Source organism: Leiobunum rupestre, chromosome 5 (assembly GCF_980474605.1).
Source record: "Leiobunum rupestre chromosome 5, qqLeiRupe1.1.hap1, whole genome shotgun sequence".
Lineage (NCBI taxonomy): Eukaryota > Metazoa > Arthropoda > Arachnida > Opiliones > Sclerosomatidae > Leiobunum > Leiobunum rupestre.
This window is the reverse complement of record NC_143388.1, coordinates 25,238,259-25,526,616: the sequence shown is the minus strand read 5'-3', so window position 1 is coordinate 25,526,616 and position 288,358 is coordinate 25,238,259. Positions and strand designations below refer to the sequence as shown.

Here is a 288,358-nt window from a genome sequence, read left to right as displayed (position 1 = left end):
GGATACATTTTAGTAATTTCAAATCCCTCGTATTTTCAAAAATAATAAGAAGAAAATTCTAAATAATGTCCAATAATATTACTGTATGCATAGTAAACCTGATTAACTAATTGTTTTGGGATACATTTTAGTAATTTCAAATCGCTCGTATTTTCCAAAATAATGGGAATAAAATTGTAAATAATGTCAAATAATGTTACTGTAATTTTAAAATTCTGGTCATAATTTGAAATCACGTTAAACCTTGGCTACAAGCGAACCGGGGTGAAGCGATTTCGCACGTGTGGACCAAGAATTATCGGCGACGGTCAAAACTGGCATTCAAACCGACCTAAACTGGGTTTTAAGCACGGGCCTGGCTTCGTCCAATAAAGCCGCGACTGCTAAACGTGGGAGTTACCCGCCCTCCAACGCGCTTCGAGCCTAACCGAGAAAGGGTAGCGCCGTACGCCGGTTGATAGGCCATTCCATCTGGGCTTTTTCGACTTGTACGACACCCTTAGCGTAGACTCTCGCTTATCAGCAGTCGAGATACATTTACCCGGGAGGAAACGGGAGAGGGGGGGGGGGGTGACATTTCCAATCTAATCTCTGGTCGGATTAGCCTCTGTAAAATGAAGTGTTTTTTTTTTGTTACTGAGAGGAGCTTTTGCAGTTATGTATTTTTAAACTAGGCCTTCTCGATTTCGTAGGCGTAATATACGTATTTTCTGTCTCTTTGTATAAATACTACGCTGATGATAATGAGGGTGTTACGTAACGACGGTTTTTATTTTCTAAGCCGGATTTTGTAGTACCTGATATCGACGCTCATTGTCCCGAGCGTCTTGCTCTCAAATCTTACATCATCGCGAAACAAAATGGCGAATACGCAGAAAGATATTTTTGATTTCTCTATCAAATAGAAACCACTGTCTTGACGAGTTTGAAATGTCTGAAACCAGATCTGAACAGACCTTGCGTTTTTTGTTAAATAAAAAACAAAATGTTTGACCCCCTCGATTGACTTACAAATATTGATTGTGGAGAAATAAATGGTTGATTAAAACGTTACATTTTATTTAGGCAATTTTACACTTGATTTTGTAAAAATCGTACCGTTAAAATGATGAAACTGGATTCCATCGAAACGTTTTAATCATGTAAATATCAAAGTTGTTCAAGTCAAAATCAAATTGTAATTTTTATTGAGTAAATATTGATTTAAAATTTATATTGATTTAATATTAATTTAAAATTTATATTGATTTAATATTAATTTAAAATTTATATTGAGTAAATATTAATTTAAAATTTATATTGAGTAAATATTAATTGATGTTTTTTATGGATTTAATATTAATTTAAAATTTATATTGAGTAAATATTAATTGATGTTTTTTATGGATTTAATATTAATTTAAAATTTATGTTGAGTAAATATTAATTTAAAATTATATTGAGTAAATATTAATTTAAATTTATATTGAGTAAATATTAATTTAAAATTTATGTTGAGTAACTATTAATTTAAATTTTTTATTGATTTAATATTAATTTAAAATTTATATTGAGTAAATATTAATTTAAAATTTATATTGAGTAAATATTATTTTAAAATTTATATTGAGTAAATATTAATTTAAAATTTATATTGAGTAAATATTAATTTAAAATTTTTATTGATTTAATATTAATTTAAAATTTATATTGAGTAAGTATTAATTTAAATTTATATTGAATAAACATTAATTTAAATTTATATTGAGTGAATATTAATTTAAAATTTATATTGAGTAAATATTAATTTAAAATTTATATTGAGTAAATATTAATTTAAAATTTATATTGAGTAAATATTAATTTAAAATTTATATTGAGTAAATATTAATTTAAAATTTTTATTGATTTAATATTAATTTAAAATTTATATTGAGTAAATATTATTTTAAAATTTATATTGAGTAAATATTAATTTAAAATTTATATTGAGTAAATATTAATTTAAAATTCTATTGAGTAAATATTAATTTAAAATTTATATTGAGTAAATATTAATTTAAAATTTATATTGAGTAAATATTAATTTAAAATTTATATTGAGTAAATATTAATTTAAAATTTATATTGAGTAAATATTAATTTAAAATTAATTTTAATATTTTATCGAGTAAATATAATTTTAATATTTTATAGAGTAAATATCAATTTAAAATTTTTATTGATAATCTACAATTTCAAATTTTATCGAGTAAATATCAATTTCAAATTTTATCGAGTAAATATCAATTCAAACTTTTTATTGAATAAAATTCAAATCACAATTATCAAATTTTAAATTAAAAATACAGAATTATTGTCAAAATGTACGTATGACTGATTACGTCATATTATGTTAAATTCCAACGCTTGGGCGGTATGGCCTTAGAAATCGAATAGACTTTAAATCTTTAATTAATTTAATTACCCCGACGCGCAAATCATGTTTCCGAGCTACTGTAAAGAAAATAATTAACGAAACTAATCGAAATTTCAATGATTAGTAAATGCGCGTTACAAATTTCGCGAAGCCAAAGGTTCATTTTTTACCGATTTTTTAACGTTTTCAAGCGCAGGCAATGATGGCGACGTCAGTACGTAATTCAAAATTAATTCGGAGTTAATTAAAGTCGAAACTCATTGAGACTTACGCCGTATCCGCTTCTGACACCCCCCTTTCGCGGCCCCTTCCCCTTTTTTGTTCATTCATTAGTTTTTTGGGAAACATCTTTTGTTAGATTGTGTCACTCATTAAGAATTTGAATGAACGTGGTTATAGCTAATAATTGTCAACTCACTTTTAAAAGAATGCGCTTGCAAATTAGAGCCTGGAATTAAAGGTAGATTAGTAATTGCTCGGGGTAAAACATTACTTCAGTTGTCTGTCGGTATTTTTATTACCTTTAATTGCTAAATAGGAGTTTCAGGGAGTTAGTTGCTATAATTTGTTTACCTTTTTATGACCTCGATGATGATATAATTTATTTCTTCATCTCGTTTTTGAAGTAGGTATATGGTACGGAAAATTTCACAATGGTATTTTAAAGAATCCTAATTTATTAATGGTATTTTAAAAATGTTTATAGGTATTTTTAAAAATCCTAATTTCACACTAACATTTAAAAAAACCTAATTTCACAATAATATTTTAAAAAAACCTAATTTCACAATAATATTATAAAAAATCTTAATAGTTCTTTTTATAAAATAACCTTGGCCATCTTGTTGAAATGTTGCCTCCCCGCTTCAGCTGTGGATCCGTTTTCTCTCCCACTAAAGAGTTTATGAACTCATTCTTAGGCATTGGCTGAACTATTCCAGGGAAACATTTCAACAAGTTGGGCAAGCGTAAAGACATTTTATAAAATCAACTATTTATCATTGGTGTTTTAAAAAATACTAATTTCACAATAGTATTTGAAAATCTTAATATCTCAATGTTTTTTTTTAAATCTTAATTTCACAATGGTATTTAAAAAAACTTAATTTCACAATGGTATTTAAAAAATCTTAATTTCACAATGGTATTTTAAAAATCTTAATTTCACAATGGTATTTTAAAAATCTTAATTTCACATAAGTATGTTAAAAAATCTTAATTTCACAAAAGTATGTTAAAAAATCTTAATAACTCAATGGTTTTTAAAATGCTAATTTCACAATGGTATTTAAAATACTAATTTCACAATAGTATTTAAAATACTAATTTCACAATGCTATTTCAAATACTAATATCACAATGATTATTTCAAATATTAATTTCACAATGCTGTTTTAAATAGCCCTACTTTCACAGTGATACTTTAAATAGTTTTACTTTCACAGTGATACTTTAAATAGTTTTACTTTCACAATGCTATTGGAAATAACCTTAATTTGACAATGCTATTGGAAATAGCCTTAATTTGACGATGCTATTTCAAATACTAATATCACAATGAATATTTTAAATAGCCTTAATTTCACAATGCTAAGTGTTTTATTAAGCACGTAATCATGTATTTATAAAATCTAACAGATGGTCTACTCTTCTAACTGTTGCACTTACAATTAGCTAAGATATATTAATGTTTGATGTATATACAGAATACATAAATGGGTGTATATGTGTATATGTATGATATACACGCTTCGTATACAATCGTCAGTTCATTATCGCAAATGTTTAAAATTCAAATTTATTCTGAGTAGGATGTTTATTGTACTTTCCAAGGTCTAACGTCCCCGCTATGAGAGATATTCAATTTTTTTGGGTTAAATTACTAATTCCATTCCAATTAAATGTTGAGTATAATTAATAGTAATTTATCATTTCTAAAAACTATTATTTAATTTCGAAAAGCAGATAATGAGATTCCGTTAATATGTAATAATACATTTAATTTTTAATGAAATTAATAATTTTAGTTTGTTTTAATTATTAATTTAAATACTCCCAAGTGTTTTAATAATTTAATTTTTTAGTGATAAGATTATTGAAGATTATCGAAATTTTTAGGATTACAATTTATGAAGTGATAAGATTATGGAAAATAGAACAAAATTATAATATATTTCAATAAGATATAATTTTATTACAACATTTTGGTTTTATTAATTTATTCAACAGTAGTAAAAATAATAATCAGCTAGGTACCACGTTAGGCCCAAGTCAGTTAGCGACTTTTAAGCTTTTAATCAGGTGTCCGGGTTGCGTTGGAGAGTGGTTATTCTAATTTATCGTTTCGGAAATAAGAAATTTTTGGTAACTATTCGTCTGTAAAAGTCAAGCCTGAAATCTCAATTTATCAAAAAGCTTCTTTTTGATCACTGAGTTAATAAATTTAAATTAGTTTTTGAATAAATTAACTGGTCAAAGAAATATAAAACTGGTCTTGTATCAACAGACCACTACGCGAATATTTTTACTAAATCTCCGCGAATAGTTTTCACTAAATCTCCGCGAATAATTTTTACTAAATCTACGCGAATATTTTTACTAAATCTTCGCGAATATTTTTACTAAGTCTCCGAAAATATTTTTACCAAATCTACGCCAATATTTTTACTAAATCTACGAGAATATTTTTACTAAGTTCTCCGCGAATATTTTTACTAAATCTACGCGAATATTTTTACTAAATCTACGCGAATATTTTTACTAAATCTACGCCAATATTTTTACCAAATCTACGCCAATATTTTTACTAAATCTCCACCAATATTTTTACTAAATCTACGCGAATATTTTTACTAAATCTTCGCCAATATTTTTACTAAAACTCCGCGAATATTTTTACTAAATCTTCGCCAATATTTTAAAGAAATCTACGCTAGTATTTTAATCAAATCTACGCGAATATTTTTTACTAAATTTTCGCAAATATTTATACAAATTATATTATCACGCTGAATATTGTTCTAAGACGACAATCCATCCGCGAATAAAAATACCTGACGGAATTGGCGTTTCCCGCGTTGACTTAATGGTTTTTGCGGCAATCCGGAAATCATATTGAAAATTATTTAAATGGCGCGCTGATATTGTCTATCGCCTAGCAGTACATCCGTCCAAACCGGGAGGGGGGGAGCAACAGCAATTGGCGCTATCCCCCCACCCCTCCGGTCCACGGTGGCAAATTCTGTAAATGGGCAAAGAAGAGCAATCGGCGACACTCTGGTAATTAGCGTACGACTCGAGTTCATTTAAATTGTTGATGTCCTCCGCGCCGAATCAATTTGATTCTTCCAGGCCGGAGATTATGGCGCTTCCTTCCCCCCTCCGTTTCCGGTGTTGAAACAGGAAGTTGGCCTTTCCACCCCCTCTAATTGCCCGTCCCCCCGATCTGTTCGCGTTTGGACTTCCGGTATTCGGGCGATGTTGTTTTAGACCCCCCCTGGCGCTCTCGACATCGCCCCCCCCCCTCCCGACATTCGTTGTCTTAATAAATATTAACTGACTGAGCTGAGCTTGTATATTTATAGCGTCCTGGCTCCCTTGTTTGAGACGCGTTTGGAAAGAGGAGACGAATGTGGTGCGCTATTTTCCGAATGATCGATGGATAACACTCCCTGGATACGCTATGAACCCCGTGCGCTTTCATTTTGATAAGCCCCGCTAGGGTTTTCGTCTAGTTTCATTTTCAAGATTTATACACGGAATTTCCTGTTTCTTCTTTAAGGAATTTATTTAATTGTCACTTATTTCGTTATTTCATTTCATATTATGTAATTTCATTAAAAAATAAAGTAATAAATTAAAATAAAATAAAGTAGTTATTAATTGAGATAAGTAAAAAATAACTATAAATAAATAAATTATTAATTGAGATAAGTTAAAAATAACTATAAATAAATAAATTATTAATTGAGATAAGTTAAAAATAACGATAAATAAATAAATTATTAATTGAGATAAGTAAAAAAATTAAAAATAAATAAATTATTAATTAGGACAAGTAAAATGTAAATAAATTATTTATTAGGACAAGTAAAATATATATAAATTATTAATTAGGATAAGTAAAATATAAATAAATTATTAAATATGATAAGTAAAATATAAATAAATTATTAATTAGGATAAGTAAAATATATATAAATTATTAATTAGGATAAGTAAAATATAAATAAATTATTTATTAGGACAAGTAAAATATATATAAATTATTAATTAGGATAAGTAAAATATAAATAAATTATTAAATTGGGATAAATAAAATATAAATAAATTATTAATTATTATAAATAAATTATTAATTAGGATAAGTAAAATATAAATAAATTATTAAATATGATAAGTAAAATATAAATAAATTATTAATTCGGATAAGTAAAATATAAATACATTATTAATTAGGATAAGTAAAATATAAATAAATTATTAAATTAGGATAAGTAAAATATAAATAAATTATTAATTAGGATAAGTAAAATATAAATTAATTATTAAATATGATAAGTAAAATATAAATAAATTATTAAATATGATAAGTAAAATATAAATAAATTATTAATTCGGATAAGTAAAATATAAATACATTATTAATTAGGATAAGTAAAATATAAATAAATTATTAATTAGGATAAGTAAAATATAAATAAATTATTAAATTAGGATAAGTAAAATATAAATAAATTATTAATTAGGATAAGTAAAATATAAATAAATTATTAAATTAGGATAAGTAAAATATAAATAAATTATTAATTATTATAAATAAATTATTAATTAGGATAAGTAAAATATAAATAAATTATTAAATATGATAAGTAAAATATAAATAAATTATTAATTCGGATAAGTAAAATATAAATACATTATTAATTAGGATAAGTAAAGTATAAATAAATTATTAATTAGGATAAGTAAAATATAAATAAATTATTAATTAGGATAAGTAAAATATAAATAAATTATTAATTAGGATAAGTAAAATATAAATAAATTATTAATTAGGATAAGTAAAATATAAATAAAATTAATTGAGGTAAGTATAAATAAATTACTAATTCAAATAAGTAAAAAATAATAAATAAATGACTAATGGAAATAAGTAAAAAATAATAAATAAATTACTAATGGAAATAAGTAAAAAATAATAAATAAATTACTAAGGGAAATAAGTAAAAAATAATAAATAAATTACTAATGGAAATAAGTAAAAATAATAAATAAATTACTAATGGAAATAAGTAAAAAATGATAAATAAATTACAATGGAAATAAGTAAAAAATAAGAAATAAATTACTAATGGAAATAAATAAAAATAATAAATAAATTACTAATGGAAATATGTAAAAAATAAAGAAACATAAATCAATTACTAATTAAAATTAATTGATAAAATATTTATTTCACCAAAACATAGTAGATTAACACTATTGGGGTCTCTGTGCAAAGTAGAATTTGGGGTCCCTAAAAAAATTGGAACCTTACTCTTTAACTCTATTGACGACAATGTGGTTATAATCATAAAATACCAATAGAAACATGTCTTTCGAATCCACGGAGGGCCCCTAACCTCGGGGGCCCCAATGCCATGGCACACTTGGCACATACCTTACTACGGCCCTGATGACTTTAAAAGTCGCTCGATGATTTAGGCCTAAGGTGGTGCCTTGGGTATTAGCCTAGCTGATTATTATTATTATTATATGGATCTGCAATTATGAAACGAACCCGGCTCCTCTGAACCTCATTTGCTAAATATTTCTATAACTACTTTATCAGAAAATTAAGAAACACCAAATTTCTGACTATTCTATATATATAATTAAATCCAGTTAATCGAAGTTAATACTAAAAAAAACCAGATAGAAATCTAATTCTATAAATGCTTTTTTTGTGTTCGTAGAATCCTTAAATGATAAAAAAAGGGGGCAGCTAAATCAAATACCTCCCCTGGTTTTAATCTAACCAATAACACTGTCCCTTTTAATTAACTTCCAACCGCGCGTAACCTTGAACTACAGCCAAAGTATATAATATTCGAGAGAATCAAAATAAATAAAAAGGGTTGAAATCCAAACGGAGCCGTTGAATCAATTAAAGTTCAGCCGAATGGGATTATAACTAGCTAAATGAAATAAACGTTAACGACGGTGGGATGGGCTTTCGGTCTGCCCATGCGTTGAACTAAAACAAACAAAGTATAAGGTTAATCGGAATGACACCGGCCAATTATCCTAAATACACGAGAGATTTCCAAGAATATAAGCCGAGACTCTCTATCTGGTTTTAAGAATAATTAATAACGATAAAAAATATTTCGGAACCCTGGTCGCCGTATTAATTAATCAGCGTTAATCACTGTTATGAAGAACCGGGCGAAGACAATAAACCTTGAAGAAATAAAAACTTTCAACCGCGCCAGAAGAAATTAACTTGAAATTTTCGAGAATCGGTTCTCAGTTATATCCTGGAGATTTATGGTTATGATCCTAATTAAATATTTGCCGTTAGAATTTTCCTTTTCAGGTGCCACTGTATGGATTATGGCGTAAAGGTACCCCGAAAATCTGGGGGGAATAATTTATTTTAAAAACCCCGTTTTAGACAGAGGAAAATCTGTAGTATGGTACCGTAGAAGATTTCCCCCCAGTATGGTACCGTAGTAGGTTTCCCCCAGTATAGGACCGGTGTAGGTTTTCCCCCCAGTATGGTACCGTAGTAGGTTTTCCCCCAGTATGGTACCGTAGTAGGTTTAACCCCAATATGGTACCGTAGTAGGTTTTCCCCCAATATGGTACCGTAGTAGGTTTAACCCCAGTATGGTACCGTAGTAGTTTTTCCCCCAGTATGGTACTGTAGTAGGTTTTCCCCCAGTATGGTACCGTAGTATATTTTCCCCCAGTTTGTATGCCATAGGAGGGTTTTCCTAGTCCGGTATTATAGGAAGTTTCGCCCCCAGTATGCTTTTATAGTATTTTCCCCCAAATATGGTACCGTAATAGCTTCCCCCAGTAGGAGGAATTCCCCAGGGTAAGACGCACTTGCATTAAGCAGAAGAAACGGCGGAACCTGCAGACTTTGCACCCTAAAATGTCAACCAACAACGCTCTTAGTGGCAAAAACACGAATTTAGAACGTGGAGGTCACTCGAAATTATTCTCCTGTACACTTTGCATTTTTCAGTGTTTACATTTTACTGATCTAGCTATTTTAAGTATTTAAAAGTTCTGCCAGCTGTTAATATTTTTGGTTTTGGAAGTTTGCTCCATGTAAAATACTAAATACATTGATAATTTACCCTAATTGGATTAAAAATATACAAAAATTGAGCTAAGAATAGCAGAAACATTATTACTGCTACAAGCTGGTTGAAGCAGAGAACAAATAATGAATTAATTTAAGTTTATCTGTTAAATTATTTGACATAAGCAAAATACGGGTGAAATTAAACAATCGGACCTAACTGTAAATATATATATATATCGGTATAGAAGCATTCTGGCAATTCGAAATCTTTTCTAAAATTGAAGACATTCTTAATATACAGCTCGCTCCTAATATAAGTAATTTTCGCCTTTATCCGCGGGCAGCCTTAAGCCCAGGTAATGGTTGCTCTTATGGCCCAATTTTGATTAGGATAATAAATATTGTACTTGATGACGAATCTGACCTTGGGCTTTCCCTCGGCGCACTCTGGTGGCGGCGGCTGCAGCGGGGTTTTAATTACAATGTGGTTTTTGCTGGCGACACTACCGTTCAAATAGGAACCCCAATTTATATTTCATCTTACCTTTAAATCTTTCTTTTCGAGATATTTTTTTTACTACCGTCATTGCCTTTGGCGCCTCGAAGCCCACTTCGATTCTTGGAAATCCCTAATTCTCTATTTGACAAGCAGACCAATCTTTTTTTATTTCGTAGTTTCGTACCGTTCTTTACTTAATAGCATTAGTGGCTTAAATGTATAATTTATAAACTTTTATATATATACTGGTTTGAATTATTACACAGCCGAGTTGGGTGGGGTGTTGGTTTAATTGTTTTGTTTAAATTGATTATTTGTTTATGTTGCGCTATTGGGAGATCCGAGATAGTTTAAAGGCGCTATGTGAAATCCCAAAATCAGTTTCTGATTACTGAAAACGCTTAAAGGGAATATAACCTCAGGTATTTGGTGTGGAACACCAACGTTTGCAGCTCTGGCCGATCTTGCCTTTGGCTTTAGAAATGTTTGGCGCCACTATACACCGAAGTTTGTAAAATTGAAGGGGTCTTCGATAAAGGTTGCTTTGCAGGTTATATTCCCTTTAAAGGTAGTAGAACCCTCCTTGTTTGGTAGGGTGCGCCAGAGCTTCTCTCTTTTCCCGCTCATGGCGCTAGTCTAGAACGATAGTAGAAACCCCCAATTCTTCTATTAGAGGAAGCTTGCCCGCCCTGAAGAGGTTTTCTCACTTGAAACTTTTATTGGTTTATATTTAGCGTTTAGTTTTTAAATGCACCCTTAATTAACATGTAAACCACAATATCCGAGCTATAAAATAATTATTTTCATTATAGTTTGGATATTTATTCAAATATAATTTCTTAATAATGAGGTGCGTGGTTTTAGATTCACGAAAGGCGTTATATTGGTGATTTTATTTTAACATAATTTATAGATTTGTTAATGGTGAAAATTGTCTAGGTGCATTTTAAAAAAACTAGTTTGTTTTCCTCAAATTAGTCCGGATTTGAATGTTGTTCGATTTTAAGGAAACATTATTTTACGGTCTATTCAAATGCGATTAAAGAACTTTAGTTTTGATGGGCGATCGACTATTTGCTGGTGTAATAATTCGCGCGATTAATTCCGAGGCAGGAAAGTGAAAATATTCATCGGTGCGTGACTGGAAAATTAGCGAGCCCGCCCAAATCGACAAAATTCTAATTGGGAGAGTACGTTTGATGCGCAATAATAATTGGTCTTGGCGCTTTCATCGGGTACTTGTAATTGGACCCCTCTCACTCTTAAGGATGTCCTCTTGGTGACCATTTTCTTCAAGAAGAGTGCTATGACCATTGCGTTGGGTAGTTTAGAGTTCACTCTATGCCTTCAGTTAATTAGTTATAACGTGGTTATTAAAGAGGGTTACCTAGCGGAACAAACACTTCGATCTAATCCAGAATTAGTTGATTGAAGCGCATAAATAAATACATTTTTCATTACAGTTTTTTGTTATAAATATTAAATCAATGGTTTTGGTGGAAAGTCTATAATACTTTTACATAAGTTTGTCTTATTGCTAAATATTTTACGTCGTCATAAGAAGAAATATACCCTCTAGAATCTAGATATGCATGCGAGTGAATATTTATCAGAAGCTATTTGCATTCGAAATGTCATACTTATGGAAGAATATTATACACTTATGGTGAAAAATATTCCGTTATCAAATTGCGAGTAGTGCAAAAGGTGTAACAGATTCTTCTTATATGACTTCATGAAATTCTCTGACGAATAATTCGCTAAACAATGTTTCAAATATAGAATGATCCAACAACCCAATTTGATTCAGCAAACGCTTTATATAGTAATTAGAATTCCAAGTTATCAAACGTTTTCATCCAACTGGTATCTGCGTCGAGTTTGCAAGTTCACTCTCCACAGGGTAAAAGGGGTTTCCCCCGAGTTCTTCGGTTTCTCCTTTCCATAAAAACTTGTCGAAGTTAACGATAATAGTTCTCGTAGGTAGCTGTTGGCTCGCGTGGCACGAAGGACTTTCCACCACCCTCCTACGCATTGTAACCCGGCCACCTGTTTAAAAGTCGCTTGATGACTTGGGCCTAAGTTGGTATTAGCCTAGCTGGTTATTATTATTTGTCTAATTATTTGAAAAGTTTAAAAATGTGTTCCCCGTATCGTAAATATAGCGTACGAAAGAATTCGGACACAGCCTTAAAGACTCCGAAATATTTTTCAAAAAATTCCCACGTTTAAAAAAAATGCCATTCTATTTATTGGCTTAATTTTTCTTTAAAAAAATCAAGAATTTGACATAAAAACGATATCGATCCATTATATCGGGGAATCGGGCTTCTCTTAATTCCTCCCCCAACCACCAGAGGGATCGGCCATAATCGACTGGAACGCCAGGTCGCGGGACGAGACGTCTGGAAAGGCGTAGTGACATGGCCTACGCAACATCGCGTACTGTCTCCGGAATAAAAACTTCTCTTTTCCACCCATTTCTCGAGCGAGCGACTGGATGGGGCCCGGGGCCATACAGACAGCGCTACGCTACGCCCCCCTCCCCCTCCGGGAAAACACTCCCCCCCCCCTCTTCATTAGCGTAACTCGTTGGATGCGCCTGGCCTATGTCATTGTTGGCGACTGGATGACGGCTGCGCGCGCTCCCTCGTGGCGGAGAGGGGGATGCGAGGGCGCCATCTATGGACGAGAAGGGGGCAATTTCAACCGTCTACCCCCCCCCCTGCGGCGGCGCAGTGGGTAAGGCTGTGGCCATCGGGGGATTTGTTTGTAAACATCAGCGTTTATAGCTCGAAATTCAATGTCACCAGGGGCTAGGTGTTTCTAGTGGGGTTTCTAATGGTATTTCTGGTGCGTTTTCGGTGGCGGTTCCAGGCGAACCGTATTGAGGTGTTTTGATGAACTCGTGAAATGCATTATTATGGATTTTTACTAGGCTACTGGGCTGTCTGTGTCTAAGTTTATGTTTTATTTATAATCTTATACAATTGACGTATTTTTGTTTTTCAATTATTCTTATTATTTTATATATTACTTCGAATCTTAAAGGGACACAAAAGCATTTGAATTTCAGCTTACCCCTCTTTTAACGTACCTCGTAATAACGGATACATCAAAAACATTTTTTAAAAGTCCTATTTTCCAAAATTCAAACTATTTTAACAAATCCAATATTAAAATTAAAAAATAATTCAATTCAATTTAATTTTTTTATTTAGGAAAACTATTTTCGCAAATGCAAATCAAATAATAGAGAGATTAAACCACCCCTTTAAAACGTGTAGGGGTGTAAACGTAGCTTCATTCTGTACTGTAATCTCCTACAAGTTTCCCGTACACGTTTTAAAGAAGGCGTCTTAACCGCGTTAGCTTTTGAATGAAAATTTACGCGTAACGCAAGTGTTTTATTATTCGAATCTCATTTCGATTTATACTCGATACGCTCCTATTGTATAGCGTATAAAATTAGACTCGTACATGATATGACCCGTATAGGATAGTTCCGCTATCGCGTTATTAGGTGGAACAATACGTTCATTCGAAAATCATTAAGGTCATTATATTTCTTACGACGTATTTGCGATATTGTCGAACATATTGCGAGAAATATGGAGGCAGACAGATGGTTTCTCTTAAGCCTTATTAAGAATCTCGGGATTGTGTGGGTGACTACGTTCTATTAGCGCTCAGCGGCCTACGTAATTCATTCATTCATTCTACAATTTTAAAGAAACGCCCATTACTTTTTGGACTTGACCGAAAATGGGATCACTATTTATCGACGATAGGTTTTTATCCTGTTTCTCCCCTTTTCGAGCGGACGACCTCGACGGAGGTTATGAAATGGTTCTTGTTGTTGTGGCTGTACGATGTTGTTTGCGGGAGTTGTATTTTGAATATTATGAGTGAAATTTAATGTATATTTAACAGCCGAAAAGGTTTGTGGTTTTTCCCCTCTTAAATATGGTATTTAAAACGCTGCTACCTACAACCATACGTCTATAATATTGGTCCCTAAATATTGAGTGTTCATCCGGATGCGAGGCTCGAGCAATATTGAGTGTTCATCCGGATGCGAGGCTCGAGCGATATTGAGTGTTCATCCGGATGCGAGGCTCGAGCAATATTGATTGTTCATCCGGATGCGAGGTTCGAGCAATATTGAGTGTTCATCCGGATGCGATGCTGGAGCGATATTGAGTGTTCATCCGGATGCGAGGCTCGAGCAATATTGAGTGTTCATCCGGATGCGAGGCTTGAGCAATATTGAGTGTTCATCCGGATGCGAGGCTCGAGCGATATTGAGTGTTCATCCGGATGCGAGGCTCGAGCAATATTGAGTGTTCATCCGGATGCGAGGCTCGAGCAATATTGAGTGTTCATCCGGATGCGAGGCTCGAGCGATATTGAGTGTTCATCCGGATGCGAGGCTCGAGCAATATTGAGTGTTCATCCGGATGCGAGGCTCGAGCGATATTGAGTGTTCATCCGGATGCGAGGCTCGAGCAATATTGAGTGTTCATCCGGATGCAAGGCTCGAGCAATATTGAGTGTTCATCCGGATGCGAGGCTCGAGCGATATTGAGTGTTCATCCGGATGCGAGGCTCGAGCAATATTGAGTGTTCATCCGGATGCGAGGTTCGAGCAATATTGAGTGTTCATCCGGATGCGATGCTGGAGCGATATTGAGTGTTCATCCAGATGCGAGGCTCGAGCAATATTGAGTGTTCATCCGGATGCGAGGTTCGAGCAATATTGAGTGTTCATCCGGATGCGATGCTGGAGCGATATTGAGTGTTCATCCGGATGCGAGGCTCGAGCAATATTGAGTGTTCATCCGGATGCGAGGTTCGAGCAATATTGAGTGTTCATCCGGATGCGAGGCTCGAGCGATATTGAGTGTTCATCCGGATGCGATGCTGGAGCGATATTGAGTGTTCATCCGGATGCGAGGCTCGAGCAATATTGAGTGTTCATCCGGATGCGAGGTTCGAGCAATATTGAGTGTTCATCCAGATGCGAGGTTCGAGCAATATTGAGTGTTCATCCGGATGCGAGGCTCGAGCAATATTGAGTGTTCATCCGGATGCGAGGTTCGAGCAATATTGAGTGTTCATCCGGATGCGATGCTGGAGCGATATTGAGTGTTCATCCGGATGCGAGGCTCGAGCAATATTGAGTGTTCATCCGGATGCGAGGTTCGAGCAATATTGAGTGTTCATCCGGATGCGATGCTGGAGGGGTATTGAGTGTTCATCCGGATGCGAGGCTCGAGCAATATTGAGTGTTCATCCGGATGCGAGGTTCGAGCAATATTGAGTGTTCATCCGGATGCGAGGCTCGAGCGATATTGAGTGTTCATCCGGATGCGATGCTGGAGCGATATTGAGTGTTCATCCGGATGCGAGGCTCGAGCAATATTGAGTGTTCATCCGGATGCGAGGCTCGAGCAATATTGAGTGTTCATCCGGATGCGAGGTTCGAGCAATATTGAGTGTTCATCCGGATGCGATGCTGGAGCGATATTGAGTGTTCATCCGGATGCGAGGCTCGAGCAATATTGAGTGTTCATCCGGATGCGAGGTTCGAGCAATATTGAGTGTTCATCCGGATGCGATGCTGGAGCGATATTGAGTGTTCATCCGGATGCGAGGCTCGAGCAATATTGAGTGTTCATCCGGATGCGAGGTTCGAGCAATATTGAGTGTTCATCCGGATGCGAGGCTCGAGCGATATTGAGTGTTCATCCGGATGCGAGGCTCGAGCAATATTGAGTGTTCATCCGGATGCGAGGTTCGAGCAATATTGAGTGTTCATCCGGATGCGAGGTTCGAGCAATATTGAGTGTTCATCCGGATGCGAGGCTCGAGCAATATTGAGTGTTCATCCGGATGCGAGGTTCGAGCAATATTGAGTGTTCATCCGGATGCGAGGCTCGAGCGATATTGAGTGTTCATCCGGATGCGATGCTGGAGCGATATTGAGTGTTCATCCGGATGCGAGGCTCGAGCAATATTGAGTGTTCATCCGGATGCGAGGCTCGAGCAATATTGAGTGTTCATCCGGATGCGAGGTTCGAGCAATATTGAGTGTTCATCCGGATGCGAGGCTCGAGCAATATTGAGTGTTCATCCGGATGCGAGGTTCGAGCAATATTGAGTGTTCATCCGGATGCGATGCTGGAGCGATATTGAGTGTTCATCCGGATGCGAGGCTCGAGCAATATTGAGTGTTCATCCGGATGCGAGGTTCGAGCAATATTGAGTGTTCATCCGGATGCGATGCTGGAGCGATATTGAGTGTTCATCCGGATGCGAGGCTCGAGCAATATTGAGTGTTCATCCGGATGCGATGCTGGAGCGATATTGAGTGTTCATCCGGATGCGAGGTTCGAGCAATATTGAGTGTTCATCCGGATGCGAGGTTCGAGCAATATTGAGTGTTCATCCGGATGCGAGGCTTGAGCAATATTGAGTGTTCATCCGGATGCGAGGTTCGAGCAATATTGAGTGTTCATCCGGATGCGAGGCTCGAGCGATATTGAGTGTTCATCCGGATGCGATGCTGGAGCGATATTGAGTGTTCATCCGGATGCGAGGCTCGAGCAATATTGAGTGTTCATCCGGATGCGAGGCTCGAGCAATATTGAGTGTTCATCCGGATGCGAGGTTCGAGCAATATTGAGTGTTCATCCGGATGCGATGCTGGAGCGATATTGAGTGTTCATCCGGATGCGAGGCTCGAGCAATATTGAGTGTTCATCCGGATGCGAGGTTCGAGCAATATTGAGTGTTCATCCGGATGCGATGCTGGAGCGATATTGAGTGTTCATCCGGATGCGAGGTTCGAGCAATATTGAGTGTTCATCCGGATGCGATGCTGGAGCGATATTGAGTGTTCATCCGGATGCGAGGCTCGAGCAATATTGAGTGTTCATCCGGATGCGAGGTTCGAGCAATATTGAGTGTTCATCCGGATGCGAGGCTCGAGCGATATTGAGTGTTCATCCGGATGCGATGCTGGAGCGATATTGAGTGTTCATCCGGATGCGAGGCTCGAGCAATATTGAGTGTTCATCCGGATGCGAGGCTCGAGCAATATTGAGTGTTCATCCGGATGCGAGGTTCGAGCAATATTGAGTGTTCATCCGGATGCGATGCTGGAGCGATATTGAGTGTTCATCCGGATGCGAGGCTCGAGCAATATTGAGTGTTCATCCGGATGCGAGGTTCGAGCAATATTGAGTGTTCATCCGGATGCGATGCTGGAGCGATATTGAGTGTTCATCCGGATGCGAGGCTCGAGCAATATTGAGTGTTCATCCGGATGCGAGGTTCGAGCAATATTGAGTGTTCATCCGGATGCGAGGCTCGAGCGATATTGAGTGTTCATCCGGATGCGAGGCTCGAGCAATATTGAGTGTTCATCCGGATGCGAGGTTCGAGCAATATTGAGTGTTCATCCGGATGCGATGCTGGAGCGATATTGAGTGTTCATCCGGATGCGAGGCTCGAGCAATATTGAGTGTTCATCCGGATGCGAGGTTCGAGCAATATTGAGTGTTCATCCGGATGCGATGCTGGAGCGATATTGAGTGTTCATCCGGATGCGAGGCTCGAGCAATATTGAGTGTTCATCCGGATGCGAGGTTCGAGCAATATTGAGTGTTCATCCGGATGCGAGGCTCGAGCGATATTGAGTGTTCATCCGGATGCGATGCTGGAGCGATATTGAGTGTTCATCCGGATGCGAGGCTCGAGCAATATTGAGTGTTCATCCGGATGCGAGGTTCGAGCAATATTGAGTGTTCATCCGGATGCGATGCTGGAGCGATATTGAGTGTTCATCCGGATGCGAGCATAGATTAGGGGCCCATCGCGATACGAGCATAGCACCGGAGCAATAAGCCACATCATTCCGTTATCATCAAGAACTGAGGTGTAGACTGTTCAAAATAAAGATGGAGTGATACATTAATCCTCAAAAACGCGTTTTGGAAAACCAAATGCGGTGTAGTAGGTACAATGACGCCGGTAAACGTGGTTTACATTAATTGTCGCCCGAGTATAATGGTGGCTGTAGAAGTATATATAAATATGGTTTGGATTAAACGGTGTAGATGTGTAGTACGTGTAGGTGTATTTTCAAAGGGTGCCCTCGCCTTGTGTCCTACTACTGATGTAGTTTTATAAAAATGATTTTGGCTTCATCCTGCTACGACGAAATTGTAACAATCTTTTCAAAAATCAAACTCCTTCACTGTCATTGGTCCATTGACACGATTCGAGCACACCCCGGTGTAGTTTTTCCTTCCCCCCTTTTCGTGCCACCGTATAATGCCCCCGTATTAGAAATATACACATTCTTGTTAAAACGTAATCTGAAAAGTTACCTTTATACTAAAATATACGCCGAATTTATTTTAGTAATATCTGATAAAATATAAAGTGAAAAATTGTGAAATTTTGTGGCTAAAAAGGTCATGCTAAGAAGAACTTACAAGAACTTTATAGCACAATAATTTTGATTGAGACTTTTCCAATATTAAATTTAACTTAAATGAGATTTTTCCAATATTAAATTTAACTTTAGTGAGATTTTTCCAACATTAAATTTAACTTTAGTGAGATTTTAACAATATTAAATTTAACTTTAGTGAGATTTTTCCAATATTAAATATAACTTAAGCGTGTTTAGCTTTTTAGACATTTTTCCAAAAATAATTTCAACCTTAATTTTTATAAAAAATATTTCAACTACTGATAATATAGTTTCAAAAATGCCCAAGTCATCCTGCGACTTTTGAAGCCAGGTGGCCGGGTTGCAACGCGTAGGAGGGTGGTGGCAAGCCCTTCACGCCACGCGAGCCGACATCTCCCTACACTAACTATTACCGTTAACCCCAACAAGATTTTACGGAAAGGGGAAACCGAAGAACTCGGGAGAATACCCCTTTAAACCAGAGAACTTGCAAACTCAACGCGGAAGGAGTGGTTCCGAGTTTTTCACCCAGTGCCAAAAGTTGGGGTCAAACCCGGCTCCTCTTGCTGCGAGGCAAAAGTGCTAACCCCGTTCTTATAGCGAGGGGGGATTTAATGTTTTGCAGCCCCCCCAGTGAAAATTTAAGATGTAAACCGCAAAAAATGAACCACAATTTTTATATAAATAAATATTATCGACAAACAGTTTTTACAAATATCAGCGCAATTTCGTTGTTGACTATAGAATCGTTATAAGGAATTTCATTAAAATATTCCATTACGAGCCCTACCAAGAAAACTTGAATGAAATATTCGATTTTTAGGGGGCAGAAAAGGTCAGAGAGAGAGAGAGTGTGTGTGGGATGCATTGCGCATGCGCGTCTCTCCGTCGACCATGAGTTCATTACGCAGAGGTGCCATAACGCGGAGACTCTCACCGCGTAGTTCTGATTATGGACGCCATTTTGTTTGGTTTTTTTCTCAATGGGAAAAAAGGGTTTACATCAATTTGATTAAAACATTATTTACGTCAATTTATTTAAAATAATTTCGTTAAAGCCATGATTTACGTCAGTTGATTTAATAAAAATTATAATTTCGTTAAAGCCATGATTTACGTCAGTTGATTTAATAAAAATTATAATTTCGTTAAAGCCATGATTTACGTCAGTTGATTTAATAAAAATTATAATTTCGTTTAAACCATGATTTATGCCAAGTGATTTAGAATTTTTTTTATTTAAACCATGATTTACGCTTCCGAATGATTTAGAAAAAATTGATTTTAAACCATGATTTACGTCAATTTATTTAAAAAATGATTTAAACCATGATTTACGCCAAGTGATTAGAAAAAATAATTTAAACCATGATTTACGCCAAGTGATTAGAAAAAAATAATTTAAACTATGAATTTTCGCAAATTGATTTAAAAAAATCGATTAAAACATTTTTACGCCAAGTGATTTCCTAAAAAAAAGTTTTAAATAATGATTTTTGTCAAATTATTTATAAAAAATAATTTAATAAATAAGTTTTGACTTTCTTCTATGATATTTTTATACATTTTTTATTTAATTAACGCCGTGTATTTCAATAGAAGATTTAAAATTTTACCAAAACTTTGGTTCTAAACAAATTCAATACAAAACCATTAAAACCAATCTAAGCAAGCTAAAATATTAAATATAAATTTAATTCAATTTTAGATGATATAAGTTAAATAAGTAACCATTAATTAGAAATTGAATTTCATTAATTATTTTATTTTTTTTTAAATCAATAAATTCAATAAAAAAATCAGATTTAAATAAAAAAGAATCGATTGGTTTGATTTAAAAAAAGAAAAGTGGGAACCCTGTACTCTATACTAGGTACGCTGAGAAGAGTAACGGGCCTCCAATTCCTTTTTTCGAAAGAACAATAACTGATCGATTGGTTCGCGCATTGTTCTCCTGGCCGAGTGCCACCGCGCAGTGAGACCCGCTTGAGTGACGAGCGAACGGGCGACGTAAGGCACGTCATCTGGACACCTAATTGGATATTTCCCGTTTAGGCCCTAATCGGTGCGTGCAATTTTCAATAACCAAGGCCTAAGAGGAAACGTTCTTGCCGTTAACCTTTTTTTTATTTTTAGATACGAGCTGACTTTTATACAAAGGTAAATTTGAAGTCGCGATGTTGACGGTTTTTTTAGAACTAATTATATTTGATTAATTTTTATATTACGTTTATCATTTTGTTATTATATTATGTTTATTATTTTTTATTATATTAAGTTTATTATTTTGTTATTATATTAAGTTGATCATTTTGTTTATTATTATGTTTATTATTTTGTTATTATATTATTTTGATCATTTTGTTAATATATTATGTTTATTATTTTGTTATTATATTATTTTGATCATTTTGTTAATATATTATGTTTATTATTTTGTTATTATATTATTTTGATCATTTTGTTATAATATTATAATATTTATTATATTATATTTACTATTATTTTTCATATTTTGATATTATTATAATATTTACTATCATTTTTCATATTTTGATATTATTATAATATTTACTATAATTTTTCATATTTTGATATTATTATAATATTTACTATAATTTTTCATATTTTGATATTATTATAATATTTACTATAATTTTTCATATTTTGATATTATTTTAATATTTACTATAAATTTTCATATTTTGATATTACAATTAAATTGATATATTATCACATTTAATTAAATATTTCCTTCTTCACCCTATTTTGGTTGCTTCATTTATTCAAAAAAAAAATATTTAAGTAATTATTAATCCCAAATAGCCGTATTAAACCAAGAGGTAACTGTTTAATATTCAGCTCAGCTTGGAATTCTGGAATTCTAAAAACAAAAAACAAAAAAATAGAAATACGGTTTTAAAATCTAAAGTTACACTCATCGAAATCTATTTCCAAATAATTGAAAGCAATCAGATTTCCAAAATAGAAAAATCAAAAATATTAAAAATATTTATATTGTACTTCGGTCGACCATCAGTAGTGGGGTTCTGCTACATATGCTGGATTTGTCACCTGTCCGGGCTAGGTGGACGCTGGCATAGGGCACTATGATGATAGGCCTCCGGTGGTATGGTCTCTGTTACTAGGTACACCGGGCTATAAATTCTGACACACTGTACTTCGGTCGCTAATGGTTAACAAAAAACAAATATTCGTTAGAGAATATTGGAACGATAATTTAATTATTTAAATATATTTACGAATATTGGAACGATAAATTAATTATTTAAATATATTTACGAATATTGGAACGATAAATTAATTATTTAAATATATTAACGAATATTGGAACGATAAATTAATTATTTAAATACATTGACGAATATTGGAACGATAAATTAATTATTTAAATATATTAACGAATATTGGAACGATAATTTAATTATTTAAATATATTAACGAATATTGGAACGATCATTTAATTATTTAAATATATTTACGAATATTGGAACGATCATTTAATTATTTAAATATATTAACGAATATTGGAACGATCATTTAATTATTTAAATATATTTACGAATATTGGAACGATCATTTAATTATTTAAATATATTAACGAATATTGGAACGATCATTTAATTATTTAAATATATTAACGAATATTGGAACGATCATTTAATTATTTAAATATATTTACGAATATTGGAACGATCATTTAATTATTTAAATATATTAACGAATATTGGAACGATCATTTAATTATTTAAATATATTTACGAATATTGGAACGATCATTTAATTATTTAAATATATTTACGAATATTGGAACGATCATTTAATTATTTAAATATATTAACGAATATTGGAACGATCATTTAATTATTTAAATATATTAACGAATATTGGAACGATCATTTAATTTCGTTAACTCTTAACGATCAGACTAGAAGAACAAACTATGAGATATTAGCGCGTAAAATATTTCCCTAATCGAATAGTAATCGAAAAATTACGACTTGTTTATTAACGTAACTAGCGCCAATAACCACTAACTTATGTTTATCCGTCACAATTAAAATATAGAAGTTATTACTCCCTTTAAGGAAAAAAAAACAAAAAAAACGAACAAATCTGGCAGCATTGACGTCTGAATTAATAAAAATATCCACTAGGAACCATCGAGGAAACGGCGTTATCGCCTCGAAAGAATTCGACCAAATATTTCTCGGCCGCGCCTAAAATATTATCCGTCTTTTCACCCCTCTCCCCCCCCCCCGGGTAACCCCTGGTGGCTAAACGCGGCAAATTCTGTGGCCGAATCGAATGTCAGTGAACTCCGGCTGGATATGTACAGGTAGCCCCGAAATAAGGCAGCGCGTACGCTCCGAGAGAATTTTCTCCATTTTAGCTCTCTCCATTCATAAAGACTCGCAGCGAGAGAAATGAGATGACCTCTTTATGCAGCGCCCCGCAGCGGTTGTGGTGGGAAACGACAATTAAAAAAAAGAGCTTACTCGGACTTCTGCGTGTGTGTTTTTATTACCCCGAAAGCGCGTAGCTACCTCATTCAAAAGAAAGCTGCAAATGGATGTGGATATTTTACGCTCTCGTAAATTTTAAGACCAAATTCTTATCTTCATTTTTATTTAGCCAAATTGGTTTTTCTTCGTGATTTGTGGGTTTTATTTTATTATTTAAATTTTTGTTGATTAAACCATGGATAGTAGATTTAGAGGATCGGTAAAAAGCCTGGTTTTTAGCCCCCGTAAAGCAATCACACTAAGGGAGTCGGCCAAGGTTATTTGAAAAAAAAAAACAAGTATCGCTAAGAGTGGACGATACGGTTCGAAAAAAGAAAAAAGATAAACACGAAGTACATTTTTACTCCAAAAGGTATTTTTTCCCGTTTTTATAGATTAAATATGATATACTAAATATCAGTTGATAGTTTTTATGGAATTAAAAAACCAAAATTAAAAATTACTAAAATATGAAGCGCAAAAAATACGTAACAATATCAACCGCGTTAGATTGCCATTTCGAAATTTTAAGATCACGTGGTACAAACGACCTTGCAAGACTCCCTCGGAGTCTCTCGAGCTGATTGATACGCGGGGAGAAATAAAATGCTCTGTGGAAGGCTATCGAAAACCGGTCCTCTTAATTTACTGTCCATGACTAAACCTGTGATTTCGAAATAACTTTAAAGTTCGTCGATATTTTTTTCATACTTATTGTTATTAACGTTACTTATGGTAAAAGGGGAATAGCTTGAAAAATTGCATCTGATACGGGAAATTTACTTTAACGTTGGTAGCATGTGTTTACTTTTGCAACTATGCCAGGAGAGGGGAGACGATTTTACCAAATTTCTATTGACTTTATTTCCCAACTTCCCAATCGTTAGGCGTGTTGATATTTAAGGGGTCATTCATTTCAGGTTATACAACCACCCTCGGAAACCCTAAATTTTGCTTCCTATTAAAATGTTTTGGGTTTTTATTTTGCCACTATAAATATAACCCATTTAATATTTTAATTTTTGAAAGTTGTAGGTGTGAACTAATAAATGTTTTTAAAAATACAATTTAGGTCACGAATTACTCACTTTAATTAATTATTTAATTAACGATATTAATTAAAATTAAAATAAATTCATGGCATTTTCGCATTTATTTAAAAACATTTAAAATACGAATTTAAAATTTTTTATTTTAAATAAATGCAGAAATACCATACCGTCGTGTTAATTTTTTTTTAAATTTTAGTTAAAGTTTTAACCAGGCGGAAAAAATGAGATTAATAAGATTATCGAAACATTTAATTAAATATGATTTTGTGGATATTTTCCCTAATTAAATACGTATTTTTAATTCATTTTTTTATTAATTCTAAACTTTAATAATTACGTATAAATATATTTTTATTTGACTTTAGTGAGGACAATTTCGACGATAAGTTGATCCCACGAAATGTGGCAGTTTCATTGACCTAGAAAACGGCAGCACTGATACGCGAGCATTATTATTATATCTCCATAGAAACCGGTACGTTGCGTTTGGATATCCATTATCAATGTCGACGTTATACCAGCTTGACCCTGAACGCCGTCATTTTACGAAAATGCTTCACTCTTAGCAAATTGGGATTTGAGGCTAATTCTAACGTACCAACTAATCCCGGATTATAACGATAGGATTTTTACGTTTTTTAAAATCGAAATTGGTATATATTATCTTAAAGATTTTTATCTCGAAATTTCTATAGGCTATACATGAGATTTTTATCGAAATTGCTATATATTATATTTGGGATTTTTATCTCAAAATTGCTATATATTATATTTGGGATTTTTATCTCAAAATTGCTATATATTATATTTAAGAATTTTAATCTCGAAATTGCTATATATTATATTATTTAAGATTTTTAATCTCGAAATTGCTATATATTATATTATTTAAGATTTTTATCTCGAAATTTCTATATATTATATTATTAAAGATTTTGATCTCGAAATTGCTATATATTTCAGATTTTGATCTCGAAATTGCTATATATTATATTATTAAAGATTTTTTCTTGAAATTTCTATTTATTATATTATTAAAGATTTTGATCTCGAAATTGCTATATATTAAAGAGTTTTATCTCGAAATTGCTATATATTAAAGATTTTGATCTCGAAATTGCTATATATTAAAGATTTTGATCTCGAAATTGCCATATATTTAATATTTTGATCTCGAAATTGCTATATATTAAAGATTTTGATCTCGAAATTGCTATATATATTAAAGTTTTATTTCGAAATTGATATATATTTTAAAGAGTTTTATCTCGAAATTGCTATATATTGAAGATTTTGATCTCGAAATTGCCATATATTTAATATTTTGATCTCGAAATTGCTATATATATTAAAGAGTTTTATCTCGAAATTGATATATATTTTAAAGAGTTTTATCTCGAAATTGCTATATATTGAAGATTTTGATCTCGAAATTGCCATATATTTAATATTTTAATCTCGAAATTGCCATATATTTAATATTTTGATCTCGAAATTGCTATATATATTAAAGAGTTTTATCTCGAAATTGATATATATTTTAAAGAGTTTTATCTCGAAATTGCTATATATTGAAGATTTTGATCTCGAAATTGCCATATATTTAATATTTTAATCTCGAAATTGCCATATATTTAATATTTTGATCTCGAAATTGCTATATATATTAAAAAGTTTTATTTCGAAATTGATATATATTTTAAAGAGTTTTATCTCGAAATTGCTATATATTGAAGATTTTGATCTCGAAATTGCCATATATTTAATATTTTAATCTCGAAATTGCCATATATTTAATATTTTTATCTCGAAATTGCTATATATATTAAAGAGTTTTATCTCGAAATTGATATATATTTTAAAGAGTTTTATCTCGAAATTGCTATATATTGAAGATTTTGATCTCGAAATTGCCATATATTTAATATTTTGTTCTCGAAATTGCTATATATTAAAAAATTTTATCTCGAAATTGATATATATTAAAGATTTTTATCTCGAAATTGATATATATTAAAGATTTTGATCTGGAAATTGCTATATAGTTTCTGAAATTCCGCTTTACTGAAATATGATTTCATAACGGCTAATCCCAAAAGCGATTTATATCCGAAATTTAATATTGAGGCTCTTCTCGCGTAGAGGTAGGATGCTGTAAATCAATTATTGTTCGTCGTAAGTCCGGCTTTACCCCGCGAAAGATGATTTCCGTCAACGTGCCTTCTGCCAATACCTTTTCCTTAAGTAGGATAAACCGCTATTTATGGCTGCGAGAAAAAAGTGACAGTCGAAATTGCTTCTTTGGTCAAGGCCGGATTTTAACAGCAAAATAAAAGCTGAAAGGACGGCCCCGCGAATCAGTTCCATTTTGAAAAGCAGAGAGTCGCTTCTGCCCTCCCCGATGCTCCCCCTGGCGGTGGCGGCTCTCGCCGTTGTACCCCCGCTGCGGGTAATATTTTGCGTAAAATACCAACCAACTTACTTACAATTTAGCCCCTGATTCGGCACCCCCCTCCCCCCCCCCCCCCCCCCCCGATTATTAGAAACTTTTCTTGGCTGGAGATAGGCAATTTTTAGGCGTCAGACTAAACGGACAACGTAGCCCACGCGCTCTCAAACAGGTTGATAGGCGGGGTCTGAAGCCCCCTTTGGCTAGCCCCCCCCTCCCCCTCCCGGCAACCGTTCGTTCGTGTTTTGCGCCTCGGGATAAGAGCAATTGATTCGGTGGGCCCCGGCCTTGAAAGGTCATGACCTCGTTAGGGCTGTCTTGGCCGCAAAAAAATCACGCGTGTGTTTGTAGTAAAAAATATGAAACACGTGATGCGAATGCCCCGGGGCATATCTCTCTCTCTCTCTCTCTCTCTCTCTCTCTCTTATCTGGAATATAAGAAAAGATCGTCTGACAAAGGAACCATGGTTCTCTATTCTTACACTTTTTTGTTCTAAGAGTGCTGTTTGTATTTGGCTGGTTCTTTCTTAGGGCACGTTCGACGCTTACACCTTGGATAAATAATAGTAGTTCCTACCGGGATATATCATAGTTCCGCGTGCATTTGCTAAGTGTTTGTTACGGGTTCTGCCTTGTAGAAGGCTACGTGTTACAGGAGTTTCGGAAATTCTCCGCTAACTCTGCCAAAGCGGCGCCGCTGTCGCAAAAGCCATTTGCTGGTTAAGTTTTTTTTTCAGTGATATATCCAGGTAGGAACTACTATTATTAATCCAAACTTACACCGTTGCCTACGTTATTATAAGGACTCGTGCATGCCCCCTGGACGACTTGTTTTTGTTGCTTCGGAGTCACGAAAGATGGCGCTCTACTCTGGAGCCAAAAAGCGTTTTTTTTTATTATAAATTTTAGGCTTAACGTTTTTTGCATTGAGATAAAACAACAATTTTTATTAAAATCATTTAAAATTTGTTTTAACGAGTATAAGTTGCAAGATATACTGGGTAAAATTTCATTCGGGGAAACATTTGAGCGCCATCAAACGGCAGAAACCTTTAAAATTATTCACAAGGTTATAAAATTGCTTTCAAGTTTACCGTTGAACAGCGATTTCCTATTTCTTTAAATAAATCTTGAAAAGTTTAACTTTTGAAGAAAGTCATACTTAAAATTTTGTGGTAAGTTATGTTTTTAAATATTTTTACTTTTTTGATAGAAAACAAGAGAATAATTTGTTAAACTTAATTTAACGTCCAAATCAATTTATCGCCTATTTTCCGTATTTATTTTTCGGGTCTTGGACGCTTGAAAGTTGAAATATTTCCGTTGCCTAGGCAACGAGATCCCGATACGAGAGAACCTAGTGGCCGGAATTTTCGAATTAAAATGCCATAAATTAATAGGCGATACTATAAAGTAAATTTGGTCTTAGCCAACTTGTTAAAATGGGAAAACAAAATCACGTGACAACCTTTTCACAGCCAACTTCGATTCGGTAACTCGTGAAATAGTTGGCCGTGCGACATTAAAGAAAATAAATTATTCCATCCAGATACTGCAGACTTACACTTTTCTATTAAAAATTCTTTTAAATAGTAATAATAATAATTAGATAATTTAGATGAATCGATCAAAATTTAAACCGCCATTAGCAAAATAAAATGAATAATAATTCGTATTTCTTAGGATAGATGGCGCTGCAGTTCTCCACAAAGTCACGTGACTACCATATTTTCAGCCCCCCTGGACTTTATAGTTTCGCCTATTGAAGAAATTTCCAGTGCACGAGCCTTGATAATAACGTAGGCAACGGTTTCACGTGTTCGTAGTCAGGTATCTCAATAACACGTTGGAATTTTTGGGTGCGCATCTTTGTAGTGATCGTACGGGGTGACATTTGAGTCGGGGTCGGGGAGAGAAAAAACTCCGAAAACCTGAGACCAGTCGGGGTTTTTTGGAATTTTAATTTTTAAGCGTTTTCTAATTACAAAAGTGACGAGAGTAGTCGCTACAACGGCCGACTATGTAAAAGTAAAAGTAAAACCATAATTGTATAATATTGTTTCATAAGTGTGCTGGGGCTAGGATTTTCGGGCCCCAGGTAATTTTTACTCCAAAATTGGGTTTTTTGGAAATAGTCAGATAATTTTAGTTAGGCACCCGGGGTGGCGAGCTGGGCGGTCGCCCAGGGTCGCTAAAATTTTCCCATAGGGATGTATATACCGGAGGGCCGCTACACTCAGTTTCGCCCATGCATTTCGCCCAGGGGCGTATTAATCATTAGGCACAGTAGGCACGTGCCTAGGGCGCCACTTTTCTAGGGGCGCCAATATTCTGATATCGTTTTTCCATTTTCTCAAACGTTTTGTTCAAAATTAGACAGACTAATGTAGTAAAACGAAGAAACTGTAAAACAGGTCACATTTAATCATTCTTCGGCGAATTTATTAGAAATATCGCTGAAATATCGTCACATTGGACGGACAGTAATCTTGTTGCACAATTATCCAAACGCTAAAAAATACGATAATGGTCCGATCCAAGGTTAAGGTTCTCCGTTGAAGGGAAATCGAACTAGTAGATACTTACAAGTTAGTAAATTATATTTTTTTAAATGGTTTTTAATTTTCAAAACAAAACCTGAAATCAACAGCTAGTTTGGATTTGGGGCGATAAAATATTATGTGCCTAGGGGCGCCGATAGTGTTAATCCGCCCCTGATTTCGCCCTGGGCAGCGAGACCTCTAAGCACGACCCTGGAGCTACTCACAAGACAGACTGCATCACGGGCTTCGTCGCCGTTTTGCGTCCGCTTGATAAAGCGTCACAAGTAACCTTTGACACCGCCTCGCTAGGGGTAGTTTTTCTTCTTGTGATGACGTCACTTCGTTACTAGCTCTCAGAACAATATTTCCCAAAGTGACAAACTTATTGAACAATATTATAGACTTATGCTAAAACCAAAAACGAAATCAAAACCATGGCGAACGAGAGGCGAGGCATGGACTAATCAATTGATTATCCATGGGCGAGGCAAGCGAGTGTGACGCGACCTTTGTACCTTCGAACGACAGAAGTCGCTGAGAGAAGTTTTGGGAGTGAACCGACTAAAAAAACCCCGACCAAAAACTTTAACAACCCGACCCGATTGGTTATTTTAAATCGAAAAATCGGTAACATTCGCTGAAATTTGTTTCGACAACGTAGCTAGCGCCAGTTACCCCTAGCTCACGTTATACTTGTTGGAAAGATACGAAATTAGGAAGCTGAAGGTCCCATGAAAGCGAGAAAGACGGGGACCACCGCTGCTCTGAAATATGAGAACATTGAACTGCCCGAAAACTAAAAATAATACCAACAACTGTTGAGGGGGACCCTAAAGTTTATTTTATTAGTCACGTGTTTTGGGAAGCGGAAAGGTATGCCTATGTAACTTGGCGGAAAAGGAGGAGCTTACTAATATTCGGCTCGAATTTTTCAAACGATTTCGTGCGTCTTTATTGACACCGCCAGTGCCGTATTTCTTAAGGGCCCATCCTTGGAAGGGGCCCTCCAGTGGCCGTAACTACTGTATTCGAAGTCATAAATCTATGTAACTACTGTATTCGAAGTCATAAATCTATGTAACTACTGTATTCGAAGTCATAAATCTATGTAACTACTGTATTCGAAGTCATAAATCTATATATCAATCGTAATTTATATTGGAGAATTTCCTAGGTAGAAGATTTTGTTTTAAAATTACCAAACTTTCTGCCTGGCAGTTTACGGACGCAGCCTTAAATCGCAATGTTGCATAATTATCGCGTATTTAGTCGACGCGTGTTAAGAGCTTTTACTTATTAATATAATCGTAGAGCTCAGACTTCTACGCTGAATCAGGGAAATTCAGGCACAGCCTAGTTCCAGGAATAAGAGTAAATGCAGCGCGTGAGAAGGGGGCCCAGACTCCTTATCTGCCTATGGGCCCAGGATCTCTAAGTCCGGCCCTGGACACTGCTTGGAGCCCCACAATTAACTTCAAATCAATTTGTGAAACCCCATGAAGTAACTTTAAAAAAAGGCTTTAGCCTACCACTGGTGGCGCCACCAGTACCCCTAAGCTCCTCAACCCCCTTGTGAGGCACAGGGCCACCGTGAGCGGGCCCGGGCCCCGGACTTATCTAAGTTTCGGGCCCCAATAGAGCCGTAACTATACATTTTAGGCCAGAAGTATACATCATTTGTTCCAAATCGGTCCCCCTAGGCGGAACGGGCCCCGGAAATTTGTATTGGCTTCCCCACTCTCTGGTCGGGCCGGGTGATACGCAGTGGCGTAGCGAGGATATTTGGCGCCCGGGGCAAAACACCCAAATCCCCCCTGCCCGTTGCCTCAAGGGGACGGAGTGTGCAATAACTGGTGGCTTTACCGGGGAGTCGGGGTCCGGCTCTTGTAACCCATAAGGGCGGTGGCGCACTGGGAGATGTTAGCTCTGATCATATGGTCCTATCTCCACCTCCGACTTCGGTCAGGTGTGGGCTGGATACTGGGCTTCGGCCCATGCTAATGGAGAGGGGCCGGGCAAACTGGCCGCCTCGGCGGATTGAGTAGCCTGCTGTGGGGCTGCGGGCCTCCATATGAGGGCACGGCGGACCCATCTCCCGGCCTTTTGGGCTCCCACCGGGATCTCCGGTGCCAGCTGTGCCGGGTTACTTGGGCTGCTGTGTGCCCGCCGTTCCCCTTTAGGAGCTCTCTCCAATGGGCTTGGCTCCCTGCCTTTGTAGGTGGGGTGTCGGCCGGAGTTGCTAGAGCATCCGTTCTCTATCCCACTGCTGTGTGCGAAGTGGCGGACTGGTCGTTCCATTGTTGCACCTTCTGCTGGGTTGGGCGGCTTGCGTCGAGGGTGCGACCATCAGTAGTGGGGTTCTGCTACCCATGCTGGTTTTGTCACCTGTCCGGGCTTGTGGACGCTGGCGTAGGGCATTCTGATGATAGGCCTCCGCGGGTGTGGTTTCTTGATTTTACCGGTACAGCGGGCTATAAATTCTGACAACATGCCCGTTGCCTCAACGAGAAGTTTTATACCTGGTTCCCTAACGATAACTAATCGTTATCATTCATAATAGAAATATTAAAATATTAGAAATTAATTGCTATAATAAAAAGTATAGCCTAGGCTATAGTGTAGTATCACCTCGTAGCTTTGGCCATGGCCGCCATTTTAGGCGCGTTTTTTATCTATAGGGAAAAGCATGGGTGACGTTGCGTGATGTAGCACCGACACTACTCTATAGTACCTAAAAAACATTTTTATTTAGAAAAATGCCCCCCTGGCCCAACGTGGGCCCCTGCTCTTGGTGGGCCCCTAGGTCGTTATCATTCATAATATGATTATTAAAATATTACAATTTAATTGCTTTAATTAAAAGTATAGCCTAGGCTATATTACCTAAAAAACATTTTTATTTAGAAAAATGCCCCCTTGGCTCCACGTGGGCCCCTAGGTTTCAGCTTAGTCAGCCTTATGGATAATGCGACACGGAACGATTACAATTAGCGATTAGATCACGTGATTATTTAGAGGCGTGGCCCCACCCCGCGGAAATGTTTATAAAAATTTAAAAGCCGCCAAAAGTGCGTCGGATCAAAGACGCATTATATTTCCGATAGATGTTGTTCCTCCGCGCTGAAAAAAATCCGCGGAAAGTGCGAAGCTTGCAGAGCCCCTTTCATCATCGCCGAAACACTGATAGTTCGTAGCCGCAATCTTTTTCATGAAGCCGACACCCCCCGGCTGAGGGGGGAGGCGTACGAATGAAATTGAGACCGGTACGGTACGAGGGTCAACTTGCGCCGTCTCCTGCACGCGTATCAAGGACGAAATATTTCATTACGGAGACACTTTTCGCACTGTTCTGATGACAAAATTTGCGGTTTTCTCGTGTATCGCCTCATCTTCCCCAACGCGGTTTGTTTTCATAGTTTTCACCCGCAACGCGTTACGCCAATTACGTCAGAACTATTCCAAATTCATTGGTTTCTTAAAGGGAATAGAATCGCGCAGTGGCACACCCTGGATTTGGGGGGGGGGGGGGGGGAACTAAAGTTAAATATTGAAATTGAAGTAATTTTTAAAATCTAACTTTAAATTCGGAGAGTGACGTCTTAAATATAATAAATAACTGTATTAAAAATGTTAAATAATGATCTATGTAAATTACCCCCTAAACACAAGCACTTCTTGACTAGGGGGAAATTTTGTCCCTAAGAAAAACCCAATTGAGGTTTAAGTTAAAAAACTTATGTTAATTTATTTTTCGACAAATAAAGAAATAATAATAACAATAATAAAAATAATTAAAAAATAGTAGATTTGAAAGAGATGGTGGACCATTTTTTTTTCCATTTAATAAGTTCAGTTACGCAGTGGCGTAGCCAGAAATTCGTCAAGGGGGGGGGGATATTGGAACCGCGGTATTTGGTGTGGAACACCAACACTTCTTATATTGTATTTTAAACACTTTATTTCCTTAAAGGCCTAGGTTTTCTTCTGCCTCTCACCCTTTAAATTTACTTTTCTGCCAAACAAATATCCTGGTGGTAGGCCAACAGCAGAACACGTTGGCCTACCACCAAGGTATTTGTTTGGAAGGAAAGTAAATTTAAAGGGTGACTGGCAGAAGAAAACCTAGGCCTTTAAGGACACTCTTTTATCCTGATTTTACAAATAATGATGGTCCCTTTAGGCCCCTTTGTGGGCCTCTGTTTGCGACCTGCTCCTTTTTTATTTTACCATTATAATAAATACTTTAAATAACAGTATTAATCCGTAAAAGAAGTAGGCATAAAACCGTGTATATTATCAAGGTTGAAATAATAAGCAAACGCCATCCAACCGACAATAAAGTATCAAAACGTTACTTTTAGATTCGGACTCAAAAGTAAGAAAAATAAAATAGCTTCGAAGCGTTATTCATTTTTTAATTTTTCTTATAGAAATTTGGATATTATGAATTAATAACTGTGGTTCACCTTATTCATTAGGGAAAAGTTCGCTCTAATTAACAAAGTCAGGCTAGACAAACTTTTTCGTTTCGGAGATAAACGGAATCAGAAGTGAATGAGGAGACCAACATTTAGAGGAAACTAAACTTTATCAGGGAAACCAGCTCGGTTCCTCAGCATATGGCCTTCTGGGCGAATACAAAACTTAAGTTCAACGGTGGTTTAATAATAATAATAACAATAATCAGCTTAGGTCTAACTCATCGAGCAATTTTTAAAGCCATTAATTCAGGTGGCCGGGTTACAATGCGTAGGAGGGTGGTGACAAGCCCTTCATGCCACGCGAGCCAAGAGCTCCCTATAGAGTAGTATCGGCTCCCCGCCTTCGACTGTATTAGGGTCTACGGGATAATAACGTAGCCGATACTACTCTATACTAACTATTAACGTTAACCTAAACAAGTTTTTATGAAAGGAGATGCCCCTTTAACCAGCGGGGAGAGAAACTCAACGCAGCTACTATGAGATCAGAAGACACTTATAGTTCTAGCGAATAACATGGATCCTTCTTTCGTTATAGTTATATTATAAACTTCTGGTATCGTGTAAAATGCAACGAGCTAAGCTCCGCCTCCCTCATTATCCTATTACAAAATCCAGTATGGAAATTGACGAATACAAAATTAGGAGCCCATATAAATTAATCATTTTTAATTTAAAAGGCATTTAAATAAAACCAAGGTAATTATGCCACCAGTACTCGGCGCTATTTAGAAAAGACAGTCGTGTCGTGGTTTGCAAATTCAAACAATTTAAAACCGCGTATAATTCCTGGTATCTCTTTTCATTGTTTTTCTCCTTTTGCCCTTATTTGTCTCTTTAATGGCGAAGGTTACGCAGTTACGAAGCTACGTTGTCGTAGTTGTAGAATATTTATCGATTTTCAAATTAACGAGGTTAAGACTTTTTCAAGGTCTTTACTAAGATTCAGGACTTACTAGACGTAAGGAATCGTTGGATTGAAAATTTCATGACTGCATTATAGCTACGTCACCGATTTCATCATCTTAGGCAGGAATCCATACATCTACTTGGAATGCTCAATTGCTCAGCCTGCCGTATCGCGTATGGTAAGATCACGCTGACGGCTTTGGCCCCGCCTACGAGATGAAAAATCTCCCCTCTCACGTTGTTGTTTGTTAATTTAACATAGTGACGTCAAAAAAACCGTCAGCCAAATGGAGACGAAAATCTGCCGCGATAAGCATTCCAAGTAGAGGTATGGATTCCTGTTATAGGCTAACTCTTCAACGATCAAAATAACATGGCCAATCTCGTGATTAATTACAATTTGTTTATTTTTGAATCAGCTATAGGTGGTGGTACGAATATTGAAAAACTTAAAAAAGCGCTCCAATATGTACCCAGGTGCAGTGACGGATACTAGAGCATAGCGCCGATTTGATTTGGGTCGGCGGCGGCGTAAAGGGACAAAGGTTTATCTCCCCATTTGAAAAGTTTGAAAAAAAATTCCAAAATGTTTTTAAACAAAAAAAAATAAAGTTACTTAGAAAATCTCAAAAATAATTCGGCGACGGGATCAAATTTTATCGGCGGCGCGCTGAAAATGAAATAACTCGGCGGAGGCATTTGGGCGCCAGAGAAAATATCGGCGACGGCGGAGTTGGATCGGAGGCGCTAGGCTCTAGCTGATACTGCCATCTGGTATCAAAAAAGATAAAGAATTAGGATATAATTTCCTATTACACCTTTTCTAGCAAACCTAAATAGTAGTTTCATTCGATGAAGTACCTTCATGAATATATCTAGCTATGAATATACAATAGCAATAGCCTCTCTAACCTCCCGCTAAAATTTGGGTTGGGCTTATCTAGTCACGTGATCAATCACATCTGCTCCGACCGAGTGAGGAGCATGCCGTCATTTCCTTCAGTCTCCTGATTGGCTGGAAACGTTTCACTGGTCTCGAAAGTTGCCACCCAATCAAATCGACATGATAGAAGGGCTATATCGTAAAGTTGGATATTCATAGCTAGATATATTCATGGTACCGTAGATGGCACCACTACGAATATCGAACGGCGTATTTATCATTTTCACGCGTTTTAATAAGCCATATTGCCGCCCACGACGCGCTTGTTCGTTTCCTAAAACTTCCAAGTTATATCTTCGGTTATTTAGCGGAATTTGGAACGGGGGAAACCTGATTACTTATTCCCAAAGCAATTAAGAGTTAGATTTCTCTTTTTTTCCGTAATTTTTCAATATTTATGTATATCGCTTAGGCCTTGGTCAGCGGGTAGTTAAAAAAGCGCCCAATTACCAGCTGGTTAAATTTTGGCGTCGTTCGCCGCGGGGCTCGCGGGAATTGAGACATCATAATGTGGCCTGTATTATTAGGCTCCTTTTTTGTCGCAGCGAGCTTTTTGTGTCGCGGAATTTGCGTCGGGGCTGCTCGCTCTTATCGCTCACAGATTTGCTAATTTGTGTAAATCTCTCGTCTTACGCAATCGCGTCACTGTACACCTCATTTCCATCGTGAAACTCGAATTATATGTCGCTAATACAACATTACAATTATCGCCACGCTGTTTGACGCTTTATGCATATTCAAACTATACAGGGTGTTTCAAAAGGTTATGCAAAAATTTGAAGGAGTTGTAGGGGGTGAGTTGAGAAGTATGCCTGTTTTTTCCCCCATTTTCCTACGATGAGTTAAACGAGCGCGAGAGAGCTTCAAATGGTGGCCTACTAGCCCCTGGAAGTAGGCTGCAACAAGCGCAAAACCAAGTTGCGGGGAAATGCGAACATTAAGGTATGGGTTCGTGTGATAGGTAAAAAAGGAATTTGTAAACAAAACGAGGTAACCAGCGTAAAAAAGTAAACTTAAACAGTATTTAAAGTCCCTGCTTCTTGGTTTTGCGCGCGTTGCAGCCTACTTCAAGGGGCTAGTAGGCCACACTTTGAAGCTCTCTGGCGCTCGTTTAACTCATCGTAGGAAAATGGGAAAAAAACAGGCATACTTCTCAACTCACCCACTACAGATCCTTAAAATTTTGCATAACCTTTTGAACGTAATTGTAAGGCGCTTATTCCAGCTTCTGTTGAACCTGGTGGCGAGGAATGTGAAAATCGTTGAACCACCCTTAATATGGCGCTACTACCTTTAAAGTAATTAAGTGTGCATTTGATACGCGTGTCTGCAATGTTCTAACGCGTTTTCTCTTGTCTAAGTAAGCGCTCTAGAGGTTTCCCTAGGAGTAAGCCAGACGTTGTAAGTTCTAGCTAATTTATTATGTCTATAAGTAAGCGCTCTAGAGGTTTTCCTTTGGCAAAGCGTGATTAGAGAATTAATCTCGTCTATTAAGAGGCCGAGGGGCTAACCACTCTTAGAAAGTCTGTACACCGGACTACGCTTAGATTAGCACTGCCAAAGGCAGCGACTTCAAAGATTACGCGTAATCCCATTAGTACAGTCAAAGGTACGGCTCTGTACACCGATTACGCGGAGTGATCAGCCCCTCGTAAGAGGCTTTCTTGTGGTGAAAGACCGATTGCTATATCTTTTAGATCATTTTCCCCGTCTAAGTAAGCGCTCTAGAGCTTTTCCTAGGGGTAACCAAGATTGCTAACTTCTGTAGAATTTTAATATGGTTAAGGGCTATTGCTAACTATTAGAGAATTTATCCCGTCTTAGTAAGCGCTCTATAGGTTTTCCTATGGTTAAGTGCTATTGCTAACTATTAGGGGATTTACCCCGTCTTAGTAAGCGCTCTAGAGGTTTTCCTATGATTAAGTGCTATTGCTAACTATTAGAGAATTAATCCCGTCTAAGTAAGCGCTCTAGTGGTTTTTCTTTGGCTAAGTACGATTGTTAACCTTTATAGAATTTATCCCGTCTAAGTAGGCGCTCTAAAGGTTTTGCTTCGATTAGGCGCGATTGCTAACATTTAGAGAATTTATCCCGTCTAAGTAGGCGCTCTAAAGGTTTTGCTTCGATTAGGCGCGATTGCTAACATTTAGAGAATTTATCCCGTCTAAGTAGGCGCTCTAAAGGTTTTGCTTCGATTAGGCGCGATTGCTAACATTTAGAGAATTTATCCCGTCTAAGTAAGCTGTCTAGATTGTCCCTTTTGTAGGTCTAAATTGGAAAGAGGTCCCGAACTAAGTACGTGGTCTAGATGTTAGAAAGTCAACTCAGCTCGAGTGGTCTCAAATCTAGAGTTTCAACCTTCGATATAAAGACTGATTTTTCTCAGCCATACCTCTAATCCCGAGACCGTTAGAAGTCAACACGTCGTTAATTTGCTAGAGTAGTAAAAAGATAAGTTTATCTTTTAAATCTGTAAATTTCCATTAAGAAGACTTCTCGGCTGGCTAGTAGTCGCGATCGGAACGGGGACCACCGGCGTAATGATCCGTGTACGCGGAGTGACATTTTCATTTTCTGCCAATTCATCAACCGCGCAAATTAAGCAGGTTGCGGTTAATCTAAATCAAATTGACTTTCCCGCATTAATTAACGTCATTTAACTATTATATAGTTAAATTTTAAGGGTGTGCTAATTTTTATTTTATATTATAACCGCGTATCTCTCGAACTTTTACCACAAATGAGTTTTAAATGGTTTGCGTCTAGGTTAGCGGTTTCGCACTCGCGATGCTAGCAAATATCCATTAGTGAAATTTTATATTTCAATCGTTAAAAACAGTCATCGAAACTGTGTAATAGTTTTATTATCTCATGGGTGGTATTCGTCTGTTTGCCAAAGATTTTAATTATTGGTTATAATATTTTAATTAATGTTTGTTCCCTTAATTTGGCCTTCGGGGGTTTTTTCGAGCGCTGGATCCCTTCCGTTGAGAATGACCTAGCTCTAGATACTTCCAATGGGGAAATGTTGCTATCAAGATGGAATGCTGTCAGTTATATTTTTGTACCATATATCATATTTTATGACGGTAGGATTAACCTTGAATTTATTTCAGTTTGGAATTTTGCACAGAAGACCTAATATTTTATAATTAAATATTACACGCTGTTATTGGAATTTATGGGTAGCATGGGGGGTAAATGTTACACGCTGTTATTAGAATCTATGGGTAGCATGGGGGGTAAATGTTACACGCTGTTATTAGAATCTATGGGTTGCATGGGGGGTAAATGTTACACGCTGTTATTAGAATCTATGGGTAGCATGGGGTAAATATTACACGCTATAGTACGGGGTTCGTAGGGAAAAGGGGGATGATTAAGGGGATTTACCGAGGGGGTAGCCATTAAAGAAATCTGGTGAACAAACCGTGAGAAATCGAAATAACTATTTCCGGAAATCTAAAAATCCACAACAAATATTGGAAATATTGGAAATTCAGGAGAAATATTGGAAATCCAGGATAAATAATCAGAAATCCAGGATAAATATTGGAAATCTAGATAAATAAATGGAAATCCAGGATAAATATTGGAAATCTAGATAAATAAACGGAAATCTAGATAAATAAACGGAAATCCAGGATAAATATTGGAAATCTAGATAAATAAACGGAAATCCAGGATAAATATTGGAAATCTAGATAAATAAACGGAAATCTAGGATAAATATTGGAAATCTAGATAAATAAACGGAAATCCAGGATAAATATTGGAAATCTAGATAAATAAACGGAAATCCAGGATAAATATTGGAAATCTAGATAAATAAACGGAAATCCAGGATAAATATTGGAAATCCAGGATAAATATTGGAAATCTAGATAAATAAACGGAAATCCAGGATAAATATTGGAAATCCAGGATAAATATTGGAAATCTAGATAAATAAACGGAAATCCAGGATAAATATTGGAAATCTAGATAAATAAACGGAAATACAGGATAACTATTGAAAATCTAGATAAATAAACGGAAATCTAGGATAAATATTTGAAATATAGAGAAATAAACCGAAACATTTTCGAAATATCGGAAATATTTGTAAATCAGAAATGTGGTATACAATTATTTTCGAAGTGACTACCCTAGAATAGTTCTTTTTATAAAATAACCTTGGCCATCTTGTTGAAATGTTGCCTCCCCGCTTCAGCTGTGAATCCGTTTTCTCTCCCACTAAAGAGCTTATGAGCTCATTCTTAGGCATTGGCTGAACTATCCCGGGCAACATTTCAACAAGTTGGTCAAGCATAAAGACAATTTATAAAATCAACTATTCCAGCATAGAGGTTACGACGTCACACGAATATAAGAAATATTTTATCCAATAATAATTCAAAGCTGTTTTTAAATTCTTTTCATTCATAGCTTGCGTTATAGCGGAAGATTTTCAATGCAGTTTATACTCTAATTTCTTAGAGCTAAATCGAAAAGAATTTAGCAAAATTTCGATTTTCCAAACGTTCGAATGAACTACAAAATCAGTTAATTATTATTATCAGTGTAGTATTTGATATAGCGCGGGTCAATCGAGGGTGCGCATTTTGCGTAACAGACAATGAAAGATAATACACACCCCAGAAGTAGTTGATTAAATAGTTCACCTATTAAAAACGCTGGAGGTTGTTGTCGTTATCAGCAAGGTGAAAAATATGGCAGGATGCGCGGGTTTCAATTCGAACAGATAGTGAGTAGATGATGCTGCCGACATTTATAAGAGGGACAATATTTGCATTTCAGTCTCGAGATAAATATCACCCAACTCGAACTTTTTTAATTTGGAGTGCCTGTCGCTTCAAAAACCGTTTTTCGAGGCAGTCAAGTCTTCAGCCACCCTCGACAGATTCTTATTAAACACTTGGCGGGTTTAACGGAAGTAATAACTAAAAGGATGTTATTTCTTCGCGTCGGCCCAGTGCCGGAAATAATGACCTCGTAGACCCCGGCTTCAAAGTGCCCCATAACGGAGGGGGTATCCACTCGGATTATGGAACAGAATCCCCCCGGACAAAATCCCCCCGCTGTGGGACAAAATCACCCCGATTTTTCAGTTCGATATATAAAAATTATCGATTAAGCGATATTTCAAAACTGACCTAACCCAACCTACCTAACCTAACCTAACCTAACCTAACCTAACCCAACCCAACCTAACCTAACCTAACCTAACCTAACCTAACCTTACCCAACCGAGAGCGGGGGTATTTTGTCCAGGGGGATTTTGTCTCATTACCATCCACTCGTCCCTTATTAACGCCACTGATTATAGGGGGCGTCCCAAAAGGGTTTCTTGGGGGGGGGGGTGGCTACCTTAGCTACGCCACTGCACGGTCGGCCAAGCCGGATCGATTAAGCTAAAAAATGACCTGATGATGCGACACTAGTCGCTTTATAAACATTTTTACATGTTTTTAAATAAAATTTTATTACGTTATTAAAGTTGTTCCTCCTAATTTTATCCTATTGATTCTATCGATATTTTGCGTTTAATTAAACAGATTTCATTGTCAAATGTTCTCGACGCATTTTCGATTCGTGCGAATCCGGAATGTGTTCTTCAGAATCCCGGATATTACTTCTGCGATGGCAATATTTTCATATCCCGAAATAAATAAATTTTTGGTTAATAGGAGTTATTCTAAATCGATAAGTAGTTCGCTGACCATGATAGGACAATCACAGCGGCCGGTGGAGGTTGATTTTTCTTCGTTACAAAACCGTCAATCATAGAAAGCTCTCAGAAATCAAATCTAAGTTTGCAAGTTCTCTCCCTACTGGATAAAGTTGTTTTCCGCCGAGTTCTTCGGTTTCCCCTTCCCATAAGAACGTTTTTAGGTTAACGGTAATAGTTAGTGTAACCCGATCACCTGTTTAATGACATTAAAAGTCGCTCGACAACTTCGGCCTAAGTAGGTGCATTAGGTATTAGCCCAGCCGCATTTTTGCGAATATAAAGTTCAATTTTTCTTTATTTTATTACATTTAATCAATTTACAATCAATGTTGAATTTTGGGAAAAAAAATTTGAGCTTTATTTTAGATGATATCGTAGATAATGAAATTTTCGGGGTAGGTACATTTGTTCGAATTTCAATCGTCCGAACTGTGGAACAAATGTTAGAATTTCATTCGTCCGAACCGCCGAAATAACAAATGTTTCAATTGTTCGAATTGGACCACTTGTTTGTTTCATTCGTCCGAATCGGTAGCCTCACTTGTCCGAATTCTGTCGCTAAATTAGTATTTCTTATTGCTGTTTTTTTTTGTCCGAATTTTTTTTGGCCGATATAGTAAGTGGGAATTGCGTTGAATGTTGTGTATATTTTAGGTTACGTTAGGTTAGGTTAGGTTCACGTTAATGTTACTATTTTCTTATATTCACAATATTTAAAAAAAAACCAACCAATTCCTAATGTTCGAAAAAACGGACAAACGATTATTCGAACAAATGAAATTCGCCAGTAAAGTTAACATAAATTGAACGACTAAATCACCAACAAAATTTGTGATAAATTTTTCGGGCAAATTAAATACGTTTTCGGAAATACGATCATGTTTTCCGGCATTCGGACAAATGATCATTCGGACATTTGTACCACCGTTCGGACGAATGAAATTCGAACAAATGTACCCAAATCAAATTTGCAAATGGCTCGCTAGAGTAAAAATAAATATTATCATTTGGAATCTAACTGAATTCAGTTTTGCACAATGTTTTTTTAACCCTGAATGCATCGTGAGAAATCTTCCCCATACGTGACAGCCACGAACAGTAAAAACATTTCCTCTGATTATTTCTACGAAGCCCTTTTTTAGATCACCGTTTCACTCGTCGCTTCAAATATTTCGAGTCCTAGTTTATTTATATTGTTAATTGCAAAAACGTCCAATGGAGAACTAAATATATATTTTTTAAGTTTAAAATAGCTCCCCTACGTTTTGGGAATGCGTTTAATGAATGTATATACTTCTTCGTCGGGCTGAGGTTATTAGAGAAAGATTTAGATAAACAAAGATTCTTTTCACCATTTTTTTTTCTCTTTAACTTTTTTTTTCTTCATTCAACTAGCCAAGTTAAAAAAAAATTTCCTGCTTTTTTCCCCTCGACTGGAGCAAAGTGTCGTGGCGCCACTTTTCTGGCATTTTCTCGAACGCAAAGATTGTATTCCTTCGGCGGATCTGTGTGTAGTCTGGATATGTTTTAAAGAGTCATTTGCTATAGTTTCACGGCGTTCGATTAATTTGATGGCCTTAATTTCATTTGCTTTTTTTAAATTATAATTTAAAAGTTCGATTTCGTCTATATGAAATTAATTAATTAAAAGCTAGAATAAAATTATTACGTAAGTATAAACATAAGTAGTAAGTAAAAATATAAGTAACGTAATACAAATAAGTATGACACTTCTTATTGTTTTAATACTAATTTCCTGACCAAACCTTTTTTCGACATTGAAATTCTCTGAGTTGCGTGTTATCATCTTTGGCAGGAATCAATACCTCTACTTGGAATGCTTTTATGGCATATCGCGTATGGTAAGATCACTCTGACGGCTTTGGCCCCGCCTACGAGAGAAAAAATCCCCTCTGCGCGTGCTCCCCTCTCACGTGGTTGTTTGTTAAGTTAACATTGTGACGTCAAAAAAACCGTCAGCCACATCGAGACGAAAATCTGCTACGATAAGCATTCCAAGTAGAGGTATGGATTCCTGTCCTTGGTAATAGTTTATTTGGCCTTAGGCATATTTGGTTACTAGGGGCTCTGTGCTGAGAATTAAACCTGGATTGCGCAATAGCTGTGAAAATCAGTTCAATGATAAATTTTTCCTGATTGACATACTTATTTTTATTATGTTGCTTATGGTAAAAGTAAAATTTTCGACTCTTTTATTCTAACTCTTAATCCATGTGCGTAAAGCGTTTTAACCTTTTGTAAATTTATTAATACCAGAAGTTTATTTATGAATGATAAAATTAAAATTTATTTATTTTAAATCGGGAAGGAATTCCCTACTATAGTTACTAATCATTAACAAGGGAGTAATAACTATACGTTGTCCTAGTAACATCCTTATGATGGGATAAAACTGGCGGACGTGCACAACGACAAGACCGAAAATAGGCCAAAAAATAGCGCGATCATTAATGGGCATTTTACAATTGAACGAAAATAGTTATAGAAAAAACTGGAATTTAGATAATACAACAGACTCTCACACGACAGAAGGGTTTTACATTTTCAAGGTCAACATCGAATAGTACCTCCGCATTGATCAGTCCGTTGTCGTTAAGTTAATTATTTAGTCATTGTTTTTAAAGGGACGTTTTTTAAAACTTCTGTTGATATTAGTAGGATAACTATAATCAATAATAAATAAAAATATAACTGTTTGTCGATAAGCAAATACGAAAAAATGTCTTTGTTAAGCATCTTTTTCAAGCGAAAGGTGGCGCAAGGGTGTGAAATATCAGCGAAGTTACCTTTAATGACACCAGAGCCATCCTTTGACCAAAATTGTAAGCTCTATTCATTGTTGTTTTCCGTTTTTTTAACCCCTCGATTTAACTTTGCAGACATAAATATACGACACATAAAGTTAACCCAATATTGCTACGAAAAAATAGATTACAATTTTCACAAACAGATGGCGCTGAGGTCAATTGATCGCTAGGAATCTAGTTCCATAAATTCGCTACGACTGCCCAACTTGTTCTTGAGGTAGTGTAAAGTCTGTAGACAAATTCATTAGCTCTCTTAAGTAGGAGAGCTGGGGAAGCACTGTAGAAGTGGGGGAAATCTGTAAACAAGAAAGCCAAGTTATTTTAAGGAAATGCCAATATTAGAGTTCTTGAAAATTGACGAGTTTTTCAGAATGGACTGAAAGTAGGAATTATGTTTGCTTTTTAAAAGCCCTTCAGCCGCTTGTCCCGCGCGGACGGATAATAATTTAGATTATTGGCGTTATATCTAGAACGAGCTATACGCATTGGGGAGAGCCGTGCTTGCGTGAAGGAAGCAGACTGGTGGCGCCATCTATGGCGTGTACGGCGCTTCTCGGTAATTAAGGACGCGAACCACTTTGGAGAATGTCCGTTCTACTTTTCAAATTCAATGTTCCCCTCATTTTTTCGCGTCTTGCTAACTCGTCTATCAATATTACGCAGCATTGTTTCAGTGGCATTTTGTTCAAAATAATGCGCGTTTTGTTGGGAAAGAATGTACAGGGTTAATCGTACCGTTAATTAGGGGCAGCGAGAGCGGGCCGGGCCCTGGTAAAATATAAATTCCGGGCCCCAAAAGAGCCGTTATTACCGGAGATAGCTATGCTTTCGAGGAGAGAAACACGGGAAAAGAAAGCCCCGTTTGTTCAACCTAGGTCCCCAGGCTGCACGGGCCCCGGTAAAATATAAATTCCGGGCCCCAAAAGAGCCGTTATTACCGGAGATAGCTATGCTTTCGAGGAGAGAAACACGGGAAAAGAAAGCCCCGTTTGTTCAACCTAGGTCCCCAGGCTGCACGGGCCCCGGTAAAATATAAATTCCGGGCCCCAAAAGAGCCGTTATTACCGGAGATAGCTATGCTTTCGAGGAGAGAAACACGGGAAAAGAAAGCCCCGTTTGTTCAACCTAGGTCCCCAGGCTGCACGGGCCCCGGTAAAATATAAATTCCGGGCCCCAAAAGAGCCGTTATTACCGGAGATAGCTATGCTTTCGAGGAGAGAAACACGGGAAAAGAAAGCCCCGTTTGTTCAACCTAGGTCCCCAGGCTGCACGGGCCCCGGTAAAATATAAATTCCGGGCCCCAAAAGAGCCGTTATTACCGGAGATAGCTATGCTTTCGAGGAGAGAAACACGGGAAAAGAAAGCCCCGTTTGTTCAACCTAGGTCCCCAGGCTGCACGGGCCCCGGTAAAATATAAATTCCGGGCCCCAAAAGAGCCGTTATTACCGGAGATAGCTATGCTTTCGAGGAGAGAAACACGGGAAAAGAAAGCCCCGTTTGTTCAACCTAGGTCCCCAGGCTGCACGGGCCCCGGTAAAATATAAATTCCGGGCCCCAAAAGAGCCGTTATTACCGGAGATAGCTATGCTTTCGAGGAGAGAAACACGGGAAAAGAAAGCCCCGTTTGTTCAACCTAGGTCCCCAGGCTGCACGGGCCCCGGTAAAATATAAATTCCGGGCCCCAAAAGAGCCGTTATTACCGGAGATAGCTATGCTTTCGAGGAGAGAAACACGGGAAAAGAAAGCCCCGTTTGTTCAACCTAGGTCCCCAGGCTGCACGGGCCCCGGTAAAATATAAATTCCGGGCCCCAAAAGAGCCGTTATTACCGGAGATAGCTATGCTTTCGAGGAGAGAAACACGGGAAAAGAAAGCCCCGTTTGTTCAACCTAGGTCCCCAGGCTGCACGGGCCCCGGTAAAATATAAATTCCGGGCCCCAAAAGAGCCGTTATTACCGGAGATAGCTATGCTTTCGAGGAGAGAAACACGGGAAAAGAAAGCCCCGTTTGTTCAACCTATGTCCCCAGGCTGCACGGGCCCCGGTAAAATATAAATTCCGGGCCCCAAAAGAGCCGTTATTACCGGAGATAGCTATGCTTTCGAGGAGAGAAACACGGGAAAAGAAAGCCCCGTTTGTTCAACCTAGGTCCCCAGGCTGCACGGGCCCCGGTAAAATATAAATTCCGGGCCCCAAAAGAGCCGTTATTACCGGAGATAGCTATGCTTTCGAGGAGAGAAACACGGGAAAAGAAAGCCCCGTTTGTTCAACCTAGGTCCCCAGGCTGCACGGGCCCCGGTAAAATATAAATTCCGGGCCCCAAAAGAGCCGTTATTACCGGAGATAGCTATGCTTTCGAGGAGAGAAACACGGGAAAAGAAAGCCCCGTTTGTTCAACCTAGGTCCCCAGGCTGCACGGGCCCCGGTAAAATATAAATTCCGGGCCCCAAAAGAGCCGTTATTACCGGAGATAGCTATGCTTTCGAGGAGAGAAACACGGGAAAAGAAAGCCCCGTTTGTTCAACCTAGGTCCCCAGGCTGCACGGGCCCCGGTAAAATATAAATTCCGGGCCCCAAAAGAGCCGTTATTACCGGAGATAGCTATGCTTTCGAGGAGAGAAACACGGGAAAAGAAAGCCCCGTTTGTTCAACCTAGGTCCCCAGGCTGCACGGGCCCCGGTAAAATATAAATTCCGGGCCCCAAAAGAGCCGTTATTACCGGAGATAGCTATGCTTTCGAGGAGAGAAACACGGGAAAAGAAAGCCCCGTTTGTTCAACCTAGGTCCCCAGGCTGCACGGGCCCCGGTAAAATATAAATTCCGGGCCCCAAAAGAGCCGTTATTACCGGAGATAGCTATGCTTTCGAGGAGAGAAACACGGGAAAAGAAAGCCCCGTTTGTTCAACCTAGGTCCCCAGGCTGCACGGGCCCCGGTAAAATATAAATTCCGGGCCCCAAAAGAGCCGTTATTACCGGAGATAGCTATGCTTTCGAGGAGAGAAACACGGGAAAAGAAAGCCCCGTTTGTTCAACCTAGGTCCCCAGGCTGCACGGGCCCCGGTAAAATATAAATTCCGGGCCCCAAAAGAGCCGTTATTACCGGAGATAGCTATGCTTTCGAGGAGAGAAACACGGGAAAAGAAAGCCCCGTTTGTTCAACCTAGGTCCCCAGGCTGCACGGGCCCCGGTAAAATATAAATTCCGGGCCCCAAAAGAGCCGTTATTACCGGAGATAGCTATGCTTTCGAGGAGAGAAACACGGGAAAAGAAAGCCCCGTTTGTTCAACCTAGGTCCCCAGGCTGCACGGGCCCCGGTAAAATATAAATTCCGGGCCCCAAAAGAGCCGTTATTACCGGAGATAGCTATGCTTTCGAGGAGAGAAACACGGGAAAAGAAAGCCCCGTTTGTTCAACCTAGGTCCCCAGGCTGCACGGGCCCCGGTAAAATATAAATTCCGGGCCCCAAAAGAGCCGTTATTACCGGAGATAGCTATGCTTTCGAGGAGAGAAACACGGGAAAAGAAAGCCCCGTTTGTTCAACCTAGGTCCCCAGGCTGCACGGGCCCCGGTAAAATATAAATTCCGGGCCCCAAAAGAGCCGTTATTACCGGAGATAGCTATGCTTTCGAGGAGAGAAACACGGGAAAAGAAAGCCCCGTTTGTTCAACCTAGGTCCCCAGGCTGCACGGGCCCCGGTAAAATATAAATTCCGGGCCCCAAAAGAGCCGTTATTACCGGAGATAGCTATGCTTTCGAGGAGAGAAACACGGGAAAAGAAAGCCCCGTTTGTTCAACCTAGGTCCCCAGGCTGCACGGGCCCCGGTAAAATATAAATTCCGGGCCCCAAAAGAGCCGTTATTACCGGAGATAGCTATGCTTTCGAGGAGAGAAACACGGGAAAAGAAAGCCCCGTTTGTTCAACCTAGGTCCCCAGGCTGCACGGGCCCCGGTAAAATATAAATTCCGGGCCCCAAAAGAGCCGTTATTACCGGAGATAGCTATGCTTTCGAGGAGAGAAACACGGGAAAAGAAAGCCCCGTTTGTTCAACCTATGTCCCCAGGCTGCACGGGCCCCGGTAAAATATAAATTCCGGGCCCCAAAAGAGCCGTTATTACCGGAGATAGCTATGCTTTCGAGGAGAGAAACACGGGAAAAGAAAGCCCCGTTTGTTCAACCTAGGTCCCCAGGCTGCACGGGCCCCGGTAAAATATAAATTCCGGGCCCCAAAAGAGCCGTTATTACCGGAGATAGCTATGCTTTCGAGGAGAGAAACACGGGAAAAGAAAGCCCCGTTTGTTCAACCTAGGTCCCCAGGCTGCACGGGCCCCGGTAAAATATAAATTCCGGGCCCCAAAAGAGCCGTTATTACCGGAGATAGCTATGCTTTCGAGGAGAGAAACACGGGAAAAGAAAGCCCCGTTTGTTCAACCTATGTCCCCAGGCTGCACGGGCCCCGGTAAAATATAAATTCCGGGCCCCAAAAGAGCCGTTATTACCGGAGATAGCTATGCTTTCGAGGAGAGAAACACGGGAAAAGAAAGCCCCGTTTGTTCAACCTAGGTCCCCAGGCTGCACGGGCCCCGGTAAAATATAAATTCCGGGCCCCAAAAGAGCCGTTATTACCGGAGATAGCTATGCTTTCGAGGAGAGAAACACGGGAAAAGAAAGCCCCGTTTGTTCAACCTAGGTCCCCAGGCTGCACGGGCCCCGGTAAAATATAAATTCCGGGCCCCAAAAGAGCCGTTATTACCGGAGATAGCTATGCTTTCGAGGAGAGAAACACGGGAAAAGAAAGCCCCGTTTGTTCAACCTAGGTCCCCAGGCTGCACGGGCCCCGGTAAAATATAAATTCCGGGCCCCAAAAGAGCCGTTATTACCGGAGATAGCTATGCTTTCGAGGAGAGAAACACGGGAAAAGAAAGCCCCGTTTGTTCAACCTAGGTCCCCAGGCTGCACGGGCCCCGGTAAAATATAAATTCCGGGCCCCAAAAGAGCCGTTATTACCGGAGATAGCTATGCTTTCGAGGAGAGAAACACGGGAAAAGAAAGCCCCGTTTGTTCAACCTATGTCCCCAGGCTGCACGGGCCCCGGTAAAATATAAATTCCGGGCCCCAAAAGAGCCGTTATTACCGGAGATAGCTATGCTTTCGAGGAGAGAAACACGGGAAAAGAAAGCCCCGTTTGTTCAACCTATGTCCCCAGGCTGCACGGGCCCCGGTAAAATATAAATTCCGGGCCCCAAAAGAGCCGTTATTACCGGAGATAGCTATGCTTTCGAGGAGAGAAACACGGGAAAAGAAAGCCCCGTTTGTTCAACCTATGTCCCCAGGCTGCACGGGCCCCGGTAAAATATAAATTCCGGGCCCCAAAAGAGCCGTTATTACCGGAGATAGCTATGCTTTCGAGGAGAGAAACACGGGAAAAGAAAGCCCCGTTTGTTCAACCTAGGTCCCCAGGCTGCACGGGCCCCGGTAAAATATAAATTCCGGGCCCCAAAAGAGCCGTTATTACCGGAGATAGCTATGCTTTCGAGGAGAGAAACACGGGAAAAGAAAGCCCCGTTTGTTCAACCTATGTCCCCAGGCTGCACGGGCCCCGGTAAAATATAAATTCCGGGCCCCAAAAGAGCCGTTATTACCGGAGATAGCTATGCTTTCGAGGAGAGAAACACGGGAAAAGAAAGCCCCGTTTGTTCAACCTATGTCCCCAGGCTGCACGGGCCCCGGTAAAATATAAATTCCGGGCCCCAAAAGAGCCGTTATTACCGGAGATAGCTATGCTTTCGAGGAGAGAAACACGGGAAAAGAAAGCCCCGTTTGTTCAACCTAGGTCCCCAGGCTGCACGGGCCCCGGTAAAATATAAATTCCGGGCCCCAAAAGAGCCGTTATTACCGGAGATAGCTATGCTTTCGAGGAGAGAAACACGGGAAAAGAAAGCCCCGTTTGTTCAACCTAGGTCCCCAGGCTGCACGGGCCCCGGTAAAATATAAATTCCGGGCCCCAAAAGAGCCGTTATTACCGGAGATAGCTATGCTTTCGAGGAGAGAAACACGGGAAAAGAAAGCCCCGTTTGTTCAACCTAGGTCCCCAGGCTGCACGGGCCCCGGTAAAATATAAATTCCGGGCCCCAAAAGAGCCGTTATTACCGGAGATAGCTATGCTTTCGAGGAGAGAAACACGGGAAAAGAAAGCCCCGTTTGTTCAACCTATGTCCCCAGGCTGCACGGGCCCCGGTAAAATATAAATTCCGGGCCCCAAAAGAGCCGTTATTACCGGAGATAGCTATGCTTTCGAGGAGAGAAACACGGGAAAAGAAAGCCCCGTTTGTTCAACCTATGTCCCCAGGCTGCACGGGCCCCGGTAAAATATAAATTCCGGGCCCCAAAAGAGCCGTTATTACCGGAGATAGCTATGCTTTCGAGGAGAGAAACACGGGAAAAGAAAGCCCCGTTTGTTCAACCTATGTCCCCAGGCTGCACGGGCCCCGGTAAAATATAAATTCCGGGCCCCAAAAGAGCCGTTATTACCGGAGATAGCTATGCTTTCGAGGAGAGAAACACGGGAAAAGAAAGCCCCGTTTGTTCAACCTATGTCCCCAGGCTGCACGGGCCCCGGTAAAATATAAATTCCGGGCCCCAAAAGAGCCGTTATTACCGGAGATAGCTATGCTTTCGAGGAGAGAAACACGGGAAAAGAAAGCCCCGTTTGTTCAACCTAGGTCCCCAGGCTGCACGGGCCCCGGTAAAATATAAATTCCGGGCCCCAAAAGAGCCGTTATTACCGGAGATAGCTATGCTTTCGAGGAGAGAAACACGGGAAAAGAAAGCCCCGTTTGTTCAACCTATGTCCCCAGGCTGCACGGGCCCCGGTAAAATATAAATTCCGGGCCCCAAAAGAGCCGTTATTACCGGAGATAGCTATGCTTTCGAGGAGAGAAACACGGGAAAAGAAAGCCCCGTTTGTTCAACCTAGGTCCCCAGGCTGCACGGGCCCCGGTAAAATATAAATTCCGGGCCCCAAAAGAGCCGTTATTACCGGAGATAGCTATGCTTTCGAGGAGAGAAACACGGGAAAAGAAAGCCCCGTTTGTTCAACCTATGTCCCCAGGCTGCACGGGCCCCGGTAAAATATAAATTCCGGGCCCCAAAAGAGCCGTTATTACCGGAGATAGCTATGCTTTCGAGGAGAGAAACACGGGAAAAGAAAGCCCCGTTTGTTCAACCTATGTCCCCAGGCTGCACGGGCCCCGGTAAAATATAAATTCCGGGCCCCAAAAGAGCCGTTATTACCGGAGATAGCTATGCTTTCGAGGAGAGAAACACGGGAAAAGAAAGCCCCGTTTGTTCAACCTATGTCCCCAGGCTGCACGGGCCCCGGTAAAATATAAATTCCGGGCCCCAAAAGAGCCGTTATTACCGGAGATAGCTATGCTTTCGAGGAGAGAAACACGGGAAAAGAAAGCCCCGTTTGTTCAACCTAGGTCCCCAGGCTGCACGGGCCCCGGTAAAATATAAATTCCGGGCCCCAAAAGAGCCGTTATTACCGGAGATAGCTATGCTTTCGAGGAGAGAAACACGGGAAAAGAAAGCCCCGTTTGTTCAACCTATGTCCCCAGGCTGCACGGGCCCCGGTAAAATATAAATTCCGGGCCCCAAAAGAGCCGTTATTACCGGAGATAGCTATGCTTTCGAGGAGAGAAACACGGGAAAAGAAAGCCCCGTTTGTTCAACCTATGTCCCCAGGCTGCACGGGCCCCGGTAAAATATAAATTCCGGGCCCCAAAAGAGCCGTTATTACCGGAGATAGCTATGCTTTCGAGGAGAGAAACACGGGAAAAGAAAGCCCCGTTTGTTCAACCTAGGTCCCCAGGCTGCACGGGCCCCGGTAAAATATAAATTCCGGGCCCCAAAAGAGCCGTTATTACCGGAGATAGCTATGCTTTCGAGGAGAGAAACACGGGAAAAGAAAGCCCCGTTTGTTCAACCTAGGTCCCCAGGCTGCACGGGCCCCGGTAAAATATAAATTCCGGGCCCCAAAAGAGCCGTTATTACCGGAGATAGCTATGCTTTCGAGGAGAGAAACACGGGAAAAGAAAGCCCCGTTTGTTCAACCTATGTCCCCAGGCTGCACGGGCCCCGGTAAAATATAAATTCCGGGCCCCAAAAGAGCCGTTATTACCGGAGATAGCTATGCTTTCGAGGAGAGAAACACGGGAAAAGAAAGCCCCGTTTGTTCAACCTATGTCCCCAGGCTGCACGGGCCCCGGTAAAATATAAATTCCGGGCCCCAAAAGAGCCGTTATTACCGGAGATAGCTATGCTTTCGAGGAGAGAAACACGGGAAAAGAAAGCCCCGTTTGTTCAACCTATGTCCCCAGGCTGCACGGGCCCCGGTAAAATATAAATTCCGGGCCCCAAAAGAGCCGTTATTACCGGAGATAGCTATGCTTTCGAGGAGAGAAACACGGGAAAAGAAAGCCCCGTTTGTTCAACCTATGTCCCCAGGCTGCACGGGCCCCGGTAAAATATAAATTCCGGGCCCCAAAAGAGCCGTTATTACCGGAGATAGCTATGCTTTCGAGGAGAGAAACACGGGAAAAGAAAGCCCCGTTTGTTCAACCTAGGTCCCCAGGCTGCACGGGCCCCGGTAAAATATAAATTCCGGGCCCCAAAAGAGCCGTTATTACCGGAGATAGCTATGCTTTCGAGGAGAGAAACACGGGAAAAGAAAGCCCCGTTTGTTCAACCTATGTCCCCAGGCTGCACGGGCCCCGGTAAAATATAAATTCCGGGCCCCAAAAGAGCCGTTATTACCGGAGATAGCTATGCTTTCGAGGAGAGAAACACGGGAAAAGAAAGCCCCGTTTGTTCAACCTAGGTCCCCAGGCTTCACGGGCCCCGGTAAAATATAAATTCCGGGCCCCAAAAGAGCCGTTATTACCGGAGATAGCTATGCTTTCGAGGAGAGAAACACGGGAAAAGAAAGCCCCGTTTGTTCAACCTATGTCCCCAGGCTGCACGGGCCCCGGTAAAATATAAATTCCGGGCCCCAAAAGAGCCGTTATTACCGGAGATAGCTATGCTTTCGAGGAGAGAAACACGGGAAAAGAAAGCCCCGTTTGTTCAACCTATGTCCCCAGGCTGCACGGGCCCCGGTAAAATATAAATTCCGGGCCCCAAAAGAGCCGTTATTACCGGAGATAGCTATGCTTTCGAGGAGAGAAACACGGGAAAAGAAAGCCCCGTTTGTTCAACCTATGTCCCCAGGCTGCACGGGCCCCGGTAAAATATAAATTCCGGGCCCCAAAAGAGCCGTTATTACCGGAGATAGCTATGCTTTCGAGGAGAGAAACACGGGAAAAGAAAGCCCCGTTTGTTCAACCTAGGTCCCCAGGCTGCACGGGCCCCGGTAAAATATAAATTCCGGGCCCCAAAAGAGCCGTTATTACCGGAGATAGCTATGCTTTCGAGGAGAGAAACACGGGAAAAGAAAGCCCCGTTTGTTCAACCTATGTCCCCAGGCTGCACGGGCCCCGGTAAAATATAAATTCCGGGCCCCAAAAGAGCCGTTATTACCGGAGATAGCTATGCTTTCGAGGAGAGAAACACGGGAAAAGAAAGCCCCGTTTGTTCAACCTATGTCCCCAGGCTGCACGGGCCCCGGTAAAATATAAATTCCGGGCCCCAAAAGAGCCGTTATTACCGGAGATAGCTATGCTTTCGAGGAGAGAAACACGGGAAAAGAAAGCCCCGTTTGTTCAACCTAGGTCCCCAGGCTGCACGGGCCCCGGTAAAATATAAATTCCGGGCCCCAAAAGAGCCGTTATTACCGGAGATAGCTATGCTTTCGAGGAGAGAAACACGGGAAAAGAAAGCCCCGTTTGTTCAACCTAGGTCCCCAGGCTGCACGGGCCCCGGTAAAATATAAATTCCGGGCCCCAAAAGAGCCGTTATTACCGGAGATAGCTATGCTTTCGAGGATAGAAACACGGGAAAAGAAAGCCCCGTTTGTTCAACCTAGGTCCCCAGGCTGCACGGGCCCCGGTAAAATATAAATTCCGGGCCCCAAAAGAGCCGTTATTACCGGAGATAGCTATGCTTTCGAGGATAGAAACACGGGAAAAGAAAGCCCCGTTTGTTCAACCTAGGTCCCCAGGCTGCACGGGCCCCGGTAAAATATAAATTCCGGGCCCCAAAAGAGCCGTTATTACCGGAGATAGCTATGCTTTCGAGGAGAGAAACACGGGAAAAGAAAGCCCCGTTTGTTCAACCTAGGTCCCCAGGCTGCACGGGCCCCGGTAAAATATAAATTCCGGGCCCCAAAAGAGCCGTTATTATCGGAGATAGCTATGCTTTCGAGGAGAGAAACACGGGAAAAGAAAGCCCCGTTTGTTCAACCTAGGTCCCCAGGCTGCACGGGCCCCGGTAAAATATAAATTCCGGGCCCCAAAAGAGCCGTTATTACCGGAGATAGCTATGCTTTCGAGGAGAGAAACACGGGAAAAGAAAGCCCCGTTTGTTCAACCTAGGTCCCCAGGCTGCACGGGCCCCGGTAAAATATAAATTCCGGGCCCCAAAAGAGCCGTTATTACCGGAGATAGCTATGCTTTCGAGGAGAGAAACACGGGAAAAGAAAGCCCCGTTTGTTCAACCTAGGTCCCCAGGCTGCACGGGCCCCGGTAAAATATAAATTCCGGGCCCCAAAAGAGCCGTTATTACCGGAGATAGCTATGCTTTCGAGGATAGAAACACGGGAAAAGAAAGCCCCGTTTGTTCAACCTAGGTCCCCAGGCTGCACGGGCCCCGGTAAAATATAAATTCCGGGCCCCAAAAGAGCCGTTATTACCGGAGATAGCTATGCTTTTGAGGATAGAAACACGGGAAAAGTAAGCCCCGTTTGTTCAAACCAGGGCTCCACGCTGCACGGGCCCATGTTAATTGTACCGCGCCCCCTCTCTTACCGGGCCTGACGTTAATGGGTAATTTGGATTTTCTTAGTTTTGTTTAAGAATTTTTTTATATTTAAATAATGAAATAAGTGGCAATAAATACGTTTTTATTATTGTAACTAAACTAGAAATCAATGCTTTGGGCCTTATGCAAAATATTTTAAATAATTTAGGTTATTGAGGTTTAATAATTTATGAATTACCCCTAATATTTAATTTCAAAAGGAAAATTCAGAGTGCCACCTGTAGGGAATAATACGTAACAAACCAGTCCGTGGGATCTCGCACAAACCGAAAAGTGATTTACTAAAGCTCTTCATCGGGAAAATACGCTTTATAAATAACTAAATATCCCTACGCGTTGTAGATTTTTACATTGTATTTCATCAGGCGGAGTGATACACGTGGTAAATTTTCAGTCGTGATTCGGTGTATTCTTCCGCGCTTTTGCTGAAAATGAACGTTCATTGATACAATTCCCGGTAATCAAAATGCAGACACAACGTACAAAATCCCCTTACTCACGTGTATCGGTAAAACTATAAACTAACGGTGGTTACAATTTTGGTCACCAGGGTGCGATGGGAACCAACATTTACCATCCCTGTTTCATTTTTGGGAACCAGATTCCGTGTTAACTAATTTCACTTTTGGCCACCAAGTTTAAAATAAACTATAGAAATGTTTGGCGCTAGCTACGTTAAAAATACGTCGTTAGCAGTCGATTTTATATTTAGTTCATATTCCCTTCGATAAAATATATTTTCCTAAACACTTGAAAACTTTGAATTTCTTAAAACTTGATATTTGACGCTACATAAACGTGTGTGGAGAAGGTACACTATGTGTAGACATGATCAGAAGTATATAAGAGAAGTAACCACCTTGGTCATTGAAATTAAACATGTCGAACGCCTGCGTAGGCACATTATACGCGAATAATATTAGCAGGATGTGTATTATCTCTAACACGTGTTTGCCTCAAACTGGAAATTATATTTACTTAAAAATTTCCCATTAGTAAAAAAAATATAGTGAATACAAATAAGGTATTATCGGCGAAAAAACCTTGTATTTTTAATTCAATAACACTCGGGAAAAGACACTAAACGTCCCTGAATTGAAATTGAACCAGTCACTTTCACTTTATAGCGGATAGCGCGCAAAAAGGCCTTTCAAGGTATCTCCGGTATTGACGATTTCAAAAAAAAATCTTTTTTAGTTATGTCTGAAAAAATAGCTCTCATCTCTTCGAGATAAGGAATACGCAACCTTATTTCATTATTCCCGCGATATCCGAATCATATCCAGAATTTCGTCACATCTTCGATAACGCGAACAGCCTAGACCTTGATCGCTCTCGTTTTAAACGTTTCCAAACTAGGGTCAGAAAATGGGCTAGAAATTTCAATAGTCCCGAGCTACCCGAAAAATTCTCTTTCATGTTATTTCTTGAAAAGTTCTCTTTCGTGTTATTTTTTTGGAAAAGTTATCTTTCGTGTTATTTCTTGAAAAGTTCTCTTTCGTGTTATTTCTTGAAAAGTTCTCTTTCGTGTTATTTTTTGGAAAATTTATATTTTGTGTTATTTTATTGAAAAGATCTCTTTCGTGTTATTTTTTGAAAAGTTCTCTTTCGTATTATTTTTTGAAAAGTTATCTTTCATGTTATTTTTTGAAAAGTTCTCTTTCGTATTATTTTTTGAAAAGTTATCTTTCATGTTATTTTTTGAAAAGTTATCTTTCATGTTATTTTTTGAAAAGTTCTCTTTCGTATTATTTTTTGAAAAGTTCTCTTTCGTATTATTTTTTGAAAAGTTATCTTTCATGTTATTTTTTGAAAAGTTATCTTTCATGTTATTTTTTGAAAAGTTCTCTTTCGTATTATTTTTTGAAAAGTTATCTTTCATGTTATTTTTTGAAAAGTTATCTTTCATGTTATTTTTTGAAAAGTTCTCTTTCGTATTATTTTTTGAAAAGTTCTCTTTCGTATTATTTTTTGAAAAGTTATCTTTCATGTTATTTTTTGAAAAGTTATCTTTCATGTTATTTTTTGAAAAGTTCTCTTTCGTATTATTTTTTGAAAAGTTATCTTTCATGTTATTTTTTGAAAAGTTATCTTTCATGTTATTTTTTGAAAAGTTTTCTTTCGTATTATTTTTTGAAAAGTTCTCTTCGTATTATTTTTTGAAAAGTTATCTTTCATGTTATTTTTTGAAAAGTTATCTTTCATGTTATTTTTTGAAAAGTTATCTTTCATGTTATTTTTTGAAAAGTTCTCTTTCGTATTATTTTTCAAAAATTTCACTTTCGTGTTATTTTATTGAAAAGATCTCTTTCGTGTTATTTTTTGAAAAGTTCCCTTTCGTGTTATTTTTTGAAAAGTTCTCTTTCATGTTATTTTTTGAAAAGTTCCCTTTCGTGTTATTTAAAAAAAATTCCGTAGCCACAATCTCATTATCCGCTGCACCCTGTTAAAAATAAAGTCTTGTGATGTCAAATTCCTCCGCTTTCCAATTCTGTAAAATGATCTTGGAATTTGTCCAAAACGACGACGCGCGCCTGAACTACAATGAAAAGTGCCGCTTTCATTCATGTTGCTCGAAGTCGTTGTCACTAGCGACATCTGGGAATTTGTTTCATTGTTTGAAGAAAAATATCTTGATATTCTTATAATTATTTTAGCGTGTTGCGAAGAATTTTGTATAATCTAGAAAGAACATTAGTCTAAAATGAAATTTAGAATAATCTAAAAATAAATTTAGTATAATCTAGAAAGAACATTAGTATAGTATGGAAATAAATTTCGTATATTTTAGAAAAAATAATAATATAATATAATTTGAAAAAATTAAGTATAAGTTAGAAAGAGATTTAGTATAGTCTAAAAAGAAATTTAGTATATTCTAAAAGGCAAATTAGTATTATCTAGAAAGACATTTAGAATTTTCTAAAAGGAAAATTAGTATAGTCTAAAAAGAAATTTAGTATAGTCTAAAAATAAATTTAGTGTAACCTAAAAAGAAAAATTAGTGTAATCTAAAAATAAAATTAATTTAGTCTAGAAATAAATTTAGTATAGTTTAGATAGAAAATTAGTATAGTCTAAGGAAAATTAGTATAGTCTAAGGAAAATTAGTATAGTCTAAGGAAAATTAGTATAGTCTAAGGAAAATTAGTATAGTCTAAGGAAAATTAGTATAGTCTAAGGAAAATTAGTATAGTCTAAGGAAAATTAGTATAGTCTAAGGAAAATTAGTATAGTCTAAGGAAAATTAGTATAGTGTAAGGAAAATTAATAACTTCTAAATAAAAATAAAAATAATCTAAAAAGAAAATCAATACGTAAATTAAAGTTAGTAAAATGTTTAAGTATGTGATAATTTCTTATTTCATATGTTTTTCTACACTCAAAACTATTGTGACGAAGACCTCATTGTACGCTCCGAAGAATAAGAATTTAGCCAAAATATTGATCTAGCGCTTTCATAACACTCAACAATTTTATCTCGGGGGAGGCAAGGATCCCCTCCCCCCGCCCAATATCTCAATCTCTTGAATGGAAAATTTCACCCACTTTCGGGCCTATCGCTTTTGTATCTCGAAATCGTACGGGGTCTGCTTTATTCATCAAATACAAGCGAGTGAATTACAATTTCTACTCCCTCTTTCCTCCATTCTGCAAAGATGCCTAATTATCATTCATAAGAAGAAGTAAAAAAAACACGTCGAGGAAAATAATTTCTTTATACCTCGATGTTTTCATTGATTGGTCGTAGAGATAAGTTATTCCACGCGTAGTATTAAAAAACCAGTACTCCAAATTTCATTCAAAGTTTTTTTTTTATAATAGGCCTATCATTTAAATTATTTTACCAAAAACACCACACAAATGAACTGGAAAAAAATACGCAAAACCAAGTTATCAATGTTATCATAAGTTATCATAACTTATGATGTTATCAATTTAATTAGATGGTTTCGGATTTTCCTTTCAAATATTTATGAATTTACTACGAAATTTTAAATATGAAAATATACTTGGTTTTGTGATGCGATGATTTTAAACGTTTAAATTTCGAAATTCCTTAGTTAAAAATAAAAAATAATTAAAAAACTAATTATTTTATATTTTAATTAAAACGATCATTTTAATAAGTGATTAAAATTTTCAAGCTATTTAATCGATTAAAATGTTCTCTGTAATCAACTATTCGATTTACAAAGTAGATTTAATTTAAAAAGTGATTAGAATAACTATTTAATCGATTAAAATGTTATCTGTAATCGACTATTAGATTTACAAAGTAGATATAATTTAAAAAAGTGATTAGAATAACTATTTAATCGATTAAAATGTTCTCTGTAATCTACTGTTCGATTTACAAAGTAGATTTAATTTTTGATTTCATTAATTTAAACTACGTCAGTAATTTTGAAAAGTTAAATTAATAAATGAAATAAATAATTTCAAAACACGTCATGAATGGATCACAAAACTGGTACGTATGCTTCGAGCGAAGGTAAGTATTTTTGAACTACCATCGTAACATATTTAATGTATTTTTCATGACGTATTTCGGTTACTAAGCAACGTATACCGGTAACATACCTGATAGCAAAAACCAAGCCAGTAGACATCGTACGAGACTAATACTTTAAATCTTTTTTAGTGTTTTTCCATTATTAAATTATGATTGCTATTATTCTAAATTTAAACCAAAATTCAGTTTTCTGAAATAGCGGTTTTTTAGACTTACTTGGCATTTGCGTTTAAAGGGAGTAAAAAGTAAATAAAAAAACTATCTGCTTAATAGTGACAGAAATTTTAACGTAACTGGCTCCAATTCTTTCATATTCCCTTTAAGAAAACCCCACATTTAAACACTTTTATTTTATACAAAATTATACCATTATTTTTGTTGTATAATATATATTTCATACAGTAACGTTTAAATTTTGTTTACAAAATCTGTTTAAACTAAATTTCTTATTTAATAGGCATTTTGCAGATCAACTAGACAGTGAAATGGAAACTTTCCCAGTAGCGCCACCAAGATGTTAGCGGCTAAAGACGGCATCACTAGTATTTCAGAAGCAATTTCGCGTTAGAGAGAAATGAATTTGCCTTGAAAACAACTAGAAAATGTGTTAAATGCAAAATATTTTTTTGAAACGCGGGAACCCGTATTACGGGATGAAATACTTTATTACTTCGTTATTGACCTAGAAAGGGCTTTTTCCCCCCGCGCGCGCTCGTGATATCGTTTTTCTTTTTTTGGAAGCGACAGCGCGTGCGCACCGCTCAAAAATTCATTCATGCAATCCTTCACGACGGCGTAGGAAGAACGAAGGCTAAGGTAAATTATCCTTCGGGTATCAATATGGACAGAAGTTATATCTACATAGTGTTGTAAGTCGGAAAATTTTCCGAGGCCTTTTTCCCGAAAACTTTCCGTATTTTTCGAAAAAAAACCAAAACGGTGCATGACTAGCCTAATATTGTTTGCAATTTTAAATAAAGCGGCATTTTCGCCTAATTTTTTTGAATCTAAATGTAAAACTAAACCTCTAGACTAGTTTAAAATGATTAACAATGTAACACTATTAATGTTTTGTATGTTTACTGATATTACACATTTTATATCAGTAAACATACTAGAAAACATTAATAGCCCTTATAAAGTAATTTATGTTTCAATTTTTTATTTTGCCGATTTGCTGAAAATTTTCAGGAAATTTTTCCGCATTTTAGTTTTCCGGAAAATTAACAACACTATATCTATACTGCACTTTCGCCTCGCAGCAAGAGGAGCCCGGGTTGGACATAAGGATATTTTTTTTGGTCAGCCTGACTAGTGAGCCTCGTACCTTAATTTATTTTAGTAGTCCCTTAACTAGTGGGGGTAAAAATGGTGGTATAAATACAAGAAGGGCATCCAACATTTCGCTTTACCCTTCAGAATTAAAATAGGAATTTATTAGCACTCGAATTACATGACTTTGGCCGATCACAAATTTTTTTTCGCCATTATTTAAGCGAATTATATGAGTTTGACGTAGGTCTATATATGTTTGTAAATAAATAAATAAATAAATAACAAAATACATATTTTATTTGCCAAAATGAGAGACTGCTGAAACTGTCTAAACAAAAGTTTAAGTTTAGTATTAAATACAGGCTTAGCTACGTTAGTTCAATCTACAAAGTCTGTATTAACTGCAAGTCAGCGGTTCTACTACACTGTTCAAAAGTCGATTGTCATACGTGGCTTGTATGACACGAGCAATTGTTATCATTAATATTGTTATAATTATCAACAATTAACGATATATATTTATAGTAAGGAATTGTAATTTGTTCGTAATAAAATTTATTTTTAGATTTAAAATAATTTTGACATTAATGACATCTGTTTTTCGAAATTTAAAATAATTTTGTATTTATTTAGGCAGCACTACCTTGGTGGCATCATAAGTAACATCGTAACAATAAGTTTGTTAATTAAAAACCATTATCACCGAACTGATATTAAGAGTTAGGTTGCAGGAGTGTAGAAAGAAGTTGCAGGAGTGTAGAGAAAAGTTGCAGGAGTATAGAGAGAAGTTGCAGGAGTATAAAGAGAAGTTGGAGGAGTGTAGAGAGAAGTTGCAGGAGTATAAAGAGAAGTTTCAGGAGTATAGAGAGAAGTTGCAGGAGTATAAAGAGAAGTTGCAGGAGTGTAGATAGATGTTGCAGGAGTGTAGAGATAAGTTGCATGAGTGTAGATAGAAATTGCAGGAGTATATAGAAGTTGCAGGAGTGTAGAAAGAAGTTGCAGGAGTGTAGAAAGAAGTTGCAGGAGTGTAGAAAGAAGTTGCCGGAGTGTAGAGAGAAGTTGCAGGAGTGTAGAAAGAAGTTGCAGGAGTGTAGAAAAAGGTTGCAGGAGTGTAGAGAGAAGTTGCAGGAGTGTAGAGATAAGTTGCAGGAGTGTAGATAGAAGTTGCAGGAGTGTAGAAAGAAGTTGCAGGAGTGTAGAGAGAAGTTGCAGGAGTGTAGATAGAAGCTGCAGGAGTGTAGAGAGAAGTTGCAGGAATATAGAGAGAACTTGTAAGTGTGTAGATTGTATTTCCCCTACAAGTTTCCAAGCGATGACTTAATGACATTTCTTGTCAGTTTCGATCCGAAAATTATTTATTGAAAAGGAATTTTCACACTTATTATTATTACGTTACTTATGGTAAAACAAAGAGGCGTAGTCTATGTAGTTCGTAGCCTACGAGGTGTACAATCTGCCGAATATCAAACAGTAGAGGCACTTCCATGAATGACTCGAAGACAAACATGAATGAACAGACTATCATTTGATTGCCTGTCGCTCTGAGCAGCTGTTTCGACGGCGACGCAGCCAGCTACCAAAATACATCGATCGATAGCGCAAGCCCCGCCCACTCGTTCAGGTACGTCGGCTGCAAATTCTCTATTCGTTGCTCTCGTTTTTCCTCGTGTACGCGCCGAATTGTAATAAACGGAATACCTCTACTAAGCCTTGGCTCTACGAATGCTATGCTAATGATATTTGGTCATACAAGTCGCGAGGGGAAACGGAGTAGGCGCTGACACCCGTCGTGTTAGTTTCTCTCGACGTAGCGTACGATTCTACCTTTTCACCCTGAATGTATTTATGAATGTAAATACTGATTAAAACTACGAGTTCGTCGCGAAAATAGTCCCTTTTCGGGTGACGTAGACGAGGTGCTATTTTCGCGAGTAATTTAGTTTTTAAAGGGAGTATAAACGAAGAATTTAGATTTTAAGGGGAGTATAAACGAAGAATTTAGAGTTTAAAGGGAATATAAACGCAGAATTTTGAGTTTAAAGGGAATATAAACGAAGAATTTAGATTTTAAAGGGAGTATAAACGAATAATTTATATTTTAATGAGAGTATAAACGAAGAATATAGATTTTAATGAGAGTATAAACGAAGAATTTAGATTTTAAAGGGAGTATACACGATGAATTTAGATTTTAAAGGGAGTATAAACGAAGAATTTAGATTTTAAAGGGAGTATAAACGATGAATTTAGATTTTAAAGGGAGTATAAACTAAGAATTTAGATTTTAATGAGACTATAAATGAAGAATTTAGATTTTAATGGGAGTATAAACGAAGAATTTAGATTTTAATGGGAGTATAAACGATGAATTTAGATTTTAAAGGGAGTATAAACGAAGAATTTAGATTTTAAGGGGAGTATAAACGAAGAATTTAGAGTTTAAAGGGAATATAAACGCAGAATTTTGAGTTTAAAGGGAATATAAACGAAGAATTTAGATTTTAAAGGGAGTATAAACGAATAATTTATATTTTAATGAGAGTATAAACGAAGAATATAGATTTTAATGAGAGTATAAACGAAGAATTTAGATTTTAAAGGGAGTATACACGATGAATTTAGATTTTAAAGGGAGTATAAACGAAGAATTTAGATTTTAAAGGGAGTATAAACGATGAATTTAGATTTTAAAGGGAGTATAAACTAAGAATTTAGATTTTAATGAGACTATAAATGAAGAATTTAGATTTTAATGGGAGTATAAACGAAGAATTTAGATTTTAATGGGAGTATAAACGATGAATTTAGATTTTAAAGGGAGTATAAACGAAGAATTTAGATTTTAAAGGGAGTATAAACTTACAGCGACGTGCATAGTAATATTGTTGGTAGATGTACGTTTTAGACAGTCGCGCCACTAGTGAGTAGTAACGGAACTTTGAGCTTCCCTTTTAAGGTTACACTCTCTATAAAACAATCTGACGGTGATTGGTGCTAGTTACGTTAAAACATGTCGTAGCGCGTGTTAACGGACTGTTATTATATTAAGTCCATACTCCCTTTAAGCTCATAAATTCGTTAAGGGTATTATCATATGTAACATAATCATTCATAAGTGTGCCATAAATGTATTTTCTTTACTGAACCCTTGCTTACGGGATATGACGTACATTAGGTCCCTTCCAACACCGTGACGAAATACAGGTCATCTACTTATAAAAACGGAAATCAAAGTCACGTTCCGATGGACGATGGTCACGTGCCGGTAGTGGGTAAACGCATCGTCACAAAACCGTCAATCAAAAAGATCTCAGAATTAGAATCTAGGGTACGTAGTTCTATATTATCGTTGGTAAAATGGATTTTGAAAACGCGCTGAATTCCATGCGCGTTTCTAACTTTAAAAATCTATAATTAAACTCTTGCGTCGCGTTCACGAGATTTCGTTGCCATGGTAACCTTTTCAAAAGCGCAAAGATTATAAGAATTATCTATTTTTAGGTCCATTTATTGTATATGTTTCATGTGAAACAAGGCCTCATTGAAATGTTTTCTATGGAAATGTAATACATAGGCACACTCATGAGTAATTATGTTACATACGCAATTATTTAAAGGGCCATGAAATCGTTTGAATTTCGGAAATAGGTCTGAAAAATGACATGATTTTATTCGTCGTATCTGCTATCAAGAAGTAAAATAATCTGATGATAAAACAAAAAATATCAGACGAAAATTCTGCAGTTTATGAGCTTCTCGTGTTGTCCTCTACGTGGCTAAATGTAAACTGAAAAATCCATTCTTAAAGACGATAGATGTCGTTGTGATTATTGAAACTCGCTTATTTCTAGGAAATGAAAATCGAAGTTGACCACGATCTTAATTACAAAATAAAATAATTGTGTTGCCATGATTCGTCACGTTAATTAATTAAATTCTTAATTAAATTTTTAATCTGAATTAGGACAGTGAGTTTTCAGCAGGCTTAGGACGAGTACATGACAGGCGTCTTGAACGAGTTCACTATGTCGACAAATATGTACTATAGTGAGTTGCAGGCTAAGAAAGGCAAAATATATAGTAGAGTCGGCGCAAGGATACCTCAGACCATTTCCGGCCAGTCGACCGCGCGAAATTTGAATTTGACCACTTTACGGTCAATTTCAAATTTCGTGATTGTCATCGTATTTCCGCGCCATCTAGGAACCGAAATTGGAATCTATTTTTTAATTTCATGTTGTCATTAATTACTGAATACAGCGGAATTATTTTGCTAAAGAAGGTTCGATAATGACAGCTCCAAATATTTTAAATAGTAGCCCAAGAGGTCCCTATAAAAAGCATGATAAAGGTTCATTTTTAACAAAGAGAGAAAAATAATTTAAACGTCTATAGCTCATTAAGACAACGTTACCCCCAAGAAAGCGTGGTAACTATTTTAAAATGAAACTGCCGATTTAACTGGTAAGACGTAGAAATAAATTTACAAAATTAAATAATTATACATACTATTTTAAATTTAAGGATGATAAGAATGCCTTATCTTTTAAATTTGCTCACCACCACAATTATGAAATTAAAAATAAAGATTCCAATTTTGGTCTCTATATGGCGCTAAAAGCCGATGAAAAGAGCAAAATTCGAATTTGACTGTAAAATGGCCAAATTCTAAAAGCTAGGAATGATTGGCGCTAGTTAAGTTAATAACAATTCTTAAAGGCCGACTACATAAATCTTCGGTTTACTCTGTCTTTCACTGGAAGTAGGCTTACTGCAATAAACGTGTGCCATTCAGTCAGCCTACTTCCAGTGAAAGACAGAGTAAACCGAAGATTTATGTAGTCGGCCTTTAAAGCGTGTTTTCCAATGTAAAATGTACTCTTTTTTAAAGAGCCACACTTAAGCCGTGCACGTTCAAACTTATCCCTCAAATCGGTTCGTTTAGATAACTTGTTTTCAAAACCAGCTTGAGAAATCGATTGGTGTTGGTTCGGGAAGCTGTTTGCTTGTACTTTCCAAAATAACTCGACGTCAAATAATATTATTGTATGTATAGTAAACGTGATTAACTATTTGTTTTCGGATAAATTTTCGTAATTTTACAATTGTGGTCATAATTTGAATGACGTTTAGCCTTGGCTATTAATCTCAAGTGTGACCTGGGCCGAGGGGGTAGACACATCGGAAATAATTGTACACTAGATTTCTGATTTCCAAATATTTCCGATATTTCTAGATTTCCCTAATTTCCAAATATTTCCAATATTTATCTAGATTTCCAATATTTATCTAGATTTCCAATATTTATCTAGATTTCCAATATTTATCTAGATTTCCAATATTTATCTAGATTTCCAATATTTATCTAGATTTCCAATATTTATCTAGATTTCCAATATTTATCTAGATTTCCAATATTTATCTAGATTTCCAATATTTATCTAGATTTCCAATATTTATCTAGATTTCCAATATTTATCTAGATTTCCAATATTTATCTAGATTTCCAATATTTATCTAGATTTCCAATATTTATCTAGATTTCCAATATTTATCTAGATTTCCAATATTTATCTAGATTTCCAATATTTATCTAGATTTCCAATATTTATCTAGATTTCCAATATTTATCTAGATTTCCAATATTTATCTAGATTTCCAATATTTATCTAGATTTCCAATATTTATCTAGATTTCCAATATTTATCTAGATTTCCAATATTTATCTAGATTTCCAATATTTATCTAGATTTCCAATATTTATCTAGATTTCCAATATTTATCTAGATTTCCAATATTTATCTAGATTTCCAATATTTATCTAGATTTCCAATATTTATCTAGATTTCCAATATTTATCTAGATTTCCAATATTTATCTAGATTTCCAATATTTATCTAGATTTCCAATATTTATCTAGATTTCCAATATTTATCTAGATTTCCAATATTTATCTAGATTTCCAATATTTATCTAGATTTCCAATATTTATCTAGATTTCCAATATTTATCTAGATTTCCAATATTTATCTAGATTTCCAATATTTATCTAGATTTCCAATATTTATCTAGATTTCCAATATTTATCTAGATTTCCAATATTTATCTAGATTTCCAATATTTATCTAGTTTCCAATATTTATCTAGATTTCCAATATTTATCTAGATTTCCAATATTTATCTAGATTTCCAATATTTATCTAGATTTCCAATATTTATCTAGATTTCCAATATTTATCTAGATTTCCAATATTTATCTAGATTTCCAATATTTATCTAGATTTCCAATATTTATCTAGATTTCCAATATTTATCTAGATTTCCAATATTTATCTAGATTTCCAATATTTATCTAGATTTCCAATATTTATCTAGATTTCCAATATTTATCTAGATTTCCAATATTTATCTAGATTTCCAATATTTATCTAGATTTCCAATATTTATCTAGATTTCCAATATTTATCTAGATTTCCAATATTTATCTAGATTTCCAATATTTATCTAGATTTCCAATATTTATCTAGATTTCCAATATTTATCTAGATTTCCAAAATTTATCTAGATTTCCAATATTTATCTAGATTTCCAATATTTATCTAGATTTCCAATATTTATCTAGATTTCCAATATTTATCTAGATTTCCAATATTTATCTAGATTTCCAATATTTATCTAGATTTCCAATATTTATCTAGATTTCCAATATTTATCTAGATTTCCAATATTTATCTAGATTTCCAATATTTATCTAGATTTCCAATATTTATCTAGATTTCCAATATTTATCTAGATTTCCAATATTTATCTAGATTTCCAATATTTATCTAGATTTCCAATATTTATCTAGATTTCCAATATTTATCTAGATTTCCAATATTTATCTAGATTTCCAATATTTATCTAGATTTCCAATATTTATCTAGATTTCCAATATTTATCTAGATTTCCAATATTTATCTAGATTTCCAATATTTATCTAGATTTCCAATATTTATCTAGATTTCCAATATTTATCTAGATTTCCAATATTTATCTAGATTTCCAATATTTATCTAGATTTCCAATATTTATCTAGATTTCCAATATTTATCTAGATTTCCAATATTTATCTAGATTTCCAATATTTATCTAGATTTCCAATATTTATCTAGATTTCCAATATTTATCTAGATTTCCAATATTTATCTAGATTTCCAATATTTATCTAGATTTCCAATATTTATCTAGATTTCCAATATTTATCTAGATTTCCAATATTTATCTAGATTTCCAATATTTATCTAGATTTCCAATATTTATCTAGATTTCCAATATTTATCTAGATTTCCAATATTTATCTAGATTTCCAATATTTATCTAGATTTCCAATATTTATCTAGATTTCCAATATTTATCTAGATTTCCAATATTTATCTAGATTTCCAATATTTATCTAGATTTCCAATATTTATCTAGATTTCCAATATTTATCTAGATTTCCAATATTTATCTAGATTTCCAATATTTATCCAGATTTCCAATATTTATCTAGATTTCCAATATTTATCTAGATTTCCAATATTTATCTAGATTTCCAATATTTATCTAGATTTCCAATATTTATCTAGATTTCCAAAATTTATCTAGATTTCCAATATTTATCTAGATTTCCAATATTTATCTAGATTTCCAATATTTATCTAGATTTCCAATATTTATCTAGATTTCCAATATTTATCTAGATTTCCAATATTTATCTAGATTTCCAATATTTATCTAGATTTCCAATATTTATCTAGATTTCCAATATTTATCTAGATTTCCAATATTTATCTAGATTTCCAATATTTATCTAGATTTCCAATATTTATCTAGATTTCCAATATTTATCTAGATTTCCAATATTTATCTAGATTTCCAATATTTATCTAGATTTCCAATATTTATCTAGATTTCCAATATTTATCTAGATTTCCAATATTTATCTAGATTTCCAAAATTTATCTAGATTTCCAATATTTATCTAGATTTCCAATATTTATCTAGATTTCCAATATTTATCTAGATTTCCAATATTTATCTAGATTTCCAATATTTATCTAGATTTCCAATATTTATCTAGATTTCCAATATTTATCTAGATTTCCAATATTTATCTAGATTTCCAATATTTATCTAGATTTCCAATATTTATCTAGATTTCCAATATTTATCTAGATTTCCAATATTTATCTAGATTTCCAATATTTATCTAGATTTCCAATATTTATCTAGATTTCCAATATTTATCTAGATTTCCAAAATTTATCTAGATTTCCAATATTTATCTAGATTTCCAATATTTATCTAGATTTCCAATATTTATCTAGATTTCCAATATTTATCTAGATTTCCAATATTTATCTAGATTTCCAATATTTATCTAGATTTCCAATATTTATCTAGATTTCCAATATTTATCTAGATTTCCAATATTTATCTAGATTTCCAATATTTATCTAGATTTCCAATATTTATCTAGATTTCCAATATTTATCTAGATTTCTAATATTTATCTAGATTTTCAATATTTATCCTGGATTTCCAATATTTATCTCAGATTTCTAATATTTATCTAGATTTCCAATATTTATCTAGATTTCCAATATTTATCTAGATTTCCAATATTTATCTAGATTTCCAATATTTATCTAGATTTTCAATATTTATCCTGGATTTATAATATTTCCATTTATTTATCTAGATTTTAAATATTTCCATTTATTTATCTAGATTTTCAATATTTATCCTGGATTTATAATATTTCCATTTATTTATCTAGATTTTCAATATTTATCCTGGATTTCCAATATTTATCCTAGATTTCTAATGTTTCCATTTATTTATCTAGATTTTCAATATTTATCTAGATTTTCAATATTTATCCTGGATTTCCAATATTTATCCTAGATTTCTAATGTTTCCATTTATTTATCTAGATTTTCAATATTTATCTAAATTTTCAATATTTATCCTGGATTTCCAATATTTATCCTGGATTTCCAATATTTATCCTAGATTTCTAATATTTCCATTTATTTATCTAGATTTTCAATATTTATCCCGGATTTCCAATATTTATCCTGGATTTCCAATATTTATCCTAGATTTCCAATATTTATCCTAGATTTCTAATATTTCCATTTTTATTTATCTAGATTTTCAATATTTATCCTAGATTTCTAATATTTATTATATTTCTTATGGATTTCTAGATTTCCGAATATAACTATTTCAATTTATCACTGTTTGTATACCAAATTTTTGAAGTGGCTACCCATTCGAGCTGGCCTTTACGAAACATAACAGACTTGAGATTTTCGTGTGGAAATCGCTTCGAAATGATATTCTCCCATTTAACTATATTCCAGTAGCGGTACATTAAGGGGGAAGACTACAGCGGCCATTGTCTACTTTCGCGCTATTTCAAGCTGAACTCTTTTAATTTTGAATTTTAACTTATAAAATTAATATTTAAGTGTAGAACAGCCTCTTGTTTAGTGACTAAAATAATTTTGACAATTTTAAATTTAAAAGTAATTAAGTTATTACTTTTTAATTCGGACCCCCGGAGCGAAACATGTTGGTCAAGCGCCCAAACTACCCATTAGTTAGGACCTTATATCTCGTTAACTATTAATATTAGAATTATCAAAATTATTTTAAGCACTAGAGGAAGGTTCAGTTTAATAATAAAAATATAATTCAATTGTGTAATTGTTAAAACAGAAACGTTCAGCTTGAACGAAAAAGAGGTTTTTACTGTATTCTTCCCCCTTAAATTCGCAAAGAGCGCTCTAGCTTCCAAATCAAACAAATGAATAACAGTGTCCCATTTTTCAAGTTTGAAACCGTTATTTGATCAACTAAGTACATTGTCTTCGTCTCGTTCGTTTCGGGGGCTCTACCGCTACTCGATAATTGCGGAGCCCTGAACCCGCTCGTAATGACGAACGGAAACGCTCCGAATTATCCCGCATTAGAGACACGTCTTTGCGCCGTATGTATTGCCTGGACGAGTTTATTTTTCTTAGCAACGATTTATTTTCCGACAGTTCAGACTCGCTTTCTTAGCTCCCTCTATCGGATTCAATTTGAAACGAAGACACGCATTCGGGGTGTCGCCTTCTGTTCTACCAGGGGGAGCCACTTGTACACTAGATTTTTCTCAAATGTTTCCGCTATTTCTCAAATGTTTCCGATATTTCTCAAATAGTTCCGATATTTTTCAAATGATTCCGATAGGTATATTCCCGTTGGATAAAATCCTATTCGGTCGAATTCCCAATGGATCGAATCAAAAAATATACTTTCCCAATTGATCGAATTCTAATTTTGCAATCTCATTAGGTTGAATCCCATTTATTCAAAATTTGAAATCTGTTTATTTCGTTAGGTTAGGTTAGGTTAGGTAAGGTTAGGTTAGGTTAGGTAAGGTAAGGTTAGGTAAGGTTAGGTAAGGTTAGGTAAGGTAAGGTTAGGCTAGGTAAGGTAAGGTTAGGTTAGGTTAGGTTAGGTTAGGTTAGGTTAGGTTAAGTTAGGTAAGGTAAGGTTAGGTAAGGTTAGGTAAGGTTAGGTTAGGTAAGGTTAGGTTAGGTTAGGTAAGGTAAGGTAAGGTAAGGTTAGGTTAGGTTAGGTAAGGTTAGGTTAGGTAAGGTTAGGTTAGGTTAGGTAAGATTAGGTTAGGTTAGGTAAGATTAGTTTAAGTTAGGTTAGGTTAGGTTAGGTAAGGTTAGGTAAGGTTAGGTTAGGTAAGGTTAGGTTAGGTTAGGTAAGATTAGGTTAGGTTAGGTAAGATTAGTTTAAGTTAGGTTAGGTTAGGTTAGGTAAGGTTAGGTAAGGTTAGGTTAGGTAAGGTTAGGTTAGGTTAGGTAAGATTAGGTTAGGTTAGGTAAGATTAGTTTAAGTTAGGTTAGGTTAGGTTAGGTTAGGTTAGGTAAGGTTAGGTTAGGTAAGGTTAGGTTAGGTTAGGTAAGATTAGGTTAGGTTAGGTAAGATTAGTTTAAGTTAGGTTAGGTTAGGTTAGGTTAGGTTAGGCTTCATGCTTTCACTTGTGAGCAAACAAAATGTCGGTCGAATGGGATTCGGTTGAATGAAAATCGACCCAATGGGACAAAAGCTTCCGATATTTCTCAAATGTTTCCGATATTTCTCAAACGTTTCCGATATTTCTCAAATGATTCCGATATTTCTCAAACGTTTCCGATATTTCTCAAACGTTTCCGATATTTCTCAAATGATTCCGATATTTCTCAAATGATTCCGATATTTCTCAAACGTTTCCGATATTTCTCAAACGTTTCCAATATTTCTCAAATGATTCCGATATTTTTCAAACGTTTCCGATATTTCTCAAATGATTCCGATATTTCTCAAATATTTCCGATAGTTCTCAAACGTTTCCGATATTTCTCAAACGTTTCCGATATTTCTCAAAAATTTCCGATATTTCTCAAACGTTTCCGATAGTTCTCAAACGCTTCCGATATTTCTCAAATATTTCTGATTTTTCTCAATTATTTCCGATATTTCTCAAATATTTCCGATATTTCTCAAATGATTCCGATATTTCTCAAATGATTCCGATATTTCTCAAATGTTTCCGATATTTACAAATGTTTCCGATTTTTTCAAATGTGTCCGATATTTCTCAAATGTTTCCGATATTTCTCAAATGTTTCCGATATTTTTCAAATATTTCTGATATTTCTTTACATTTCGCTAGATCTAGATTTCCTTTGGATTTCTAATTGTTTTCTAATGTTTCTCATGAATTTCTCATGTTCCCTATATTTCTTGTGAATTTCTAGATTTCCAGAAATATCCATATGATTTCTGTTTATTTTTGTAGATTTAAAATATTTACCCTCGATTTCTAATATTTCTACTGAATTTCTCATATTCCCGATATTTCTTGTGAATTTCTAGATTTCCGGAAATATCCATATGATTTCTGTTTATTTTTGTAGATTTAAAATATTTACCCTCGATTTCTAATATTTCTACTGAATTTCTCATATTCCCGATATTTCTTGTGAATTTCTAGATTTCCGGAAATATCCATATGATTTCTGTTTATTTTTGTAGATTTAAAATATTTACCCTCGATTTCTAATATTTCTACTGAATTTCTCATATTCCCGATATTTCTTGTGAATTTCTAGATTTCCGGAAATATCCATATGATTTCTGTTTATTTTTGTAGATTTAAAATATTTACCCTCGATTTCTAATATTTCTACTGAATTTCTCATATTCCCGATATTTCTTGTGAATTTCTAGATTTCCCGAAATATCCATATGATTTCTGTTTATTTTTGTAGATTTAAAATATTTACCCTCGATTTCTAATATTTCTACTGACTTTCTCATATTCCCGATATTTCTTGTGAATTTCTAGATTTCCAGAAATATCCATATGATTTCTGTTTATTTTTGTAGATTTAAAATATTTACCCTCGATTTCTAATATTTCTACTGACTTTCTCATATTCCCGATATTTCTTGTGAATTTCTAGATTTCCAGAAATATCCATTTCTATATTTTGAGACCTTTTTTAGCATCGCTTCCAGCCCCCCTCACGTTTCAATCTTCATTTCAATAAAATAAAATATTTAAAATAATGCCAAAATAGACTGTTTGGTATACCACTGCTACTACGAATTAGAATAGGTCAAATTGTTTACTTTTGTTACTTTTGGTTTGTTTTTTTACTAATTTAAAATTGAAAAATATTCTAAGCTATGTTTCTTTTAATTAGCCTTTTCAGATAAGATAGAGCCACGTAACGGCCAACGTGGGAAGTAAACCTTTATAGATACATGGTTTTGGGAGACCACCTCGTTATAGATCGATTGACAATTTTTGACGGAATTTCTAGACTGAAAAACTTGAATTGGTTTTCACATAAATACGGGAAATTGGACAGAATCGACCGAATCTGCACAAACTGCATCGTGACACTGGTAACAAGCTGGCTCAGCCGTAATATTAGTTCCATATCAGCAAAATGTATGGGCCCCGAGGCCCCCATAAAATGGGCATCGATATCGAGAGAAAATTTAATACCTCTTGAATCGACTTATCGTTTACATATGTGGTTTCAGCGGTTTCCAAAAAATTCATTTCCCAAATTTAAGGCCCTCGAGGGCCAAAATGGGTATCACGATCGAGATAAAATTTAATCACCCATTAATGGACGTATCGTTTAAGTGGTCGCTGAGAAGTCAAGGTCCCAAATGTAAGGGCCCCAATGGGTATCCTGATAGAATCATTTTTAAATTTAAATGATCCTTACCAAATTGAATTGTATTACAAACCTGGTTTTAGAAGTAAGGTAGCGAAACGGCGAATGCGTTAATTGACATTATATTTTACTTCAACCGAATTATTTGAGATACCTGGTTTAGTGACGAAACCCTCTACCACTGCATTTATTTATGACAATGGCCCTGTTTAGTGTATATGTTCGCCGGGTTCAATACGTACCCAAAACCATCATTGAAAAATTAATTTAAATTAATTATTTTTCTGGTCAGTTTCGCTAATTCACTTACGCAGAGTGCGTTATTAGAGTAAGTAACGGGACTCGAGCAGTCTGCGTACATTGAGTTGACGGAATTTTTTTAGCAGAGATGAGTTAGGCGAGTGCATAAATTTTCGCCGAAATTTTGAAAAAGGGGTGCAAAATCCCCCTAATTCGTTTAAAGTAACTGGACTGCGTTTCTACGGTAGAGGCAATCCAGGTTAATGGCACTAAAAAAGAACGTCATTGATTAGTAGTTCTGGGAAATATTTATTAGAGTGCGTAAAAAATCACCGAAACTTCAGGAGAGGTAAAATTAAACACTCTGCAAAATTGTAATTAAATAGTTTAAGCTGATGAATCTAAACTCTGCGGGTAGCGAGTAGCCTTATATGCATTTTGAAAAAAGAAAGATGTTGATATGAAGCCGTGATAAAAAGTTATTAAAGGTGTTGCAAAGTAAAACTACTACTACTACTACTACTACAACTACAACGACTACTACACTTCAAACAAAACCATTAGTTCCACTTCTATCGAAATATAAAATTTTGATATATTATGTCTAACTAAAAAGGGGAAAATGTGGCATGATCTAGTTCGAAGACAGTCCACCCGTGGCGCTGCCGTACCACGCCAAACGTACCAGTTTATAGTCACTGTGCAGCTTAAGCAGGTTCTGACACCTATGAGCAACAAACACAAGGAGAACGCAGCTAGCCTTTAAACACGCTAACGCAGTGTTTTGTACAAATTTCATTGGACGAACCATTACGCTGAACATTTTACGGGCGGGGGGAAGACAGTTTCCGAATTTTCCCCTTCCGACGGCAGCAGGTGCTAAAGCATCTGACCAATGAAAAATGTACGCGAGAAAATACACGACTTTTGGAGGGTTGCGTTCTCCTTGTGTGGGGTGATATGTTTGTTGCTCGTAGCTGACACGTAGTTTTCCCCACTTCCGTTGCAATTTCAAATTCATATCTTTAGGTACAAAATTGTTATTTTAGCATTTGGAAAAATAGAAGATGAACAAATTGAGGAGTTTATCTCCGATTTCGTTCAAACTCGGGTGGTAAGTAGACCTTCGTGTAACTTGCAAATCCCTAAACCGAAAATGTTTTTGACAACTTCAAACCTGATTTTATCTACGGAAATTTACCCATTTTTAAACAAATTTACCCAAACTTATCCAATTTACGTATATTTATCCAAATTTACCCAAACTTATACAATTTACGTATATTTATCCAAATTTAGCCAAACTTACCCAATTTACGTATATTTTTCAAAATTTACCCAAACTTACCCAATTTACGAATATTTTTCAAAATTTCCCCAAACTTACCCAATTTACGTATATTTATCCAAATTTACCCAAACTTACCCAATTTACGTATATTTATCCAAATTTACGAAAAAACTTACCCAATTTACGTATATTTATCCAAATTTACCCAAACTTATCCAATTTACGTATATTTATCCAAATTTACCCAATTTACGTATATGTATCCAAATCTACCCAAACTTACCCAATTTACGTATATTTATCCAAATTTACTCAAACTTACCCAATTTACGTATATTTATCCAAATTTACCAATTTAATGTGAATTTACCCCAATTTACCCAAATTAAATATATTTACCCAAATTGACATGTATTTATCACAAATACCCAATTTACACATGTTCAGAATTATGTTTCTAATTAATGAAACTTTCAAATTTTGGAGAAATATTCAAAGGGAAAATCCATAAAATCTTCGATTTAACCATGTTAATTTCCCTATAGAAAATTAAATTTTAAGTTGTCAAAAACATTTTCGGTTGCCATGGCAAAAAGAAAGCCAATCTTGTCCGCCATTTAAGGGATTTTCAAGTTATACGAAGTTCTACCTACCACCCGAGTTGGAACAAAATCGGAGATAAACCGAGGGACAGTTCACTTTGTTACAGTGTGTCTTGATAATAATGATTAAAAATGTTATCACGATCTAATCATTTTTAATCTTTGTACAGCCAAAGCTACAGATTAATTTTTAAACTAATATAATCATGATTTCATCATACAAGGGTGTTCTAAAATCATAGGAGTGAGCTGCCCCTCGAGATAAACAAATGTATTTATTTATTTATCAGAAAATGATGCGATCATTGTCTCTAATGATATTAGTCGTAAAGAGTATTAGAAAGGCATGGTGGGTTTACTTCGTCGCGATTTTCGGGGTGGCAAACGCAGAAGCGGAAATGGCCGGGATTAGTTTTACTTTTATAGGCTGGTGGCGTTTAACTTTTCTCGCTGGAAAGGAACTCTTTAAAAGCGTTCCTTCGTCGCCCACCGGAAGTACTCCCTGCTACTTCCTGCCTCCTGTTTGCATTTCTTATTACACATTTATTCTCTCTATGATGCATTTTTTTTGATTCGCGGTTCCCGTCTCAAGTTAAAGGCCTCTTATGGCTTGGCGGTGCTATACCGCCTTTCGCCCCCCTCGCTTCGGCCCCCTTTCTCTCTTTTCCAACAAGATGTCGCCTTTTACGTACTTGAAGTTAATATTACCTCTCTTAAAAAAGTCAAATTGTAGAAAATGTAAGTTTAATTTGCACTTACTTGAGACTCAAATTCGTGAAACAACTAGCCTTTACATTGTGCCATGCAAATTCCACTTTCTATCGATGGCCGTTCGTGCCACGCAAATGCCACTTTCTATCGATGGCCGTTCGTGCCACGCAAATGCCACTTTCTATCAATGGCAATTCGTGCCACGCAAATGCCACTTTCTATCGATGGCCCTTCGTGCCACGCAAATTCCACTCTCTATCGATGGTCGTTCGTGCAACGCAAATTCCACTTTCTATCGATGGCCCTTCGTGCCACGCAAATTCCACTCTCTATCGATGGTCGTTCGTGCCACGCAAATTCCACTTTCTATCGATGGCCCTTCGTGCCACGCAAATTCCACTCTCTATCGATGGTCGTTCGTGCCACGCAAATTCCACTTTCTATCGATGGCCCTTCGTGCCACGCAAATTCCACTCTCTATCGATGGTCGTTCGTGCAACGCAAATTCCACTTTCTATCGATGGTCGTTCGTGCCACGCAAATGCCACTCTCTATCGATGGTCGTTCGTGCCACGCAAATTCCACTTTCTATCGTTGGCCCTTCGTGCCACGCAAATTCCACTTTCTATCGATGGCCCTTCGTGCCACGCAAATGCCACTTTCTATCGATGGCCCTTCGTGCCACGCAAATTCCACTTTCTATCGATGGTCGTTCGTGCCACGCAAATGCCACTCTCTATCGATGGTCGTTCGTGCCACGCAAATTCCACTTTCTATCGTTGGCCCTTCGTGCCACGCAAATTCCACTTTCTATCGATGGCCCTTCGTGCCACGCAAATGCCACTTTCTATCGATGGCCCTTCGTGCCACGCAAATTCCACTTTCTATCGATGGTCGTTCGTGCCACGCAAATGCCACTCTCTATCGATGGTCGTTCGTGCCACGCAAATTCCACTTTCTATCGTTGGCCCTTCGTGCCACGCAAATTCCACTTTCTATCGATGGCCCTTCGTGCCACGCAAATGCCACTTTCTATCGATGGCCCTTCGTGCCACGCAAATTCCACTTTCTATCGATGGCCCTTCATGCCACGCAAATTCCACTCTCTATCGATGGTCGTTCGTGCCACGCAAATTCCACTTTCTATCGTTGGCCCTTCGTGCCACGCAAATTCCACTTTCTATCGATGGCCCTTCGTGCCACGCAAATGCCACTTTCTAACGACGGTCCTTCGTGCCACGCAAATGCCACTTTCTAACGATGGCCCTTCGTGCCAAGGAAATTCCTCTTTTTATCGATGACCCTTCATGCCACGAAAATTCCTCTTTTTATCGATGAACCTTCATGCCACACAAATTCTTATTTCAATCGATTACCCTTCGTGACACGCAAATTCTTAATTCTATCAATGAAACTTCGTACCACGAAATTTTCTCTTTTTATCGATGACCATAATTCATTCCACGTAAATTCCTCTTTCTATCGATGACTCTTCGTGCCACAGCAAATGACCCTTCGTGCCACTCAAATTTCACTTTCTATCGATGGCCCTTAACATTGTGCCACACAGATCACTTATGAAATGTAAAATACGAAAATCGTTCCCTCGATGAAACCAATAGGACATCGACAGACATAGTTGGGCTCCGTATCAACCCGTCTTTGAGATCACTCCTACCCCGATAACTGCGATAGGAGTGTCATCGGCCCTGTCTTCTCCATCCATACTCCATAGACGTACTATATAACATCGTGTCTAATCCGTTACACTCTATCTTGTCCCCTACTTACCCCGGTTTAATTAGATATAAGTGGATTTCATATTCTCTATTTACTATTAACATACGTTACATAACCATTGGTAAGTATGCCATAAATATTTTTCTTCGAAGAATATGACGTAAATTACGTCTCTTCCAATTCCGTGACGTATAACGCGTCATTAATCGGTGGATATCAAAATTAATTTTACGTGTGAAATTACACGCCATGTGGGTTATCAAATCGGGTAGAGGTAGAGTCGACATAAATAGACTTTGAATGCCTTTAAACAGGTGGCCGGGTTAGATTGTGTAGGAGGGCGGTGGCAAACCCTTCATGCCCGTAGCGATGACGAGATTTGGTAAACTTTCAAATAGATGGGTGAAACCACACCTCGGAATCTTGTAGGGGTACCCAATAAGGCAGGTGGCAGTCACTCCTAATTACTGAGTTTCGCTAATAATTCGGTGATTACCACTATTTGCTCGTTGACTTCTACTGATTTCTTACAATTTCACGGCAATGTTCTGTGATTTCCATTGATTTATCAGTGATTTTCACTATTTTCTCAGTTACTTCCACTATTTTATCAGTGGATTCCACTATTTATATAGGGGTTTCCACTATTTCCTAGTGATTTCCACTTACTTCCTCGATTGGTGGCTTAACCCTTCTATTATCACGGGGAACAGATCAGAATTTTCCATTTTTGGGTCCACTTATTGTCACGCCCAACAACCGAGGCGGGAAACCGGTACAAATTTCCGTGTAAAGTCTCGGGGGCACCTGTATAGTCTCATGGGGCCCGTTTATAGTCTCACGGGGCCCGTGTATAGTCTCAGGGGGCGCGTGTATAGTAACAGGGGCACCTGTATAGTATCGAGGGCCCGTTTATATTCTCGGTGGCCCATGTATAGTTTCGGGAGCCCGTGTATAGTTTCGGGAGCCCGTGTATAGTTTCGGGAGCCCGTGTATAGTCGCGGGGGCTAATTGGCCTGATTTTGAACCAATGAGTTATATTACTACCATAAAATGTATAATTATCTCCGATAGTTACGGCTCTATTGGGGCCCAAAATTAATATTTTCCCGGGACCCGCTCTCGACCGCCCTGCTTATTGCATGTTCCGTGTGAAACAAGGTTGAAATTACTGAATTGAGTCTATTTGATCGATTCCCAAATGATCGAACGGGTCCCATTTGATCGAATTTCCATTTGATTGAATTGCATTTGATCGAATGGCATTTGATCGAATGGCATTTGATCGAACGAAATTTGATCGAAAGCTACTGTAGGGTAAAACTACTAGTTTTTGGGAGTAAATCGAACGTGGTCAGACCCCTCGTATACAACGGTGCATACGCGCTTACGGCGCGCGTACATAAACCTAACCTAACCTTACCTAACCTAACCTAACCTGACCCTATTTATATATATCAAAAACAACGGGCCGTTATCGTCGATGTCATAAAAAATTCCATCATATAGTGTAACAAGTAAAAATCTCTTCATCTTTGTGGCTTAATACAGTTAAAGCAATTAATTATTCCATCATTATTCCTTCTGCACTTAAGCAATGAATTATTCCATCATTATTCCTTCTGCACTTCATATTGACATTCGGTAAAATAAAAACATACCAACTGGTACTATAAATACTTTTGAATTCGATCAAATAGTATTCGATCATTTGAAGGTTCGATCTTATGAAACAAATGACAAATGGGATTCGATCAAATGGAATTTAATTGCAACGTATAATGATCGACTGTCGATCACATATTTTTCGATCAAATGGACCAACACCAAATTACTTCGAGGCATACTTATGAGTGATTATGTTAAACCTTTTTCCCCGGATTCAGGTTCAAACATCGCGAAAATTTGCTGGGCTCCAGACGCCGATAATAAATGGTTACAATTATCTGGGCAGTCTCCGCTACGACTATCTACCCGCGTGGCTTGTTTTGAAAACAACTGAGAAACTGGATTTGTTGGAAGTTCGAATTATGTGACAGATTAGTGCGTTTCCTGACTGCATCTTGATAAAGTTTCAAGTGTTTACCGTCCCCTTACCCTTATCACGCCGATATTTCATAATTTTATTCATTCGAGATTCCGTTATTACAATACACTGGAATTTCGGCGTGGTCTAGCGTATTTTGTCATCGGATATAGCGATTTTTGACATTTATATATTAATTCTATTATGGTGTTTTAAATTGTAAATTTAAATATTACGTATTTTACACTCCTACAGTAGCGTAGCTAAATATTTGTTTTGGGGGCACAAAATAAAAAATAAAAAAATTAATTGTACGTACAAACATATGTTTCCGGGAGGCATATGCGCACTGTGTCCTCCCCCTGGCTGCACCACTGCACTTCTACACCTTTTCTAACTTTGCCTTAGCCTGTCTTTAATCCCTTATAGTTTTGAAATGGTGCTGTTAAATACCACGACTCTATTTTCTATCCAATATTTCGTATTTTGTGGTATCAAAAGTTAATTACTTCGCGTGACACTCAGCTTTCCACTATAGTTATGATGACGTCACAAGAGTACCCGCTTCCAAACATGGTTTACAATAATATACAAACTAACCTCAAGAGAGAGTTGTAATCTCGGTTGCAATCCTAGTGAATTTTCCTCTCATCGACATTGCGCTACCTAGCGGCGTCAAAATAAGTTAAAACCAGGGGGGGGGGGGCGTGATTTCAGAACGCAATGTCTCTCCCATTATAAATACTTTGAATAGCACCAGACGGCGATGGTATAAGATAGGCATCGTCTACTTGAAGTACTCCTCGGGGTATACATTTTAGATCTATAAATTTTGTAATTTTAAATCTATAAGTTTTGTAATTTTAAATCTATAAATTTTTAATTTTAAATCTATAAGTTTTGTAATTTTAAATCTATAAATTTTTAATTTTAGACCTTTAAAATCGCCAATTTTAGACCTATAAATTTTATATTTTAGACCTATACATTTTATATTTTAGACCTATAAATTCTTAATTTTAGACCTATAAATTCCTAATTTTAGACCTATAAATTCTTAATTTTAGACCAATAAATTGTTAATTTTAGACCAATAAATTGTTAATTTTAAACCCCCTTTTATATAAAACATTTCATGAACCTTATTCTTGTCTCCATTTATCAAAAAGTAATTTTCCGAAATAATATTCAATGACTATGATAATTTCACTTTCATTGCCTAACAATGGAAATATTTCCTATATAAAACTATTCATAAAACAAATCACCTAAGCATTTTTTTGTATAATAGGAAAAAAGGTAATGTCTGTGTTGGAATGACCCCACCCACTACGTATAATTGACGGATGATTTTCGCGAAATACACGTGAAACGTTTCTTTCGTATTTAATGTCAGCCGCAGTGTGTATTGGAAATTTTCGAAGGTCTGAAAAATGCGGGTGTGTTTCGTAGCATTAAAAGATTGAAATTCCGCAAACAGTCATTTATATTCTGGCACGTTTTGGATTCTTTTTTTTTCGAATGAAAAAATTACCCTTTAAAACTATACCGAAACGATAAACGGTGAAGTACCTCACGCCATGGAGACTTTCCAATTAAGAACCAATGGGGTTTTTTTCGTGAATTCCAACACGAAGAAGTTTGCGGGTGATTTCAAAGTGCTGATTCACACTAAATCTCGAGAGTAAACTACCTTATTATTTAGCTTTCTTTGGAATTTTACCTTGACTTTAAAGGGGAATGGTCAAGCTTTAACCAGTTAGATAGCCCTATAGCCCGTTAAAAACAAAAATTTATGGCGAAAACCGCGTCAAAAAATATTGAGTGGTTGATTTTTAATAAAATAAAGAAATTTCGGGAAATCGAAAAGCGCGCGTCCGCCGCGACACCTGGTGAGAAGTCGGTGAGACAGAAAAACCACGTAAAAGCGCGCGCTGATGAAGACGCGAAAAATTTGGCGCGTTCCAGTTATAAGAGACCTAAGCCTAAATTGCGCGATTTTAAAAGTTAAGATAGTTCGCAAATCGCTCATACGGGGTTATGGGCGCTGGCGGCAGCCCCTAAGATGGCGTCGAAAATTCAAACCCAAATACCTGGCGTTATTTTTCGTTTCAACCTTTTGGGTCGAAAACTATTTTTTCAAGACAAAAAAAGGTACGTGTTATTATGTTGAACGTCTTGTTAATCTTTTGATACGGAAATAAGGCCATATTTGGAAAAGCTTGGCCGTTCCCCTTTAAATGCCGTAATATTTATTACATTTTACAGTAATTTTGTTTGTTATTTTTCAAAAAAATTGTATTTGAGTGGAAATCAAATTTCAGATAATTTGGGTTTTTTTGTTTTTCAGAGCCAGTAAATAAGCTGTATTGTTTTTTTTTGTGGAAATTCGACACCATTTTGAAAAATGGCGAATATCTATACATCTCTGAAGATATAATTAAGGTAATATTTATCAGATTTAATAGAAATTTTTTGTTGTTTTTTTCAGATCCAGTAAATAAGGTCTATTTTTATGATTAAATCCGACGCCATCTTCTAAAATGGCAAATACGTCTATATCCCTGAAGATATAATTGCCGCGTCTGCAATACAAACCTGATTTGTATAACATATTGCTCTTATTTCTCACACCCAGTTTACCATGTTTCGTAAGGCCCAATTTATCGTGTTTCGGAACGCCCAGTTTACCATGTTTCGGAACACCCAGTTTACCGTGTTTCGGAACACCCAGTTTACCGTGTTTCGGAACACCCAGTTTACCATGTTTCGGAACGCCCAATTTACCGTGTTTCGGAACACCCAGTTTACCATGTTTCGTAACGCCCAGTTTACCATGTTTCGTAACGCTCAGTTTACCATGTTTCGGAACGCTCAGTCTACCATGTTTCGGAACGCTCAGTTTACCATGTTTCGGAACACCCAGTTTACCATGTTTCGTAACGCCCAGTTTACCATGTTTCCTAACGCCAGTTTACCATGTTTCGGAACGCTCAGTTTACCATGTTTCGGAACGCTCAGTTTACCATGTTTCGGAACACCCAGTTTACCATGTTCCGTAAAGTCCAGTTTACCATGTTTCGTAACGCCAGTTTACCATGTTTCGGAACGCTCAGTTTACCATGTTTCGGAACGCTCAGTTTACCATGTTTCGGAACACCCAGTTTACCATGTTCCGTAAAGTCCAGTTTACCATGTTTCGTAACGCCAGTTTACCATGTTTCGGAACGCTCAGTTTACCATGTTTCGGAACGCTCAGTCTACCATGTTTCGGACACGCAGACAACGCGAGAAACTGACACAAACTATATATTTTCGTTTGCTAAGCAGGCGACAAAACAATATAATTTCTCACGTTAGTCACTACGTGGCTTTATGTAAACTATAAAGACTAATTAAGTTCAGAATTGAAGAAAACATTTGGCCCTGATTACATTAAACAAAACCTTTAATTTGTATTCCCATAGGTGTATAACATTGTAACATAAGTGTGACACTTCCTATGCTTCACATGCAAAATTTTTACTAAGAGTTATTCACAAAAACAGACTGCATTACGGGCTTCGTCGCCGTTTTGAGTCCGCTTGCTAACGCGTCACACGTAGCCATTGACAGCGCCTCGCTAGGGGGAGATTTTTCTCTTGTGATGACGTCACTCCGTTACTAGCTCTCAATAAAAGATTCCCCAAAGTGACAAACTTATGGAACAACAAATTACAAAATTTACACGCACGCTCGGTGTCACGTGTTAATTGGAACGTGCCACCGAGCGTGCGTCGCGCGCCGTTGTTAAATAGAAGCGGGTAAGCCCCCGTCAAAAGTCGTGCATTTTCTTGCGTACATTTTTCATTGGTTAGACGCTTACATGTTATTGGAGTCATCTTCTGACAGCTCTGATGAAGAATTGGAAGTTATAGCATTATAATTTTATGCATCGAACATAACTAGACCCAAAATTATTATAGCGTTTTCGATTTGACTGCTCTCGAGCACTCTAGATCGCTCTGATCAACACTTTATGTTCCATTAGCGGGCTCAGATCTGTTCCGATCAAGTTTCGCGTGTTCCATTTCCCGCTCTCGGGTGCTCCGAGATGGCCCAAAACCGATCTGCCGATTTCGACAGATCAACGGATCGAGATCGAGATCGGAGCAAATTTTTGCGTGTTCCTTTTAGATTTTTTGGCAAAATGGTAGACCAAGACACAAAAATTCAAATTACAAGCAGACGAAAAACAACAAATCGCGGGAATATCTGTGACGTCAGAGACAGATTCAGAGCGAATCTTGAGCAATCAAATGGAAAACGCTATTAATTATAGAAATGATGTGGTTTTGAATTATGATGATAACCCGGTAAGTAGTTATGCCTTGTCTTTGTACTTCCGCCTTTTTAACTTCGCAGGAAGGTTGATTAAAATTTCCACGCGTGTTCCACTGGAAACTTTATCAGTGGCGCTCCAACAAAATCGTAGGCAGATCTACGACGTCAGATACCAATTTAGAGCGCTCGGAGGTCTTACCAGTGGAACGCGCTATAAGCTAATACCTAAGGAACCACACAGGCCAAATCAACTAGTGACTTGTGAGGCCAGGTTACAATGCGTAGGAGAGTGGTGGCGAGGGGCTAACCACTCTTAGAAAGTCTGTACGCCGGATTACGCTTAGATTAGCACTGCCAAAGGCAGGGACTTCAAAGATTACAGTCAAAGGTACGGCTCTGTACACCAATTACGCGGGGTGGTGGAAAGACCTTCATTTCACGCGAGCCAACAGCTCCCTACACTCACTATTACCGTTAACCAAAGTAGTAGCGTATATGATAAAATCATTGTACTGTCGTACCATTTTATTCTAATTTTTCATTAAAAAAAGTTTTACTTGGTACATATTTCCTATCTCAAATCGAAAATCGTTTTTTTTTATTGGTTTACACTCGTAACCCCCTGTCTAAAAAGGTATAATCTAGCTTCTGAAGTCTGGCGTCCGTGGCGCGGCCAACCAAATCGTTTATTCCCATTCGACCGAAATCCCATTCGACCGAAAGAATTTTAAAATGTAGCCCAATTGGCGGGGTGATTTGGTATTTTATTTATAAGGTATGTACTATCGAAGATCCATGTTTAGGTTAGGTTAGGTTAGGTTAGGTTAGGTTAGGTTAGGTTAGGTTAGAGTTGGTTAAGTTTACTATTTCAGTTTTGGTTCAGTTACTTTTCTTGACTAGGTGAAGATAAAAATATAATTCATGCTTATTCCATTTTATTTTCAAATAAATGCATAGTACACATAAAAGCGACTTCAGTAAGTAAATTGAAAACATAGCAAAAGCCAATTTATATAGCAGCGTTCGGTCGAATGGGACACATAAAAGCGTTCGGTCGAATGGGACACATAAAAACCGCACGTTTCGGCGGAATTCGGTCGAATGGGACACCTCAAAAACCGCCTTTGGTCGAATGGGATTTCGGTCGAATGAGACTAAAGCAACCAAATATTATCATTAGTTAGTTAATCGAGAATTTTCTTATTTTTAATTGTTTTCCTGAAAATATTTTTCTAATACCGATATTGGCCAATATCGGCTTCGTTTAAGCCTATATTGGCCGATACTGGTATTAGAAAAATACGCCGATATATAAAATGTAAAAATGACACCACGTTTACATATTTACCTATTAATAAAGTATATTTCACCGATAAAATAGTATTAGCACTATTTTTTATCGCCAATCATTTTTCGAAAAAGCATCTTAAGCTCAAGAGTAATTACATTTTCGCGTGAATGAATGAATACTTCTCTCGTGAGATATATTTTATGTACTTCTGATAAGTGTCAATTTATTTCATCGAAGTAAGCGTCAATTTTAATTTCCAATAAGCCTTGGTCTCAAGAGAAAAAACAATCACCGCCAAGTTATCTCGTGACGAATAAGGGAACTTCGTAATCAATAATTAAAAGGCGCATTTTGTTTTAACGTTTCTACTGCCCCCTGGCGTCGGTTCGGTTTAAATTGGAGAGTAAAATCCCTTATGTTAGTTTTAACGTCTGTGGGCCTAACCCTAAAACCCGGTCTCGCCTTTTCAAAAGAATTTTTTACCTCCTCCCCTTCGATAGAAGGCTCGTAGGCTTTGAAAAGTCACATAGATCACATAGATACAAAAGATTTTTCTCGTGGTCACACTACAGTATATAGTAGGTGGATACTTTTGGCTTGCTCTGGAACAAATGGTGTACACATTTTACTATAAATTAAACTATTCGCTTGTTCTGGAACAAATGGTGTAAACATTTTACTATAAATTAAACTATTCGCTTGTTCTGGAACAAATGGTGTAAACATTTTACTATAAATTAAACTATTCGCTTGTTCTGGAACAAATGGTGTAAACATTTTACTATAAATTAAACTATTCGCTTGTTCTGGAACACAAGGTGTACACCTTTTAGCTTAAATTAAACTATTCGCTTCTTCTGGAACAAAAGGTGTACACATTTTACTATAAATTAAACTATTCGCTTGTTCTGGAACAAAAGGTGTACACATTTTAGTTTAAATTAAACTATTCGCTTCTTCTGGAACAAATGGTGTACACATTTTACTGTAAATTAAACTATTCGCTTGTTCTGGAACAAAAGGTGTACACATTTTAGTTTAAATTAAACTATTCGCTTCTTCTGGAACAAATGGTGTACACATTTTACTGTAAATTAAACTATTCGCTTGTTCTGGAACAAATGGTGTACACATTTTACTCTAAATTAAACTATTCGCTTGTTCTGAAACAAAAGTGTACACCTTTAACGCTAAAGTACACTATTCACTTGTTCTGGAAGAAACGTGTACACCTTTACTTTAAATTAAACCATTTGCTTGTTCTGGAACCAATTGTGTATATCATTAAAACTAAATTAATCTACTTACTTGTTCTGGAACCAATTGTGTATATCATTAAAACTAAATTAATCTACTTACTTGTTCTGGAACTAAAGGTGTACACCTTTCAATCCAAATTAAACTATTCGTTTGTTTTGGTGGAGATAATTACTCTACTATTTGTTAAGGAGTAAAGATAGTACAATTATCAAATCCTCCGCTTATCCAGTTCTTTATTTGGTAAAATGGCCACAGATAGCCGTTTTGAGAAACCTTGTAAACCTCACTCTCGGATACCTGAGAAAATATAAAAGAGGAATAGCAACTCGACCAATTGTTGAGTCAGAGTTGCTATTCCTCAGTCTAGGTTTATTAGTCACTCATGCCAGTGAACTAATCACAAACGTTTTGTAATATTAAATATTACCGTTTATCAATTCAAACATTTCGAATCTTATTAAAACCAATTTCTTGAGTTTCTTTTACATGACGACTCAAAGCAAATTTAGCAAAAAATACAGGAAATTCGGGATTAAAATCTCAAAACAAGTTATAAACTCAAATTAATTTATTATCTAAAATAACCAATTTGTAATATCGAATTTTTTATAGGATATATTTGTGAAACCAAAAATTAAATGTTTAATTAATATTTTTCATAATCAATAAAATATTTTTATCGATATTTATTATATTTATTCAAATATTTTTGATAGTGAAACATCTTTGATACTTGATAGTCAAATATTTTTTATAGTTAGTCTTATATTTGATAGTTACTAAAATGTTTTTGGTAGTTTGTCTTATATTTGATAGTTACTAAAATGTTTTTGGTAGTTAGTCTTATATTTGATAGTTACTAAAATGTTTTTGGTAGTTAGTCTTATATTTGATAGTTACTAAAATGTTTTTGGTAGTTAGTCTTATATTTGATAGTTACTAAAATGTTTTTGGTAGTTAGTCTTATATTTGATAGTTACTAAAATGTTTTGGTAGTTAGTCTTATATTTGATAGTTAGTCTTATATTTGATAGTTACTAAAAGGTTTTTGGGAGTTAGTCTTATATTTGATAGTTAGTCTTATATTTGATAGTTAGTCTTATATTTGATAGTTAGTCTTATATTTGATAGTTAGTCTTATATTTGATAGTTAGTCTTATATTTGATAGTTAGTCTTATATTTGATAGTTAGTCTTATATTTGATAGTTAGTCTTATATTTGATAGTTAGTCTTATATTTGATAGTTAGTCTTATATTTGATAGTTAGTCTTATATTTGATAGTTAGTCTTATATTTGATAGTTAGTCTTATATTTGATAGTTACTAAAAGGTTTTTGGGAGTTAGTCTTATATTTGATAGTTACTAAAATGTTTTTGGTAGTTAGTTTGATATTTGATAGTTAATAAATTTTTTTTCGTAATTTTCACACGTTAGTTAAAATATACCAAATAAAATTATGTTTTACTGTTGACGTTCTCATTCGGAATTTTAGCAATATAAAAAAAATAGGAAATACGGGCTATCATTCATAGGATTTTCTAGGACAATGCCAGATAGGACTCCTGGTGGCCCTGTAATCCTTAATTAGTCTTACTTTCCCGCCAAAACGTTATTTATTCATTACTTGACATTCTAAGCAATCGCGTGTACAGAAGTTCAAAACATTTTTCGTTGATGGGCAAAAATCAGTTTTTAAGTTTCTCAACAACGACGAGGGGTTGGGGGGGAGTCGGTGCACGCGCCGGGTCCACTTTTTTTCGCGCCTAAACCTTTGATGTCACGTGACATTTAGAAGTCGTGTAGCGGAAGAAGAAGAAATAGCTAGGCCCACCTCTGGCTCGGTGAAGAATGGGACGCTCCGGAAATTCCCACGCTAGGAAGTCGAGTGTCGTTGATGGCGAGTGGTAACACTGAGAGGGCCACCGCCATCTGGCCTCCGCCGGGGTGCGCCGCCGCTGCGTAGCGTAATTGGTCGTACTGCCAGCCCTCGTTCGACCCCCCCCCCCTTCGACAGGCGCGGGAATGATTATATTACAGTTTTTGACGCCGTTGCGTTGGACCCGCGCGACGTAAGCAAATATTTGTAGCGTCTCTCTCTGCACTTGCGCGTCATGCCGGTTGAAAGTTTACAAACATTGACTGCTACGACGAAAGGTCGAATTTCAATTGCTTTATCGTGAAAAGGAGTCATGTTTGGTTTACTATTTGTCAAGTTGTAAATATCGTTTCGTAAAACACTGGCAATATAAATATTAAACTATCCAATATTTTCCTATCATCATGGTCGCAAGTGTACACCCTGAGTTTATAATTTCTATTTGCGTAAGTGTTCCAGCTAGGAGCAACAAACACAAGGAGAACGCAGCTAGCCTTTAAAAACGCTAAACCAGTGTTGTGTACAAATTTCATTGGACGGGCCTTTAAGCTGAATGTTTTACGGAAAGGGGGAAGACAATTTTCCCCTTCCGACGGCAGCAGGCGCTGAAGCGTCTAACCATAAGTCTATAATATAGTTAAATAAGTTTGTCACTTTGAGGAGAGTTAGTAACGGAGTGACGTCATCACAAGAAGAAAATCTTCCACTAGCGAGGCGCTGTCAAAATATTTTAGCCGTTTTTGCATTATTAGTGAGAATAATGGCTGATTTTCAACAGCGCAGAATCGCCACGACGCGACGCCCAAATATTGTATTAGATCTAACGGGAAATTTTGGCGTCAACAATCAACATCGTAACATTTTTTCCCTAGTGAAAAGCAGACTTTAGGGTAAAAAGTGTACAACCGAACAGTATCTATCGTTATTCAAACACAAATGTTATCTGGTGAATTTACGTAAACGTGAACTCGTGTGAAAAGGAGTTTGTCGGGAAAGACATTTTATTAATTACAAGGGCGACGTTGGAAGGGTGGTTAGAAGAATGATAACGGTCCCGTGTGTTTCCGGCTCTGCGGAGTTGAACTTCCTGTATTATTTTTCGCGCCATTTCTTTGACTTTGTTACAGGCTCTCTCTCTGGGTCGGGTGGGGTGCCAATAATTGCGACTTATTAGAGGGAGAGAGGCCTACGGTACTTACAATTCAAATCATTCGCGTGGGGTGGGTAAAATGTCCTTGTGTCAAGCCTCGTTACGCGGGCTCCAAGGTCGCTTTTGTGTGTATGTGTCTCTCTCTCTTTCCCGTTGGCATTTTTCGTACTGATGGGCCACTGATATGAATTTATCCGCCGGCCGAAACGAGGACAGATTTAAAGAATTGACGCCTAATTTCCATTATTTCCATTGTTCTTCATTTTCTTTTCACGTTCTCGGTAGTTTTAGTTCATTACTTTTCATTTCATTCTTCCGCTAACGGAAATTTTTTTTGTTTTAATCACCCAGTTTGAGCGTTTAGCTTTCGAAGTTTATTGCAATTATAACGCTAGTTTTAAGCCTGGTTTACACTTGGACAAAAACGCCACGACGGCGAATGTCGACGCAAAAATATTGAATTAGGCCTAAGGGATGCTTTTCACTATGGTTAAAACCCCACGACGGCGAATGTCAACGCAAAAATGTTGTATTAGGCCTAAAGGCTGCTTTTCACTATGGTTAACACGCCACGAGGGTGAATGTCGCACAATAATATTGAGTTAGGCCTAAAGGCTTCTTTTCACTATGGTTAACACGCCACGACGGTGAATGTCGACACAAAAATATTGTATTAAACCTAAAGGCTGCTTTTCACTATGGTTAACACGCCACGAGGGTGAATGTCGACGCAAAAATATTGAATTAGGCCTAAAGGCTTCTTTTCACTATGGTTAAGACGCCACGACGGTGAATGTCGACACAAAAATATTGTATTAGGCCTAAAGGCTGCTTTTCACTATGGTTAACACGCCACGAGGGTGAATGTCGACGCAATAATATTGAGTTAGGCCTAAAGGCTTCTTTTCACTATGGTTAACACGCCACGACGGTGAATGTCGACACAATAATATTGAGTTAGGCCTAAAGGCTTCTTTTACTATGGTTAAGACGCCACGACGGTGAATGTCGACACAAAAATATTGTATTAGGCCTAAAGGCTGCTTTTCACTATGGTTAACACGCCACGAGGGTGAATGTCGACGCAATAATATTGAGTTAGGCCTAAAGGCTTCTTTTCACTATGGTTAACACGCCACGACGGTGAATGTCGACACAAAAATATTGTATTAGGCCTAAAGGCTGCTTTTCACTATGGTTAACACGCCACGAGGGTGAATGTCGACGCAAAAATATTGAATTAGGCCTAAAGGCTTCTTTTCACTATGGTTAAGACGCCACGACGGTGAATGTCGACACAAAAATATTGTATTAGGCCTAAAGGCTGCTTTTCACTATGGTTAACACGCCACGAGGGTGAATGTCGACGCAATAATATTGAGTTAGGCCTAAAGGCTTCTTTTCACTATGGTTAACACGCCACGACGGTGAATGTCGACACAATAATATTGAGTTAGGCCTAAAGGCTTCTTTTACTATGGTTAAGACGCCACGACAGTGAATGTCGACACAAAAATATTGTATTAGGCCTAAAGGCTGCTTTTCACTATGGTTAACACGCCACGAGGGTGAATGTCGACGCAATAATATTGAGTTAGGCCTAAAGGCTTCTTTTCACTATGGTTAACACGCCACGACGGTGAATGTCGACACAAAAATATTGTATTAGGCCTAAAGGCTGCTTTTCACTATGGTTAACACGCCACGAGGGTGAATGTCGACGCAAAAATATTGAATTAGGCCTAAAGGCTTCTTTTCACTATGGTTAAGACGCCACGACGGTGAATGTCGACACAAAAATATTGTATTAGGCCTAAAGGCTGCTTTTCACTATGGTTAACACGCCACGAGGGTGAATGTCGACGCAATAATATTGAGTTAGGCCTAAAGGCTTCTTTTCACTATGGTTAACACGCCACGACGGTGAATGTCGACACAATAATATTGAGTTAGGCCTAAAGGCTTCTTTTACTATGGTTAAGACGCCACGACGGTGAATGTCGACACAAAAATATTGTATTAGGCCTAAAGGCTGCTTTTCACTATGGTTAACACGCCACGAGGGTGAATGTCGACGCAATAATATTGAGTTAGGCCTAAAGGCTTCTTTTCACTATGGTTAACACGCCACGACGGTGAATGTCGACACAAAAATATTGTATTAGGCCTAAAGGCTGCTTTTCACTATGGTTAACACGCCACGAGGGTGAATGTCGACACAATAATATTGAGTTAGGCCTAAAGGCTTCTTTTCACTATGGTTAAGCTGCAACGACGGTGAATGTCGACACAAAAATATTGTATTAGGCCTAAAGGCTTCTTTTCACTATGGTTAAGACGCCACGACGGTGAATGTCGACGCAATATTATTGAGTTAGGCCTAAAGGCTGATTTTCACTATGGTTAACACGCCACGAGGGTGAATGTCGACGCAATAATATTGAGTTAGGCCTAAAGGCTTCTTTTCACTATGGTTAACACGCCACGACGGTGATTGTCGACACAAAAATATTGTATTAGGCCTAAAGGCTGCTTTTCACTATGGTTAAAACCCCACGAGTGTGAATGTCGACGCAATAATATTGAGTTAGGCCTAAAGGCTGCTTTTCACTATGGTTAACACGCCACGAGGGTGAATGTCGACGCAATAATATTGAGTTAGGCCTAAAGGCTTCTTTTCACTATGGTTAACACGCCACGACGGTGAATGTCGACACAAAAATATTGTATTAGGCCTAAAGGCTGCTTTTCACTATGGTAAAAACCCCACGAGGGTGAATGTCGACGCAATAATATTGAGTTAGGCCTACAGGCTTCTTTTCACTATGGTTAAGACGCCACGATGGTGAATGTGGACGCAAAAATATTGAATTAGTCCTAAAGGCTTCTTTTCACTATGGTTAAGACGCCACGACGGTGAATGTCGACACAAAAATATTGTATTAGGCCTAAAGGCTGCTTTTCACTATGGTTAACACGCCACGAGGGTGAATGTCGACACAATAATATTGAGTTAGGCCTAAAGGCTTCTTTTCACTATGGTTAAGACGCCACGAGGGTGAATGTCGACTCAATATTTTCGAGTTAGGCCTAAAGGCTTCTTTTCACTATGGTTAAGACGCCATGAGGGTGAATGTCGACGCAATATTATTGAGTTAGGCCTAAAGGCTTCTTTTCACTATGGTTAAGACGCCACGACGGTGAATGTCGACACAAAAATATTGTATTAGGCCTAAAGGCTGCTTTTCACTATGGTAAAAACCCCACGAGGGTGAATGTCGACGCAATAATATTGAGTTAGGCCTACAGGCTTCTTTTCACTATGGTTAAGACGCCACGATGGTGAATGTGGACGCAAAAATATTGAATTAGTCCTAAAGGCTTCTTTTCACTATGGTTAAGACGCCACGACGGTGAATGTCGACACAAAAATATTGTATTAGGCCTAAAGGCTGCTTTTCACTATGGTTAACACGCCACGAGGGTGAATGTCGACGCAATAATATTGAGTTAGGCCTAAAGGCTTCTTTTCACTATGGTTAAGACGCCACGATGGTGAATGTCGACGCAATAATATTGAGTTAGGCCTAAAGGCTTCTTTTCACTATGGTTAAGACGCCACGATGGTGAATGTCGACGCAAAAATATTGAATTAGGCCTAAAGGCTTCTTTTCACTATGGTTAACACGCCACGAGGGTGAATGTCGACATAATAATATTGAGTTAGGCCTAAAGGCTTCTTTTCACTATGGTTAAAACGCCACGAGGGTGAATGTCGACGAAATAATATTGAGTTAGGCCTAAAGGCTTCTTTTCACTATGGTTAACACGCCACGAGGGTGAATGTCGACGCAATAATATTGAGTTAGGCCTAAAGGCTTCTTTTCATTATGGTTAAGACGCCACGACGGTGAATGTCGACGCAAATATATTGTATTAGGCCTAAAGGCCGCTTTTCACTATGGTTAAAATGGGACGACGGCGAATGTCGACGCACAAAATATGGAATAGTTAATTTAAAAATAAAAAGTGGTCTTGTCCAAATTGTTTAAACGTTAATTATCAGCTAGGCTAATACCCAATGGTTGTATACCATTGAACCGAATCCCGTTCGACCGAATCCCATTGAACCGAAAAGTATTTTCGTTTATAGCCCAACATGGCGGGATTCAGTTGAGTGGGAAATTTAAATCTGGTTCGTTTTTACTTCGGGTAGGTTAGTTCAGGTTGGGTTAGGTGTGGTTAGGTTAGTTCAGGTTGGGTTAGGTTAGGTTAGGTTGGGTTGGGTTAGGTTAGTTTAGGTTAGTTCAGGTTGGGTTGGGTTGGGTTAGGTTAGGTTAGGTTAGGTTGGGTTAGGTTAGATATGGTAGGCAACTATTTCACGTCGGGTCTTATCAAGGTTATTTTCCAAAATTAAACCCGGAAAATATCAAATTTCAAGGGAAAATTATTTAAGACATAGTTTAGTCCAAATTAGATATACTATCGTCACGTAACCTACGATATATAAATATGTGTCACTAACGGTATATTGAATGAAAACCGCGCAAAACGCGGTTTTCGGTCGATTGGAATTCGGTTGAATGGTACATTCGGACGAATGGGATTTCGGTCCAATGGTCTACAATCATACCCAAGGCACCACCTTAGGTCTAATTCATCAAGCGACTTTTATTGCCTTTAATTCAGGTGGCCGGGTTAAGATGCGTAGGAGGGTGGTGGCAAGCCCTACCTACCAATAGCTCCGCTAACAACAACAAGTTTTATGAAATGGGAAACCGAAGAGCTCGGTGGAAAACCCCTTTAACCAGTTAGGAAATAACTTACAAACTCAACGCAGCAGGAGTTGTTTCGAGTTTTCATCAAGTGCCACAAGCTGGGATCGAACCCTGCTCCTCTTTCTGCGAGGCGAAAGTGCAAACCACTCCGCCACCCGACTATTACTCTTTCGTCACTAGACACATCGGTATATTCTTCGCACGAGCGATAACCACGAGTGCTAGAAAAAGATATATTACTCTGGCGAGTGACTGTGACGCAAGAGCCACATTAAAACAAAAAGGCCACGTTATATTATAAAAAGAAGACTAAGGCGCAAAGGCTGGTTTCACTAAGGAAAAAACGCCACGACGACAAGCGTCGACGCAAAAAAACCAACTACCTTATGATTTAGCGTCTGCTTTTATCAAATGAGATTAATAAATCAGGGGGTTGTAATTTCTCCGTGTTAGTATGGAGGACACCCAAAATAGTGTCAAATTAAATAATACAATTTTAATGAAATGTACAAAAGGCTTATTACGTAGTGTCATAAGTAAAGTAAGAAAAAGTGTGACACTTCCTATTGTCTAATGCAAATTTTCTGACTGAACTGTTTTTTTCGACCAAACTAAGTATTAACGCCCTTGGTTGCAGTGCATTTAACCTTTTAAACACCAGAGGGCTCATTGCTGAGCCAAACCATGATTCCGCAATAAATAAATCAGTTCAGCGATAATTTTTGGTAATTGTCATACTTTTAATCATAAGTCTATTATACTGTTCCATAAGTTTGTCACTTTGAGCTAGGAGAAACAAACACAAGGAGAACGCAGCTAGCCTTTAAACACGCTAACGAAGGGTTGTGTACGAATTTCATTGGACGAGCGTCTAGAAGCCTTTACGCTGAACGTTTTACGGGCGGGGGGGAAGACAATTTCCGATTTTTCCCCTTCCGACGGCAGCAGGCGCTAAAGTGTCTAACCAATGAAAAACGTACGCAAGAAAATCCACGACTTTTGACGGGTTGCGTTCTCCTTGTGTGGGGTGTTGTGTTTGTTGCTCCTAGCTTTGAGGAATATTTTACTGAGAGCTAGTAACAGAGTGACGTCATCACAAGAAGAAAATCTCCCCCTAGCGAGGCGCTGTCAAAGGCTACTTGTGACGCGTTAGCAAGTGGACGCAAAACAGCAGTCTGTTTTGTGAATAGCTCTCAGTAAAATTTTTGCATGTGAAGAATAGGAAATGTCACACTTATGTAACAATATTATACACTTACGCTATTATGTTTAGAAACACTCTATCTCAAGGATTTTCTTTAGAAATATGTTGCTTGATTTGTATATAAAGTTACGTGGGTTTTGCTTTCTAAGCGGCGAAGATCTAATTAAATAATATATTAATCTAATTAAATCGGCGCTATGTTCCTTATAGTGCCTGTTAAATTCTCTTATGTGACCGAAACGAGTCTAGATGACGTAACGGCGCTAGCTTCTCCGAGGTAATGCCTAAGATCTAGCGTCTGCTACGGACAAATTAGTGTTGTAAGTCGGGAAATTTTCCGCGGAAAATTTCCCGCTCTGAAAATTTTCCGGAAAATTACCGAGGGCTTTTTTCCGGAAAATTTTTATATTAAAAACGTTTTCATTCCATGATTTGTCTAATATATTGTTTGCTAATTTAAATAAAGCGGCATTTTCACCTCATTTTTTCTAATCTAAAAGTAAAACTAAACCTATAGACTAGTTTAAACTGGTTGAAATGTAACACTATTAATGTTTTGTAGTATGTTTACTGATATTAGTCATTTTAAATCGATAAAAAGTTTAAAACATTAAAAACCCTTGAAAAGTAATTTATGTTTAAATTTTTTATTTTTCCGATTTGCGGAAAATTTTCCGCAATTCGGAAAATGTTCCGGAAATTTTTCTGGAAATTTTTCCGCATAAGTACGTTTTTTCTTAAATAAACTTATCAAAATATAACCAAACGATGCAGAAATTAAATTAATATTAAAGTATCACTATTTTTAAGGTCAAATTTACGAATAGAGTGTTGTCGTCTGATACGATATTGAAAACTTGTAACGTCACAGCTGTAGTGTTAATAGTGGCTGCCATGACCGTTACCGTTTTTTATCAATAGGCAAATTACAATGGTGACGAATCCAAATGTAAAACTAAACCTCTATACTAATCTAGAACAATAACCCTTAAAAAGTAATATATGTTTAAATTTTTTATTTTTCCGATTTGCGGAAAATTTTCCGCATTTTAATATTTCCGGAAAATTAACAACTCTACTTTTAAACTGTCAATCAAAAATTAAAAACGTCAACTTGTCACATTTTCACTTAATTTAAACCAAGTCAAGGTTACGGATACCTGATGGAAATGAATGAATAGCATTATTAAGGAATTCAACAATTGCGCGATATCGTCCAAGATAACTCGGCGCCTCCAGAAAACACTTCTTTTTTTAGTACAACTTTTCAAACTATCAATCGAAATTTCGACTAATTACAATATTAATGAAGCATTCGCTATCGGCAACGCTGATCTAGATTAACGAAGCAACTTCAACCAGAAGTTCTTAATGAACATCGTGACCAGTATCGGGAAGCCGAGTGTTTCCCTCTGCAAACATAATCGTCTCTGGAGTGTGAATTACACCTTACAGCTGTGGGCTACAAATACTTCTAGGATCATTTTGATGTCGTTTTGATAATCTGCCATTCATTCGATGTTTCCGGTCTTAGCATGACTGACGGGACACCATTAGCACACAATTTGTTATTTCTTAATCTCGTATCTCTCTTTGGCAATTAAAATACTTTCGTGCGATTTCCAATTATTACATTTTTATTATTCTTTTTTTTTTGGCGACTTTATGGTTTAAATTGGTTTCACGCGTTTTAGTTGCGGTTGCTATGGCCGACTACTGGATTTGAAAAGTCGTTAAGTTCTCAATGCCTCTTGTCTAATGCAAATCACATACGCGTACAGGGTGTTATAACGATATGTTACTTTTCCTAGTAATAACATTGTAACATTATCTAATATAAGCTACTCGGAGCTAGGCTGGGTGGGGTGACTAAGTGGTCAGCACTTTCACCTCTCAGCAAGAGAAGCCGGGTTCGATCCCAACTTGTGGCACTGGGTGAAAACTCGGAACTACTCCTTCCGCGTTGAGTTTGCAAGTTCTCTCCCCATTGGTTTAAGGGCTTTTCCCCCGGGCTCTTCGGTTTCCCCTTCCATAAAAAAACTTGTGAGTGTAGGGAGCTGTTGGCTCGCGTGGCATGTAGGGCTTTCCACCACCCTCCTACGCATTGTGACCCGGCCACCTGAATTAAAGGCAATAAAAGTCGCTCGATGACTTAGGCCTATGGTGGTGCCTCACTGCCTTGGGTATTAGCCTAGCTGATTATTATTATTTATTATTACCATTAAACATGTACAAATCGCGGATGTGTACACGGCTCGCAATTTACCAAAGTCTATTACTCTGTGTAAAATGTAAAAATTGCTTCGCGTAGGGATATTTACCTATCTATAAACAATATTTTTCCATATCACAATACGTAGCAATCAGATAATAGACATTGTCATACTTATTGTTATTAAGTTACTTGTGTGAAAACATATCGGAAATAAAGGGAAACGCTATAATATTATTGCAATTTTGGCGTTTATGGCTCTAGACTGACACCTTAAGCTTATTTCTTTTAATTTTTTTTTATTCTTGGCGTTTAAGGCTCTAGACGGACACCATAAGCTTATTTCTTTTAAAAAAACGTTTTTCCGATTTTGGTGTTTATGGCTCTAGACTGACACCATAAGCTTATTTCTTTAAAAAAAATTATTTAAATCTTGGCGTTTAAGGCTCTAGACGGACATTTAAAAAAAAATTCCAATTGCTCTAGATTGACACCATAAGCGTTTATCTTAAAATAAAATGGTATTCCAATTTTGGTGTTTATGGCTCTAGACTGACACCATAAGCTTATTTCTTTAAAAAAATTATTTAAATCTTGGCGTTTAAGGCTCTAGACGGACATTTAAAAAAAATCCAATTGCTCTAGATTGACACCATAAGCGTTTATCTTAAAATAAAATGGTATTCCAATTTTGGTGTCTAAGGCTCTAAACTGACACCATAAACTTATTTATTTAAAAAAAATATCCAAATTTTGATGTCTAACTTACAAATAAGCTTATTTCTTTTAAAAAATGATATTCCAATTTTGATGTCCAAGGCTTCAAACTGGCACCATAAGCTTATTTCTTTAAAAAAAAATTATGTTCCCTTTTTGGTGTCAAAGACTTTAGACTGACACCGTAAGCTTATTTCTTTAAAAAAAAACGTTATCGAAATAAATTTGAATCAATTTTTTAGGAGAGAGCGAGAAAGTTGGGAATTCGGCAGTCGGTGACATGTAAACAGGCGACCGCGACATAACTCTTTTCATTTCTCCACCCGTTTCGCAGGTGTTCGTCGGCAGGGGGCACGCTCGCCGCAAACGGGGTGTTGCAGCTACAAAACCGCGAAGGCTACGCCACTCTCCGAGCGTTCTCCCTATTTCTCTAATCACTTTTCCTTCCACTTGAGATATATAAATTAAGATTTTATCACCAATCGCGCCCTAATTTTTCGCCGTCGCTAATTATCGATTGGGATATATTAGTATTGACAAATGATTTGCGGCCTTACCCCCACCCCCCCCCCCCTCCCATTCTCGAGTGACCCCTAAATTTTATTTTATTTTGTAGACTTCTTAATGAACGCCATTATATTCTCATTACTGCTACTCCGATATTGCGCGAATAACCAAGTATATATTATGCCGGGGTTGTTAGGTACATTTACGAGCTACCGTGGTTTTATATCATAATAATTGACACGAATTTATGGCTGGCTTATGTGCCTCGATATGTTGGACGTCGGATCGACAGTGTAATAGAATTCTATTGCTTGAATCTCGAGAGTTTTAATTTTGACGTCGTTTGAATCTCGAGATATTAAATTTTGACGTCGTTTGAATCTCGAGAGTTTTAATGCTAACCACTCTTAGAAAATCTGTACACCGGATTACGCTTAGATTTGCACTGCCAAAGGCAGGGACTTCAAAGATTACGCGTAATCCCATTAGTACAGTCAAAGGTACGGCTCTGTACACCGATTACGCGGAGTGATCAGCCCCTCGTTTTAATGTTGACGTCGTTCGAATCTCGAGATTTTAAATTTTGACATAATATTCCTGCATTTTTATTTAATTATATTTGTTGATTAGACTGATTTTAAATCGGTTTTCCCGTTCAAACCACGTTAAAATAATTTAATACACTAACAATTTAATATTTTATAGACTCAGATTTTAAAAATTTTATAGACTCATAATTTTAAGAATTTTTTAATCTAATACAATTTTTAGAATTTTAGAGTCTGATATAATTAAAAAAATTAGTCTCATAATTTTACAAAATTTAGTCTCATTTTTTTACGAAATTTAGTCTCATAATTTTACGAAATTTAGTCTCATAGTTTTACGAAATTTAGTCACATAATTACAAAATTTTGTCTCATACTTTTACAAAATTTAGTCTAAACATTTTACAAATTTATTCTCATAATTTTACGAAATTTAGTCTCATAGTTTTACAAAATTTTGTCTCATACTTTTACAGGTTTCCCGAGCCTCATACTTTTACAAGTTTTAGAATCTGATAAAAGTTAAAAAAAAATAATGAATTATAAAATTCGAGTCTGATATAATGAAACTAAAAAAAATGATTCTGAAATAATTAATTTAAAAATGTTCGAGTCTTTTCATTTTCAATACAAACACGTACCACACAGACCCGTTATTGGATGTATATTTTTAAATAAATGTATATATTTTCCGCATGATTTAACTAACTTAGAACGTGACCTCTTGTTTCATCTAATTACGTGAGTCGACGAATCAAAGGTGATTTTTCCCCTTCTTTGGTTTGACTTTGATCGCTTTGGCGGCGACGGGTTGTCGGCCAGCCTGCTTGCGGAATTAAACGCTATTTTCACCATTTTTCGTTTTATCAATTCCCAACAATCTTCGTCCTAGCTAAGCAAATTATTTCATTTTCCCTCGTTTTTGACGAGGTGTAAAGCACCCTTTATCCTTAAAAATGCAGATTTAATCAACAACTTCCACCGCAACATTTTAATGTTAAGTTTAAATTTAGAGTAATAAATTATCGTATTGAAATCGTATTTACATTCCTCTTTAATTTCAAAATTTGAAATCCAAAATAATTTCAAAACAATTTTATTTCAGTTGTCGTGGAACTCGATTTCTTCTTTGTTATAAAATATATTTTTTGCTTGTAATATTTTCAAATGAGCATTTTTTAGTTTGCATAGAGCCACATGCAGGTAGGGCTAAGCCCTAGGGCGCAGCGCTATGGAGTGGCACCCTCTGGCCCTTTTAATATTGATTTATAATTTAATTGTAAAGTTTTCAATAAAGACCCGGCCATATTAAAAAGGGCTTTATTTAAAACTGAAAAGGGCTTTTTGTGGGCCCCTCACATACCTTTACCTGGAATACATTCGGGTAACTAAGAAGGTAGGAGCATAGCCTTAGCCTCCTTCGAAGGACCAGGTTTCTAAAGCCACGTTCACACTAGAGCCTAAAACCAAGTTTAGGTCAGTTTTTATGCCAGTTTTGACCACCGACGATAATTCTTGGTCCACAAGTGCGAAATCACTTCACCCCGGTTCGCTTATAGCCAAGGCTTAACATACTTTCAAATTATGACCAGAATTTTGAAAATACTAAAAGTTATCCCAAAACAATTAGTTAATCATGTTTAATATACATATAGTAATATTATTTTACATTGTTTAGAATTTTATCCCCATTATTTTTGAAAATACGAGCAATTTTACTTCTCCGCCTTGTTGTTTTGAAAGCGATTCTAAGCGAACCGACTTGGACGAGTTGCTTCCCGAACCAACACGAAGCGATTTCTCACGTTGGTTTTAAAAACCAGTTATCTAAACGAAGCGAATTTAGGGGTAAGTGTGAACGTAGCTTAAATGAAGTCTTCCTATAATCCTATTACAGTATTGTCAATCAAATCAGCCCGGTTTTTCATTGTTTCCCTAAAAGTGACGTCTTCCGACGTGAGACGTGATTCCAATACATGCTGGTGACATATTTGCTCGAACAGTAAGTATGATAATAGACGCTTCAATAAAACATTTTCGAGGAAATTGCCAAGAAGTAATATTTCCGAGAGCCAGGACCTGCAAGTTACTATTTACATATTGCTTGTGGAAATAATGGAAACTTTGCACATGTACGGTATGCAACAAGTGTTTCCTTTTAACCAGGTAGGTTTTTTTGACATAATAATGCTTAACAAAAACACGTTCCATTATTTCAACAAGTACTATACAGGGTGTTTAAAAAGGTTATGCAAAAATTTTAAGGAGTTGTAGGGGGTGAGTTGAGAAGTATGCCTGTTTATTTCCCATTTTCCTACGATGAGTTAAAAGAGCGCCAGAGAGCTTCAAAGAGTGGATTACTAGCCCCCGGAAGTAGGCTGCTATAAGAACAAAAACCAAGCAGCAGGGAAACGCGAACATTCAAGTTTGGGTTCGTGTGATAGGTGAAAAAGGACTTTGTAAACAAATCGAGGTAACCAGCGTAAAAAAGTAAACTTAAACAGTATTTAAAGTCCCTACCTCTTGGTTTTGCGCAGTAGCCTACTCCCAGGGGCTAGTAGGCCACCTCTTGAAGCTCTCTGGCGCTCTTTTCACTCATCGTAGGAAAATGGGGGAAAAACAAGCATACTTCTCAACTCAGCCCTACAACTCCTTAAACGTTTTGATACCACCTGTGTAAACAGAGACTTGCAGATCCTGGCTCTCGGAAATATTACTTCTAGGCGATTTCCTTGAAGATGTTTTATTGAAGCACCCAGTGGATAAACGCTTCGTTACAAAAACTACAATCAGAACTAAGATACAATCTAAGATACAGGAATAAAGGCTTAACTAAATTCACTATACACGCCAATTATTATTATAATGAATCGTATCGACCTGGAAAACGGCACCTATTATCTCCGTGACTATTGAAGCCGCCAAGCGCTGAGTCTGGCAACCATGCTGGCACCTAGGAGCAACAAACACAAGGAGAAGCTGGAGAACGCAGCTAGCCTTTAAACACGCTAACGCAGTGTTGTGTACAAATCTCATTGGACGAGCCTTTACGCTGAACGTTTTACGGAAAGGAGGGAAGACAGATTCCGAATTTCCCCCTTCCGACGGCAGCAGGTACTAAAGCGTTTAACCTATGAAAAATGTACACAAGGAAATGCATGACTTTTGACGGGTTGCGTTCTCCTTGTGTGGGCAGTGCTGTGTTTGTTGCTCCTAGTTTCCACGAAATGAACCTAATTTTTCCCTACAACCAAATTAAAGAGCCGTTGGAATTTATTTTACCGTCTATAGGTGCTACCATAAAATCCCCATCAAAGTCCAACATAGAGTTTGTGCTACCACGACTGGACTTTTACAACATGTTTTTCGTTATACTGCCTAAGCGGTCATCAAAGTCTGGCAGCAATGTTCGGCGGAGGGCAAGGCAGTTGAATATGATTTTATATAAAGATCTATTGCCCCATATTCTCGGGTAGCTTTATCGGGATTATATTGCACCTATTTCCAGTTTACACAGACGAAATACGAAACTTCAGCTACTGAATGCAAGCTACTGTTTGTATCTCTTGGTTTGGCAGAATGACTATACTGGGTTACGTTGATAGAGATGTCACCGATGAATTCCACTGGAAAGGCGTTTTAGACTTCAAATTAAAAAAAAACCTTTATAAACGAAACAAATGTTTATAATAGTTAATTTTACATTCCTATTCAATTCGCGACCGAAAACTACCGCAACGGCCCCTTTGGTTCCAAATTGAAACCTAGATAGGTCGCGGCTAAAGCAGACGCTATTAGTTTTTCCTCATCGTTATTTGTAAATTTGACTTTATAAATAATGATACTGGCATTTCAATATTAATATTGCATCGTTTGCTTATAATTTGATAATTTCATTTAAGAAAAAACGTTCTTATGACTTTTGAATTTGTCTGTAGCAGACGCTAGATCATAGGCGCAACCTCGGAGAAGCTAGCGCCGTTACGCCACCTAGACTCGTTTCGGACGCGAACAATTTTACATTATTTTTCCGAAGTAAGTGTTAGTCTTCATTATGAAATATTTTTCATTTTCAATAGGCTTTGGCCACGAGCAAAAATTAGCTTTCGAAGGAGATTTCTTCCTTGGGCATTTTCGTCAAAGAGCCGCTCACGCTCACGTCTTTTTGAGCGGTAAAATTATCGCTCCTCTCTTTCCGCTCTTTTTTGAGCTGTAAAATTGGCGCTCCTCTCATTTTTGTTTTGCGCTACTTTAAAAAGATATTTTATCGCTCATTTTCGCTCATAATAACAAATCCGCTCACAATGAGATGAGCGGTGCCCAAAACTGTTCTCGATATCGTTACTTGGAAGTTACATACAGCGCCAAGTTCGTCTGTGGCGTGTGTCTGAACTACGTATTCAAGTCGTTAAGGTATTCAATAGGTTTATAGCCTTTCTAAGAATGAATATTCTTGATGAGTAGTTTAGGTAGAGTGTGGTCTGGTCGTAGTCGACCATATAAACACCGTGTGTTATATTCTAATACGCAAGCTTTGAAAATCGTTCAAGTACATTTGTATATTTTTATGTTTCTCCAAGCCCAACCCATTTTTTGTAAAATTTTGTAAACACGCATCGATAAATTTGCGCGAAAAAGAACCTCAATAAGTTTTCTCCCATATATACAGGGTGTCCACTAAAAAACTATCCAGACTTAATAATTGAAGAGGTACTTTTCCTAGGAATTTGATATTTTCAGATCGCATAGCACGGGCATAGAGGAACTATAGCTTCCTATTGACCAATTTACATCGATTCAGAGCCACTTGGGCATAAAATGCGATGGCGCACACCTTTCTAATTGGAACCGAGTCTCTAAGCCCAACGGTTCTCGAAATAGATTTTGAATGACCTTGAGGACATAGTTCAAGGTCATTGAGTTTCGTATCGTTTATTGACCCCAGCGTGTGCTACGCGATCTGAAGATATCAAATTCCTAGGTAAAATAGCTTTTCAATTATTAGCTCTGGATCGTTTTTTAGTGGACACCCTGTATGTATCGTGACGTGTTACACGGTCTAATTAATATTAATGAGATTGAGTCTGCAATTCGTAAAATGTATTCGTGGCCCGTGTAATGAGAATTTGTAATTCCAGTAAAGAGCCGTTCGCCGAGGGGGTTCCCATCCTATCCGCTGCCAAATCACTCACTCCCAGAAAGACGCAAAACCAGCGTGCGTGTGACAGTCGCTGTTTGCGAGTGAGAGATAAATATATTTGAATATATTTATTCCCCTTTTTTCGAGTGGCGCGATCTAGCGGACGAGCCACGAACTACAAATGGGAAAACAAGCTTTTTGGTCCTCTCTTCAATCCCGTCCCTATAGTCTAGGTGGCGCTGCGGTGCCCAACACTCTTCCGAAGTAGCGCCAATAAGTGGATACTTCGCTTTTTCTGGAATAAATGGTGTACACCTAGCTTTTACTTTAAATTAAACTACTCGCTTCTTCTGGAACAAACGGCGTACACCTTGTATTATAAATTAAACTACTCGCTTCTTTTGGAAAAAATGGTGTATAACTTTTACTTCAAATTAAACTACTCGCTTCTTCTGGAACAAACGGCGTACCCTTTTATTCTAAATTAAACTACTCGCTTCTTTTGGAACAAATGGTGTACATCTTTTACTTTAAATTAAACTACTCACTTCTTTTGGAACAAATGGTGTACCCATTTTACTTTAAATTAAACTACTCGCTTCTTCTGGAACAAATGGTGTACACCTTTTACTTTAAATTAAACTACTCGCTTCTTCTGGAACAAATGGTGTACACCTTTTACTTTAAATTAAACTACTCGCTTCTTCTGGAACAAATGGTGTACACCTTTTACTTTAAATTAAACTACTCGCTTCTTTTGGAACAAATGGTGTACCCATTTTACTTTAAATTAAACTACTCGCTTCTTCTGGAACAAATGGTGTACACCTTTTACTTTAAATAAAACTACTCGCTTCTTCTGGAACAAATGGTGTACACCTTTTACTTTAAATTAAACTACTCGCTTCTTCTGGAACAAATGGTGTACACCTTTTACTATAAATTAAACTACTCGCTTCTTCTGGAACAAATGGTGTACACCTTTTACTTTAAATTAAACTACTCGCTTCTTCTGGAACAAAAGGCGTACACCTTTTACTTTAAATTAAACTACTCGCTTCTTTGGAACAAATGGTGTACCCATTTTACTTTAAATTAAACTACTCGCTTCTTCTGGAACAAATGGTGTACACCTTTTACTTTAAATAAAACTACTCGCTTCTTCTGGAACAAATGGTGTACACCTTTTACTTTAAATTAAACTACTCGCTTCTTCTGGAACAAATGGTGTACACCTTTTACTTTAAATTAAACTACTCGCTTCTTCTGGAACAAATGGTGTACACCTTTTACTTTAAATTAAACTACTCGCTTCTTTTGGAACAAATGGTGTACCCATTTTACTTTAAATTAAACTACTCGCTTCTTCTGGAACAAATGGTGTACACCTTTTACTTTAAATTAAACTACTCGCTTCTTCTGGAACAAATGGTGTACACCTTTTACTTTAAATTAAACTACTCGCTTCTTCTGGAACAAATGGTGTACACCTTTTACTTTAAATTAAACTACTCGCTTCTTCTGGAACAAATGGTGTACACCTTTTACTTTAAATAAAACTACTCGCTTCTTCTGGAACAAATGGTGTACACCTTTTACTTTAAATAAAACTACTCGCTTCTTCTGGAACAAATGGTGTACACCTTTTACTTTAAATTAAACTACTCGCTTCTTCTGGAACAAATGGTGTACACCTTTTACTTTAAATTAAACTACTCGCTTCTTTTGGAACAAATGGTGTACCCATTTTACTTTAAATTAAACTACTCGCTTCTTCTGGAACAAATGGTGTACACCTTTTACTTTAAATTAAACTACTCGCTTCTTCTGGAACAAATGGTGTACACCTTTTACTTTAAATTAAACTACTCGCTTCTTTTGGAACAAATGGTGTACCCATTTTACTTTAAATTAAACTACTCGCTTCTTCTGGAACAAATGGTGTACACCTTTTACTTTAAATTAAACTACTCGCTTCTTTTGGAACAAATGGTGTACCCATTTTACTTTAAATTAAACTACTCGCTTCTTCTGGAACAAATGGTGTACACCTTTTACTTTAAATTAAACTACTCGCTTCTTCTGGAACAAATGGTGTACACCTTTTACTTTAAATAAAACTACTCGCTTCTTCTGGAACAAATGGTGTACACCTTTTACTTTAAATTAAACTACTCGCTTCTTCTGGAACAAATGGTGTACACCTTTTACTTTAAATTAAACTACTCGCTTCTTCTGGAACAAATGGTGTACACCTTTTACTTTAAATTAAACTACTCGCTTCTTTTGGAACAAATGGTGTACCCATTTTACTTTAAATTAAACTACTCGCTTCTTCTGGAACAAATGGTGTACACCTTTTACTTTAAATTAAACTACTCGCTTCTTCTGGAACAAATGGTGTACACCTTTTACTTTAAATTAAACTACTCGCTTCTTTTGGAACAAATGGTGTACCCATTTTACTTTAAATTAAACTACTCGCTTCTTCTGGAACAAATGGTGTACACCTTTTACTTTAAATTAAACTACTCGCTTCTTTTGGAACAAATGGTGTACCCATTTTACTTTAAATTAAACTACTCGCTTCTTCTGGAACAAATGGTGTACACCTTTTACTTTAAATTAAACAATTCGATTCTTCTGGAACAAAAGGCGTAACCTTTTTTACTAAATTAGACTATTCACCCTCTGACCTTGAACTTTACGTCAAGGTCAGAGTATTGGAGCTACACTTTCTACTCATTCTCAAAAGCGGTATAGTAAAGAGAGTAAACTGATAAAATCTTCTGCTTATCCAGAATGTAAATACTAAAATGGCCAGGGAACCATTTTGATAAAGCATTTTTAACCCGACTACAGAATCGGAGTAAAATGACGTCAAAGTTCGCTCTTTTGACCCTACTCTGAAATCCCAGAACAAGTGAAACAAGTTGGCAAGCCAAAATATACCTCTCCTCGGAAGAATTGTCCCTAGTGGTATTAATTTCTCGAGATAACCCTTAAAGATATATCTCCGCAATTTAGAGTTATTTGTTAAAAATATTAACCCATTTCTATCCCGCCCGGTATAAAATTTTAATTATAATTAAAATAATTGAGACGAAACGACCAATTTTAATTTATTCAGAATATCATAAGTTAAGTAGTTACAACAGTAAGTTAGACGTACTATAACAATGCACAATTGAATTAAACAATTTTACAGAACAAGTTTATCAGTTAAATATAATACGAAGCAAATTTTAATGAAATATCTACAGAGGCTTTTTGGAATTACTCGCTTACGAAATACTTGCCGCATCTTTAACGCTCATTTTATTTCAACACTCGCCCTTGATGAAGATACCGTAGATATCTGGTAGTGGACGACTCGTTCACTTCCTGTTGACGTTGTGACGCATACCACATGAAAAAGACCAATGCCGTCCAATTTCCAATATCATATAATGACTCGCACACCCAAGAAATCATTGACTGCGTTAGAAATCGTAGATATCCAAATATCCACACCAAATGTATTTACAAGAAGCAAAAACCTTACCATCAACAAAGCACAGAGAGCCACTTGACTAACCGCCAGCTTTTAAAGCAATTAACGTTAAATTATCTCCTTTGAATTAACAGAACTATATATAGGTCGTTAAGAAAGTGGACCACCCACAGGGTCTACCCTTTAACCCTCTAATCTCGGCTGACTGCGCTAAAACAAGATTTAACCTTTAAAAAATACCAGATTAGGCCTTCATAAATTCATTAATAATAAAAGACTTTATTACCTATTATGCTTACGATGCCTGTCTTAATTTCAGTGAATCTAAGCAGCTATCGGTGGTTCTGTGGTAGAGCGCTCGACTGCCAAGCCGAATGGTCTGGGTTCGAAACCTGGGTGGCGCATTTGTTTTTAATCAATAGAGAAACGCTAAATTAGAATTTCTTCGATGCAATAATTTCAATTTCAATTCTATTTCAATTAAACCAAAATTTCGTACTCTATTAAATACGCTTCCGATAAAGCTGAAGGTCTAATTTTCAATAAGGCGTAACAAGTGTCGGTGGTTCTGTGGTAGAACGTCCGCCTGTCAATCAGGAGGTCTCGGGTTCAAATCCCGCCCGATGCGATCGCAAACTGATACTAAGACGAATACCGTGTACAACTGGTGGAAACCCTGCCATTGGACGTTGAGAGGTAGCATTACACTCAGCACTCGGTCCGTCCCAAAGTCATTAAGAAGAAGTTGGAGAGAAAACGCCCATATAAACACAACCGACTCAACATGCACAACCATCTGAACACAAACACAACAAATTCAACACTCACAACCTACGCATAAACATTACAAAAACGTAAAACACCAAACCGTCACGACGGTGAGCGAATTAACACCATCCAAACCAAACCGCAAATGCATCCGTTAACGCTCACCGTCGCACGGTGGTTTTGCCAACCCTTTGAGAAACTGCGTACGCAGTGATTACACTTTGCACCGAAAATGCGAACGCGTTCGCAGTCCTGACAGACAGACACACCCACAGACCCACACACAGACCCACACACAGACCCACCCACAGACAGACACGGTCGTTGTATAACCCCTCCTAGGGGACTTTGTCCCCTCGGAGAGGTAAAAATACCTTATGATTTAGCGACTGCTATTATCAAATGAGATTAATAAATTGCTCCGTGTTAGTATGGGGGACACCCAAAACAGTGTAAAATTAAATAATAATATGAAGTGTAAAAAAGGCTAATTACGTACTGTCATAAGTAAAGACCTCCAAAAGTATGACACTTCCATTTGTTTTGTGCTAATTTTCTGACTGAATCTTTTTTTTTCGACGAAACTAAGTATTCTATTATCGTCATTTATTAGTAGTGCATTTCACCTTTGAAACACCAGAGGGCTCATTGCTGAGCCAAACCATGATTCCGCAATAAATAAATCAGTTCAGCGATAATTTTTGGTAATTGTCATACTTATTATCATAAGTCTATAATATTGTTCCATAAGTTTGTCACTTTGGGGAATATTTTACTGAGAGCTAGTAACGGAGTGACGTCATCACAAGAAGGAAATCTCCCTATAGCGAGGCGCTGTCAAAGGTTACGTGTGACGCGTTAGCAAGCGGACGCAAAACAACGACGAAGCCCGTAAAACAGTCTGTTTTGTGAATAGCTCTCAGTAAAACCTTTGCATTGGAAGAATAGGAAGTGTCACACTTATGGAAAAATATTATACACTTATGGTAATAAAAATTAAAAGGTTTTGTTTAATGTAATCAGGGCCAAATTGTTCTTCAATTCTGAACTTAATTAGCCTTTTCAGTTTACCTAGAGCCACGTAGCGGCTAACGTGAGAAACTATTTGGTTATAGTTATTAAGTGACTTATGGTACTGTCTTTATCGAGGGCTTTTGACCTTCAATCATTATCCCAAACTAGCGCTCGGAATTGTTTATTCATTACCCACAAATTTTCCGATTTATTTAAAAAACGTTGGTAAAAAGAATATCATTTTAACTTATTTAATTATGTTTTTTTTACGCAACCAAGCATTTATTTGAATAAAAGTGGTATTTATTTAAATAATTGTTTGTTTTATTTAAATAGTAGGCTTATTCACTTTCGATTATTTAAACATTTTACAATTTGTATTCAACTATTGGTTATTTAAATAAATATTATTTAAATATAGCCGAGCTTATTTTATTCATGGATAAAAATTAATCGACTGCCGAGCACTATTCCAAACTCGTCCAGCGCAGGCAACGAAGCATTGGACAAATAAGGCTAAACACCAAAAATGGGTAAAATAAAAAAATGTACGTTTAAAAATAAGTGCAGTTTCGTTATCTCGAAAACTTTCGGCTGACTCTGAGACAAGAGGATTCCCTGTTAGATTTCGCTTCGATTTTGGGCTTGAGGGAAAACATTTCTACGTTCTCTCCATTCTGAGGAGTCTGCCCCACTTCCGGTCGAGAGTCGACGCACGCTCGAGCGCCTTCGTTTTGAGTTCCTTCAATCACCTCTTTACCGAATTTTTGCTCTCCTCTAGCGATTTCCGGCCAGGGGGACAATTTGTTCAAAATCGAGAACCATAATAAGCTGGATACTTTTCGCTTGTTATGAAATTTCGGAGCAGGGTCAAAAGACTGACCTATGACGTCAATTTACACCGATTCTGTGGTAACGAATAGTCGGGGTAAGAACGTCTTCCCAAAATGGCTGCCTGTGACTATTTTACCATATAAATGCTGGATAAGCAGGCGATATAGACCCATAACAAAAGAGGGGCCGCAGACGAGGCTTAAGTGAGACCTTTGGACGGAACATCCGGTTTGTGACGTTTTGAACCACGTGACCGCCATTGAAATATTCAGGCGGAAGTAAGGAAACGGATGTTCCGTCCAAATGCTGAGTTGCCAGCTAAAAATGTTAATTTTCGGCCCCCCAACTTTCATCATGGGTCTATTATCAGTTTACTCTCTTTACACCGCATTTTCAGTAGGATTAAAAAGTATAACCTCAGCTGTTAGACGCTTCAATAAATCATCCTACCATGAAATCTCCAAGAAGTAATATTTCCTAGAGCCAGGACCTGCAAGTCACTATTTATATAGTGCTTGTTAAAATAATGGAAATTTTTCACTTTTACGGCAGCAACAAGCGTTCCCTTTTAACCAGGTAGTTTTTTGACATATTAAGGCTTGGCAAAAACACGACGTTCTGTTCACAGGGAAAAGTGACATAATTACTAAAAGTGTGATAATTCCTGTACTTTCGTATGCTAAAGGTTTAATGAATGCTCGACGCGAGACCGACCACATAAAAGGCTATTTATTGTCGTCTTTCTGGATCTTTTTTTAGTCTATGGTATTATATCGTAGGTAGATGGCGATAGCATCTCCACATAACGACGAAAAATCAAAAAATACACTAACTTTGACCAGTGCTACTTAGTTCCTCCGTTCCTCACTACGAGGCGTTATTTGTTGGTTTTAACTTCCTTCTCTCCCTAAGGCATACTTTCCCTTCTCCCCTCCCAACTTGTATTTCGCTCGTAACATTCATTCAGAAAAAGGTCCGATTTAATTGTAGGTTTTAAAATGAAAACTTCGTTATATTTGCATATATTTAAAACTTTTAAAACAATTTAACAACAAATATAGCACTGCTAACTTAACTATTAATTAATGTTAGGTTCGATTGCCACACTTTCGGTAATTATGTCACTTTTGCTACAGGTTAAAAAATTTCATTATTTCAACAACACTATATAAATAATACCTTGCGTGTCCTGGCTCTCAGAAATATTACTTCTTGGCGATTGAAGGATGATTTATTAAAGCGTCTATTGATGAATAGTTCACGGTGTAGATTAATTATCTCCACCAGAACTAGCGAACAGATTAATTTAGCGTAAAAGGTGTTTACCTTTTGTACCAGAACAAGCGTAAAGTATCTGGGGGTCACGTGATTTCGCTATTTTCCGTCGTACTGTTAAAGCTTGGACGAATAAATACTGGACACGATACCAAATGGTGCGCTTGGTGCTTTTACGGCAGCACCGCATGTAGCGCCGTACTGTCAAGTTTTGGAAACATTGCTATCCAAATACTTAACACGTGCCCAATATTAGCGGACGATGTTAGGCCTAGCGTTCCTCGTCACTGTCGTCAAAGCTTACAAATTTTTCCATTTTGACAAGGCATTTTTAAATTTTATTATATTTAAACCTTCACACAAACCAAGAATGTATTTATTTATACTCAGGGAGAATGAATATGTCGAGATTATATTTAGCGTTTCTGAAAAATTCCAGCCGTTGGGGCCCCCGGTATGCTCCTCCGCTTTAATAAAATCAAATAATACTGCAATCTCATTGGTTCTTTAAAATTACGTTTTTCGACGAGATTAACGCGCTGCGAGGACGCAAAAAATAAGACCGCCTCCTTTTTCCCTCCCCCCCCCCCTTAGCGTGACTGGGTTAGGGCCTCAACGTGTAAGTCGATAGCCTCGACATATTAATTATCCCTGAGTATAAATAAATACATTCTTGCACAAACTATATATGCAAAAACATTAAAGCGAACTTCCTATTTAAATTAATTAAATCATTAAACTTTCATTTTTATTCCAATATAATTATTACTGAATAATCTAAAGCCAATAAAATTAACAAAAGCCTCCCTTCTATTAAAAACAGCGGAGCAGACGACGGAATGCGGGTTATCTGACATTTTTACTCACGTGTTTCATATTTGGATAGAAATATTTAGCGATTCTCTCGGTAGGAGCGCTGACGGCCGATGCAAATTGTGGAACCGGGGATTTGCTTAGGTTGCGAATCCAGTAATTATTCGTCCAAGGTTAAATAAAGTACCAAAAGAATGAGCGATTTTAACTACAATGGCTACAATGGCACGTACTAAAAGTAACATAATAACAATAAGTATGACACTTCTTATTACCTTTATGCTAATTTTCTTACAGGACCTTTTTTCGACACTGAAATTCTAGCCCAGCTCTGACTTGCACCTGCAAACGAACTGAGTAGTTTATTATCGTCCTTGGGCATATTCAGACACTAGGGGGCTCTGTGCTGACCTAGACCTTGAAGGAAGGAGCTTACTGTTCGAGCGTGAAGAGTTTTCATCAAAGAACTGCCTATGAGGTGGTATACTCTAGGAAGGGACATGTAGTTTTTGGTTTTTATTGATTTTTCGGGAAACATGTTTGCCAGCTCGTGGACGTATATTCAAGCGAGTCGCGTCGACAGTTTTAGAACTGAAAAGTGCTAAACTGAGCAATTTTTGGTGGAGGGGGGGGGGGACAACATGGCCGGATTTTATGAAAACACCTATTTTGAGAAAGTCTAAAAATAAATAAGCATAAATACATTATTGACCAGGCTCTGTGCTAAACTAAACCTTAATTTCCCCAATAACTTTGCAAATAAGTTCTTCGATAATATTTGCTAATTGTCATACTTATGGTTAGGATGTTACTTACGTACATACTTATATCTTTTTATCAAAAATAACATAAGTTACTATTGTGATACATGTCAATTGTTAATTTTTCTTCTACGCTATTAGCTCAACCATCTTTTTATTATGAAATGATTGTTGAGTATAACCATAAGTGTATAATATTTTAAATAACTGTGACACTTCCTATTCTTCACATGCAAAAGTTTTACTAATAGCTATTCACAAGCTTTACCGGCTTCGTCGCCATTTTGCGTCCGCTTGCGAACGCGTCACACGTAGCCTTTGACAGCGCCTCGCTAGGGGGAGATTTTCTTCTTGTGAAGACGTCACTCCGTTACTAGCTCTCAGTAAAATATTCCTCAAAGTGACAAACTTATGGAATAGTATAATTGACTTATGGTGTAACCAATCCCTGGAAGCCTGAATTGACACCTATAGTCTCTACGCGGTCGACTGGCCAATCTTCTTCCTTAAAGGAAGTATGAACTAATTGAAAAATACGTCTGCTAATACTCCTTACGACTTGTTTTCATCTCATCGTAATCATTATCCCTAAATATAAATGAATATATTCTTGATTCACTAATCTAAATAAGTCAAATTTTAGGTAGATTAATATACTCTTATAGGCGCTTAAATAAAACATCTTCCCAGAAATTGCCAAGAAGTAATATTTCCGACAGCCAGGACTCATAAGTTATTATTTATATAGTGCTTGGTGAAGTATTAGAAAGCTGGAAACTTTCTCGAACGTAACATCGGTTTTTTGCTAAGCCTTAACATGCCAAAAAAGTTACCGGGTTAAAAGGAAACACTTGTTGCATACCGTACTGCAAACGATATATGTTTAGTTCTAAAGGAATGAGTTTTCATCTTTTTCCAAAAGATAATTTTATACGAAATGAATAATAATAATCAGCTAGGCTAATACCCAAGGCACCACCTTAGGCCTAAGTCATCAAGCGACTTTTGAAGCCATTAATTCAGGGGGCCGGGTTACAATGCGTAGGAGGGTGGTGGCAAGCCCTGCATGCCACGAGATCGAGCCAACAGCTCCCTACACTAACTATTACCGTTAACCTCGACAAGTTTTTATGGAAGGGGAAACCGAAGAACTCGGGGGAAAACCCCTTAAACCAGTGGGGAGAAAACTTGCAAACTCTACGCAGAAGGAGTTGTTCCGAGTTTTTCACCCAGTGCCACAAGCTGGGGTCGAACCCGGCTCCTCTTGCTGCGAGGCGAAAGTGCTAACCACTCCGCCACCCCACCTAATTAACTCTGCCTCCATGAGAAGCTTTAAAATTGCCTGGTATTATAAAAATATTACATATAATTTTAATTATTTATACCATAAGAGGATGATAATAATAATAATATTATCTTCTTATACTTAGTTTAAAAAACATTATATATGTTACCTTAAAATATATTATCGAAAATTAACATTAGTATGTTCCTTATACACGTGAGCCGACGCGTTTTTTATCTGACGCAAAATTGTCATGAGGGCAAAAAGCGTCTCCATATGGCTTAAATATGACATTGTGGTTAGCCATTCTAACCGTTTAACCGACCGACCGGAAATAGCTTCTTCCCAGAAGAATTTGGAGAGGGGAGTAGAAACCGAGTATCTTTTATTGAAGCGTCCATTGTTTGTAGGTAATGATTATATTGATTAATTTAGCGCTAGGGGTTGCAGTGCCCCCCCCCCCCCGACAGTGATCTATAATCTAGCAACAAATTTGATGGAGTTTAGTTATTGAAAAACTACTTGATTTGATTGCCTGAAAAAGAAGTGGGTGCATGATGCCATGGGCGCCCAAAGAGGGGGCAAATGCCCCCCTTTCATGGGCTATGAATACACTAATAAAGTTTGAAAATTTCCCTCTCAGAAAATGGCTCCGGGAGCCCACGCATGAAGCCACAATAATTAATTGAGCCAGACGTTTTTGCGACCAATAATTGCAAAGGTGGCGCTGCGGCGCCTACGCGTTCTTATATATTGCGGTTTATATGTGACCCGAGGTCCTGAGAAAGTCGACAAATTGATCGCGACGCCCTCCTTCGTCGGACCGTCGAAAGCTTGAGAGGTGTCGTGTAAGCATTAAGTAGATTTTATAAGTTTGGCAAAGTGTTACTGAACAGACGGTAAAGAAAAATAGAATAGATTTTACTTAACTCAAGCGCTTATTGAGCCAGTATATTTTACAATAAATGTATAAGGTAATGGCAAGAATGAGTTCATCGGTATAAAAATATGAGACCTGATTAATTAATTCTTGGTAGAACACAATCAGATACAGAAACGTATAAACAAACAAAACATAATAAGTTATTTTTAATGGTATTTTCAATCCATCTAAGGTGATTTACAATGACATAAGCAGACCACTTGCTGAAACTTAGTTCCATCTCGTTGTTGATACAACAAATAGAAGAGCGAGTTTTGACTTAATTATGGAGGAAGTTCCAATAATTTACGTTCCGCTTGGATATTGTCGTACATTGGTTTTTAAATTTTTTGGGGAATATCTTCCGCTCCATACTACATGAATTTTTTAATTGATGTCATAGATGCCATGCACTTTACCAGAAGTAAAAATTTTACGGTAAAAATTTAAAATTGTATTGGTTTTTATTTTGTATTAAACCTCATTAACATTTTAAGAGAGTGGCTCCCAATCTTTTTCCTCGCAGAACCCTTTTTATCTGAACAAAAAACCGCGGAACCCCAACGGTCAGGGAGTCGGGGAGCGACCGATTTTTAAAAACGTATACATGTTTTTTTTCAAAATAATCCCGCTGAACACATGAAATAACTTTGCGGAACGCCAGTGCTTCGGGGTACACTCTTTGAGAACCAATATTTTAACCTTAAGTTATATATCGGGCTATATCAATCGACACATAAAACCCACACTAGAAAACTTGTAGGAGTAAGTATACTCGTAGCTATATTATTTACACTACATGATCTAACTCCGCGCTCTTAACCCGTCTAATATTTAAGTCGAAACTGCTCTCGGCTCCTATTCGAATTAAACCAATGTTATGGGTGACGTTGTCATTAACGTGAGAGCAAGGGCTAGTTTTGGTAACTTAATTGCTAACGAACATCGTGATGTCACTGAGATGAGATCCTATTGAAAATCAATGGGATCTCATCTGGGTGACGTCAGCAACAGACGAATTTTGGAGGCAATCTAAAAACTCTTTCCAACCGTTGCTCGATCGAGACCCCGTTGAACTAAACATACTTTCATAACAATTGTTTGGTCTGTTCTAACAGACCAGAGAACACCATAAATCTTCAATCCGAAATTTTGTTTACAATCATGGTGCTCTTATCCACATCTTTATTTGCACCATAGTTGCGTATCCAAAATCAAAATATCAAAAAGTAAAAGTAAAATGGCCGCTTCAATAGTCGCGACGTTGTAGGCCAAATGTAATGAAAGGAACTACTCGTTTCGGGGCTTCATAATGGTAACTTTATTTATTATAAATAATATTCAACGTGTTTTGATTATACTGCTGAATATTACCCATTCTTGCTTATGGATAATCAATATAAACAATATAGTAGACATCGGACCCTAAGCCTATCCCAAAACGCAAAGACCGGGGCCCGGGCTCATCTTAAGCCTTAGTCAAATTTATTGCGTTGCGTTGCATGATTCTAATGATTAATATTAACCACTCTTTATCCTATCCCATTGAGCATTTAATTTCTTTATGTGTTTACTGATTCCGTTCATATGACATGGTATGCATGTCATAATAGTATAGAGATTTTATATAGCTGTTTCTACAACTGATTGGTTGGTCGAATCTTATGTCAGCTAGCATGGCTTCAGTTCAAAATTAGACAGTCAGTCTAACTACATGTAGTTTAAAACTTTCCGTTTTTTTAGGGAGCCAACGCCTCTCAGTTGGAGAAAGAAATTGGCCAGGATCAATTCCCCTCCAATGAGCATTATTTTGGACTTGTTAATGTATGATATTTTCAGAATATAAACTATAAATTAGTATGTCAAAACTAATGAAAATGTTTTCCGCAGTTTGGAAATACATGTTATTGTAATTCTGTTCTTCAAGCTCTATACTTCTGTAAACCTTTCCGCGATAAAGTTTTAGATTACAAAGCCAAAAATAAACGAACGAAAGAAACATTGCTTACTTGTCTCGCAGATCTTTTCTATAATATTGCCACCCAGAAAAAGAAAACGGGCACCCTTGCCCCCAAAAAATTCATTGCTAGGTTACGGAAAGAAAATGGTAAATCTATTTTAAACCTTTGTGAATAATGGAAAAAGTTTGAAACCAATTTCCAAACAAATTTCAGATCTTTTTGACAACTATATGCAGCAAGATGCTCATGAATTTTTAAATTATTTGCTGAACACGATAGCTGATATTTTGCAAGGTAAAGAATTTGCATTTGTTTAGCATAAGTTTTGTAAGTTTACAAATATGTTTTAAATAATAGCTGAAAAACAGCACCAAACTAATGCCAAAGGCAAAATGAGCGTTCAAAATGGAGAACCACCTCACCAACCTCACATTCAATCACAAAATCAACAGCAGTCAAATACCAAACCTGATCCTACGTGGGTTCATGATATCTTCCAAGGAACGCTCACGAATGAAACTAGGTGCTTAAATTGTGAAACGGTAAATAATTTTGATTTAGCTTATGAATACGCAATACTGTATGACTGGAAATTAAGATCTTATTTTTTTAATAGGTTAGTAGTAAAGATGAAGATTTTCTGGATCTATCCGTAGATGTAGACCAGAATACGTCAATTAGCCACTGTTTACGGGGGTTTAGCAATACTGAAACATTGTGCTCTGAGCATAAATACTATTGTGAAAATTGTTGTAGTAAGCAGGAGGCTCAGAAAAGGTAACGCATTCTTTATTTTATTTTACTTCATTTCGTTTGATTAAAAAACGTTTTTATTATTTTCATATTTGATGCACTATTAGAATGAGGGTGAAGAAATTACCAATGATTCTTGCCTTACACCTGAAACGTTTCAAGTATATGGAACAACAAAACCGACACACCAAGTTGTCTTATAGGGTCGTCTTCCCACTTGAACTTCGTCTATTTAATACGGTAACTATACCTTACTCACTTTTGGTTTCCGTGCTGGGCCTAATAATAGCTTTCCTAATATGTAACATAAAATTTATAAGAAATTAGGGCTGTGTGAGTACTCGGTCTTGAGTCCGAGTCGGGACTTGAGTTTATAAATAAAATTAAAAATACCTAGCGAGTCCCATTATATTCCGGCGACTCTGTTTTGGCTTTGCTTTTAAATATTCCGCAAATAATTTTTATTTAGTAGTTTAATTATTTATCACAAAAGCAGTAAATCCCTGATAAAAGTGATAATACCATTTAGTTTTCGATAATTTTTGTAATATATTGATACTAATTGGAAATTTCAAATTAGTCGAATAAATTTAATAATTAGTTAAGTACAGAATGAATAATTAGTTAAAATATTTTTTACTGATTTTAAATGGTTAGGATAAATTTTAGGGCTTGATTAGGACTCGATTAGAAAATTAGCACTCGAATTGGCCTTGAAAGAGTTAAAATCCATTTCTTATGGAATCGAAGACTTGAATGAGTATTGAAAAATTGGACTCGAAGACTCGCAAGTCCAATATTCCAAGACTCGGGACTCGGCTCATGCCACAAAAATAGGACTCTCACACCCCTAATAAAAATATTAGTTTAATTATAGTGATGCGCAATTAAAAAAATTATTTGACTAATTTACAAATTAAACATGGTTATTTTTAAGCTCTTAATTTTTATGTTTTTCCAAATAGTCCATTTTATCATCAGTTAATTTTAAAAACCAATTCAAATCTCATGAATCTGAATTTGATTTTCTTGAAAGTAAAGTGTACTTAATTCAAATTTGTTTGGGACTATTTAGGAACAATTTTGAGGCATGTTCAACGATAATTTTGGAGTAACACATTAAATTGGCAATGCCAAGATGATGCTATTTTATAATTCTTAAATTATTTACTGTGATGATGATGCATATATTGACGTATCAAATTTGGAAATAATTGATATTAATATGATATTAACTAACGTTGTAAGTTATCTATCATAACATTAGTCTATATGATAAAATTGTAGTAAAAGATGGTTCCGTACATGGTCATACCATTCTATTCTAATTTTTCATGAAAAAAAGTTTGCAAGAGCATTTCCGAATGTTTCTTTTCAATTTACGTGATACATATTTTCGATCACAAATGGAATATTGTTTTTTTTATTTGTTTAAACTCGTAACCCCCTGTTTAAAAATAGGTATGATTTAGCTTCTGAAGTCTGGTGTACGTTTCGCGGCTAATCAAATCAAATATTATCATTAGTTAATCGCAAATTTTCCTAATTTTAAATGTTTATCTTAAAGTATCGGATTTGCTTAAGCCGATATTGGCTGATACCAATATTAGAAAAATAGGCAGATATATCTGTGCATCCCTAGCTACAATTATATTGCTTTTAATATTCATATTATACAAAAATAATTGTTCGTCATATATGACAGTCCAAAATATTATCAATTTTAGAAAAACGTTATCGCACTTTTAAAAATTGGCAGCTTATTGATACAGAATGTTGGTGTTTAACATCGTTTAAATTACTTTTACGAGTAACTTAAATTGTTAATAACACTTACATAAAGTTGGACCTATTGACAAAAATCTTAAACCCAATCCATATTGCCAAATATCGAAAATAATGTATGCATTTGAAATTATTGTTGCACAGATATTGGTAACCAAATATATCAGCCTATTTTTCTAATATTGGTATTGGCCAATATCAGCTTAAGCGAATCAGATATTAGAAAAATATTGTCAGAAAAACTTTAAAAAATAAGACAATTCTCTATTAACTAACTAATGATAATATTTGATTTGATTGGCCACGCCACGTGCACCAGACTTCAGAAGCTAGATCATACCTTTTTTAGATAGGGGGGGCTAAGAGTGTAAACAAATAAAAAAAACATTATTCAATTTGTGCTAGAATATATGTGTCACGTAAAATAGAAAGAAACATTCGGATATGCTCTTGCAAACTTTTTTCATGAAAAATAGAATAAAATGGTATGACAGGGCACTGAACAGTCTTTTACAATGATTTTATCATATACACTACTGTTATGATAGATAACTTTGTTAATATCGGCCAATATACCATCCGATATTACCGCTGATATATCGGCTGTACCCATATCGGTTCATCCCTAAATTATTACTAGTCCAATAATTTGCTCTAAATCATATGTATTATAATTATAATACATTTGGCAACGCTATGTCTTACTTTTCAAATTCTAATTTAAATGAAATATTTTTAGGATATGAAATGTTTAAAAATTTAATTTTCTTCAGTTTTTGCCTAGTAAAATTTCATTGTCTGCCTCGCACTCTTTGTCTCTTGGGTATTCATATTAGCAGGCCATTTTACATGTAAGGTATTTTTTTCTCTAGTCGGATGATGCATATAATCCGGATCGTCTGTATGACCTTGTAGCTGTGGTGATCCATTGCGGTAGTGGACCAAACAGAGGCCACTATATCTGTATAGTCAAGAGCCATGGTCTATGGCTGCTCTTTGATGACGATATTGTAGAGGTAAGATTGGTAAGCTACACCACTTTGACCATAATCATAGATGCTCAGAATTATATCGTAGTAGTGTTTTTTTAATTTCTGGGGTTTTTATTTTTATGGTACCCTAAAATAGGTTGCCACACTTTTAAGTCTTTAAAATGAAAGTATTGGTATGGTCAAGAACATATTTGGGCTAACGGAGAATCTTTTTACTACAACTATAGAGTAATTTCACTTCTTTGCTTTGGCTATGGCCGCCATTTTGTGCAATTTTTCTCTATGCGAAAAAGCATGGATGACATTGTGTCATGTGAGACTGAAATCACTGAATAGTCTGTGATTTCATGATTTTTAGAAGATATTCTGCTTCCTTGAGTACAGAATATTGAAGTGGTTTCCCTCTTTACTGGGGAACAACACTGTGTTTCTTCTAAGGGACAGGGGAAAAATCTTGGGTGAAGTGCATTACAGCCCCGCGTAACTTATTATTCTTACATTATTTTTTTTTAATCACTGATTGCCAAGGAACTCATTAGTGGCAAAATTCTCATTTGGGGGAAATGAGAAATTGTTGACTTATATTGTGCAAAAAACATTCCACGTTTTCCGCTGATAAAGCATACTCTGTGGGTTAGGTTTAGCGATGGCGGGTAGGTTAGGTTTGTTGACAAAATTGCCTGTTTTCATTTTAAATTATTAACGCCATGAATATTAATTTCCACCAAGAACGTTTTGCACCACTGGGTTCCTTACCAGGGATTAAACAAAAGGACATGTGGGGCTAAAATACAATTTTGCCGAAATCATAAGACAAAATACGTTCTTGGTATGGTAATTTCGTAAAAAAATACAGAGGACGTTGTTATCTGTCTGTATACTTGGGACCATAAATTACAAACTTTTTCCGTCTAGTAGCAATAACTTCTTTATTTTACTGACAAAATTTCCTTAATTAAAAAAAACCATGAAGTTATTTAAAGCAAGTTAAAAGGTTTAAAAAATTACAAAACATCTTCCAGAAACTCCTAAGTGGCAGTGCATATTAAAATACGTAATATTCTAAATAACGACTGCCGTAGTCACTGTAGCTTGAGAAACATTTCTAAAACTAATAAGAACAAATTCTAAGCTAAATGCATTGTTAGAACTAAACCATAATTTCTACGACTAGACAACCCTTTTCATATAGCTTTTAGTTTTGTTTGTTTTCGAACCAAGCATATCGGTTAGAGATGTGCAAACATTTTGAGGATGTGGTAAGTCATCAAATACCAAATAGTATATCAAACATCAAATAATTAACCAAATGGTTTTCATATCAAATAATTAATAAAATGGTTTTCATATCAAATAATTAACCAAACAGTTTTTATATATAATATTTATTTCTATACTAAAAAATTAAAAACCAACAAAGTTCTCTTGTAATATAATTACATAATTTAATTATAATAATTATAATATGAATCACTAATATTTATTTAATATGAATACTTATCACTTGGTATATTTTTAGGATAATAGTTCGCAGCCAGTTAACTAATAAAATACCAAATAGTATAGCGAAGAGAAATACATTAACTTTTTATTCCAAGTCTTGTCTCAACTGAAGAGATCATATACATAGTTTTTTTAATGATTAACTAGATAAATTTGGTCCAATAACTAGAGTTCGTAATTTTAAATTGTCCAATAACTACAGTTCGTAATTTTAAATTGTCCAATAATTACATTTAGCAATTTTAAATTGTCCAATAATTACAGTTTGTAATTTTAAATTGTCCAATAATTACAGTTCGCAATTTTAAATTGTCCAATAATTACAGTTTGTAATTTTAAATTGTCCAATAATTACAGTTCGCAATTTTAAATTGTTCAATAATTACAGTTTGTAATTTTAAATTGTCCAATAATTACAGTTCGCAATTTTAAATTGTCCAATAATTACAGTTCGCAATTTTAAATTGTCCAATAATTAGTTTGTAATTTTAAATTGTCCAATAATTACAGTTTGCAATTTTAAATTGTCCAATAATTACAGTTTGTAATTTTAAATTGTCCAATAATTACATTTCGCAATTTTAAATTGTCCAATAATTACATTTCGCAATTTTAAATTGTCCAATAATTACAGTTCGCAATTTTAAATTGTCCAATAATTACAGTTCGCAATGTTAAATTGTCCAATAATTACAGTTCGCAATTTTAAATTGTCCAATAATTACAGTTCGCAATTTTAAATTGTCCAATAATTACAGTTCGCAATTTTAAATTGTCCAATAATTACAGTTCGCAATTTTAAATTGTCCAATAATTACAGTTCACAATTTTAAATTGTCCAATAATTACAGTTCGCAATTTAAATTTTCCAATAATTACAGTTTGCAATTTTAAATTGTCCAATAATTACAGTTCACAATTTTAAATTGTTCAATAACTATTAGACAGATTAAGTTAGACATATAAACTTGTAGAAGTGTAAAAGTAGCTTTATTCCCTACAATCTACACTTCTACAAGCTGAATCTGTCAAGCAATAGGATACCTGATGTTGAATATTCATTGTGATAAATTCATTTAAGTTTCCTCCTATTCTCACCCTGTGAACAGTGTGAACACGTTTTATGGCCTTGAGCATATTGACACGCATGGAGATGGTCGGAAATCGATTACAGCGACACCGAGTTAGTAGAAATGAAACTAATAGGCGCTTAAATAAAACATCTTCCCAGAAATTGCCAAGAAGTAATATTTCCGACAGCCAGGATTCATAAGTTATTATTTATATAGTGCTTGTTGAAATATTAGAAAGCTGGAAACTTTCTCCTCTTATGGTATAAATAATTAAAATTATATGTAATATTTTTATAATACCGGGCAATTTTAAAGCTTCTCATGGAGGCAGAGTTAATTCATTTCGTATAAAATTATCTTTTGGAAAAAGATGAAACTCATTCCTTTAGAACTGAACATATTACTTTTGCAGTACGGTATGCAACAAGTGTTTCCTTTTAACCAGGTTACTTTTTTGGCATGTTAAGGCTTAGCAAAAAACTGATGTTACGTTCGAGAAAGCACGGCCAACTTTGATCAAAGTTGGACTTTGATCAAAGTTGGCCAAAAGATAATTTTATACGAAATGAATTAACTCTGCCTCCATGAGAAGCTTTAAAATTGCCCGGTATTATAAAAATATTACATATAATTTTAATTATTTATACCATAAGAGGATGATAATAATAACAATATTATCTTCTTATACTTAGTTTTAGTAACATTATATATTTTACCTTAAAATATATTATCGAAAATTAACATTAGTATGTTCCTTATTCACGTGAGCCGACGCGTTTCTTATCTGACGCAAAATTCTCATGAGGGCAAAAACGCGGCCCCAGTTGGCTTAAATATGACTTTTTGGCTAGCCATTCTAACCGTTTAACCGACCGACCGGAAATAGCTCCTTCCCAGATAAATTTGGAGAGGGGAGTAGAAACCGAGTATCTTTTATTGAAGCGTCCATTGGAATAAGGTTTACTAATCGGTTTTGAAATTTTAAGCTAGAGCTAGTAGTAGCAGTTACCGGTGATTTTCGTTTCATTAGGAAAGTTAAGCCAGCTCTCGAAAACCTGTTTGGAGAAACTTGTAGGAGTGTAGACGTAGCTTTATTCTTTACTATCTACACTTCTACGAGCTCTCCCGTTCACGTTCTCAAGATGGTCAAATTAAAACTACTTCGGGGTTCAAATGAAAACTACTGCGGCGTTAAAATTAAAACTACTTCGGGGTCTAAATTAAAACTACTTCGGGGTCTAAATTAAAACTACTTCGGGGTTCAAATAAAAACTACTTCGGGGTTTAAATTTAAACTACTTCGGGGTTTAAATTTAAACTACTTCGGGGTTTAAATTTAAACTACTTCGGGGTTTAAATTTAAACTACTTCGGGGTTTAAATTAAAACTACTTCGGGGTTTAAATTAAAACTACTTCGGAGTTCAAATTAAAACTACTTCGGGGTTCAAATTAAAACTACTTCGGGGTTCAAATTTAAACTACTTCGGGGTTTAAATTTAAACTACTTCGGGGTTAAAATTAAACTACTGCGGCGTTAAAATTAAAACTACTTCGGAGTCCAAATTAAAACTACTTCGGAGTCCAAATTAAAACTACTTCGGAGTCCAAATTAAAACTACTTCGGAGTCCAAATTAAAACTACTTCGGAGTCCAAATTAAAACTACTTCGGAGTCCAAATTAAAACTACTTCGGAGTCCAAATTAAAACTACTTCGGAGTCCAAATTAAAACTACTTCGGAGTCCAAATTAAAACTACTTCGGAGTCCAAATTAAAACTACTTCGGAGTCCAAATTAAAACTACTTCGGAGTCCAAATTAAAACTACTTCGGAGTCCAAATTAAAACTACTTCGGAGTCCAAATTAAAACTACTTCGGAGTCCAAATTAAAACTACTTCGGAGTCCAAATTAAAACTACTTCGGAGTCCAAATTAAAACTACTTCGGAGTCCAAATTAAAACTACTTCGGAGTCCAAATTAAAACTACTTCGGAGTCCAAATTAAAACTACTTCGGAGTCCAAATTAAAACTACTTCGGAGTCCAAATTAAAACTACTTCGGAGTCCAAATTAAAACTACTTCGGGGTCTAAATTAAAACTACTTCGGGGTCTAAATTAAAACTACTTCGGGGTCTAAATTAAAACTACTTCGGGGTCTAAATTAAAACTACTTCGGGGTCTAAATTAAAACTACTTCGGGGTTTAAATTAAAACTACTTCGGAGTTCAAATTAAAACTACTTCGGGGTTCAAATTAAAACTACTTCGGGGTTCAAATTAAAACTACTTCGGGGTTCAAATTTAAACTACTTCGGGGTTTAAATTTAAACTACTTCGGGGTTAAAATTAAACTACTGCGGCGTTAAAATTAAAACTACTTCGGAGTCCAAATTAAAACTACTTCGGAGTCCAAATTAAAACTACTTCGGAGTCCAAATTAAAACTACTTCGGAGTCCAAATTAAAACTACTTCGGAGTCCAAATTAAAACTACTTCGGAGTCCAAATTAAAACTACTTCGGAGTCCAAATTAAAACTACTTCGGAGTCCAAATTAAAACTACTTCGGAGTCCAAATTAAAACTACTTCGGAGTCCAAATTAAAACTACTTCGGAGTCCAAATTAAAACTACTTCGGAGTCCAAATTAAAACTACTTCGGAGTCCAAATTAAAACTACTTCGGAGTCCAAATTAAAACTACTTCGGAGTCCAAATTAAAACTACTTCGGAGTCCAAATTAAAACTACTTCGGAGTCCAAATTAAAACTACTTCGGAGTCCAAATTAAAACTACTTCGGAGTCCAAATTAAAACTACTTCGGAGTCCAAATTAAAACTACTTCGGAGTCCAAATTAAAACTACTTCGGGGTCTAAATTAAAACTACTTCGGGGTCTAAATTAAAACTACTTCGGGGTCTAAATTAAAACTACTTCGGGGTCTAAATTAAAACTACTTCGGGGTCTAAATTAAAACTACTTCGGGGTCTAAATTAAAACTACTTCGGGGTTCAAATTAAAACTACTTCGGGGTTCAAATTAAAACTACTTCGGGGTTCAAATTAAAACTACTTCGGGGTTTAAATTTAAACTACTTCGGAGTTCAAATTAAAACTACTTCGGAGTTCAAATTAAAACTACTTCGGAGTTCAAATTAAAACTACTTCGGAGTTCAAATTAAAACTACTTCGGAGTTCAAATTAAAACTACTTCGGAGTTCAAATTAAAACTACTTCGGAGTTCAAATTAAAACTACTTCGGAGTTCAAATTAAAACTACTTCGGAGTTCAAATTAAAACTACTTCGGAGTTCAAATTAAAACTACTTCGGAGTTCAAATTAAAACTACTTCGGAGTTCAAATTAAAACTACTTCGGAGTTCAAATTAAAACTACTTCGGAGTTCAAATTAAAACTACTTCGGAGTTCAAATTAAAACTACTTCGGAGTTCAAATTAAAACTACTTCGGAGTTCAAATTAAAACTACTTCGGAGTTCAAATTAAAACTACTTCGGAGTTCAAATTAAAACTACTTCGGAGTTCAAATTAAAACTACTTCGGAGTTCAAATTAAAACTACTTCGGAGTTCAAATTAAAACTACTTCGGAGTTCAAATTAAAACTACTTCGGAGTTCAAATTAAAACTACTTCGGAGTTCAAATTAAAACTACTTCGGAGTTCAAATTAAAACTACTTCGGAGTTCAAATTAAAACTACTTCGGAGTTCAAATTAAAACTACTTCGGAGTTCAAATTAAAACTACTTCGGAGTTCAAATTAAAACTACTTTGGAGTTCAAATTAAAACTACTTTGGAGTTCAAATTAAAACTACTTCGGAGTTCAAATTAAAACTACTTCGGAGTTCAAATTAAAACTACTTCGGAGTTCAAATTAAAACTACTTCGGAGTTCAAATTAAAACTACTTCGGAGTTCAAATTAAAACTACTTCGGAGTTCAAATTAAAACTACTTCGGAGTTCAAATTAAAACTACTTCGGAGTTCAAATTAAAACTACTTCGGAGTTCAAATTAAAACTACTTCGGAGTTCAAATTAAAACTACTTCGGAGTTCAAATTAAAACTACTTCGGAGTTCAAATTAAAACTACTTCGGAGTTCAAATTAAAACTACTTCGGAGTTCAAATTAAAACTACTTCGGAGTTCAAATTAAAACTACTTCGGGGTTCAAATTAAAACTACTTCGGGGTTCAAATTAAAACTAAGTCGGGGTTCAAATTAAAACTACTTCGAGGTATAAATGAAAACTAATTCGGGGTATAAATATAAAAATACTTCGGGGTTCAAATTAAAAATACTTCGGGGTTCAAATTAAAAATACTTCAGGGTTAAAACCATATTCAAATCAAAATTTAAAGATAACGTAGAAAATAAAACCAAATAAACAATAAAATAGGCGAAAATTTTATTTAAAAAATATATGAAAATAAATAACTGGTACAACTTGAATGTTTAAAAGCACTCGTGCGTCGTTAATTTAATACTGAAATTTCCCGGAATGAGCTCGACTATAACCGAGTTTGCACCGCCTGTAAATGCGTCAGTTTTTGAACGATTTTCTCCATAAGTAGCTTCTGTTTCAAGGATTCGTCGGACCATTGCAAATAGACTTGCGTCACGACCGCGTTTTTAACACTTTTGCTCATGGCGTTTTCGGAAGTCCCGTCTAAATTGATCACGATAATGTTGGGCGTGTATTCTTTCACGGCGCGACAAACCGCCAACTTCAACTCCCACATCCGCCAGCAACTTTTCACGTAATTCTCGCTAACTACCGCCACGAAATAACGACTGCGTTCCATGGCGTCCAGAATGTTGTCAATGACGTGTCTGCCCGGTTCCGAATCGCGTTCTCGCACGTAGAATTTCAAATTAACGCTGCCGCTCTCTAGTTTCTTCAACAACACTCTATTCAACCAATCGAAATCCTTCTTAGAGTAGGAAAGGTACGCGTCATAGGCGTACCCGCCGTTGATTGGTTGCTGTTTGTGACGTAAGCCCGATCGCGCGCACCAAATGTAATAGTAGTAACGCGTGTACCATCGTAATCGGTAAGCCGCGTACGTTAAGGTTAACGTTATCAAGACGAACGCCACGGCGCTTAGGCTTAACGGTAACACTAGGGATTGTTTATTAGCGGTACGGTGGCATTGGTACGGTAACGTAGCGTTGTATACGTATCTAACGCCCACTCGGTTTTGGTCCAAACACTTGAATCGGTCGAGTTGGTCCCATACGGTGCGGTTGACGATCCAGTTTTGGGTTTGGATCAAGTCGCAATCGCTGCAGTTGAACGGGTTGTCCGATATGTCGACGTGACTCACGTTCGCCAAGTCCATCAACATGGGTTGGCTCACTTTGCTTATTTCGTTAGTTTGGAACAAAATGGTTTTAATGTTGGGCGTGTTGACGAAGGCTCGTTTCTTCCACGATTCGAGTTTGTTATCGCGACCGTCCAGGTATTCCAAACTTACCTGGTCCAGGAGTAAATACCACCAAATTTCGCACAGCGAATTGTACCTGAAACTCAGTCGTTTCAGTTTGGTCAAGTTCTTGAAAGGGTCGTTGTGAGGGTACACTTTCAAGTTGTTGCGATCCAAAATCAGCGTTTCGATCTCGACGAGATTGTTGAAGGTGTCGTTGACGATTTCGTCCATTTTGTTGCTCGTCAGGTCCAACGTTTTCAGTTTGTCCAACCCGGCGAACGCTCTGGGTATTATCTTAAGGATACGATTGTTGCTGAGGTTCAGACTAATCAGATTGGGTAAACCTTGGAAAGTGGCGTTTTGCAAACGACTTATTTGATTTTCCGACAAATCCAAACGCGAAAGTTGGTTCATTTCGTAATCCACTCGCTCCAATTCGAACTCCGTGTCGCGAACGTTTTTGGACATGTCCAGCTGGGTCAATCTCGTCCCTCGTAACTCCTGCGGAATTTTTCCCAATTTGTTGTCTTTCAAAATCAACGTTTTTAAATTGTCTAATTTCGTTCGAAAAGTTCCCGGTTCGATGGATGCGACGTCGCTGGATGTCAAATCCAAATAGACCAAATTGGGTAAAACGGGGAAGCTCTGGTCCAATTTCCGGTAGACGTTCCTGTAGTTAATATCACCGGGGAGGGCGTTCCCTACTCTCAGAACCCGCAAATTGGAATCGTTTAAACTGACCAACGCCCGTTTCAAATCGGCGGACTTTTGGAAATTGTTACCAGACAGATCCAACTCGCACAATTCCTTCAACTCTACGAAAGAAGTGTCGTTCACCCAATCGATCCAATTTCGCGATAGATCCAGAACTCGTAGACGCGATCCTTTGAGACGGGTCAGAAAAGACAATTGTCCGTGAATTTGATTCGAATGTAGAATCAAACGTTGTAAACCGCGGCTCTCCAGTAAAGGCGCTATTTTATATAATTGTCTAAAGCGATTACCATCCAATTTCAACGTCTTTAAATTAACTTGGTTTCGTAACAAACCCGGCTCCAAATGGTCCAATTCGTTGCGACTCAAGTCCAAATGGTCCAGACGGATTAAATTAACGAACGCGTTCTTTTGTATCGTTGTCACCGAACTATTGGTCAAAATGAGACGCGATAAATTGGTAAAGTTGGCGAAATGCGACGTCACGTTGACGAAAGTTGAGTCCGTCACGCTGAGACTTTCGACGCTAACGTTGACTAGTCGTAAAGCGTTTTCGTTGACATTTCGTAACTCGACTTGGTTGTCGTACAGTCGGGTCTCTTCTGGCCAACATATTTGATAACTGAAATCCAACGTGTTTACCACCGCGAAGTGTACCAAGTAAAAGCCGTAAACAAGTAAAACGTGTAAGGCCATTCTAGCATCGGTCTCGCAGACCGACTAGATGGTACGAGCATCCTTGGACGAATGAGCGAACGATAAACGGAAATTTTTCAGACTCCCTTCACGCTCGTCGCTTCAATGAGTACAGAGGCGAGAATTGCGTCACAGAACGTCAAGTTAGAAATACTCTTTTCCGATAATTTTGTTTATCGAGAATACTTTTGCCTTCGTAAAATTTAGATTTCGTCGGAGCTATGATTTATGACTATTGCAGCCAAGATAACTTTAATTATTTTTTTAAATTGATTTATTTGATTTAAATTATTTTCATTATTTTGATTAAACGTCTTATGCTGTTTTCTCTTATCTTTAATTTAAACTAGAATTAAAACTATTTGTAATTAAATTTAACTACTATTTAAAAACAAATTTAATTTAGTTGCTTCTGAATTAACAAGGCTAGACAACCTACTTTTGTTCATTTTCATAAATACATTAACGTTTAATCTAAATTAATGATTTTTAAGAAAAAACTTGATTTAAATCAGGTCCTATATTACCCTGTAAAGCCTTATAAAGTCCTATACTATATAAATTTGAAAATATAATCCTATAAATTTACAAATATAATCCTATAAATTGGAAAATATTATCCTATAAATTGGAAAATATCCTATAAATGAAAATATAATCCTATAAATTGGAAAATATTATCCTATAAATTGAAAAATATTATCCTGTAAATTGAAAAATATTATCCTGTAAATTGAAAAATATTATCCTATAAATTGAAAAATATTATCCTATAAATTGAAAAATATTATCCTATAAATTGAAAAATATTATCCTATAAATTGAAAAATATTATCCTATAAATTGAAAAATATCCTATAAATTGAAAAATATCCTATAAATTGAAAAATATCCTATAAATTGAAAAATATCCTATAAATTGAAAAATATCCTATAAATTGAAAAATATCCTATAAATTGAAAAATATCCTATAAATTGAAAAATATCCTATAAATTGAAAAATATCCTATAAATTGAAAAATATCCTATAAATTGAAAAATATCCTATAAATTGAAAAATATCCTATAAATTGAAAAATATCCTATAAATTGAAAAATATCCTATAAATTGAAAAATATCCTATAAATTGAAAAATATCCTATAAATTGAAAAATATCCTATAAATTGAAAAATATCCTATAAATTGAAAAATATCCTATAAATTGAAAAATATCCTATAATTGAAAAATATCCTATAATTGAAAAATATCCTATAAATTGAAAAATATCCTATAAATTGAAAAATATCCTATAAATTGAAAAATATCCTATAAATTGAAAAATATCCTATAAATTGAAAAATATCCTATAAATTGAAAAATATCCTATAAATTGAAAAATATCCTATAATTGAAAAATATCCTATAAATTGAAAAATATCCTATAATTGAAAAATATCCTATAAATTGAAAAATATCCTATAAATTGAAAAATATCCTATAAATTGAAAAATATCCTATACATTGAAAAATATCCTATACATTGAAAAATATCCTATACATTGGAAAATATCCTATACATTGGAAAATATCCTATACATTGGAAAATATCCTATACATTGGAAAATATCCTATACATTGGAAAATATCCTATACATTGGAAAATATCCTATACATTGGAAAATATCCTATACATTGAAAAATATCCTATAAATTGAAAAATTTATCCTATAAATGGAAAAATATCCTATAAATAAAAAATTTTATCCTATAAATTGAAAATAGCATCCTATAAATTGAAAAATAGTATCCTATAAATTGATAAATATAATGCTCTTAATTGAAAAATAGCATCCTGTAAATTAAAAATCCTGTAAATTGACAAATAGCATCCTATAAATTGACAAATAGCATCCTATAAATTGACAAATAGCATCCTATAAATTGAAAAAAATTTCCTTTAAGGAATTTTAATTTTCAGCTGGACTACCTGCTATTGCACCTAATTTTAAGAACTAAAAAAGATACATTTAAATAAACGGAATTTAATTTAAAGTTTGCTTGCTATATAATTACCTTTTGTATAAAACCTTAGTTGATGACGCCTAACAATTATGTAAAAAATTGCCGTTTCACGATGGTACAATTTACGAACGTAATAATACTTACACAATCCGTTTTTTTGTCACGCTCAACTTGTTTCGTATTTTCTGTTCGCCACCCGCTGTGTTTTGAGGATACGTTCATTATCGCCTGTTGCAATTACTTAACTCCATCTTCCCGCCCTTTCACAGTTGTTGTACACGTCGTATCGCCAAAGGATGGGGGGGGGGGGAATTGTCGACGCAATCTGCATTGTAACGTCATCATGATCCAATGAGATTTGTAAGACATTGACGTTTTTGTAAACGACCAATGCGACTTCAAACCGTTTGGACCGAGATGCGCGTCGTAGGTGGTATTAGGCTATCGCTATGTGCTCAACGCGACAACACACGACCAACCAGTGTCGTAAATAATTCCTTTGTCATTATTTGTTTTGTTTTTAGTTTGTCTCTTGAGCTGTAATTATGTTTCCAATAGTTGGGAAACTTTTTTCGTGTTCTTGTGATCGCGCGATAGTCTGTTAGTACTGTGTCTCGTTTACAAAGTTCAAAATATCGGTGTTATCAGAAGTATATAAGAAATAATTTAAAAGTCAATATGACTTGGAAAATCTTTAAATATCAGATAATTAGATTGTCGGCAGAAAAGTCAGGTAAATTTCCATTTTTTAATAGATATCAGGTAAATTTATGAGTATTCAGAATATTTGTCCCAAAGATAACAATTTTATTAAAGATTTGACTTTATTACGAATTAAACCATTTTTGTTTAACCCGCATCACGAAAAGAACAGTCAAGTTATAAAATGAAATAAAACCTTAATTTTTATTTAGGTTGTCTTAAAATATTAGGTGGGGAAAAAGTGGAAATATAGGTGGGGAAAACCAGCAAATACCAATGGGGAAAACCTGGGAATATCGATGGGGAAACTGTGGAAATATAGGTGGGGTAAACCTTCGAATACCAATGGGGAAAACCTGGAAATATCGATGGGGAAAAAGTGGAAATATATGTGGGGGGAAACCGTCTAAATATAGGTGGGGAAATCCTGGAAATATAGGTGGGAGAAAACCGTGGAAAGATCGGTGGGGGAACCCGTGGAAATATAGGTGGGGAAAACCTGGAAATATCGATTGGGAAACCGTGGAAATATAGGTGGGGTAAAGCTGCAAATACCAATGGGGAAAACCTGGAAATATCGATGGGGAAAAAGTGGAAATATTTGTGGGGGGAAACCGTGGAAATATAGGTGTGGGAAAACCGTGGAAATATCGATGGGGGAACCCGTGGAAATATAGGTGGGGAAACCGTGGGAATATAGGTGTGGTAAACCTGCAAATATCGATGGGGAAAAAGTGGAAATATATGTGGGGGGAAACCGTCTAAATATAGGTGGGGAAAAAGTGGAAATATAGGTGGGGAAACCGTGGAAATATAGGTGGGGTAAACCTGCAAATACCAATGTGGAAAATCTGGAAATATCGATGGGGAAAAAGTGGAAATATATGTGGGGGAAACCGTCTAAATATAGGTGGGGAAAAAGTGGAAATATAGGTGGGCGGGAACCGTGGAAATATAGGTGTGGTAAACCTGCAAATACCAATGGGGAAACCTGGAAATATCGATGGGGAAAAAGTGGAAATATATGTGGGGGGAAACCGCCTAAATATAAGTGGGGGGAACCCGTGGTAATATATGTGGGGGGAACCCGTGGAAATATATGTGGGGGGAACCCGTGGAAATATCGATGGGGGAACCCGTGGAAATATCGATGGGGGAACCCGTGGAAATATCGATGGGGGAACCCGTGGAAATATCGATGGGGGAACCCGTGGAAATATCGATGGGGGAACCCGTGGACATATCGATGGGGGAAAACATGGAAATATCGATGGGGGAATCCGTGGAAATATAGGTGAGGAAAACGGTGGAAATATATTTAAAAAAATCGGTTTTCCAGTAGTTGTATAACGTATTTCTCCCCATACTTGTTTAGAGCAAAAAACGTTTGCAGTATTTGAAGGTGGGGTACTTTTATCATAAGAGGTATATCGTTTACTTCTGGTTTCATGTATTATCTGATTCTTGAGTTTAGACAAATATATTCAAGCTAGATAAGGAATTTTTTCATTTGATGACCTTGGGACTTCCTGCATGAGAAGTACGCCATGAATAGACCCGATGGCTGCCGGGGTGCCATTTTGTCACGTGACAATTTTTCGAGAGAAATGTTTACTATTAACGCGACATATTTGCTCTTCCTGGAATGTTTATGTAGAAGTTCGTGGATGGGCGATTGACAATTTTTGATGAAAAGTAGACTCTGAACTTAAAGCAAAAGTCAAATATATCGATATACGTGTCTTTCGATATAAGAACGCGTTTTAACAATAAGCTGACTTATTACCAAGAATGTATTTATTTTTAATCGGGGATATTGTCTATGTTGAGCAGTGGCGTAGACAAGGGGTGGGGGTTTCCGGGTTCAAAACCCCCCCCTTGGGCCTACATTTGACTGTACTAAATTTCCACCCCTTCTCGACCCCTCTTAACATTCACGTACTTTGACCCCCCCTTGACGAATTTCTGGCTACGCCACTGATGTTGAGATGATTTTTAACGTTGCTCGAAAATCCACCTCAGGCTCGTAGGGTTAGCACCTTGCCCCTTCAAGTAAATCACTTTCGCCCTAGGGGCAGGTCACTTCCATTTTGGGTGCGTCTTAATCATAGTAAAATGATTAAATCAGGGTACTCGAGATTAAATCAGGGTACTCGACATTAAATCAGGGTACTCGACATTAAAAAATTCTAATCGTGATTAGAAAATCATTTTAATTAGATTTAATCATTATAATTAGATTTAATCATTATAATTAGATTTAATCATTATAATTAGATTTAATCATTATAATTAGATTTAATCATTATAATTAGATTTAATCATTTTAATTAGATTTAATCATTTTAATTAGATTTAATCATTTTAATTAGATTTAATCATTTTAATTAGATTTAATCATTTTAATTAGATTTAATCATTTTAATTAGATTTAATCATTTTAATTAGATTTAATCATTTTAATTAGATTTAATCATTTTAATTAGATTTAATCATTTTAATTAGATTTAATCATTTTAATTAGATTTAATCATTTTAATTAGATTTAATCATTTTAATTAGATTTAATCATTTTAATTAGATTTAAACATTTTAATTAGATTTAAACATTTTAATTAGATTTAATCATTTTAATTAGATTTAATCATTTTAATTAGATTTAATCATTTTAATTAGATTTAATCATTTTAATTAGATTTAATCATTTTAATTAGATTTAATCATTTTAATTAGATTTAATCATTTTAATTAGATTTAATCATTTTAATTAGATTTAATCATTTTAATTAGATTTAATCATTTTAATTAGATTTAATCATTTTAATTAGATTTAATCATTTTAATTAGATTTAATCATTTTAATTAGATTTAATCATTTTAATTAGATTTAATCATTTTAATTAGATTTAATCATTTTAATTAGATTTAATCATTTTAATTAGATTTAATCATTTTAATCGTGATTAAACGTGATTAAATTGAATTTAATCAAAATAATCACGATTAAATCGAATTTAATCAAAATAATCACGATTAAATTGAATGTAATCAAAATAATCACGATTAAATTGAATGTAATCAAAATAATCACGATTAAATCGAATGTAATCAAAATAATCACGATTAAATCGAATGTAATCAAAATAATCACGATTAAATCGAATGTAATCAAAATAATCACGATTAAATCGAATGTAATCAAAATAATCACGATTAAATCGAATTTAATCAAAATAATCACGATTAAATCGCATTTAATCAAAATAATCACGATTAAATTGAATTTAATCAAAATAATCACGATTAAATCGAATTTAATCAAAATAATCACGATTAAATCGAATTTAATCAAAATAATCACGATTAAATTGAATTTAATCAAAATAATCACGATTAAATCGAATTTAATCAAAATAATCACGATTAAATCGAATTTAATCAAAATAATCACGATTAAATCGAATTTAATCAAAATAATCACGATTAAATCGAATTTAATCAAAATAATCACGATTAAATCGAATTTAATCAAAATAATCACGATTAAATCGAATTTAATCAAAATAATCACGATTAAATTGAATTTAATCAAAATAATCACGATTAAATCGAATGTAATCAAAATAATCACGATTAAATCGAATGTAATCAAAATAATCACGATTAAATCGGATTTAATCTTTTGAGGGGTGCGTCCTTAATCAAGGAAGTGACCTGCCCCTCGCTTTCGCCTCGCAGCAAGAGGAGCCGGGATCGGTCCCAGCTTGTGGTACTGGGTTAATACTCGGAACCACTCCTTCCGCGTTGAGTTTGCGAGGTCTCTCCTCACTGGTGAAAGGGGTTTTCCCGCGAGTTCTTCCGTTTCCCTTTTCCATAAAATCTTGTAGAGGTTAACGGTAATAGTAAGTGTAGTTGGCTCGCGTGGCATGCAGGACTTGCCACCACCCTCCTACGCATTGTAACCCGGCCACCTGTTTAAATGCATTAAAAGTCGCTAGATGACTTAGACCTAAGGTGGTGCCTTGGGTATTAGCCTAGCTGATTATTATGATGATCTCATATCCTAAAACCAATGATAATATAGAGCTTCGAACCCTAGATTCGAATTCTGGGAGCAACAAACACAAGGAGAACGCAGCTAGCCTTTAAATACGCTAACGCAGTGTTGTGTACCAATTTCATTGGACGAGCCTTTACGCTGAACGTTTTACGGGCGGGGGGGAAGACAATTTCCGAATTTTCCCCTTCCGACGGCAGCAGGCGCTAAAGCGTCTAGCCAATGAAAAACGTACGCAAGAAAATCCACGACTTTTGACGGGTTGCGTTCTCCTTGGGTGGGGTGCTGTGTTTGTTGCTCCTAGCAAAGATAATTTAAACTGGTACCCTAGATTCGAATACTGAGAGCTTTCCCACCCTTTTCCGGCACGTGACCTCAGAAAAATCGGGCTCCATCGGTTGCGGTAAGGAATTTATTTTTCCGTCCTAGCTGGCAAATAGTGGAAAATTGGCTAAAAGTGCCAAAGGGTGGCTAATAAATAAAAATGGCATTTCAAAGCTTATAAAAATAATTGGAATTAAATTTTTAAGAATTGTTTTCTTAAAATGTCTGAACTTACAATGTTAGAATTAATTATTCCAAAAACATTAACAGACTATTCTAATGTCAATCAGAATCTGACCATTCCTATGCATATATATTTGCCTTAAGTAGCCCAAATCTGAAATCTGTGTTATTTTTTTTATTCATTTATAATTTTGTGGTTAAATAATTTTTTATTAATTTATAATTTTGTGGTTATATAATTTTTTATAAATTTATAATTTTGTGGTTAAATATTTTTTATTAATTTATAATTTTGTGGTTAAATAATTTTATTAATTAATAATTTTGTGGTTAAATAATTTTATTAATTAATAATTTTGTGGTTAAATAATTGTTATTCATTTATAATTTTGTGGTTAAATAATTTTTTTATTAATTTATAATTTTGTTGTTAAATAATTTTTTTATTCATTTATAATTTTGTGGTTAAATAATTTTTTTATTAATTTATAATTTTATAATTTTATATATTTTTTTTATTTTATAATTTTATAATTTTCTGTGGTTAAAATACAGGGTTGCCACACGTCAGGGAAAACAAGGAAGTCAGGGAATTTAAAAATGGGCCTAAAAAGTCAGGGAAATGTCAGGGAATTTTAAGAATTGGTAAAAATTCAGGGAAAAGTCAGGGAATTCAATTTTATCTTGGGACTTGTTGAAGGTAATTCAACTCTAGATCTATGACAAATTCTATGATTATCATTTATTTCCTTGAATGTTTTGCAAATTTTTTCAACATTGAAATAACCTTTTTACTAAAATATAAGTGCATCTAAATTTATTAACTTCTGATAAAAGTAAAATATAAAAGAAAAATTTGGCCTTAATAAGTCAGGGAAAATCTGTTAAAATGGTCAGGGAAAACAGGGAATAGTCAGGGAATTTGAATCTGAAAATTTGGTGGCAACCCTGAAATATTTACTGTCCACTTTTGGCCAGATTGTCCACTAAATTAACTTTTGTCCAGGCCGGAATTTTCCACTATTTTCCACCTAGGAACAATGTCCCCATTGGCAGTAGATCTTAAGCGCCGACCAATAGACAGAGCGTCATCAAAGTTGGCCGTGGACTTATCTATAGTTGGTTACCATGGTATCAGAAGTAAATGAACCGAGGTTATTGAAATAGCGATCAGAATCGAAGGGCGTTTTCCTTATGAAAATGATGAGAAAATAGAGTCAAATCAATCCATCCCCATCTTTTGACGCGATAAATTGCATTTGGGAATTGTTGATAAATATAGCTATTTCTATGTATAAAAAATGTTTTCTTAAAAACAAAAACTTTTTTTCGGCCTAGGAGCGCGCAAAATTTCAAATTCGAGGTCAAAATGTAACTTCTTAAGGAAAACGACTCCAACATGGGGAATATAGCAGTCTGATAACTTCGGTTCATTTACTTTTGATATTATACACTTATGATTAAATCTATCTCTAACGATAGAAGTACCTATATTGGATTCCGTTGTGCGCAAATTTCCCGCCAAAACGCGGATGCATACACCCCAACTGGCGTAGGGGTACTTACCTATTGCAGGGCCCCCAGAGGTCCTATAATTCCTATAAAATCCTATATTTTTAGCAAAATACCTAAAAAGTCCTATAAAATCCTGTAATTTTGATATTTTGCCCATTTCAAATCCAGCCACTCAGTTAAATTGCTATATTTAGCTATAGGATAAATTCCTATACCAAGTCATTCTAGTCTATACTTTTGTTACTGTTAACATGGTTAGCTACTAGTATATTTTTGTGAAAAAAAGGTTAAATAGTTTCTATTTTTTAAGTGAAAATCAAAGATTTATTTATCTAAATACATATTTCGTTTTTATATGCATAAACTTAGTAAATTAAATAGCATATATAATCCTATAAAATCCTTTAATTTTGTAAAAAATAGTCCTATAAAGTCTTATATTTTTAGAAAAATAATCCTATTTTCCTCTAAAAATTGAAGATTTGAGTGGGGATTGATAAAGCATATTTTCCCGATGAAATAGTATTTAAAAATCAATATCTGATGGTCTATATCCCAAATTTTTTTTCTTTCCCAAAATGGATTTGAATAATCAATGGGAAACTGCGAATAACATTGGCAGAAAATCTCGTAAGCGATATCTTACATACTTATGATTTAAAATACCAATTTGTTTTTAAAATTGGGCTTTTTGGACATGCTTCACTCGCGCTTTCAGATAGCAAACTGCTGTACATTTTAATATTCCATTTAAAAAGCGAGAGAATAAGACAGTTTTTGTAGCTTCGTTTCATTGTTTCATTGTAATGATAGTGAAAATCTAGCACAACGCATATTGTTGCAAACCGAGTAGCGCCGTGGGTAGAATAATAATCAGCTAGGCTAATACACAAGGCCTAAGTCATCAAGCAACTTTTAAAGCCATTAATTCAGGTGGCCGGGTTACAATAGTTCTAAAGTCAGGGAATTTCATGGAATAGTATGAAAGTTAGGGAGTTATATGGAATAGTATGAAAGTCGGGGAATTTTATGGAATAATATGAAAGTCGGGGAGTTTTATGAAATAGTATGAAAGTCGGGGACTTTTATAAAATAGTTCTTTATTTTGGTTGCAAATGAAAAACGTTTGCTAAAATATAAATTAAAAAGTTAAAAATTTTGATTTATAAAAATAAAATTTTTAAAATGGCCAGGGAAACATGAAAAAATATGGGAATTTGAAGAACCGCATCAACACTGAATCTTGTCTCTTTTGAATAAGCTTCTATTCGTTAAAGGCGTTAGAATATTTATCGACACTAAAAATATAAACAGTAGGATGTGTTCACCTTTTTGCGTCATTCGTGGCCACCCCGCGTAGAATCCCAAACAAACATCCACCTGTGGAGGGGGTGGAGGGGTTCTTCCAAGGTAGACCTTGAGATTCTCAGTCGTACGTGGCCGATTTCTTAAAGGGGCTGGAAAGTGCCGTTTGGAAAAACGTCATCCGTGACGTCATTATCGAAATTTGGCGCGTAGAACTACTTTTTCTCAAGTTCGCGAAGACGTAAACTGGCACCGCTGTGTTGGGATTTTTGTATGACGAAATCCAGCGTGGTTTTGGTTAGTGTTAGCTGAGCTCGTAGGAACTTTTAAAATTTAATTAATCTTTATTGAGATCTAGTTTAGTGAACAACAAATGTTTCACGAAAAATTCATTTGAGCGATAGTAGTAGTGTGTTCGTAATTTTTTTAATTATTATTTGCGAGTTTCATCGAATTTTGTAAAAAAAAACGTCAGATGAATCGAAGCCAATTTCTAAGGGCCTTGGTTTTACTGGAGCATTTTGATAAACATTTGTACTCAACCACAGTTCTTTTGCCTTTTCCCACTTATCTAATTCACCAACGCTTGCTTACGGCGAGGGACCAGCCTAAGATTTCCGTCGATTGCTAAAGATTCTCAGCTATTTTATTATTTCAAACATTATTAAGATCTCCATTAAAGATGTCGCGATTTTTTTTTTGTTCGAAGTCAGGATTTCCTTAATTTTTTCACTAATTAACAAAGATATCTTCTGATTTCTTAAATTTCCCAATAAATTGTATGAATATTTAATTCTAAAATCTGATTTTAAAGATTTCCATAAAATTTTTCCCGATTTTTTTTGGTCGAAGACATGATTACCTAAGATTTCCCCGATTTCTAAAGATTTCTTTAATTTTCAAATGCTTCTATTCGAATTGTAAAATAATCTGGATTTTTATGATTTCCATGAAATATTTCCTTAATTTTTTACTGATTACCAAAGATTTCCCCGTTTTCTTTAATTTCCAAATGATTTTACGATTTCTAAAATAATCTTGATTTTTTAAGATTTACATTTAATATTTCCCGTTTTTTTTTATCGAAGCCAGAATTTAATGATTTTTTTACTGATTACCAAAGATTTCCCAGATTTCTTTAATTTCCAAGGGATTTGATGAATTTTTAAATAATTTTATTTCGTTTTTTTTTGTCGAAGCCAGGATTTCCCGAATTTTTTACTGATTACCAAATGTTTTTATAATTTCTACATTCTAAATCTTATTTTTAAAATCCACAAATTTCTTAAGATTAGGCAATCTTTTTAGAAATTTTAATTTTTAATTATCTATTTTTTCTAAATGTACATCAGGTGTTGGGTGGTAATTGTCAATATTAGCAGTATCTGAGTGCGGTAACTCGAAAATGTTTTCTCAAACAAAATAGTATAGTTATTTAAAAAATATATATATACTCTTAGTCGCTGTTACCTTCGACCACTAACAAAGGCGCAGATGGTTTAATATTATTAGATTAGTTAGGTAAAAATTGTCTGCCACTACTATGAAGTAAGGGCTTGAAAGGGCTAATGATATAAATTATCTAAATATTTTACCACCTAAAAATTCAATACCTCTACTTGGAATGCTTATCGCGGCAGATTTTCGTCTCGATGTGGCTGACGGTTTTTTGACGTCACTATGTTAATTTAACAAACAACCACGTGATAGGGGAGCGCGCGCAGAGGGGATTTCATAAATCGTCGCCGTTAAAACAAAACCACGTATCTTTTCGGTGGCCTTTTTGAGAAAAATTGATTTTTAATTTTGCAGGGACTTGTGATATCGCGTGTTAGCTTTTTACACGTGAGTTAATTTTATAGTTAAATAATTTCGTTTCAGTATTGAATTTATGAGGATTTTAATTTAAAAATATTTTGCTAAAGGGGAATTTTTAGAGGTACGTGGTTTTGCGCCATGAAATGAAATGGGAGCTGAAAATAAGCGAGATACGTGCTTTTGCGCGAAATGCGTTGCGAATATCAAAGATAAGTTTAAATGTTTTCTCGATTTAAAAAAAGAAATTCAATTGCAACCTATTAATGTTTTTAATGTTATATACGTAAATAGAGTAATGGCACTGTGACGTTCTAGTACGTCACCCATGGTCTTTCCTATAGATAAAAAATTTGCGACCAAAATGGCGGCCATGGTCAAAGCTACGGAGTGCTACTACTCTATTGGGGTGTAGAATCTAAATATGTCAATTTTTACAAAACCACGTATCTCAAGTTACGTGGTTTTGTTTTAACGGCGACAAAATTTGATCCCGGATTTCGAGATTTTCCGGATTTTTAAGAACTCCAAGCTGGATTTAGGATTTCTGGTCGGATTTCTTGGAATGGCCGACCCCTCGAAAACATAAAAAAAATCAATAACCGTTTATTTTTGACGCGAAACAAACTATAATTTATGTACGCCTTAAGTGTTCGAAATGAGATGTATTGGCGCAATTATTGATAATATTTGGGTTTATCTTCCACTTAATTTATTTTCGTATCGAAGCGATTGTAATCTTTACGCGGAGAGAGCTAAATAAATTCAAGCGCACGCGATGATAATGATGACTGGTAAAAATTAGCGGGAATGCCGGCTAAGTAATCCAAATAGCGTTGACGCAATCGATCGAAATCGGAACCAAAATCCGCGTTTGCTTTCGACGCGGCTCGTCAACGTTACGGATGTTCTTTCGAATAACTTTTCCACCGTTTATCATGATTCGACCTTATTCGATTACGCGCCTTGAATCGCCAGATAATTTTACTATTGTTATTTCGACAAGATCGAGTGGTTTTAGACATACGTACGTTAATTTTTGGGAAATTCCCAGTTCATTATCTCCAGTTCAATACGTTTTTTCGTCATACCCAAACCTAGTAAACACAATTTTTCTAATTTTGGTATAATATTTTAATTTTTTTCTTTTGTTTAACCAATAATGTATTTATTTATACTAAAAAAGTTTTTTTTCTTGAAAAGTCCACTAGTATGGTTTTTTGCCTGTTAAATCCGGATTTTTTTAGATATATCCGGATTTTTCAAAATCATTCATTTGCCTTGTTATTAAATAAAATCGTGCTATTTTCCGTCCTCCACTATGATGCCCATCCGCTTTTGGCATCCAACAGCAGCCTTGGAAATAAGTTTTTTTTAAACTGGTCCTTATGACCAGTGACCCCCTAGCTTATGAATTATAATAACAGTAAATTACTGTCATTACACTTAATCACAGCAAATTTGGGATAGTTCCATAGAATAAACTGTATGTTTCCACCAATCAAAAGCTCTTTTATGGCTAAGTATAGAAACGTTTCTTAGTGATTGAAAAGTCCGGATTTTTTCGTGGATTTTTTAACGTGGATTAACCCGGATTAATCCACGTGGATAAAACCGGACTGGTTACCACCGTGCCAACCCTTATACTCAGGGAGAATGAATATGTCAAGACTATCGACGGACACGTTGAGGCCCTAACCCCGGAGGCCCCAACGGGTGGAATTGGAGAAACGCTAAATATAATCTCGACATATTCATTCTCCCTGAGTATAAATAAATACATTCTTGGTTTAACCTAGCAGGGTTCGTACAGAACCTGGATATCCTGGAAAAGTCAGGGATCTGTAAAATGGAGGAAAAATGTCAGGGAATTAAATAAATTCGTAGAAAGTCAGGGATTTTAGTAAGTCAACCGAACCCCGCATTAACAAAGAACTTTTGACCTAAAATAATAATAAAATGTCCAAAAATATAACCAAAAAGGTCAGGGATATTGGCAAAAATTGGTCAGGGATAACCTGGAAAAGTCAGGGATTTGAGATCAGAAATTTTCGTACGAACACTGCCTAGGAGCAACAAACAAACAGAACACCCCACACAAGGAGAACGCAACCCGTCAAAAGTCGTGGATTTTCTTGCGTACATTTTTCATTGGCTAGACGCTTTAGCGCCTGCTGCCGTCGGAAGGGGAAAATTCGAAAATTGTCTTCCCCCCCGCCCGTAAAACGTTCAGCGTAAAGGCTCGTGACGCTCGTCCAATGAAATTCGTAGCTGCGTTCTCCCTGTGTTTGTTGCTCCTAGGTTTAACTAACTCGAAAATGTCCAAATTAGTGTTGTAATAAAAAAGGTTTCATTCGATGATTAGTCTAATATTGTTTGCAAATTGAAATAAAGCGGCATTTTCGCTTAATTTTTTCGAATCTGAAAGTAAAACTAAACCTCTAGACTAGCTTTAAACTGATTAACAATGTAACACTATTAATGTTTTGTAGTATGTTTACTGTTATTAGACATTTTATATCGATAAAAATTAAAATCCTTTAAAAAGTTTCAATATTTTATTTTGCCGATTTGCGGAAAATATTTGCAATGATAATTAGCGTTTTCCATCGTGTAATATTTTAAGTGTTCAGTTTTAGAAAAGTTGGAAATTTTCCGTTCACCGATATAACTCAAAAAGTATCATGTTAAGAAAGGCAAAATATGTAGTATATTTGCCTATTTTCTGTTGAATTTCTACGCGTGCTATATTAATCCATTTTAGAAATGTTTATCGCGTATATTTTGTGGTAATCTCGGCATTACCCGTTCTATACTTACCCTGCACTCGCCAAACGGAATTGTTTTAGGTATGCCTCACTTATAGTACTAAAAATAAATTATTACAACTGTTTTTAAATCTTATCTATGTTAATTAATTAAGACTTTGAAAATATAAATATTATGTAACGCGCGCGGGTATACTTAGAAATTCAATCGTAAACAGGTCAAATTCTAAATTCCCGCCGCCGATTTACTGGAACTTCGTGCTAGTATCTTTCCGCCAAATGAACTAGATAGTTTGCCTTTCTTAACCTGCATCTGAGTATAGTGTAAGATATTGATTATTAAAATCTGTTATTTCTTTAAATCAATTTCTTTGATTTAAATTGGATTTTTATAGATTTTAATCTTTTTTTTGGTTTGATGCCGGTTTTTCTTGATAATTTGAGCGCAGCGGCCGCGATAATGTAAACTATTTTTAATTTATCTTTTTAAATTAATTTAATTTCATAATCAAACTTAATTGCATTTTATCTGAATTGAAAGGTCCAAAGAACCTACTTTCGTACATTGGAAAACGTGATTAATTTTTTAAATCGCTTGATTTAGATCAGCCAACCCAGATAAATAATGGCATTACTGAAGATACTTTTCAAGTCCTCAGCTTTGAATATCTTAACTGTCGCTATAAGTTAACCTTTGAAATATAAAACCTTTTTTTAGGTCAGAACCTTTGAACAAGGTGTTGCGAGGTTCTGACGAGTCACGCGTTTCATAGATTACCACAATTAATAACATTAATTAATTAATCCCGACTGCAAAGTCGGGTTTGTCAATAATAGTCGGGGAGAAAAACTCGAGAAATTTGATTAGATTACACGCGTACGAATTTAGTCTTTTCCACTCTTCACGAAACTCTTCAAATACTTACTGATCCCGCCGACGACTACACTTGTGATTTATAAGATGTGTTAATAGTGTGAATCGGGTTATTCATTTCCCGTGACCAACTTGTTTACTCCAAAATTCTTACAATAGACAAGAGTTTAAGCTTAGTTTTTACGCTCTTGTTTTGAACTGATGAACTGTATTTTCTTAAATCAAATTTACGATTCCGTGTTGATAATGTGAATATTGTTATTAATTTCCCCCTGACCAACTTGTTTACTCTAAAATTCTTACAAAAATTACTAACAAGTAAGTTCAAGCATAGAGAAATAAACATGTTGGACCATCTTGGTTTAAATGTACCATATTTCTGTACTTGTTTGGAATAGGTATAATCTACTTCATTTTTATTTCGTGCCCCCCTATACGGGGGGGGGGGGGCTAGAAATAATGCGTTTATTCAATAGTGGTACAAGTAGATGGTTACCTGGTAGTGCCCGTAAAGACGGGAGACACCCGTTCGGCATTGGAGAAAGGTCTACGGGTAACCTCTCTGAAAGAGAAGTGGCGGAGAAAACTGGAAATCAGTCACCTCGTAGCGGTCGCAAAGGCGCGCTTACTGCTCCAAATCCGGAAGAGCAGTATCGGCTAACCTATAAAAAAAAATGTTGCGGAGAAAACGGAAAAAGATAAAATGCTAATAATTAGGTTAGCTGGTAGTGCTCTTAAAGGCGCGAAGAAGGTGAATTTTCTGTTTGAAATCCTAAAAATATAATTTTGATCAAATCGGAATAAAGTCGAATTTTGTATTATCAGAAGTACAGGGCTCCCACCAGGTCCCTAAAATGCCTAAAAGCCCCTACTTTTTTTCGAGGTCCCTAAACCACCATAAAATTGGGATTTGGTCACTAAATCACCCTATTTCTAATACATTTGGTGAAAAGTACCATCGGCTTAAAATATTTCGTAGAAAAGCGAAAAAAACCCGATTAAATGTGATAGAATTATTACAAAAAAATTATAGTTATTTTTGTGATCGATAAAAGTTTTTTAGAAATTAAAACTTAGTAATTTTTGTGATAAAACATTAAAAAAAATTAAAACTAAGTCAGTTTTAAAAAATTTGCTGCTTTTAAAAGAATAAAGATCTTATTTTTGTTTATTAAAATGGTCCCTATTTGGTTCCTACTTTAAAATATTTTGTTCCTATTTCAACCTATTTCTCGCCAGAAAAATCCCCTATTTCCATATTTTTGTTCAGATTTTGGTGGGAGCCCTGGAAGTAAATGATCCGACGTTATCGAAATAGCGCTCAGAATCGGAGGGCGTTTTCCTTATAAAAATGATGAGAAAATCGAGTCAAATAAAAGCTAATTTCCATCCCAGTCTTTTGACGCGATAAATTGCGCTTGGAAATTGTGGGTATAGTTATTTCTATGTATAAAAATGGTTTCATAAAAACCAAAAAGTTTTTTTTTCGGCTTAGGAGCGCGCAAAATTTCAAATTCGAGGTCAAAATGTAACTTCGTAAGGAAAACGCCTCCAACATGGGCAGTATAGCAGTCTGGTGACTACGGTTCATTTACTTTTGGTATTATGTAATGGATTTCGATGAAATACAAATGATTGGAATCTGTACAATTTTGGATATAATTTTCGCGTTTTCTGATCCTTGCTTAAACTCTGCCCTTGTGTTATTATCGCGCTTAGTGCAAAATATTTCTCGTTTCGTTGGGATACGGTTCTTGGAAATGGGATTCCGCATTGCGGATAAGTGTTCAACGTTGTTCCTGTTTTGACATATCAATTTCGCCCAAACTCGGCCAGAACTAGATAAGTTCTTAACATTGACTACAGCGCTACTGTCTAGGTTGTTATTTTTAACGACTATCTGAGAATATATTATTAAATACGACGACGAATAATCCTTGAGAAATTGGCTTTTGCGAAAGTTTCGTAATTTGAATTTTTTGAGTCAATGTTTTGAAAAAATGGGAGTCTCGCAATTTTGAGGGTCATGATTTTGAAAAAACTAGCAGTCTCGCTATTTTAAGGGTCACTGTTTTGGGAAAACGGAGTGTCGCTATTTTAAGGGTCACTGTTTTGAAAAACTTCGAGTGTCGCCATTTTAAGGGCCACGATTTTAAAAAACTGGTAGTCTCGCTATTTTAAGGGCACCCATTTTAGAAACGGAGTCTCGCTGATTTAAGGGTCACGGTTTTGAAAAACTGGTAGTTTCGCTATTTGAAGGGTCACGATTTTGAAAAACTGGTAGTTTCGCTATTTTAAGGGCACCCATTTTAAAAATGGGGTCTCGCTGTTTTAAGGGTCACGGTTTTGAAAAACTTCGATTGGCGCCATTTTAAGGGTCACGATTTTGAAAAATCGCTATTTTAAGGGTCACGGTTTTGAAAAACTTCGAGTGTCGCCATTCTGAAAAACGGAGTGTCACTGTTTTATAAAATAATGGCGGGTCGCTGTTTTCGAGTGTCGTCTGCGTTTTGAACAAAAATTAAATTCTGTAAGGCTCTGTTTTTGTACAAAATAATGGGTGTGTACCGTATTTTAAACATCACCTTCATCATAATCTTAGTGACATCTCGTACTTCAAACATCTCAATTTCCTTAATTCGTTGCACTTTTAAACACACCTATAAATTCTCAAAACGGCGTTTAAACCGCGGTATCTGGAAAAAATCCGGTTTTAATTTCCAATCAAAAAAAACTCACTCGACTAAAGTCCGCCTTTGTGCGCGTTCCCGTAATTAAATCTTAACAATTTATCAATTTAATTAAACGCTTGCCCGCCATTTTTTACAATTATCAATTTAATTATGTTTTATTATTTTGCCCTCTTAATCAAGATGGCCTCTTAAATTATTTATTACAAAGCAACTTTTTGACGCCCGCCGAAAATGCAATTATTAATTGAACGACTTTTGGTTTTCTGGTGGGAATGTGGCGCCTCCTATCTTTGATGCCGTTAATTAAATTGTCATTAGAGCGTCGCGGTGTCAGAAACAGAGATTCGCCGGGATCAAACGTTTAATTAGGCTAAACGCGACTAATGCCACGAATTAGCCCAGTATTTCACGACGACGCCATTCTGGGGGGAAATTTCAAACGATTTTTGTGGTTTTTGCGTCGCCGTATCAAGGTGTTCGAGTTATTTATTTAGCCACGGGGTTATTTGATTTAGGTTTCTCTACAGACTTTTTGGCACTTTTCTTGATGAGGTTCGTGAGTTATTTATGTGAGAAAAATAACGTTCTTTTCGGATTTAGTTGGAGATAGCGTTTAAAAAAATAAAATGTAAAAAATCGTTACCAGAGTTAAAATGTCAAGTAAGTCGAAATACTCGATATCTTAGGGGAAAGTGAGGAAATTTAAAAATGGGCCGGAAAGGTCAGGGAGTTTTAAGAATTTGTAAGAAGTCAGGGAATTTAAGAATTGCTTTTTGAAGGTAATTTTTCTCTAGATCTATGATAAATTCTCTAATTATTTTGAAATTTTTTTAACATGGTACTGAAGTATAAATATGATTTAAATTTATTAACTTCAGAGGTCCTATAAATACCTATATTTTCAAAAATGTCCTATAACATACTATATTTTTTAGCAAAATCCCCAAAAAGTACTATAAAATGCTATAATTTTGATATTTTGCCCATTTCAAATCCCGCCACTCACTTGTCAGTGAAATTGCTAGATTTAGCTATAGGATAAATTCATATACAAAGTCATTCTAGTCTATATTTTTGTTATTGTTAACATGGTTAGCTACTAGTATATTTTTGTGATAAAATGGTTAAATAGTTTCTATTTTTTTTTAGTGAAAATCCAAGATTTATTTCACTAAATATAGATTTGGTTTTAAATGCATGAAGTCAGTGAAAGTTATGGAATTTGACTCTGAAAATATTGTGGCTACCCTGATTTGGAGTGATTTGACTGAAATAGACTAGCTCATTACTTTTTTTAACCTTTTCGTTACCAAATTATGCACTCGAAATAGAGATTTTTACACTAGCTTGACCTACAATATTGTAAAGTAATTTCCTGGTTTTATTTTTGACGGAAATGGAGTGATTATAAAAATTATAAACAAAAAATCTTAGGTGATATGACGACGAAATCTTAGGTGAATTCACGACGAAATCTTAGGTGAAATCACGACGAAATCAAACCAAATAAATCTGTTTTTCCATTGGAAGCCGGATAATGGCATAACCCTGAGCTTCATAAATTTGAAACACTCGAAAATAGGAAATGTTTCCTTTCGCTTTAGAATGGCTTGAATAATAGTTTCGCCAAAATCAGCTGCTTTTTGACGTATTGGTTTTTCCGAAGTTGGTCAATTTATGTAGCCCTTACAAAATAACCCATTAATATGGATGTTAGCCATTCTTTGTACGTAGTACCGGTGTGTCAAAGAAATTGAGTTAATGATTTATTCGCTTGTAACTCACCAGAAACTAATTTTAAACAGATTTTATTATTTTGACAGAATAAATTATTTTAACTCAAAATAGTAAATTTTCGTAAAATTACGGTTTAAGGATTTTGTGTTTCGTAGACATGCAGTTATAATTCCAGGGCCCCCAGAGGTCCTATAATTCCTATAAAATCCTATATTTTCGAAAATGTCCTATAACATCCTATATTTTTAGCAAAATCACCCAAAGTCCTATAAAATCCTATAATTTTGATATTTTGCCCATTTCAAATCCAGCCACTCAGTTAAATTGCTAGATTTAGCTATAGGACAAATTCCTAGAGGTCGGCGTTTGGATAACAATTAACCGTTTGTTTGGATAATATCTATAAACAAAAATTATCAAAAAAATAATCAGTTATTTTTGGCTTTTTCCCATATTAAATCGTTTTTGTCCATGGATAATATCCACGGATAAACGGTTAACCGCAATTTTTATGATTAATTGAAATTTTGCCAGTTAATTTATCTGCTCCGCCGATCTCTACAAATTCCTATACAAAGTCATTCTAGTCTATACTTTGTTATTGTTAACATGGTTAGCTACTAATATATTTTTTGATAAAATGGTTAAATAGTTTCTATTTTTTTTATTGAAAATCAAAGATTTATTTCACTAGTTATAGATTTGGTTTTTAATGCATAAAGTTAGTAAATAAAATGGCATATATAGTCCTATAAAATTTTATAATTTTGAAAAAAATAATAACATGAAGTCCTATATTTTTTAAATATAATCCTATTTTTACCATTTTTAGAAATGTAATCCTATTTTTCCTATATTTTTAAAAACATAATCCTATTTTCCTATATTTTTAGAAATGTAATCCTATTTTCCTATATTTTTAAAAACATAATCCTATTTTCCTATATTTTAGAAATGTAATCCTATTTTTCCTATATTTTTAGAAATGTAATCCTATTTTTCCTATATTTTTAGAAATGTAATCCTATTTTTCCTATATTATATTTTTATAAATTTAACCCTATTTTTACTATATTTTAAAAACATAATCCTATTTTCCTATATTTTTAGAAATGTAATCCTATTTTTCCTATATTTTAAGAAATATAATCCTATTTTTCCTATATTTTTAGAAATATAATCCTATTTTTACTATATTTTTAAAAATATAATCCTATTTTTCGTATAAAATTGTTTAATATTTGAGTGGGGGGAGCAAACTCAGTTAAATTTAGTTTTTAATTAAAAATTAAATTTAATTCAAATTAGTTTCAAATGTAGTTAAGTTACCGCTGCACTCCCATTATTATACAATTTTACAAAACAAAAAAATTATAAAACCTTAAAATATTTAAAAAAAAATAATAATTCGATTTAAATATAATTAATCAATTTTTTTTTAAATCGACGACTCTGGTACAATGTTCACTTCTACAAGTTCCACGTATCCGTTTTTGAAGATTGCAACCAGTCTAATGTTGTTTCTTTAATCAATTTATTAAAATATTACGTAGTACTATTTTGAAAATATATTTCCATATATATTTTTTAAATAAAATTTATTTTTTTGTGGCTTAGAACTAAGGTAGCGAAAAGCATTTTCTTACTCAAGAAATAACGTTTATTGACATTCAAAAAGGTTTTTGAATATTAAAATGCCCTAAAAATACTTACGGGGAATTCCCCGCTGTAGGTAATCACCGAAGTTAAATTGAATCGCCTAGTTATTGTCTGGTCATGGGTGATTTTATTATCCGGAATTATTGTCATCCGGTTGTTGGAAAAATTACAAATTGCGCTCCCTAAGCCTATCGCTATCTGACAGCCAAAATCCAGCAAGTTGATAAATTTGATTTTTGAAAGAAATACGAAATAAGAATTCGTTTTTACATTAGTACGTTTATATTTAGTCTACTCAGGGTTGCCACAGGTCATAAAAATCAGGGAGAAGTCTTAATTAATAAATAGGCCCAAAAAATCAGAGAAAAGTCATAATTAATAAATAGGCTTAAAAAGTCAGGGAAATCAGGGAAAGGTCATAATTAATAAATGAGCTTGAAAAGTCAGGGAAAAGTCATAATTAATAAATAGGCTTAAAAAGTCAGGGAAATCGGGGAAAATTCATAATTAATAAATAGGCTTAAAAAGTCAGGGAAATGAGGGAAAAGTCATAATTAATAAAATAGGCTTAAAAGGTCAGGGAAAAGTCATAATTAATAAATAGGCTTAAAAGCCAGGGTAAAGTCATAGTTAAATAAAAAAAAAGCCTAATAAGTCAGGAAAATCAGGGAAAAGTCATTATTAAATAAATAAACCTGAAAAGTCAGGGAAAAGTCATAAATAAATAAATAGGCCTAAAATTTCATGGAAATCAGGGTAAAGTCTTAAATAAATATGATTAAAAAGTCAGGGAAAAGTCCTAATTAAATAAATAGGCATTAAAAGTCAGGGAAAAGTTAGAATTCAATAAATAGGTCTAAACTTCAAGGAAATCGGGGAGAGTTCAGTTAAATGAATAGGCGGCCTAACGTCAGGGGAATCAGGGAAAAGTCAGAATTAAATGAATAGGCCTAAAAAGTCTGGGAAATCAGTGAAAAGTTAGAATTAAATAAATAGGCCTAAAAAGTCTGGGAAATCAGTGAAAAGTTAGAATTAAAAAATAGGCCTAAAAAGTCTGGGAAATCAGTGAAAAGTTAGAATTAAAAAATAGGCCTAAAAAGTCTGGGAAATCAGTGAAAAGTTAGAATTAAATGAATAGGCCTAAAAAGTCTGGGAAATCAGTGAAAAGTTAGAATTAAATGAATAGGCCTAAAAAGTCTGGGAAATCAGTGAAAAGTTAGAATTAAATGAATAGGCCTAAAAAGTCTGGAAAATCAGTGAAAAGTTAGAATTAAATGAATAGGCCTAAAAAGTCTGGGAAATCAGTGAAAAGTTAGAATTAAATGAATAGGCCTAAAAGGTCTGGGAAATCAGTGAAAAGTTAGAATTAAATGAATAGGCCTAAAAAGTCTGGGAAATCAGTGAAAAGTTAGAATTAAATAAATAGGCCTAAAATGAAGGGAAAGTCATTTTTAAATAAATAGCTCTTAATCACCAGGGAAATATCATAATTAAAAAGTACTTAAAAGGTCAGGGAAAGTCGGATAATCCGCAAAATATTCCCAAACATCAAGAAATTTTCCAAATTTGTTAAATGTTGGGGAAACGTCAGATAATTTAATTTTATCTTGAAACATTAATTTTACTTAAGTAAAATATATTTATTTAAATCCGTGAAACTTCTGTTAATTTTTAACGTTACATTAAAACGTTTTTTTTTGTAAATTTATTAATTTCTGATAAAAGTTAAAACATTTTTAAAATGTATAATTTTATCCTTTAAGAGTCAGAAAATATATCTTAATGTTCTGCGAAAACCTTATAATAAATAATATCGTTGATTGTAAACCAAAATATTTTTATCAAATAGGGGTTTTTAGACTTACTTGACGTTTGCTCCAAGGAAACCGGGGAAAGTTCAATACTCGAGAAAAATCCTTTTACTTCCGTTTGCACTCGCGCGGCCCGTCGTTTGACGTCATTTCCGTCTCTCCCCCGTTGAATAGACGGATGTGGTGTTTCATCGAAGATACCAATTTCATTACTCAGGACTTTTTCGAAAGCAAATACTTTGTCGTGATTACACTTTGCTTGGTTTTATTTAATTTACTTGTAAAGCCGAAAAACACCGTAGAATAACAAATTAATCGGTAATTTGGTCTTTGATCGATTAATCGGTATATTTGTCTCGGATTAATCGGTATTTTTGTCTCGAATCGATTAATCGGTATTTTAGCCTCGAATCGATTAATCGGTATTTTGGTCTCGAATCGATTAACCGGTATTTTTGTCTCGAATCGATTAACCGGTATTTTTGTCTCGAATTGATTAATCGATATTTTGGTCTCGAATCGATTAATCGGTAATTTTGTCTCGAACTGATTAATCGATTAAATCGCGATATCGGTAACCGATTGGTACTCATCATTATTGGAAAATCTCGACAGTTGGTAAATCAAAATTCCTGTTATAAAACTGGAGGGGCAGTTCGTAATCTCGTAAAACTGGAGGGTAGTTTATAATCTTGTAAAACTAGACGATTTTTTGAAATCTCTGGGTAAAACTTGTCGAATAATTCGAAATCTCTGGGTAAAACTTATCGAATAATTCGAAATCTCTGGGTAAAACTTATCGAATAATTCGAAATCTCTGGGTAAAACTTATCGAATAATTCGAAATCTCTGGGTAAAACTTGTTGAATAATTCGAAATATCTGGGTAAAACTTGTCGAATAATTCGAAATATCTGGGTAAAACTTGTTGAATAATTCGAAATATCTGGGTAAAACTTGTCGAATAATTCGAAATATCTGGGTAAAACTTGTCGAATAATTCGAAATCTCTGGGTAAAACTTGTTGAATAATTCGAAATATCTGGGTAAAACTTGTCGAATAATTCGAAATATCTGGGTAAAACTTGTCGAATAATTCGAAATATCTGGGTAAAACTTGTCGAATAACTCGAAATATCTGGGTAAAACTTCTCGATAGTTGAAATAACCCTTCTTTTTCTGGTGAAGTACTTAAAATGGCTTTGAAATAGTGGCAATAACCTTCGAACTTTTTCCGCAGAAAATTGACGCTTCGGCCATCGAGGACTTCTACGGGCTGACTTCGGATACCCAGAAAACCTCGGAATCAGGTTATATCCTTTTTTACCAGTCGAGAGAGTGACACGAGGCCACGCGAGAAGGAGGACTTGGGCGGTAGGGGTGACCTTCAACCGGCAGTCGACTGTGGTTCTTCTCGACCAGTGTTTCTGATTCCTTCCTCCCCTACTCTCTTTTTGGGAGCCGAACTTTTGTCGCCTCGAAGGGACGTTTTAGGGTATGACCTCTTTTCGGACAACTAAATAGGACTTTAACTAAACACAAATTTTCAAAGAAAGTACGTTCAAATCACTTTGATTTATAATCTTATATTTATTCAGTTCTTAAAGACTTTGTCAAACTGTTAGCACGGTCATTTTTTAAAAAAACTAAAGAAATCGAGTTATTTTTAAACGAAATTCACCTGGCACTATTTAATTTACGAAAGGTGCTCCGACACGAAATATTACATTAATGAAACAGTGGCCTTGTCAATTGTATTTTACACTCACAGGGTGCGTTCAGTTAATTTTCGCGGTTGTGTTTCAACGAGGACTGCGAAAAACGTTTCAGACCAAAAATTAAATTTAATTGAAAAAAAGACATCTTGAAATGCAAGTTATAATTTTCAATTTTTTTAATATTAAAATTTTGAAATTGGATTTTTTGAAATATAATAATTTTGAAATTGGGTTTTCTTAAATCCAAGTTTTTAAATTTGAATTTTTTTAATAATTCAAATTTTTAAATTTCTTTTCTTTGAAAATTTAAAATTTTTAAAATAGTCTTAAAGATTTAATCAAATTTGTATTTTGACTCAAAATAAATTCGTACAAATTTGTATTTTGACTCAAAATAAATTCGTACAAATTTGTATTTTGACACAAAATAAATTTCGATCAAAATTTGTATTTTGACTCAAAATAAATTCGTACAAATTTGTATTTTGACTCAAAATAAATTCGATCAAATTTGTATTTTGACTCGAAATAAATTCGATCAAATTTGTATTTTGACTCGAAATAAATTCGATCAAATTTTTATTTTGACTCGAAATAAATTCGATCAAATTTGTATTTTGACTCGAAATAAATTCGATCAAATTTGTATTTTGACTCGAAATAAATTCGATCAAATTTGTATTTTGACTCGAAATAAATTCGATCAAATTTGTATTTTGACTCGAAATAAATTCGATCAAATTTGTATTTTGACTCAAAATAAATTTCAAATCAAATTTGTATTTTGACTCAAAATAAATTCGATCAAATTTTATTTTGACTCAAAATAAATTTATCGATAATTTAAATTTATATAACTTTGAACTAATAGAATAACGGGCATGGATATTACGATTAATACTAATTTTTCAATTCATTAAATAATAAATCCATAACTTATAACATAAGCCTTTTAAAACCACAAAACACAAAAGAGCCACCAAGTTCTAAAAACACCATTATGAAAATATTTATTATTTTATCAAATACAATACACTAAACCATCACCCCGGGGGGGAAGAAAAATAAAGATTTATATAAATTTGAAACCCAGTTCAGTATGGTTGGAACTTCGGTGAAACTGCGAAAGCTAACGCAAATAGTTTGAAATTAGTTTCGAGGCCATTTATTAGAAGGACCTGGAATACGTTCGTAGTTTTGCACCATATATTCATCGCTTTCTAGTCAAATTAATAATTTTTGTGCCAGGTCATAATAATTAATTTTATCATTTTATCAGTTGTATATCAGCACTGAGCTTTGTATTTCAGGTGGTCTAACCAAGAAAAAATTGAATAATTAGTTTTCATATTTTGCTGTAGAGGTGCGAGGGTGGAAAATTATTGATATATTGTATAATATAAGAGGACATGGTTTTTAAGATATTACGAGAAGGTTGGAGGTCTTACATTTGTTGCTCAACGTATAAGCGCCATCTATATTTTTCAATTTTGAATTAATTTAAAATTGAAATTTATGGGTAAATTAAATAATTTAAATCATTTTTCGATAAAAAGGGGGCGCTGTTCGGCACTATGGGATCCCTTAACGTCGTGTAGCGCCACCTATTATCGAAAAATATCCCAAAAACTCGAACTTTCTTGTGATAATCGCGAAAAAACCAAGCTAAAAGTACAGTTCTTTTTTTATTGGATTATTTTTAAAATAATTTAAAATCTTCATTCATTATATTAACCGGTGTAATAGTTGAACTAACCATAGAAAAAATCATAACGCAGGTCGTGTACATTTTACTCTTAGGAAAATATAATTTTCACTGCCAATTTTGCGCTTTTGTTTTAGGTTTTTTTTAAATCTTGATTCGGGATCGGTCTTAGACACGTTTGTTACATAATCTAAGTTTGTTTATACACAAAAGAGACTAAAAAAACATACCACTTTTTGTTATTTATAAATATACCAAAAAAAGGTAAATTGTAGAAAAATAAATTAAAAAATGGTTGGCGAGAGTAGACTACAAAATTTATAACAAATTAAAAAAAATGGTGGGTGTACAGAAACTTTTTCCCAGAAAAAAATAACAAAAAATGGGCAAATGACGCATGAAAAATTAAAAAAATAGGTGAAGTGTTTTGACAATGTTTATAATGTAAATAAAAAAACTTCTGTATAGCTGATAAAAATTTTAAGGAAAAAATGTAAAACTGTGTATAATTCTATTAAAAAATACCAAAAAATAAAATGTTTTCCAGAAAAAAAGCCAAAAAATTGTATTTCATTGTGCTTTAATTTATTCCTTCTAAATATTTTTTACATTTGAACTAGTAGAGCGTTTGTTTTAACTTTTCGATATGTCTCGTTTTTATTTCTATAGAAAAATTTGTTTTTATTGAAATTAACAATTTGGTCATTTTTTATTGCATTATTTAAAAAATTAGTATTTAACGATCAAACAATGGTAACTTATCTCTAAAAACAGGCAACAACGTATTTGTTTTTTTTATTATAAATAGTTAACTATGTATATATATTTGGTTTTTGCTATAGTTTTTGGGCTGCCAATGCACACTCGTTTACAGACGCGTTACATTTGTAATTGGAATTTATTTCACTATCCTTAATAGAGGTATGTTCGAATGAAATAATTTCAAAACGACGCTAGATGGAGTAAAAATTCTAATTGCAAATATTCTTTTGCAACGAACGTTCAAACTAAACGTAGCAACTTGGACTTCCTTGTTAATAATGTTTTTCATATAGTCTAGTGAGCTAAATTTTCGTTATTCGTAGTTAAATAACAACTATATAATAGTGAGTAGTATTCCTAAGGCATAGAGTCGACTTGGGTTAGATTAGTTAAATTGCGATTATGATGTTAGTACATTTCGCTATCCGAAAGCGAAACTCAAACGAGTCCAAAATAAAAACTCATTTTGAGGACCAATATTTAATTTTATATCTATATTAACATAATTAACAATAAGTACGACACTTCCTTTTGTTTTAATGCTAATTTCCTGACTAAACCTTCTTTCGACACCGCAGGGTGATCACAACTGCTATATTTTATCATTTTTCCTATATTTTCATTATCTTCCTATATTTACACTATTTTCCTATTTTTCCCTATATTTGTGGAATTTTTCATGTTTTACCTATTGCAATTATGTCTTTTGATATCAATATCTACAAAGTTAGAAAGAATTTTAGAAATATTAGACATCTCAACCAGTTATTCAAACAAATGTCCTGTAATTTTAATGATCCTATATTTGCCTGTAATTTTAATGGAATTTATCCTATATTTGCATGTAATTTTAATGGAATTTATCCTATATTAGCCTGTAATTTTAATGATCCTATATTTGCCTGTAATTTTAATGATCCTATATTTGCCTGTAATTTTAATGGAATTTATCCTATATTTGCCTGTAATTTTAATGAAATTTATTCTATATTTTCCTGTAAATTTAATGGAATTTGTCCTATATTTGCCTGTAAATTTAATGGAATTTATCCTATATTTGCCTGTAAATTTAATGGAATTTATCCTATATTTGCCTGTAAATTTAATGGAATTTATCCTATATTTGCCTATAAATTTAATGGAATTTATCCTATATTTGCCTGTAATTTTAGTGGAATTTATCCTATATTTGCCTGTAAATTTAATGGAATTTTTCCTATATTTGCCGGTAATTTTAGTGGAATTTATCATATATTTGCCTATAATTTTAATAGAATTTATCCTATATTTGCCTACAATTTCAATGGAATTTATCCTATATTTGCCTATAGTTTTAATGGAATTTATCCTATATTTGCCTATAATTTTAATGGAATTTATCCTATATTTGCCTATAATTTTAATGGAATTTATCCTATATTTGCCTATAATTTTAATGGAATTTATCCTATATTTGCCTATAATTTTTAATGGAATGTATTCTATATTTTCCTGTAATTTTAATGGAATTTATCCTATATTTTTCTTTATTTTGCAAAAAAATTATCCTATAAAATCCTATTTAATCTACTACCAAATTCCTATAATATTTTTGTGAGATTTCTGTGGTCACCCTAGACATCGACTTGGACTCGCAACTGAACTAAGTAGTATATCATCGTCCTTGGTAGTAGTATATTTCGCCTGGGCATATTTTGACACTAGGGGGCTCTGTGTGAAGTACTACACCTAGATTTCTCAATAGCTTTCAAAACCTGTTCAATGTCAATTTTTCCTTATTGACATACTTATTGTTATTATGTTTACTGATGATAATAATTATTATAATAATCTAATAATAGAAATAGACTGAAAATATATTAAATAAACTTTAAATATTGAGTCAGTCTAATATAAAAACACTCAAGGATGATTATTATAATAATTTCGAATATCATTTAAAAAAATCTCGCTTGACTTTCGCTTTCAGATAGCGATTTTTTTTTAAGTATTTTATTTTTCATAATAATTGGAAGCACCTGTTTTATATTAAATATGAAGCGTATCTCGTATTTCGTTAACTGCACTTAAAAATTTGTTTCTTATTATTTGTTAATGCACTTAGGGCAGGCATTTCTACCGTTTTTCCACCGAAGATTTTTGAGAGAAGAATTTAGAGAAAAAAACGTGTATTTTTTTCGTCGAACCCATAGTGCGAAAATTTGATTCGTTTATTTGTTGTTGAAAAAATTGGTTAGGCCTAGCGCGCGTTATTTTCGTATTTTGTTATTATATGTATATAGTTTTATCACGATTTATCTACACAGGTTAGAACTCGGTGTACTTTCGCCTGTACTAAAGAAGGGGGACCGTTACGTACTGCAGCTTTTATCCCCATTGGAATTATAGGTTTCCAAGCGCCACCTTCATTGTGAAACAATTACTAATTATTATTAGTGTTATTTTCAATGTAAGCATAATTTAATAATAGCTAAAATAAAAATTTCTGTTTTAAAATACCATTTTATTACTCATTAAAATTATATTTTAATTATCAATAATTAAAGTTAGAATGCAGGTGGCGCTACTAACGGGCCCCTATTCCTAAGGCGCAAATAGCTCGAATTTTAAAGAAATAATTGAATTATTCAAACTTTTAAGACCTAAACATTTCATGTGTTTTATATTATTACAAATAATTAATAATATTTACAGAAAACTGAAATGAGAATGTAAATTAAAAGAAACCAAGATAAAATAATAGTTTCAACAATTCATAGATAGAAGGCGCGTCGAGCGGCATAATTTCCCTGGGCCGCGGGATTGCAGTTCATAACGGTCCCCCTTATATCGCTTTTGAGTTCTAACCTGTGTAGATAAATCGTGGTTTTATCGAGTGCGGTTATTAGAGAGTGGGCTGTATATAAATGGAGTTCAAAGGTCAGACGAGAAGACCTCGTTGAGGTTCGATATCGTTGATGTCCCAGACGCGGACGCTGCGGAAGAACTCTTCCAGGTTGCGCACGACGCCTCGGTTGAATGGGTTGCTGAATTTCCCGTTGGCGTCACTCAGATACCCGTATCGCCGGAAGTTAAGGCATTCGTTTGATGTGACGTTGAACAGAGCATTTATGAGCTGGAAATATCAAGAACGTATTTAGTTTCCTAAGAACCTTCAACCAAATATGGCCACGCCCTAATAGGTTGCGAAACTATTATTTCTTGAACCATTTCTTCACTTTGACATTCGGAGCACTGGGCAGAAATCACATTGCGTCAACACCGATCAACGACCATCGCTTTAAAAAGTGGCGAAACTATTATTTGGATTCCTAACAACCTTGAACCATGGCAATGTTAAGGCCGTGCTCTTATACCTTTCAGAATCAACACGCCCTAGCTACAGGGTTCCCACCAGGTCTCTAAAATACCTAAAAGCCCCCGACTTTTTTTCGAGGTCCCTAAACCACCTTAAAATAGGAATTTGGTACCTAAATTACCCTATTTCTAGTAAATTTGCTGAAAATTACCATCGGCTTCTAATATTGAACCAGAATTGTATCGATTAACGTTTATAGTTATAATTTACTACATTAGGTGGCGCCCCGAGCTCGGCGAAATACTCGGTGAAATTCAAAATGAGCCTCCCTGTCGTAAAGTTGAACTATATTATTTTGAGTAAAAAAATATTAACTGTATAATTTAACTAACTAATTAATATAACCTAACTAATAAACCTATTGAAAAACTCATCTAACCTAACCCTAACCAAACTACTACTAGAGCTAGCCGTGCCCGTGGCTCCCATATAAGAGATTTTTCTAGGAACCTTGCGTGGCTCAAAGAATATAAAGCTTTATAATATTCTTTGCGTGGCTGACGGTGGCTCCTACGATTCATAAGTAGTTACTCTGCAAAGCCTAAATCACACGTCATTCCTCTCGACATGCGCATGCGCGAGACCGTTAAAACAAATTGTCCCAAGTTATGAAAACCTTTCTAGAATGACCTATTAAAACTAAGTCAGTTTTAGAAATATAGTATTTCAAAAGTAATTTTTGTTAAAATTTAAGTTTAAATAATTATCTATTTTTTTTATGACAATGGTCCCTATTTGGTTGCTTCTTTTCAAAATTTGGTTTTCAGATTTTGGTGGGAGCCCTGTAACTATTGTAGCGCCATCTACAGGTTGCCGTTAAAACCTGGCACCGGGGCAATGCTGAAATAACGTTCTTATATGTTTCAGAATGGACATGCCATCTGCAGGTTGCAAAACTATTTAGTTCCTTAAGAACCTTGAACCATGGCAATGCTGAGGTTGCGATTTTTCATTGCCCATTAGAAAATAAGTTAAAAGTTCAATATAATTTAACCCGCTTTCCCATAAGTACTCAGTGGCGCCATCTAATCGGTGGCTTAATTTCCTTCGTTAACCTCATATATTAATAAAATAAAATATAATATATTTATAAAAAAAACATTTGTAATAATTAATTAATAAAATAATGCTTATGAATAGTGTTTCGTATTCGTTTCCAGAGACAATAGATGGCGCTCTAGAGCTAAAATCAAGACTGTGCATGAAAAAGACCTTTCAATAAATACCGCTCTTTCTCTTTCGATGCACGTAGGGACTCTAGGGAGCAGAGACACTGAATAAAATAGTCACGTGTTTATGTTTGTTTTATTCGTAAGGCTAAAGTTAAGAGCACACGTGCATCTTTTCTTCGAAGAGGCGCGTGCGAAATTGAACGAAATATTAAGCAGCGCGCGCTTTAAAATATAACGCTTTTACAAGTAAGTCCTGGCTCTCTGTATTACTATTTCTAGGCAATCGCTGAACAGGTTTTATTTAAGCCTCTATTGGGCAGGGCGTCGCCGCGTAGGTATAACCACATAACATCGTACCTATAGGCTTCGTGCGTTGTTTAAATTTTGATCATACGTATCGCCGCCTATCGATTGAGTTTTAAATTAAATATATGAAAGCTGTCTGCTCGTTCAAAATTCTCTCAGCACAACAGCTGAAAGTTCAACCGAAATACATCAAAATTCAAACGTTGTCTGCTATTTCTTCGCATGTTTTGTTGACGAATATTAATGCAGATGGCGCTATCTTTCCTAAGCTCTAAGCCTATAAGTTACAGTCACAGGTTTTTGATCAGGGTTGGACATAAACACTAGTCACGGCATTTGACTACTAAACTAAATGATCTGACTACTAAAATTAATCGAAATTTGGGGGCTCACTAGTCTATTTGACTAGTGAAAAATTAACCCAAATATTCATAAATATGGCGTACCATAAGTTCATCATTCATCAATCCCTTTTTATTTAAGAATTGTGATCGGCCAAAGTCATGTAACTCCTATTTTAATTCTGACGGGTAATGCAAAATTTTGGCTCTCCTTCTTGTTTTTATACCACTATTTTCACCCCCACTAGTCAGTGACTACTAAAATAAATTAAGGTAGGAGGCTCACTAGTCAGGCTGACTACTTAAAAAATATCCTTATGTCCAACCCTTTTCTTGATTAAGGAATTAGTCCTGCCAGCTAAGTATTAATCGACTGAGATTTAAATCGAATGTGTGAAAGCTGTCTGGTCATTCAAAATTATATCGATATAAAAGCTGAACGTTTCAGCAAAGATAATTTAAACTCGTACCCTAGATTCGAATACTGAGAGCTTTCCCATTGACGGTTTTGTTACGAAGCGTTTACCCTTTTCCGGCACGTGACCTCAGAAAAATCGGGCTCCATTGGTTGCGGCACGGCCAACTTCGATCACGCGCTGCCTATATAGCGCGGCAGCGCGTGATCGAAGTTGGCTGTGGTTGCGGTATGGCGCAAACCATGGAGCGAATTTTTTCTGAGTTCCGGCGGGAAGTGGGTAAACGCTATCGGCATTGCGCGAGAGAGTGATTTCGAATCTAGGGTACGAGTTTAAATTATCTTTGGTTTCAGTTAGAGAACATTCATATTCAAAAGTCGTCTGCTATTTCTTCACACATTTACTTGACGTAAGTAGATGGCGCTATCTTTTCTAAGCTCGAAGCTAGGAGGATTATATTCCTAGCTCGAAGCATGGGCCAAATAATGATAAATCATTATTTGGCCCATGCTCGAAGCCTATACACTCTTTTTTTGGGAATTTTGCTGGGCGAAAACGAGTGTATACACTAGACTAGAGTTTTTGTTTACGTCAGAGTATAAGTTGTCTAACTATAATGCACTACAATGCAATGGCTCTTTGACGACGTTATCATTTGGATATTTTGAATTTTAGCTTCCTTGGCCATAAATAGATGGCACCACGCTCTCCAGTAAAGGCTCGTTTTTCCGAAGAATCGATAGATTCACGGCCATCTCTAATAACAGGTGCCTTTTCATAATACATGTGGCACTTGCTTTATCCCGTACGCAAAATTAGGAAATGTCGGACCCCTTGACATAGTCCTTATCCCTAAGTAGAACTAATGACAATCTTGGACATTAAGTACGTAGAAAGAGTAGTGGCTTTTCTTACCACACTGACAGTCAAGATACCGGCGATTCCAGCAGCCAGGACCGCTATAGCCACTCCCAGTTGATATTCCAGTCTCCAGCTATCGGCATGGACAGTAGCCAGAGCCAGATATATGACCATTCCACAAGCAATCACTACCGAACTGACGAAAACCAGGAACCAACCTCTAAAAGTACCAAAACATTTTATAAAATTCGTGTAATCGCGATTAGACTGTTAAATACAGCGTTGCCAGGTCCAAAAACTGAAATTATAGTATCGAAGCCAAAAAATTATCGAATTTTTTAGAAAATTATAGTACACAAGTTCGACCAACTTTTGATTAGTCGCTACAGCGTGGTAGCACTTGATCATAGTTGGCCGTGGAACTTGGACGTGGGTAGTTATTATAGTATCGGACAGTCACCCACTTCCAAGTTCCACGGTCTATTTCGTTCCTACAATACGCTTGATTAGTCAGCCTTTTTGGCGAGTCTAAGAAGAAGGTACAATCCAAGGAGTATAATATTTCCATTCTTAATTTCTTAGCCTTCTAAGAGTTATATAACCATAGTTTTAAAATTTCTTTAATTATCGCACAAATATCTTAAAGGGGAACGGTCAAGCTTTAACCAGTTAGATATCCCTATAGCCCATTAAAAACTAAAATTTATGGCGACAACCGCATCAAAAAATATTGGGTGGTTAATTTTTATTAAAATAAAGAAATTTCGGGAAATCGAAAAGCGCGCGTCCGCCACGACACCTGGTGAGAAGTCGGTGAGACAGAAAAACAATGTAAAAGCGCGCGCTGCTGAAGACACAAAAAAATTGTTTTGCACGCGCGGCGCGTTCCAGTTATAAGAGACTTAAGCCTAAATTGCGCGATTTTAAAAGTTAGGATAGTTCGCAAATCGCTCATACGGGGTTAGGGGCGCTGGCGGCAGCCCCTAAGATGGCGGCGAAAATTCAAACCCAAACACCTGGCGTTATTTTTCGTTTCAACTTTTTGGGCCAAAAGCTATTTTTTCAAGACAAAAAAAGGTTAGTATATTGAACGTCTTGTTAATCTTTTGATACGGAAATAAGGCCATATTTGGAAAAGCTTGGCCGTTCCCCTTTAAGTATAGTAAACTTATCGCCAAAAGCGACTATATAGTACGCGTTTAAAATTATAGTACGGAGAAAATCGAAAGGTAATATTATCGAAATGTACGATAATTATAGTAGGGCTGGCAACGCTAGTCCTTGGTTAAATAAATTGCAACGGCTTCCCAGCCTCGGAAGGTTTTGGTTTTTCATTTGGGGGTGGCGAAAAAAGGGAACATTTCGTGACAGCATGACTGCCAGACTGAGGTCATTTCTGCCGTTTTTCGTGGCTTAACGATTCATTCAATAATAATTTGCATTTTAATTTAACGAGTTCAAAAGTTATAGCTAAATGGGGAATTTGTAGGATTGTAGACGTACCTTTTTGTGTACAGCCTGCACCTTCTACATAAAAACTTGCTGAGTTTAACGGTAATAGTTAGTGTAGGGAGCTGTTGGCTCGCGTGGCATGAAGGGCTTGCCACCACCCTCCTACGCATTGTAACCCGGCCACCTGTTACTTGATCACGCACAAGCAGCATTGCTTATGTGGTCGAAGGTGCAGCCTTGGGTATTAGCTCTATTTAAAAAAAAAAAGTTCCCTCTACACGTTTTCTGGAGCTTTTATGGTGCTGGCTTAACCTCGCTATTATTGCTCGGCGACTGTTTAAAAAACACGTTTCATTTAGAGGCAGTGATGCCAGATCGAGGGAAATGCAAACTTCGAAAATTCGAAACAGGGAATATGGAGATCAGCCTAAAATTAGCGAAATCTAGGGAAATTTAAAGGGGCGATGGTTTTAAAATTAAGCTATAAAAAATTCACAAAAGATCTGACCAAATTGATTAAATTTGAGAGACATAAATATAATAAAATTAACAACTAATAGTAATCCAGACTTTGGTTGAGTTTGCAACCCTTAAATCTTGTTTTGATATTTTATTTAACCCTCCGTAGATCCAAACTGAAAACTCAAACAATATTAGATATGGGTATATAGTTCGATATTATGAATAGAGATGGCGCTTTATTTTCTATACTAGGGGCCTACGGGGATAATTATTTTGAAAACAATAAAAACAATTTTTTTCACAGAGTTACTTATGTAATTTTATTTTAAATATCTATGTGTATCGGTTTTGGGAAAAACCAGGGAATCTTTGGTTCCAAAAGGGAAATTTTTACGCCATGAAAGGGAAATTTAGTTTTTGCGATCTGGCATCACTGTTTGAAAGCCTAGATGGAAATTTTTACGCAGTGAAAGGAAAATTTAATTTTCACGATCTGGCATCATTGTTTTCAAGACCTAGATGGAGATTTTCACGCAGTGAAAGGAAAATTTAATTTTTGCGATCTGGCATCACTGTTTTGAAAGCTTGGATGAAATTTTTACGCAGTGAAAGGAAAATTTAATTTTCGCGATCGGGCATCACTGTTTCGAAGGCCTAAATGGATACCTGTTCCGGAGTCCAACGCAGTTGTAGATGAATGGGCAATGGTGGTCAAAGTGCTGAATGCATCGGTTGCAGACCCTGCAGTGTTTGGCGCGCAGTGGGCGGACGCAGCGGCAAGTGTGGCAGAGGCGCGTCATGGGGCTCTTGCTCTCCCTCCATTTGCCGAAGTCGGACATTTGCTCGACGGCTTTTTCGTACTCCAGCGTGTTCTTGGGCAAGTAGCCCGGGTCCAGGCTGTGCGCCACCAGCATGCTCAGCCACACTATCACGTTGAACACCAGGAACACCAAGTGGATGGATTGCAATTCCCTCCACGTCAAAGGGATGCACTACAATGCGAAACCAAAAAGACAATTAATCTTTCACTCAGGGTCTAATTTAAGGATTTTTAGAATTACCTAAAGTTAACGATTTTTTAGAGCTACCCTAACTTAAGGATTTTTTAGAACAACCCTAACTTAACGATTTTTTAGTAGAACCCAAAGTTAAGGATTTCTTGGAACTACCCAAAGTAAAGGATTTTTTTTATAATTAACTAAAGTTAAGGATTTTTAGAATTACCCAAAGTTAACAATTTTTTAGAACTACCCAAAATTAAGGATTTTTTAGAATTACCAAAAACTTAAGGATTTTTTAGAATTACCCAAAGATAAGGATTTTTTGGAACTACCCAGAGTAACGGATTTTTTAGAATAACCTAAAGTTAAGGATTTTTTAGAACTACCCTAAGTTAACAATTTTTTAAAACTACCCAAAAATTAAGGATTTTTTAGAATTTCAAAAACTTAAGGATTTTTTAGAATTACCCAAAGTTAAGGATTTCTTGGAACTACCCAGAGTAACGGATTTTTTAGAATTACCTAAAGTTAAGTATTTTTTAGAACTACCCAAGTTAAAGATTTTTTAGAACTACCCTAAGTTAACGATTTTTTAGAACTACCCAAAATTAAGGATTTTTTAGAATTACCCAAAGTTAACGATTTTTTAGAACTACTCTAACTTAAGGATTTTTTAGAATTACAAAAACTCAAGGATTTTTTAGAATTACCCAAAGTTAAGGATTTTTTAGAACTACCCTAACTTAATGATTTTTTAGAACTACCCTAACTTAACAATTTTTTAGAACTACCCTAACTTAAGGATTTTTTAGAATTACCCAAAGTTAAGGATTTCTTGGAACTACGCAGAGTAAAGGATTTTTTAGAATTACCTAAAGTTAAGAATTTTTAGATTTATCCAAAGTTAAGGATTTTTTAGAACTACCCAAAGTAAAGGATTTCTTAGAACTACCCAAATTTAAGGACTTTTTAGAAATACCCAAAAACTAAGTATTATTTTTAGTACTACGAAAAATTAATTATTTTTTTAGAACTACCCAAAATTATATATTTATTAGAAGTACCCAAAGTGAAAGATTTTTTTGGGAGTACAGGAAAATACGAAACGTTTTCGGTGGGCGAAAATGACCGGGAGGGAAGTGGTATTTAAAAACTACCAAACCCTAGATACCCCTTTGGTGCGAAAGACAAAAATAGGAGAAGTTTTACAACGTTTTCTCAAGCAAGGCGCCATCTACCTGCGTTAAAAAACTCCCAATTGCGCATCTAGGGGGAACGAAAGCCCTGTGCCTTTTAACCAAAAATATTATGAGATTGGTAATTATTGTCATTTTTGCTAAAATTTATTTTCCATAACCAAATTTTACCACTACCCAAAATGACTGAATATTTTTGGGTAGTACCCAATTAGTACAGTCGTTCTAGCGAAAAAAGGAGGTGTACCCGGAACTCTTTGCAACATAAATTATTTTTGGATTTTTAGGTAGATATAGTATAGTTAGTTAACACAAATTATTTACGTGCGTAACTTTATGCAAATTTGTTTTACGCGCGAAAAACGATTCGCTGTTTTCCCTCTTTTTAGGCATGTCTGGGATTGCGGTTTTTCAACTATTGCGGTGAATCTACTTGCCGTATTGACGAAATATTTTGAACTGACATAGAATACAGTATGTTGGACATGCGTGACATGAAACACGCGTAAGAATATAACGATGACGTCATAGATTCAAGATGGCGGACGACAAAAGTACCAATTTCATGTTTTTTTTCGCTAAATTTCATGTTTACTGTTACACGGCGATACGTATATAAAACTAAATATTTTTAACGAAAAAAAATTGAAACTACAATGATTATTAGTTTGGAACCTTTTTTATTTTTATTTAAATTTTTACAGACCAATTAAAAAGTCTTTCTACCGCGTTACATTTGGTACTGTTAGAACAATCAACACCAGAACGGTTTTTACAAATTGTTGAACATTCCACTCCGAATTTTCTACAAGAACATCTTAATCCCCATCGTTCTTCAACAGTAACCTTGTACGAGCACCTTATCATATTTAATAATTTTTCAGGAGCTGGCCCAATATCTGTGGCAATAGGAAGCAGTTGCTTTTTGTCCAACCCCACAAAACGGGGTCAAGCACTCCTTCATTCAGCGTTTTCCACGCGACACATTGCCATTGCACACGTAGTAAATGAAAAATGGCGGCGTTTTCTGTGGGCGGCAACCGAGCCATGTCCAACTCGTTTTTCGCAGTTGCAATTTTCTTCATGTAAATTTCGTAACGTAAGGTATTAAAACTTTTTGTTTCGGGATTACCACCGTAAATCAAAATTAAAGCTTTCAGACCGAGGTTTTTCAATATTTCCAAGTCGCTGCTTTCGTATCCGAACGTGGATATAAAAGCGTCTAACAGGTCGGAGTTAGCAAGTAGTTTAAAAACCGCGGATTTACTTCTTCCGTATAAAGCGCTAGTTGAATCGCACCCGGTCAAAGCATGGGCAAATAAAAGTAATTTGCGCGATTTGTCCCCAACTTCTTTTTTCATGCATTTAATATCACGAACGTTATCTTGATTTATAAACGATTGTAAAAATATGTTTTCCATGGTGTGGTAAAGAAGGAGAACCAAAATATCTGTGTCATCGGCCACCACAGTAACACTCATTGTTTCAGCCATTTCTAAGGCCGTTTTTACAATAACCGTATCAGCGTCAGAAGGAGCGTGTATGACCGTATGGCCACTGTTTTTCAGATGGTTACCAAGATAGTGTAGAAATATTTCTTTGTTGTTTTGCAATATTATCCAATGTTTTTGCCAAAGTAGACTTGTCGGCTTTGCGCATAAATTGACTTGATGGGTCAAATAATGAAGTAGGCAAAGTACTTAATTCGAACTTAAAGCTCTCCTTACATTCATTAACATTAGTGTCAACGGACAAACACACTATCACGCGTTGCGTCATTAGACGGGGGTCAACATGGTGAGTTACCCCACCTACGACAATTCCTTGTTGAAGAACTTTCATTGTGATAGCTTGGTTGGACTTAGATAGCACGACATCTTTAAACGATTTCCCTGTTAGACCATCTTGAATTTTCTTGCCTATTAATTCGGACTCTTCAACGTTGACTTTATTTTGACTGTCGGTAATTTGCTGCAAAGTCCATTTATCGAGGGTTCGAAAGGGTTGTGACCAAAAAAAATTCAAAACTTTGAAAAAGTCTTTAAAGTCTCTCGATATTCTAGAATCTGACAAATCAACATGCTGCTCAGATCCACCGCGTGAAACACCAGTAAAGGCCTTTTCACACGAGCCAACTTTTTGATCCAACTAGATGAGCCAACTTGAGTTTAGTCAACTAGTTGGTTCGTGTGAATAAAAGTTCGATGAGTTGATCCACCAAAAAAGTACGCGAGAAAAAAATGGATCTCTGATCCATTTTTGCTGACTCAGCATTTTGATTAGAAAAGTTGGCTCGTGTGAAAAGGTCTTAAGATTGCTTAAAGCAAAAGAAAGTTCGCTACAGGCAAAAGGGTGGCTCATAATCCAAGTCGCTCGTTGGCTTTCAGTCATTCCGCCACCATGTGTCAATCCCGACTTACTTTTCGAATTTTTCATCAAATTTTGTTCTATGAACATATCAGTCCAAACACCGGCCCACATTTTATTTTGTCTTCTTAGTGTAAAGTGTCTTTCTTCAAAAATTCTGTATAATTCAGGTTGCACTGTTTTAAGTTGTCTCATTTGCTGTAGGTATAATCTAGCACACTTAGCGTAGTTATTATGACCGGAACTTGCGAAAAACGGTAACATGAGTTCGACCGCATCGAGGTGCATTTTAAAGTTGGCAGTTCGTTCCGCCCAAATAAACTGTTTCGCAATGCCTATCATGCGCAAATACATGAGCCATAATTTCCTTTTCTTTAATTAACTTTGTAAGCTCGATTAGTTCAACGGATCTCTGAGCTTCTTCAGTTGTAATTTCATTATCAAATAGTAAATCGAAAACGTTTTGTAGTTTGAGTATGATCGGTGGTAGTTCTTCAGTTACATTGTCGTTCGTTTCTGCTGTATTCAAGTCTTCTTTAAGCTGGTAATCCGAGGCATTTGCAATGACAATGACTTTCAATGCCGTAGAGACTAGAAGATGACCTCGGATTGCGCGGGAAAATGCCCTTCCGGTTAGCATATGCGTGACGGCATTGGGAGCGTAAATGACCTCTAACATGTCTTCAATGCCCGACCCACTCATTAACCCGCCAACGCTTCCAAGATACGACATTAGAGTGTGGAACCCACCTAAACGAATTACTAAATTTGAAAACTCTTCCGGTTTCGCGTTCACATCTTCAATCGCTTTTATCCATAAACACTGATCAAACGTTACAACTGGTACTTTAATTTGGAGTCTGTACGCTTCGCCAACAATAAATTTCAAAGTGCTGTCAACACAACTAAGAGACGTTGGGTTTAGATCTATCATTGGTAGGAATGTTGTTGTACAGATTCCAGCGTGGTCGCCTGTAACTGCTTTCTCCATGTACCCCGACCAACCAGAGGATGGTTTTTTAAACATCTTTGACGTTATCCAAAGCAGATCAATGGGGTTCTTTTGAAGATTTTTAAATTCAATTCCCTCGTAACGAATATTTTTAAGCGCCGATCCTACAGCATTGTACGCTAAAATTGGTATTCTCGCTTCAGATGAAATGTTAACTGACGATAAACGGTTTGAAATTCTTTGGATTTTTTTTTTCTTAGTAGGGGTGGGTTGTTGGATTCTAGCCCGGAAGTGCATAAGATTATCCCCATACCATGAAATGTGTCATGACCATCAATCGTGACAATATTGTGGTCAACATTATCCGCAACCCACTGAGAAAATCGGCCTTCGGGTAGAGAGAAGTTCAAATTCTGATCGACCACTGCGGATTGAAGATATTATTGAGCTTCAACATAAGAAACGCTAAAATCCATATTATACAATTCGTCAACGAGAATACGAGATCCAAATTCACGGTTAATTTTAACTCCGATGCTTAAGGGTATAGGACAAATGCATGACCTTGGTCTGGCTGCTTGAACTATGGCTTGTCCTAAAGAAATCAACTTTACTTCCGAATTTTGAAATGGTATTAGAACTCGTAAGAAGCTTAATCATGTTTCAGGTATATACTCAGCGTTCTTTAAGGTGGAACTTATTTCGGAAGCTGAAGGGTAATAATCTTGTACCTTTCTTAGCATTTGTATATCCGTTTTTATTAATTATTAAGCCATTTACAGACTCTTAAAAATGGCGAATTCGAGTCTTCACCGTCGTCATCTCGCGGGCAATCTTGTGTTGCATGTCGTTGATGTTTTTTGGGTATTTCGCGCCCAGTTCGAAAGTTTGTACTGCACGTTTGGTGGTAATTAAAGGGCGTCTGCAGCTGGTAGATCAATAGCTGAAGTTATTCGATCGTTAACATTTTCTTGATATTTTAAAGTTCGCTCGTAAAATATTTCGCCCTTTCCACGCTTTTCGTTTTCGCTAATGCAATTTCCGCAGAATAAACAACAGTCTTTGAAACTAAACAAGGGTATTTCAGATCTTAAAGTTATGCTGCTAGATGGTTCCAAAGACAGTTGAGCTTCCTTGATACGATTTTTGTTCACGTATTTAGCGCGACAGGAAATATGCACTTTTTTCTTTCAGCTTGTTGACCAAGCACCTCATATAGTTTGTCTCCTCGGACATGACTAGCCTTTAAGATTGTTTTTAAGCCTTTGTCTGTCAAATTTACCCAGGTGTTTGCTGACTCTAAAACATTTGAACAAAGGCAACAGCTGTCGATCTCCAGCAGTACTAATGTATCTGAAGGTAATTACAATGTACGACCATTTGTTAGGTTATCTTAATAATGCTCGTTGTGGCAGCATGGTTTCTTGAAACAAACTAAAACTAGAACTACCTACAGAGATGATTTATTTAGTTTGCTGGCGCCATCTAGAGAGACTCATATTTTAAACTTTATAACATAAAAATATTTAAAAATATATAATTAACAGCCTAAATAGTAATAGTTTCGACTGTAAAAAATTAGAATAACCAATTTGTAATTTATCTTGAAAGTTAAAAACCCGATAGATGGGGTGTTATTCAACTTGGAATAACACGGTGGTTTTTTAAAAACGGTTTATGCTGTTCTATAAAAAAATATAATTAGTTTATATTTATGTATATTCTATAAATTTTTATATACGTATCGCCGTGTAACAATAAACATGAAATTTAAGCGAAAAAAAAACATGAAATTGGTACTTTTGTCGTCCGCCATCTTGAATCTATGACGTCATCGTTATATTCTTACGCGTGTTTCATGTCACGCATGTCCAACATACTGTATTCTATGTCAGTTCAAAATATTTCGTCAATACGGCAAGTAGATTCACCGCAATAGTTGAAAAACCGCAATCCCAGACATGCCTAAAAAGAGGGAAAACAGCGAATCGTTTTTCGCGCGTAAAACAAATTTGCATAAAGTTACGCACGTAAATAATTTATGTGTTAACTAACTATACTATATCTACCTAAAAATCCAAAAATAATTTCTGTTGCAAAGAGTTCCGGGTCAAACCCTAGAACGACTGTACTAAATTTTAGAACTACCCCAATACAGCAGAACCGCCCACTAAAACAGACCCTGGTTCCACTACGCCCTTCGAAATTATAACCACAATGAAACGAAACAATAGCGAATTGAAAAGATTTAGATAATGTTTTAAAGTAAGTTTATTATTTATCGCACATTTTTTTATCCGTCTAAGCTGTAGATGGCGCTACGCATCACTGGGTGAGGGGGGGGCTTACCCGCTTCTATTTAAATAACGGTGCGACGAACGCTCGTTGTCACGTGTTAATTGGAAGGCGCCACCAAGCGTGCGTCGCGCCATGGACCAAGAATCTAAGGGGACTCACTGTTCGGTCTTTGAAAAGCACGCGTTAATACTCGGAATAAGTGAATCACGGGTAATTTTAGTTCTATGTAGACAAACTTGGCGTCGCTGTAATCGATTTCCGACGTAGTTTCGGAGATAAGTTGGAGCATTCTCGTTCAATTTCGACAAAATGGCGCCGTTGTTGTCAGTTAAATGATTAGGCTTAGTAAGTCTTAGAACTTTTATTTTTTAAATTGGTTCTTTAAAAGTTTAAGTAATAGTAATTAACTATTGTGCTAAGTAAAAATAACCCGTGAGCCGCGAATGGCTGAGGTTTGTTTTTTATAAAATTCACTGGAATCCATTTGATTTCTAAACTTAACAAAAATTAATGAACTAAGCCCTAACTTTCTCGCACGTACTGTCGCCTAAGCCCCGACTAAGCCTTTCGTGGTGATAGTTGAACAGAATTCTTGAGGCGCTTCAAAGCGACTGGTGTACCTCAGTAAGCCTTCCGATTTAGGCCACGCCTACCGTGTCAAAATATAATAATAATAATCAGCTAGGCTAACACCCTTGGCTTAAGGCATTATCCGACTTTTAAAGCCAATAATTCAGGTGGCCGGGTTACAATGCGTAGGAGGGTGGTGACAAGCCCTGCATGCCACGCGAGCCAACAGCTCCCTACACTCACTATTACCGTTAACCTCGACAAGTTTTTAGAGAAAGGGGAAACCTTAGAGCTCGGGGGGAATCCCTTGAACCAGGGGGGGGGGATAATTTGCAAACTCAATGCAAAGCAAATTGTTCCGAGTTTACTCCCAGTGCCACAAGCTGGGATCGAACCCGGCTCCTCTTGCTGCGAAGTGAAAGTGCTAACCACTCCGCCACCCCACTATCTGAGTGCAAAAATATTTTTAATAAAATAATAATTTTAAAGTACCAATTCAATCTTTGTAGTTCTATTATAAAGTACTTTAAAATATAATATTACTTCAGAACGATCACTTAATCTAGCGTACTATAAAAATGACCCACCATCGGTAGTGCATAAGTAACATATTAACAATAATTCGAAGTTTCATTTAAATCAAGGAATACTTCTGCGTATTGTTCCATACCAGAGTGACTGAGAAAAATCATATCACCTCGGGTAGGAATCGAACCTACGACCTTTGGGTTACCGTCCCAACGCCACTACCATTGGACTACCGAGGCCTCGAATAATCAGGCCTCGGACATCCAATTTAAGAATGACTCGATCTGGTTCACAATATTGACGGGATATATTTAACCCGTTGTTGACGGTGCCGTAGCATTTAACGTCAACTAATTTATAACAGGAATTGGATGTCCGAGGCCTGATTATTCGTGGCCTCGGTAGTCCAATGGTAGTGGCGTTGGGACGGTAACCCAAAGGTCGTAGGTTCGATTCCTACCCGAGGTGATATGATTTTTCTCAGTCACTCTGGTATGGAACAATACGCAGAAGTATTCCTTGATTTAAATGAAACTTCGAATTATATTAATTCCTGCGTAATAATAAAATTAAAAATTATCTCTATGATATTAACAATAAGTATGACACTTATTTTGAGCTGCAAAAACCGTTTTACATTTTGCATTTAGAAAAACCAATTTTCAAAATGCATTTTGCATTTTCAATTTTGAGTTATGGAGAAAGTATTTTGCATTTTGAAAATAAAAAGCAATTTGCATTCTGAAAATCAGTTCGGTGATAATTTTTTTATATTTGTCATACTTATTAGTTTTATGTTACTTATGGTAGTGGTAACAGTAATTTCGAGATTACAGCTATTATTTGGAAATTGAGTTTCATTTTGGGGAAAGCCAAAAGAAGTGGGGTCATAAAAATGTGGGTAAAATTTTTATCTGTAGGCTAGATTACGGTTAAATTGGGAACTTAATGTTCCAATCGATGAGCGTCTACCATTTCGAGCGTACGACGTGAAATTTCGAAAAGAAAGCCCACGATAAATATCGGTTAAACAATAAAAACATAATGTCCAGAAAAGTCATAAGCCCACTGAACATCTACGAACGTGTCATTTGATACCGAAAATCCAGCTTATAACAAACCATCCCAGCCATTGCCAACAGAATCGGGTCGTTGGATGTACGACATAACAATTTCAACTCACGGATGGTCAAACAAAAGCCATAACATCGAATTTGGAAAGTTATGAGGTAGGAAAATTCTCCTTTTTATCTAGAGTTTTTTTTTAGCTTTCTTTGGTTTCGCGGGAAACTTTCTCAAGAAAGAATGTTCTCTAGTCTAGTAATAAACTTCAAACGAAAAATGTGAAAAGGTCGATGGTAATAAACTCTCATCGTGTTCTAATACTTCTTAAATATTTAGACAAAATGGAATTGGAAAGTTGTTAGCTCAAAACATAAGTAACGTTATAATGTATAAGCATAAGTGGATAATAAACATAAGTATGGCACAGAACGAATTTATTTAATGATAGTCTGTCGTGGAGTGATTGCGAAATAGGAAGTTTCCGAACAGGAAACTCGTCCCTTCCTACTCTTTCCGGTGGCAAAATAGTTGGTTAGTTTGATTTTGCATCATATTGTAAATGGTATTATTATTTTGAGAGCGTACTATATAGTACCATAAGCCTATCAACCCTTAGTTTGAATCGAAAGGCAGTATTGGTTCAAGCAAACGACTGACGAAAGTACAGCGCTAAATCCACCCGGTGGCGGAAAAGAGAAACGTAACGTGTCCCGCAATGCATGATGCCAGCTGCTTTAGTAAGAGAGATGTGCGTAGAGAGAGAAAGAGGGAAGGAAGAAGCTTCAATTTATCTCTACCAGGTGCCGATACTATCGCCTGATTTCTTCTTTTTCGCCCGTCCAGTGGTGGTACAAAGGGTGCTATGCGCGTTTCAAACTTAGAGGTTATAGGCTTATGATAGTATCCGAATGTACCATATTTCTAGTGTTCGGAATTGTTTATTCATTATCCACAAATTTTCCGATTTATTTTAAAAAAACGTTGGTAAAACGAATATCATTTTAACTTATTTAATTATGTTTTTTACGCAACCAAGCATTAATTTGAATAAAAGTGGTATTTATTTAAGTAATTGTTTGTTTTATTTAAATAATAGGTTTATTCACCTTCGATTATTTAAACATTTTACAATTTTTATTCAACTATTGGTTATTTAAATAAATATTATTTAACGATAGCCGAGCTTATTATATTCACGGATAAAAATTAATCGACTGCCGAACACTACATATTTCCAACCTATTTTACTATAATGATACTATTTTCATATTTACATTATTTCTACTACTAAAATAATAAGAATTTCATAATACATAAAATCGTCACCCGAAAGCAAAAACCACGTAACTTTATACTAATTAAAAGTATAGTTAAAGTTACGTAGATTTTGCTTTCAGGCGAGGAAATATTAAGTCCACGTTCAAGTGTTGCCAGATCACTCGATAGTCAAAATTTCAAAAACCGTTCTAGTTACTTATTCCGATTTCTATGGTCAATACTGACTACATCCAGTCTCTATAAAGAAACGACACACGAGAACAGTTATCTTCATGTTTTGCAACAAACACTTTAAATTAAAAGTAATAAATACTATTTTACATTGGTACCATAATTTCTATTGTTGTACTATCATTTTTTACCCTTTGTACAATAATTCGGGCAGAAAAATCTGGCAACGCTGTAAGTACGAGCGTTTAGGTTTGATATTCGAAAAAATCTAACTTATAATAGTTATTCTTATCTTCCAATTCAACAATTCATCAATATTTTCCAAAATTAAGCGTTATTTACACTTTTGAAAGCATTTCAATTTTCAATAGGCCTTGCCTGGTCCGTCGAAAAGGTTGCCGATTTTACGGTCATCCTCCAAATACTAGGAGCAGTTCGCGGAGAGTTTTCGGTTCGCCGGTACCAGGCCCGATATGAGAGGGGGGAAGCCAGTACAATTTACCGGGGCCCGTGCAGCCTAGGGGCCCGGGTATGAACAATTATCCAGGTATACTTCACCCTGGTGTATCTCAGAAAGAATATAGTTATCTACAGTACTAAAGGCTCTCTTGAGGGCCCGGAATTTATATTTTACCGGGGCTCAGGCCCGATCTCGGCGGCCCTGTTCGGTACGTAATGGTTTACGTTGTCATTGGTGAAACAGACTATAATTAAAAAAATTGCATTGGGTGAATAAGAAGTGTCATACTTAGGTTTGTTATCCACTTATGATATAAGTAATAAAGGTTGCATTCTAGTATGAACCATTTAAACAGTCATTCCACACAGAATTGGTCAGCGACTTTACCCTGAATCAACGGATTTCGATTAAAATTGGCACAAATGATACTATGCCAATAAAAACACTGCATATAAATCAAGTGATTTCCCAAAATATTTTACGGTTATTTTGTATTTCGAATTTTCTTACACCCCACAAAGCTTATTTTGGTAAAATGCTTATTGTCGTTAAGAAAACAACCAAATTGGTCTATAATACTCAATATGGGGTGACAAAAGCGTTCAGCTACTCAAAAACGCCCGCGACGCCATTGGATGCACGGCTCGTAGCCAGATCTTCATTGCAATTGTCAGTAAACTCAACAAATAGTCACACCAAGTCAAATTTTCACCTGGGCTAACTAAAATATCAAGGGAATTAAATTTTTTAACCTTTAATACAAAGGTCACTGTTGCGAGAAATAATAATAATCAGCTAGGCTAATACCGAAGGCACCGTCTTAGGCCCAAGTCATCGAGCGACTTTTAAAGCCTTTAATTCAGGTGGCCGGGTTACAATGCGTAGGAGGGTTGCGACAAGCCCTGGTTGCCACGCGAGCCAACAGCTCTCTACACTTACTATTACGGTTAACCTCTACAAGTTTTTTATGGAAAGGGGGAACCGAAGAGCTAGAGGGAAAACCCCTTAAGACAGTGAGGGAGAGAACTTTACAAACTCAACGCAGAAGGAGTTGTTCCGAGTTTTCACCCAGTGCCACAAGCTGAGATCGAACCCGGCTCCTCTTGCTGCGAGGAACAAGATTCCGAAATTTCGTATACTGATATATCTGTGGGTCAGTACGTTGTTGCTTTGTACGATCATTAAACGCACTCTCGCCGGCTGAATTTTCTCACATAGGTAGCTTTTAATTGTTTTATGAAAAAGAGATGGCGCTGGAGTCTATCACGACGCGTGCTACGAGCTATTCCAATCTCACTTCAATCTTTATTGCGAAAGTCGAACCTTAGAGTAAAAAATATGTGGGAAGGAATGAACTATATGCCCCAAAGAGTTAGAAATCAGTCCCTCCAGGGGGCTGAAAATCCTCTCTCCGCTACCTTTGGCTGTACAGTATAGTTAGCGAAACCTCCGCTACTCTCATTGCCGCTACTATCTAATGGAAAAAATTGAAAGAAAATAAGTAGTCCGGAACTCGACGCTAACACAAATTTTGAGCTTGCGAGAGTGCGTTTAATGGTACCTAGCAACCTTTAAAGAGGAAAACGATTTTCTATTAAAATTGATGGTCAGGGACCTTTATTCGAATATATGCTCACATGGCCTAGAAAAACTGATGAATGTTCCCCTTAAAGTCATTGTTTGCGTAGTACCTGAAACAAATTCTTCTAGCACTTCAAAAAGGGGTTTTAAACTTGAGAATGATTGCCTTAAGTACATACAAGAAGGAGCCACACAGGCTTAAGTCCACTAGTGACTTGTGAAGCCAATTACTTCCCCACTACGCCCCTGTTCGCCTCGTATTTAACACCTCAACTTAACTTGTAGTACCAGGAAACTATATAGGTACACACTTGGAATGTCTAAGGAAGATTTTTCCGGCCGTGATGAAGCTCGTAGAAACGGGCGTGTCTTACAGCGGGAAAACTCACGAGAAAAACTCTGGCGCCTCGCTACCGTAATTCGACGAAAACTCGTCATTAAGCCTAGTCATGGTTATTATATTATTAGCCTACCTGATTATCTCTTTTATAACCATAAAAATATCTGAAATTAGGTATCACTACGCTTCTTTCGCGAAGAACATTATAATTACTTCAAAATATTAAGTACGATAACAAATTGAGGTTTTTAAATCCATTGTTTTATAAGCCTATTTTGCGCGGGAAGATCGCCTATTTGTTACCATGACGACGCATTCTTTTCGCGTCAAACCTCGAGCCAATGAATTTGAAATGCCGTGTTACGTCTTACACTTGACGTAGTTAAGCCCCGCCTTTTTCTCGACGCGCTTTCGTATCACCGTCCCAATAGAACCTTAGACATTCCAAGTGTATACCTCTATAGTTTCCTGGTAGTAGTAATTCTACTAATCGAAAAATTGTCGCTAACCCTAGATCGGTTAGACACGTTCTTCACGAAACTGGTTTGGTTGCGCGTAAAATCACCTATTTAAGTGGTTAAAAAGAGCAAAGAACGCGAGTTAAATTCTTTTGGAAACAAGGCTTAATGTCGACCAGGAGCCGAGTTTAGCTTTTAAATATCCTTTGTAAACCACTCCCGTTTCTATGAGAATAATCTTAATAGACATTCCAAATGCTATATACATATATAATTTCCTGGTCATACTTATGTTTCTTAAGTTACTTATGGTAATTTTGTGTGGTTGGAATGATTTAAATTTTGGTTTTCATTTTGTTTACTAAACTAATTTAAGACTTATGTTTCAGCATACGAACTTGGCGCTGTAACCATTGCTAATTTATAGTTGATACCAAAGACTGAAACTATTTCAAAACGAATAATTCAATAATTATTATGACAAGTTATTGAATGGGAACGTAAAATTTACTACTTTCATAAGTAACGCAATAACGATAAGTATGTCAATCATAAAAAACTATAACCGAACTGATTTTCAGAGTTATCAAGGGTTAGTTCAGTACAGAGCGCCCTAGTGTCTAAATATTACCAAGACGAAATGTACCAAGAACTTCAGTTGCGAGTCAGTGTCGAAGAAAGGTTCATACTTATTGTTATTATGCTACTTATGCACCACCAATGATGAGGGATTTTTATAGTACGCTAGATAAAACGATCGTTTTGAAGTAATATTATATTTGAGGTACTCTAAATATAATGAAAATGAACTACACAGTATAAATTGGTACCTAAATATTATTATTTTAATAACGATATTTTTTAACTTAGAGGTAGCGCTTACAACCAATTCTCAGGGGCGATTATTACGATATATCAGATATCAGATTATCCGCATTTACGTTCGGATAATATCAGATCAGTTAATATGGGTCCAAATGCGTAAACAGTTAAAAATAGTTGCGTTATCTGACGTGAGATAGTAATAATCATAAATCAGATGTCAGATTATCTATATTTACGAAAAAAGGTTCGCTCAGAAAATGAGCTTTAATCAAATGGAAGTGTCATACTTATGAAAATTATGTGACTTATGCTACTATGAAGTCTCGCTAGGTTTGTAAAGGTATTTTTTTTTTTTTTCAAATTTGAGACCGAGATCGTGTTTTTGCCTGTACGGAAGGGGAAGCTAGTTAAAAATCGGGTTAAATTTTTTCAAATTATTTTATTTCCGTTTAATCAGATTTTGTATGAAATAGTGTGTTGAAAAATGCCAAAATTTGATTTGTCGTATCTGATATCACGAGGTACAAAAGGGGAGGAGCTAGCTGACAATCGGGACGACACTTTTCAATGATTCTGTTTCCCTTTAAGTGATATTACTTATTATTAGAATAACAAAGTTCAATAATAAAATATTAAGTCTAATATCGTCCAATGTGATTTCCTTATATACGTTTTTACGTATTTTGTTCAGTTGATTCTAAATAAACGGCGTAGTAACTTTATCGTTAAATTGTCTACATTTATTTAACTTATACTTCTAAATAATATAATTTAGTTATATCATTATTATTATTTTAATTTCATCTGAAAATAGGGAGCATAAAATTTAACAAAATTTTGATTGGTCATGTCTGAAATCGGGTTAAAATTGTTCAAATGATTCTGCGACCCTTTAAGTGAGATTTTATATGAAAATAGTGCGTTGAAAGGTAAGGGTGTAGGGTAAAAGCTGTAGGAAAGATATATTTACCCTGAGAATGTAGAGAGGGTATCCATAGCACAGGGGTACAAGCAAGAAGATGGCCAAGGGAACACGGCTATTTGTGGATGATCCGAATACAAAATGCCTGCGGAGAAAAAGCAAACGAAACTTGTATTATATTGGCTGCGATGAGGGGTTCAAACATGGACCAAGAATCTAAGCCAACTGACTGTTCAGGCTTTAAAAACCACGCATTCATACTAGCAAAAGTAAATGAACCGAAGTTAACAGACTCCCCATGTTGGAGGCGTTTTCCTTATGAAGTTATATTTTGACCTCGAATTTGAATAGGCCGAAAAAAAAGTTTATGTTTTTTGAAACCATTTTTTATAAATGGAAATAGATATACCACAATTCCCAAGTGCAATTTATCGCGTCAAAAGACGGGGATGGAAATTTAATTTAATTTGACTCGATTTTCTCATTATTTTCATAAGGAAAACGCCCTCCAATTCTGAGCGCCATTCGATGACTTCGGTTCATTTACTTCTGATACTAGGAATAGGTAATTTTAGTTCAATGTGGACAAACTTTAGTCGCATCAAAATTCTAAGAATTCTTCCCTTGATAGTGATAATTCTCACTTCTCAAAATTTGACGGTCCTTCTCCGAGCATTCTCACTTGGTCAAAAAAGGGGGGAAATAATAAATTAATATAATATTCAGTTTACTTGATGCTAAAGAAAATAAATAGCATGATATTTTATGTGGACGAAAAAGATTTTCAGAGAAAACCGAATGTTTAGTTAATTTATAATGAAATATTTCCTTTAAAATTATAAATCAAATATTTTCTTCCTTCATATATTGTCGTGAAATGGTGTAAAAATAATATTTATTGTCAAAGGCTTAGAATTTCACGCGCCCTTGGCGTCGCTGAGGTCGATTTCCGGCGTAGTCTCGTAGAGAAGTTGGAGCGTTCACGTTCAATTTTGACAAAATGGCGCCGTTGTTGCCGGTTAAATGTTCAGACTTACAAGGAGATTACCCGAGGTGTTAAACACCGATTTTGTTCAAACTCGGGGCATTGGTAGACCTTCATGTAACTTGAAAAATCCTAACGGGATTTTATTCAATGGGCCACGGTTTTGCCATGGCAACCAAAAATGTTTTTAACAACTTAAAATGAAATTTTCCCATTGAAAATAACATGGGATTTTGACCGATTGCAAGGGTCCCCCCTATGAAACATTTTACAAAATTGAAAAAAAATTAAAATACCAAAATTATAAAAAAAAATTATAAAAATTGACGAAAAAATCAAAATTGGTAACATTTTTATCAATTTTTTAAATTTTTTTAGCAGGGAAATCGGTCAAAATCCCATGTTATTTTATGTTGTCAAAAACATTTTTCGTTGCCATGGCAAAACCGTTGCTCATTGAATAAAATCGCTTTAGTATTTTTCAAGTTACATGAAGGTCTACCATTCCCCCGAGTTTGAACAAAATCGGTGTATAACACCTCGGGTAGTCTCCTTGTTAGTAAGTTTTAGAACTTTTATTTATAAATTGGTTCTTTAAAAGTAAATAATGGTATCCATTTCATTTCTAAACCTCAAAAATTTAATGAACTAAGCCTAACCTAACTTTCTCGCATGTACTGTCACCCAAGCCCCGACTAAGCCTCTAGTAGTGATAGTTGAACAGAATTCTTAAGGCTGGTGTACCTCAGTAAGCCTTCCGATTTAGGCCACGTCTACCGTGTCTAAATATCGTAAACAGTGAGTCCCCTTAGATTCTTGGTTCATGGTTCAACGTCATCGATGTGGGAATAGAAATAATAGGCTTCGAGCTTAGTTTAAATTTCGGTTATAAGTGGCGCCGCCTACCGAGTTTAAAATTGAATATATGTAAGCTGTCTGCTCGTTCAAAATTATCTCTGCATAACAGCTGAAAGCTCAAGCGTAAAACATTGAAATTCAAAAGTCGTCTGCTATTACTTAACATATGTTGACGGATATTACGGCAGATGGCGCTATAGTTCCTAAGGTCGAAGCCTATAGACGATAACAAGAATTCATTTGGGTACCTAAGAATGGGGCGCATATAGCCTTTTCAGTTTACAACAGGAGAAGCTTTTAAACTGCTCCGATTTCGTCTGCTTAGCTGACACTGTTAACGTTTTCCATTTGATTGTTCGAGATTCACTTCGAATCTGTCTCTGACGTCATAGATCTCGCCCCAATTGACTAGAGTAAAACCGCAAATGCAACATGCCATTAACATATTCCCGCGCTTTATTGATTTTCGTCTGCTAGTAATTCGAATTTTCGCGTCTTGGTCTGCCATTTTGTCAAAAATCTAAAAGGAACACTCAAAAATTGCCTCCGATCTCAACCTCGATCCGTTGATCTGTCGAAATCGGCAGATCGTTTTTGGGCCATCTCGGAGCACCCGAAAGCGGGAAATGGAACACGCGATACTTGATCGGAGCAGATCCGAGCACGCAAATGAAAAGTAAAATGTTGATCAGAGTGATCTAGAGCGCTCGAGAGCAGTCAAATGGAAAACGCTATTTGTGTGTAATAAATAATAAATCCAGCAGTTTATGAACTTCTCGCGTTTGCCGCTATGTGGCTCTATGTAAACTGAAAATGCTAATTGCATTAACCTCTTTGTAGGGAAAGTTCGTCTGCTTTTTAATTTCAAAATGTAAACATAGATGGCGGTCTGCGTGAAAGCATGGGTGCGTTCAATATCTTCAGATTAATGTATCAGAAAAACCGTAACAGTTGTTGAAGGATTTTTGATTTTCCGGTTGTGACGTCACGATAGGTATCAGAATCGTATCAAATAGGATCTTCAATAAAAGATCCCCACTTTCCACTCCCCCTTTCGTTTCGAAAATGGAATCGCTCAATGAAGTATTTCCGGTTGATCGGTTTCCATATTCGTTTTGCGAGAAAAAAAGCCAACCACAATCCATACTCAAGTCAACTATAACTATTCCATTTATAAAAGCCTGAAATTTAATTTTTCGAAGTTCAAAAACGGCGCCAACGCTAAAAATTTTCCTTAAGCCTAAAACAACTTTTTTTGCTCTACGCCAAAAATTATCTTAGGCTTAAGACATTTTTTTCTCCTCGACGCCAAAAATCTCGCTTACGCCTAAGACAATTTTTTCTCCTCGACGCAAAAAATATCGTTTAGGCCTAAGACATTTTTCTCCTCGACGCCAAAAATCTCGTTTAGGCCTAAGACAATTTTTTCTCCTCGACGCAAAAAATATCGTTTAGGCCTAAGACAATTTTTTCTCCTCGACGCAAAAAATATCGTTTAGGCCTATGACATTTTTTCTCCTCGACGCCAAAAATCTCGTTTAGGCCTAAGACAATTTTTTTTCCTCGACGCCAAAAATCTCGCTTAGCCCTAAGACAATTTTTTTTCCTCGACGCCAAAAATCTCGTTTAGGCCTAAGACAATTTTTCTCCTCGACGCCAAAAATCTCGTTTAGAGCTAAGACATTTTTTATTCTTGACGTAAAAAATAATATTTAGCCCTAATGCATATTTTTATTTTTGACGCAAATTTTTTTTCTCCTTGACACTAAAATTATCCGAGTTTTCCCATCAACGTTTAGCCCTTTTACAAGGACCATATAAAGAGTAGTTTGTTGTTCCAGGCTCTTAGTATTAATACTTCATGGGGAATCGCTGAAGGTGTTATATTAAAACATCTATTAACCCGTTCGACGCTCAGGTTTTTCTGATACGTTGAATGGTAGAAGATTTCTGTTAATAGCGAACTTTCGCTGCAAAAAAACACGATGTTGCAGGTTAAGCAAACTTTTAGGAGTATATATAGACTTAATTCGTCTGCTTTTTGCAGTTCCATATTCTTAACCTCTTAGGTATCCTGAATGCAATTCTTGAAGGTACAGATTCAAAAAGTACGGTAACATATTAAGCCCGTACACTACAACACCTACGTTTTATTGCACGGGCTTAATCTGTTATCACGATTAGAACATTGATCTTTATCCGACAATAAAAAGCGACGTAAGAAAAGGTTATTTTTTAAGTTAATTTAAAAGATACGAAGGTTGTAAACTTCTAAACAACATGATTTAAATAATAATTGCAGATAACGTGGTTTACAAGAAGCACTGGTTTTATTGAAGCAGATAAAAAGTTGTAAACTTTGATTGAAGCGAAGTGGGTGGCAAGACTAAGGATTGTTACGATATGAGGATCTAATTGGCGGTATTACGTGCTTATCGTTACCAGGCATTGAGAATGACCGATCGCTTGTGACAGGTCCTCAGAAAGCTGACCACGTCCCAGTTGCGATGGTTGATGGCCAACACCAGCGGCGTCCTGCCTTTGTCGTCTTCCACAGATAGATTCCCTTGACACTGTCATCGTCACCAAACAGTCAAATACCAAGGACAAAAGATAAAAGTAACTTGTGAGTCCAGATCATTTTCATTGTTATTTTATTAACTGTGTCTCGCGTTTGGTTGGTGGTAATAAAACTATGTGTCATTATGTGTCATTAGGGATACTAGGTAGGCTGTTATTTTCTTAACGGTGTCCGGCTCTTGGTTAGTTGTATTAAGCCTTTGGGCCATTAGGGATACTAGGTAGGCTGTTATTTTATTAACTGTGTCTCGCGTTTGGTTGGTGGTAATAAAACTATGTGTCATTATGTGTCATTAGCGATACTAGGTAGGCTGTTATTTTCTTAACGGTGTCCGGCTCTTGGTTAGTTGTATTAAGCCTTTGGGCCATTAGGGATACTAGGTAGGCTGTTATTTTATTAACTGTGTCTCGCGTTTGGTTGGTGGTAATAAAACTATGTGTCATTATGTGTCATTAGCGATACTAGGTAGGCTGTTATTTTCTTAACGGTGTCCGGCTCTTGGTTAGTTGTATTAAGCCTTTGGACCATTAGGGATACTAGGTAGGCTGTTATTTTCTTAACGGTGTCCGGCTCTTGGTTAGTTGTATTAAGCCTTTGGGCCATTAGGGATACTAGGTAGGCTGTTATTTTATTAACTGTGTCTCGCGTTTGGTTGGTGGTAATAAAACTATGTGTCATTATGTGTCATTAGGGATACTAGGTAGGCTGTTATTTTCTTAACGGTGTCCGGCTCTTGGTTAGTTGTATTAAGCCTTTGGGCCATTAGGGATACTAGGTAGGCTGTTATTTTATTAACTGTGTCTCGCGTTTGGTTGGTGGTAATAAAACTATGTGTCATTATGTGTCATTAGCGATACTAGGTAGGCTGTTATTTTCTTAACTGTGTCCGGCTCTTGGTTAGTTGTATTAAGCCTTTGGACCATTAGGGATACTAGGTAGGCTGTTATTTTCTTAACGGTGTCCGGCTCTAAGTTAGTTGTATTAAGCCTTTGGGCCATTAGGGATACTAGGTAGGCTGTTATTTTCTTAACTGTGTCTCGCGTTTGGTTGGTGGTAATAAAACTGTGTCATTATGTGTCATTAGTTATACTAGGTAGGCTGTTATTTTATTAACTGTGTCTCGCGTTTGGTTAGTTGTATTAAGCCTTTGGGCCATTAGGGATACTAGGTAGGCTGTTATTTTCTTAACGGTGTCCGGCTCTTGGTTAGTTGTATTAAGCCTTTGGGCCATTAGGGATACTAGGTAGGCTGTTATTTTATTAACTGTGTCTCGCGTTTGGTTGGTGGTAATAAAACTATGTGTCATTATGTGTCATTAGCGATACTAGGTAGGCTGTTATTTTCTTAACTGTGTCCGGCTCTTGGTTAGTTGTATTAAGCCTTTGGACCATTAGGGATACTAGGTAGGCTGTTATTTTCTTAACGGTGTCCGGCTCTTGGTTAGTTGTATTAAGCCTTTGGGCCATTAGGGATACTAGGTAGGCTGTTATTTTATTAACTGTGTCTCGCGTTTGGTTGGTGGTAATAAAACTATGTGTCATTATGTGTCATTAGCGATACTAGGTAGGCTGTTATTTTCTTAACTGTGTCCGGCTCTTGGTTAGTTGTATTAAGCCTTTGGACCATTAGGGATACTAGGTAGGCTGTTATTTTCTTAACGGTGTCCGGCTCTTGGTTAGTTGTATTAAGCCTTTGGACCATTAGGGATACTAGGTAGGCTGTTATTTTCTTAACGGTGTCCGGCTCTTGGTTAGTTGTATTAAGCCTTTGGGCCATTAGGGATACTAGGTAGGCTGTTATTTTATTAACTGTGTCTCGCGTTTGGTTGGTGGTAATAAAACTATGTGTCATTATGTGTCATTAGGGATACTAGGTAGGCTGTTATTTTCTTAACGGTGTCCGGCTCTTGGTTAGTTGTATTAAGCCTTTGGGCCATTAGGGATACTAGGTAGGCTGTTATTTTATTAACTGTGTCTCGCGTTTGGTTGGTGGTAATAAAACTATGTGTCATTATGGGTCATTAGCGATACTAGGTAGGCTGTTATTTTCTTAACTGTGTCCGGCTCTTGGTTAGTTGTATTAAGCCTTTGGACCATTAGGGATACTAGGTAGGCTGTTATTTTCTTAACGGTGTCCGGCTCTAAGTTAGTTGTATTAAGCCTTTGGGCCATTAGGGATACTAGGTAGGCTGTTATTTTCTTAACTGTGTCTCGCGTTTGGTTGGTGGTAATAAAACTGTGTCATTATGTGTCATTAGTTATACTAGGTAGGCTGTTATTTTATTAACTGTGTCTCGCGTTTGGTTAGTTGTATTAAGCCTTTGGGCCATTAGGGATACTAGGTAGGCTGTTATTTTCTTAACGGTGTCCGGCTCTTGGTTAGTTGTATTAAGCCTTTGGGCCATTAGGGATACTAGGTAGGCTGTTATTTTATTAACTGTGTCTCGCGTTTGGTTGGTGGTAATAAAACTATGTGTCATTATGTGTCATTAGCGATACTAGGTAGGCTGTTATTTTCTTAACTGTGTCCGGCTCTTGGTTAGTTGTATTAAGCCTTTGGACCATTAGGGATACTAGGTAGGCTGTTATTTTCTTAACGGTGTCCGGCTCTTGGTTAGTTGTATTAAGCCTTTGGGCCATTAGGGATACTAGGTAGGCTGTTATTTTATTAACTGTGTCTCGCGTTTGGTTGGTGGTAATAAAACTATGTGTCATTATGTGTCATTAGCGATACTAGGTAGGCTGTTATTTTCTTAACTGTGTCCGGCTCTTGGTTAGTTGTATTAAGCCTTTGGACCATTAGGGATACTAGGTAGGCTGTTATTTTCTTAACGGTGTCCGGCTCTTGGTTAGTTGTATTAAGCCTTTGGACCATTAGGGATACTAGGTAGGCTGTTATTTTCTTAACGGTGTCCGGCTCTTGGTTAGTTGTATTAAGCCTTTGGGCCATTAGGGATACTAGGTAGGCTGTTATTTTATTAACTGTGTCTCGCGTTTGGTTGGTGGTAATAAAACTATGTGTCATTATGTGTCATTAGCGATACTAGGTAGGCTGTTATTTTCTTAACTGTGTCCGGCTCTTGGTTAGTTGTATTAAGCCTTTGGACCATTAGGGATACTAGGTAGGCTGTTATTTTCTTAACGGTGTCCGGCTCTAAGTTAGTTGTATTAAGCCTTTGGGCCATTAGGGATACTAGGTAGGCTGTTATTTTCTTAACTGTGTCTCGCGTTTGGTTGGTGGTAATAAAACTGTGTCATTATGTGTCATTAGTTATACTAGGTAGGCTGTTATTTTATTAACTGTGTCTCGCGTTTGGTTAGTTGTATTAAGCCTTTGGGCCATTAGGGATACTAGGTAGGCTGTTATTTTCTTAACGGTGTCCGGCTCTTGGTTAGTTGTATTAAGCCTTTGGGCCATTAGGGATACTAGGTAGGCTGTTATTTTATTAACTGTGTCTCGCGTTTGGTTGGTGGTAATAAAACTATGTGTCATTAGGGATATTAGGTAGGCTGTTATTTTATAAACTGTGTCTCGCGTTTGGTTGGTGGTAATAAAACTGTGTCATTATGTGTCATTAGGGATACTAGGTAGGCTGTTATTTTCTTAACTGTGTCCGGCTCTTGGTTGGTTGTAATAAACCTGTGTCATTAGGGACACTAGGTAAGCAAGAGTAGGCGGAGGTAGGCTAGACTGGTTCTTCCAACTGATCTAGCTATACAGGTCGTAATTCTTAGATATCAGAAAATAAACGGCTATTTTGAACAATAGCCCCGCCACCTAGTTTCCACTTTTTACACCATACCAACGTACTAATTAAGGGGAATCTAATGGTGCAAAAATTATAAGCCGCAAATAATTAATTTTAAAGATATTCTAATTTAAAGATTTACGAACCGAACGGTTCGGGGCGTAGAATTCACTCCGCGGCGAAGAGAGCTCGCTGTTTTTTCCCTCTCGAAAATCAGCCTTTCTTTAGTGATTGGGAGTGGTCATGGAGCCAGTAGGACTGCAGATTTCCGACAACGAGGAATCAGGGAATTCTTCATCTTCACTCAACATTCCGTTTTCAAAAATTTCGTTTTTTTTTCTTTTGTAAACTTCAATCAAACTTCCGTTTATTTTTATAAATTTTTCGAGTTTTTCTTTTGTTTTTTCGGGAATTATAACTTAAGGAGATATAGACGCCAAAACATTAATCGGCATAATCAAAAAGTTTAAATCGCAATTTATTATTTAGAAAGATATGATATATATATATAATTGTTACTTGCCAGAAATTTTGGGTAAAGTGTAGAATACATGCCCCCACCCGATTTTTCATATATATATATATATATTTGATAGAGGGCAAGTAGGGGTCTATTTTAATGTTAAATAACTTTTTGCCGGAAATTAATATTTACAAAGATATGAATTTTTAAACATTGGCCTTTTGCAGTGAATATTCCCTAGGACGATTCTTTAAATTCCTAGATTTTAATACGTTTTGGATAACGTGGGGCTGATGACGAAAAAGAAAAATGTGGACATCGCGGTATTTCAACGAATTTTAGTTGTTTTGGTGGGGAAAATAGGTTAGGTTATTTATATTATTAGGTTAGTTGTATTAATATCGGGTTGACGATACTTGATGCGTCAGGCTTGGTGCTGTCCTCTAGGTTGCGTTATAGATGGCCCATAGCTTTTTTTAGTATGGGGTTGGGGAGGCGCCGCGCGCCCACAGCGCTCGAGCGAAGTGAGTGCGCGGCGCCATCAGGCGCCATTACTTAGAATACATTCTCGACGTTGTATAAGTCAACATCACACAGAAGACATATAATATGCCATAGTATGGTTAAAAAAAGCATTAAATGCGTTGAAATACGGGGAAAAATCCCAACCCTTAAAAGTTAGTACTGTTTTGCATTTCAGCCTTCTTCTTTTGCGTCATCAGTCCTACGTTATCCAAAAAGTATTAAAATCTAGGAATTTAAAGAATCGTCCACGTCATCAGTCCTACCTCATCCAACACGAGTGCGCGGCGCCGTCAGCCGCCAAGGTATAGTCTTTGCAAAGAGTATAAAAACTACGTAACCTAGAGATATAATGACGGTCGAAAGCAGTAAAGGAAGTTGTAGCAACCGGGGGAAAAGGCACTCAGTGAATTGGCACTTCAAATTTCGGTACCGCAGCGCCACTACGGCAGTTTTTAGTACAATAAATAATAATACCGGAGAAAAATGGCAGTTACGGTGTTGCGGAGGTGCTAAATTTGGCATTTTGGATATTTAATTGTCTAATATCTGTCAATTCAAAAAAGTGACAGTAATTGGTTACTGTTTCGTGATTTTTTTAGTTAGAATTTGTGGATTCGTTGTTTCGGTGTTTATTTTCAAAAATTGAAGAATAAGGCGTTTGTTTTCTAACCTTGCCAAGTCCTAAAGGTAGCCAAGTCCTTAAGGAATTTTCAAGAATGTTGAACTAAATCAAAATGATTGCCACTTAAAACTGCCGTAGTGGCGCTGCGGTACCGAAATTTGAAGTGCAAATTCACTGAGTGCCTTCCCCCCGGTTGCTACAACTTCCTTTACTGCTTTCGGCCGTCATTATATCTCTAGGTTACGTAGTTTTTATACTCTTTGGTCTTTGGGCATTTTTAATTAACTTTTTAAATAATGCTTTGCGGAGAATAATTTTCGCACCATTGGAATCTCCTTAAAAAGTACTTTAAGGGGGGTCGAGAAAGGGGACCAAAGGGGGCCAAAGGGGGTGGCGGGGCTATTGTTCCATTTTACCATATAAACAGTAAGTTAGATCAGTTTAATTTTTTATTACCCTCTCCCAGCAATGGCATCTCAAATTGTATCTGATTCATTGTCCCAAGCAACTGAACTGATCTGCTATAATTTTTCTGATCAGATTCAGTTAAATGATTTATACGTTTAGTTACACGTTTGTGAAAAGCGAATCAAATTAAACTAAAGACTTAAGGCTTAACTTCGTTCACTTTTCAAAAAACCCATTCTTAAAATTCCATCGCCCGCCAGCGCTCCTACATAGAGAAACTTGTACCTTTCCACCCAAATACAAAACACATACGTAAAAACCCCAGTAGCACACGTAATCCGTTTTTTGGTCGGATTAGGGTCGGACAGTCGGTTGAGAGTCCGAGTCCTATTTTGGGCGTCATACCGACTCACTTCCAACTATCTCTATTTCTTCGATTTCGGTAGCAGTCGGGCCGACCTAATTTTTAGCGGATTTATTCAACATTTTTCCTTGAATAAAAGTTGTTATCAAAATTGGCCTTAATTAGTTATAAGCTCAATTTTTTTTTGGGTACTTAAGATTGTTCTAAAGTTTTAAAGTATTTTAAATCCGACAAAAGGCATTGCCCATCATTCTTGAGATGCATGTGAAGTTTAGGGTTGGCCCAACTATTAATAACGTCGGGCCGACAAATATTTTCCTATTTAGCCGTAAAAACCTAAAGAAGCGCTTTAATTTGTAACAAAAAACTGTAGTAGAGCTGCCAGTTCTTTTCAATTTCTGCTTCTACTATAATTTGTAGTGTGTTAGCTATTTGTTATAAATATTAGTTTCCCTTATTTAATATTTATTTTTGTCACCTGTTTGATTTTTAGGTTTAGCTAACAGTACAATTTTTCTTTGAGCTGAGAACCTCGACTGGCAATCCTGCTAACCAAAACTACAACGGTAGCAAAGACTATATAATCCTTCTCGCGACAGTCTTTGGGCTGTAATAAAAATGCGCTGTTACGTTATTTTACCAGCCACGAGGTATATAGAGAGAGATCTGCGTTCTTTTTGAGTTTTTAACGTAAATAAAATTCCTAATACTATTCCTAAAGGTATGTAATATTTTTTTTTTATTAATTATTGTGGTGTAAAATATGTTTATCGCAAAGATTAGAAATTTATTTTTGTTAGAAAGTTACAAGTTTATTAAGCCTACTTTTTAAAACTGCTTTACTCGGGTTACCTAAGCCTTGTACTAGTATAAAATGGATGATAAAAGTAAAAGACCAAACTTCATTACTACAAGCATTCGTTGGACGTTTCTAAAAGGCAAAGGCTTAGATATAAACAGAACCTTCTTAAAAGTATTATGACTGTCATTTATTTAGATAGTGATATAGATTCTGATACTGTTGTGGTACTGTATAAAGATAAAAATATAGGTTTATTAGAAAGCGAATTGAGAAGAGTTGAAGATGACAAAGGTGTAGGCAATGAGGGGCTGGAAGGTGTAGGCAATGGTGGTATAGAAGGTGTAAATGATGATAAGTTAGAGGGCATAGAAGATGAGAGGTTAGAATTTGCAGAAAAAATTAGGTTAGAAGATGGTGATGATATTGCGTGAATAAAAAGCTTGATTTAAAGACCCTAAGCTGAAGGATGCATTAAGTGGCATGAATAAATTACACTTAAATCAATTCAACTTAATAATTTCTGTGTATTTCCAGATGCTGTTAAAGTGTCAACCAATTTAAAAGTTGTCATAGAAATGGATTTAGAATCTTCCATGAAAATGTGTGCTTTAAACATTCAAAAGATAGAGAAGGAGGTCGTCTAAAATCCCATGGTTTAAACACTGTTGATGCCAACGAAGAACCGGACAAAAGAGATTCCTTTAGCTTCAAATATAGTAGATGTATACACTGGTTAAGTAGTTATTTTGGCCTTTGTAATGGTTTTGTATAAACAATCTTGGATGTATAAAATATCATTATCTTTTAAAGTTGTAGGTACCCAAGAAATTGTTATGGTATCAATTCCGAGCTTTTTTTCATTAAAGGGAAAAATTATTTCGGTATTAAAATTTGTTAATTTACGGGTATAAAAGTTTTATACTACTTGTTGTGATATTCATCTCATATAAAATTGTTTGGATGTTTTCGAATAATTTATTATAATTTAATTTATTTTTTTTTAAGTATCCAAAGTTTGACCTTAAATGGCTATAGTATTCAAAACTAAAATAATTTGGATAAATTTAAAATGTGTGATGGAAAGCTGTAGGTTTTTGTTATCTATTCAGATAACTTTCCGAGTCAAAACTTGAACTGTGATATATGAAAAACATTGTTGATAGAATGATACAGTTTTAGTGCTTCAGCCTTGAAATATACCTACCTAGAAATAAGAAGTATTCGATAACGGAATAGACATACTGTATTAATATCCACTCGGTTACCTTTTTTAATGTTTTTATTAATTACTTATTTTGAACATTGTGATATTGCCTTATTGAATAATTTAAATGCAGCCATTAGTCAATAACAGGGTTCATACAAACCTGGAAATATCAGTGAAACAGATTATTTCCAAAAGAATCAGGAGGATATCAGGGAAATTTTAAATATTTAACGAAAACCTGGATATATCAGGGAAATTCGTTTGAGTCTGGAAGCGCCTCAATAATTATACATATTTTTTCGATTAAACGAAAACATACGGTGCTTTAGCACCTGGAAATATCAGGGAAATTTCCAGGAGAAAACCTGGAAATATCAGGGAAATTAATTTTCCAAATGTTGTACGAACCCTGAATAAGTATTTGATAATCAAATGTATAATATTTTTTTATCTGTTCGGCTGACTTTTTATACATTTGAAATGACTTTTCTTACTAAACAGTATTTGTGGTAACAAAGTTTTTGTAACTTTTCTTTAGCAATCATACTTTTGTTAAAACATATTGAAGAATTATTGTTTAAATAAATACACTAGTTTGACACATATTTGAAATATGGTACTTTCGTAGTTATCATGTATTTCGAACCCTCGAAATACAGCTGGGAGACTAACTTTATAGGGGTCGGTAATAAAACAATTTTGGTCGGTTATAGGATAGGCCCACTGATCTTCAATGGTCAAATAATGGTCGGCTACATGACTGAAAAATATTAGGGCCGACTGATCTGCAATCGCCATATATTGGTCGGCGACATAACCTAATAATAGTTGGGCCGACTTATATGCAAGCATAATAATAAAGATTGGCAGGATAGTCTTTATAACGGTGGGCCATCAGTTCAGAAATAAGTTGGGCCGACTTATATGCAAGCATAATAAAGATTGGCAGGATAGTCTTTATAACGGTGGGCCATCAGTTCAGAAATAAGTTGGGCCGACCCCGACGAAGCGACTCACGACCGACCCAAAAAAGTGCAGTCGGGCGTCGGTGACATTTCGACTGGGTAGCCGACTACGATTTGACCAAGCCTACCGACTTTGATCCGACTAAGTGGGCCGACTCAGACCCGACTAAGTCGGCCGACTAATTTCTGTTGACGTTGGCCCGACTAAATTTTGCTACTGGGGAATGTTCGATGACGTGCTAAATACCAGGGCCGTCTTAAGGAATGGGCTAAATGGGCTACAGCCCAGGGCCCCCAGCCAGTTGTGGGGCCCCGGCTAGGGATAAGGATTTAGTTGGTAAATATTATTTATGCTCATTTAATATTATGTATCTTTTAGTTACGTCTAAAGTAATTTCACTCATCGCCACATCGCGTATCATACCTACAATTTCTAAAACCTAACAGCGAGCAAGGCAGCGAGTCACTGTCAGTAAAAATCTTATTTTCAGTAGTCTTATCTTATACTTTTGAAAAGTTTTGGTTTGATTATTGTGTAGTTGAATTTAGACAACGGACATACAAAGGCTTACCGTTGGGGATCACAAAGGTCTTAAAAAATAATTTAGCCCACGGCCCCAAAAAGTCTTAAGACGGGCCTGCTAAATACATTAGGCTTAACGTCGTTCGCTTTTCTAAAAACCCATTTTTAAAATGCGTTAACGTTGCCACCCAAATGATGAGCTAAAGATATTAGGGTAGAAAACGTTAACGAATTTTAAGAATGGGTTTTTTGAAAAGCGAACGACGTTAAGCCTAATGTCTTTATTTGGGTCGATATCTTTCCAATAACGGACATCGTAGGCTTTCGTGGTGCTACAAGAACCAAGAGCGTGTCCTGTAGTTTATTTGCCCAATTGATAGATTTACAATTTTTAAGGGAAAAGACGACTTTAAAGGGGTAATATTCATCAGAGGTAACGTGGTGATGGCGTTATTTGTTAGTAGATGGCGCTCTGATAGCAGCATGACGTCATAATTTTTATTTACAACGATTGGTTGAAAGTTTTCAGTTTTTAGTGTAGAACGTTTTTGTCGAGATTTAAAATAGCAAATTCTCTTCCCTGATTGGATAGTTTAAAATCGTATTATAGTGCCATAAAAATTAATGGTTAATTTAAATTACAAAAATTATATATTTTTAATAAGAATTTAAAGTTCTATAATTTAGTAATTAATTAATAACTTTTTAAAAAAGTTTATTTTTCTTAAACTTTATAGTGTCGCCATCTACCTCAAACATTATTAAATAGGAAGGTACCTTGGGTGGATTTCGCCCCTTTTTGCATATTTCCCTGTACGCAATATGTGAATGCGTCTATTGATGTCGAAGAAATAACCCAGTAATTAATAGTTTCCAATCCGGAAATATAAATAACGCTAAACCTCGGCCGTAATGGATACATCCTTTCGTAGTAAATTGGTGTAATGGAAGCACCCGCTGCAGGGGCTGATAAATGCGCGTAATATCACGGAATACAGCGGCAAATTGAGTTGGTTTTTAGGGAAGGCGGGCAATCTAACTGAGAGATCTTCTAGGCCTTTGCGGCGAGAAAGAAAATGGGGCGGCACCAAACTGATTGACAATATCATGGCGTAAAATAGTCGGCCGGGTTTCTGGCGACCTGGAGCCACGCGCGACCGTTGCTTCTCCCGCTGTCAAGGGTTTTACCTAAAAAATGTCCAAATCTGTCAAGGCTCGCTCGGTCTTTTGACCTTTCCTGTTTAAACGAAACTGGGTGGAAGCTATTAGAATTGACCCACTTGCTGTCGCCGTCGAAAATCGCTACGCCCCCTTTGGTTCGCCATTGAAACCTAGATAGGTAGCGGCTAAAGAAGACGTTATTAGTTTTTCCTAGTCGTTTTTCGTAAATTTGGCTTGCATTTTAATATAATTTTTGCATCGTTTGCTTATATTTTGATAAGTGTTTTTTTAAGAAAAAAACGTTCTTGTGAGTTTGTAATTTGTCTGTAGCAGATGCTAGACAACACCTAGTTTCGTTTCGGTCGCGAATAACAAAAGTTAATTAGGATTTTTACAAATTGATGTCAAAAATTAAAATTGTTAATATAGTCAATTGCGATCTTAGAAAGGTTAAAATTTTAGTTCGGAGATAATATCCCACTTTTTGGTAAAGTCTAGTCGGGGGCAATTTCGAATATGTGTTTCAATAAAAGATACTATCAATAGAGTGATATCGGCGTGACGTATGTCGACGTCACCCTTGTTTATTCCTATAGATAAGAAACTGCCCTCAAAATGGCGGCCTTAGCCCAAAACTACAGAGCGATACTAGTCTATTGGCAAAAGGGGGTTCGATGAATGAAATATTTCCGGTTGATCGCTTACCAGATTCACCTTGCTACCCAATGAAGCCAAAATTGACGGCTTTTAAAATTCATTTTGCGCGTGAAAATGCATCTACATGTTATGGTCAAAAAAGCACGCAAAGAAGGCTGTGTGCCCAAGACATGTACCTGTAGTGTCGCGCGCTAAAACGTCATTTCAAAATCCGTCAATACTCAAGGCAAACCTAGTCATTATATAAATACTAAAATTTCGTTCCATGGTCGATATAACTTAAATTAAAATTTAATAAAAGTTCTGCTACTACATGGAGGTTAATAAAATAAAATAAAATTTATTATCGGTAGCTTTCGGACCGCGGTCCTTCGTCAGCCGTTGTTACAAAAAGACCGTGAAAAAAGTGTATAGCTAGTGACGTAGAAAAAACATATTATACATATACATTTTATAGAAACACCTTTTGGTTTAGCGTAAAATACCAACGAAGCTTGTGTTTGGTGACATCATTTATAAATTATAAGCGGTTTTATTTCTCTAGTGCCGATAATTCTTATTCGCCAATCGTAATTCACGGCGAAATTACGGGAATTTTACTTTTGAGAAAATCAGGTACGTAGTTTGAAATTTTGCGAACTTTTATAGTTTTCAATCAAAATTGGTTTTAAGTTGAATTATTAGGCCTGTGTCAGCAAGTTACGGTTATTTTCCCATCTGCGGGTGCGGCATCTGCCGGCCGCCGCCCCGCGGGTTTGCCCTAACACGGCCAACTTTGAATTGCGCGTACCGCGCTTTAGCGGCACGCCGGCACCATCAATCGCCTCGTATCTAATGTTAATTTGCGTGTGTGAATAATCCCGCTAGGGGCGATACGTACCGCAAAAACCTTCTATCGCCAAATACGGGGAATACAAGCGAAATCGCGGAAAAATGTTTTTTCATCGGTTTTCCACTTCCTTTTTTAGAAAAAATTTTTTTTAGTAAGTTGAACCATGGACTAATAAAAGCAGGACATGACTCTCTGTCCTGGATGAATATCTTTAATGGCCCATGGTTGAACCATAGATTTAAAAAAACTAGTTTTTTTAATCCATGGTTGAACTATCTTTTCTCAATATATTTATGTATAATTCATAGTTAAAAATATATAACCTAATATAAATTAAATGAAGAAAAAGAGACGCGTTTTTTACGCCAACTATTAGAACACATAGTTTTGAAGGGTCTAGAGGTGTTTAGAGAGTTTTTATGTGTAAATAATGTATCTCTTAAACTTAACTTTATATATAATAAATCTTTATATATAATAAATCTTTATATATAATAAATCTTTATATATAATACATCTTTATATATAATAAATCTTTATATATAATAAATCTTTATATATAATAAATCTTTATTTATAATAAATCTTTATTTATAATAAATCTTTATTTATAAAAAATCTTTATTTATAATAAATCTTTATTTATAATAAATCTTTATTTATAATAAATCTTTATTTATAATAAATCTTTATTTATAATAAATCTTTATTTATAATAAATCTTTATTTATAATAAATCTTTAGTAATAATAAATCTTTAGTAATAATAAATCTTTAGTAATAATAAATCTTTAGTAATAATAAATCTTTAGTAATAATAAATCTTTAGTAATAATAAATCTTTAGTAATAATAAATCTTTAGTAATAATAAATCTTTAGTAATAATAAATCTTTAGTAATAATAAATCTTTAGTAATAATAAATCTTTAGTAATAATAAATCTTTAGTAATAATAAATCTTTAGTAATAATAAATCTTTAGTAATAATAAATCTTTAGTAATAATAAATCTTTAGTAATAATAAATCTTTAGTAATAATAAATCTTTAGTAATAATAAATCTTTAGTAATAATAAATCTTTAGTAATAATAAATCTTTAGTAATAATAAATCTTTAGTAATAATAAATCTTTAGTAATAATAAATCTTTAGTAATAATAAATCTTTAGTAATAATAAATCTTTAGTAATAATAAATCTTTAGTAATAATAAATCTTTACGAGTTTATAACCGTTCTTAGGTAGTATTTTCCGCATATCTAATTAGTTTTAAGAGTAATAATCTTAAAACTAAAAGATGCTTTGGAACTAAATAGGTAAAAGATAGAAATATTCATCACAATGCCTTCGTGTTGCGTACCATATTGTACATCAAACCACGTAAATTGGAAAGACCTATCTTTTCACGAGTTTCCTAGCGAAGAAAGCCTTCAAAGTTTATGGTTAAAAAACATTTGATTTGTCTGGATGGTTTTGTATCAAAAGACTGTTCAGGTTTGTACCTTTATTATGGAAAACATTTTCAGTCAGGTAAAATTACAAACCGGCCCTTACTAAATATTCAAAATTATTCTAGGTTTAAAAAGACGAAAGCTTGAAACTTGTTGAAACCTAAAATTATAATTTAATGCGCTTATAATATATTTTAACTTAATATTATTTAATAAAAAATGTTAAAATAATATATTTACCCTGAAGTTATAGTGAACCTTCTTTTGACTTTTAGTTTTATTTATGTATGTATATGTTACTGTTAGCTTGGACCAAAGATAATTTAAACTCGTACCCTAGATTCGAATACTGGGAGCTTTCCCATTGACGATTTTGTTACGAAGCGTTTACCCTTTTCCGGCACGTGACTTCGGAAAAATCGGGCTCCATCGGTTGCGGTAAGGCGCAAACCATGGAGCGAATTTTTTCTGAGTTCCAGCGGGAAGTGGGTAAACGCTATCGGAAACGCGCGAGAGAGTGATTTCGAATCTAGGGTACGAGTTTAAAATTATCTTTGCTTGGACGCGTAATTACTGCTTTACCGGGCCCCAAACCGAATGGCGCGCTTGTTGCCCAATATTAGCGGACGACATTAGGACAAGCTTTGTTAGCTCGTCACTCTCGTCAAAGCTTACACCTTAATTTCCATTTTGACAAGGCATTTTTAAATTTATAATCTATTTAAACTTTCACACAAACTATATATGCAAAAACATGAAAGCGAACTTCCCATTTAAATTAATTAAATCATTACCCTTTCATTTTTATTCCAATACAATTACTACTGAATAGTCTAAAGCCTATTAAAATTCCAAAAGCCTCACTTCTATTAAAAACCGCGGAGCAGACGACGGAATGCGGGTCATCTGACAGTTGTACGCACGTGTTTTGTATTTGTATAGAAATATTTAGCAATTCTCTCGGTAGGAGCGCTGACGGGCGATGCAAATTGTGCAACCGAGTCGAATAATTATTCGTCCAAGCTGTCAGTATCTTGAGTAAGTTCTTGGCTTCTTTTTCACTTTTTTATAATTTATAAACACCGTTAAAAATCAGTATATTCAAAAAAATATAATACTATTATTTAATTATTAACCTACATTCGGTTCAATTAAATGTTTTTAAAATTAAAAAAAAGTTTTTTGTGGATTTTTTCTTTGTGATTAACATTGAGTTGGGAATATTAATCTAGAGATCCACTCAAATCTGCTCCCCGCGTAACAAGTTTTTTTGCCGTCTCCTCTAAAATGACGAAAACGTTATCATATGACCCGTAGCGCCATCCATTATTTTTGAAAAAAAAAAATATTTTTGCCGGAAAACGAGTCTTATTTGAACGAACCATTGACAGATAGACGGCGCCACGGGTAGAATGATAAAGTTTTCTCGTCATTTGGGAGCAGACGGCCATATTCTTATTTTTTAAAAACTTCCGACGTTTTGATTGGACCTCTAGATTAATATTCCCAACTCAATGGTGACTAACGTTAAATTTATATATTGGTAGTTACGAAACCCTGGCGGGAAAATATACACACTTTAAATTCAGGCGATTGACGGGGTCGCTAAAGCACGGTACGTGCGATCGAAGTTGGCCGTGGCCCTAAAATACAATTGGGTGAAGTAGGGTACACAATGTTACAAATGTATTTTTGGACCATAATACTTAAATTAAAATTGCGATAGTTTTTATATTTTTGTTAGGGGTTTCGACAGTTACTAGACAATTATGCTAGCTACTAAGTACTAGTTCCAATGACAATCACCGGAACAGACGGAACTAGTCGTATGTTTAATCTAAGTGGTTATCGTTATAAAGTGGAATGTATAACATAACATGCAAAGCAATTATTAACAACGGCTATAAACATTCTCATGAATTAAAATATCATAATCGATAAAGGTTAATATTAAGATTGTTGGAGCATCAGCATTTGAGGCCACTAAACGTCGAAAATCGTTGAATATTGTAAACCAAGTTTAGGGACAAGATGTTGCTGAAATTCCAAATGACCACGTCCAGAATGTAGCGGGACCCGGTAGGAGTCGTAGTAAGTAGTTGAAATTAGCTAGACCATAAGTTACAAACTTATTTCATTAAGTTTTGCGAAATTAGAACTTAAACCCTTCGCTACGCCCTAGTCCGTGTCGACGCAAAATACTACGTTAGGCCTAACACTAGGTTTCCGTGTCGACGCAAAATACACGTTGGGCCTAACACTAGGTTTCCGTGTCGACGCAAAATACTACGTTAGGCCTAACACTAGGTTTCCGTGTCGACGCAAAATACTACGTTAGGCCTAACACTAGGTTTCCGTGTCGACGCAAAATACACGTTGGGCCTAACACTAGGTTTCCGTGTCGACGCAAAATACACGTTGGGCCTAACACTAGGTTTCCGTGACGACGCAAATACTAAGTTAGGGATGTTTGCACGTTGCTTTAGCCATGGTTTTTCCTAGCGCGTGTAACGGTGAGTCACACATTTTAGTTTTGACGCGCGTCCCATTGGTGGAAATAGCTTAACCCCCTAGAATTAAAAGTTGTTAGTGGCGACATCTAATCGGTGGCTGCTTTTAATTTAGTGTACTTCTCGCTCAATATCTAACATTTATCTTTCAAAGAAAATATATATTTTTAAATATCGTCTGCTTATACTATGTTCACGCTAGTGGTAGATAGCGCCACTGGCTTAAATTATTATCATCGCTGGCTAGCGGTAGATGACGCCACCGACTAATGATAGCTGTTTCGGCTCGTACGTGATTTCAAGAAAGTGCTCCCAGCCATTAAATACAAATTGGGCCTCTAGAAGTACTATATTTCCAACTCAACGGTTGCACCTCCAAAAAAAAGGCAGCATGTGAAACTGCCCATTATGGTTTGTCCCCGCTTGCTCGTTCAAATCGATATATCGGATTATCGACGACGTCGGCGGTGGCTCTTAAACTGGAAACGAGTGGAGGGTTCTTTTCCGAGAAGATTTTTCCAATTTAATGTAGATTTGGACGGCCAGAACGCTTTCTCGAAACAGAAAGAATGGGGCGAGGGTGAAGGAAGTCTTCGAGTGAAGGATGTCTCCGGCTCTGCGGATGTCCAGAACGGGCTGGGCGGAGGGGGACCATTTCGCCGACATCCATATTTCTAATGTCCCCTTTTCGTTTGTTCTTTTTCGTTGTCGAGGTCCCGATCTTTACCCTAAATACTTCCTCGCCAGATACGGAATTCGCTGGAGAGGTAATTTTTCACGTCCAAATCACACCGAAGCGGTGATATGTTTAGAGGCCGGATTTAGAAAAAGATTGTTTTCGTTTCTAGCGGACGTTCGTGATGGTTGTGCTAGCTCGTAATGCGTATGGCTATTTAATATCGACGATGTATTGCCCTCGATTAGACTTGTTTGTCTCAAATGTGGGAATAAAAAATTGTATTTTAGATCCGCGTGAAGCAATAATTCCGGGCGCCCCCCTCCGCGTGGAGCAATAATTCCGGGGGCCCCCACCGCGTCAAACACCAATTGCCCCCCACACGTGAAACACCAATTGCCCCCCACACGTGAAACACCAATGGCCCCCCACACGTGAAACACCAATGGCCCCCCACACGTGAAACACCAATGGCCCCCCACACGTGAAACACCAATGGCCCCCCACACGTGAAACACCAATTGCCCCCCACACGTGAAACACCAAATGCCCCCCCCCCACACGTGAAACACCAAATGCCCCCCCCCACACGTGAAACACCAAATGCCCCCCTCCACACGTGAAACACCAAATGCCCCCCACACGTGAAACACCAAATGCCCCCCCACACGTGAAACACCAAATGCCCCCCCACACGTGAAACACCAAATGCCCCCCCACACGTGAAACACCAAATGCCCCCCCACACGTGAAACACCAAATGCCCCCCACACGTGAAACACCAAATGCCCCCCCACACGTGAAACACCAAATGCCCCCCCCCACACGTGAAACACCAAATGCCCCCCACACGTGAAACACCAATTGCCCCCCACACGTGAAACACCAATTGCCCCCCACACGTGAAACACCAATTGCCCCCCACACGTGAAACACCAATTGCCCCCACACGTGAAACACCAATTGCCCCCCACACGTGAAACACCAATTGCCCCCCACACGTGAAACACTAATTGCCCCCCACACGTGAAACACCAATTGCCCCCCACACGTGAAACACCAATTGCCCCCCACACGTGAAACACCAATTGCCCCCCACACGTGAAACACCAATTGCCCCCCACACGTGAAACACCAATTGCCCCCCACACGTGAAACACCAATTGCCCCCCACACGTGAAACACCAATTGCCCCCCACACGTGAAACACCAATTGCCCCCCACACGTGAAACACCAATTGCCCCCCACACGTGAAACACCAATTGCCCCTCACACGTGAAACACCAATTGCCCCCCACACGTGAAACACCAATTGCCCCCCACACGTGAAACACCAATGGCCCCCCACACGTGAAACACCAATGGCCCCCCACACGTGAAACACCAATGGCCCCCCACACGTGAAACACCAATGGCCCCCCACACGTGAAACACCAATGGCCCCCCACACGTGAAACACCAATGGCCCCCCACACGTGAAACACCAATGGCCCCCCACACGTGAAACACCAATGGCCCCCCACACGTGAAACACCAATGGCCCCCCACACGTGAAACACCAATGGCCCCCCACACGTGAAACACCAATGCCCCCCCACACGTGAAACACCAATGGCCCCCCACACGTGAAACACCAATGGCCCCCCACACGTGAAACACCAATGGCCCCCCACACGTGAAACACCAAATGCCCCCCACACGTGAAACACCAAATGCCCCCCACACGTGAAACACTAATTGCCCCCCACACGTGAAACACTAATTGCCCCCCACACGTGAAACACTAATTGCCCCCCACACGTGAAACACTAATTGCCCCCCACACGTGAAACACTAATTGCCCCCCACACGTGAAACACTAATTGCCCCCCACACGTGAAACACTAATTGCCCCCACACGTGAAACACTAATTGCCCCCCACACGTGAAACACTAATTGCCCCCCACACGTGAAACACTAATTCCTTGCCCGCCGTGAAACACTAATTCCTTGCCCGCCGTGAAACACTAATTCCTTGCCCGCCGTGAAACACTAATTCCTTGCCCGCCGTGAAACACTAATTCCTTGCCCGCCGTGAAACACTAATTCCTTGCCCGCCGTGAAACACTAATTCCTTGCCCGCCGTGAAACACTAATTCCTTGCCCGCCGTGAAACACTAATTCCTTGCCCGCCGTGAAACACTAATTCCTTGCCCGCCGTGAAACACTAATTCCTTGCCCGCCGTGAAACACTAATTCCTTGCCCGCCGTGAAACACTAATTCCTTGCCCGCCGTGAAACACTAATTCCTTGCCCGCCGTGAAACACTAATTCCTTGCCCGCCGTGAAACACTAATTCCTTGCCCGCCGTGAAACACTAATTCCTTGCCCGCCGTGAAACACTAATTCCTTGCCCGCCGTGAAACACTAATTCCTTGCCCGCCGTGAAACACTAATTCCTTGCCCGCCGTGAAACACTAATTCCTTGCCCGCCGTGAAACACTAATTCCTTGCCCGCCGTGAAACACTAATTCCTTGCCCGCCGTGAAACACTAATTCCTTGCCCGCCGTGAAACACTAATTCCTTGCCCGCCGTGAAACACTAATTCCTTGCCCGCCGTGAAACACTAATTCCTTGCCCGCCGTGAAACACTAATTCCTTGCCCGCCGTGAAACACTAATTCCTTGCCCGCCGTGAAACACTAATTCCTTGCCCGCCGTGAAACACTAATTCCTTGCCCGCCGTGAAACACTAATTCCTTGCCCGCCGTGAAACACTAATTCCTTGCCCGCCGTGAAACACTAATTCCTTGCCCGCCGTGAAACACTAATTCCTTGCCCGCCGTGAAACACTAATTCCTTGCCCGCCGTGAAACACTAATTCCTTGCCCGCCGTGAAACACTAATTCCTTGCCCGCCGTGAAACACTAATTCCTTGCCCGCCGTGAAACACTAATTCCTTGCCCGCCGTGAAACACTAATTCCTTGCCCGCCGTGAAACAATTATTAACCGAAAAAGCTGTTATACCCGAACATAAACTATTTTTAGAGAAGAAATGTAAGATAAAGGTACTTTTTTATTAACTAGACATTTGGGGCCCCATGGGTGCACGGGCCCCGGTAAGTTGTACACTCTGTTTGAAAAGTCTTCGACAGCTGAAATTTTTGGCCTCCTTTTTAATTCTGCTAGAAAACTATAATAGATAGAACGATGAAACCAGTTGCAACTTTTATTTATTTTTCAATATCTTTCGTTATTTATCGGTTTCGTCCGCCAAAAATTAATAGTTTGGCGGGAACCGTCAAAACTCATTTTTGACACCTTTTTAAATATTGGTTCTACGGCACTGACTCGCGCGTTTTTGAATTCACAGTGGTCGGTTCATATTTAGAAAGTGGAAACATTATCCCTCTACAATCAACGGTTGAGAAGTTATCACGTTTCCAAATTTTCGTCGAAGTTGCGTTATTTATAATCGCTTGATGCATTTTAGGTGTTTCCTAGTTTCGACGAAAATTTGGAAACGCGATAACTTCTCAACCGTTGATTGTAGAGGGATAATTTTTCCACTTTCTAAATATGAACCGACCACCGTGAATTCAAAAACGCGCGAGTCAGTGCCGTAGAACCAATATTTAAAAAGTTGTCAAAAATGAGTTTTGACGGTTCCCGCCAAACTATTAATTTTTGGCGGACGAAACCGATAAATAACGAAAGATATTAGAAAATAAATAAAAGTTGCAATTGGTTTTATCAATCTATCTATTATAGTTTTCTAGCAGAATTAAAAAGAGGGCAAAAATGTCAGCTGTCGAAGACTTTTCAAACAGAGTGTACCGCTTGGCTCTCATCGGCCACGAAAATACGAAAGGTTATATACAAAAATTTCTACTTCGGGATAATAAGCACGTTGAAACGATTTTTAGAGTTGGTCCCAATCATACTCATTTGTTATTTCGAGCGCTTTTGGAAATCTATAGCTTTAGCGCGAGCGTATAACGTCACTTAATTTTGTGAAAAGATATGATTGGCTAGTCTTAGAAGGCCTTAAGTGTGGTACTACAACGGGAATTCAAGTAGGAAAAGTCCAATAATAATGAATTGTTCGAGTTATTGCATGAGCCTGTCTTTGCCTAACTCGACCTCGAATAAGAATAAGTAATTGGAGAATACTTGTCGAATACCAAGTACCAAAAAATTGCATATTCGGGTATCTGATTACTCGAATAAGCTGCTCTCTAAACTCGTCGAGTATTTGTTTTTTCTATCCTCGTTGCTTCAAAGTTCAAAGAGAGGTTTTTATAACTTTTTGGGGGGCAAAAAAACGGTACCTACAAAGTTGTGGAAACTGTTCATTTAAATCAAAGGGATATATTTCAGCATTGAAAGTTACTTTTTACTCCATTTAAAATTTTTTCATGATTACTTGAATAAAACCAGCTCCTAATCAAGTACTCGACTCGCATGAGATAAAATTTCCCCTTAATCAAGTACTCGACTACTTGACTCGACTTCAATATTACTCGACTCGAAGAAGAGAAAGTTTCCCTTTTATCAAGTACTCGATTACTCGACTCGACTTCAATATTACTCGACTCGAAGAAGAGAAAGTTTCCCTTTTATCAAGTACTCGATTACTCGACTCGACTTCAATATTACTCGACTCGAAGAAGAGAAAGTTTCCCTTTTATCAAGTACTTGATTACTCGACTCGACTTCAATATTACTCGACTCTAAGAAGAGAAAGTTTCCCTTTTATCAAGTACTCGATTACTCGACTCGACTTCAATATTACTCGACTCGAAGAAGAGAAAGTTTCCCTTTTATCAAGTACTCGATTACTCGACTCGACTTCAATATTACTCGACTCGAAGAAGAGAAAGTTTCCCTTTTATCAAGTACTCGATTACTCGACTCGACTTCAATATTACTCGACTCGAAGAAGATAAAGTTTCCCTTTTATCAAGTACTCGATTACTCGACTCGACTTCAATATTACTCGACTCGAAGAAGAGAAAGTTTCCCTTTTATCAAGTACTCGATTACTCGACTCGACTTCAATATTACTCGACTCTAAGAAGAGAAAGTTTCCCTTTTATCAAGTACTCGATTACTCGACTCGACTTCAATATTACTCGACTCGAAGAAGAGAAAGTTTCCCTTTTATCAAGTACTCGATTACTCGACTCGACTTCAATATTACTCGACTCGAAGAAGATAAAGTTTCCCTTTTATCAAGTACTCGATTACTCGACTCGACTTCAATATTACTCAAATCGAAGAAGAGAAAGTTTCCCTTTTATCAAGTACTTGATTACTCGACTCGACTTCAATATTACTCGACTCGAATAAGTGAAAGTTCCCCTTAATCAAGTACTCGATTACTCGACTCGACTTCAATATTACTCAACTCGAAGAAGAGAAAGTTTCCCTTTTATCAAGTACTTGATTACTCGACTCGACTTCAATATTACTCGACTCGAATAAGTGAAAGTTCCCCTTAATCAAGTACTTGATTACTCGACTCGACTTCAATATTACTCAACTCGAAGAAGAGAAAGTTTCCCTTTTATCAAGTACTTGATTACTCGACTCGACTTCAATATTACTCGACTCGAAGAAGAGAAAGTTTCCCTTTTATCAAGTACTTGATTACTCGACTCGACTTCAATATTACTCGACTCGAATAAGTGAAAGTTCCCCTTAATCAAGTACTCGATTACTCGACTCGACTTCAATATTACTCAACTCGAAGTAGAGAAAGTTTCCCTTTTATCAAGTACTTGATTACTCGACTCGACTTCAATATTACTCAACTCGAAGAAGAGAAAGTTTCCCTTTTATCAAGTACTTGATTACTCGACTCGACTTCAATATTACTCAACTCGAAGAAGAGAAAGTTTCCCTTTTATCGAGTACTTGATTACTCGACTCGACTTCAATATTACTCGACTCGAAGAAGAGAAAGTTTCCCTTTTATCAAGTACTTGATTACTCGACTCGACTTCAATATTACTCGACTCGAAGAAGAGAAAGTTTCCCTTTTATCGAGTACTCGATTACTCGACTCGACTTCAATATTACTCGACTCGAAGAAGAGAAAGTTTCCCTTTTATCAAGTACTTGATTACTCGACTCGACTTCAATATTACTCGACTCGAAGAAGAGAAAGTTTCCCTTTTATCGAGTACTTGATTACTCGACTCTACTTCAATATTACTCGACTCGAATACTCGATGAAAAGATATTTGATACTCGAAAACCGACTGGATTGCCTAAACCCACTACTCGCACAGCCCTAGCGCTGACCTCTCGATTAGTGCTTGGAATTGTTTATTCATTATCCACAAAATTTCCGATTTATTTAACAAAAGTTGGTAAAAAGAATATAATTTTAACTTATTTAATTATGTTTTTTACGCAACCAAGCATTTATTTGAATTAAAATGGTATTTATTTAAATAATTGTTTGTTTTGTTTAAATAATAGGCTTATCCACTTTCGATTATTTAAACATTTTACAATTATTATTCAAATATTGGTTATTTAATAAATATTTAAATATCGCCGAACTTATTTTATCCATGGATAAAAGTTAATCGAACGCCGACCTCTACTCTCGATTGAAAGAATCTGACCAAACCCCATTTGAGTCAGGTTTGATGTTATTTGCCAACGTTTCTAAGAGTCATTCTTACCTTGTTGACGAGCTCCTTGACGGTATTGACGCTTCCTCCTATGCAAGCCAAGTGAAGAGGCGTATGTCCGAAGCTGTCTTTTACTTGCGTGTCGCTCCCAGAATGCACCAGCAGCTGCGTTATGTCCGGGTACCCTGCCGAGAGAACAGCAAACCCTATGGATTCCAAACTCACCGGTTTACTCTAGCACTTCCCACCGATTCTCAGATACCAGTTGCGTTATCAGGCCTGAGCTAATCGAGGGGCTAACCAGTTCCTTCAAAAATGTACGCCAATTACAATAGACCAAAACTACCTTAAGCCCCATTTTCATGCTCGCTGGTAGCGGATAAAAATCGTCAAAATTCGCTTCCGCCACTCGCAAGCGTGAAAATAAAGCTAAAATATCTGTTTGAAACAGATCGACGCGGAAAGTGAAAAGTGTGTAGCGGAAGCGGATTTTGTCGATTTTTACCCGTTACCAGCGAGCATGAAAATGAAGCTTAAGGCCTAAGTCATCAAGCGACTTTTGAAGCCATTAATTTAGGTGACCGGGTTACGATGCGTACATAAGGAGGGTGGTGGCAAGCCCAGCATGCCACGCGATTGAGCCTACAGCTCCCTACACCCACTATTACCGTTAACCTCAACAAGTTAACCAATAAATCAGTGGGGAGAGAACTTGCAAACTCAACGCGGAAGGAGTTGTTCCGAGTTTTCACCCAGTGCCACAAGCTGGGATCGAACCCAGCTCCTCTTGCTGCGAGGCGAAAGTGCTAACCCAAACTACCAACTTCTTCCATACAATAACAGCCAAACTGTATTTTGCAGTTGCTCGCTATTTCCTAAAATTACTCCAAAACTAGCGATTAATTTTCGCGTAGTAGTAGCATGGATGAAGGAATATGACTGGAACACGGGGTACAATCATAAGGATGAGCATCTCAATAGGAAATTTGGCCGACTAAAATACGCTAGCGCCACCTGCGCGCGGGCGCTCGTACTGCAAAAATAAATTAAATTTATATTTTTATTTCCGGCGGGACGGAGCTTTCAAAATGGAGGGTTTTAGCAAATCGTCGAAGTGGAATAGACAAAATTGTGCGGCCCTTAGTTGTGTAAATTCGAGAGCTAATAACCCCTAAGAATTCTTTAAGGTAATTACTAGTCTTTACGTAATTAAAACATTTCTTACGCCTATTATCCAACTAATACCACTAAGCCTTGTCACGTCACTTAATTATTATTCAGATGTTCCCAATGCATTGAGAATTCTGGGAGGATTGATTTATTTGGACGAGAGGCGGAGTTATTTAAAGCTGAGGTTGTTCCGTGTGCTAATCACTTTGAAGCACACTTTTTTTATGATATTTCCAAATGGTTAGATATGTAATTATTCTTTATAATCTCTTTTACTGAATTTAATGTCTTTATAGAAACAACCTGTTAAAAAATGAATTGCTTTGAGGGTGAACTTAACTACTATGACTCTAAACCATGAAATTTATATCATAATCACAGAAACCCTGGATGTAATTTATCAACTGAAAACAATGTAGAAGGAATCCATAGTAGTGATTATACTTGAGTATATTAAAATAAACTATTGAAGGCCAGCTATATAATAAAAAACGAAAACATTCACTAGTGGTACCATTATGATGTTATATTTTCTAGTAGAATTAACAAGCATATTCATTTTATAGGTCAATTCTGAAAGTCAGTGAATGAAAATTCCCATCCCCTTATAAAGTGAACAGTCACTTCACCTACATTATAATGCTGTCTTAATCGTGGGAATTGTCTTTGCGGTGTTAAGACATAAGTGAGTTCCCTTCTCCTGAATTTTGGAATTGACCTATAAGTCGCAAGAAGACTTGGCTCTTATACCCCCATGGTTCCAATATCATAGGTAAATAAAAAAAATTGAATTTGAAATCTTAATTTAACTAAAGGGCTAAAATATATTTTTAATAGGAAAACTGAAGTTTTGAAATAAATAATCATGAATGGATGACAGATTCAGGCCCAAATCAAATTTTCCACCTCCAAAGCTGTTTTGATAAGCTACTACAGATTACAGATAAACAAAATCTCTTGGAAATCACAATATTATTGATATACATGTATTAAGAAAAAATAATAAACTTTTTATTTACTATGGTATAATTGTAATGATTAAAAAATATTTAGTACTACCAAATACCAAATCAAATAATCGGTTCGCCAAATCAAATAGTGCTTAAAACGATTTGTCAAATATTTTATTTGTTGACCAAAATTTTATATTTGAAAATAGCTATAAAAATATTTGATAATATCAAATCATTTGGTATTTGGTCAAATAGTTCCAAATCAAATAAACCTTTCGTAGTGTTTTCCTTAATTTTATCGCTTAATTTTAACCATTTATTAATTTGCAAACCAAATATGCATATCATTTGACCCTAACACCGCTAATACTAGGGATATCCTCTATATTACTGTCAAATGTTAAATTTGGGCTGGTTTCCATCACTACATTTAAGTTTTCTACATCTTTGATACTTAGATTTGATGGTTCTAATTCTTTTTGTGGTACATCTTCAAACAGTTCAATTTCAGGTTGTTTTAGAAATATTGTTGGAAATGCATTTTTTACCAGGCGTTTCTTTAAAGACATTAAATTCAGTAAAAGAGAGATTATAAAGAATATTTACACATCTAACCTCTTGGAAATATCATAAAAAAAGTGTGCTTCAAAGTGATTAGCACACGGAACAACCTCAGCTTTAAATAACTCCGCCTCTCGTCCAAATAAATCAATCCTCCCAGAATTCTCAATGCATTGGGAACATCTGAATAATAATTAAGTGACGTGACAAGGCTTAGTGGTAGTAGTTGGATAATAGGCGTAAGAAATGTTTTAATTAAGTAAAGACTAGTAATTACCTTAAAGAATTCTTAGGGGTTATTAGCTCTCGAATTTACACAACTAAGGGCCGCACAATTTTGTCTATTCCACTTCGACGATTTGCTAAAACCCTCCATTTTGAAAGCTCCGTCCCGCCGGAAATAAAAATATAAATTTAATTTATTTTTGCAGTACGAGCGCCCGCGCGCAGGTGGCGCTAGCGTATTTTAGTCTGCCAAATCTCCTATTGAGATGCTCATCCTTATGACTGTACCCCGTGCTCCAGTCATATTCCTTCATCCATGGTAATAGTGCTAAATCTGTAATCGATGACGTAATCACTTGAATACAGTCAAAGCTACAGGCTTGTACATGTACACCGATTACGGATAGTGGTCAGCCAATCGGAGGTAATAGTTAGGATAGTTATGATAAATCAGATAATCCGTATTAAGGGTGTGATATTATCAGATGGGTTGATACGGGTCAAAACGCAAACCAGATGGTTTGATCCGAAACTAATCTGAATTCATCGTAAACCGAAAAACACGATTTCAGATGCCTCAAGTTCTCGATTTCAGTTATCCCCCGATTCAATTATTTTCGAAATTTGTATTACTGTTTATTTTGATTTGTTAACTGTTCACATAATTGTGGGATTTAACCAAGCCATCGGTATTTGGCTTCAAAAGTCACTAACTAGTTTAAGTTATGCCTGTGCGGTTCCTCGCGTATTTTCTTGGCTGATTATTATTAAATATTTAGCTTAATCGGAAACAGAGATAATAATCAGCTAAGCTAATACCCAAGGCACCACCTTAGGCCCAAGTCATCAAGTGACTTTTAATGCCATTAATTTAGTTGGCCGGGTTACAATGCGTAGGAGGGTGGTGACAAGCCCTACATGCCACGCGAGCCAACAGCTCCCTACACTTACTATTACCGTTAACCTCAACAAGTTAACCAATAAATCAGTGGGGAGAGAACTTGCAAACTCAACGCGGAAGGAGTTGCTCCGAGTTATAACCCAGTGCCACAAGCCCCACTAATTAATGTCTGATATCTGAGAATCATCATGACCAGCTCAGTTGTTCGTTGGACCACTAGTAACTAGTGGTCCAACGAACAACTGAACCCTGGGGTTCCACGGAAAGGTCACAGGGGTTCCGAGAATTCACAACGCGGCCATCTTTGTTTGCGTCCAGAGTCTTTTAAGTTAAGTAAAAAAATGAGTTGGGGTTCCACCAGAATTAGGTGGATAATTTAGGGTTCCATAGCAAAACAAAATTGGGAACCGCTGTACTAGTTAGTTTAATCTAGGAGCCACAAACCAAAGGAGAACGCGGCTAGCCTTTAAACACGCTAACGCAGTGTTGTGTACAAATTTCATTGGACGAACCTTTACGCTGAACGTTTTAAGTGGGGGGGGAGACAATTTCCTAATTATCCCCTTCCGACGGCAGCAGGCGCTAACGCGTCTAATTAGTCTAACCAATGCAAGAGAATGCACGAATTCTGACGGGTTCCGTTCTCCTTGTGTGGGTGCTGTGTTTGTTACTCCTAGGTTAAATGGTCTCGTTGGAGTAGGAAGTAGCGGATCGTACCTTTGTAGGCTGCCCAATGCAGCGCGCTGTCTCCGTTGTTGTCCCTGAGCTGGTGGTCGGAGCCTTTGGCCAGCAAGTAGCCCACCAGGTGGGTGTTCCCCTTCTGGGTGGCTACGATCAGCGGCGTCCGGCCCCGAGTGTCCGTCGCGTTTACTGATACTCCGGCCTGCAAGAAACGAGGCAAGACGAAAGACCAAAAAGCGTTTAATCGAATATCTATTAGTCGCTTCATATATCGATTAATCGATGTTGTAACAGTTACTGGTTCGAGTATAAGATTAATAATATCGATTCGGTAATTGATGCAATTGAAAATCGATTTTCGATTCATCCTTTTTTTTCGCTCAGGGTCGTGTAAAGACCTTTCTGAAGGCGATGAGCCCTTATTGTACCGGGCCCCTAAAATAAAGCTGATGGGCCCCTAAGATCTCCCCCCCCCCCTCATTTTTTGTATTACATATTTTAAATCTTATACATTTTCAATCCTAATAATAATATAATTTAAGAATATTTTATTTCTCCATTGAATATTCAACTCGATCAATGTTACCCTATTTTCCCCTTGAATATTCAGCTCGATCAATGTTACCCTATTTTCCCCTTGAATATTCAACTATCTCAATGTTACATTATTTTCCCCTTGAATATTCAGCTCGATCAATGTTACCCTATTTTCCCCTTGAATATTCAACTATCTCAATGTTACATTATTTTCCCCTTGAATATTCAGCTCGATCAATGTTACCCTATTTTCCCCTTGAATATTCAGCTCGATCAATGTTACCCTATTTTCCCCTTGAATATTCAGCTCGATCAATGTTACCCTATTTTCCCCTTGAATATTCAGCTCGATCAATGTTACCCTATTTTCCCCTTGAATATTCAGCTCGATCAATGTTACCCTATTTCCCCCTTGAATATTCAACTCGATCAATGTTACCCTATTTTCCCCTTGAATATTCAACTATCTCAATTTTACCCTTGAAAGAACTGTACATTTTTAAACAACCAATCAGTTTTACGTTTTTAACATCTTAAGGATTTCTGTTAATATTGGGGGTTTCTGTTAATATTGGGGGTTTCTGTTAATATTGGGGGTTTCTATTAATATTGGGGGTTTCTATTAATATTGGGGGTTTCTATTAATATTGGGGGTTTCTGTTAATATTGGGGGTTTCTATTAATATTGGGGGTTTCTATTAATATTGGGGGTTTCTATTAATATTGGGGGTTTCTATTAATATTGGGGGTTTCTATTAATATTGGGGGTTTCTATTAATATTGGGGGTTTCTATTAATATTGGGGGTTTCTATTAATATTGGGGGTTTCTATTAATATTGGGGGTTTCTATTAATATTGGGGGTTTCTATTAATATTGGGGGTTTCTATTAATATTGGGGGTTTCTATTAATATTGGGGGTTTTTATTAATATTGGGGGTTTCTATTAATATTGGGGGTTTCTATTAATATTGGGGGTTTCTATTAATATTGGGGGTTTCTATTAATATTGGGGGTTTCTATTAATATTGGGGGTTTCTATTAATATTGGGGGTTTCTATTAATATTGGGGGTTTCTATTAATATTGGGGGTTTTTATTAATATTGGGGGTTTTTATTAATATTGGGGGTTTTTATTAATATTGGGGGTTTCTATTAATATTGGGGTTTTCTATTAATATTGGGGTTTTTATTAATATTGGGGTTTTTATTAATAAAGGGGTTTTTTATTAATATTGGGGGTTTCTATTAATATTGGGGGTTTCTATTAATATTTGGGGTTTCTATTAATATTTGGGGTTTCTATTAATATTGGGGGTTTCTATTAATATTGGGGGTTTCTATTAATATTGGGGGTTTTTATTAATATTGGGGGTTTTTATTAATATTGGGGGTTTTTATTAATATTGGGGGTTTCTATTAATATTGGGGGTTTCTATTAATATTGGGGTTTCTATTAATATTGGGGGTTTCTATTAATATTGGGGGTTTCTATTAATATTGGGGGTTTCTATTAATATTGGGGGTTTCTATTAATATTGGGGGTTTCTATTAATATTGGGGGTTTCTATTAATATTGGGGGTTTCTATTAATATTGGGGGTTTCTATTAATATTGGGGGTTTCTATTAATATTGGGGGTTTCTATTAATATTGGGGGTTTCTATTAATATTGGGGGTTTCTATTAATATTGGGGGTTTCTATTAATATTGGGGGTTTTTATTAATATTGGGGGTTTTTATTAATATTGGGGGTTTTTATTAATATTGGGGGTTTCTATTAATATTGGGGGTTTCTATTAATATTGGGGTTTTTATTAATATTGGGGTTTTTATTAATAAAGGGGGTTTTTATTAATATTGGGGGTTTCTATTAATATTGGGGGTTTCTATTAATATTGGGGGTTTCTATTAATATTTGGGGTTTCTATTAATATTTGGGGTTTCTATTAATATTGGGGGTTTCTATTAATATTGGGGGTTTCTATTAATATTGGGGGTTTCTATTAATATTGGGGGTTTCTATTAATATTGGGGGTTTTTTTTGTTAATATTGGGGTTTTTGTTAATGAATTAACCCATTTAAATTATTTTTCAAATTCAAATTTTTGATCGACATGGGACAAAAATATTGTTAATGAATTTCGTGACGCCTATGTTTAAAGGGAAAATAACCCTAACAGTGAAGTTCAAGTTTCCATAAATTATCAACCGTTGAGCTAGAGTCTAGAAAAATGATAACGGAAAGCTTGTAACTGTTAAAACATCATTAAAATTTAGAACATTATCCAATAATATTGCATAAAATATCAAAAGTTGTGTTTTGTCAACATGAAACGGAAATTTCCAATATAATTATTATTACTTTAAATAAATTTTTAATTTGTCAAATTTCATTAAATACGTATTTTATCTCAAATCAATCGCTAAAAATATTTCCGGAAAAAATAAAAACGTGTAGAGGTACTTTAAAAAAAATCCAGCTTAATTTAATTCAGCGTTCACCCTTAGCAATTAATAACTGAAACTAATTTCAAAATAGAATCACCGTTTTAATGTCACAACTATAATCAAGATTGGTTGAAAATGACGCAATAATAATAAAAATAATAATAAGCCAATAAACGAACAGATTCCAACTTTAAAATTTACGACCTCGCCCCTTTCTGTAGCGCCATCTATAGCTCCCTCCTTTAATGATAAAAGGGGAGCTAAAATCTGCCCATTTTAAGGTTCCGAAAGTTTTGGGAAATGCGTTCGTAGATAATGGCGGGAGGAGGATCCTGCTCCCTCCGTCCACTCTTCCCAATATTATCTCTGTGACGGGGAAAATGCGCCTCGGAGGGGGGCTTCCCCTTATCTTTCGTTCAATTTTCGGAGAGAAAAACCTTATTGGATTTCGCGGACTCCTAAACGGTTTTTCTCCTTTCTATCTCGGAACTCTCAGTTATCTCTAAGTAACAAAACTAAATGATTCCAACTTTTCTCGACGGTTAACTGGCCGCTGCCTATTAAGCTTCCTATTTACAAAAGTGAGATAAAACAGACAAGCTGCGAACTCCGTATCATCTAAAATGTAAATCATTTAAACTAAGTCCACCATTGAATTTTTTTAACACTTTTATCCATTTTGAGTGCTTTCAAACGAGGCAACATTTTGGGCCAACTTGGTTTTCTGTTCGATTAAAAATTGTCGAGATTTCGCGCGAAGAAAATTCTTAAAAGAAATACCACTTCTACTGCAAATGGTGCTTCCAACCTATTCTATTATAAGGGCTTGCCACGGTATCTTCCCATTGCGCCGAATTCCCATTGCGCCGAATTCCCGGTAGACTGAATTCCCGGTAGACTGAATTCCCGGTAGACTGAATTCCCGGTAGACTGAATTCCCGGTAGACTGAATTCCCGGTAGACTGAATTCCCGGTAGACTGAATTCCCGGTAGACTGAATTCCCGGTAGACTGAATTCCCGGTAGACTGAATTCCCGGTAGACTGAATTCCCGGTAGACTGAATTCCCGGTAGACTGAATTCCCGGTAGACTGAATTCCCGGTAGACTGAATTCCCGGTAGACTGAATTCCCGGTAGACTGAATTCCCGGTAGACTGAATTCCCGGTAGACTGAATTCCCGGTAGACTGAATTCCCGGTAGACTGAATTCCCGGTAGACTGAATTCCCGGTAGACTGAATTCCCGGTAGACTGAATTCCCGGTAGACTGAATTCCCGGTAGACTGAATTCCCGGTAGACTGAATTCCCGGTAGACTGAATTCCCGGTAGACTGAATTCCCGGTAGACTGAATTCCCGGTAGACTGAATTCCCGGTAGACTGAATTCCCGGTAGACTGAATTCCCGGTAGACTGAATTCCCGGTAGACTGAATTCCCGGTAGACTGAATTCCCGGTAGACTAAATTCCCGGTAGACTAAATTCCCGGTAGACTAAATTCCCGGTAGACTAAATTCCCGGTAGACTAAATTCCCGGTAGACTGAATTCCCGGTAGACTGAATTCCCGGTAGACTGAATTCCCGGTAGACTGAATTCCCGGTAGACTGAATTCCCGGTAGACTGAATTCCCGGTAGACTGAATTCCCGGTAGACTGAATTCCCGGTAGACTGAATTCCCGGTAGACTGAATTCCCGGTAGACTGAATTCCCGGTAGACTGAATTCCCGGTAGACTGAATTCCCGGTAGACTGAATTCCCGGTAGACTGAATTCCCGGTAGACTGAATTCCCGGTAGACTGAATTCCCGGTAGACTGAATTCCCGGTAGACTGAATTCCCGGTAGACTGAATTCCCGGTAGACTAAATTCCCGGTAGACTAAATTCCCGGTAGACTAAATTCCCGGTAGACTAAATTCCCGGTAGACTAAATTCCCGGTAGACTAAATTCCCGGTAGACTAAATTCCCGGTAGACTAAATTCCCGGTAGACTAAATTCCCGGTAGACTAAATTCCCAGTAGACTAAATTCCCAGTAGACTAAATTCCCAGTAGACTAAATTCCCAGTAGACTAAATTCCCAGTAGACTAAATTCCCAGTAGACTAAATTCCCAGTAGACTAAATTCCCAGTAGACTAAATTCCCAGTAGACTAAATTCCCAGTAGACTAAATTCCCAGTAGACTAAATTCCCAGTAGACTAAATTCCCAGTAGACTAAATTCCCAGTAGACTAAATTCCCAGTAGACTAAATTCCCAGTAGACTAAATTCCCAGTAGACTAAATTCCCAGTAGACTAAATTCCCAGTAGACTAAATTCCCAGTAGACTAAATTCCCAGTAGACTAAATTCCCAGTAGACTAAATTCCGCCAATGTTTTTGATGAAATTAGCCCAAAGGCGGGTTTTGTATTTTTCTAATCGACTGACGCATTATTCACAATTGAGCGACCCCAAAAAAAAATAGTTTTTCTTTCTACTCCTTTTGATTTTTTATGGAAGCGTTTTAATATATTTTTAAGTCTGTTAGGTTAGGTTAGGTAACACTGCATGCTGTTCTGACAGATGCTGAAACGGATAAAACCGAATCCTAAACCCGGAGAAGTGCGGGTTTTTCGGTCGAATGGGATTGGGTTCGGTCGAATGTAATTCGGCGTAATGGAACAGATTCCTTGACATCACCCTCCTACGCATTGTAACCTGGCCACCTGAACTAACGGCTTTAAAAGTCGCTCGATAACTTAGGCCGAAGGTGGTGCCAAGGGTATTAGCCTAGCTGATTATTATTATTGATTATTAGTTAAGATAATAAGTTACATTATCTGACCTGAGGTAATTATTATGATAAATTAGATTTACGTTCTGATATTGAGGCATTAAAAGTTGCTAGATGACTTAAGTCTAAGGTGGTGCCTTGGGTATTAGCCCTGCTGATTATGATAAGTATTATTATATCATCAGATCAGTTGATACGGGTTAAAATGCAAACTGGATAGTTTAAACCCGAAACTAAGCTGAATTCGTTGTAAAGCAACAAACTCCTTCATTTCAGATTTTAGATACCTCACAGTTATCGATTTTAATTATCCCCCGATTTAAATTATTTTTGAAATTTTATTAACTGTGATCAGTGCGCCGTTGGTACCACTAACTGTAAAATATGTCAATTTATATAATAATAATAAGCTAGGCTAATCACCCAAGGCACCACCCAAGGCCTTAGTCATCAACCGACTTTTAGAGACATTAATTCAGGTGGCCGGGTTACAAGGCGTAAGAGGGTGGTGGCAAGCCCTGCATGCCACGCGAGCCAACAGCTCCCTACACTAACTATTAATACTACTACTATTTATTAACTACTATATTAATAAAGACATTTAAAATTAATATTATTATTCAGTTTCGCGTAATTAAAAGGATGTGTATGAAAAGTATTTAATTTAAATATTTGAAGAAAAACCAGCTGTTCTTCTAAACATATTGTTGATATATTTAAGCATGAATTTATTCATATTCAACCGTGAATATAGAACGGTAGGTTATATACCAGTCACTGTTAAAAAAAAAGGCTGGACTTTCTGCCGATTTACGTCACAACGACTATTTAAACGAGCCAATAGGAGGTCAAAGCAAATGACGCAAAAATCCCGCTCGCACTCTGGAGTGACAGTGAGTCAATTTTTTCCGTTTCGGTTTTAGACTCCCTAACTTATCGGATCTAGGCTTAGAATCATTTGAAGTCGGGTTGAATAATTTTTATATCTTTGGCTACAGTTAAGAATTCTGTTTTTGAAATGATTTTTGAAATATCATTTTCAATTCAGTCTTGATTGATAAGTATCACAGTCAAGACTGAGTTTCCCATCACTTCTGTTAACAAACGTAAACCAAAATGGTCTAGATGTTTGAGCATTTGTGGTTTTAATATTCCTTCCTCCTTAACCTAGCAATAACCTTTTGGGTTTAATTGTTCACTCGCTTTTATTTTAGACAAACAAAAACTAATTTGACCCGCAACTTTCGGGTTTTTCATACCCATAATGGCTCTTATCAAACAGACTCAAAATAGTTATGGACGCGAAATTTTAGGCAGATGGTTGTATGCGGTGACGCCACTGTGGGCGGGGTTTATAAGCTTAGCCTTTCTTTGAACGTTATAGGAGGTCTATATTCATGGTTGAATATGAATAAATTCATGTTTTAGGCTATAAAACTGAATTTTTTGTAAACCAAAGTTTATTTTTCATCCATAAATCAGTATAAAAAGGTAACTTTGATTTATTGAATAAAGTTTTGTAAGCATTGTTACATACCCTTTAAATTATTTTTTTGGAAAAACAAAATATGAGCAAGTTTTAATATTTTTGCCCCTTGTAAATTCCTATGTGGATGTACGGTGTTAATTAACACCAAAAATTGGATGGAATTAAATAAATTTAAATAATAATTTAATACAAAATAAAATAAAGTTATTTATAATATAATAAATATAATATAATATAAGTGTTTAGTTTTCTCTTACGCGGTTTCTTAAGCCTTTAATACCTTGAATTTGAATCGACCAAAAAGTTGGATTGTGGCAATAGACGCTTAAATAAAACCTGTTCAGCCATTTGCCTAGAAGTAGTAATACCGAGAGCCATGACATACTTGTAAAAGCGCTATATTTTAAAGCGCGCGCTGCTTAATATTTCAATACAGAAGGGCTCGTTAAATCTCGCACGCGCGTCCCGAAATAAAAGATGCGCGCGCGCTAACAACTTTAGCCTTACAAATAAAACTAACATAAACACGTTACTATTTTATTCAGTGACTCGCGCATGCGCGTAGGGGGGAAGGAAAAATAGAGCGGCATTTATTTAGTCCCTCCCTAGGCGCAGCAAACACAAGGAGATCGCAGCTAGCCTTTAAACACGCTAACGCAGTGTTGCGTACAAATTTCATTGGACGAACCTTTACGCGGAACGTTTTACGGAAAGGGGGGAGACATTTACCGAATTTTCCCCTTCCGACGGCAGCTGGCGCTAAAGCTACCAATGAAAACTGTACGCGAGAAAATGCACGAATTCTGACGGGTTGCGTTCTCCGTGTGTGGGGTGCTGTGTTTGTTGCTCATACGTCCCTCCTAGTAAAACATTTGGGGGAAGCCATTAAGCCTATGTAACACCTTTAACTACCCTATTTGAAGTTTTGAGTCGACCACCAAAATGTTGGTGGGGGTTATGACATATTTGACAAGGATATTGACCCGCTGTGAACTGGCCGCCGAGTGTGAAATGAAGAATGGTGTTACCTGAATGAGGGCGTCCATGATAGCCACGTCTCCGGTCAAGCAGGCCCAGTGGACGGGTCGAGGTTCGGGGTCGCTGAGGCTGGGCGTGTCCAGGGGCATTCCCAGCTCCACCATGAAGGAAAGGATGTCGCTAAAGCCCAGCCGACACACCCAGTGGACAGTGGTGTGGCCTTCGCCATCTCTTTCGTACAGGACGCGTTGACCATAGTGCTCCACCAAGTAACGGACCGCGTCCAGTGAGCTGACCGAAACAACGAGAGCAAATACTCTTGTCAGTTAACCAATTGTCGACGATTATCTTACGCATTTCTCTTAAAGACCTAGGTTTTCTTCCGCCTGTCACCCTATGAATTTGCTTTCCTTCCAAACAAATACCCTGGTGGTAGGCCAACAGCGGAACACGTTGGCCTACCACCAGGGTATTTGTTTGGAAGAAAAGTAAATTCATAGGGTGACAGGCGGAAGAAAATCTAAGCCTTCAAAGACACTAAAACAGTTTAATTGAGTTCAGTGTAAATAGTAAGCTGACCTTATAACTCTTAGATTTAAAAGATATGTACTAAATCAACAATGTAACATTTTTAATAATAAGCGTCGGAGCCGGAAGTCGTCATAGCCCAGGAGTTTAGCAGAGTTAGTTATTATTTTTTTTCAGTTTCTCTCAAGTTTTCATAAACTAAAATCCCTCCTCCCATTTTCGGCTACTTTTTAATAAGTGTAGAATAATAATTTGAATTTCAATTTATGATTAATGGATTTATGGAGGTTGGAAAGACATGTGGTGTTTGGTTTTTGGGTCTTCAGTCTCCACTGTAAGGCTTGGTCTCTTAGTCTGGAGGTTTTCAGTCGCCACTGTAAGGCTCGGTCTTGGGGTTTTCAGTCGCCACTGTAAGGCTTGGTCTCTTGGTCTCCGGGTCTTCAGTCTTCTGATAACTTTGGGTCCTGGATCTCCGAGACTTCAGTCATCTGATAACTTTGGGCTCTGGATCTCCGAGTCTTCAGTCTCCACCGGAAGATTTGGTCTCTTGGTCTCCGGGCTTTGTCTCCACTAGAAAGTTTGGTCTCCACGTCTTCAATTTCTGAATTTCGGATCAGAACTTTCACTTAATCGACTTCATTTGCATAAACTTCACAAAGTTTAGTGGAGCTACGAATGTGGGCGTGGATAAAAGTTTCGGAAATTGTACAGCAACACATCAACACGTACGAAAATCTCATTTTTACGAAACATATACATTAATGGATATTAAGGAAAGAAAACTACTTCAACCTATATTTAATGTAAGCCATACGCTGTTGATTACACGCGTTAGCTACGAAGGATAAATTTAAAGGGGCCTTAATAACAATCAAGACTATTGCGAAGCGAAAGCGAGGCCTGGCATTAGTTTTGGAGTCAGAGACTCGGTACAGTCAGATGGGTTCGAAGGTACGCCCAACCGTCACCTGAGAGTAGACACGGCGAGCGTGGCTTTGTACCGAAACGCCAATACAGGAAGCAAAATCATGTGGAAAACTGATTTGGCTTTTCCAATAGCGGGCTTGACTCCTCCCACGGCGTTGGCGCTGAGTGTCCCTTCAGCGGCGGTCCGTATTCCGTCGCCGTAGCACGCGATTATACCATTTATACCCCGGACAAGTTACGCTAATAGTCAGCTCGGTACAGTTCCAACAAAGCTTTCTGTAAATGTTTTTCCAAAGCCCCCCCTACCCCATATAAGTATATAATATGTTATTCTTGGCCCCTTCTTATATAATTCAAATACACCTGCACCGAAGTTGAACCGCCTTCTGTACCGTGCTTTGGTCAATACTACAATACGAGTTACTTCTGACTTTGGACCAAATTTGTACTCTGTATTGGCTTTTCTAGGCCTTATAAACTAACATTTGAAACCTCCACCAACCCCTTACCTATACTTGCCGTACATTAAAGATTATAAATCTGTAAGTGAAATTGTAAATCCTGAAATCTGGGTGAAAATACCAGAAATCAAAACGTTCTCTGAAATCTCATAATCCGTTTCGAATTTCTGAAATCACTTTGAGATTCAATATCCCGTACGCAAAATATGTTAGTGTCGGACCCCTTGAGTTGGATTGTATGGTTGACATAATGTATCGTTATCCATACTTTAAAATAAGTTTATGCTTCTTTAAGTGTTTCAAACCGAAAAGTTTATTAATTAATGCAGAAGTTGATTTAATTATTTTTAGATTAATCCAATGTAAATATTAACCCTTACTCGTAATAACTATTTAATCGTGTTGAACCTAATATTCAGCAAATTTGCTATCTATTATTATTTAGTTAGTATAAGCGTTTTAAATTAGAATTGACCTAATAGCGCTTGTAGATGTGTTCTAGCGGCAATACACCGGTGTGCAGGAAGAAGTTATTTTCCGGCGTTTACCTTACTAGACGTAGACCCGTAATACGATTCACGTTCGTAAAAACTTTTATACCAAATAATTATCCCTAATTATAACTAAATCGTGTTGAACTAGATTTCGGGCAATTATCTATTTATTTTTTACTAATTAGTATAACCGTTTTAAATTGAAAATTAATGAAAAAAGTGGCCTATTTTTGAGCTAATAGCGCCTGTAGAAGTGTTCTAACCGCAATACACCAATGTCCAGGAAGAAGATAATTTCCGTCATTTACCTTACTAGACACGTAATAAGCTTCACGTTCGCAAGATACTTAATATACTAAATAATTATCCATAATTATAACTAAATCGAGTTGATCTAGATTTCGGGCAATTAACTATTTATTTCTAACTAATTGGTATAACCGTTTTAAATTGATAAATAATTCCAAAATTTGGCCAATGTTTGATCTATTAGCGCCTGTAGAAGTGTTCTAACCGCAATACACCAATGTCCAGGAAGAAGTTAATTTCCGGCGTTTACCGTACTAGACCCGTATTACGCCTCACGTTCGTAAGATACTTTTATACCAAATAATTATCCGTAACTATAATACTTGAATCGTGTTCAACTAGTTTTCGGGCAATTATCTATTTATTTTTTACTAATTAGTATAACCGTTTTAAATTAAAAAAGAAATCCAAAAGCTGGCCTATTTTTGACCTATTAGCGCCTGTAGAAGTGCTCTAACCGCAATACACCGGTGTCTAGGTATAAGTTAATTTCAGGCGTTCGAAAGATACTTAATAATCAAAACCGCCGTCGTTCGAAACACGTGGCGGACGGCGAACTATCATCAGCGCGTAATATTTGTTGGCGGGCGCTAGAGCCCGTATTGATAGAAACGAATATTGTTCTCACCCAGTTTTGATAACGTCGAAGATATCGCTTCCAGGTGAGAGTTCTTTGATGAGTTTGAAGCCGTTCTCCGGGGCCTTTTCGGGCGAGTCGTTGGCGAAGAAGAGGTCCAGCCCGAGGCCCAGCCCCAGATCGAAGCCGATCCATTCCGCGACGTGCTGGGCTAAGTTGAGCTTGTTGCCGTTGCGGTCTCTGATTTCCTCTTTTTCATACGCGTGGTCGGTTACCATCATTGCCCGACATCAAATGCATATCTTCCGGATGAATTTGACGAATTTTAATTTATTCCTACAGTTAACACTCGGCGGTAGAAAAATAAACGTTTAATTTATAAATATCTATATTTCTATAATCCTATAATTGTGGCATGATTATATTATTGACGGAGGGCGGTTTGGGGGGATTTCGAGGAGCGAGTTTGACGAGATAGTTCGGTGAGCGTGTGATTGAGCGACGGATTCTGTTTGGCGAAGTGTGCTCGTCTGGCGACGGGGCAGACAGATTGAGAGAGAGGGAACCACGGCGGCCGCCCAGCTTAGACTGACGGGACACTGCTGTCCTCTTCCGCCGTCAATGGCTCGCGCATTGCGGTACTTTTCGGGGGACGCGAAAAACACTAGCAGAAGACGCCGAGCGCTGCCGGCTGCCGGGCTGCCGGATTATTATCGGCTTCCGTCTTCCAGCGCCGTTTGGGTGCGTTTAGTGCGATCCTTGTTTAGTAATCAGGTATACAAATCGTAGGTAAGAAAATCATTGGAAATCTCGGGAGGGGGGTCTCGCGTTTGAAATTTGGGGAGGGGGGCCTCTCGTTTGAAATTTGGGGAGGGGGGCCTCTCGTTTGAAATTTCGGGAGGGGGGCCTCTCGTTTGAAATTTCGGGAGGGGGGTCTCGCGTTTGAAATTTCGGGAGGGGGGTCTCGCGTTTGAAATCTCAGGAGGGGGTCTCGCGTTTGAAATTTAGGGAATGGGGTCTCGTGTTTGAAATTTGGGGAGGGGGTCTCGCATTTGAAATCTCAGGAGGGGGGTCTCGCGTTTGAAATTTAGGGAATGGGGTCTCGTGTTTGAAATTTGGGGAGGGGGTCTCGCATTTGAAATCTCAGGAGGGGGGTCTCGCGTTTGAAATTTGGGGAGGGGGGCCTCTCGTTTGAAATTTCGGGAGGGGGGTCTCGCGTTTGAAATTTCGGGAGGGGGGTCTCGCGTTTGAAATCTCAGGAGGGGGTCTCGCGTTTGAAATTTAGGGAATGGGGTCTCGTGTTTGAAATTTGGGGAGGGGGTCTCGCATTTGAAATCTCAGGAGGGGGGTCTCGCGTTTGAAATTTGGGGAGGGGGGCCTCTCGTTTGAAATTTCGGGAGGGGGGCCTCTCGTTTGAAATTTCGGGAGGGGGGTCTCGCGTTTGAAATTTCGGGAGGGGGGTCTCGCGTTTGAAATCTCAGGAGGGGGTCTCGAGTTTGAAATTTCGGGAGGGGGGCCTCTCGTTTGAAATTTCGGGAGGGGGGTCTCGCGTTTGAAATTTAGGGAATGGGGTCTCGTGTTTGAAATTTGGGGAGGGGGTCTCGCGTTTGAAATTTGGGGAGGGGGCCTCGCGTTTGAAATCTCAGGAGGGGGTCTCGCGTTTGAAATCTCAGGAGGGGGTCTCGCGTTTGAAATTTGGGGAAGGGGGTCTGGCGTTTGAAATTTGGGGAGGGGGGCCTCGCGTTTGAAATTTCGGGAGGGGGGTCTCCGATTTATTGTTTTATAATTGGCCTTTATTATAAGCGTCCTATTATAAAGAGCATTTTATAAACAAGCGTTTATTAAACGAATGCCTTCACGTTTCTAGCAGTAGAATATTGGTGAGTTGGAAAACAAGGTGAAGTTGTCAAAAGTACACTCTGTTTGAAAAGTCTTCGACAGCTGACATTTTTGCCCTCTTTTTAATCCTGCTAGAAAACTATAATAGATAGATTGATAAAACCAATTGCAACTTTTATTTATTTTCTAATATCTTTCGTTATTTATCGGTTTCGTCCGCCAAAAATTAATAGTTTGGCGGGAACCGTCAAAACTCATTTTTGACAACTTTTTAAATATTGGTTCTACGGCACTGACTCGCGCGTTTTTGAATTCACGGTGGTCGGTTCATATTTAGAAAGTGGAAAAATTATCCCTCTACAATCAACGGTTGAGAAGTTATCGCGTTTCCAAATTTTCGTCGAAACTAGGAAACACCTTAAATGCATCAAGCGATTATAAATAACGCAACTTCGACGAAAATTTGGAAACGCGATAACTTCTCAACCGTTGATTGTAGAGGGATAATGTTTCCACTTTCTAAATATGAACCGACCACTGTGAATTCAAAAACGCGCGAGTCAGTGCCGTAGAACCAATATTTAAAAAGGTGTCAAAAATGAGTTTTGACGGTTCCCACCAAACTATTAATTTTTGGCGGACGAAACCGATAAATAACGAAAGATATTGAAAAATAAATATAAGTTGCAATTGGTTTCATCGTTCTATCTATTATATTTTTCTAGCAGAATTAAAAAGAGGGCAAAAATTTCAGCTGTCGAAGACTTTTCAAACAGAGTGTACATACTGTAATTCTTAGGAGCCCTTTACAATATGTTATTGTATACTTTGGGTGGTTATTGAGGAAATAAATTGGATTAAGTTAGAAAAATCAGTCTTCTCAAAGGCCCGTTACTAACCCTTCTGTTAATATAGCAGTATATATTTGACAATAAGTAATTACAATAAATAAATTAGTTTTAGGTTTTCGAAATTATGTAACCGCACTAGAAATATTTAGCCATGACAAGAGCCTGTAATTCTGTTGTTTGCTTTAAATCGAATATCAGATTTATTCGATCGAATAATTTTTTAAAGTGACATCTATTGGTTAGCTAAACTAATACCCAAGGTACCACATAGTAGTCTAGATTATCTTTGATAGAGCCAAAAGGCGCTTCAATAAATGCCAGTCTCTTTTTCTCTCCACCCCCTCCCCCCACGCGCATGCGCGTGAGTCACTGAATAAAATAGTCACGTGCTTATGTTATTTTTATTTGTTAGGCTAAAGCAAGTCCTTGACTAAAGTTTATAACGCAACTTATTTTTGGGACGTGCGTGCGAAATTGAATGAGCTCTTCTACATTGAAATATTACGCAGCGCGCGCTTTACAATATAACGCTTTTACAAGTACGTCCTAGCTCTCTGCATTAATACTTCTAGGCAAATCGCTGAACAGGTTTTATTTAAGCGTCTATTATTATATATTATGTTTAAGTTATTTTATTATATTTAAATTTATTTCAGATTAACGTATTAAATACAAGTCATCGTGTAAAAACGTTTGGTAACGATAACTTACGCCGCTAACGCCCCCTTGTTGCGCGAATTTCTAAGAACGCGAGGTAATAACATTTCACGCTATATAGGGCGACATTCAACTGAATTTTTCTAAGAGCTTGAGAATTATGAGTCTATATTTGAACATTTTTTTTTTTTAAATAGAGCTAATACCCAAGGCACCACCTTCGACCACATAAGCAATGTTGCTTGTGCGTGATCAAGTAATAGGTGGCCGGGTTACAATGCGTAGGAGGGTGATGGCAAGCCCTTCATGCCACGCGAGCCAACAGCTCCCTACACTAACTATTACCGTTAACCTCAGCAAGTTTTTATGGAAGGGGAAACCGAAGATCTCGGTGGAAAACCCCTTTAACCAGTGGGGAGAGAACTTACAAACTCTACGCAGAAGGAAAAAATACGATCGACAATCGCGTGAATAATACGAATAATATCGGCCATAAATAATCAGCACCCTAACAAATCAATATCAGAAACATATCTAACATTAAAAATAACTTGGCGCAGTCGTCGCGTATACACTTTATCAAAAGTATATAATATATATTGAGAGAGAAGTATCCATATTGGATATAAAAACGAAACCTCTACATTCGCCGGCTCGAATCAGTTTTTCTTTTGCCAAGCCGAGGCGTACCCCAGATACCCAGGACATCTAGTGACTTTTATTGCCTTTAAATTAGGTGACCGGGTTAAATTTTAGGGTTGGCAAGAACCAATCAGACTGGTTTTAACCGCCGAATAAAATCCATGGTTAAAACAAGGACAGTAGATACAGGGACGAGAAAGTGTATTGGCGCCCTCTGTAGGAATATATCACCTAAAACGACCTAAACGCAAGGAGAGTTAGTTGTAAACAAAAAAAATGGCGGTCACCTAATTTTAGCGGTTCTTGACGAGGCTTAAGTGTTCAAAACAAATGGGCATTTCATTATATACGCTCGTAGTTTTATTTTTAATTGAACATCAAAATGGTAAAAACTAACTACAATAATACTGTCCATGGTGAACCACGTCTTAACAATGGCCGCGGTTTGTTTACATCTAACTCCCCGTGAATATGAAGACGTTTAAAATCGAATTTTGTTTCCTGCTTTCTCGTCCCTGTATCTACTGTCCTTGGTTAAAACTACTTTTTTTTATTAAAAAATATTGAAAAATTGAGAAATGAATTAGAAATATTGGAAAATGAAAATTTATTTCAAATTAAAATGCAGAATATTATATTCTGCATTTTCTATTCCAAAACGAAACTAACACTTAACCTTCACTTTTGCTACGTCGTCTCACGAAGTAATGAGTGCTAGATATGAGCAATTGGGGGATCTTAAAATTCATTTTGCGCGTGAAAATACGTCGCCATGTCAGGGTATAAAAGAAAGTAAGTAAGACTGCTATACCTCACAATGTAAAGGCACTGTCACGCGCAAAAACGTCATTTTGAAAAAAGTAATGAGGGCTAGATATTTTTTAACCGGTTTAAACCACCGGTTTTTTTCCAACCTTCTTAAATTGGCCCTCAAGGGGTCGGAGTGTGCAATCACTGGTGGCTTTACCGGGGAGTCGGGGTCCGGCTCTTGTAACCCGTAAGGGCGGTGGCGCACTGGGAGATGTTAGCTCCGTCCAAAGGGTCCTATCTCCAACCTCCGACTTCGGTCAGGTGTGGGCTGGATACTGGGCTTCGGCCCAGGCTAATGGAGAGGGGCCGGGCAAACTGGCCGCCTCGGCGGATTGAGTAGCCTGCTGTGGGGCTGCGGGCCTCCGTATGAGGGCACGGCGGACCCATCTCCCGGCCTTTTGGGCTCCCACCGGGATCTCCGGTGCCAGCTGTGCCGGGTTATGCGGGCTGCTGTGTGCCCGCCGTTCCCCTTTAGGAGCTCTCTCCAAAGGGCTTGGCTCCCTGCCTTTGTAGGTGGGGTGTCGGCCGGAGTTGTTAGAGCATCCGTTCTCTATCCCACTGCTGTGTGCGAAGTGGCGGGCTGGTCGTCCCATTGTTGCACCTTCTGCTGGGTTGAGCGGCTTGCGTCGAGGGTGCGACCATCAGTAGTGGGGTTCTGCTACCCATGCTGGTTTTGTCACCTGTCCGGGCTTGTGGACGCTGGCGTAGGGCATTCTGATGATAGGCCTCCGGTGGTGTGGTTCTTTTCTTACCGGTACACCGGGCTATAAATTCTGACAACAACCTTCTTAAATTGTGTAGCTCCCTACACCAAGGATCTAATATGTTAGAAGCCCGTGTTTTCAAAACGCCGGCAGCGCCGTCGATATTAAGAGAGCCTCTAAACGTGGGACGTCTTGTTTCTATTCCCTCAAGGACAAATTTTGACTGTGCTTCCTCCATATGTTTTGTCCTTGACGGAATCTAAAGACGGATTCTCTATCGCGCATGACCCACCGACGGCGCTGCCATTTTTCGTCCCTCGCCTCGTATCCTTCTAACATATAGGATCCTTGACTACACTAACTATTCATGGAATAAATCTACAAGTTTTTACAGAAAGGAGAAACCTTAGAGCTCGGTGGAAAACCCCTTTACCCAGTACGGATAAACAGTGGCGTCACCAGGATTTCAAAACTGGTGGCGCTTAAGCCATCAGCACTGGTCAGGGGCGTCTCATTGAGTGATATGGGGGAGGCGGGGAGCTCCAAAAAATTAAGCTTTATAAAGTTGAAACATTGAGGCCCACTAACAAGGAGACATCCCGAAGTGTAACCCACCGAATTTGTTCAAACTCGGGGGATTGGTAGACCTTCGTGTAACTTGAAAAATCCTAAAGGGAATTTATTCAATGGGCAACCGTTTTGCGATGGCAACGAAAAATATTTTTGACAACAACAAATGGAAATTTTCCCATTGAAAATAACATGGGATTCTGACCGATTCCTAGGACCTCCCCTGTGAAAAAATTTAACAAATTTAAAAATTTCGAAAATGCCAAAAATTAATAAAAAAAAACATCAAAATTGATCAACTTTTGATCAATTTGAGGTCAAAATCCCATGTTATTTTTAATGGGAAAATTTAATATTTTGTGTTGTCAAAAACATTTATCGTTGCCATGGCAAAACGGTTGCCCCTTGAATAAATTCCCTTTAGGATTTTTCATGATACATGAAGGTCTACCAATCCCCCGAGTTTGAACAAAATCGGTGGGTTACACTTCGGGATGTCTCCTTGTAAGAAAAATTAAATTTTTGATACCCATTTTTAAGTTCGAAGAAACTTTTCGACAAGTGAATTGGAAAAATTGGGAATTTTAGGTGGCGCTTCAGAAATTTGACAGGTGGCTCAAGCGACGCCTAAAACACCTTAGCGACGCCACTGCGGATAAAACTTGCAAACTCAACGTGGAAGAAGTTGTTTCCATTTTTCACTCAGTGCCACAAGCTGGGATCGAATCCGGTGCCTCTTGCTGCGAGGGGAAAGTGCTAACCACTCCGCCACCCAACATTAAGCCTTAGTTATTAGCCTAGCTGAGGATCCTTCTCTACTATAAGAGATGTATTATATACTTTATTTACTTTTGGTTTTACGTAAATTATTTCTATTTTTAATCAATAAGGTTTTCAAATCTGCAGACGCCTTAGTCAACAAAGGAAACTAGACGCGTTTAAACCCGCGCTTAGCCTTAGGGGTGAACGTGGTATGTAATCAGTCTGTGCACAATGAAGCTACGTCTACATCGGCGGCTACAGTCGCACCTTAACCCGTCTATTCATATTTCTCGTTCGTTTGAAATATCCGGGGGAGCCTAAGAAGCCACGTGTTTCCAGCCAATAACATTAATTACTGTATACTCACAAGGAGACTACCCGAGGTGGTTATCACCGATTTTGTTGAAACTCGGGGGTTAGGTAGACCTTATAGTAGTATGAAAATTGCCAAAGGAAAAGTTGCAATGGGCTTTAGTTTTCCCATGACAATCGAAAATGTTTTTGATCTCTCAAAACGAAAAATCTCCATTTAAAAAAGCATGGCATTTTCTCGGTTTCGCAGGGTTCTTACTCACTTAAAAAATTTTAAAAAATTAAAGTTTCAAAACTTACCCAAAAAGATGAATTTGACCTATTTTGGGTAAAATTGATCAATTTTGGTTAAATTTTAACAACATTTGGGTAACCGAGAAAATATCATGCTTTTTTAAATGGAGAGTTCAAAAACATTTTCGGTTGCCATAGGAAAACTAAAGCACATTGCAACTTTTCCCTTTGGGAATTTTCATACTACCATGCCCTCGAGTTTCAACCAAATCCATAGTAATCACCTCGGGTAGTCTCCTTGTCAGTTGCAGGTTAAGAAATTAGCTGAGCACTAGCTATTTCGCGGAGAGCGACGTTTTTAAAACCAGTTTTCGCAGTACCTCGTGCAATGCCCTAAATTTGTAACAATCCGCGACGGGGGTCGGCCCGCAGAAAGGGGATAAAGTAGTTTCTCAGATTACACGCCGCGAACTTTCCCTCCAATGCGAAACTTTCTGTTTATGTCTATTTATTTTTGGTCGTATATACTACCACATGGTAAATCTTGGGCGAATTTTTTCAAACGCCGGTGTGGCCCTTTAAAGGGTCACAAAATCTTCGCAACTTCAGAAGCTATGGGGCGATTGGCGCTAAATACCTTAATACAAGTCGTGGCGCGTGTTATTGGACGTTTTTTTGATTTAGTTCATACTCCCTCAGCCTCGTAAGGGGAAAAACGTACGCCCCCCCCCTAGGCAGTCCGGATTTTGATTTCGATTACCGCCACTAGAGGACGCACGTCGCGCTAAACGAATGTACGATGACCGCGTAGTATTCCTCCGCGAGTTCGCCGGTCTGTTTTAAAATTTTCGGTTTTAGCAATGTCGAGCAATGAAATTAACGGTAATAATAAAATACATGACAAACGAAAAGAAAATCAAGCACTAAGACAATTCGTTGAACAATAACCACTTTCCACAATAATTCTAATTAAATTCCAATAAAAGCAAACTATAGGCCAAGGTGACAAAAACTCCGTCCGTTGCGACCGATATCGAAATCCGAATTTCCGCGAAATGACCACGTGTTTTATAAAGTTTCGTATTACCAAAAATTTGTCTCCTTCCGCGTTAAAAAATAGTGCTATTTCATCCCCCTGCCCCCCCCTGTCATCCCCTTACGAAGCTGATGGAACTAGAGGTCGGGGATGGTTAACTTTTATTCAATAGATAAAGCTCTCAAAATTATTCGTAAAACGTTTTGATCAAGTAATTTATATTCTGTATTATCCGATAAATTTTTTGATAAATTTGTAAAATTAAACGGAAAAAACGACGTTTTTTTCGATAAAAAGCTCAAATTTTCCGAATAATACATGTTTTTTAATCATTTTCCGAAATGTTAACCGTTAAATTTCTTTGTTTACATTTTTTTCCCGAAAAAAATCAATTTAATCATGTATAATGATTAACCGTCCCCGACCTCTAGATGGAACCCATTAAGATAGACTCGGTACGTACTCAGTAACTTAAATACGTTCTTGATTATATATTCTTCTGTCTTTATTGATTAGACACGTTTGGTTCCCCCATCGACTAACGTTATTTCTCGAAGGAATTTAGGGCGAAACTGTATGTCTATTGTTAGCTTGCCACAGAAATTTAATATTCCTAACGGATATAATTCAGGGGGTGTTTTACTGGTCGAAAAAATGTATGGGACGAATTTGCGTTTAATAATGCAGGGGCGAACATTTCCTCGTGGTTCCTGATTTCGTAATAATCAGGTCGGGCGATTATTGCGATTCTCTCTGGGGGTGTACGGGGTTGGGGGTCGATTTGGCCCCGAGGTATACTTGACAAAATATCGTTTCCTGACCACCGTTGGAATTAATTATTTATAAACGCTCGCGTTTTGGCGGTGTCTATAATTAATGAGATGAAGAAACGGGAGCTATAGTCGGTTGCAACTTAAGAAGGGGATCTATTCTAATAGATAAATCGGGCGTGCATTATCATAAGTAAAGTAATAGTTATAACTTATAAGTATATCACACTGAACGATTTCGGTGAATGATAAATTCAGTACGTAGTTTGAAATTTTGCTAACTTAAAAGTTTTCAATCAAAATTGTTTAGTTTTAAACTGAATTATTAGGCCTTTGTCAGCAAATTACGCAATTTATAATTGACAAATGGGTGGAAAATACAATTTCAATGTAGACTTTGCGGACATTTTAGTGACGTTATTAAATGAGTGCTTTTCATGGTATCGATAAATGTGGACGCATTTACTAAAATTACTCCGGAAAAAAATTGTGAAAAGTAAATGATAACATTTTTGTACTTCTATTTTTTTCGGAACCTCCTGGTGCCCCTTGTAGGCTTGGTGCCCTAGGCCCAGGCCTAGAGTAGGGTCTTCGAGCGGGTCCCAAAAGGCACAGTGGAAGGCCTCCTCCCGTTCCTCCCGTTCCACCCGTTCCACCCATTCCACCAGGAAGTATACAGTGGAAGGCCACCTCCCGTTCCACCCATTCCTCCCATTCCTCCCGTTCCACCCGTTCCACCCATTCCACCAGGAAGTATACAGTGGAAGGCCACCTCCCGTTCCACCCATTCCTCCCATTCCTCCCATTCCACCCGTTCCACCCGTTCCACCAGCAAGTATACAGTGGAAGGCCACCTCCCGTTCCACCCATTCCTCCCATTCCTCCCATTCCAACCGTCCCACCCATTCCACCAGGAAGTATACAGTGGAAGGCCACCTCCCGTTCCACCCATTCCTCCCGTTCCACCCATTCCACCCGTTCCTCCCATTCCTCCCATTCCTCCCATTCCTCCCATTCCTCCCATTCCTCCCGTTCCTCCCGTTCCTCCCGTTCCTCCCGTTCCACCCGTTCCACCCGTTCCACCCGTTCCACCCGTTCCACCCATTCCACCAGCAAGTATACAGTGGAAGGCCACCTCCCGTTCCACCCATTCCTCCCATTCCTCCCATTCCTCCCATTCCAACCGTTCCACCCGTCCCACCCATTCCACCAGGAAGTATACAGTGGAAGGCCACCTCCCGTTCCACCCATTCCTCCCGTTCCACCCATTCCTCCCGTTCCACCCGTTCCACCCGTTCCACCCGTTCCACCCGTTCCACCCGTTCCTCCCGTTCCACCCGTTCCACCCATTCCACCAGGAAGTATACAGTGGAAGGCCACCTCCAGTTCCACCCATTCCTCCCATTCCTCCCATTCCACCCGTTCCACCCATTCCACCAGGAAGTATACAGTGGAAGGCCACCTCCCGTTCCACCCATTCCTCCCATTCCTCCCGTTCCAACCGTTCCACCCGTTCCACCAGGAATTATACAGTGGAAGGCCACCTCCCGTTCCACCCATTCCTCCCATTCCTCCCATTCCACCCGTTCCACCCGTTCCACCAGGAAGTATACAGTGGAAGGCCACCTCCCGTTCCTCCCGTTCCTCCCGTTCCTCCCATTCCTCCCGTTCCTCCCGTTCCTCCCGTTCCTCCCATTCCTCCCATTCCTCCCATTCCTCCCATTCCTCCCATTCCTCCCATTCCTCCCATTCCTCCCATTCCTCCCATTCCTCCCATTCCTCCCATTCCTCCCGTTCCAACCGTTCCTCCCGTTCCAACCGTTCCACCCGTTCCAACCGTTCCACCCGTTCCACCCGTTCCAACCGTTCCACCCGTTCCACCCATTCCACCAGGAAGTATACAGTGGAAGGCCACCTCCCGTTCCTCCCATTCCTCCCATTCCTCCCATTCCTCCCGTTCCAACCGTTCCACCCATTCCACCAGGAAGTATACAGTGGAAGGCCACCTCCCGTTCCACCCATTCCTCCCATTCCACCCGTTCCACCCATTCCACCAGGAAGTATACAGTGGAAGGCCACCTCCCGTTCCACCCATTCCTCCCATTCCTCCCATTCCTCCCATTCCAACCGTTCCACCCGTTCCACCCATTCCACCAGGAAGTATACAGTGGAAGGCCACCTCCCGTTCCACCCATTCCTCCCATTCCACCCGTTCCAACCGTTCCACCCATTCCACCAGGAAGTATACAGTGGAAGGCCACCTCCCGTTCCACCCATTCCTCCCATTCCACCCGTTCCACCCATTCCACCAGGAAGTATACAGTGGAAGGCCACCTCCCGTTCCACCCATTCCTCCCATTCCTCCCATTCCTCCCATTCCAACCGTTCCACCCGTTCCACCCATTTCACCAGGGAGTATACAGTGGAAGGCCACCTCCCGCACCGCCCGCGAGTACAGTGGTAAATACTTAAGTGGTGAACAGCCAAAGCTATACGGTTGGGCGGTGAACGTGTAACGCTATAGAGAGTGGTGTATAAGAAAACGTAAAGACTGTACCCGCTAAAATGGAAGGTTTATAGAAGGTAGCAGCCTTTCTCTGTATTATTGATAGAAGGTCCCCACCTGCAGAAAGAAGAGTTTTCATCCTGATTGAATATTTATATAAAATAATTCTTATATTTAAAACATTTAGCGTAACAATATTTTTTTTTGTATATTTGGAAATAACATTTTATTCTCTCTGAAATCGCACGTGTGATGTTAGTTGATTGACATGTTTTCGAATAATGAGAAAACATTTCCCCGTTTTTAGAGATTCTGTCATTCACGTTACCCATAGTACGTATAAGTAGAAGTTTTCTCGATGAATATTTTCTCACCCGGGCGATAAAGTTTATTTTAATATAATTTATTCATAAATATTTTTGAAGTGCAAACAAGAATAGTAACCTAAGCCTACACACAAGAAACATCTTTACTCTACTTTAAATCCAATAAAATCTATTTCCGATATGTAAATAGGTGGAAACATATCGCAAAAAATCTCTTTTTCTACTTTTAATATGGTAAAATACAAAGTATAAAAATACGACAAAAACCCTAAACTGGACCTATTAGCTTTATTGTAATGTTAAACTCCAATGGATATTCCCTTAAAAATAAAAAATAAAACTTGCGGTCCAGTTTTGGGTGCTCCTTCAAGTACTACATACGCACTTAATGATATTAAAATGAAGTTTAAAAATATTTCCATTCTACGTCAACTGCTTTAACAGCCACTTTAGTAATTATACACTTAATGATACTTAAATGGAGTTAAAAAATATTTACATTATGCAGTAACGTATGACGATATTAGTAACCGTATAAGCTACTCCTTCAATATTTAAATAATTAAAATTTTTCTACATATATTTGTATATTGAAAATCTATTTTAACGTATTGAACGTAGAGTTTGAGGGTTTTGTAGTATTTACTACCTATATTTGCATTTCAGAAATCTATTTTAACATAATGAACACCAAGAAAAGAGATTTTTGTAGTATTGTTCCTCCTATATTTACATATTGGAACGTCATTTAACGTACTAAAGGTAAAATATAGAGATTTTGTAGTATTTTTCTACCTATATTAGCATTTCGGAAATATATTTTAACGTATTGAATGTAGAGTATAGAGAATGTTTTAGTATTTTTCTTCCTACGTGACTACAACGGAAACGTCTGTGTTATTCTCTTTATTAATCAAGCTGACTCTGAACATATGTTTTACTCTTAATTCGACGACGTTTTAACATACACCATTTCAATACATTCTTAACTTATTCCATACGCTATTTAAAATATTACTTGTATACAATCACAAAACTAAATATGTATTGAAATAATACTCAACTGCTCATGTTTCTCACTTCGTAAAACTCATTTTTATATCTGCTTATGGAAGAGATGATTTTATATAATGATTTTTGAGGCACCAGTTTAAAATCATTAACAATAAGGTCAACGTTAAAATAATTAGTAATAGACGAAATTTAATGAAATTAACATTACGCTATTTCTTAAGTACTAACAATTTTTAGAACTAAGGATGTTTTTAAATGATTGTGTACCTTCCTATAATTTGCACGAAGTGAGAAACATGAGCAGTTGAGTATTATTTCAACACATATTTAGTCTTGTGATTGTATACAAGTAATATTTTTTGGGTTATTATCTTTCAAAGAACCACTCCTGACTATACATGCTATATACTAGGTGGGGTGGCAGAGTGGTTAGCACTTTCGCCTCGCAGCAAGAGAAGCCGGGTTCGATCCCAGCTTGTGGCACTGGTTGAAAACTCGGAACCAATCCTTCTGCGTTGAGTTTGCAAGTTCTCTCCCCACTGGTTTAAGGGGTTTTCCTCGAGCTCTTCGGTTTCCCCTTCCATAAAAACTTGTATAGGTTAACGGTAATAGTTAGTGTAGGGAACTGTTGGCTCGATCACGTGCAGGGCTTGCCACCACCCTCCTACGCATTGTGAATTCTGCCTAGGATTCAGTAAAAGGTGAACTGGTCACAGCCGAGGATGCCCCCTATGAAGATTAAATTGAACCTAGTACACATTATAGATGATATAACATGAATCTTTTGCAAGTGTTGATACTTTTTTGGGCTTGGTATTACAAAAGGTAAAAATAAAATTCGGAAGCATTTATTGAACCATGTGTCTCTTAATGTATTTTCCAAGAATGGTGGATTACAAAACTTCAATACTGAAGGGTATAAGGTTTTTTCCAGTTATTTTATAGATTTAACAAACATTACAGGTGAAACTAAAAAGTTCAATGCCTCTATTTACACGTAATTATTTTCAATTTAATATTATATCAATTTAATCGTATAAGTTCGGAAACATGTCAATTTTAACTGTTTTTAATAAAATTAAAAATACCATGAAGTATCAGTCATGCTTTAACCAACTATAAAATTATATCAATTTACTACTCAAAATTAAGGGTTGAAAATATATACATAAGTTAGCAGTCTGTCATGGCCTAAACGGGACCACAAATGCCATGTAGCTCTTAACTTGGTTTTGCGACTGATATCAACGCTTACAGCGACTGCTTCCAGAGCTAGATCCTTTATTCTTAAAGATTATAATTCAGAAAATATTCGAGCATTATTTATCACACATCGTTAAATACGTAGCAATAATTTCTAAAAGATTTAAACCATTTTTTGTATGATATCAAAAATATAAAATTTCAAAAGTGTTGAATTTCAAGAAAATAGTTTTTGATTTATCAAATAAAAACAAGGAAATTACCCCTTTTTTTAAGAGCTTATTTTAAAGCTCTTTGTTAGAGCTATCTAATAGTGTTTTTATATTTTGTGTTTTCACTCGCCCACATGACCCTTTAACCCCTCGAATGAGACCCCCCAAAAATAAAAATGTACAATCTGTCATCCAATAACCTGGTATCAATTCCAGTTAGGACTATATAAACTCCACCATTGAATTGGCCTTGCCAAACTCTGTCAGATTGTGTTATTTTGTTAAAATAAAACATATTTCTAAAAAGTTATTAAACTTAAAGCGAAGGGGTACTGAAATCAAGGTACGATATACCAAAAAATGTGGGGTTTCGGTTAAACTGTGTTTATTCAAAAACTTCTTAATATTTTAAGCTAAAACCTTGGATATCACGGTTTTTTAGACAAATCTATCGGTGTTTAAAAATTAAAAAAAATCGATTGACCCATGGTGACATGACTGGTCGAAATCGTATGGAATGACCCTTGTGATGTTGGCTAAAGAGCCACTTCGGTATATAGACACTTAATGATATTAAATGGAGTTTATAATTAATTTGATTCTCTTTAACAAAACATTTGTGCCGTAGTAGAGAGAAGGGTCTTTCAGACGACCTAAATTTCTGAACTTTTTATATTCATTATGTTTTGTTACTTATAACCATACGGATTTCAATACATTTGAAGAAGCGAGTAAAATAGTGGAAGAGTATAATGTGACGTGGCTAGATATGCAAGAAATAAGAAAGCATTTGGAAGAAATGGAAAAGCATATTGAAGAGTGGAAATTTCAGCTAGATGAAGAGAAATGGTACTGAGAAATAAAGTTAAAGATATAAAAACAGATATAATTGGATTGAAAATATTGCAAGATAGTTGGAAGAGAGCAGAAAACTAGAAAGAAAATGATGTACAAATGTACAAATTTACAATATTTAAAATTTTTCCGAATGCACTTCTTCTAGGGCAGCAGTTCCCATTTAATATTGGAATATTTATAGTAATAAAAGGTAACTATTCTGGAAAATAAAAGATTTTTTATTAAAACATTTCTTAATTTCTTTATTGTCTTAAAATATTTACAATATTTATTTTGTTTAACGTCTTTCATTTTTATAAATGTAATTGCTTGACTTAAATAAAGCGTGAAAATTATTAGTTTCAAAATGATATTTAGAAATCTTATCCACACTAATTTTATTTTATTTATAGTATCTTTCTGACTATATTTATGTATAAGAATTGTATTTTACCGTATTTAAAATATAGGTAAGTTGTTTTTGTCGTATTTTTATACTTATATTTACATATTGGATTTGTATTTTACCATATTAAAAGTAGAAAAAGAGATTTTTTGCGATATGTTTCCACCTATTTACATATCGGAAATAGATTTTATTGGATTTAAAGTAGAGTAAAGATGTTTCTTGTGTGTAGGCTTAGGTTACTATTCTTGTTTGCACTTCAAAAATATTTATGAATAAATTATATTAAAATAAACTTTATCGCCCGGGTGAGAAAATATTCATCGAGAAAACTTCTACTTATACGTACTATGGGTAACGTGAATGACAGAATCTCTAAAAACGGGGAAATGTTTTCTCATTATTCGAAAACATGTCAATCAACTAACATCACACGTGCGATTTCAGAGAGAATAAAATGTTATTTCCAAATATACAAAAAAAAAATTGTTACGCTAAATGTTTTAAATATAAGAATTATTTTATATAAATATTCAATCAGGATGAAAACTCTTCTTTCTGCAGGTGGGGACCTTCTATCAATAATACAGAGAAAGGCTGCTACCTTCTATAAACCTTTCATTTTAGCGGGTACAGTCTTTACGTTTTCTTATACACCACTCTCTATAGAGTTACACGTTCACCGCCCAACCGTATAGCTTTGGCTGTTCACCACTTAAGTATTTACCACTGTACTCGCGGGCGGTGCGGGAGGTGGCCTTCCACTGTATACTCCCTGGTGGAATGGGTGGAACGGGTGGAACGGGTGGAACGGAAGGAGGCCTTCCACTGTGCCTTTTGGGACCCGCTCGTTATCCATCATAAACTTTCATCATAAGTAACATCACAACATAAGTATGACACTATTTATCGATCATAAACTATCATCATAAGTAACATCACAACCATAAGTATGACACTATTTATCCATCATAAACTATCATCATAAGTAACATCACAACCATAAGTATGACACTATTTATCCATCATAAAATATCATCATAAGTAACATCACAACCATAAGTATGACACTATTTATCCATCATAAAATATCATCATAAGTAACATCACAACCATAAGTATGACACTATTTATCCATCATAAACTATCATCATAAGTAACATCACAACATAAGTATGACACTATTTATCCATCATAAACTTTCATCATAAGTAACATCACAACATAAGTATGACACTATTTATCCATCATAAACTATCATCATAAGTAACATCACAACCATAAGTATGACACTATTTATCCATCATAAACTTTCATCATAAGTAACATCACAACATAAGTATGACACTATTTATCCATCATAAACTATCATCATAAGTAACATCACAACCATAAGTATGACACTATTTATCCATCATAAACTATCATCATAAGTAACATCACAACCATAAGTATGACACTATTTATCCATCATAAAATATCATCATAAGTAACATCACAACCATAAGTATGACACTATTTATCCATCATAAACTATCATCATAAGTAACATCACAACATAAGTATGACACTATTTATCCATCATAAACTTTCATCATAAGTAACATCACAACATAAGTATGACACTATTTATCCATCATAAACTATCATCATAAGTAACATCACAACCATAAGTATGACACTATTTATCCATCATAAACTATCATCATAAGTAACATCACAACATAAGTATGACACTATTTATCCATCATAAACTTTCATCATAAGTAACATCACAACATAAGTATGACACTATTTATCCATCATAAACTTTCATCATAAGTAACATCACAACATAAGTATGACACTATTTATCCATCATAAACTATCATCATAAGTAACATCACAACCATAAGTATGACACTATTTATCCATCATAAACTATCATCATAAGTAACATCACAACCATAAGTATGACACTTCTTTTTGTTTTAATGCTAATTATCTGTCCGATCCTCTTTTCGATATTGACACTCTTGCCCAGCTCCGACTTGAACTTTTACCCGAACTGATTATGTTATCGTCGTTGGTAGTAGCATAAGTAACATTATAACGTAAGTATGACACTGAACGATTCCGGTTAATGATAGTGATTCCGTAATCGGAAGTCGCGTAACCGGAACCTCTCTGAAATCTATTAATTTCCTAAAATACAAGCCAAAGATGAGGCTATTCGTAGCTTGCTGGTGTCAGTTGCCAAAATTTAAACTACGCACGAAGCCTATACTGACTTGTGAGTATAATGAACTGTTGTCTAGCGTGAAGGACTGGCCACCACACTCCTACGCATTGTAACCCGGTCACCTGAACGAATGGCAGTTAAGGTCGCTAGATGACTTTGGCCAAAAGTAGTGGCTTGTGTATTTGCCTAGCTGATTTTTATTGTTATTGTGTTACTTTTGCTATCATTAAATAAATTAACGTCAGTAAAATAGGAGTGTCATCTTTAGAGAAATAATGTTACTTATGAATAAAAAAAAATACAGCGTATTATCATAAGTCACCTTTAATGTCATCAAGTAATCTGTCTATTTTATTGGAGTATAAAGTTCCATATTTAGGGAATTGAAAAAAAAAGCATAAAAACGTATTTTCTTAAATTATCTTATCGAAATATAGGCAAACGTTGCAAAATTCATATTAAAACGCAAGTATCATTATTTTTTTAAGTCAAATTTACGAATAATGACGAGGAAAAACTAATAGCGTCTGCTTTAGCCGCCACCTATCTAAGTTTCAATAGCGAACCAAAAGGGGCGTAGCGATAGTTATCGGTCGTGAATAATGTTTTTACTTTGCATTGTAAATTATGGCGTATTTTTATCGGGCTCCATTAAGTTTATCAATTGCCGTATTCGCCTAGCTAGCCAACGAAGCCTACTGCAATCGATACTCAAATGATTCACTTTATAAACCTTTTTCCCTAATTTTAATTATTCAAAATTTAGAAACGGTGCGATGGTTAGCGTCGACCCAAAAAAAATCTTTCTACGTGCCAAAGTTGTGTCACTAAGACTAAACCTTAATATATGTTGCAAAAGTGTCTGCTTATAGAAACAGGTGGCGCTAACACCATTGGATAAATTTTAAACTTAAGCCTAATTCTCCTACTTAAATAAATTGCGTCCCGTGAATCCCAGATTGAATTGTATCTGTAGTTCATATTATACCTCATTGCTTATAGGCCTAAAACATTTTTTATATTTGACGCAAAAAAATTCGCTTAGGCCTAAGACATTTTTTTCTCCTTGGTGCAAAAAATTTTCGATTAGACATAAGACATTTTTTTCTCCTTGGTGCAAAAAAAATTTCGATTAGACATAAGACATTTTTTTCTCCTTGGTGCAAAAAAATTTTCGATTAGACATAAGACATTTTTTCTCCTTGGTGCAAAAAATTTTCGATTAGACATAAGACATTTTTTCTCCTTGGTACAAAAAATTTTCGATTAGACATAAGACATTTTTTTCTCCTTGGTGCAAAAAATTTTCGATTAGACATAAGACATTTTTTTCTCCTTGGTGCAAAAAATTTTCGATTAGACATAAGACATTTTTTCTCCTTGACGCAAAAAAAAATTCGCTTAGGCCCGTTTTCATGACGGCGATTTTTCTCGCGATTTTCGGAAGCGAGAGCGCGGAAAAAATTCAGCGATATCGCGGGCGATTTTTTCGTGCTTGCGAATCGCTACAAGTTAGGAAATCGCGATAGCGTTCCGTTTTCATTACGGCGATATTTTGTTGCGAGAACATCCGAAAAGCGTTTTTTGCCTTTTTTAAAATGGCGGCCTTTAAAGGGAATATAACCTGCAAAGCAATCTTTATGGAAGACCCCTTCAATTTTTCAAATGTCCCTGTACAGTGGCGCCAAACATTTTTAAAGCCAAAGGCATGAGCGGCCAGAGCTGCAAGCGTTGGTGTTCCACACCAAATACCTGAGGTTATATTCCCTTTAACTGGAGGAGAAGATTGCTCAAATTGCTCTTGAAGAAAAACTTTTATTTCTTCGAATAAGTTATTATCTAACTTTTATTAAGAAAATAAACTATGCACCTAAAAGCTGGTTGAAAAATCTTATTTGGGAAGGGGATTATGAAACATTGGTAAGTTAAACAAATTTAATACAAAGACAATTTGCCATGCTAAAATTTTAATGCTTTTTAAAACATGATGCTTCCATGTTCAAAACATACATCAATTGTTGGTCCAAAAATAAACAAAAAGTTATTAGTGATCCAATTCCACCAGGTTTAATGTTGGCTCTGACTTTAAGGTAAATATTAATCAAGTTCATTTAAGACGAGGAAACAGTTCGTTAAAAAGCTAAAATAAGTATCTTGCCACTGGGATCTGTTTGTCGACCCTAGTTCATCATCTATGCAATTATTAATTATTTTGACAATGTCATTTTGACATTTTCTTTTCTCGGCTGATGGGACATTATCCATAAGCTCAGTGACATACATACAGGTTTGTGGTAGGGGTGTGCGAGCACTCGCTTAAATCGAGTACTCGAATCGAAACTCGATAAGCCTTGTCCAGAAACTCGCTGAACTTTCGAGTTTAAAATTGGTTCAAGGTTAAACTCGATAAAGACTCGTTAAGCAGTTTTCGTATTAACGAGTTTCAGGGCTATGCGAGCACTCGTATTAACCGAGTACTCGATAAAAAATGGAAAAAACTCGCCCAGCTTTCGTTCTTCTTATCGAGTTTCAAAAATATTACGTCATAGCTCTCCACCAATTAGGGCTCTTAAAAAACATTCGACGTCATACTTTATCAGCTACTTTTTTTCATTGGATCATGTGACAGATTTCTAATTTTAAATTGTCATGTGATGTTTAAAACAGCTAGCATTGGCTGTGTTGTTTTATTTACTTAGAACCATTGTGTGATAATAAATATTATGCAAATTATTTTTACGAATATTAGATCTTAGTTATCTAATTAACTCTTTTAATATATTAAAACTCCCAAATGTAATGGTTCAATAGAAACTTGTTAAGAATTTTAAGACTCGTTAAGGGCTCGAAGCTTAGAAAAGGTGATATTTTAAAACTCGTAAACTCGCTAGGTTTTTCAAACTCGAACTCGATAAGAAAATTTATAAAAACTCGAACTCGACTCGGTAGTCAAAAATTTATACTGGCACACCCCTAGTTTGTGGCTCGTTTTTACATGCATTTATTTCTCTAAAAATATAAATTAATATTATATTATTACTTGTCAAAGACAGCCTGTATCTCAGCTTTGTTTTTATTATTTTTTGGAGGTTTATATTTATACAGGTTTGTTTTTTAAATTGGAACTTTGAGAACTATTAACTTCTTTATTTTGGCTGACATCAAGTTCAGTAATCATAAATTCTTGGTTACCAATAGGAATAACCTTAAACAGAAAAATTAATTAAGAACAACCCTACAGAAAATTTAATAATTTTAAGGTTTTAACAAAAACATCCCATATCAAAATATACAAGAAAAAAATAAACCCCTAAAGTAAAATTAAAATAGATATAATAAATATATCCTCAAAACCAATTATGTAGCCACACTGAATGTAGGGTCGGGGTAACAAGGCCCAAGAGGCTTAAAATGTGAATACACTATGTTAAAAACCCACGTCAGAGCCTCACCACAAGCTTAGACTATAATGTATAGGTAAAAATAAGGAACGAACTCACAGCTGGAATGATTAACATGACATCCCTTGATACTGGGTGGAAAACTGTAAATAATACAATCTTTGATATTACATGAATAATAAATGCACAATATAAATCATTATTATTTATTACTTCTGGCTCCATTATTGTAGAAACTGATTCATCAATATTTTCATTCCCATCGCAGGTATCTTCGCAAATATAATTGGAAGATGTTATGAACATTAACAGCATATTAATTTTAACTTATTAAAGCGGAGGAGCATACCGGGGGCCCCAACGGGTGGAATTAGAGAAACGCTAAATATAATCTCGACATATTCATTCTCCCTGAGTATAAAGAAATACATTCTTGGTTTAATCTTTTAAAAAAAACAAGTCAAAATAGATAAAAAATTAAATAAAATTTGAATACATTTGTATTGCATGTTTAATCTTAAAAAAAAAACAAGTTTTTTTTAAGATTCATACATTAAGATGTTAAAGTAGTAGGTTTATTGCAGTTGGTGTTCTGGTTAACATGAAATGGGTTAGAAGTTCGAAGAATCGTATGATGTCGTTTTTATATCTTTTTGGGATAAATAGATTTGGGTGAAATGGACTTGGGAGAAATGGGTTTGGGTCAAATGGAATTGGGTGAAGAGTAGTTTGGGAAAAATGATTTTGGGTGAAATGGGACTAAATCGCTATTTCTTCACAAATTAAGTTGACAGGTATTAAAGTAGATGGCGCCATCTTTTCTAAGCTCGAAGCCTATTGCACGTCCATGCTCTATGTATTAATAATTCTTGGGGCATCACGGAATGGGTTTTTATTTTATTTAGATTTTTATTTAGCTAGTGGACAGTAAATTAAGAGGACAGGTTTTCGATAGCCTTCCACAGTGCATTTTATTTCTCCCCGCGTATCAATCAGCTCGAGAGACTCGCAACTGAAGTTCTTGGTACATTTCGAATTAATGGCATTAAAAGTCCCCTGATGACTTGGGTATTAGCCTAGCTGATTATTATTATTAATTGCTCAATAGCTCGAAAAATCAGTTCAATGATATTTTTTCTTAATTGACATACAAATTATATTTAGTTACTTATGGTATAATTAAACACATTCTCGTTTTAATCATGGACAGTAAATTAAGAGGACAAGTTCCACAGTGCATTTTATTTATCCCCGCGTATCAATCAGCTCTAGAGACTCCGAGGGAGTCTTGCAAGATCGTTTGTACCACGTGATCTTAAAATTTCAAAATGGCAATCTAATGCGGTTGATATTGTTACGTAATTTTTTGCGCTTTATTTTTTAGTAATTTTTAATTTTGGTTTTTTAATTCAATAAAAACTATCAACTGATATTTAGTATATCATATTTAATCTATAAAAACGTGAAAAAATACCTTTTGGCGTAAAAATGTACTTCGTGTTTATCTTTTTTCGTTTTTCGAACAGTATCGTCCACTCTTAGCGATACTTGTTTTTTTCAAATAACCTTGTGCGACTTCCTTAGTGTGATTGGTTTACGGGGCTTAAAACCAGGCTTGTTACCGATTCTCTAAAATCTACTATCCATGTTTAATCCCAGGGCAAAAGTGTTATTTTATATTCTTCGAAAGACTTTATTATTTGTAGACGAATACATAAATGAAATAAATGAATCACATTCGTTTTCATAAGAAAAACAGAGAATGACGCTTGTAGCAGGGGCCTCCGTAAAAGTTGAGGAAAATTAATATCTCAGCAGGTGCTTTTCAAAACCTATTTTTTCGCCCAATTTTAAAAATCGCACTTTTGAGGATCGCTATTGCAAATGTCTTAATTTAAAGTATATTTTGTCGTCTGAGCGTCAATTTATGTAATAATAAGATTAAGCAAATGTTAAAATTTTGTTTTAGGTTATTACAGTTGGTTTTTAAATATTTCCTTAACATTTTTGTAGCAGATTTTAATAGAGATACTGCTATTACTTTTAATAACACGTGTAATCATTTATTTAATGTACTGACCTAACACGTTGAATACATAGTGTAACCAACTGTACAAATATATATATTTTTAGGTTATAAAAATGAGTAAAATGAGTAAAAAATACGCTTACAGTTAAAAAATATATAAAATTTATTATTTAAAATAGTTTTAAAAACTCGAATATGAAGAGCTTTCTAGCACCAAATCACAGTGAGAGACTGGTTTTTACTAGGGCGAAAACGCCACAACGGTGACAGTCGACGCAAAAATATTGCATTAGGCCTAACGGGAATTTTTCGCGTCGACGTTCACCGTCGTGGCGTTTTCGCCCTAATGAAAACCAACCTTAAGGCGTAAATAACCGTTCAAACTTGACATTAACACTGTGTTTTTAGGGAAGGAGAAACCGATCGAAGGACATTTGGATAAGTTTCAAGTTGTTTCTCATCAAAACGCGTTACAAAATATTTCGTGTCATCAAAGATAAATGGCTTATCGATGATGATTCGGCGTCCGTTACAAATCGCACCTGGACGAAGACAAATGGACTTATTGTCTTACAAGATCATCTTGGGAGACAGTCGGGTATAAAAGGAGCGGAGCCGCCTCTCAACTCTTCACCTTGTTCACCAACACTCGGTAACGATGGCAATGTTCTTCGTGGTACTCGTTGCTCTCTGGGCTCCTTCCTTGGCTATCCGTTGCGGCAATGACGGCAACTTTCCCGATCCAGCCGACTGCGCTAAGTACTTCCAGTGCGCCGGTGGTCACGACTACGCCATGAAATGTCCTCCTGGATTGGTCTTTAACCCCGCCACCCAAAATTGCGATTGGCCCGCGAATGTCAACTGCAACGCTCAACCAACCCAGCCTCAGCCAACTCAGGCCACTACAACCAGCGCTCCTCTGCCAACTCCACCATCACCAGGTCCAGGACCCAATCCAAACCCAGGACCCGGTAATTAAATTTCATTGTGTTTCTTTCCCACCAATTTTCACTCCAGAATCAGTTTTGTGTTGATTCTAATCTCGGAATTAGTACCAACGTTACGACTTAGGACCCGTTGCAAAAGTGTACTTTGCTAGAATCGCACATGTTAAATTCTATGGGCTAGCACTTTGGCTAGGGCTTTTGCAACTGGCCCTTAATGTTTCTTTCAAAAATGGCTCTTACGTTATTACTTTTTGAAGTGCAATTTTTTCTAAAGAAACGTTACCCTTTTACTGTAATTCCAGCTGGTAAGTTCAAGATTGTCTGCTACTTCCCCAACTGGGCCGGTTACCGTAAGGAAGGAGGCAAGTACACCCCAGACACCATCGACCCTAGCTTGTGTACCCACGTCAACTACGCTTTCGCCGTCTTGGACGGAGCTACATCTAAGATCAAGGCCTTCGACAGCTGGGCTGACATCGACCTTGGTTTCTATCAGGTAGGTAATCTACTTGGCCCACCAAGTCAGGATACATCCAAAATGAGCTTGCAATCTCAAACCACCGACGATTTGTTATTCAGAAATCCATCGATCTCAAGAAACGCAACCCAAGTGTCAAGGTCTTGTTGGCCATTGGCGGTTGGACCGACAGCGCCGGCAACAAGTACTCTCAAATGGTCGCTGATGCTGGTAAGAGGAAGACCTTCAACGAAGATGTCGTTGTTTTCCTGAAGAAGTACGGATTCGACGGTTTGGACATCGATTGGGAATACCCCGCTTGCCCACAAGGAGGTTGCGGTGCTAGTCCCGCCGATAAGGCCAATTTCGCAACCTGGGTTACCGTAAGTGACACTGCCTCTACCCACCTTCGCTACTTTTAAGAAACTACTCTCTTAACGAAATGTTATATAGGAATTGAGAGCCATCTTCGACAAACAATCCCCACGTTTGGAACTCTCCTGCGCCGTCTCCGCCAGCAAGAACGTCATTGATCAAGCTTACGATGTCCCCAAGGTCGCCGCGTAAGACTCGACTAGATTTCAAACGCGTTTAAATATCGCGTACTAAGGTGATTATTTTCCCTCCAGCGCCATGGACCACATCAACGTCATGGCTTACGATTACCACGGAGCTTGGGAAAGCACCACCGGCCAGAACGCTCCATTCAAATCCAGGGCTGGTGAAGACCCCGCTCTCAATGTTGAATACAGCATGAAATACTGGAACCAGAAGGGAGCCGCTGCTAACAAGTTGGTTATGGGTGTCCCCGCTTACGGAAAGAGTTTCACTTTGGCCAATCCATCCCAAAACGGATTCGGATCTCCAGGACGTGGAGCTGGACAAGCCGGACCTTTCACCGGTGAAGGTGGACTTTTGGCCTACTACGAAGTAATAATTTAAATTGCTTTTTTCCTTGGTTTATCCTTTCCATAAAAACTTGTTAATGTTAACGGTAATAGTAAGTGTAGGGAGCTGTTTGCCAGTAGCGGACAGTGACCAAAATATTGGTCGCCATTAGACCCTAAGACCCAGGCACCAACCTAGAAGTATAAGACTATTATTTAGATTGAATAATGTATAATATTTACCAGGGCCCACTTCAGTAGAAGGCCCACAGGGCCCACTTTCGATCGGGCAAGGCCACCCAATGTTCAGTCTACCACTGTTGTTGGCCCACATGGCATACAGGGCTTGCCACCTGATTTAAAAACATTAAAAGTCGCTAGATAACTAGAGCCTGTAGAGGTGCGTAGGGTATTAGCCTAGCTAATTATTATAATTCTTTTAACTTCGCGTTGTTAATAACATAGTGGTTTTGATTAAATTTTTCCTTTGCCGTCACTCAGATCTGCCAAAACATCAAGAGCAACGGTTGGTCAAAGAACACCGATGCCAACGCTGGTCCATACGCTTACAAGGGTGACCAATGGGTTGGTTACGATGATCCAGCCACCATCGAGATGAAGGCCAAATTCGCCAAGAACAGCGGATACGGCGGTGCTATGGTTTGGGATATCGCTATGGATGATTTCACTGGTAACTGCTGCGGCGTCAAGAACCCACTCTTGAATGTCCTCAACAATGTCCTCCTGGGCAAGGGAACTGCCGCCAACGCCATGAAGTGCGCTTAAGACACCCTGACTTCTTATATTACCCTCGTTTGTTAATACATTCAAAGTTTATTTTATTTTGGTTTACTAGCAAATAAAATTCATTTTAATTAAGAAAACTGACTTTTTTATTAAAAATTTTTATTCAACGTAGGTAACTTCGTAGCAAAAATAGCGCCATCTGCTTTTGTACATGTCAACTTATTATCCATTTATTGTTCTCGAGCGCTCTGAAATAGACAGATTGCTCTACTCGGAGCAATTTTTTACGCGTTTTCCTTTTCAGTTTTTCCAAAAATTTACGGCGGCGTTGAATTTTTTCGGTAGCGGCGGCGCCAAGGGGCAAAAGTTTATCCCCCTCCACCTTTGAATATTTTGAAAAAAAAAAATCCAAAATTTTTTTGAAGAAAAAAATAAAGTACTTAGAAAATCTCAAAAACTTTATCGGCATCGGCGCGCTGAAAAGTAAAGGCTGGTTTTCACTAGGGCAAAAACGCCACGACGGTGAACGTCGACGGGAAAATTTCCCGTTAGGCCTAATGCAATATTTTTGCGTCGACTGTCACCGTTGCGTTGTGGCGTTTTTGCCCTAGTGAAAACCAGCCTTGACGCGGCGGCGGCGGTTCGGCGCCATAGAAAATATCGGCGACGGCGGCGTTGGATCGGCGGCGCTAGGCTCTATATAAAACTGATTCGGAGCGAATCCCGAGTAGTAAAATGGAAAACGTCAAGTGGATACTATTCGCATGTTCTGGAAGAAAAAGAGTACACCTTTTATTAAACTATTTAAACAATTCGCTTATCCTGGTGGAGATAATTACTCTACAACGTAACATCAAGGTCAGAGCATTGGGGATACACTTTTTACTCCTCATCACAAGTGGGAGTAAAGAGAGTAAACTTATAAAATCGTCTATTAGGTGAGTACGTTTCGCCTCTCTCAGACTAAAGGTGTTCTCTTTTAACCCAAAAACGAACTATTCACCTGTCCCGGGGCTGATAATTACTCTACACCATAAACTATTCCTCTGTTCCAGAATTTTGGGGCAACTCTTTTTACGCCTTCTGAAATGGAGGTGTAAAGAGAGTAAAGTGATAAAATCGTCTGCTTATCTACTAAAATAGCCGCAGGCAGCCCTTTTGAGAAAACATTTTTACCCCGACTCGAACTATTCGCCACCACAGAATCTGAGTATAATGACGTCATATATGGTTACTCTTCTTATCCTAAGTATCCGAAATCCCAGAACAAGCGGAAAGTATCCACCTACTTATAGGTATGAGCATAGAAATCTCATAGGTAACTAGAATGCTGCCGTGTAACTGGCAAATGGGCCAAACGCCGTAGCAGACGATAGCCAGATCTCAGCCAATCAGAGCTCAAAGAGTGGTTCTGCCAAGAATTTAATGTCACCAGAGAGAATGACGTCACCTATCTCCCGCTATAGTAGCGGATCCAAGGAGGATTATTATCCTCCTTGGCGGAACCACTCTACGGCCTCTCATTGGCTGAAGGTTCAAGGCGAACTGGCGTCAAGCTCGGCCGTAGCCGGCAGCATTCTAGTTACCTATGAGATTTCTATGGGTATGAGCATGAGTCTATAATACTGTTTCCAAAAGTTTGTCACTTGGGGGAATATTTTAATGAGAGCTAGTAATGGAGTGACGTCATCACAAGAAGATAATCTCCCCTAGCGAGGCGCTGTCAAAGGCTACGTGTGACGCGTTAATAAGCTCGTAATGAAATCTGTCAGTAAAACCTTTGCACGTGAAGAATAGGAAGTGTCACACTTATATAAAATATTATTATTTATGGTATGAGGAAATAGCAGACGACTTTTTTCTAGGCTACAACTTTCAGCTGTTGTAAACATAGAAATCTAACTAGGTAACTAGAATGCTGCCGTATAACTGGCAAATGGACCAAATGCCGTGGCAGACGATAGCCAGATCTCAGCCAATCAGAGCTCAAAGATTGGTTCTGCCAAGAATCAAATGTCACCAGAGAGAATGATGTCGCCTATCTCCCGCTATAGTAGCGGATCCAAGGAGAATTATTATCCTCCTTGGCGGAACCACTCTACGGCCTCTCATTTGAGTCATTGGCCGAAGGTTCAAAACGAACCTGGCGACAAGCTCGGCCGTAGGCAGCAGCATTCTAGTTACCTATGAGATTTCTATGGTTGTAAACAGATAATTTTTAAAAAGCAGACCGCTTTCACAACTCGGCCAGGGGGACAATTCTGTAAAAAATCGACTGGGAATTCTATCTCGATACCCTATACCATGTCGACATCGACTTCGACAATTTGCATTGATTTATGCTTATTCGAAATCTTTACCGAATACCATTCGTCGAGATCTCGAAGTTAGAAATGTAGTTTTCGATCGAAAATTGGATTTTGAATATTTACAGTATACGCCCCCAGTACTCGGTTACCGGCCATACTTCTGGCTGCGTTCAGTAGCTTGCAATAAATTAAACGTTGCAAGATTTCGGAACCGGTTTTCTACTGTACGCTTATTCCATTTCCGGTGTGACGTAGCGTTGCTGAACCGTTGCTGAAACATTTGAACCTGCTCTTCCAGCCGGTTTCTTCGTTGTTAAACGGAATCGTGACGTCACAGCACGCGGGAAGGCTAGCTGCGGACGACACAGCAGATAATATTTTATAAAAATTACAACAATCGTAAAAAAGCGTTCAACAGGCCAGGATAAAAATCTCAACGGAATCAACGCAAACGTAAAACGGTATGAGACTGTTAAGCTTCACTGAACGTAGTCTCTGACACAAATTTAAACTACGCACGAACCATGGATTAAAATCCATGCACGAACCAAAGTGAGATAATTAACAAAAGTGTGTAAATGTAATTATTTCTGGAATGAATGTTACACGCTAAATAAAAGTTGGGTGGGGAGGCGGGAATGAAGTACAAAAGTAGAAATAGTGTCGCCTGGTGAGAGCTTCGAGAACTAAGGAAGTACTGGAAAAGTTTTTTTTTTCTCGACGGACCTTGCTGGAAAAGGCTAGCTCATTGATTTTTTGCTAATCGACGGAAACCCTAGCGCCATCTATCTACGTTTTGACACAACACACGAAAGAACAGACCCGAAAATACGAGCATTGTCTATCCTAGCTAGCCTTCTATGGGGTCTATCTCGATAGCAGCATTCAGTAAACCTTTAGCATTGGAAAGTATAGGAACTCGCGCACTTTTGGTAATTATGTCACTTTTGGCATGAAGCATATTCACTTTAATGGAATTATTGAATTTCTGCTTGAAAAGAAAGTGGGACATATCCAAGATTTATATACTATACGCTAATTAGGGAACATAATATATTATCATCTTAACAATCTTGTTTTCTCGTAAAAAAATCATTTCCAAAATTGTGTTACCCCCAAGAAGTGCCAGCATAGTCAAGGCTCTTGAGTGAGGTTTTCAGAACGACCTCCCTCTGAGCGTAACTTTGACTCGGCCACATTTTCACCCCTTCTTGACCCCCTTTGAAACTTAACACCCACAATGAAAAACGCTACTATTCGACCGCTTCCTTGACACTGTTTGCCAGACCATAACCCTATTTTTTTTATACCCAAAGACAACACTTAACCTCTCTTTTTTAAGGAGTTGATAACAAAGTATAATTAATTGTTATTTTGATCTAAGCTTATTAATATCATAATGTTACTTATCTTAGGTGGTGCCTTCTGTATTAGTCTAGCTGATTATTATTATTATTATTATAAAAATAATTAAAAGCTTAATAATAATATTACTGTTGGTTTCACTAAAATAGAAAAATAATATACTTTCGAATATTATAGTTTGTATTTTAAAACAAAATTAAAAAGTTACAAAAAATATATCACACAATATACATCAACTTTTATTAATTACAAAAATATTTAAAGTTTAAATTGCTGGGCGCATAGTTTTCTATTAATTTCTGCTAATATAACCGAATAGTGCATCGCCTTCTCTTCGGAAACATTAGTGAAAAGATCTTCTTCCTTTTCAAGGATAATTTCTGTTAAATGTAATTAAATTTTAATAAGTTTAAAGGCTTGATTGTGGTACTACCCAGCCTACCTGATCTGAGCAGCTCGTTGCTTTTATCTTTGGGTCTGTCTTTTTTCTTGTTGCCAGATCCTTTTGGTCTTCCCCGTTTACGGGGCATATTAGAAGATAAACTATTTTCTTCGCTGTTAGAACCATCACCATCCATGTCATTTGTACTGCTGCTTGTACTGTTACTACCACGATGTCTTGATTTTCGGTGAATTTTCTTTAAATGATTATCAACTTGCAAAGAGTTAAAGTAATCTGGTCTTTCCCTGCGAACTCGCTCCGTTCTACGTCGTTTTACTTCTCCCTTCTCATCATTTTCTGATTTACTAGTAGGACGTCTAGCTGTGAAAAATACATGACCGCAAGGACAAGCTTTGCATGCCACTGGAACCTACAAATGATATTATGAAGAGCATAAAATACTTAATGTAAGGAATATTACTGAATTATTGTACCTGTTGTTTACAAGTTGGGCAAACTTTAGTAACCATATTTGAGAGTAAAGTATTCTAAACTTTACATTTTTAATTGCCAGTTAAAACCAAATCCAATCGTGTGGGAATGCCATTATTGATTGCCCTTGAAATACAAGAAAAAATTATATAATTATAATATTTACAAATCATGGAAATTTTATAAATTTACATACGGATATGTTTAGTTTTTTCCTTAAATTCTTAACAATTAAAATATATTTCTGTAATAATAATGATAGAAAGACCTTTAAGTTTATTTTATAAAATAATGTGAAGAAATGGGCCTATTTCGCTATTTTGCTTTTATTATCCAATGATCCAATTGAAATCAAGGATAAATAAGCAGACAAAATCACAATTTTCAACAATCAGCTGTTGGTATGGTATGTCTGAAATTTCGGTGTAAAATTTGAATCGCTTATTTTAAATGTTTCGTATTTCATCACTTCATGTAAATGTAATATATTTTAATAAGCAATATGGGTTTATTTTATAAGCAAATAAAGTTTTTTCATGGCTATTTTGATGCCAAGTATTTATCAACAGTTCCGGGTGTTTTCGGATTAGGGCCGAGGCCTAGTGTGATTTTTGAAAAAAGCTCGCAAGTAAATGCACTATTTGAAGGTTTAAAACAACAAGAAAGAACCAGTTTGGCGCGTGCCATTACTTTAGTGGAATCAGTACATCCGAAAAAGCGAATAGAAGCCCAAAATCTGTTAACTTCAGTGCTAAATTATGCCAAGGAAAAATACAAATCAGAAGGCCAAAAATCTCTAAGCTTCCGTATTGGGTTATCAGGTCCACCAGGAGCTGGAAAATCTACATTTATAGAAACATTTGGGAAATTTTTAACTTCCAACAATCACAGAGTCGCAGTTTTAGCCATTGATCCCTCATCATCAACTACTGGTGGATCACTGTTGGGTGACAAAACGAGAATGACTGAACTCACGCGAGACACGAATGCTTATATAAGACCATCTCCAACTGGAGGTCATCTAGGTGGTGTCACTAGAAGCACTAGTGAATCAATATTTTTATGTGAATGTGCAGGATATGATATAATATTTGTTGAAACTGTGGGAGTTGGACAGTCAGAGTATCGAGTAGCGGATATGGTTGATATGTTCATATTGCTAATTCCACCAGCTGGAGGTGATGAACTACAAGGAATTAAGCGTGGAATTGTTGAATTGGCAGATCTTGTTGTTATAAATAAAGCAGATGGAGATTTACTACCAGCAGCACGAAGAATCCAAGCAGAATATACAAGTGCTTTGAAATTTTCAAGGAGGAGATCTAAGGTTTGGAAACCTAGAGTAAGTAATCTTGAGATTTCTTTTAGCATCCATATAAATTATGGTAATTATTGATACTTTTCTTTATAGGTTATGGCAGTGTCATCCAAAACCAATGTAGGAATTCCAGAGTTATGGAAGGAAATATCGAATTTTTGGGAAGAACTATTAGAAGTTAAAGAGATTGAACGCAAAAGAGCAGATCAACAACTGATAGCTATGTGGAGCCACATTGAATCTCATCTACTTGAGACATTTAGAAACCATCATTTAGTCAAAGACGCCATCCCAGATTTAGAGAAATCTGTTGAAAATGGAATCTTAACTCCAGGATTAGCTGCTGATCACTTGATTAATGTGTTTAGTCGAAATATTTTAGAGTAAGGTTAGTTCCTTTTTTCATATTTGAATCTATTATTATAAAATTTTTATTAGCTCTATTTAAAAAAAAAAAAAAAAAAAAATAAAAATGAACTATTTTTTTATAACCTTTAATTTTATAATTTACATATACTCGAAATTAGCATACACTTTCACTCTAACATTGTCCGTAGATAGCTAAATTAACAATTGGTTATTTGTGGAATGTTCATTTACACGTATCGAAGTTTACAGTCTCTAGTGGATCCTTTAATGCTCGTATGAACAGCCTTTACAGTGTAAATGTTATATTTTTAACTTAAGGCTAAGGCACCAGTCGTGTGGTGCGGAAGGTTATCCTCTTTACAAAAACATGAAGGTTAGGAATAATTTGGTCATGAAGGCACAATTATTATTCAATATATTTTTTTAAATTGGCACTATGCATTAAGATTGCCGTAACTGAGATAATAAGGAAGCATTTTCTTGTTTCATTTGCTTTAAATCCGCCGTGATTCTTTCCAAATTTCCCGCAACCTTCTTTTGACTTTCAACTTCAATCTATAAAGTAGAAAATAACTCTAGAAAGCGCCTTTATATAAAGGCGGCTACACACATGTTGCGAAGCGAGCAACGCGAAATTAAAAAAAATTCCTAGCTTCGTGGGCGAATTTGATTATTGAAACGGAGCATGAAGCTCACAAGCAAATTTTGAGCGCGCACATGTGTGCAACCGGCTTTAGTCATTGCGAATAAATAGCAATTACTTGATCCTCTAAATCCCTTATTTCACGCATTATGGACCCAGTTTCTTCTACGGTTAAAATTAACAAACTGCAATTCTGTGTTATTTGTGAAAAAGAATTAGTATCAGCCAAAATGCCACCTAAACGTCTACAAAATACCTCGTGCAAAGCTGCTAAGTGTTTATAAGCTCTTCTGCTAGCTTCATCCTTCTTGGCATCCTATAATCAGAATATAAGTTAGCGTAACTTTACTATTTTAATTGTATAAACGTATAAATTTTTACCTTGAAAATGAGTTCATCCGTAACCGTAAAGGTACGGTCTAGTTTTCCTGATAAGGTGTTTATTTCCTTCTGCACTGCTTTTGTGTCAGTCAATACCTGAGAAATTCTATCGTTATACGTGTTAATTTTAAAAAACGCAAAATTCCTCTATACTTTTTCTATTTCAGCTTTTTGCTTTTTTATATTTCCCACAATTTCAATAATCCTCCTCGTGTAGGCAGATCTACTGAAATCCTTCTTCAATTTTTCATATTCAGTCACCTAATTAACGATACGTTATATTAATTTAATTTCAACCATAATAGTAATTCTTGTACCAATTGTTTATGTAAATCGTCTTTATTATGAGCTTCTTGACTGATTTCTTTCATTTTTTCCCGCAATAATTTTATTTCTTCTAGTTTTCTTTGTGACTCATCCTTAATAATATAAAACATTAGCTCAAGTGCATAATCACTGAATTTTTGACGATTTTAAATTTACCAATTGTTGAGAATTTAGTTCTTTCAGTTCTCGATATTTTTCTATAAGCGGTGCCCGATGTTTTTCCCATTGATTAGCTAGAGAAACCAAACGTTGACTGGTTATATCCACAACTGATTGCAATTTTTGCAAATTATTGTCAGCATCGGGAAGTAGGTCAAACGTTTGTTTTCTAACTAAGTAGTTTTCCTCCAACTCCTTGTCCCTCCTTTCTTGACTGCTCATTTGTTCGTTAATCTTTTAAGAAAAATTCAATATTAATTACGCAAAGTTTAAAATTTAACCCTTTGCGGACTGTACTTGTTGTATTCCCGCAGATAACTGCTTAGACTGCAGTTCCAGATTGTGTAATTTCTCTGTAACTTTTTCAGACTGATCTTGTAAAGCCCTAACTTCCTCTTCTCGTTGTTTCGCTAAATCTTCCGTTGACGTTAACCTTTTTATTTCCTCTTTTCCTTTTTCTTCCTCCTGTTACACAAGAATTTTGTTATCTAATCTTATCAGTACTTCCGACCATTAATTTCTCGTACACTGCAAATTTGAAACGTATCCTCAATTGTTTCCACCACAGCGGTTGGATAACGTTTCGAAGTTGCCATGACAATTAAGCTCGTAAAATAACCTTTGTAAATTGTAATTTCTCAGTATGAGTAAAACGCGAGCCTTTTATCCTTGTTACTTTATCCCGAACTGCGGGTGCGGCTGTTTCTAGTATAGGACAATTTTTAAGGGTTTGACGGAATGATTCTTTCATTTGATTGAGCATTTTTTCTCTTTTCTTTTGCTTATAATCTTGCTCAGAGAGACGAGAACCCAGCCCCAACTCCTTCCACTCATTTTCCCATTCACTAGCAGTCGCGTAAGCAATTGCATTAGCTTCTAGAATTGATGGAACAAAATCCCTTGAGTCACAAACTTGGTCACTAACAAATTTCATGTGGTTGTCGTAATACTTTTTAACATCTATTATCAAAAAAATGTGTTTAATAATGAGACAATAATATGTTATTAATTTTTATTTACCTATTGATAAATCAACTCCCATATTACTTCCGTAAGATGGGAATGATATTAGACTAGTAGTAACGGGATAATTGTCTTTAAAGCCCTGAAAATAGATTTTATGTAAAATTTGTATCATATTTGACCACTATATATTTACTTCACGGTGCCACGTGTTTGAGGTACTCCAACGAATGCCTTTCTCTTTGCAATATGATGGCGTCCATGGAAAAGATAGTCTTTTAGACAACTCTATCGCAATTGACTGTTTGACTAGTGCAGGCTTATCTAGTTATAAAAAACACAGTATTGAATATTTCAGACTATAATTAGTTTAGGTAATAAGAAAGTACCTAAAGGTTCACTAACGAGTTTTTCACTCTCCTTAGGTAGTTTTTCAATCAGGAATAAGAATATTTTGCGTAGCTCTGTTTCGCTCGAGTATAAAAATGTTTGATAGCCAATTTCTCCAGAAAACCCTTCCGCCTTTGAATGAAATCAAAGGTAAAATTTAACTTGATTAAAATAATTTGCTATACTTACTGTGCAAGCCGCAGCTAAAGCAGCACCAAGTCGATAGCGTGCTGCCATACCCGGAGGTACATTCCGCGGTATGTCTAATCCTGGTTGAATTGATTGCAAACATCTTACAACTCCTTCTACAACTAATTCAGTTGTGAATTGACGTAAACTATCGACATCATCCTTGATATCACTGCAAATTATTCATGTATTAATGATGTTGCTTATATTACTTTAAAATACTCTGTGATTTATATATCCTTTGTAGAAATGAATAACATAAGGGGTTGAAAGGAGACTAAAACTATTACATTTAAAAACTTTTAATTGAATTTACCATCCAAGTTGTCTTAGAGTGTGCACTATAATTTGATCCACCTCCTCCATGACAATCTCATGGGTCGGAAACCGCAAAGTTATGCAGGGAAGCCTTGCTTAGTCACGAGTTTACTAACGAATTTCAAACGACCAAAATTATTAGTTTTAATATAATATACTTATAAATACAAAACATGATGTATTATTTATTTGACTTACGGTTTATGTTTATTTCTGTTCTTTTATAATAGCATTTTTAATTAAGTTTAATTAATAAGTTTTCTTACGATATGTACAGCCCCGAAACGCTCTCCTTTAGGTCGTTTCCATAGCAACTGGATGGAAGCCATGTAAATTCCAGCATTTTTAAGGCATCAGAGAATTAGAGAACATGATCTGGAAATGGTTGTTTAGTAAAACATTTTACGATAAATAGTTTAATTTAAAAAATAATGTATTGGAAGAAGTATTGAATGGTATTTCAAAATGTCTTCTTATGAGCAAACATTAGATTCTGCTAGATTTACCTTAGAAGATGAAGGTTCGTACGCCTTGGTTATTTTTCCCGCCAGTTTAGTAGAAATTTCAAATTACCTAGCTTGCTTTAATACGAATTTAAAATGTATTAAAGAAAGCTAGGTAATTATAGTAATTATTTACTTACGATAGCTTAATATCTGTGTATATATAATGGCTTTGTGGGCGTATTGCAATAATTAAATTTTCATAAATAAATAACAATGTTTAATAAACACAAGAACTTTAAATTGTTTTATTTGTCAATTTAAAAGCGTATTTCTTATTTAAAAGATGTACCAGTTGCGCAATCAACACCTAGACAGAAAACCTCATTTCCACAACACACAGAAACACCTCGACCCAAGGAGTAAGTTAAAATATCTGTTAAATGTCAAATTCCTAGGTTAAAAATATGAAGGTATATAATTTTTTCTCTTCTTTTATTAGGAATTTAGTAACATTTATGTCAGACTATGAAGAAACAATATCAACTCTAGAAAGTGAAATCTCTAGATATAAAGTATGTTATATGAAGTTTAATATCATTTGAAGAATTAATATTAAGTAAAAAATCTAAATAGATTGAGATGCTAGATTGGAAATCTCAAGTGCACAATTTGATTGAAGATAACAAGAGGCTATCAAATGAGTTAAAAGATAGCGTGGAAACAAGAATTCATATGGTTAATGACTCATTACTACACCCAGAAATTGATGCCCTTAAGAAAGAAGTTTCTAGCTTAAATGAAGCAAAAGAGTCAATCTTGAAAATGTGGAATATAGCTCTGCAAGAAATTGAACGACTCGAAAAGGAATTGGAGGTGCCTTTAGTGCTTACATTTTATGTAAAATATTTGGGTTTTGATAAATTTTTTAATAGAGACATCGAATGGGTACTGATCTAAATTTGCTAGAAATGAAAATTAACGAGGTAAAGAATGATTATGACAAAGCTGTTGAAACTTTGTCAGCTGAGATAAGTTCTTTGAAGGAAGAACTGACGTAAGTTAATATTTTTTTCACGAAAATATAAATATTTAAGTTTAAGGCTTCATTGTAATTTCCAGAATAGCTAAAGCAAAATCATTAGCTTTACAGAAAAATTTTAATGAAGTTAAACAGTTAAATTCAGAGTTGGAAATTAAACTTCAAGAGAAGGAGAAAGAAATAGAACAATCTAAGAAAAAATCCCTCGAATATCAAAATAGAACGTTCGAGCTGGAATCGAAACTAATAGACTCCGAGAAATTAATTGAGTCCTGGGAAATTCGGTTCAAGGATTTGGAAAATGTCAATGAAATGTTGCAACATCAAATTAAAGCCCTGCAGCTTCGTGAGTAAGCATTGTGGTTTTGATGATTCTTTTAGCTTCTTTTTCACTTTTGCCTAATGTTTTGTTTATATTTCTTATTCAGGATGGAGTTGGAAAATGGAGCTTCCGAAGCTGTTCAACAGGCGAAAGAGAGTATGAAGTTAGCTGAGGATGCGATCTTAGAGAAAGATGTTGCTGTTTTTAGAGAAAATCAAGCTAAGAAGGAAATTGAAGGTCTGCAGTTGGCTATCGATAGAGTAGTTGAAAATGCTTCTGAAAAAACTAAAGCGGTTATGGTCAGTGTCAAAAAGAAGTGCGATGAGAAGATAAAGACTTTGGAGGATGAAATAAAAAGTTTGGAAGTTGTAAGTATTATTTTATTCCTCAATAGTAAATATGGGTAGAAACTTAAGAGTCTTGAACTAACTGCTTTTTCTGCCACCTACCATATGCAAGCCTTGATTTCTGGGTTTCGAGCCGAGCTTTGAGTATGAAAAATTTCACTTTTAGAGTATTGACTCATTGAGCACAGATTTAACATTTTATCCAGCTTTCCAGCTTTTAGGTTTAGCTTTAAAAGTGGTTTCAAGTACTCGAATAATTAGGCTTAGCTTAAAAAGGGGCTTTTGAATGCTCTTTGATAGATTTAGCTCATAAAAGGCAGTCTAAATTTATAATTGGTCATACAAGGGATTACAACAAGATAATAGTGGATTGATGAACAGCCAAACAACTGGAGAAAAACCACACCCTACGTTATGTAACTTATGGTTTTGGTTTCGTTTTCTCCATTTAAAACCAGTGACCAATCAGAAACCACTAGGACTTCTACCTCACCCAATAAGAGATCTTAAGGCGTGACCAAAAGGAAATTTTTTGTAGCTTTTCCCGCCAGTTTTAAAAGCTCAAGAGTAGTGCCTTGGTAAGAATAATAGTTTCGAGTACTCGAAAGTTAAGCCTAGGCCTGGATTTGAGGTTTGAACCATTTTTGAGCTTCTCAACTTCTCGGCTCTAAGCTCTATCCAGTACTCGCACATGCTTTTAAACATAGTAATAAAAATTAATAACTGCGTATAATGGTTAATTTAAGTTTGGGTTTGCATTATGAAAGCCTAATTAAGAAGAGTTATTCATATTGGTGGAGTACCAGTTTTGACATTCTCCCGTTATCTTGACACTAATCCCTTTTCACATATTGCTTTCATATCAGGAGGTGGGAGAAAAGCAAGCCGAAAATTCCAGAATTAGTCGAGAAAAGAAACAGTTGGAATTGGAATTAAATAACATTTATAAAGAAAAGAACGGTGTCACCAATCAAGCCTTATTAGACAACTTATACCTAAAACTGACGTCGACAGAGATAGCGAGGGACCAGGCGTTGTCTGCCATCCAAAACCTAGAATATAGTCTAAAACAATCCAAAGAAAGCTTTCAGGAAGAGCTCCATTACCGTGAGACTGAAATACAACAACTTCAAGAGCAGCTCAACTTAGTACAACAAAGTTTCAAGTCCAGTGCTAACGAAAGGCTTGAGCTATTAAACAAAGTAACTAAATTAAAGAATCGCTGTTTGTCTCAAGATGAAGAGAACTCTGCATTTAGAAATAAACTGAAAAAGGATGTAAGTTTGTAACTTTTGAATTTACGATGAATCTAAGTACTAAATTAAGTATATCCTTCCCTAGATTACATATTTTGAGAGAACTTTGCGTGAACAACAAGAGGAGCACAAACGCCACATTGAAGATCGATGTCAAACACACAATGACACCATTTTTGAGCTCAAAGGACTAGTTGATGCTCAACAGAAAATGGTGCAAAAGTAGGCTTCAAATCCCTCCTAAATAATTTTCTCTTGTGTAAAATATTTCAAAAACTTATTTACAATTTTGGAAGATGGAAAGAAGAAGCCAAAAAATTAACTGAAAAGTTTGAACAAGAGTTGACCAAAATGTCTTCCGAATTAATTCCACTGAAGGAAGATAGGAAACGATTAAAAAGAGATTTGGAGGAAAGTGAAAATCGACTAGCACAGGTAGACAATTTCCTTTGTTCTTATGTGTTGCTCATTTTTACGTTTTGGATTTTCCTTTGTGTGTTGAGCAGTTTTATTCAGTTCGGTCATTGTTAAATACATTGAACCACACATCACACAGGGGAGGAAATAATTTCCTCTTTTTGAGTGGTTTAATTTCCCATCGTCAAGATTTTAGTGGTCTCATTGCTGCATTTTACTGAAGCACCTTCCAGCAACTCTTAAAGGGAGTAAGAACTAAATCGTAAAGTCATCTGCTAAAACATGCAGACAATCACCCCAACCTTCTGTTAAAGGGAATAGGTATTTGGTACACATTAAACACCAACACTTCCAATATTGGCCACTCCATATATTTCTGGCGCTAGTTAGTGAACTCTTACTCAAATGATTAAAGGTCTTCCATAAAGAATGCGTTGAGTTTATATTCCCTTTAAACCTGGTGGTAGAAATATGTAATTCCATGATTCACCATAAATATAGAAGCTCATACTCCCTTTAAGAGAAAACCGACTTGACTGGACTACATCTGCCATCTATTGGTGGTAATGCATACTAAAATAGAGAATATTCCAAATTTCAGAGGGAGTAGAAAACCGTTGTAGAAAAGAATTATTAGACAACGTAAATTATATTTATCATATAAAATATTGTCTATCTCTACATAAAATTTTGGGCACTGAATATCCACAATGATTGTAGTTGGAGTCAAAATTTCGCCCAAGCCTTGGATGGAGCCGACACTTGCTGGGTGAAACAACTCCGATACAGTGATTTCAGTATCACGTAACACAACGTCACCTATGCTTTTTCCCATAGAGAAAAAATCCCGCATAAAATGGCAGCCATAGCCAAAGCTACGAACTGAAACTTCTCTATTGTGTTGAGTTTGAAAGTTACATCCCCACGGGCCACTGGTGGTAAGGGTTTTTCCTGAGTTCTTCGGTTTGCCCCTCTCTATAAATTAAAAACGAGGTAAGTGTAGGGAGCTGTTGGATCATGTGACATGAAGAGTTTGCCACCATCCTCCTTCCATTTGCAATACTATCCTGGAGAGTGCTTTGGGTATTCCTCCCCTTAACAACCAATCAAATCGGCCTTCCATCTCATCAGTCCTCTGAAGTTCTGACATGATTGAAACGTATGTTGGTGACGTATTTCCTTCCCCCAGTCTCCTGGCGTTGAAAAACTGATGAGGTAGAATAAATAGAGATCCAAATCCGCCTTCCATGACCTACCGTTTCGCGGGACAGTATTTCTTGAGTTGGAGAGTTAGGCCTAGTAAATGAACTCAATCAAATCGTGTGGGCGCCATCTATCGTGTTATAGAAAAACTAAACCTTAACATATTTTGCAAAAGTGTCTGCTTATAGAAACAGATAGCGCCAACACGATTGGATAAAACTTAAGCCTAATTCTCCGACTCAAATATAACGTATTCCGCGAATCCCAGATTTGTTTGGATATCTATTCTACCTCATTGGGAAAAACTAGACTAGTTACAACTAGCACGAATAGTTATTTTTATAAAATAACCTTGGCCATCTTGTTGAAATGTTGTCTCCCCGCTTCAGCTGTGGATCCGTTTTCTCTCCCACTAAAGAGCTTATGAACTCATTCTTAGGCATTGGCTGAACTATTCCAGGGCAACATTTCAACAAGGTGGGCAAGCGTAAAGACATTTTATCAAATCAACTATTTCCGCTAAATCGGCGGCGGGAATTTCGAATTTATATATAATAATTTTGGAATATTTCAAAGTGATAAATACTAAAAGTTAAGCATATCTATAAAAGTTAAGTCCAGGGTAATTATAGAACGGGTAATTCAGAGATTACCACGTTGAAGTACATAAACGTGCGCTTTGATGATTGTCCAGGAGCATATTACTAAAAATATGCTAAAATGAAGCTTAAAAATAACTATTTACATGAAATATTAATGGTAACTGCGAAATTTACGCAATAGACATTTCTTAAATGGATTAATATAACACAACAAAAAATAGGGGCAATTCTAAATTCCCACCGCCATGACAGTTACACCGTTTTTTATCAATAAGCAAATTACAATGGTGACGTCACAGGGTTTCAGACGACAACACTAAGAACGCAACCCGTCAAAAGTCGTACAAATACAATTTTCATTGGCTAGACGCATTAGCGTCTGCTGCCGTCGGAAGGGGAAAATTCGGAAATTGTCTTCCCCCCGCCCGTAAAACGTTCAGCGTAAAGGCTCGTCGAATGAAATTCGTACACAACCCTTCGTTAGCGTGTTTAAATGCTAGCTGCGTTCTCCTTGTGTTTGTTGCTCCTAGGTAGTAGTATTCTTAACCTGCAACTGAGTTATCAGCAACTACTGAAACTGCGTCAACCTACACAGCTTGTGGAAGAGCATCCAAATTTAATCAAGCTATTAAAATCATAATCATCCAGGGTTGCCACACGTCAGGGAAATCAGGGAATTTAAAAATGAGCCTAAAAAGTCAGGGAATTTTAAGAATCTGTAAAAAGTCGGGGAAATGTCAAGGAATTCAGTTTTATCTTAACACTTTTAAGGTAATTTTACTCTAGATCTATGGCAAATTCTGTTATTATTATTTATATCCTTGAAAGGTTTTTTTTGACGTTGAAATTACTTTTGTAGTGAAAAATAAGTTGATAAAATTTATTAACTTCTGATAAATGTAAAAGTTAAAAACTCTAATTTTGGCCCTCAAAAGTCAGGGAAAATAACTTAAAATGGTCAGAGAAAACGGTATAGTCAGGGAATTTGAATCTGAGAATATTGTGGCAACCCTGTCATCATTGGTTAAAATCTTTTAACTATTTTATATAAAAATTTTCATAATTACCAAAAGTGTGCAAGTTCGTATACTTTCTAATGCTAAAGATTTACTGAATGCCGCTATCGAGATAGACCACATAGAAGACTAGGCTATTATGGACGATGCACTATTTTTCTAGTTCGTACTTTCGTGTTTTTTATTAAAACGTAGATAGATGGCAGTAGCGTTTTCCGTCGAGTTGCTAAAAATCGAAACGCTTGCTAGCCTCTTCTAGTGTTTCATTATTTATCGAAGCCCTCACCAGGTGGCATTATTTCTACTTTTTAATTTCGTTCCCTCCAAAATGTATATCCCTCCCTCTCCACTCCCCATTTTCACTTCATTCGTAGTATCATAAGTATAATATTGTTACATAAGTGTGACACTTCCTATTTTTCACATGCAAGTTTTACTGAGGGCACAAGAACAAGACAGACTGCATTACGGGCTTCGTCACCGTTTTGCGTCCGCCTGCTTCCACGTCACACGTACCCTTTGACAGCGCCTCGCTAGGGGGAGATTTTCTTCTTGTGAGTGACGTCACTCCGTTACTAGCTCTCAGTAAAATATTCCCCAAAGTGACAAACTTATGGAAAAATATTATAGACTTATGGTAATATTCATTTAAAAAAAGGTTCGATTGACACACTTTTGTTAGTTATGTAACTTTTGATTGTATGATATATTTTCAATTTAGATGCTTTCAATTATACTAGATGGCGCAATTCTGAAACTTTCTCGTACAGGGGGGAATAATATTTATTTATTTATTAACCTTATTTTAAGCGAAATTAAAAGGAACATGTGAAAAGTATTTTTAGATAGATAAAATATATACGTTTCAGACTTGCCGCCATCTAGTAAGACTTTGGGTATTTAAAAATTAGCCTATAATGGCGTTCCTTGTAAAAAATTGTATTGTGATTCTTCGTGAAACCATTTAAATGTTTTCCTGCCTTTTTTAAAAGTGATTTTTTTTAATAAATAAAATATATGCATTCATTCATTTGTCGGTTTATAGAGTAGTAGCACTCTGTAGCTTTCGCCATGGCCTGGTCGCAAATTTTTTATCTATAAGAAAGAGCGTGGGTGACGTACTAGGACGTCACAGTGCTATTACTCTATAATGTGGGAAGTTTAGCATAATATACTCGCCAACTGAAAGCACTTTAATTAATTTTACAGTTTGAGGAGCAAACTCATGGTTTAACTATGGAAAATATGAGGTTAAATAATAAAGTCCAATTACTGGAACAACTAAGCAAGGTGCATATTACCTTTAATCTTTCGCACAACTTCAATATATTTTGCACAAAACCATTGGATTTCATTTTCTTTTGCGCTTTTAGGTTACATCTAGAAATTTTGATACTTCTTGACAAAACTCTGATGCAATAGGCGATTTTGTTGTATTTTAATACTTTTGTATTAAAGTGTATTTTAATAATTGTTGTACAAAACCACTTATAATGTAATTATCTAAATTAAAAGCCCGGTTGGGTGTGTATTTTAATTTTCGTTTCCCTCCAACTTAATCCCTTACTTTGTAAAGGTTTTCGAAAGCTAACGCTCTCTTCCTATTGGTGGAGATTTTTCCCGCCTTTTATCGGCGTTGTCCGAGCGCATGGTAACCTAAGAATGAACGTAAATTCCTGCCCCTAGTAACTCGGCTTTCCCTTCATCCTCGCCATCCGGAACTAGGCTTCTCTTTCCCTCATAGCAACAAAAATGCAGTTTCCGGAACGTGGCCAGCCAATTAGATTGTTTCCCGCCCAAAATCTTTTCGTGAAATATATTCGTTTCTCCCTCAATTTTATGGCTTAGCGCTAGTGGCTCGCGCTCAAATCACTCGTAGGCTTACACGTAAGAGAGAAGCTCCCGTGGATTTCCAAAGTGCCAACAAGTAGTCCCGCAAGATCAGCCGTATTAACCGTCAGGTTCAAAATGAACGAGTTCGCCAAGAAGGCGAGAATATTATTTCATTGCATGATCGAATACAAAAAAGTGGCAATGACCCAACCATATCGCAGGGCTCCCAGAGTCAGAGGCGTAGCGAGGGGGGGCATACGCCCCGGGCGCCGACGGTCAGGGGGGCGCCAAAAAGGCGGATAAAGTATTAAAGTGGATATTGGAAACTGGAAATTTTTTATATATCAATTAAATTGTAATATATTAATATTTATTTTGTTATTAATAATGATTAGGTTTCGTTTAAAAACGAGGAATTTTATGGCGGAAATTGGGGCCGCCTTTATTTGGGGCGGGGGGGGGTGCAAATTTTGGAGTTTGGCTGTGGGCGCCAATTAACCTCACTACGCCACTGCCCAGGGTTCCTATAATTCCTATAAATTCCTGTAATTTCAATATGCTCCTATAATTTCCTATTTTTTCAAAATTGTTCCTATAAATTCCTATTTTTAGCTAAAATGTTGCTATGAATTCCTATTTTTTGCTAAAATGTTGCTATGAATTCCTATTTTTAGCTAAAATGTTGCTATTTACCATTTTTAGCTAAAAATGTTCCTATAATTTCCTATTTTTTCGAAATTTTCTAGTTTTTCTATAATTATTATAATTTTAAAAATAATGTATTAGAAAACAGATTTAACGTTTGGGAAAAATTTGCCTTCTAAATGAAGCTTAGCTCTGGCATAGGTCCGGTACTCCAGAAAACATCAACAGTTGGGCTCCAAGAGTTCCTATAAATTTCTGTGATTTCAATATGCTCCTATAATTTCCTATTTTTTCAAAATTGTTCCTATGAATTCCTATTTTTAGCTAAAATGTTGCTATATCCTATTTTTAGCTAAAAATGTTCCTATAATTTCCTATATTTTCTATGAAATTTCCTATAATTCCTATAATATTTAACAAAAAATCTCTGGGAGCCCTGATATTGGTACAACAGGGTAATAATAATCAGCTAGGCTAATACCCAAGGCACCTCGTCAGGGAATTTAAAAATGGGTTTAAAAAGTAAGGGAATTTAAAAATGGGTTTTAAAAAGTCAGGGAATTTAAAAATGGGTTTAAAAAGTCAGGGAATTTAAAAATGGGTTTAAAAATTCAGGGAATTTAAAAATGGGTTTAAAAAGTCAGGGAATTTAAAAATGGGTTTTAAAAAGTCAGGGAATTTAAAAATGGGTTTAAAAAGTCAGGGAATTTAAAAATGGGTTTTAAAAAGTCAGGGAATTTAAAAATGGGTTTAAAAAGTCAGGGAATTTAAAAATGGGTTTAAAAAGTCAGGGAATTTGAAGAATTTGTAAAAATTCAGGGAATAGATGTTTCTATAAAATAAAATTAATAAAAACTAATAAAAATAATATGTTGCTCTTACATCACAAAACATGTTCGCTAGAAAAACCTACATTCCTCGCGATTGTAGCGCGCGCTCGTAGACTTTTAAAATTAAGAGTTTGTGACGTAAGAGCAACATTGAAACAAGAAGGCCACGTTTCTTTTATAAAAAGAACTATTCAATTTTATCTTGACACTTTTTGAGATAATTTTACTCTAGATCTATGACAAATTCTACGATTATCATTTATTTTCTTGAACGTTAGTAGTTTAAAAAATAATCCTTTAAGTCCTATATTTTTAAAAATATAATCAAATTTTTCATATAAAAAATTTGAAGATTTGAGCGGGGGCCCTGGAGTAATGTTGGTCTGGGTCCGATGGGCCGAAGATAATCCGATCGAAGGGGGTCCATCAGATCGAAGCCCATCGACTCGAAAAAACGCACCAACCGATCGAAAGTTGAAAATTCCTTTTTCATTATCGTTATCTGTAGTAGGGATGCACCGATATATCGGCTAATTTTTCAAATATCGGTATCGGCCAATATCGGCTTAAGCGAGGCCGATATTAGCCGATATTTCTGGTATTAGAAAAACATTTTCTAGTGTTTCTTTTTGATCGCTGTTGTAGGAAATAATTATTCGCGTCCAAAACGGTCAGGAATCATAAGTGGTTTTTAGACTCCAAAAGCCTTAGATCATATCATTTTTTAACAGTTGGTTACGAGAGTAAACAAAAAAGCATAATATTGTGATAGGTAACTTTGTTAATATCGGCCGATATATCGGCTATCCTAGGCCGATATTATCGGCCACGATTAGCCGATATATCGGCTGTACCCATATCGGTGCATCCCTAATCTGTAGGATGGATTTGCGTCGCGATTATCGGTTCATATCTTCTAACGGTGGGAAGCTTTTAGAGCGTAATAATTATTTGTATGGAATAGATAAAATGGAAAATAGTACTAACAACTTGTAAGTATTATCGTTGTCGTAAGTACAAACAAAAAAGATGCAAAGGTCGCGCTATAAAACGGGGAAATATGGTAACAGAGATCAAGGACGTATATAAGGGGGGGTAGGGGCTTCAACCCCCCCCCCCCTTAGGACTCGATTCCTTTCTTGCGAAATTAAATTTTGCAAAACAATATCAATTTTGTTCTTTGTTTTATTATCATTTTCTCGCGAATGTATTAAAAAACTTCGTTTGATACACGTGCGGAAATGTCATTGTCACTCGTCCCGAGTCTAGCCAGTACTTTAAATATGCGTTATTGCTAACGAAAAATTTCGCGCCCGCTGCGCTCGCGATTTCATTTGGTTGTGTTGTAACCCGTCCCCCCCCTTAGAATTTCTATATCTACGTGCTTGACAGAGACGTGCGCCCATAACCATGAACCAGAATACGGTGCTTTAATAAGAATGGAAACCGTGATGAAACGTAAAGTCAAAGCTGCAACATCGGCTTCGATTAAAAAAGGTTACCGTAGTGTAAGTATAGGGTAGGATTTTACCAGAAATACATTCATGTATTTCTGGTGTATTTCGGAAAAGGTGGCGCCTAACCTGACCTGACCTAACCTGACCTGACCTAACCTGACCCCACAAAGGAACCATAATAGCACCATGATTTCGTATGATATCGCTAATTTTAGGTTAATTTACTTAAGGTTATAACAGAACAAAGGAATCTGTTAAAGAATTATTATGATCAGGAATTAATCCGTCAGTCTTAATTCAAAACGTAAATAAACATTTCTAAAATTGAAACCAGGTAGGCACTATTCACAAGCAGTATAAATAACTGTCCAAAATTAATACTAATAACACAAGAACGTAAAGTGTCATTTTGGTGGCAGGCACTAAAATAGCAATATTTTGGAAAAGGTGTCATTTTAGTGGCAGGCGCTAAAATAGCAATATTTTGGAAAAGGTGTCATTTTGGTGGCTGGCACTAAAATAGCAATATTTTGGAAAAGGTGTCATTTTGGTGGCAGGCACTAAAATAGCAATATTTTGGAAAAGGTGTCATTTTGGTGGCTGGCACTAAAATAGCAATATTTTGGAAAAGGTGTCATTTTAGTGGCAGGCGCTAAAATAGCAATAATTTGGAAAAGGTGTCATTTTAGTGGCAGGCGCTAAAATAGCAATATTTTGGAAAAGGTGTCATTTTGGTGGCTGGCACTAAAATAGCAATATTTTGGAAAAGGTGTCATTTTGGTGGCAGTCACTAAAATAGCAATATTTTGGAAAAGGTGTCATTTTGGTGGCTGGCAACAAAATAGCAATATTTTGGAAAAGGTGTCATTTTGGTGGCTGGCACTAAAATAGCAATATTTTGGAAAAGGTGTCATTTTAGTGGCAGGCGCTAAAATAGCAATAATTTGGAAAAGGTGTCATTTTGGTGGCAGGCACTAAAATAGCAATATTTTGTAAAAGGTGTCATTTTAGTGGCAGGCGCTAAAATAGCAATAATTTGGAAAAGGTGTCATTTTAGTGGCAGGCGCTAAAATAGCAATATTTTGGAAAAAGTGTCATTTTGGTGGCAGGCACTAAAATAGCAATATTTTGGAAAAGGTGTCATTTTGGTGGCCGGCACTAAAATTAAAAAGCGTTAATTTGGAAAAGGCGTCATTTTTGTGTCTACTGACATCGAAACCATCAAACTTAAACACTATAGTATTTTTTACGATTTACTCCTTTTCGATCCGTTGAAACGTTTTCCCCATTACACGTATAAAAAACGTATTTTAACTTTCGACTGGTTGGTGCTTTTCTTCGATCGGTTGGTCTTCGGCCCATCGGACCTACCCCCTGGAGTTATTGCACCATCCAGTTTAAATCTAAAAATATTCCCCCAAAATCCCACACAAAAACCTTCGAAAGAAAACGGGGTACTTTTTTATGAGCCCTTGATGACTTGACCATGGGCGGGGTATCTTTTTACTTAAGAATATAAATTCAAGGGTTGGGAGATCACGGTAGATGTGAAAGAAAGTTTTATTATAAGAAAATAAAAATTGTACTTTACAAAAACCGATAAAAAAATGGCACTTTACAAAAACCCATTAAAAAATATTAAAATATTGCACTTTCCAAAAAAAGAATAACATTTAATTAAACCAGGAATACTTGTACAAGTATTTGCATAGTGTTGTCTAATTCAGGTGAGAGGCAGTCGAAAATGACACTAACGTAACGTGAAAACCGTGCGACGCGTTTTTGTAAAGAGACGCCTCTCTATACTATACACTCTATTAAAAGCAATAAAAACTTCTCGATTTCTGAATCTAGCCGCGATAGCAAAATTGTTTCCTTCGCAAAGCTCTTCAAAAACTTAAAATCAGGGAACTAACACTCCGTAGCTGTGGCTGTGGCCGCCATGTTGGGTAGAATTGTTTTTCAATTGGAAAAAACATGGATGACGTCGTGTGACGAAGATCTGTTAACTCCCTATAGAGTAACACAACAATAAGGAAATCCTTAACTTTAAACACACAGTTCTTATAGTTAAAACTTTAAACACATAGTCGAAGCCAAACGATTTGAAATACCTAGTAACAAACAGTTCTAACTATTGTATCCCCGAGAAGAAAAGACTAACCTTTCTCAATAAAGAAGCAGGCGTATAAATAAAATCAGATAAAAGAGGGAGCAACTTCTCGGTAAAGAAACTGGGTTCTAAATAAAAACCCAAGGTCGAATTAGCCTCCCCCCTCAAAGGTCGAAGGGGAAGTTCTATTTCCACAAGTAGGCATCGTTCCTTAATTGTTGTTACGGTCCACGCTCTCCATCATAAATAAAAACAGATGAGAGGGGGGCAAACTACACGGTGGCCACCCAAGGTCGAATTATCCTCCCCCCCTCAAAGGTCGAAGGGGGAGTTATATGTCTACAAGAATGCATCAGTCCTGACTCCTTTGTAGTTACTGTCGCCGTTTTCCATTAGCTGGACTATAAGCTTCGTGCGTAGTTTAAATTTTGGTCACAAGTATCGCCGTCTACCGATCGAGTTTTAAATGGAATATATGAAAGCTGTCTGCTCGTTCAAACTTCTCTCTGCAGTTAAAAGTTTAAACTGAAAAACAGAGATATTATAAAGTCATCTGCTATTTCTTCACATATTTAGTTGACGGTAGATGGCGCTATATTTCCTAAGCTCGAAGACTATCCCCCGATTCGCCCCTCTACCGTCACCGTTTTCGTTCCAATGCTGGAAGCGGCGGCGCCTCGAAAGTCCTCCAAAATTTATTTCCGCCTCCCCCTGCCTCTCCCGGGGCTACAAAATAAAAAGACCAATGTTCAAAACCAATTAGTGCCACCATTGGTCAGAAAAATTAGATCGTAATATAATCGCGAACTAAGAAAGACCAACAAGTTGAAGAGGCAACTCAGGAATCTTCATATTCTTAGGTTATTGTAGTAATTTTTATTTATTATTTACTGATCAAACAATGGCACAGTAAAATTAAAACACTTTATGAATATCTTCTCTGATTTTTGTGTTTGAAATCCTCTTCTAGTGCACCATTGTCATCTGTTGGGGAAATTTTAACTAAATTTCGCCGTTGAAGCTAAAGGAAGTATAAAGTTATATGTTTATGGAGAGTAAACTAATTTCACATTTATGTCACCAGACTTAACAGGGTTCGTACACGACCTGGAAAACCTGGAAAAGTGAGAGATTTTGAAAAGGATTCCTAAAGGTCAGGGAATTTGAAAGTGATTTCCAAAGGTCAGGGAATTTGAAAGTGATTTCAAAAGGTCAGGTAATTTGAAAAAGATTTCCAAAGGTCGGGGAATTTGAAAGTGATTTCAAAAGGTCAGGGAATTTGAAAGTGATTTCAAAAGGTCAGGGAATTTGAAAATGATTCCAAAAGGTCAGGGAATTTGTAAGTGATTTAAAAAGGTCAGGGAATTTGTAAGTGATTTAAAAAGGTCAGCGAATATGAAAATGATTTCAAAAGCCAGGGAATTTGTAAATGATACCTAAAGGTCAGGGAATTTGTAAATGATTCCAAAAGGTCAGGGAATTTGTAAGTGACCCCGTAAAAAATCAGGCTAACAAATTTTTAAAAGATTTATTAAAAATGCATAATAAATATTTTTCAGGATTTTCCTCAAACCATTCATTAATTCTACAAAATGGTCAGGGAAAATTTGGCAATTTGGTCAGGGAATTTAATTCCGGAAGTTTTGTACGAATCCTGCTTAACAGAATCTTGTTCTAAATATCGCTAGTTACCTTAAAAATAAGTTGAAGCAGACATTTTTTTCTTTTAGGAATTCCTCGTTTAATAATATAGTCCCCTAAGGCTAGGCGCCCACTGGCTCTCCGTTTCGTATCCGTCCTGCCTTCCACAAGGCATTGTCTCCGTTACGAAGCAAAGGCTTGTGAAAGCTAGGACGGAGACGTTACGAAGAGCAGTGGGCGCCTGGCCTTAGACGGTAATATAGTCCCCCTTAGACGGACAGATTTCAAATCCATTCGCATAAACTGTTAAACAAAGCTCGCTGCCAACCTTTAAAATGCAGCCACGTTCTTGAATGGTAAACGCAAAGGTGGATATCTAAAACTATTTCCGTTTCTACCGCTTGGAGACACCGCACTTGTAAAATTAACATTTTGATAGATTATGGGCGTAGCAACAGTGTTTGAATGGAAGGAAAACATTGCGTATTCTCCCCTCCATATTAATCTTTGGCTTCGGTGTTATCTCTCGAGCTGCCTTGGGCGCCAAAACTAAAACGCGTCCTCCGTTTTCTCAGGGTGACGATAGTTGCTTGATTCCCTCTAAATACACTCTGCCATGTCATGTTACGTTTTCGGGTCGTTCGCTTTTATATCCTCGTAAATTTCGCCATCTTGACAACGGAGGGAGCAATTGCCGCTCGCGCTTGATACGAGGGGGCGCTAAAGGACAACTTTAATTTGGTTCCGACTTCTCGGACATATAGCCGTAAGTGCTACGATTCTTGAAGTACGTCGATAACTTATGCCTTATATAAGACGTCGAAATTGCGCATACATATAGCAGTCGCCATTTTAAATCAAACACTACGGGCAACATTGTATCATGGCAGTTTGGTAGTAGGCGTTATATTTAATTCGCACCTAGTTACGGCAACAAAATGCCATCATATCGGTAATCATAATAAACTGTATTGTAGAGGTGTGCAAATACTATTTTTTGGGAATCGAATAGAATATCAAATATTTTTTTCGAGGCACGTCAAATACCAAATCGAATATTTAAAAAGTCAAATAATTTGGTCGAATATTTTTAGGCAAAAACTCTAAGCCAATTAACTGATCAAATACCAAATAGTATTTCGAATATCAAATAATTCAACGTATCTGGTTTTCAAATAGCCAAATAGTTTGTATATTTGTGCAAAAAAATTAAAAATTATTGGAAATCACGGGAGTATTTGAATATTTGTCCAAAAAAATAAAAAAAATATTTGAAATCACGGGAGTATTTGAATATTTGTCCAAAACATATTTGAAATCACGGGAGTATTTGAATATTTGTCCAAAAAATATTTGAAATCACGGGAGTATTTGAATATTTGTCCAAAAAATATTTGAATTCACGGGAGTATTTGAATATTTGTCCAAAACATATTTGAAATCACGGGAGTATTTGAATATTTCTCCAAAACATATTTGAAATCACGGGAGTATTTGAATATTTGTCCAAAACAATTAAAGAAAAGTAATTGAAATCACGGAAGGTTTTACTTACAAACAGCAAAATAAGAAAATACTCAAACCAAAGAATAATACATTTTGATTTTATTTTATTTTAGCAAAAAACAGTACTAGACTTTTCCAAAGAAGAAAATTGTGACCATTCAAATAAGTTCAAAATGTTACACAAAATACACTTTTTAACCACAAAATTAGTCTAACCTTTCTTCCGGTTTTGTTTTAGACTAATTGGTTTTAGTTTTACTTTGTTATTCTAGAAAATTCCAATTCAGAAAACAGTGCACTCCAATAAATAAATAAATAAATAATCAGCTAGGCTAATTCCCAAGGCACCACCTTAGGCCTAACTCATCAAGCGACTTTTAAAGCCTTTAATTCAGGTGGACGGGTCTCAATGCGTAGGAAGGTGGTGGCAAGCCCTGCATGCCAATAGGCTCTAGAATAAACAATTAAAGAGCTTGTCTTTCGAGGTGTCAGAAATAAGGACTAGTTCGCAATTTGCATTGCATTCTCCTTTGATGGCCTTGAAACTCAACCAATTAGAAAAAGACCGGGGTTATTCGACCAGTTTGTAAACTATTTGAAAATACCAAATACTTTTTCCCTCCCTCGAATATTCGACTATTGGATCAGTTAAACGAATATTCGCAAACTTTTCCAAGCGCTATGCGATTTGACGAATCGAATATTCGATTTGGTATTCGATCGAATTATTTGGCTTCACCAAATATTTTGCACATCTCTACTGTATTGTGTAATTTTGCACTTATTTCTTAATTTTTATAGGAATTATTAAAAAAAACAAAGATTAGCAATTAAATATTAAAATCTGAGGGTCAGAATAAATATTCCACGTAAAATATCGTTTGATTTGGAACCAACTTTGTAACACTTCCGGTTCTCGAGTTAGTTTTTGGATGACCTTGAAGACATGGTTCAAGGTCATCGACATTTTCGCAGTAGGTTTCCACCTACATCTTGTATACGACTTGAAAATTTCCAAAACGTACCTAAAACAGATTTTGAGATATTCGCCCTGGTTCATTTTTAGTGGACACCCTGTATCACTAGTCAAATTGGAAATTTCTAACGAATGTAGAATGGCAAACTAGCAGTATTAAATAAAATATAATTCATAGCCGATTATAGAGTTTGTGCTGCTGCGACTGGACATTTAACTGGTTTGTCTATCGGTTATCTTCATACTGCCAAAGCTGATAATTTTCAACAGGTGGGTAAAACAGTTAGAGAGGGGTTTATTTAAGCGCCTTTTATGAAGGACTGTTGGATTGTTTAATATGTTCTGTTTGAATCTTTGCCGGACTTTATTTCATCTTCTGTGAACTTTGAAGCGAATTATTTATTTAATTAATGAGGTTGGTTTTTATTTGACCTACTACGTGTAGTCCTAAATTCTGAACTTCATAAAATTGTGTAGGTTATTGCCGTCTTTTAAAATTAATTGTGCTGTTTTTTTCATGATTTTCAACTTTTTTTTAGTTGCGAATGTTTGACTGTGATTAAAGTGTAGTATCTTAACATTTTGTCGATAATCAACGAGCTACTGATGAACATTTCATCTAAAATTCAAGTTTTATCTAATCTTAAGGATTAATGTCCTAACATTTTGTCTAAAATAATGATCAAATTGTTGTATTTGCCGAAGATCAAAGAGTAATATTTTATCATTAGGCCTAAGATGAAAGAGTAATATTTTATCATTTTGCCTAAGATCAAAGAGTAATATTTTATCATTAGGCCTAAGATGAAAGAGTAATATTTTATCATTTTGCCTAAGATCAAAGAGTAATATTTTATCATTAGGCCTAAGATGAAAGAGTAATATTTTATCATTTTGCCTAAGATCAAAGAGTAATATTTTATCATTTTGCCTAAGATCAAAGAGTAATATTTTATCATTAGGCCTAAGATGAAAGAGTAATATTTTATCATTTTGCCTAAGATCAAAGAGTAATATTTTATCATTAGGCCTAAGATGAAAGAGTAATATTTTATCATTTTGCCTAAGATCAAAGAGTAATATTTTATCATTAGGCCTAAGATGAAAGAGTAATATTTTATCATTTTGCCTAAGATCAAAGGGTAATATTTTATCATTAGGCCTAAGATGAAAGAGTAATATTTTATCATTTTGCCTAAGATCAAAGAGTATTATTTTATCATTAGGCCTAAGATGAAAGAGTAATATTTTATCATTTTGCTTAAGATCAATGTGTAGTTTTCAACGTTTGAATAAGGTCAAAGAGTAATATTTGATCATTTTGCTTACAATAAAAGTGTAGTTTTCAACATTTTGCCTAATATCAAACTGCAGTTTGCTACATTTTGACTAACATCAAATTGTAGTTTTCTACATTTTGCATAAGGTCAAAGAGTAATATTTAATCATTTCGCTTACGACAAAAGTGTAGTTTCAACATTTTGCATAAGATCAAAGTCTAGTTTTCAACATTTTTCTAAGATCAACGTGTAGTTTTAAACATTTTTCTAAAATCAACGTGTAGTTTTCCACATTTTGCTTAATATTAAACTGTAGTTTGCTACATTTTGACTAACATCAAATTTTAGTTTGCTACATTTTGACTAACATCAAATTGTATTGTGCTACATTTTGACTAAAATCAAATTGTAGTTTTCTACATTTTGCATAAGGTCAAAGAGTAATATTTAATCATTTCGCTTACGATAGAAGTGTAGTTTCAACATTTTGCATAAGATCAAAGTCTAGTTTTCAACATTTTTCTAAGATCAACGTGTAGTTTTCAACATTTTTCTAAGATCAAAGTGTAGTTTTCAAAATGTTTCTAAGATCAACGTGTAGTTTTCAACATTTTTCTAAGATCAAAGTGTAGTTTTCAACATTTTTCTAAGATCAACGTGTAGGTTTTAAAATTTTGCCTAATATCAAATTGTAGTTTGCTACATTTTGCCCAATATCAAATTGATTTTATTCAAAATGTAGCAAACCAAAAAGAATAGTTTTCAACATTTTGCTTAATATCAAGTGTAGAATTTAAAAATGTTGCCTAAGATCAAAGTGTAGTATTTCAATAAAGTTGCGAAATACCAAAATATAGTATTTCAACATTTTTAATAAAATCAAAGAATAGTTTTCAATATTTTGCTTAACCAAGTGTGGTATTTCAAAATGTTGCCTAAGATCAAAGTGTAGTATTTCAATAAAGTTGCCAAATATCAAAATGTAGTATTTCCACATGTTTCCCAAGATCAAAGTGTAGTTGCAGTTTTAGGTTACTAGCTGATAAGCTCAGTCAGTAGTATAATAAGTGATAAAACACGCGAAAAAAAATGTTTGAAAAAGCTCGTCTATCTGCGCATGTGTCAAATAATATAGAAACTAGCTTATTACCAATTAGTCACTGATCAAATAGCTCGCCCATCTTGTTTTACCCTTTTTTTTTCGAAACGGACAAGCTGCTGTTCATTTTGTCTGGGATTTCAGCAGCTGCGTGATGGCTTGTCGTTGAACTGCGAATGCCTTCTTCATATTTTACGACTTCTTTTCTGGGTAGATGGCGGCAGTTGGGGAGGCAGCCATTTGCCCCTTTCTTCTCCGCGTTCAAAACTCTCTAATAACTATAATTCATGGAAGCGCGGTCTTCTTCCCGTATGTGGTTTCGTTAGTTTCGTTACATGCCGAATATCTCAGGCGAACTCCCCAATTATATTTCTAACGGCGCAAACGGGCCCCAAATTCTACGTATCGAGCAACCAATTTTAACTAGAAACAATCCGTCAATTTGTTTCATTTCCCGAGTAATTTGTAACCGAAAAATGAGTTATCGTCAAACCGCGCGGAAACATTTTGTGATTATAAATTATTAGGCCTAACTAAGACGCGAAAATTTCTGCCGTGTCTCCGCGCGCGTTTCAGCTAACTGTCAGACGCCCAACCGCGACGCGTTCTCGGATTTGGGATGAGATAATGAAGCCCATTTACCGATAGTTAGAACAATATAATATCTTTAGACCAGCTGTGGCCCTAGTTACTACGTTTCGTATTATTCCTCCTACGCTATAGAACGCTGGAAATTCAAAAGGCGTAAGGGATTCCCCTTTCTACATTTTGAGAAAATATCATAAATTACGCCTAGCGGGCTCGTTTACATCGCGGAGAAGCGTGAAGCTGCAACTTTCCCCACAACCCTTTCGCTTTTTATGGTCGCACTTTCGGAGGGGAAGGATAGACCCCGTTGCCATTATTTATTGCCTTTTTCCTCTTTTAAAAACAGTGCCATCGACGGAATTTAAACTAAGCCTTGGCAACTTGTGTTTTTAATTTTTATTTACTCCATGAGCCGATAGATGGCGATCGCGTCTTGTTCGAGGGTTAAATCAAGGATAATATAGACCTCGTACCCTAGATTCGAAATCACCGCTTTTCGCGTAGTCAATTGGTGAATCTTAAAATTCATTTGGCGCGTGAAAATACGCCGCCATGTTAGGGTATAAAAGCGGGTAAATACGCCTGCTATACATCACAATGTAAAGGTACTATCACACGCGAAAACGTAATTTTTAAATCGGTCAATCGCGTTTACTAACTTCATCTGAATAAATTTAATGTAGCTCTATAGTTACCATGGTAACCACCTATAGATGGATGGCGATTTTTCGGGGGTCACGTGCCGCTTCGTTACAAAACCGTCAATCGGAAAGCTCTCCGAAATCAAATCTAGTGTACGGAGTTCTACATTATCTTTGGATAAAGTTTATAATTATTAGGTAGGGTCATTTACCCAGTGGCGTAGCCGGGGGGGGGGGGGGGGGGCACGTGCCCCTGAAGCGTATGGTTATTTGTACAATTTTTATTTTTTTACTTTTTTTCCTCTCCGTGAACCAAATTACTGGCTACGCCACTGTGTTTAGTTGTTTACCGATAATAGCACTAAAAGAAAATGTGACTTAGTTTTATCTTCTGAATACAGATGGCGTCAGGCGAAAATGACCTCCACTTGGAGAGCGCTTACTTTTAGAGCCATACTACTACTTAAATGAGTCAGTTAGTAGAAATAATTATTGATAAGTAAGGTGGTAGAAATGATATAATACCCTAAAATATAAAAGCCTCTTGCGAGAGAAATACGCAACTTTACATCAAATTACCACGCACCAGTTCTAAGCCTCGGCACTCACGGTTATAACGGTTTTACGGTGACGTCATAGCATTAATAATACTGGCTTATTCTGGATGTCACGTATTTCTGTAATTTCGCGTCCTGTTCGCTTTTAAAAGTTATAGTTATTATTTAAAATAAAAACATATTACATAAAGACAAAGGATGAATTTTATACCCCTTAACGCGTGCCTCTTGACCGGCGAATTATTTAATTCGGCATCTAATTGGAAAAGGGGCTTAAATTGATGCATATTAAAGTCGATTAATGACGCTAAGTCGGCTGTACCTGACGCCCTTTACGTCCCGATGGTGGCGACATCTGGTAGGGGCCCCCGGAAAGCCACCTCGCGATTTTGCGTCCAAACCGTGGAATCTCGGAGACTCTTAATCAGTTTGGGAAAAAGGGCCTCACTTTCCAAACAGAAGTCCCTCGCTTCAACGGTTTTCCCCAAGAAAACACACCTTGCCTCCACCGACGAGTCTCAATCGGAAGTTAATCTTCATTAGCGAGACGCCACGCGTTCATTTTGTTTACTGATGTTTTCGAGATAGGGAACTCGTTAATTTCGCAGCAGCGTTGCCAGGTTCTGAAAATCAAATTATCGTACCAGAGCCAAAAATTATCGATTTCAGAAAAAAAATATATTACGCCCGAAAATTGGCAGTATTTTGTATGAAATTCTGACGTTAAAGTTCTGAAGTAAAATTTTATAATAACTTAAAGTTAAGTTTCACCTATTGAAAACTTATTTTAAAAAGTTTTAACTGGTTTTGAGCCTAATTAAAAAATATATATCGTACGTGCAAGCTGAATTATCGATAAATGAGTACTATATAATATTAATTACTTATGTATTTTTTCTCTTTATTTTACAGCTTATTGTAAAATAAATAAATGAATAGTACGCCATTGAAAATATCGTGCGTCCCAAAAACATTTGCTCGAAATTATCGACTTGTACAATAATTATCGTAAGTCTGGCAACGCTGTTTCGCAGCGTCACTGCTATCCGTATTTCAAAAGCATTCCCCTTTGAAACAGTCGGGGTGCATGCTGAATAAAAGAAGGCTTTTTCGGTTCTCTGTGGTGGGAAGAAACGCCTGTGAAAAGAGAATCTGGGATTATTCGCGCTATTATTAGCCGCGGCGGGCTTACGCGATAGCCCGTGCCGATCACGTGCTCGCCGGTTTCTGTTTTCAAGGTCAATGTCAAGCTTTCCCTTCCCTCTCTCGTTTCGTTTCTAGCCTCACGGTTTTTTTAGTCCGCCGCATCTAGATGGCGCTGGAGCTATACTCTGGCGATAAGAAAAAAAATTAAAATCCAAAACCAGACCATATTTAGTATTTTTTGCATTTGAAATTTTTTAGATGAATTTAAATTGATAATTAACAGTAAATTAGAAGAGATTTTAGTAAATTTCAAGTTTATTTTGATACAAAGCCAATATTTCTATTTTACTACAGCATTGTGCATATTTAATAAGTTATTGTTTAGTTTCGTTTAAAGTCAATTTAGTTTAGACACGTATCCCGCTTTAACCCAATTTCGATGAAATTTTAAAGGAGGCTAAGTTTTAAGAAATCACACGAATAAACTTCCGTATTGTTTGGTCAATTGACCTTCAATTTATCGGCTTCTGATTGGTCAAATTAAAGTTATTTGAACTAATAATATGGTGAGCAGCAACATTCTAATTGGAAGCAAATCCGTAAACCCAACGGTTCACGAGATAGTTTTTGAATGACCTTGAAGACATGGTTCAAGGTCATTTAATTTTACACTAGTAAATGTCCCCCTGCACGAGGAATGTTCCATAGAAATTAAAAATTAAAAATAAAACGTTGTTCAGTTATTTATCATTTTTTGTTTTTAGTGGACACCCTGTATAATGCGACCTATGTAAATGTTATCCGTGCGGGCTAGTTTAGGTTTCGATAGGCCGTCCTTGGATTAATAATAGTAACTACTACTATTATTTATCCAAGGGCCGTCGGCTCTAAGGAAGCGTATTGTAACCTAATTTAACCTAGGCTTTGCTGAAATATTGTCCAAACAATTTGTTCAAGTAATAAAGCTTTTCCATGTCTATGAGATATGGAGAAAGTATTTTGTATTATGCATTTTGAGTTATGGAGAAAGTATTTTGAACAACCCGGCTAATAGTTGATTTTATAAAATGTCTTTACGCTTGCCCAGCTTGTTGAAATGTTGCCCTGGAATAGTTCAGCCAATGCCTAAGAATGAGTTCATAAACTCTTTAGTGTGAGAGAAAACGGATCCACAGCTGAACTTATTTTATAAAAAAGAACTATTAAGCGCTACCGCGCGAGGTGTCCGCGCGGTGACTGAAATCTTAAACGTAACAATTACGGATTTATGGAACTCAACTATAAAAAAACTTAACCTAAAGGGCAGTAGCAGTACACAACTTCGGCCAACTTTGATTACTAGTTATACCATGGTATCACTTGATGATAGTTGGCCGTGACTCGCATATTTATTTTGGAGCAACTTCCAAGTTTCACGGGCTATTTCATTCCTACAACACGCTTGATTAGTCGGCCGTATAGAGTGTTGTCGTCTGATACGATTTTGAAAACTTGTAACGTCACAGCTGTAGCGTTAATAGTGGCCGCCATGATAGTTACCGTTTTTTAT

At 36.5% G+C, this 288,358-nt stretch overlaps 9 protein-coding genes and 2 non-coding genes across 15 annotated transcripts; 5 read left to right on the top strand and 6 right to left on the bottom strand.

The window, feature by feature from the left end:
- Positions 1-118,139: 118,139 nt before the first annotated feature.
- Usp12-46 (Ubiquitin-specific protease 12/46) lies at positions 118,140-157,292 on the top strand. 2 transcript variants are annotated; one of them, XM_090175283.1, is made up of 9 exons: positions 118,140-118,276; positions 118,705-118,785; positions 118,852-119,068; positions 119,136-119,216; positions 119,280-119,464; positions 119,539-119,699; positions 119,783-119,915; positions 122,333-122,485; positions 156,565-157,292. In XM_090175283.1, exons 1-9 carry the CDS (start codon positions 118,274-118,276, stop codon positions 156,664-156,666), a joined length of 1,116 nt encoding a protein of 371 aa, XP_090031409.1. In that variant the 5' UTR covers positions 118,140-118,273; the 3' UTR covers positions 156,667-157,292. The 2 variants fall into 2 exon arrangements, with proteins under 2 accessions (XP_090031409.1, XP_090031410.1); XM_090175284.1 differs by having other exon boundaries at positions 122,333-122,476; positions 156,565-157,290.
- Positions 129,423-131,930, bottom strand: LOC149943955 (uncharacterized). The gene has a single exon (XM_090174567.1). The coding sequence runs from the start codon at positions 131,875-131,877 to the stop codon at positions 129,550-129,552; it is 2,328 nt and encodes a 775-aa protein (XP_090030693.1). The 5' UTR covers positions 131,878-131,930; the 3' UTR covers positions 129,423-129,549.
- A 4,724-nt stretch (positions 157,293-162,016) lies between the features above and the next one.
- On the bottom strand, positions 162,017-188,521 carry LOC149943951 (palmitoyltransferase ZDHHC12-B-like). Its single transcript, XM_090176252.1, has 6 exons — positions 188,456-188,521; positions 188,175-188,305; positions 183,938-184,034; positions 168,544-168,869; positions 166,018-166,183; positions 162,017-162,624 (listed from the first exon to the last, which is right to left on the bottom strand). Exons 1-6 carry the CDS (start codon positions 188,519-188,521, stop codon positions 162,430-162,432), a joined length of 981 nt encoding a protein of 326 aa, XP_090032378.1. The 3' UTR covers positions 162,017-162,429.
- On the bottom strand, positions 176,956-177,028 carry TRNAT-GGU (transfer RNA threonine (anticodon GGU)). The gene has a single exon. It is a non-coding gene; the product is annotated as a tRNA-Thr (tRNA).
- On the top strand, positions 177,185-177,257 carry TRNAT-GGU (transfer RNA threonine (anticodon GGU)). The gene has a single exon. It is a non-coding gene; the product is annotated as a tRNA-Thr (tRNA).
- Positions 188,213-254,381, top strand: LOC149943949 (chitinase-3-like protein 1). 2 transcript variants are annotated; one of them, XM_090175062.1, is made up of 7 exons: positions 188,213-188,358; positions 251,615-252,177; positions 252,456-252,649; positions 252,733-252,993; positions 253,064-253,173; positions 253,240-253,540; positions 253,999-254,381. In XM_090175062.1, the coding sequence occupies exons 2-7, from the start codon at positions 251,865-251,867 to the stop codon at positions 254,281-254,283; spliced, it is 1,464 nt and encodes a 487-aa protein (XP_090031188.1). In that variant the 5' UTR covers positions 188,213-188,358; positions 251,615-251,864; the 3' UTR covers positions 254,284-254,381. The 2 variants fall into 2 exon arrangements, with proteins under 2 accessions (XP_090031188.1, XP_090031189.1); XM_090175063.1 differs by having other exon boundaries at positions 188,216-188,351.
- LOC149943950 (uncharacterized) lies at positions 196,586-228,433 on the bottom strand. The gene is made up of 5 exons (XM_090176250.1): positions 227,916-228,433; positions 224,619-224,859; positions 216,383-216,548; positions 211,907-212,040; positions 196,586-196,612 (listed from the first exon to the last, which is right to left on the bottom strand). Exons 1-5 carry the CDS (start codon positions 228,143-228,145, stop codon positions 196,586-196,588), a joined length of 798 nt encoding a protein of 265 aa, XP_090032376.1. The 5' UTR covers positions 228,146-228,433.
- Positions 254,382-258,080: 3,699 nt separating the features above from the next.
- LOC149943948 (uncharacterized) lies at positions 258,081-259,117 on the bottom strand. The gene is made up of 4 exons (XM_090175184.1): positions 258,989-259,117; positions 258,795-258,918; positions 258,361-258,730; positions 258,081-258,298 (listed from the first exon to the last, which is right to left on the bottom strand). Exons 2-4 carry the CDS (start codon positions 258,828-258,830, stop codon positions 258,177-258,179), a joined length of 528 nt encoding a protein of 175 aa, XP_090031310.1. The 5' UTR covers positions 258,831-258,918; positions 258,989-259,117; the 3' UTR covers positions 258,081-258,176.
- Positions 259,118-259,186: 69 nt separating this feature from the next.
- On the top strand, positions 259,187-264,247 carry LOC149943946 (methylmalonic aciduria type A protein, mitochondrial-like). The gene is made up of 3 exons (XM_090176033.1): positions 259,187-260,134; positions 260,204-260,498; positions 264,148-264,247. Exons 1-2 carry the CDS (start codon positions 259,295-259,297, stop codon positions 260,495-260,497), a joined length of 1,134 nt encoding a protein of 377 aa, XP_090032159.1. The 5' UTR covers positions 259,187-259,294; the 3' UTR covers position 260,498; positions 264,148-264,247.
- Positions 260,589-264,175, bottom strand: LOC149943947 (coiled-coil domain-containing protein 22 homolog). The gene is made up of 15 exons (XM_090176032.1): positions 264,048-264,175; positions 263,848-263,960; positions 263,532-263,703; positions 263,342-263,474; positions 263,149-263,276; positions 263,010-263,094; positions 262,609-262,949; positions 262,287-262,454; positions 261,987-262,223; positions 261,821-261,922; positions 261,657-261,764; positions 261,504-261,599; positions 261,379-261,438; positions 261,241-261,315; positions 260,589-261,034 (listed from the first exon to the last, which is right to left on the bottom strand). Exons 2-15 carry the CDS (start codon positions 263,895-263,897, stop codon positions 260,921-260,923), a joined length of 1,869 nt encoding a protein of 622 aa, XP_090032158.1. The 5' UTR covers positions 263,898-263,960; positions 264,048-264,175; the 3' UTR covers positions 260,589-260,920.
- On the top strand, positions 263,419-272,001 carry LOC149943945 (sodium channel and clathrin linker 1-like). 3 transcript variants are annotated; one of them, XM_090176030.1, is made up of 12 exons: positions 263,419-263,492; positions 264,639-264,714; positions 264,795-264,867; positions 264,929-265,168; positions 265,228-265,349; positions 265,415-265,684; positions 265,763-266,024; positions 266,870-267,280; positions 267,345-267,481; positions 267,556-267,694; positions 271,707-271,787; positions 271,871-272,001. In XM_090176030.1, exons 1-12 carry the CDS (start codon positions 263,438-263,440, stop codon positions 271,898-271,900), a joined length of 1,896 nt encoding a protein of 631 aa, XP_090032156.1. In that variant the 5' UTR covers positions 263,419-263,437; the 3' UTR covers positions 271,901-272,001. The 3 variants fall into 3 exon arrangements, with proteins under 3 accessions (XP_090032156.1, XP_090032155.1, XP_090032157.1); XM_090176029.1 differs by lacking the exon at positions 263,419-263,492 and adding an exon at positions 264,291-264,369; XM_090176031.1 differs by lacking the exons at positions 263,419-263,492; positions 271,707-271,787; positions 271,871-272,001 and adding exons at positions 264,291-264,369; positions 268,397-269,535.
- The last annotated feature ends 16,357 nt before the right edge of the window (positions 272,002-288,358 follow it).

Bases quoted from the DNA above. Each gene is read 5' to 3' on its own strand.
- Usp12-46 (XM_090175283.1), top strand. The intron at 118,786-118,851 runs GTATGATATTTT...TGTTTTCCGCAG, and splicing joins ATTATTTTGGACTTGTTAAT to TTTGGAAATACATGTTATTG. The intron at 119,069-119,135 runs GTAAATCTATTT...AACAAATTTCAG, and splicing joins TAGGTTACGGAAAGAAAATG to ATCTTTTTGACAACTATATG.
- LOC149943955 (XM_090174567.1), bottom strand. From the start codon at position 131,877: ATGGCCTTACACGTTTTACTTGTTTACGGCTTTTACTTGGTACACTTC.
- LOC149943951 (XM_090176252.1), bottom strand. From the start codon at position 188,521: ATGGCCCAAAGGCTTAATACAACTAACCAAGAGCCGGACACCGTTAAG. The intron at 188,306-188,455 runs GTATCCCTAATG...TGACGATGACAG, and splicing joins AGAAAATAACAGCCTACCTA to TGTCAAGGGAATCTATCTGT. The intron at 162,625-166,017 runs GTAAGAAAAGCC...TGATATTTCCAG, and splicing joins GTATCTTGACTGTCAGTGTG to CTCATAAATGCTCTGTTCAA.
- LOC149943950 (XM_090176250.1), bottom strand. From the start codon at position 228,145: ATGATGGTAACCGACCACGCGTATGAAAAAGAGGAAATCAGAGACCGC. The intron at 224,860-227,915 runs GTGAGAACAATA...TGTTTCGGTCAG, and splicing joins TTCGACGTTATCAAAACTGG to CTCACTGGACGCGGTCCGTT. The intron at 212,041-216,382 runs GTACGATCCGCT...TTCTCTCGGCAG, and splicing joins GCATTGGGCAGCCTACAAAG to GGTACCCGGACATAACGCAG.
- LOC149943949 (XM_090175062.1), top strand. From the start codon at position 251,865: ATGGCAATGTTCTTCGTGGTACTCGTTGCTCTCTGGGCTCCTTCCTTG. The intron at 252,994-253,063 runs GTAAGTGACACT...AATGTTATATAG, and splicing joins ATTTCGCAACCTGGGTTACC to GAATTGAGAGCCATCTTCGA. The intron at 253,541-253,998 runs GTAATAATTTAA...GCCGTCACTCAG, and splicing joins GACTTTTGGCCTACTACGAA to ATCTGCCAAAACATCAAGAG.
- LOC149943948 (XM_090175184.1), bottom strand. From the start codon at position 258,830: ATGGTTACTAAAGTTTGCCCAACTTGTAAACAACAG. The intron at 258,731-258,794 runs GTACAATAATTC...TATCATTTGTAG, and splicing joins GCCCAACTTGTAAACAACAG to GTTCCAGTGGCATGCAAAGC. The intron at 258,299-258,360 runs GTAGGCTGGGTA...TACATTTAACAG, and splicing joins CAACGAGCTGCTCAGATCAG to AAATTATCCTTGAAAAGGAA.
- LOC149943946 (XM_090176033.1), top strand. From the start codon at position 259,295: ATGGGTTTATTTTATAAGCAAATAAAGTTTTTTCATGGCTATTTTGAT. The intron at 260,135-260,203 runs GTAAGTAATCTT...TTTTCTTTATAG, and splicing joins CTAAGGTTTGGAAACCTAGA to GTTATGGCAGTGTCATCCAA.
- LOC149943945 (XM_090176030.1), top strand. From the start codon at position 263,438: ATGTTTGATAGCCAATTTCTCCAGAAAACCCTTCCGCCTTTGAATGAA. The intron at 264,715-264,794 runs GTAAGTTAAAAT...TTCTTTTATTAG, and splicing joins GAAACACCTCGACCCAAGGA to GAATTTAGTAACATTTATGT. The intron at 271,788-271,870 runs GTGCATATTACC...TTGCGCTTTTAG, and splicing joins TACTGGAACAACTAAGCAAG to GTTACATCTAGAAATTTTGA.
- LOC149943947 (XM_090176032.1), bottom strand. From the start codon at position 263,897: ATGGAGGAGGTGGATCAAATTATAGTGCACACTCTAAGACAACTTGGA. The intron at 263,095-263,148 runs GTAAATATATAG...ATCTATTTTCAG, and splicing joins CAAACACGTGGCACCGTGAA to GGCTTTAAAGACAATTATCC. The intron at 261,923-261,986 runs GTAAATTTAAAA...TATATTATTAAG, and splicing joins AACTAAATTCTCAACAATTG to GATGAGTCACAAAGAAAACT.